We start from the raw sequence: 288358 nt of genomic DNA, 5'->3' as shown, positions 1-288358 counted from the left end.
CATGACGTCGTCTCCCACACCAGCCAATCCAGATCGTTGCTACTTTCTGAAACGCGCTGTCCTTTAAACGAGGCCATTCGTCTGTCGATACATTGTGTGGTTACTCGTTATAGTACTTCAATGTTGTGTGTTCTAGGCCTATGTTTATAATGGCAGATTCCAACACGTGTTTTGTGTGCGATAAAGCATTTCAGCTTCGAAAAACTTTATACCCGCACATCAGGAAAATGCACGATGTAGAACCAAATACAGAAGGTAAGATTAAGTGCCAACAAAACGACTGCAGTCATTCCTTCAATACATTGGCTAGTTTGAGAGCACATGTGGAGGAAATACCACATGGTTCGAACTGCGGATGAAAAGATTGCATTCCAGTCAATGGACGGTAAGAAACATCGCAAAATAATAAGTTTTTACTATTCAGTAGTAGGATCGTTTCTGGTAAAACTGTAGAATTTCGTTCTTTGTACATTCAGTAATGTGGTGCAATGTTGTACTGCAAAGTTTCTTTCAGTTCGCATGAAAGGATTATTTGTATTAACGGCCTAGTCTTAGAAGACATTTAAGTCACAATCATTGTAATCCACAATGGGTAATTAACAGACCTTATTTTTACTGCCCATAAATTGTGAAGAGACTGTTCTTTTTTTTTCGTATAGCTCAACGCATGGAACCCAGATTGGAATCCAGTTTCATGTGTAACAGATTTCTCTTAGCAAAAGGAACAATTTAGACATACTGGGAGATAGTGAGCAAATTCTGAAGCTGTGGGAAGAAATCGCTGTCACTTGTTAACTCTCGCTCCAAGAAAGGAGGTCAACACTGTGCCAGCAATGAGAAGATGCCAGTTCAACGAACATCTAACAAACATAACTTCAGTCCAAAAAGTGTCTTTGGTAAACCAACCCTGGCTGAAAAGTCAAATGTTGCTAGTTCTTTGGTGCAACCTGACAGTGAAGTGTTGAGTGTACATGTTGGCTTTGATCACACATACTCTAAGATTTAAATTTATCTGTCCTACAGTTGTGTGTGCATGTTTGGGTATCATGGTTTATAGGCCTACTGGGGAAACTCGCCATGTAAAAAAATGAGTAACGCATCATACTCGGTACCTCAGGGTGATGTGGAAATCCGAGTGTACTAAATAAAGAAAATGTCACTGTTTGTGTGTTTCTTTTGACTCGTTTATCCTATTGCATATAGTTAACAAAATGTAACTGAAATATCTACAAAACTGTAACATTAATTGGACTATGTACTTAGTCATTTCAAATGGTTTTGCTATTTTTCACAGGTAAAGTATGAGTATTCACCAGAATCCTACAGTACGAATGTTTTCCAGTTGACAACTGAATGAAGTCAAAAAGCAAAATTAGCTTGGACAAGCTGAAAATTGTTTATTCAGTTCCAGTTATTTTTTATATTAAAAGAGTTCCCGAGAATCTATTTTGCTGACTTTCTTTGTCTAATTTTCTATATTTAACATGTCGGTTATGACATGCTTGGTGATGGATGTTTTGTCACCAGGCATATGGCATCAGGTGTGTGGCTTTTAGTGACAATACTGCAGTCGATGTGTTAACAGCTTTTCGGGACCTTGAGCATGAAGTATATGCATCTAGAAGTCTTGTTTAAAAAGTGCAGCCAAAATTCTGTCTGTCTGAGGAATTTTCCTTTAATAGAATGTTTTTGCCCAATAATTCAGTTAATGTCTGGTAATTACTTAACGTGGTAAGTGCTATGAGGCCAACACCAGCCACAGCAGAGCTGTCTGCCATGGCTGCTGGCAACTTTGTGACATTGAAGGGATAGTATACAAAAGTGGGCTGTGCAAGAAATTCAAACTAGTTTTCTTTGGTTAAAGCAATTAAAATCAAACTTGTGAAGCATGTTGAAAATCACATACTCCTCACCATAATTTAGTGCATAATATATGGAAATGTTATATTTTCTTGAAACCTTAAGCACCAAACCTGTTGGTTGAATTAACATATGAGTAAACCCATCACAATAGCACTATGTTATGCATCAATTAGCTGTAGTTATAGGATAAGTAAACAAGGACAGTAAACTTTTCATACAAATTTTATTATAAAGCTTGCAAAGGTTATAGTAAAGATGGACAACAAGATAAACTTGTGTAGGCATCATTGTAAATACATTTTTACCTCAAGAAAGCTGAATCGGATAATAATCTCAAGATGCCTTAAATTGCATGACACATCACCAATCAAGTATTTTCTGTTGGAGAAATAGTCTGGTTTTTCAGAATTTTTTCATTTGTTCTTGTGAAAAACCTTGTATCAAACAGCTGTTTTTCTACGATCTATCCATTATTACATGCATGTAGTTTTGGTGACCCAATGGCAGCCATCTTAAGGCTGCATGCAAACCACCAGATAAACATGTCTACATAGTTGGTCTGCATTGTGCAGGTCCCAGCAGTTTTTATTAGATTCTGTGAATGTCTCCTTCAGCTCCATGTGGATGCCTCTGACATAAAAGTATTATGATAATTTTATTAAATGCTTTCTTGCCGTGTTGACCTATAGCAGTGGTGACAAGAAAATTTTTACTGGATCGGGATTTGAACCTGTCACTCCTGCTGTCAAAGCAGTTGCACTGACTACTTCACTACCCAGACACAGTGCCCATCACGACCTCACAGTGCCCATCATTACCTCAGCAAGTCTCCCATCTGACCCAAAATTCCATATGTCACTACTACTGCAGTAGTACCCTCACTACAGCAGTCCATCTCACTCGCCGTATCCATGAGATATTCCTGCAAATGGCTCTGAGTGTACGAGTGCATCTGAACTGAAGAAAGTTCCCCAATACCAAGCTAGGCTATGTATAGATACAATTGTATGCATGGTGACTGTTCTTTCGGCTGTCTGAAAGAATGGATACCATGCATATAATTGCAGAAATATAACTAGTTGTCTTATGACTGAGGTGTCCACGTCAGTCTGAAGAAGTCCGTGGAATCTAGTAAAAAACCTGGCGGCATCTGCATAATGCAGACCAACTATGTGATATATTTATCTGGTGGTTTATGTATAGCCTTAAGATTAATGGGATGCCAAAACTAGTTGCATATAGTAAAGGATTTATAAAAAGTAAAACAGCTGTTTGGCACAAGGTTTTGCACAAGAATTTGAAGCCAGCTGCAGTCCTATATCCCACCTCTGATGGATTCACAAAAAGAAGAAAAAATCATTCATTGCCCTAAGAATTTCTCCAAAAATATTACCCATTACATGGAATGACCAGATGCTGCATTCAGAACAAGAATTTTGGAGATCTATGCAGGACCAATGCCTGGTAAGTGCTAGATGAAAATATGACCTCTTCATTTTCTACCTCGTTTTCATGTTCTTCTTCTTCTTCACCTAACTCTGAATTACTGTCATGGCTGCTATATAATCCAGATAAAGGCCCAACCCAGCATTGTAGCTGGTTACTTACTGTAGAAGAGGGCAAAATGAAGACAGTAGTCCTAAATTTTGCATTTAAGAACTCATTCACACAGGGTGATCATACAGACACACTTGATTTTGCCCATCACACAGACTGGCATGTGATTGTATTTGAACGTGGCATCACAGTTCACTCCCCACAATTTACAAGAATTAGGGGACTTGTGTGCACAGATGTGGTGCCAACTCCCTCCAGCGACGTATCAAGGCTTCATTGATTCCGTGCAAATACGCATCACTGTTATCCGTGCCGAAGATAGACATACTGGCTATTAGGTAGATGGTCAAAAGGTTCTGGTTAATCAGTGTGTGTAGCTGTACTTAGTCAAGGATAGACTGCAGCCATTCATCGAGTTGATCACTTATTTTCATTTCTTTACGAGAATATAACATCGTTTCAATCTATAGGAACAGGAAACAGCTCGCTAGAGAAGTCCCACAAGCAGTATGGTGGGGTCAGTCTGGCTCCAAACTTACCTGCTCTGAACACAACCACTTGGTTTGGCAGTTCAGAGTGCAAAGTATGCACACCTAAAGCACTACAATTTTACAAGCATTCAATCTAAACACAAACAAAATTCCCTGGCATCCGTATTAACCCACCACACTGGTTATCGGTTAGATAGTCTACGCCAGATGACTTGGCAGACATTTGTAAAAGAAAGAAATGAAGGTAGTTAACTGAGGTGATGGAAAAAAAAGAGGCAAGTGAAAGTAAAGAGTAAGTATCATTGAAGTAAAGATGCACTAGAAAATTGCATAAAGGAACTAATTGGAAAATATTTCAAAATCTTGCAGCATACAGAAACAACTAACTTTCACTTTATTTAAATATTACTATTTGCCTAAATAAACACTTGCATAATATTGTACATACATTTTCAATAAAAAAAGTTTTGGTTGCCAGCAGCTTTTCAAATTCGTTCTACCAAATACAGTAATAAATTGTAAAGTCAAAGAGTTAAAATGATTGTTTCGATAGTTTTCTGTAAAGTGATCGGAATAATGGTGTTAACCCATTCTACAGAAATTCTGGAAGTGCTTCTTAGTATTTCAGCAGGTTATATGGTTTAATGTTTTATGGACTATTAAATTATTCATAATTTAAGTGAACACACTGAAAACAGAAAAAATTCTAATAATTCAATGAAAAATAAATAAAATAAATACAAGCTGAAACACTAGCAGGACCATGGAGGAAAAAAAAAAATATGAATTTCCATGTACAATGTACCATTATATCTGTATAGGAAGTTACTTTTATTTTTAAAATAAATGCAAAAAGAAATAGTGTGTAAGGATTAAATAATTATGGGTAAATCACCAGAAAATGTTAAGCAAACAACAGTATGTTTTAGCCACTTTTGATGATTAATTAGTAATGCATTTCAGACATTGCCCATCATCAGAATATCTGTCCAGAAACATCACAAAATATGTATGGCACATTAAGCGTACTTAGATTCATAGGCAAATAAGTTAACATACCAGAGAAAAAAAACTTTACTTCAGAGTATCATGCCAAGTGTTATCTATCATAACTTCAGAGCTCTCAACTCGCAGCATTCTGCCGTCACATAATTAGCTGTTATAACATACCACTAATTGACTTGGTTGTAGAAGTGCTGAGTTCATTTGTCATATTTTGACAGATAATTAACAAAAATCAGCTGAAAAACCATAAAAACAGTACATCATGCTAAATGATTTTTTATTCCTTTAGGAATAATCACAATTGAGAGTGCAAAGATCACATTGGAACAAAAGTACAGTATTAATACAGGTGGTATGGGCAAGAGACGGAGGGAAGGGAAGGGACAAGGGGGATGTGGTGAGAGGCTTCCAAATTAATCTCAGCTTATGTAAATGAGAACCAGCAATCTCTGGTATTAATAAACTTAAAATAGGGAATAGAGGCTTACTGTAAGTCTATTAGGTATTGCGTATACACATAATAAGTTGAAGGTGAAATTTCTTTAAAGCGCATGAACAGGTTATTGAATTATTCCAGCACTTAGATAAGAACACACAATATATTCAATATAATGTTATTCAAGTGGGGAGAAGCCATCTGCCTCTGTCAAACAGTAGTAAGTCACATATTTAGATTTTTTTGTTTGTTTTCATATGGATGGATAGGGTGTGCGTTGGACACAATAGGAGTTGGCTGCAGTTCATGATTGGCTGAAGGTGCTTTTAACTATGGTCAGCTGTCTTCAGGCTGCTGCATTCAGGTGTAATGGTGGTGGAGAAACTGGTGCATTGCTTGGAACAGCTCAGGTATTATTTGTTTCACCATAGGCTCTGCTGTTGAGGCACCTTCTAGTGTATCTGATGTGGTGGGTCTGCCCTGACCATAGGATGAGTGGCAGTCGGTAATACATTTGCATCACTTGAGGCAAAGGGTCAACATTGAGACAGATCATTGGGACAGGGGGAGTGGACTGCACATGGTAAAGTGAGCATTCATGATCAAGGAAAGATGTAAGCAGAACACGGATTAAAGGGTCAGTGGAAGGAGGGTTGGGGCATGGAGGTGTACAAAATAAGAGCAGAAGAGAGGAATATCTTTGTTTGATTGTGGAACTACACTCCAGAAAATACCCTCTATGTTTTGATGGCTATCAATGTCAACACTAATAGGTAAATTTGGATATCATCTTATAATGATTGATATTGGCAGTCATTAGGTGTAGTATGATGGTCTTTGTGATGTTTGAATTCTTTGCAGTATTAGGCATGTAATATATGTATTGGCTATCTATGCAAATTCCCAGTTGGAAGTAAGTTTGCTATTAATTCAGATAGAACACTACTGTATAAATTGGGATCGTGCCTATGACATGTAGTCCGTAGTCTTGTCATAATGCTGTGACATAATCTCTTCTGGATTTGTATTTATTACGACTCAAAACCACCCCCCTGCCACCACCATTTAGTCACTATTTATTTTACTTATACCCTTGACCATACCTCCTAATCTTCCCACTGCTCTTTCACAATCCCCCCTCCCTTCAAACAAACATTCTGTATATGAAATTAGGTCAATTCTGTTGAAGAAATCATCAGCCAAGTCATGAGGACAAAGACACAGCATGGCTTCCAATGTGTGGTGCAATGGGTAAGTTAGAGTGTAAACAGGCAAGGAATCAGATGAGTCTTTCTGTCACCAAGGAAAATTAAAGAAAGGTTGTGACCTGACAAACATACTCTCAGGCTCAGTGTACCAGGGATTTATAATATTCCTTGAGAGTATGGTACCAGTTATGTGGGACAGCCTCTACAAACTACTGCTAATTGCTGTGTTGATAATCATCTCAAGCATGAAAAAATGAAAATCAGCAGTTTCCGAGAACTGTTTAGAGAGTAAATGCAAGAAAGCCTTTAAGCAGATGAGGATCTGTCCCATATTTCTAGCTGTTGGGTCTCTCTAATTACGGAAGTAGCTGAAATTAGACTGTATGATCACAACAATATACACACTGGCTATGTAATTATCAGTTTATCTATTTGCTATCTTCTAATACAAGAACAGACCACATGTTGCACATGAGGTAGTATATATGAATATAACACAATAGTTTCACACAATTTCAAGTTAATTAGTATAATTAAGCAATGCATGGAAGCACGCACGTCGGAAAGAAAAATTACAGAGAAAAACTTCACATAGTTCACCACCTATTACAAGTGATGGCACTGCAAGCTATGCTGGACAGCTTGCAAAAATGTGACCTATAGATGCAGAGGGTGTTGCTTTAGCATATGCTTTCTCCATGATGTAATTTAGCCAACTGCATTGTGTCCACTGGGCATAAGTGTGAACCTCACTAATTTTATGACAGTCAGACTTGGCCCCTGACAATAGTGATGGAAGCAGTAGTCAAAAGCATGGGATTCTATTCAGATTTAATGTGGAATCTTATGAGAGAACTTTTTATCCACGTGACTAAGATTATTGTGTAAAAGTGATAGTTTGACATCTTACAGAAGCCTCCTCATTGTCCTTGAGTTTTACACTCTCATGTCAATATATTAACCCCCTAATTTTATTTGTTGTTCATAAGAAGTGTGAATTTAGGATTGTTTGTGAAATTAAATGCCATAATACTTGCATAGTCTGTTTCTCTGCCTGGGATTCAGAATAGAAATTTACATTCTGGCGCAAAATCAGACTTTTATCCGTGATGGATGGTGCTGATCTCCATGACTGTTCCTTTATTTAACACCCTGTAGTCTAACAGGTTGCTGGCAGGCATCAGACAGAAAACTGGAAACCTCAGCTATTAAATAAATGTAATTACTTCTGAAACAGTGATTTACTGCCATATGGAGTTCTGCTCCACAAACAGCCACTGCCAATGGGTCTGAAGATGACCACATAAGTGGCCGAAACCAATGACCAAAAAATATTCAAATTGTGATCAAGAATGATTTAAAGTAAATTATCCAAAATAAATATAAAGTAAAAGAGTATCTCATTAGCCTCCCCTCCTATAATTAATCATAATGTTTGGACTCAAGGATGCATGTACTGGATAACAGTAATGTTCATATTAAAGAGAGAGTTAACTGTACAGTTATATGAACAGCTGATGGTGCTCTCTAAAAATTATAAAATGGTTTGTATGAACTATTAGAGGAAACAACAGTTGAGTAAAAAAACTATTTCTAACTTTCTGTACTCGTAGTTCCTTCCCCTGGGAAGATGAATACATTTGGGAAGACTGGGAATGAGGGGAGTGTGTCGCTCAGACGACAAGTTGAGAGAAACCCACCTGTATTGAACACTGATGCAATTCATTCTGGAGTACCACTTGAATTTTTGGGATCCCCACAAGGTCAGTTTAAGGAAGAAACCAAGCAGTTCAGAAGTGGGCTTCTAGATTTCTTACTGGTAGGCTCAATCAACATGCAAGTATTATGGAGATGCTTCATGAACTCAAATGAGAAAACCTTGGACAAACATGCTCTTTACATGGAAGACTATTGAGAGAATTTAGAGAAATGTCATACAAGGTACACATCACAACATTCTGTATTGTAGCTAGCAGACTAGGCCCTATGTTTGTAATACAGAATACGGAAAAGAAGTATGAGTGAATGTCTAATACATTAAAACATACGGTATTACTCTGAAATTTGTGATTTATTTCAAATGTTTTGTTACACATTTCAGTGTAAATGATAAACCGTGATTACCAGTGACCTACATCTATAACGGTCTCACAATTTGGAGATGTGAGTATTGTCTAGACCTATTAATCTATTAACTATACAAACTACTGCTAATTGCTGTGTTGATCATCATCTCAAGCATGAAAAAATGAAAATCAGCAGTTTCCGAGAACTGTTTAGTGAGTAAATGCAAGAAAGCCCTTAAGCAGATGAGGATCTGTCCCATATTTCTAGCTGTTGGGTCTCTCTAATTACGGAAGTAGCTGAAATTAGACTGTATGATCACAACAATATACACACTGGCTATGTAATTATCAGTTTATTTATTTGCTATTTTCTAATACAAGAACAGACCACTTGTTGCACATGAGGCAGTATATATGAATATAACACAATATTTTCACACAATTTCAGATTAATTAGTATAATTAAGCAATGCATGGAAGCATGCATGTCAGAAAGAAAATTAAACTAATTCCTCATTCAGCATTGTTTATCACAATGCTGTATGAACATAACCCGGATACTGAAAAACTAGACAAGGTGTAGGAAGACGCAGTTCGAGCATAACACTGACATATAGTTCCTTGTTTACATAACAACGACCAAAATTGAAGCATAACACATACTTTGCCAGGAGCACAATTTTGGGACACCCACCCTGGAAATCTATTCTATGGACTTCTCTATAATGTTGTCTGATGCCTAGGTTAGTTGAAGGGTGATAATTTCGCTAGTTGTGGAACTCGTAAAGATTGAGTGCGGGATAATTGTTGTGGCGACAAACGGACATATGGCGTTGCCTAATATTTACGTTTGAGTTATATTTGAAGGTACCATATTCATCCCACTTCTCTCAATAAAACCTAAAACAACAAGGTAAAATCGGAAAATATAGTTAATGAATAAGAATTCAAAGAATATTTTGATACATATTATGTACAATATCATACATAAACCGCAGAAAATGCAAGGAATATGTATGTAACTTTCACATATATTTGGTCCGCTTTTCCGCATTTGCCACAGCTGCAACCGGGTTAGTCTGTCACCGCATTATCGATTATTCGCATTCGAACCAGGTTTTTACATTTATTCCCATAGGTTAAGCTCCATTGAATAATCTGGTCTTATTTGACGTTGCAAAATGACAGCTGTGGGCAATCTATATGTAATTTTTAAACAACAGGTGAGCGACGTCGCTATGTCAATAGAGCTCATTATAAGTCTTGTCACCAGGCGGCACTGCTACACACGTTGTCTCCCTGATGACGTCATGAGCCTCAACCAATCAGCAGACCCAATTCCCTGGCGTCCCCTAGACGCAAGTCTTGAGTTTTATGTGTGTAATATAATGTTCCTTGGTTGTTGTGTTCGATATGTTTTACCTGGAAGTGCAAATGTAGTTACTGGCACTAAATGTCTTTTACTTATTCAACTTTGTCGACTCTAATAGGCTACGGGCCTAGCCATGCATTTGGAATAAATGTATCCATAATATAGTACTGGAAAAGTTCCAAGTAGTGCACTTGCGTGTAGTACGAGTTATTCTTACAAGACGAACGCAACTTTTTTGCATTATTCTTCGGTATTATTCTTTACGTTAAGAAAGATCAAAGTTACCGTTAAAATGACCGCGGCACAAATTCCGCAGATATGGGTCGCGAAAACTATGCAATGTGGAAATTTGCAGTAGAAGAGTATTTTCTTTTGGACAACCTATGGGATGTGGTGGATGGGATAATGAAATTCATGGATCATAATTATTCAAGTAAGGATAGGAAAGCAAAATCAAAGTTGATATTACTGGTTGACTCAATGATGTTCATGTTGAAAAAGTTGCGACTGCGAAAGAAGTCTGGGACAAATTGCGAAGCTTATTTGAGGATGGAGTGCAAATCCATAGGTGGGAGTTGTTATTTTCTTACGTTTATTGATGATTATTCACGATATACTCATGTTTATTTTCATAGTTCCAAAGACCAAATGAGTGACTCTTTTGAGGAATATCGTAATTTGGTCTAAAGGTAGATGAGAAAGAAGATTGTGATAATCAGGTCTGATAATGGGAGAGAATATATTAACCATAAATTGAATACACTTCTGGCAAAAATGGGAATCAGGCATCAAACTACTATAAAGTACAGCCCATCTCAAAATGGAGTTTCTGAGAGGGCTAATAGCACGGTTGTCGAAAAAGCAAGGACCATGACAACTGATGCTGGATTATCAGCAGATTCTTGGGCAGAGGCGGTATCAACCGCTGTGTATCAGAACAATAAATCACCTACAAAAGCATTAAGGAATAGAACCCCCTACGAAATCTGGGTAGGAAGGAAACCTGACCTAAGCAATACAAGGGTTTTGGGTGTGACGCAATGGCGCACATTCAAAAAGAGCTGAGAGGAAAATGGGACACAAAAGCTAAAAAGTATATTTTTCTAGGCTATCGTGAGAATTCAAAGGGCTACCGATTAATGATTCCATTGAATAAAAGAATAGTTACAAGCAGAGATGTAGTATTCTTTGAAAATAGAAAGGACTCTGAAAAGGCCAAGACTACTCAGTTAACAGCACCTAGTCCCAAGAGTGAAACCTTATGTGAAGAAAGAGAAATTGAAGAACAGGAAGGTGACAGTTAAAGGCAAATGGAGACTATTTATGATGACAATGAGTTTTAGGATGAACAAAATGAAGAGAACAATGAAAGGTGTTCTTGCGTACCAAAACTGAAAGAATATCTGGGTTTTAAGATGTATGCAGCCCAGTCTTTTAATGATGAGCCAGCATCAGCAGAAGAATGGAAAGAAGCTACAGAGAGGGAATTGGAATCTTTATCTCAGAACGAAACCTTTGAACAAGTAAATACACCAGCAGATAAGAAACCATTACAGGCGAGATGGGTATTCACTTTCTAGAGCCCCGAAAATTCATCACCGAGACATAAAGCCGACTTGTAGTAAAAGGATATTCGCAAAAACAAGGGGTAGATTACAAAGAAACTTTTTCACCTGTAGTCAAGTATGCCTCATTGAGATATCTTTTAGCCTTGGCAGCAAGACGAAATTTAACAATTCATCACATGGATGTAGAAACAGCATATTTAAATAAGAAATTTGAAGAAGAGATATATGTCATTTCATCTGGAGAAGTCATGAAAACCAGATGGGAAAGGGGAAAATTTGGCATTTATGACAAAGTATTTATGGACTTAAGGGTGGTTGTAACAGAAAATGTAAACATTTATTTAAAAAATCATTACAGCCATATTTACTAATATAGAAATCTAAAATTTTGCATGTGTAAAGCAAAAGAGCTGTGTTTTAATGAAAAAAATGTAATAAAATATGCAGGATTAACATTTTACCAGAAATTTGAATTTTTAATTTTTTTGTTGTGTTTTATTATAAATAGCCATAACTCAAATTTTAATCATGCAAGTAATCAAACATTTTATTGTAGTATCCTGGGAAGGTTATAAGACCACTGAACAACAGTTATTAAATTATGGTTCAAATTGTATCGTTAACAGAGTTTTTAATTTTGGACATCCAAAATCAACTTTTTCTACATAGAACCATCTAAACATCAGGAGGTAATTGCAGGCTCTCATATTTTTTAGTTCCAGGGAGACAGCAACAAGTTGCGAAGAGTTCCTGAAAATTTCATAGCATTAGTGCATATACTTTTTGAGAAAAGGCTTCTAATAATGTAAAGAAAATATAAAAAAGGGAAAATGAGGTTCAAAGATTTTCTTCTCATACTTCTAGATGTAATAAGTTTATCTCAATTTTAAAATCCTCCATACTGATACTCCCCATCCTCCAGGTTTCTCTTCTCTCCTCTTCGAATCTGCCTTGCCTGTATTTGCAGGTAAGACACTGATCTGTTAGCTTTCTCAACCCTGCTTTCACAATGATGTAAAATGCTTTTGTTGTAAGCACATCAGGACCTATACCAACTCTCTTCAGCATTTCAATTCTGATATCATTTCCAATATTGTAACATAAAACTGCATCATAGACACCTATTTTGAGTACAAGTCCACAGAATGTCCTTTTTGAATATGTAATCCAATTTAAATTATTGAGGCTTTCATTTGCACTTTGTGACTTTCTGTGAAGACACTTCCTCAGTAAATCAGGGTTTGCAGGAAATCTGAACGTGGGCTTAATTGCATTCATAACAGGTTCTGGTAATGAGTGTTTATGTGAATATGTCTCATTTCTGTTGTTGAGCTTACACCAGTCCTCTTTCAGACACAAATTGTGCATTGGTGTTTGGTCAGTGGATAGTTTGTGGAAAAAAATTACCCACACAGCACGCCTCATTGCCTCTAAATTATGTGTGTTTTTCCTGATAGCTCTCCCTTAAAATAACTGAAGAGAATCAATTTCTTTCAGAGTAAGCCTGCCTTTTCCTCCTAGTGGTTTTCCATCCTCAAATACTTCACCTTTCTTCCCTTTCAGCAAGCGACAAAACTGACCACCAAGCCTCTTTTGGATGTAGCCAACACATTCCAACTTTTCTTTTGTTGTATTGTTCAGATTTTTATCTGTTACAGCCTTAAACGAAGAGGAGTCCCCATCACCAAGGTATTTAGTATATCTAACACCATACTGATCCTCAGACCTGGAGAACTTCCTCACAACTGCAGCAGCCTCCATGCCCACACTTGATCCATTATAAATTTTAGAGCATGCTACAGCATGTTTTTCTTGCCCCAGTTTCTCACTGTCTACATTGTTGGACATTTTCTTTGTTGCACACTGGTGGCAGTATTTAGACATATGCAACTCCATACAGAGATGTGTGACCCCTTTTCATCCAGGTCCCATCTAAATACAACAAAGGTCAGTAACATTTGTAGGAGATTAACTATCATGAATATCTACCCCAGGATCTAATTCTTTTTGGTTTATTTCCAACAATTCCTCCATTGATTTCTTCATAGAAACTTCGGCATAGAAACAGCATCAGACTTTCTTAACTTATTTTTTCATACCCTGCACAAGGTGGAGTCATGTTCAGAAAACCACACAATAAATTACATGTACAAGGCACCTCAGAGGATATCTAACCTTAGATTGCTTTCATAGGTACCAGTGTCAGTTTTTTTTGGAGGAGGAAAATGAAAATCCATAGCCACACGAACTACAAATTAATTAAAAATCACAAGCTATTCCTACTCTTCTTTCTTTAAAAACAATCATGCATTCCGTTTTTTTACAGCTTTATAGCCTGGCAGAGAAGCTCTAAATCAATAAGTCTGAATCCAGTGGAATGCATATCAGCATCATTCACACGCCTGTATAATTTTCCTGTCCCAAGTTTCGATGCCGAAGCTGAGATCTTATGTTCTTCATTTGGAGCTGCTATCTCTTTATTGTTGTTGAACCAGTTTCCATGAACTCTTTGTTTCCTAAACACAGTGTTACCACCACACATTATGCATAGATCTTGACTTCCACCTAAAGGTTTGCGAATTCAACCTTCCATCTATTAATAAGTGTTAATATTGTCAAAACGTAAATAAATCACACGCAAGAAAGTTTTCAGGGAAAGATACAGATGTCAACCAGAGATATAGATGTCAGCCAAAGATATCGAAACAAAAAGCATTCACACTAACAAAAATTCCGCTGAAGCAAGCAGTTTCCCAAAGACTGGAGAAGGTTGGAGTGGCCGCCAGTGCAGAGTCAATCAGTTTAACAATTTAAAGGCATTTCTGAACATTCTCCACGATAAAATTTGCACACAACATAGATTAGACTGCATACATCAAGAAAATAATATTTTTGAAAAATTGATTTTTTGGCCCAAAATCCATTTCATCCCCCCTGAAACAGAGTGGACATTGCTGGAATCGACGTCTACATAAAGCTCTAATAAATATGAATATGAAGCAATCTATGGCAGATCTCAGTATATACTATAAAAGAGGAAGAGAAGGCAATGGGTGGATGACTTCTTCATCCTGACTGCAGACGAAAGCCAAATGAGAATTTTTCAGAAACAGCAGCAAACCAAGTTTAAGGTGCATTATTTGGGAGAAGTTAAACGCAATTTAGGTATGCAGATCACTAAGGATGAAGAGAGACAAGAATTGAGCATAAATCAATCATCATATACAGAAAAAATGTTAAATAAATTTGGCATGAGTGATTGTAAACCCATAACTACTCCAATGGAAGTAGGATTGAAGTTAAATATAAATGAGATATATGTGGAATGTGATAAGAATGTTCCATATTTAGAAACAGTAGGAAGTTTGTTATATTTGTCTTAAATGTCACAACCTGACATTGCATTTGCCACCAATGCAGTGAGCAGATATTGCAGACACACAAAGGAAAAGCACTGGAAAGCTGTGAAAAGGATATTCCGATATCTAAGAGGAACTTCAAACCACGAATTAAGATACCATAGAGAAGGTAATGCAAAACTAGAAGGTTACAGCGATGCGGACTGGGGGATTGAATTGGGAGATAGCCACTCTACTACTGGTTGCTGCTTTAAATTGATGGGGGCCTTATTTCATAGTACTGTCAAAAGCAAAATACTGTTGCATCGAGTATCGTAGAGGCCGAGTATATGCCGCAATCTTATATTACTCAGAAAATATTGTGGCTAAGAAAATTAGCATGTGAAATAGAACCCAATTTAATCATGGAACCTATAAAGATCTTCTGTAACAATTAATGAGCCATTAACCATAGCTTAAAATGATGTCACTAGTGCTAGGACAAAACATACTGATATAAGGCACCATTTTATTCGGGACCACATAGAGCAACAGAAAATCGCCGTGGGCTACCTGTGCACAGAAAACATGTTGGCTGACCTTCTGACAAAACCCTTGAACAAAAATAAGATTAAAAAGATTGTGGGACTATTTGGTTTATCTTGTGAAGGCAAACCACAAAATATATGTTCAAAGGGCGGGGGGTTGTTGGAATTGTGTGAACAATATATTTCGTGTGAGACGGCGGCAAAGTGCATCATGTAAAATACAATAGACCACTCTGGTGTAATTGTACACTCTGAATCTTGTGTAATATAATGTTCCTTGGTTGTTGTGTTCGATGCATTGTACCTGGAACTGCAAATATAGTTACTGGCACTAAATGTCTTTTACTCACTATTACTTATTCAATTGGGTTGGCTCTAATAGTTTAAAGCAGTTTACAATTATTGCTATTGCACTTCATGATGAAGAATACAGAGCAAAAACAGTCTGGATTAGAAAAATGCTAAAAAATCGAGACTATAAAGGAGAGTTCCACAATATTTACAAGGAGCTAGAAGAAGAGAAGTCGTCATTCTATAAATATTTTTTACCCATTAAGCAAGATGCAAATGACAACCTCGAAGAGAAATTCAAGATTTAGGCGTCCAATATCACTTCGACAGAAGCTGATGGTTTGCCTACAGTATGTCTAGATGGGCCGTTTAGTGTACTTGAACTATGTTTACAATTCTGCTACCTGGTGTTTGTCGTTAATGTGTTGTTTTAAACTTCTCCGTGCCTCATCAGCTTTACTCCCGGTTTTCTTTTCGCTATACCACCGAAAAAATCGTGAGTAAAAGCACACTGAACAACATACATATTGTTTATTTTGCGTTATATTCGTTCAGTGTATAAAATGGAATACTTTAACTTAGTGTTGTCTTCCAGTACATATTAAGACCTTTTCGCAATAACAATCACTGGGGAATATTTTCGTATTCATTCACACTGAGTACTTAATGTTGGCAAGTAGGCGACACTATGACCTGTCGAAACAGTCTTCCGGAGAAACCTTGATTTGACGTGTCAGTGACATGCCGTTGAAGCTGTGTGTGAATGTCACCAGTTGAACTACAGATGAGACTCTTTGGACGTGAAGGTGACGTTCCGCAAGTGTGAATCCACGTTAATGGGCTACCATTACACGTAACCTAGAAGTTGGTAACTCTGTTCCTGACTCCAGTTAAAGGTCTTAGAAGCCGGTGATACTTCCAGAGAGGGTGGTTGTTGAAGTAAACAAGTATTTTTGGACTGCTACGGAAGTAACAGTTGGCCAGAAATCACAGAGCTGTGTAGTAATTTTGTAAGAATACATTTTGTTAATTTTGGATGGTATAAGAAACTCAAGTCAGCATTAATAAAACATGTAGCAGATCTCCAACCTTCTCAGAAATGTGCTTAATAATTACTGGCATTATTGTGAGGAAAAACGCTCACTGTATTTTATCTCATACATAGTACGGAAAACTGTTAAGTATTGTGTAGAGTGTGCAACAGATTAATATTTTTTAGAGATTTTATGGTTCCTGATTTATTTGAGTATTGGAGGTGATCTGAAACGGAAAATAGTTGATTATCTGCTCAAAATATCGCTAATGCTTAGTTGACTTGGAAACTACTTCTACAAACTATTAAGCACAGCAGTTTTATACATGAAAATTGTACAATGGAATATTTGCATTTCTGACACATGGATGGTAAATCAAGCATTTCATACAGGCATATTTGGAATGAATATGGGTGTTTACAATAATAATCAGGTCACAGATTTGTCAGTGGTACTTAAGTAAAAGTATAGATTTACTTAAATTAAGGTCTACTAGTAGTTGTGCATACAATGTGAGCATACTTGAATATTATGTGCTTTTTTTTTGAAAGAGCTCAAGTCAGTTTATTTTCTATTATGTTAGGCAACACTGAAAAAGTTTGTGCCTAGTGCACACATTGTCATATTGATGTTTTGGTATATACGAAACTTAGCTCGTCATTTTGATTGGTCTCATTCATGAAGTAACCTGTTGTATATTTAGAAAGTTAACTGTCATGATATTAAATTGTAAAAAGAAATAAAAAAAGTCAAAGAAGATAGGTGACATTGATAGATTACGTATATTGGAAAGTGCACATATTATTGCCTCATATATTTCACAGATCGTGTACACTGCCATTACATTTAAGTTAAAAAAGCGTCAAATCATGGAATCCACAGGTGACGTATTCCCCAGGACACGAAATTTTGTTGTTGATAAATTTCTGAAAACTTATTGCAAATTCGAATCCCTCACATCAATGTAATTAGAACTGAATCTTACAATCTAGATACCCAAAGAAGAATTAGATCAACAGAGTAAAATGATATAGGAATGACATCTGAGGTGTTTAAATATGTTACACATATCAGGTTAACACAACCAATCATCCACTGGAATTCTGCATACAATAATGCCAAACTTAAGAGATGCGAGGATAATATCTCTAATGGCAACCGATAACCTATATACATATTATACGAAACACCAATAACCATTCAAACTTCAATTGAAATGCACTGCACAGTTAATATGGTAGTTTATGGCATGATTCATGTGACATTCCTGCCACTTGGCACTACACGCACTTATTGACAAACTGATTGATTCCACCTAGTTATTTAACTGTAACCCCATCTGCAGAATTTGGTAGCGAGAAATAACTGACAATTATTTATAACGCTTGAAAATAACTGATATAAAAAATAACTTTAACCGTGATAACTGATACACCAGAATAATCGTTTGACCCGTTTCTAAATCTATACTGTAGACCAGTTAGCAAAAGAAGCTGCTATATCCAGAGCCTACTTAAAAAGGTAGTTAGAATGGGGAACATCAACTGCAAAGAAAGGTGCAAGTGGATATAAATCCACATACCTAGCTTACCGTGGTTTCACAACGTATCTGTACACAGCAGAGCTATTTTTACGATCACATGGATGACTTTTAATCACAGCAGCTTTCCTTCTCATTTGCTTCGTCTACAACACAGGTATTCATACTCCTACTATTGCAAAACTCTGCTGTTGCGGACATTAATCATTTCATCCTAGCCTGTCTGAAGTACCATCAAAATAGATAAGAATACTTCTTGGACTTAGAAGTCTTAGTGTTCCATTCCCTATAAGTGCTTTAGTCGTCTAATAAAGAATGATAGAGTAGTAAGATTTTTTTAGTGAGCATTTGGGTGGCATCAGTCACCAAAATCAACATTGCCCACTAATTAGAAACAACGAACAACGTGTCTCTTCAGAGAAATGATTGCCTTTATGTTCCCTCCATTGTATGGTGTCGAGCGCTACAGTCTCATGTGTTCTTCTATTACTGTGTGTGTATTTGTGTCAATAAATTGTGTAATTCGTGACAACAGTATTCGAATATTATTCCAAATACTTACAGCTGCAGAATTCCCACGTTGGTGGCTTATGACTACTGTATGTTTCCCATGTACCTGATGAATATGCAGCGCTGCTTCCCGCCAATACAATTGATACTGCAAAACATCAGAGGTTATTAGGACCTTTCGCCAGTTCTGACTGTGTTTCCCATGGATTGCATATGCAACAAACTATATGAAACCGCTCAATTCTAAACATGCTAGTCGTGCTGATTCCACATGGCAACATCCAATGCAGCTTTCCATGGATCTAACTGACTTACCTCCGACAAAGGAACAGTAGGAGCTGTTATCTGCATGTGCTACAGGGCCTGTATTAGGTGCTACTGTACGAGTGCAACAACGCCTTCTCACTCCTACCAACCTGACGTGTGTTTATGTGCGGTTTTTCTGGCTGCAAATTCATTGTCATCCATTGGCAGAGCTCGGCCAGCCAGACCACACCTGAAAATTTCTGGGTTAGAAATTATGTTGGGACTGATCCAAAGTGTTCACCCGGCAATACCTCCGGAGCGACTAATTTGGCGCCATATGGACACTTTCCCAGCAAGGTTTCCGCTATACAGAGAATGCTACCGAAACCGCCTCAGTTCCTATCAGATCAGCCACAAAATCGGTTAGCTATCATTAAATCAAGGTTCATTACTAGCAACATTTTTGATAATCCAGTGAAGTATTCCTCATTACTGTGTCATATAGGTAAATATACTGCCACAGTCAGTGATGTTGTACTGTCACCACCTCCTTTCAACAAATTTGAGGCAGCCGATGCAGCATTACTCCAAAGACTGTGCAAATCACCCAAGCAGCAAATTCAGCCTACTATTTTCCCAGAACATTTAAACTGTCAGACACCCTTGCAATCGAGTCATGGCATCATTTATAAATTTTAGTGGACGCCGTAAGGGTGAGCGAAAAATTATGTTTCAACTATGGAATGATATAGAGATTTATTGACATAACTTACAGAATCAATGGAAGTGTCATTTTGTAGCAAACAATCTCAAATTCGATTCACGTAGTGCACCAGTACCCCTTTCCTCCACCAGGAGCGCCAATGGAGTGGACAGTTAAAATGGTTACTTTCACTGGTGCAGAACATGCTCGCTGTGTGTTTTGGTCTATGAAAGGAACTCTGCAACAACTGTTCTGCGAAAATGTTTCACCAGATACGCTACAGAACCTCCAATAAGGGCTACAATTTACTCTTGACACAATAACTTTGTTGAGATGGGTTGTTCACTGCGACATGATAAATCGCCAGGTCGTTCATGTGTTGGTGATTATGTCGAACAAGTTACCGAGAGCTTTGCCCCCAGTCCACGAAAATCAACGTCACGTGCGTCTCCTGAGACCGCCAGTCCACAAAAGACTGTTTGCGAGTACTGTGTAGATGTTTACACTTCAAACCATACAGATTCACAATGGCACAGCACATTAGTGATGCAGATGAGTTTGCTCGTGGGGAATTCTGTGCGGAAATCTTGCAGTGGATAGAGTACGAGGCACACAACATTTTCCAGTGATAAGTCAACACTTCATGCAAGTGGCATAATGAATACTTGCAAAATACGAGACAGCGAAAATCCACATGCAGCCCTGGAATATGTCTGGGACACTCCCAAAGCTAATGTGTTTTGTGCCCTTAGCAAACTGAAAGTGTACAGCCCTTTCTTCTTCATAGAGAAAACTGTCACTGGTATTGTGTATCTGAATATGTTTGAAAACTTTTTAATTCCACAGATCGATGAAGATGACCGAGATAGAATGGTTTGCTACGAAAAAGACAGTGCACCACTTCATTTTCTCATGGAAGTTCGAGACTTCCTCGATAATCACTTCCCAGGTCAGTGGATTGCTCGTGAAGGGCCAGTTGCGAAAAAATCGAATCTACACAGCTGTCGCACAAGTTACACCTGATTTGCTGCAATGACTATAGAAGAAATTAACTATGGGTGACGTTTGCAGCATCACAAATGGTAGTCACATCGAACCAAAATGACATTTGATGCTTTTATGCGAAACTTTGATGTTGTTTGCTACAAAATGACACATCTACCGATTCTGTAAGTTATCTCAATAAATTTTTATATCATTCCAAAATTGTAAAGTCCTTTTTGGCTCAGTCTTGTGTTAATCCCTGATAATACATTGTGGCCCATATGGAGAAGCAAACTGCATCAGATTCATGTATCTTAAATATGTTATGAAAGACTCAAACAAGAGGTTAAGTTATTGTTAGCAAATCGCACCTCTGGTTTGCAAGATGGATCCCCTTGCTACCCACAGCCAACAGCAGTACATGTACACAGCAGCCATATTGTTTGTCGACATGGCATGTGGCTACCGAGCAGATCCGACTGCATCCAGTCCTACATGACATAGAACAGTGGCAGCCATCTTGGCTTTCCCTTCAGCAGGCAATGACCAAATAGGGCAGAGCATACCCAAAGATGCCCAACACTGCCACCATGGACCAATGGCTTCTGGAGACTTAAATGCATCATGCACAGTTGACAAAAATAAACTACTTAGTGCTGACAGATCACATATTGGTGCTCAATATAAGAGCAATTCAGCACTGCTGTGTGCAAGTTCTCTTCTTCTTGTTGACAACCATTTGCCGCTCACTGTGACACAGATCACTACATTATCGAAGTATGTGTGAAATCCTACCTGCTGAACCAAACTAGTTTGTTTACACCATCTGCCAGCTCTAACAGCCGCTACGTACGTTATTATAATAGTAGTCAGCATATATTGCTCTACTCGGGCTCCGAAATCAGCATGATCCTGAACACCACTACTCTTCCTTATACTGCAGATTTCTCATCTCAGCTCAATGTGGCAAATTGGTTGGTTGTTACCACTTATGGATCTTCTGTATACAACACTGACTCTGGCAAATTGCCAGACTTTCACATGGACTTTCAGGAAAGCTGATGTGAATGAACCCTGTTAGGAGCAGATTTTCTCAGCCACTTTCCTTTGTGTCCAGATTTGTGAGATGGAGCACTCTTCAGTAGAACACTGCCTCTTAGCATTCAGGGTACGATCAGGAGACCTTCAATGAAGGCTGCTTTACTACAGACAGACAGACACACTGAAAACTCCAATGTGCAGGCTTCAGCACCTATGCTCCTCACTCGGGTATCATCTGATGGCAACCAACAAATTGTAGAAACACACTGTACGGCAGTGCCTCTCATTACAAGAAGAAAAGTTCCTATTAGAGGAGACAATGAATGAGTCATACTACCATTAGGCAGAGGCTAAATGTCAGGTTTCTTCATTACAACCTTGGTATTCCACCAACTTTGATGCCTACCATCACAGTACTTCAACCTCACGAATATTTTTTGATGTAATGTGGACACCCTAGAAGTCAGATTAGAGAACTTTATCAACAGTTCAGGAGTTGACAATAAGTACAGATAGATCAATGAGTTACTGACCCAGCATTTACTGGCTTTGTACTCAGTGGACAGTAAAGGCAAAGTGAGCACTTTCCACTCCTGATGGAAAGCTGTAGAAATCATTCAGCACTGTATCAAACAGCTGGAATCATCAAGGATGACAATGCCTATCCACTGCAATTACATTTCTTCTTTACCTATAGCAAACATACAGATTAGTCATAGAGCAATCAGTGGCAGTGACCCCTACTTGTGTGTGTTCAGTGCTCCCCAGTTCATAATCCACCATAGCATTAAGGGACATACAGTGCATAGGATCGGGACTACAGAGGGACCACTCATCTATTACAAGTCATGATGCCTTTCCCTTGACAAGTTACAAATCACTAAAGCCATTTTAAACCAATCGTTAACCAAGGGCATTATATTCTCTTCACCGACTCATTTGGCTTCGAAAACGATAGTACATTTGAAATGTATGGTCACTATAGGGACTATTCCCGGTCAATATCCAGAACCAAATAGCCACAGATTTTCACATTCACTATCAGGTGCTTCTGTCTTCATCTTTATAGACTGTCAGATGGCTTACTTGGAAATACTGATGCCAACAGAGAACATAGCTGCAACTGCTTTTTTTACTCTCTTCAGATTATTTGAATTTTTATACATGCCAACCTGGTTGAAAAATGCAGCACAAACTTGACAGGGTTTCATCATTTCTGCTTTGTGTAAATTCCCAATTTGTTTTCCATAGTTGGACGACATGCTCATCTTTTCTTGTTCACCACCGAGCGAGGTGGCGCAGTGGTTAGCATATTGGACTCACATTCAGGAGGACAACGGTTCAAACCTGCGTCCAGGCATCCTGATTTAGGTTTTATGTGATTTCCCTAAATCGCTTCAGGCAAATGCCGGGATGGTTCCTTCAAAAGGGCAAGTCCGATTTCCTTCCCCATCCTTCCCTAATCCGATGGGACTGATGACGTCGCTGTTTGGTCCCCTCCCCCAAACTATCCAGTCCTGTTCACCACAAGAACCTGAAAAACACCTATAACAGGTTTTTCATACCCTGGTTCGATTGGCCATGGTAGTGAATAACGAGAAATGTCAATTACAACAACAGAATGTAACATTTTTGAGTTATTCTGTATCGCCAGAGAGGATCAAATCAATAGACGAAAGGACAGAATTAATTCATCTGATGCCTAAGCCTACAACTTACAAGGAACTAATGAGATTTGTAAGCGTGGCTAACTTCAATTGGCGTCATATTCCACGGGCTGCAGAAATGCATGTGCCTCCAACGAGTGTCCTAACAAAAACGAATCCTTAGGGGAGACGACCTGCAAAATGGTTTTAGGAAATATTATGAGTTTTTGAATTTATCAAATGGTCCTTACAGATCACTCACATGTTGCCTATGGTCCATCTGTCTATCACTGCTGACGTTAGACATACTGCCACTGACATAGTTTTACAACAAACAGTGGATGGCATCCAACAGCCCCTTTCTTCCCAGAACTGAAGCTGTGAGGACTGGTTGTGAGTTGGCACAGTGCTTGCCCACGAAAGGCGAAGGTCTCGAGTTCGAGTCTCGGTCCAGCACACAGTTTTAATCTGCCAAGGAGTTTCACATCAGTGCACACTCCGCTGCAGAGTGAAAATTTGACTCTGGAAACATCCCCCAGGCTGTGGCTTAAGCTATGTCACCGCAATAGCCTTTCTTCCAGGAGTGCTAGTTCTGCAAGGTTCACAGAAGTTTGGAAGGTAGGAGACAAGGTATTGGCAGAGTTGAAGCTATGAGGACGGGTCGGGAGTGATGCTTGGGTAGCTCAGTTGGTTGAGCGCTTACCCATGAAAGGCAAAGGTCCTGAGTTCGATTCTCAGTCCGGCACACAGTTTTAATCTGCCCAAGAAGTTTCGGCCCTTATCTTTCTTTCCCACAAATTAAGACGGGCCCACAATGACTGTGGTCCGCATACGACCGTGAATTACTATCGCTATGTAAATCAGTGAAACACTTTAAGAATCTATTGAGGACTCACCTCTCACACTTTCCATTGATCACCACCGATTGGTCAAAGCTATCTGTAACCCTAGTTGGGACATGTCCACTCCCACCATTTCAGACATGTGGTCTTTATTGTGTAATTTTCAGCTGATATCTGGCACGTAAATGTGGGTATAATGTGGTGGTGGATTATATGTCCTACATTCATGCCCTCAGTATGCTAATAGATCTCGATGACTCAGCTGCAGCAAATGAGCAAGACAAACAGTTACAAGCCTTCTTAAACAACACCAACACGGTCTTGCAGTTACAACACATTAGGATACCTGATTCTCATGTTTTTTTATGATGCAATACAGTACAAGGCAGGCCATGCCTTTTGGTCTCAGTGTCATTCAACAAAATAATCTAAATAATCTGTGACAGCTTAACCCACCTTGAGACTCGCTATTGAGCGTTTTGCCTGGGTGGTTGGGGGGGGGGGGAGTGGGTGGTTAAAGCAGACTGTAGGAAGTGATCATACATCTAACTTCCTTGCCAGCACAGCAAAGCTGGACACCATACAGTTCCACCACAAGGTACTTTTATGGTATCTAAGGGTCATTTCCAACATGTGCTCCTGACCTTTTTCAGTGTACCACACTCCAACACCTTTAGATACATTCTATGGACCAGCGACCATATGACACAGTGGGTTGAGGCAGTTTCCTTACAAGATATGAGTGGAATCTATTACATAGGCCTTTATACACATAAGGCTATCTCGTTTTATCTATCAATACCGACCAGAAGTGGCATTTTGAATCACTTCTCTTTGTGGAGTTATGCAAATTATGTGGAGTGCAATGCTTTCATACAACAGTTTATTATCCCCAAAGCAACAGGTTGGCTGAAAGGCAGCGCCAAATCTGGAAGGCTGCTTTGATGTGCCATGATGCGCAAGGGATCAACACACCGCCATGGTTCCTGCTAGATATCTGGACTGTATCTGAGGATGACATGATGTCCTCACCCACAGAAGTATTGTATGGTGAATGTCTCACATTGCTGCTTCACTTCCTCTTACCTTCTCCACAAATGTCTGTTTTAGAATTGCCATCATTGGTACACAAAGTCATAAGTCAAATAGTTCACATCGACACACCACTACCTCATACCCAAAGTGGATGGCAAGATTTTGTGCACATGGTGCTACATGACTACATGACACTAATGTAATGCTACAAGATGACACAACTTGTGCTGCACTACAACAGCCATATTCCAGACTCAACAAAGTCATCTATCCAGGAGAAGGGACAGTCATTTTCCATGTTAGTGGAATGAAAACCTAGCAGAATATTGGCCTAGTGCGTCAAGTCAACTGGGTGTTGCAAGAGCAAGACGACAATAATCTTTCCTGATGATCTGTGGATCTTTCAACTGCTTCATTTTTGTGGCGTCACACAGTAATACTACCTCAACTGCAAGGTTCAATGTCTGTTCCCCTGCTTCAAGCATCACCAACAATAACCTGCCCTGTTCCCACTATAGAAGAAATCTTCAACTTGCAGCATTTCTTCAAGATTGTGTGCCTGAGTGGTAATCCAGTCCTATCACTTCGTGGTGCTCTGTACTGAAGGGGGTGTTTCCATGGTGACATCAATCACCAAAATCAATGTCGACACCAAATCAATATTAGAAACAACGAAACAATGACTACTTTGTCTCTTGAGGGAAATGATTGTCTCCGTCTTTGCATTCCTGTTATTTTCTTGTGTCGAGCGCTATGGTCTCATGCGTTCTCTTATTTCTGTATGTGTTTTCATATCAATAAAGAGTGTAATTCATGGCTACGGTATCCAAATATCATCCACAGGTTTAGATGAAGTTCCAATGTGTATACTAAAAGATTGCATTAGCAGCATAAAAGAACCCTTAGCAGACATTATAAATGAGTCGTTCTCATCAGGTTGCTTCCCTAATTATCTAAAGCATGCAAAAACTCTTCTCATATACAAAAAAGGTGATACAGAAAATATAGAGAATTACAAACCAGTTTCATTGCTGTCTTCTTTTTCAAAAATAATGGAAACTATTATGAAAAACAGACTTATGGACTACTTAAATAAATACCAACTCCTATGCAAAGAACTGTTTGGTTTCAGGACTGGAAAGGGAACAGAAGCAGCTATAGAATTTACAAGAGTAGTTCTAGAAGCCTTAGATAAAGGAGAACAAGTAACAGGCATTTTCCTAGATCTCAGTAAAGAATTTGATACAGTTGATCATGAAATACCACTAGGTAAACTTGAAGCACTAGGAATCAGGGGGGTTGTAAATAAATGGTTTAGATCTTTCCTTGTGGACAGAGTGCAGAGGGTGGAGATATCTCAAATTTCAAGTAGCTCAAATTATTTAGTTAAACATCTTTCAGATGAAGAATATTTGAACATTGGAGTACCTCAAGGGAGTGTGCTAGGCCCAGTACTATTTCTTATTTACATTAATGACTTTCCACAGTGGGTGTCACCAGGAGAAACAGTTTTATTTGCTGATGAGAGCAATATAATAATTAGAGACAGGACACCAGAAAGGTTACATATAAAAGCTGAAAAGGCACTTATGGTAGTTCACAACTGGTCAATTAACAACAAAGTAACCCTTAATGTGAAAAAGACTAATAACATAAACTTCTATATAAAGAAAAAACCAAATACGACAAAACTTAAAGGTCAAAATGAAACCATAGAGTGTGCAGCCAGCACAAAATTTTTGGGTGTGTATGTTGATCAACAATTGAAATAGGATGAATATATTAGGATGCTTGGGAAAAAAATTAGCACAGCATGCTATGCCTTACGAATAATAGTCACTTTGTGCAATAGTTCATGCCAGAGAATGACATACTTTGCACACATACATTCTATAATAAGTTACGGCATAACATTCCGGGGTGCAAATGCCCAAAATGTGAAATATGTGTTCAGATTGCAATAACGAGCTATCAGAATAATGAGCAAGAGTCACAAAAGAGCACACTTCAGTGAGCTATTTAAAAAATGGGGTATTCTGACAATCCCAAGTGAATATATCTTGCAAACTACAGTTTTTATTCACAAAAATACTGAGCAATATTTAGCAAACAGCTGCATACATGATCACCAAATCAGAAACAGTAGACAGAATGAATAAAACCAAAACCCAAACCACTATGTTTTACCAAGGTGTCAAGATATACAATAAATTGCCAAAAGAAATCAAAAACATAGAGGAACTCTGTAAATTTAACGCATTCCTTAAAGAATATTTATTAAAAAATAGTTTTTACTTGATTAGAGACTTCATGCAGCATAAAATTGGCATAAATAAATAATCAGGTTAATCAGTTATAAGGTGGACATTCTAGATTGTAATTTACCCATACAAGTATTAGAGGAGTCGTGTGATCTATTTCTTTTGAGTGAAGTAGGTTCTTCTGCATTATGTAATTCAATGATAAATTGTGTGTGTAATATACTGGCAGGTCGATAGACACACAAACAAATACAAACATACACGCGAAATTCAAGCTTTCGCAACAAACTGTTGCCTCATCAGGAAAGAGGGAAGGGGAGGGAAAGACGAAAGGATGTGGGTTTTAAGGGAGAGGGTAAGGAGTCATTCCAATCCCGGGAGCGGAAAGACTTACCTTAGGGGGAAAAAAGGACAGGTATACACTCGCACACACACACATATCCATCCGCACATACACAGACAGGTCTGCTTGTTTCTGTGCATGTGCGGATGGATATGTGTGTGTGTGCGAGTGTATACCTGTCCTTTTTTCCCCCCTAAGGTAAGTCTTTCCGCTCCCGGGATTGGAATGACTCCCTACCCTCTCCCTTAAAACCCACATCCTTTCGTCTTTCCCTCTTTCCTCATGAGGCAACAGTTTGTTGCGAAAGCTTGAATTTCGTGTGTATGTTTGTGTTTATTTGTGTGTCTATCGACCTGGCAGCACTTTCGTTCGTTAAGTCACATCACCTGTGTTTTTAGATATATTTTTCCCACGTGGAATGTTTCCCTCTATTATATTCATATCATTAATCTGAACCCAACAATTACGTTTGTTATTGTCACTGTTGCATCTCGAAATCTTTCCTGTCATCTTATTTTCTCTTTCTGTTTTTGCAGGTAGTTTCACTTTGTATTCACCTTCTCCTCTTTACCGAATCTACCATACAATTTTATCCTTCCTATATATACTTAATAATACGTAACCCACTTCCAAACCATAACCAAAAATTTTTTTCCGCTTTCAACAATACTGCTGCTACAAAATCCACCGTTTCCAGTTCACAAACCGTTCCTTTCAGCTATTAAACAGCCATTTCGACTAGTTCCAATAACTTTCGCTTTTTTCCCATTTCCGTTTTTCCACATCACTGATCTTTTTTAGCCGCTTCCCACAGGTTTTAACGTCATTATTTCTTCGTCAGACAATTGTTAGCCTCATTTTTACAATCTGCCACCACAAAACCACTCCTTTTAATACATTTACATGCAGTTTTTTCGAAGATTTCCCGAATTGCTCCACCCTTTAACGTGTTTTGGCGGCAACACAACCACATAACTTTTGTGCACATCGTTGTCTACCAACCCTAGTTCACCACAGGATCAACATAGCCCAGCCATAACCAACACCTTTTCGCCTTTTTTCACACCAGATCTCCAGTTGCTTTCTAGTTCACCTTATCTCTCGCCATATATTTTTATTTTCATTTCAGCCTCATGTTACACTTTCCACCTTCTAATACCATGTCACCCTCACAACATCCCCACAACGACCCCATTAAGTTTTATTTACATTCCCTCCGCAATCATGCCTTCGCCCTAGCCAGATTACACTCCCATATTTTATTTTCTCAGGCTTGTCTGAAATTTGGCATTACCCCCAAAGGCCTCGTGTGTATGTTTGTGTGTCTATCGACCTGCCAGGACTTTCGTTCGGTAAGTCACATCATCTGTGTTTTTAGATATATTTTTCCCACGTGTAATGTTTCTCTCTCTCTCTCTCTCTCTCTCTCTCTCTCTCTCTCTCTCTCTCTCTATATATATATATATATATATATATAAAATTCAAGCATTTGCAACAAACGGTTGCTTCATCAGGAAAGAGGGAAGGAGAGGGAAAGACGAAAGGATGTGGGTTTTAAGGGAGAGGGTAAGGAGTCATTCCAATCCCGGGAGCGGAAAGACTTACCTTAGGGGGAAAAAAGGACAGGTATACACTCGCACACACACCCATATCCAACCACACATACACATGTGTGGTTGGATATGGGTGTGTGTGTGTGCGAGTGTATACCTGTCCTTTTTTCCTCCTAAGGTAAGTCTTTCCGCTCCCGGGATTGGAATGACTCCTTACCCTCTCCCTTAAAACCCACATCCTTTCGTCTTTCCCTCTTTCCTGATGAGGCAACAGTTTGTTGCGAAAGCTTGAATTTTGTGTGTATGTTTGTGTGTCTATCGACCTGCCAGCGCTTTCGTTTGGTAAGTCACATCATCTTTGTTTTTAGATATATTTTTCCCACGTGGAATGATTCCCTATATATATATATATATATATATATATATATATATATATAGTGTGTCTATCGACGTGCCAGCGCTTTCGTTTGGTAAGTCACATCATCTTTGTTTTTATATATAATAGAGTGAAACTTCCACGTGGGAAAAATATATCTAAAAACAAAGATGATGTGACTTACCGAACGAAAGTGCTGGCAGGTCGATAGACACACAAACAAACACAAACACACACACAAAATTCAAGCTTTCGCAACCAACGGTTGCCTCATCAGGAAAGAAGGGAAGGAGAGGGGAAGACGAAAGGATGTGGGTTTTAAGGGAGAGGGTAAGGAGTCATTCCAATCCCGGGAGCGGAAAGACTTACCTTAGGGGGAAAAAGGGACAGGTATATATTCGCACACACACACATATCCATCCACACATATACAGACACAAGCAGACATATTTAAAGACAAAGAGTTTGGGCAGAGATGTCAGTCGAGGCGGAAGTTAAGAGGCAAAGATGATGTTGAATGACAGGTGAGGTATGAGTGGCGGCAACTTGAAATTAGCGGAGATTGAGGCCTGGTGGGTAACGGGAAGAGAGGATATATTGAAGAGCAAGTTCCCATCTCCGGAGTTCGGATAGGCTGGTGTTGGTGGGAAGTATCCAGATAACCCGGACGGTGTAACACTGTGCCAAGATGTGCTGGCCGTGCACCAAGGCATGTTTAGCCACAGGGTGATCCTCATTACCAACAAACACTGTCTGCCTGTGTCCATTCATGCGAATGGACAGTTTGTTGCTGGTCATTCCCACATAGAATGCATCACAGTGTAGGCAGGTCAGTTGGTAAATCACGTGGGTGCTTTCACATGTGGCTCTGCCTTTGATCGTGTACACCTTCCGGGTTACAGGACCGGAGTAGGTGGTGGTGGGAGGGTGTATGGGACAGGTTTTACACCGGGGGCGGTTACAAGGATAGGTCTTCGTGGCAAACGAATCTGCTCCAGTCCAGAATCCCTGAACCATTACACCAACAACCTGACAACAGCTTTTGCATCTCGCAACTACCCTCCCGACCTGGTACAGAAGCAAATAACCAGAGCCACTTCCTCATCCCCTTGAACCCAGAATCCCCCACAGAAGAACCTCAAAAGTGCCCCACTTGTGACAGGATACTTTCTGGGACTGGACCAGACTCTGAATGTGGCTCTCCAGCAGGGATACGACTTCCTCAAATCCTGCCCTGAAATGAGATCCATCCTTCTTGAAATCCTCCCCACTCCACCAAGAGTGTCTTTCCGCCATCCACCTAACCTTCGTAACCTGTTAGTTCATCCCTATGAAATCCCCAAACCACCTTCCCTACCCTCTGGCTCCTATCCTTGAATCCTATCGACCTGCCAGCGCTTTCGTTCGGTAAGTCACATAATCTTTATATATATGCTTAATGTGCATCCACATAGTGCTATTTTTGTGTTCAACTATGGATGCACACTTACGTTTCTAACAGTGCAAGTATAAAATCTTATCTGAGCATGCATAATTTCTTCAAACTGTAGGTTGTGCATCATAGTGCATTGCTTCCCGGGTTCAGAATGAACATAGACCCACATTTCTCAATCTTTTTTTTTCCCTTGGAACACACGCAGTACATTTCAAACTTCCGCAATACCCCTACATGTAATTTGTTTCCTAAATGTAAAAACCAAACATATAAAGTAGATACAATTTTTTTTTATTATGGACCAAGAGTGTGACACAAATGTTACAAATTGATTACATAACATGAATATAAACATAAGGCATGCAATTAAAGAAACTTATTACTCTTAACAGGAAAAACATAAAGCACATAGAATACATATTTTGTTCTTATGGGACAATTAAGAGACATAAATCTCAAAAAATTAAGTATGTAAGACGCTTGAATAAAAACATATGGACATAAAAGGAACTTACAATTCATAAGCAAGAACATAAAAAATAAACATTAACATAATAAATATAAGAAGATTTAAAACTGGTGAATACTTCTCCCTGGCAGTTTTTGCAAAGCAGATCTATGTGTGGTCAAACTCTTGACAGGCACACCCTCATCTCGCTGTCCACATCAAGGAGGCAAGACACATAGTCACATTTTATGTTCTTCAATGTAGATAATCCAGACATGCTCCAGTAGAACAGTGAGTAGGGCACTGAAAGAGACACTGATTTATTCACGATATCAAAATATTCACTTCTGACTGAGATCCAAATAACTTTGGGAGCTTTTTCTTTCAATGTTTGACCTCAGTTTTGTATAAGCTGATATTTCAATAAGTTGCCTTTTTCTGGAGCTGTTTAATTCTGCTTTGGATACATTTTCCTCATCAGGTGCAACCAACCACTCCCAGTCAGTAGTAGAGGTGGAGGGAAAGCATTTGGATATCCCTTCTTGCAACTCAGACAGGTTCCTTACATGGGTTCCAGTATCCTAATTTTTTTCCTTTTTTATTCAGCTCTCCTGATGTTGCTGCTACACCTGGAAAAGCAGTTAGACAGTTCTCTCCCTATGACAGAGATTCAAAGGATGAGTTTTTTTCCCAACATGCGCTATTTTATCTCTTGATGATATTATCATATCATGCCATCCACAAATACCTGAATTCTAAGCATTAAGTTCTGCAAATTGCTGCAGATTTCAATGCTGGCCCATCAGCAAGTGTCAATGTGTGAACCATTCAACTAAACATCATCAATATGGGCTTTTGGAGCCGAAGACCCACTTGTGTACCTTGATGACTGCATGACACAATGCTTTATACCTTGACTGGGCCCATCAACACCAACATTGGACTGTTGATGACTGGAAACATTGAATCAAGTGGATGGACGTGTAGGGGTATGGAGACAACCTCATGAATCCATGGACCCAGTTTGTCAGCAGGGGACTGTTACAGCTGCTGGAAGCTCTCTAATGGTGTGGGGCATGTGTAGTTGGAGTGATATGAGACCCCTGATACGCCGAGAAATGACTCTGACAGGTGACACACATGTAAGCATCCTGTCTGATCACCTGCATCTGTTAATGGTCGTTGTGAATTCTGATGGACTTTGGCAATTCCAGCAGGACAGTGCAACACCCCATATGTCCGGAATTGCTACGGAATGGCTCCAGGAACATTCTTCTGAGTTTAAACACTTCTGCTGGCCACCAAACTCCCCAGACATGAACATTATTGAGCATATCTGGGATGCCTTGCAACGTCCTGTTCAGAAGAGATCTCCACCCCCCTCATACTCTTACGGATTTATGGGCAGCCTTGTAGAATTCATGGTGTCTGTTCCCTCCAGCACTACTTCAGACATTAGAGTTGAGTCCATGCCCCGTCATGTTGTGGCACTTCTGCATGCTTGCAGAGGGCCTACACGATATTAGGCAGGTGTACAAGTTTCTTTAACTCTTCAGTGTATGTGCTCTGGAAGGCAATGGCATACAAAAAACAGTTGGGTGGGAGGCAGATGCATAGAACAACAAAGGCCATCAGTCCCTTTTTTCACGACCATGAAACACCCACAAGGAATAAAAACACGCAACGGAGATGACAAGGGATGACACAGAACAAGAAAGACACAGACAAATACCTCACAAAAGAAATTAAAAGCACACAGAATGTTACAGTGATTGGCCGACCATAGAAAAAAAAAAAAAGAAAAAAGGCCAACCACCTAGAGACACACTAAAAATCCCAATCTAAAACAGTAGGCCAAGGGCCAGACGCAACGCACGAAAGAGACAAACCCTCAGATCGAGTGATAAAAGACCCCAGCTTGAATAAAACTCAAAACTAGGCCTGCCATTGCAGAGTCATCTGTTAAAAGTGCAGGGAGCGTATCAGGCAGCGCAAACATCTGCCGGAGCACAGTTAAAAGCGGACAGTCCAACAAAATGTGGAGCACTGTCAATGCTGATCTACAGCAACAGAGAGGTGGGTCCTCAGGGTGCAATAAATAACCGTGCGTCAGCCAGGTGTGGCCAATGCATAGCCGGCAGAGTACAATGGAGTCCTTTGAGAGGCCCGCAAGGAGGAGCGCCAGACACTGGTAGTCTCCTTCATGAACCCAAGTTTGTTGGGTGAAGGCAGGCTGCGCCATTCATCACTCCAGGTACCAATGACCTTCTGCTGCACAACTGACTGGAGATCACACTCCAAATGGCCAATCACCAGGGCCGGTGCACAAACTGCGTGTTTGGCCAGCATGTCAGCACGTTCATTACCCATGATTCCAACACGACCCGGGGTCCACACAAAGACCACGGAGCGGCCACAACGGGCAAGAGTATGCAGGGACACCTGGACAGCCACCGCCAAATGAGAGCAAGGAAAACACTGGCCAATAGCTCGTGAACCGCTCAGGAAGTCACTACAGGTAATGAAGGACTCACCTGAGCAGGAGCAGATACTCTAGGGTGCAAGAGATGGCAACGAGCTCTGCAGCAAAAATACTGCAGCCACCCAGTAATGAGCATTGTTCAGACTGCTCCCCAAAGTAAAAGCATACCCAGCTTGACCAGCAACCATCAAACCGTCGATATAGACTACGACAGAGCAGGGACACGTGGCAAGGATGGAAAGAAAGTGTCGGCGGAGGGCCTCAGGAGGGACTGAGTCTTTTGTGCCTTGTGCCAAATCCAGCCGAAGGCATGGGCGGGGGGCACACCATGGGTGTATACGTATATGGTCCCAGAAAAGAGGTGGGAGAGGGAAAAACTCAAGCCCAGAGAGAAGAGCCTGGACACAAACCGCGATTGTACACCCCGACGGGGGCCACCACTCTGGAAGATGGAGGACCGAGTTGGGGAACAGGAGACGGTAGTTTGGACGCCCGGGCAAGCTATAAACACTTGCAGCATAAGCAGCCAGTAGTCGTTGGCGCCAGATCCACAATGGAGGGATGCCAGCTTCCACAAGTAGGCTGTTTACAGGGCTTGTGCGGAAAGCACCAGCTGTGAAATGGATCCCGCAGTAAAATGTGGGGTCAAGCAACCGCATCATGGAAGGCGATGCCGAACCATAAGCCAGGCTCCCATAATTGAAATGGGACTGAATCAATGCCTGATACAGTCATAGAAAGGTAGATCGATTGGCACCCCAGCTGGTGTGACTCAAGCAGCGAAGAGCGTTAAGATGGTGCCAGCACGTTCATTTAAGCTACTGAATATGAGGGAGCCAAGCCAACTGGGTATCAAAAAGCAAGCCCAAAAACCGATGTGTCTCCACTACGGCAATAGGTTCATTATCAAGATAAAGCCACGGCTTAGGGTGAACAGTACGACGTAGGCAGAAATTCATGAGACAAGTCTTGGTGGCCGAGAATTGGAAGCTGTGCGTGATGGCCCAAGACTGCACCCTGCAGATAGCGCCCTTTAGTTGCCGTTCAGCAACCGCAATGCCAGTGGAGCTATAGTACAGCAAAAGTCATCAGCATACAAAGAAACCGATACGGCCGTTCCCACAGCTACAGCTAGCCCATTGATAGCAACTAAAAACAGGCAGACACTTAAGACAGAGCCTTGCGGGACCCCACTTTAATGGACTCAGGAGGAACTATGGGAGGAATCAAATTGCATGCAGAGGGAATGAAGCAAAAGTCAATTTTGAATACAACTAGGGAGCGGGCCCCTAAGACCCCACCCATGAAGCATGGTGAGGATGTGATGTCATGTTGTATTGTATGCCTTCCACATGTCAAAAAAGATAGTAACCAGGTGCTAACAGCACGCAAATGCATATGAATGGCATACTGGATTATCGGTGGCAGAGCGGTCCTTACAGAACCCACCCTGAGATGGAGCCAGAAGGCCCTGAGACTCAAGTAACCAACTCAGCGTCCGGCTCACCATGCATTCGAGCAACTTGCAGATGACATTCGTGAGGCTAAGGGGGGCATAGCTGTCCACCTCTAGTGGGTTCCTGCCAGGCTTCTACACTGGTATGATAATGCTTTCCCGCCATTGAGACGAGAACTCGCACTCAACCCAAATATGTTTGAAAAGGTCTAGGAGGTGTCACTGGCAGTCCATCAAGAGGTGTTTGAGCACCTGATGTGGATGTGATCCAGCCCGGGAGCCGTATCAGGGCATGTGGCTAGGGCAATTTGAAATTCTCACTCACTAATTGGAGCATTGTATGATTCAGATTGACATGTATGGAATGAAAGGCTCCGACATTCCAACTGCTCTTTCAGGGAGTCCAGCAGGTAATTCGTAGAAGCGGAACTCCGAGCAAAACGCTCTGCTACGAGTTCTGCAATCGTGTCTGATTCAGTACAGACTGCTCCATTCAGAGAAAGCCCAGGGATGCTGATGGGGGTCTGATATCCATAGAGCTGCCTAATCATGGTCCAAACCTGCAATGGAGAAGTACGGATGCCAATGGTGGAGACATACCTTTCCCAGCACTCCTGCTTCCGATGGCGAATACGGCGGTGGGCTCGGGCATGGAGCCATTTAAAGGCAATGAGGTGTTCCTTAGATGGGTGCTGCTTATGACGCTGTTGGGCACACCTGCAATCTCTAATCGCTTCAGCAATCTCGGGTGACCACCAAGGCACAGTCCTCAGTCAAGGAGACCCAGAAGAACAGGGAATTGCAGATTCCGTGGCAGAAACGATGCTGGTCGTGATCATGTGAACCACCACATCAATGGCGTCATGAGAAAGAGGCTCAATAGTAGCAATGGAGGTGAACGAGTCTCAGTCAGCCTTATTCAGAGCCCATCGGGGGAGTTGCCCAGATTGGCAGTGACAGAAAGATCGAAAAGTGGTCACTACCGCACAAGTCGTCATACACACTTCATCAGACATATGGTAGAAGGCTAGGGCTGCAGACCGAAAGGTCGATGGCTGAGTATGTGCCATGCACCATTCTGAAATGTGTGGAGGCACCATTATTTAAGACAGAAAGGTCAAGCTGTGCCAACATTTGCCCAATGACAGTGTCTCGGCCTGTTGCCACCAAGCCACCCCACAAAGGGTTATGGGCGTTAAAGTCGCCCCGTAACGGAAAAGATGGTGGCAGTTGGGCTATCAGCGCAGCCAATACATGATGTTGGACATCACCATTCAGTGGAAGACAGACACTGCAGACAGTAACAGCCTGAGGCACCCACACCCAAACAGCGACAGCCTCTAAAGGTGTTTGAAGAGGTACACACTCGCTGTAAAAAGAGTTAAGGATGTAGATGCAGACTCCACCAGATATCCTTGCATAAGCTGCCCGATTCTTATAATACCCACGATAGCCATGGAGGGCGTGAAGTCGCATCGCCGGAAACCAAGTTTCCTGGAGAGCAATGCCGAAGAAAGGGTGAAGGCTAAGAAGTTGTCGGAGCTCAGCAAGATGGTGGAAAAAACTGCTGAAATTCCACTGGAGAATGACATTGTTCGTGGCCGAAAAAGGCGTGTGAGCCTTGTGTGGCTCTTGTTCCCGCCATCATGTATTTTACACCCCGTTTTTAATGTACTTCCACCTCACTATGTTAATTTAAATTACTACTGTCACTGAGTTGCTGCTTTACCTGATGATGAGCGGCACTAGCAGCACGTATAGATATATCCCCTCTCCTAGTATCTTTGCTCGACTGCTATTACTTCCCGGTCATTGTATGTCGTAAGGAGTTCGGGTTGCAAGTTCGGGGCTGCCAGTCAGTTGGAACGCATCTGGAGCACAGTCCGGACCTGCCACTCGGGGAGTTGCAATGCGGCACTAATGCAGTCGGGTTGGAGCTGTGAGGTCTGCGTCGACATGGCTCGCCCGACCATTGTCGCCACGTATCACTTGAGCCAGGCCACGGTATTGGTGGATGTGCGTCTGCAATCTCGACATGTGAGGCTGGAAGTACAGCAGGAAGACATATGGCCAAACGTCCAGCACTTAAAGCATTTCATCGAGGGGGGGGGGGGGATATAGGGCTTGACGTCACAGCGGTACACCATCACCTAGACCTTCTCAGGCAATGTATCACCCTCGAAGGCCAAGATGAAGACACTGGTGGCAAACTGATTATCCCTCAGACCCCAATGAACACAACGGATGAAATGAACACCTTGCCGCTCCAAATTGGCGCACAGCTCATCATCAGACTGCAAAAGAAGGTCCCTGTGGAATATAATTCCATGGACCATATTTAAGCTCTTATGGGGCGTGATGGTAACAGAAACATTCCCCAACCTGTCACAAGCGAGTAATGTCTGTGACTGGGCACAGGATTCTGTTTTTCTCAAAACTGCCCCAAAGTGCATTTGGGACAAGCCCTCCAACCTCCCCAAACGTGTCCTCTAAATGCTCTACAAAGAACTGAGGCTGCATTGTCATGAAAGACTCCCCATCAGCTCTCGTACAAACTAGGAACCAGGGCAAATAAGTATCGCTGCCATCCTTAGCCTTTTGCTCCTCCCATGGTGTGGTCAGGAAGGGAAACAATTTGGGGTTATAATTCTGGGCATTGAAGTGAGCCCTCGAATGCTTAGAGAATGCTGGTGGGTGGCCACCAGCAGGAGATGATGTGCCACACTTCATTGCGTGTCACCCGCCCTGATTCCACCCACTCCGACCAAGGCCCCTCCCCAAGTGCATGCTGGAAACTGCACTCAGGAATGTATCCTTGCCCAAGAGATGGAGAATGAGCGGGACTGCAATGCGACAATGAGAAAGGGGGATAAATATCTCAATGCATGATGGACACAATGCACCACGTAAGACGACCTTCCCCACTTGGCTCGCTCTTCGGAAAAATTTTGAAATATGGAGGTCAAACCCGAGAGGGGACCATCACAGAAAAGCCAAAACATTGGAGACTCCTTTTAGTCACCTCTTACGACGGGCAGGAATACTGCGGGCCAATTCTAATCCCCGAACCCGCAGGGGAGAATCTTGTTTTCATGATCCCCACAAGAACTATATGTAGGGAAATATTGTATATTGTTAGATTCATCACTTAAAGCAGGTTCCTGAAAACTATAAGTATGCATTCTCAGGATAGGTAGTGTTTATCAACAAGCATCTGGCAGTACAGATTTCTCAGCATCTCTTTGACACTCTCACATGGACTAAACAAACCTTTAACGGTTCATGCTGTTCAATATCCACTATTCATCCTATCTGGTAGGGTCCCACACACTTTAAAAATATTCTAGGAAGGCTCACATAAATGTTTTGTACGTAATCTTCTTTGTAGATTGATTGTGTTTCTGTAGTACTCTAGCAATGAACCAAAGTCTGCCACTTACTTTACCTACCACTCAGACTATGTGATCATTGCATTTCATATCTTTACACATTGTTACACTCCTGTATCTGTACAAGTCTACCAATGCCAATTTTTTACTCTAAGTCACAGAACACAATGTTTCTTTGCTTTGGGCTGGTGCATTGGGACGTACTCTCTGCCATGCACTTAACAGTGGTTTTCAGAGTGCACATGTAGATGTAGAAGATGAGACTAGATAATCGTGCATCTTTCTTCAGATAGTATTTCATTATACATAACTGCATCATCTGTAAAAGAGCCTGACGTTGATATTACTATTATCTGCAAGCCATTAAAAAAACAATGAACATCAGATGGTCCCAGCATACTTCCCTGGGAGCTGGGGTACACATTATGACTCTCCATGGAAGATATCATCCTGAATCCTCCCCACCAAGAAATTCTCAATGCAGTCACAATTTTCACTTGATACCACATACGATTTTTCTTTTGATAAGTCTAGGTGTGGTACTGAGGCAAATGCTTTTCATAACTTAACAGTAAAGGTCCTGATCCCTTTTATCCATGACTTACAGGATGTCACATGAGAAAGGTGAGAGTTTGGTTTCACATGATCGACATTTACAAAATCCATGCTTGTTGGCATGGAGGACCTCATTTCGTTTCACATACCTCATACGTTGGAGACCAGAATGTGTTCAAAGATACTACAGCTAATGGTGGTCAAGGATAGTGGAGGATAGTTCTGTGGATTTAATTGTCCTTTCTTTCTGTTACTGGGCCTGCTTTTTTCTGAGGAATCTACAGTATATTGTAGTTAAGAGAGGGACTAAATCAACTGCACACTTGGTATAGAGTCTCGCAGGGGTTCCATCAGGACCTGGACCTTTGTTCAATTTTAGGGTTTTCAGCTGTTTCTTAACAGCACTGACTAAACCCCTATCATTCACCTTTGCAGTGCATCTTTGAAATGCAAGAATTAAACTGGGGCAATACTCGTGGACTTTACCTTGTAAACACTTGTAATAGGCTACAGAATGATTCTACTGCCTCCAATGTTCATCTCAAGTAAGGATCTCACAGAGACATTTGCAAGTTAGTAACGGTACACACTACTCTCCACCATGTACAATACAGTGGCTTCTGGAGTATGTACGTGGATGTAGATATGCAGTATGCAGTCAGAGAGACTGAAAATATTTTAACAATAACAGATCTGAATACTTTCCATACAATAAAATACTTTCCATACAAAAAAATATATATGCAATTGTAACCGTTGTGTTCCTTACAAACATTGTTATAATAAGTCTGTTCACATTGGATCTTTTTTAAAACTATATATATCTATACTGCAACAACTGTAAGTTGCAATAAATAATATGTAATAGTTTTAAATGTTGATAACTATTTAAGTTTTTATCATTTTAATAGTTAAGAGTTTTTTGATTACATAATTTGTTTCTTGTCTGCCCTAGCCCATTTAGTTTCTCTTTTGTATATGCAGTATGTAGATAGCCGTACCATAGTTGCAACCACAATGGACGGGTAGCTGTTGAGAGGTCAGACAAACATGTGGTTCCTCTAGAGGGGCAACAGCATTTCAGCAATTAGTTGCAGGGGCAACAGACTGGATGATTGACTGATCTGGCCTTGTAACATCAATCAAAACAGCTTTGCTGTGCTGGTACTGAGAAAGGCTGAAAGCAAAGGGGAACTACAGCCATAATTTTTCCCGGGGGCATGCAGCTCTACTGTATCATTAAATGATGATGGCATCCTCTTACGTAAAATATTCTAGAAGTAAAACAGTCCCCCATTTGGGTCTCCGAGTGGGGACTACCCAGGAGGGCATCGTTGTCAGGAGAAACAAAACTGGCATTCTATGGTTCGGAGCATGGAATGTCAGATTTAATGCAATGAAGAAATGCTACAGGTGCACTCAGTACCAAAATGCTGAAGCTGCAAAGGAAATGATATTCTGTCTCAAATTTATATTTGTCAAATTCTGGTATTAAAACCTAGAGCTTCAACTTCTTATCAGCAATCATCATAACAGCATGACACATCACTCCCAAAATAATTACTATGTTCTTGAGATGATAATCTTCAAACTCAACTCTCCACTTAATTTATTTTCCGTCCTGTGGCTCTTTGCAAATTCCAAATATGTCAGTTTTCTGGACAATGATTTCAGTCTATCATTGTTAGTCTGACAGCTACAACAGTGAAATAAATCTGCACCTACTTATATACTTAGCAAACCAGTGTACAGTGCACAACAAGGTGTTCTTAACATTCTATTACAAGTCACTGTTTGTTCCCATTTCAGTCACACCCAAGTGTGGAAAGAATGACTGCATAAATGCCCAGATTTGCTGAAATTGGTCTAGTCCTGTCTTTATGGTCACCATGGGAGCAATATGTAGCAACCTGAAGTATATTCCTTGATTCTTCACTTAATACTGCCTCTCCAAGCTTGTAACTACAGTTTCTTCACAAAAATCTACCAATTACAGTTTTTTCACTTTCGTGACGTTCTTTGTATACATTCAATACACCCCACTAGTTATAGAGATGCCACACAATAGAGCACCATTCTAACATAAGACACACAAGCAATTTTTAAAATGTCTCCTTTATAGAATGATTATATTTTCCCAGTATCCTGCCAGTGACCTAAATCCAGCCATTTCCTAAGTAAAGGAAACGAGCCAATGTACTCGTGCCATTTCATATCATCCTCTCCCTTCAACTTGTCAGTGTTTTCCATACATTCCTTCTCTCACCAACTCTGTGGAGAACATCCTCATTCCTTACCATATTGGTCTACCTAATTTGCAACATTATTCTGCAGTACCACATCTCAAATGCTTTGATTCTCTTCTGTTGCAGTTTTCCTACTATCCATGATTCACAACCATACAGTGCTGTGCTCCAAATGTATATTCTCAAAAATTTCTTCCTCAGCTCACCCAAGCATTTGTGTGAAGTGACTGATTCCAGTTGTGACATTGGTGTAGCCATAGGATACTAGATTTTTGTGTTTCGTGAAATGCACAGATTTACATTTCTGTACATGTAAATAAAGTTGCCCATCTTTACATCACTCTGAAATCACATGAAGATCTGACTGAATATATCTGCACATTTTTAGACAATTCTTTTCTATAGATTTGTTGTTGTTGTTGTGGTCTTCAGTCCTGAGACTGGTTTGATGCAGCTCTCCATGCTACTCTATCCTGTGCAAGCTTCTTCATCTCCCAGTACCTACTGCAACCTACATCATTCTGAATCTGCTTAGTGAATTGATCTCTTGGTCTCCCTCTACGATTTTTACCCTCCACGCTGCCCTCCAATGCTAAATTTGTGATCCCTTGATGCCTCAAAACATGTCCTACCAACCGATCCCTTCTTCTAGTCAAGTTGTGCCACAAACTTCTCTTCTCCCCAATCCTATTCAATACCTCCTCATTAGTTACGTGATCTACCCACCTTATCTTCAGCATTCTTCTGTAGCACCACATTTCGAAAGCTTCTATTCTCTTCTTGTCCAAACTATTTATCGTCCATGTTTCACTTCCATACATGGCCACACTCCATACAAATACTTTCAGAAACGACATCCTGACACTTAAATCTATACTCGATGTTAACAAATTTCTCTTCTTCAGAAACGCTTTCCTTGCCATTGCCAGTCTACATTTTATATCCTCTCTACTTCGACCATCATCAGTTGTTTTGCTCCCCAAATAGCAAAAGTCCTTTACTACTTTAAGTGTCTCATTTCCTAATCTAATCCCCTCAGCATCACCCGATTTAATTTGACTACATTCCATTATCCTCGTTTTGCTTTAGTTGATATTCATCTTATATCCCCCTTTCAAGACACTGTCCATTCCGTTCAACTGCTCTTCCAAGTCCTTTGCTGTCTCTGACATGATTACAATGTCATCGGCGAACCTCAAAGTTTTTACTTCTTCTCCATGAATTTTAATACCTACTCCGAATTTTTCTTTTGTGTCCTTTACTGCTTGCTCAATATACAGATTGAATAACATCGGGGAGAGGCTACAACACTGTCTCACTCCTTTCCCAACCACTGCTTCCCTTTCATGCCCCTCGACTCTTATAACTGCCATCTGGTTTCTATACAAATTGTAAATAGCCTTTCGCTCCTTGTATTTTACCCCTGCCACCTTCAGAATTTGAAAGAGAGTATTCCAGTTAACATTGTCAAAAGCTTTCTCTAAGTCTACAAATGCTAGAAACGTAGGTTTGCCTTTTCTTAATTTTTCTTCTAAGGTAAGTCGTAAGGTTAGTATTTCTATAGATAACTGAATTATATGTGAAAAATCTAAGGTTACTATACATATATTCTGCCATATCATTAACATACAAAACTGATAGCAAACACCTGAAAGCACTACCCTAGGGCATATTTACAGTTACTTCAACTAATGTAAATGACTTTCCATCCAACCTCAGAGACTACATCCTGTCAACAAAGAAAACCACAACTTGGTCACAAACTGCGTTTCACACTTCATACAATTATATTCTGGTTAATAAAAATTGGCATGGTAATGAGTCAAATGCTTATCCAAAGTCATGGAATATTAGCTACATCTGCTTGCCTTAATCCATCGTTTTAAATATGGCAAGTCATTATAGTGCAAGAAGAATTTTGCACAATTGCTATTATTAGAATCTATGCTTCCAGAATGAGATTTTCACTCTGCAGCGGAGTGTGCGCTGATATGAAACTTCCTGGCAGATTAAAACTGTGTGCCGGACTGAGACTCAAATTCAGGATCTTTGCCTTTCACGGGCAAGTGCTCTACCAACTGAGCTACCCAAGCACGACTCACGCCCCATCCTCACAGCTTTATTTCTGCTAGTATCTCGTCTCCTACCTTCCAAACTTTACAAAAGCTCTCCTGCGAACCCTGCAGAACTAGCACTCCTGAAAGAAAGGATATTGGGGAGACATGGCTTAGCCACAACCTGGGGGATGCTTCCAGAATGAGATTTTCACTCTGCAGCGGAGTGTGCGCTGATATGAAACTTCCTGGCAGATTAAAACTGTGTCCCGAGTTTGAGTCTCGGTCTGGCACACAGTTTTAATCTGCCAGGAAGTTTCAGAATCTATGCTGGTTGGCTTGGACGAGCTCACCCTGTTTGACATAAATAATTATTTTTAAGCTCAGGATATATTCTAACATTCTTGAAAGGATGGGCATGAATGGAACTTGACTGTAGTTTTGTCGATCATTATTCTTCTTGTAGAAGAGAGTGACCTGTGTATTTTTCTATTGGGCACTTTTTCTTTTCTTTTGAGTACTACTCTGAACAGCTCTTTCATTGCTGTATGTCAGTAACAGACTTAGAAACATAAAACAGCAATCCAGACAGTTTCCACTTATCTCACAGGAAACTATTTTTGTTCCATAAGGAAACTAGAGATTGTATCAATATGAAATACTAATAACTGGGAAGTCAATATATTTTGTGATTCAGTCTTTATTCCATCTTGGAAAGTACTGATCAAGAGCATGTAGAGTTATGTCCATATTGCAGTGTAAAAAGACATTTGTCAAAATATCTTTTATAAAAGAAGTTTTACAACATTTTTGGTCTGTGTACCTCTTTTATAAGAGGATTGTCGTACCTTTCATAAAAGATTTGTCGAAGAAATTCAACAACGTACTATAGGACGTCTTTATGTCCAACTTTACTTTGGACTGCCCTAGTAGCATTCTCAGTAAGAAAGAAAGAAATAACAGCAGCTTTTCACAATACATTTCTAAATTCAACTGTTTTTCATGAAACTGATAAAGAGTTCCATGATAAATTGTTTGTCTGACCATGATGATCAAATAGCAGCAATAAAGCATCACCAGTCAAGTTTAGCTAAGAAATGAATAATTCAGTTCCAAAAAATGTTTACTCAGTTACAATATTCAGAGTGAATGTACTGGGTGATGAATGGGAAGAAGTTTACTAAGGATGCATAGTAGATGAGGGGACTGGCTGCAATCAAGACTTAAAGACACATTACAAGCAATAATATGATTTCTTCACTGTATCATCAGAAATGCAAAAACCATGTACTTTACACAAAACTACATTTCAAGAACAAATCGGGGGCATATTTGGAACTTTATTATGTAAGACACGAATAAACTCAGAAATGCAACATTTTCATCTCTCTGCTGACAGTAACCAAGACAAATGATACATTCCAATTACTGCTCAATAAAGCAAATTAATTCTTCCTCCCGGAACTGAATTGTCACAAGCAAATGCATTAAATTTACTTAAACAGGTATTGAATACTCCGCCAGCAGACATCGATTTTTCCATACCTAGCTGTTGTTTAAGATGACAAACAAAATAAACAAAAATTTCAAATAACTGAAAAACAGTGGGCTAATCCTTCTCCCTGCAGTGCCTTTACAAGAAAAACGTTATCTTGTGCTGAACTTAGGTCATCCACTTAAATTACCTTTGCAATCAGTCTGTGTGCCATGACTTATGTGCTGAAAGACCGAAATATGCAGTAATGATATTTGAAAATGTCCATGATACCAGAACCAGAGATCAATGAGCACATACAGCATCCTGACGGACAAGAAATTTAGGTAGCACCAATATATGGATAAGTTACCAAAAAAATCAGTTCTGCACACTTCCCATGCAGAAATTTCTTGCACTCTGTAGACCTGCAGATAGTTTTGCTAGGCCTCTTAGCAAAATTTTATTGGTTTGTGTTAGGGATGTAATAAAAATTTCAACTTGCATCTAGTAAGCCATGCTGATAACTCCATCTCATTTCACGATAAAGACTTTCAGGAATTACAGTCAGCTGCAACTAAATGTGTAACAGAAGTAACCATATTTTCTGCACCAAGGCCTAAACACAAACACCAGTGAATATCAGCTGCTAACATTTAAAACTGGCTCTCAAGTTCGAAATACACAAAATATGTGATATTACATCAGTAGAAACAAATAACATCAATTTCTTGTTGTCCATCTGGAAAAAAAATCTTCAGTGGGTAAACCACATTAATTTTTTATGCAAGGCAATTAGCAGTAGTTTGTATCTTGTAAGCCAATTGGCAAAAATAATTCCAAGTTAAACATTAAAACTTGTTTACAAAGAAACACTTTATCAATTTCTGAATTATGGTATTGAACTGTGGGGCAGACATGCTCCTGAATAGAAAACTGGTATTACAGAAGAGAGCAATCAGGTTAATGCGTGAGGGTCCAGAGAGTCCTGTAATGGAACCTTTGTCCAACATAAATATTTAACAATATATTCCATCCATGCAAGATGTAATTAACTATATTTGTACAAACATATTTTTCTGAGTAGTACAAACAAAGTAAATAAGTGCAGTAATACATGTAATTATAAAATTTGGAGGAATAGAGAGAGATTTGATTTTACCTTGCTGTGGCACAAAATATAAAGTCTAATGAGTTACAAATAATTCACTTCAAAATTCTGAAAAACAGATTTCATATTTTTTATTCTCAATTACATACAGTCAGCATATGCGGCGTAAAAACACATTATTTTGCTACGCGCTATCAGTTACCGAGTGTGTCTTCGTGGCATTTGTGTATTTAGTGCAACTATCTCTTAATCTTCTCATTTGCTGATTCATCTACAATGAGATATGTATATACTTCATTGATTTTATTGTAACACTATCAACAGTCCATACCAAAAATGTTAAATTTGGAAGAAAACCCATTACTGGAAATTACATTCCAGAATCAAAATATTATTATTAAGTCCAGTATGAATTAATGAGGTTTTCTTTTCTTTAGTGTTTAGGGATTTACAACTTATTGCTTGATATCTACCAGCAATCTTTCAGTCTTTTTCTTCAGAATATAAATTTAGGTTCTGAACTGTACACTTGAATGGACAATTTATATGGAAGTCATTTGTACTTCCAGTAGTGTGGTTATGAATTTAACACTTAATCCTAAATTCATTCTCACTATTAACTGCAAATTGCAATAGAGAATAAGTGTAGGCCTGTTGACATGTGCAAGATTCCCTCCTGGAAGAGGCTTCTGCAAGATATCATTTATCATATATAAGCTACATAATATTTATTGAACCCTTCTGTAGACTAAATGCTATTTGATGCTAGGTCCATTGTCCCAAAAAGATTATGCCACAGGAAAGCATCTAATTTATTTATTTATTTACGTGTTTGTATATGGCCATCAGACTGATGACTTGCAAAAGTCATACATAGCTTGAGTAGTGAATTGATATAAGTAATACCTACATGTAGTACTGGTACATATATTCATCTTGATATTCTAAATATGTTACACATTGCAATAAAGCACCTGCAGCTTAGAATTCACTGAGTGAACACGGAAACACTTATTAACTAGAAAAGCTTTTAACTCCCTGTGGAACAGCTTAACTTCACAAGTATGTGGCAGCTTGTTGAGTCATATCTGACCATTAATACAAGGACTCTTGTCAGCCTTTCTTTTTCTAAATTTTGTCTTCTTCTGTAGTTACCCTTGCTTCTGTTGCCATAATTACATGTGAATGGTGGGCTCCATGTGGTTCCCAAGTTTAGCAGCAACCGTAAACCATAAAATTACCAAATAAACAGCAACCCGTTGCAAAATCATGTTTTATTTATACACTTTTGCAAATCAATTTAAACTAATTAACAGCCACCATCGGTGCTACAAATACAAGAATAAAAATAATTAATAACAGTGACCAAATGAGTAAATGCACAAAAAGCAATGTAAACCCAATTAAATGAATATAGATGTATTAAACCATTTAAAATGCACATACAAATTTACCTTTCAACAAATATGTGCCCTGAGTAGTAAAACTGTCTTAAGCAGAAGTCAAACATAAAGTGATACATCGAGAATTGACTATGACAACGAGGAAACCATAAGGGGGCGATGCAAAGCAAACCTGCCCTCTATGCAAAAAGATACAGCTAAAATAAAAATGAGAAGAAGAAATGACATACAAATGGAGGTAAAATATAATGAGATAATACTAAAATATTTACATAAAATATCCATTTTATGGTTTACGGTCGCTGCACAACTTGGGAACCACATGGAGCCCACCATTCACATGTAATTATGGTAACAGAAGCAAGAGTAACCTACGGAAGAAGATAAAATTTAGAAAAAGAAAGACTGACAACAGTCCTTATATTAATGGTCAGATATGATTCAACAAGCTGCCATATACTTCTGAAGTTAAGCTGTTCCACAGGGAGTTAAAAGCTTTTCTAAGTAATAAATTTTTCCGTGTTTACTCAGTGAATTCTAAGCTGCAGGTGCTTTATTGCAATGTGTAACATGTTTAGAATATCAAGATGAATATATGTACCAGTACTACATGTAGGTATTACTTATATCAATTCACTACTCAAGCTATGTATGACTTTTGCAAGTCATCAGCTTGATGGCCACATACATTCTTTTAAATAAATAAATAAGATGCTTTCCTGTGGTATAATCTTTTTGGGCCAATGGACCTAGCATCAAATAGCATTTAGTCTACAGAAGGGTTCAATAAATATTATGTAGCATATAGATGATAAATGATATCTCGCAGAAGCCTCTTCCATGAGGGAGTCTTACACATGTCAACAGGCCTACACTTACTCTCTATTGCAATTTGTGGTTAATAGTGAGAATGAATTTAGGATTAAGTGTTAAATTCATAAGCACACTACTGGAAGTACAAATGACTTCTATATAAATTGTCCATTCAAGTGTACAGTTCAGAACTTACATTTATATTCCGAAGAAAAAGACTGACAGATTCCTGGTAGATATCAAGCAGTAAGTTGTAAATCCCTAAACACTAAAGAAAAGAAAACCTCATTAATCCATAGTGGACTTAATAACGTTTTTGGTATGGACTGTTGATAGTGTTACAGTAAAATCAATGAAGTATATACATATCTCGTTGTAGATGAATCAGCAAATCAGAAGATTAAGAGATATTTGCACTAAATACACAAATGCCACAAAGACACACGCAGTAACTGATAGTGCGTAGCAAAATAACGTGTTTTTACGCCGCGTACGCTGACTGTCTGTAATTGAGAATAAAAAATATGAAATCTGTTTTTCAGAATTTTGAAGCGACTTATTTGTAGCTCATTAAGACTTTATATTTTGTGACACAGCAACGTAAAATTAGATCTCTCTCTATTCCTCCAAACGCGCTGTAACCGAAAGACTCCAATAAAAACTGAATTATCACCCGCCAAGGCTAACTGTAGCGATTTGCTGTGGATGACATACTCTCAAGTAAAACTGCGGAGAAAATTCTGCACTTAATTTCATCACTCTAGGTTTCGATTTCCAATACAAGTAGGCAAACACTAAAGAAGAACCCTGTTGTTTGAAGCAACACCACAGTCTGGTACGATGCTAAAACGGTCAAAACAATTCAGCTTGCAGCGTTAGAACTAACGAATGACGGCAGTGACGCAGCAATGAAACTTTTCCTCCCATCCAGGCAGTGCTGAAGAAGGAATTCCGTTTGCGTCTTGGCTGAGTGCATTAAGTCACTGGGTAACCTTGACAGTGCTAGCGTTATCTGAATGTAATTCTCTCACACAACTCCGCAAAGATCGCACATGTGCTACGCGATTACTCAGCTTCTTCTCGCGTTGTCATAGCGCTCTAGACTACTGTACTGGCAGTAACGAGTGAAGCTCATTGGCTGGACCCCCACCTCCCGCCGCAGCAACCTGCCCGGCAGCATGACACAAACCCCCACTATATAACAGCTGGCAAACAGCTGAGAAACAAGTTAGTCGCAGAAGCGCATTCTGTTCTCAGAAGCCTGCACAAGACGCTATGGTGGTAAACAAGAAGTTCAGATTCGCGATTGACAGAGGCGGCACATTCACAGACATCTACGCAAAATGTCCAGGCGGAAAGATTCGCGTTATGAAACTTTTATCTGTGGATCCTGCCAACTATCCTGATGCTCCTAGAGAAGGTATAAGAAGAATCTTGGAAGAGGTGAGTGAGAACTCATGATTGTTTATTGTTGATTTCGACTGTATTGTATAACAGATACAATCAGTAGTGTTAGCGCTTTAATTATTCATAATACCCTCATAATAAACTTTGTTGAGAAGATCCGTTATATATGTGGCGTTAAGTCTGTTGTGTTTATATTTGCCTCCCCAGTGCGACTATGTTACTCTTACTATTTACCTCAAGTGTAATTATTAGGATCAGCTTCATAGAAATTAGGTCCGCAGCTGCGATGAAATGTTTGGGTGATTACTGCATGCATATGTCATTTATTTTTTCTTCGTTGTACTATTGCACAGTTTTCGTCCCACTAGAGCATTTCCAAGTACATGTGCAAACTTGAATATTAGCACATAAGTCGCTGCATCTGTTATTTATGTTGTCATACGAGTATCATTACAACACTTACGGCTGCACGTCACAGTTTTAAAATTACATGTTTATCCATATAACATTGCACTCAACTTCCACGTTATGACCGCACAGTTATTACGGTATTTAGTGGCAGGCTAGGGCTAGATCGCACGGGTGAGTTTTGTCATCGTGACTGTAAAGCTGCAGTCACCGGCACCTCGTCATCAAATAATAATATTTATGTATGTTAATCGTTTGTATAATGATTTGTATAACCATTTGTATGATAATGTATGCACTGACAGCGCCTTATACAACACAAACTGTTTACAGGCAAATAAATAAATTTAAAAGAGAAGTGCGCTCACGAAGGATGATTCACTAAAAACATTTCGAAATCCAAGCGTCATTGGTCGATATGGATTTTTGAGATAGTCATTATTGCGATTCATGATAAGAAAAAGAAAATATCATTAAAAAAGAACAGTGGGAACACCCCCTTTGGAGTGACAGGCTAATAAGTGAAAAGTTTTGCACAATGTTTAATAAACTTCGACAAGATCCAAAAAAATGTTTTTCAATATTTTCGAATAAATGTTGAAAGCTCTGATGAATTATTTATTATTTTACCCCCATTAACATACAAAAATACGAACATGAGATTGTCTGTCCCAGCTGAAGTTGTTCTGAACACTTGAACATAACTGTTTCACCGACTTCTTCTCATCCTTTAACTTTCATATTTATGTCCGAGTAATCCTTCAAATTGTTGTTGGAAAGTGCTTGTATTTTTTTTCCGTTTCTTCTTTAAGAGTGCCATTGTCGTAAATCGTCATCACGGCTTTGACACTGGATGACGATGTGTTGAACCACCTGAAGATGTCGGACAGTTGCTCCGAGGAAATATTGTGGAATTTGCACAACGTCATCCAGCAGCAAACCCGTGGAGACTATTTACAACATATCCGCCGGGAAAGCTTGAAGAGTCACAACAATGCCATTGTCGATATTAGCTCCGTGCACACTCACATTGTGCGAAGGCGTTTATGCCATGCTTGTGTGTCACTTTGTCCGGAGTTGGAAAGCAAATGGGAAGCTGAGAACGTACGGAGAGATCGTTCTGTCACCTTTGCTCGCGCGGCAGTCAAAATCTATCGGCGCAGTGACAGTTCTATCACGGGACTGTTCGCGGGTCGGCACGCGTGTCATTCGGCTTTGACGTTTAAGCTTCTTCCAGTAGCAGTCGGGCGCTCGTCGTACTTATAGCGGTGCGCCTGCGAAGTAACATTTTTCGACCCTCACGAGTACCGACGTTACAGCGGCGAGATCAGTAGGCCTGCTTATCACAAACCTTCTTATACGTGCGCTATGTACACATCAGCTCCATTGTTTCCTCCTTTCAGGGAATTATTACGCATACTAGCTTGGCAACAACAATGCATTGTTTCATAGCTGTAAATCTATTTTATCGGTTGCTTTTCTCAAACGTAATGTATACTACGTATCTGTATCACGAAACTGCTAAAACGGTTCGCGGTGCTATTGTCAGATTGCCTGTGTAACGGCAAGGGATAACAAAAATTAGATATGAATTTCATAAACGCTGTAGAAAGAGAACCACTGCATAGAATGACGTCAAATTTGAACAGCATAATTGACGCAGGGGGACACGTTACGGAACAACACAGTAAACAGTAGGTGGCAAGCGTCGTAACGTAAATGGGGTCGGCTTCAAATGGCAGATGAATCGCAATACGACGGCTATAGCTTGAGATGGACTTCACACCATCCCTACTGTTCAATGTGCATGACTGTACAAGTTCGGCAGTAAACAGCTGTGGTCCTATTAGGTAACCCCTATCCACAATGAGAAGGTCGTGCAACATCGGATGGGAAAAATCGGTTTTTGGTTGTTCTGATTTAAACAAAAACCGCACAAGAAGCAAAATGACATCGGTTTCTGATTGTCTTGATATTGGCGCAAGGCGTGTTCAGTATTCAGTCAACCGTTATCTGCCACAAGTTGAAATTGCGAAACTGCGCGTTCCACAATCGGAGTGTCTTCTGAGAGGCCACGTTCATTATCTCTCTTCAGTTCAGCAACGTTCGTAATTGGAACACTGAACGCAACGTCTTTTTCAGGTAACCAAACATCCAGAAGTCGCGCGAGTTCAGATCTGGCAATTTGGGCGGCAAGGCTGTAAGGAAATGGAGGAGCGCCATCTTGCATAAATATGATCCTACCCACACAACCACTGTTGAAGGGTTGGAATGACGTTGTTGCGCAAAAGACTCTTAATAGCGTTTACCTGCCTTGAATGAAATGGCACCGGTTGATGTGCGTGCGGGTTTTCCGTTGCCCGTATTCTGCAAATCCGTGTCTTGCCAAGTCCATGGAGATGGAAAAGGGCTCCATCTGTCCACAGAATGTTCCATTGCCATTCATTGGCCACTTCCATTCGAGCAAAAAATTCCAGAGCGAACAAAATGGTTCAAATGGCTCTGAGCACTATGGGACTCAACTGCTGTGGTCATTAGTCCCCTAGAACTTAGAACTACTTAAACCTAACTAACGTAAGGACATCACACACATCCATGCCCGAGGCAGGATTCGAACCTGCGACCGTAGCAGTCGCACGGTTCCTGACTGCGCGCCTAGAACCGCGAGACCACCGCGGCCGGCTCCAGAGCGAACATTTGGCGTACTGGCAGGCCAGCAGGAAGCAACTCCTGAACATGGGTGATGGGACCGATGACCTCGCTGTTTGGTCGCCTCCTAATGCAGTACGTTTCGTAGAATTTTATGCGCCGTGCTCGCAGGTGTGTCCAACGTTCGGGTAGTACTCCGTGTACTGCATGTTTGCCCACCACCGCTCGACCTACAGTGCTATGTCCACATCTTCGTCAGGCGCCACATCTCACTTCAAAAGAAACTGTCTTTTCGAATTTTGTAATCATTTTCTCGACATCCTTAGCAGACATCGGACGAATGCCTTTTTGCATACACCTGAGTGTCCGGAACATGCAGGGCTATTGGGGTACAGCCAACATTCTTGTAAAAGCGCGCGATCCTTCATGGAGACAGTAAGGTCGTAGTCTCGGACGCAAACTGAGGAACAGCGCGTTTGTTGGTGTGCTTATTCTGACGCTTACAGCACCGTATGCTGTTCACATTTTCGTTATTTTTTGTTTTGTTGCATGACGTTTCCCCATGCACCAACAATATGCTGTTTAAATGTGACATAATTCTGAGTAGTGGTTCTCTTTTTATAGCGTTTTGGAACTGGACTTTAATTATGGACATCCGTTCTTATCCACCGAATTTATAAATTCAAAATGCTGTCATAACGCACTCATTAAGAGGTTTCAAAAATAAGGCAAGAATCAAAGTTAGAAACTGTGTTTACATCTTGGATGTAGCGTTAACTCACGGCGCGGAGATGATGCAGATTTTATTCATACAGTGTTTGAGAAAGCGAGCACTGATTACATATAATTTCAAACGTTTTCTAAACTTTTTCGCTAGATACCCTCCATTAAATAATGAAAGGGAAAACGTTTATCGCTTACATTTTCGCTGTTAGTGCATTTAAACTATTGAATCAGACATGACGTTATTTCTTTAGCGCGAACTCTATTCCCAGTACATGTTGAAGACAGCATCCACATGTACCACTGAATTTACTTGTCAAAGTGTATCATTGTACGACACTGTGTCTATGGGATATGGCGTGATAAACACTGAGATGCGTGACAAGCTGGCATTTGCTTAAATGGAGCGCAAATTAACCAGATCACAACTCATCCATGAAATAAGAGCATTTTAGCCACCACCAACACACTTTAAACATAATTTCAGACTTCTAATAAACTTTCTTTAGCTTATATGCTTAACGTCCAATATTTAACACATTTGCTCATTTGTTAAGTAATCAGAAAACTGAAGCTGTTTTATACTTGGGAGTTAGATTATTTAATGGATCGGGCGTTTACTGGTTGAACCCGTAGTCTAGAAACCCTGAAGAAGTTTTCCGTGGTTTCCCTCAATCCCTTAAAGCCAATTTCGTGATATTTGGTTCCAAAAACTAAAGGAACGGGTGGTCACCTACCCCATCCTTGAGGAATCTGTATTACTGAAAATAACCTACAGGCGTGTGGAAGCACGTTACAAAAGAGCAGTAGCTCTTACAAATAAAACCTGTACTCTGTGTTAACAGTAAACATAACCGTTTGTACGACACTGTTTAAACTGACGTAGATACTGCAATTAGTAGGAAGCCGTTGCTCCCCCTCCCTCCAAACAAAGGAAAGCTGTTGCTTTTTCAGTTATAATAAATGCTGAGCAGCCGATACTCATTTCCTATTGCTATATTAATACCTACATGATCACATCGACGCTGCTCAAAGAACGAATTACTCGTGTGTTGCAAGGAGAGAGAGAGGTGAAATTTACGAGGGTAATCCCAAAAGTAAGGTCTCCTATTTTTTTTATAAGTACAGAACTCTGTGTGTGTGTGTGTGTGTGTGTGTGTGTGTGTGTGTGTGTGTGTGTGTGTGTGTGTGGCAGTTGGTCACACTGTTATGAAGAGTGCTTCACACGCTGTGTGTAAGCACGCGCACGCCGCGCTGAGGCGCTCAGTCTTGGCTTGGCAGCCATTGAGAATGGAGCTTCCGTTGGATGTTACCGCCAAGTGCGAAATTGCGCGCAGTTATTTGGTTTTTGAACGCAAAGGGCACTGCTACGCCGATTGTGTGTATGGTGAGTCGTGCATGGATGTCAAACTGTGGAAATTCAAACAAACACAGTCTGCAGGTAAAGTCACGACAACCGTTTTTTGGGATCGGAAAGGGGTATTGTTACTGGACTTTATGCCCACGATTAACGCCGAGACTGAAAAAATTCAATCGGGCAATTCGGAACCGGAGAAGAGGAATGTTGAGCAACGGTGTTCACACTCTCCGTGACAAAGCTCGCCTACACATTGCTCGGCAAACCGTTGCTCTCCTGCAACAGTTTCAGTGAAACATAATCACACACCCACACACCCTATAGTCCTGACTTGGCCCTATAGTCCTGACTTGGCGCCCAGTCACTATCACCTGTTCCCTAGGTTAAAAAAAACAAATGGCTGGAAAGCGATTCAGCTCCGACGACAAGGTGAAAGAAGAAGTTCATAACTTTCTGAACAGCATAGCGGCGAGCTGGTATGACATGGGCATACAAAAATTGCCACAGCGTCTACAAAAATGCATCGACAGAAATGTTGATTATGTCGAAAAATAGCTAAATGTTCAAGCTGTAAACTGATGCAAACCATTGTAGAAATAAACAGGTCTATGTATGCAATTTTTATGGATCATCTAAAAATACCTTAAGTTATATTGATGTGAATAGATGCCATGCCTCATAATAACCAAATAAGAGTGTAGTACTTCCAATGGACCACAATTTAGGATCTCTACCGCCGGCCGATAGATCCCATATGTCACTATGTCTACCAGAGCCGAGGGCCGTTTCTACTACTAAGGGACACTAGGCGACCGCCTAAGACGGCAAAGGACGGAAAATTTCAAATCGAGCATCGAAAAAATTGAGCAAATGAGGAGAAAAAATAAAAAAAGAGGAAAAAATTAAAACACCAAATTGTTTTCAAAAGCATGTGCAACAGTTACATGACAAATCCTTACTTATTTTTATGAAAGTGAACAGATTGCCTCTACCTGCTTCATAACTACACCAACCGCAGCTGAGTACGAAACGGAAACGAACGTGACCTTCATTCATCTCGGCCGAGCGCTGGACCCGGCCAAGTGTGCTGGCTTGCCGAGGATTAGCAAAGCATTCATGACCTGTATCATGATTTAAAAGACCCTCCCATCACAAATTTTTATGTTTTATTAAAAAATACACAATTAATTTCGGACCCTGTGGGTCCATCACCAGGTGTAAATCGTCTCAATAAATCATTTATTTTTGCTGTTGATAGAGGTGAGATGCATGTTACTCTCATGAAAAGGTTTGCTGTTAGCATATGAATTTCGTTATGTCAAATGCGTAAAACGTGTGCGAAAGAGTGGAAGAATAAACAGTGTATACTTACCACACAATCCAAAAGAGCGTTTTGAACTTTAACACCATCATACAATGGTTTCTCTATCCTGTTCATGCAAATCAATTCACTCAAGAGGCACATTTGTACACACATTTTTGTAAACATTGTGTAGATGTTGTTAGACTTGGTGTGACCAAAGATGAATTTACTCGTAGTACCAGAAATCTGCCGGCCGAAGTGGCCGTGCGGTTAAAGGCGCTGCAGTCTGGAACCGCAAGACCGCTACGGTCGCAGGTTCGAATCCTGCCTCGGGCATGGATGTTTGTGATGTCCTTAGGTTAGTTAGGTTTAACTAGTTCTAAGTTCTAGGGGACTAATGACCTCAGCAGTTGAGTCCCATAGTGCTCAGAGCCATTTTGAACCAGAAATCTAATTATTAAACGATTAACATATGTAGGGAATAACTTTAGAATAAGTCTTTAATATTACTGAAATAACTGTGGCTTACGAAATCTGTTTGTTCATTCAACATAGATTCTGGTTTCTTGATTTTGTGGAGGTATACCTCTAGCTGTTCTGACACATTTAGGGTCTTACCTTTGGTTTCATTATGTAGTGCTACCAAATTGTTTTCCAGACTGTTGATGACATGATTTGTTTCCAAAAAATGTTGTGCAATGACTGACTTTTTGAAGTGGTTGAGCCTATAAAGCATTTACGTGTTCTGGGAAACGCGTTTTGAAGTTTCAGACTGTTTTCCCTACAGAGTGGACAGGACAACTGGGGCATGATACTTTCTACACTCCACTGCTGTTGAATTTTTGTGTATTTAATTTTATGTTATGGACCATTAAATAAAGTCACGTTTGCAGCTGCAAAATGTGGATACAATTAAATCGTATCATGGTTGTCAACCTGAGCGATACTTTTCATGTGAAATAAGTACAAAATAAGAATGAAGTGCTATCATTCAGCGTACTACTTCTGATAAATTTTAAACCTTACTCTTAGTGGGCAGCACACAAAAACAAAGCTACATTTTGATTTGATACTGAAATTTCGTTGTGATTTTAAACAACAACAACAAAAAAAACCACCAAAAATTTACTGTACAGAAGAAGAAATGTTGTTAAGTCCATTAACTTCGCTAGCAGAAACAGTTTAATATGGCCATGCAAATGAAGAATTTAATTAGTAAATGTACTTAAAGTTTCATTCAACTTTTTTATTTAGGGTTTCACGACCATAGTGAGCAACTCAGTGGACTATAAGCAGTCGCCCGTCCCTAGTTTAGGGCCACGTACTCCAGAGAAGAATAAGAGCCAATGCCTTCAGACAAACACAACGTCCATGCCTCATCGGGATTCGAACCCAGACCCTTCTCGGACGAATGATCAGAAGCCAATCGCTTAAACCACTGTGCCACCGGGGCAGCTAAAGACAGTAGTGGAGCTCTGAAACAGAATAAGCGAACAAGGCATCATTTATTTGTTTACTTATTTAGTTAACTGCGAGAAAGTGGATGCTGAAAAAGATGAGATTTATTCCTCATTCTAAAAGTATTTCAGATAAAACAGAAACAAAATAACAGCATGATTATCCGGATGACCTAGTTTGACTCTTCGACATGTCTGCCATTAGTAGAGCACAATTTGTAAATTCAAGGAAAAGTTCGTTCGCACCAGAAAATAATTCCACGCCTGTTATAGTTCATTTTCTTGCAATTAAATAAAATTTATGCCAAATTTGGCAACACTGATGTTTTCAGTTGGATTCTAGTTTAACTGTTCAGCGCATTCTTCCTATTTCAATTATTTTCGGAAATATCAACAATTGAGGACAAAAAAATAAGAAAGTGAGGACATTTGTTGCCGTCAATCGGTTTTAAAGGAACTGGGGACGAAGCACGAAAATTGAGTACTGTCCCCGGGAAATGAGTACGTCTGGTCACCTTAGTTTGATGATGGAAAGTATAACAGGAGATTTGCATTGCTGTGCCGTTGGATGGTGGTGGTGGAGGGAGAGGGGATATCGGGGAGTCCGAAGGTAGTTAAGAAAGAGTTCTCGCCTAATGCGGCAAGACTGTTAGCAACGGCCATGCCGGAACCACTGCTGGCATTGCTAGTTGCCTCCGACTAATTTCAACAGTCACGAGGTGATAACACACGAGAGAGAGAGAGAGAGAGAGAGAGAGAGAGAGACTGACTGACTTACATGGCGAAGATGACGCAGCAGCAGGCTCGGCCTCGGTCTCGTCTCGTCCTTGACTGCGCCACAAAGTGACGCGGAGAGGGGGCCGGACGCCTGTCTAGCGGTATGACTGGCAAAGTGGGAAGCTGCAAGTCTGCTTGCCCACCCGCCCAGCCGCTATCCCTTCCCGTCGTGATGTGTGCAGACTGTTGAGTCGGGAGTGGGAAGGGGGGGAGGGGGGAGAGGAGGAGAACGATGAGTGCAGCGAATCTGAGAGAGTGTGCGCCTGCGCGGACGATAACAGCCACAGCGGTATACTTCGTTCATTGTAAGAATAAATCTGATGCGAACAAACACAAACGCGATGATTGGCCAGAAGCCTTAGCGCACGTAAACTGCTGTTGTTACACTTTTGGAAGTACGTCCTACTATGCATTCGGTATCGTATTACTAAGTTACTTTAATTTAAACTTTAAGATATTCTAATGTATTATCAGCCACCAACGTTTTTCTTGATCACTCTTTAGCTATGTCGTTTTTATCTCAAACATCGCGTACAGTTATAGTCTCTGTACTGTTGTCAGTTGTGCTCTGATTGTTGTGCTGTTAATACGCGAGATGGGCAAACTGAAACACTTAACTGTTTCGAAACAAATGGAACAGTACAATGTAATGTTTCGATACGCTGTTTCGAAACAGTGAAACAGTTTGTGTTTTGTAATCTAATAAACTACACATTTAATCATCTTGAATGTCTACTGTATAAGTATGTCCATATAAACACAAATGAGGTGCGAGAGCGCTAATCATTTCGCAGAAAGTATGAAACTATCACCTGGGCGTCTTGGCAGTTTCGTATTTCCTGCAGCAAATGCACTGCTTTCGTGTTGTGTGACTTTCATACTTTTCAGTTGGCTGAGGACAGCCATAGCTGAAGACAGAAGAACCACCACGAACGGAACTGGAGGTAGGAGCAAACAGCAGAAACAACGGATTTGCTACTGGGATTCCCACATGCCGTTAGTATGGGTAATATACCCATCCTGCTAATTTCCATGCACACAAAGGGAATCATTGTGGATAATAGGCACAGTGACTATAGACTCACAAATAACGCCAAATAATTCGAATAAATAACAAAATATAACAGAAAAATATTTTGCCGTTCAAGGTGTTTCGAACCTTTACTATAAAGTCACCATGCTTCCCAGCCCTTCCCGTTCACCATTACACAATCAGTGATATGTCAAACAGATTGCTTGCAACTATACCTAGATCAAATTTATGTATATGTTTAATAACTGTCACCCTAAGCCTTTTTTTATTCAAAATGTTGTAGGCTTACTTGCGTTTCTTAATACGATTACTGTACATGAAAAGAGAAGCGTATGTTATAAAAAAAGTGTAATTTAATCGAATGATTTTCACATATTTATTATTTTGAATGGGAATAGTATGCGTTGTTTCATTGTTTGGTTAGTGTTTATAAAGCAAATGTTCCGCCATTTCGTAATAGGACAGTCAGCTAGAAACGAAGCTTTATTTTCAGATATCTTAAGCTTCATTCTATTGCTTGTCAAAAAGAATTCGACACTCTTGAAAGTGTTTCACGAAGTGTTATGTTGTGTTTCAGTATCTGTGCCGAGCCCGAATCTCGTACGACACAGAGCGGAATGAAACATCACTGTTTCGATACAATTAGTCCGTTCCAAGCGCAGGTGGACTGAAACAGCCTTATTTTGAAACAACGATACAGTTTCTGTGTCTGGCTCGAGATCGAATCTGGTGCGGTTATCCGAAACAGGGGCGGAATGAAACACCACTGTTTCGAAACAGTGAACCACAGCCGTTCCGAAACACTGAAACAGTTCCACGTATCGATACACTGTATCGAAACATAGAAACAGTGGCCAAGTCTAATACGCAGTATGAAAATGGCTTCTGTCCTAAGACAGAAGTATCCTGCTTCCACCTCAATAACAGAGAAGCCGACAGAGCTCTGGAAGTATACTTTGACGAGATACGCCTCAACCACGGCAAGGAGCCAAGGTACCTAGGGGTCATGTTACACAGAACCTTGTCATTTAAATCACACATTACAAAAACAGCTGCCAAGGTGAGAACAAGTAACAACCTCATCCATAAACTCTGGGGATCAACGGCAACAACTCTTAAGAGGACGTCTGCGCTGAGCTTGGTATCTCTGCTGCGGAAATGGCTAAATATTAGCCACGTGAACAAAATAGATGTTGAACTTCACAGAACCATGCGCATTATTTCAGGAACCGTTTGGTCTACACCTAACATATGACTACCTGTCCTGAGTCATAGACCACGCCCAAAAATGCGAGCCGGCCGGAGTGGCCGAGCGGTTCTTGGCGCTACAGTCTGGAACCGCGTGACCGCTACGGTCGCAGGTTCGAATCCTGCCTGGGGCATGGATGTGTGTGATGTCCTTAGGTTTGTTAGGTTTCAGTAGTTCTAAGTTCTAGGGGACTGATGACCTCAGCAGTTAAGTCCCATAGTGCTCAGAGCCATTTGAACCAAAAATGCGACGAGAATCAGCCTTGGTCAGCGAACACAACAAGATTGAAGCAAACCGTGAACCACCGGTACACATCGATATTCCTGATCTCTGTATCAAGAGGCTTGGTTCATGACATCCTCCACTTGCTCTCCACAGCCTCACTGGAGCTGACATCAACTCTTGGAGAAACTGCAAAATGCCCCATCAGTTTGCCACCTAATACATTGTATTACTAAGGCAGTTTCTGGGTTTGATCATCCCTGCAGGATCTGGTCAACTCTGAACCGACTAATAACTGGGCATGGAGGATGTGCTGACTCATTTTTCAAGTGAAGACTGCTGTCTTCGCCAGCATGTGACTGCGGCGTGCCTAAGCAGACCATGCAACACGTCAGAGAAGAATGCAGTTCAAAAAAATGGCTCTGAGTACTATGAGACTTAACTTCTGAGGTCATCAGTCCCCTAGAACTTAGAACTACTTAAACCTAATTAACCTAAGGACATCACACACATCTATGCCCGAGGCAGGATTCGAACCTGCGATCGTAGCGGTCTCGCGGTTCCAGACTGAAGCGCCTAGAACCGCTCGGCCACACCGGCCGGCCCCGAGGCACGATTCGAACCTGCGACCGAACCCAGACTGTAGCGCCTATAACCGCTCGGCCACCCCGGCGGGCCAAGAATGCAGTGCCAGAGCGTTCAGTGCGGATTTTGAAGAATTCCTCGTGGCATCCTAAAAATCCATTGAATATATACAAGGACTAGATGTTTGTCTGTGAATATATGTAATGTAGAATAACGCGATCCAATACTGAAATGTACTTAAATGCAATACGCTAAATAAATAAATAAATATGAAAATGGCTGAGGCTGCTTCCTGCTCCGTAGTGAAACACCCACGTGGAGCGCGATTAATAAGAGCCGAGAAATAGGTTGTTCTTAATGCTTTTCATAAATTTACAGGAAAAATCGGCTATGAAGTTTTTCGAGGGACTGTATTTTATAGAGTTGAGATACAAATGCACGCTCGATGTATAGCGGAATCGGCAGCAGTAGGCGTGATGCGACCAAGCCGTTCATTTCGGTATTCAACTTTTATTTGAACACATCAGACTTCTTCCAACCCCGTCAACGAAAATCTAATGGCTTAAGGGCTGGCGATCTTGTTGGTGAGTTAGTTGCACTACCATGACCAGTCTAGTGATTAGGGTAAGAGCTGTTCAGATGTTCCCTCACACGTATGATATGAGTGGAGGGGCTCTGCCATACTGGAAGTACATCGCTGTCCATGTGGCCAAAGGAACGTCCTCAAGGTGTGCAACAAACGAATTTCCCAATACTGTCCCGTTATCCGCTCTTCTAAAATGACTGTGCTTACGAACACATCGCCGTTCACGCCGTAGCAAACTATAATCGAAAAACGAACATGGAAATACAGGGGATAGGCAAAGTAATGTGAACAGTCGTAGTAATGGGACGGTTGTGTTTGATGGTCAACAACGCAGGTAAGGCAGGTGTCGCGCTGGACTGTGCGTGATCAGTACGGACTAGACACCAGTGCGGGTTGTTTACGAGTATTGCACACTTCGTATTTGCGATCAGAGGCCGAGGTCGAAGTGCAACGAAAGACCTAACAGAGTTCCAAAGAGGGAAGATTGTGGGGGCCCGATTATCTGGAGTATCAGTAACCAAGACAGCCAACTTATTGAATATTTCAATAGCGACTGTTTCAACAGTCATGACAGCCTACACAAAACATGGAGAGACACCATCGTTTAAGCGTAATAGTGGGCGCAAATCAAAATTAAATGACACAGATCGTCGTACGCTAACACGAATTGTGTCAAAACAACACAAAACTACGGTGGCTAAAGTGACCACAGAGCTCAATATCAGTATCTGTTGACACTGTCTGCAGAGAACTCCATAAAGTGAATATTCATGGACGAGCTGCTATACCGAAACCATTAGTGACGACAACCAACGCAAAGACGTGTAAAACATGGTGTCAGAAGCATAAACCCCGGCGGCTGAGCGGTGGAAAGACGTCATATGGTCCGACGAGTCAACGTTTCGGTTATTTCCAACATCGGGCCGGGTTTACGCCTGAAGAACGCCAAAAGAGGACTACAGTCCTGATTGCTTGATTCCAGCGGTGGAAGTGTGATAGTGTGGGCAGCCATATCATGATATTCTGCTGGTCCCATCATTACTCTCGAAGGCCGTGTTACAGCCCACGATTATATGAACATTTTAGTTGATCAGGTGCACCCCATGATTCAAATGTTGTTCTCCAGCAGCGATGACATATTTCACGGCGTAATGCACACATCTACACAGCCAGGTCAGTACAATCGTGGGATGAGGAGCATGCAACTGAACTGCAGCGTCTTCTCTGGCCAGCACAACATTATCGAACCCTTGTGGACGGTATTGGAACGTCACTATAGGAGCTAGAAGAGGTCCTGATCGAAGGGTGGCATAACATTCCACTGGAGACTATTCAATCATTATATGCCAGGATTCTAAGAAGAATCACACCAGTATTTCGTGCAAATGGGGGTCCATCCCCTTATTAATCATTCCCAAGTAAGTACAGGTATTCACATTCTTGCCTATCCCCTGTATGTTTCCACTGTAGCGTGTGGATTTTAGTGCGACTGTCTATGATTGTTACGTCCATTGCCGATTGTGTTCTGCGTAAACGCTGCTTCATTATTGTATTAATGGAACAAATGTCGATCGTCTTTTAATCAGCGATAAAATTCAGTTTGTGTGGCACGTCATCAAACTGAAGATTGTGAACTCGCTGTATGTGAAATGGATAAAAGTTTTCCGCATTTAATGTTCGCCATACACGTTTTCGTGCAGAAGGTCGTCGTGTGCTGGTGGTACGAACACGTTTGCAACATTTCAACAATGTATTACTGTTCCAACACAGGTTGTTGGACTACGCTTTCAGAAAAAAATGGGAACTTGTAAAAACCTCCCTTTCACGAAATGTACGGAAAACTCTGATAAACACTCTACGATCAGGAATTTGACGCATCGGAAAGCGTCAACAGTATACTTCAACAGCAGCAGGAGCACAATCGTCGCAGAAGCCGTAAACGTCCACCGTATCTGCATATTCCATCAGTGTGGTTGAAAACTGCTGTTTAGTCATTGGTGTGGCATTTTAGCCAGCGCGTGTACAAACACTGTTAACCGACGTTGCTCTCTGATCCACTCCCAATACCTCGCATTACTTCACTCGCAATACACGGAGGACAACAAAGTGAACATACAACGGGCCAGTTTAATGGCAGAAAAACATTGCGAGCAGAGGTCGAAAGGAAGAGATAAGTCGGCTTAAGGGGGCTGCACATGCACAATATTGTCACAGAAGAAGGTGAGTAGCACAGTCACTGTGGTGTAGTGGTTATGATACTAGACTATTGTATGGAGGGTCGTGAGTTCAGAAGTCACCTGAACTGTAATATTTTAATTTCTCTATTCGGCTCAAGTACATTGTAGAAGTATCCACAAATGGCAATAATCATTGTACTGCAATGTTGTGTAACTATATATACCGTATGTGTTCTGACCGGAGGCAGTGCACTCCGCGTTCTTGTATGTGCAAGTGCTGAATAAACCTTCATTAAGTGAAGTTAGTGTTCGTCATACACCTATTTACACCTTCTTCTAAGTGACAATATTTATTGACAGTAGTAGTTCGTCAAACTTTCAGTACATTTAAGCGACCTCACACTATCAATAATAGCCCGCATCTCGTGGTCGTGCGGTAGCGTTCTCGCTTCCCACGCCCGGGTTCCCGGGTTCGATTCCCGGCGGGGTCAGGGATTTTCTCTGCCTCGTGATGGCTGGGTGTTGTGTGCTGTCCTTAGGTTAGTTAGGTTTAAGTAGTTCTAAGTTCTAGGGGACTGATGACCATAGATGTTAAGTCCCATAGTGCTCAGAGCCATTTTTGAACTATCAATAATATTGACAAAAATTGTCAGTTAGGAACGCGGTTTTACAAGGTTAAGACGTTGCACATCCAAAAGAAAGTGAGTGCTGCAGTTATATTAGCTAAGGCTCGCAAAAAAAAAAAAAAAAAACAAAAAAAAACGGAAAACAGTGAAAAAGAGAAGGTACCGATACTGGTTTGGAAGAAAAGGAGCGACTAGTCACATGTTATTTTACTGACAACTTACAAAGGTTCAATAAATTATCTTCCGACGAATCTTCCATAGTATAGTAAGGTATTAATGTTTACACGAGATAAAATAGAGAAACAAAATATGTTAATTAGAGAGGCAGTTGGTGTCGACGGGAGATTAGGAGTAACTTTGAGATTTCTGGTGACAAGCAGCTCTGTCGAATGCTCGTAGAAAGTCGTTTAGTATCTGCATGCAAATACACGCAGTAAAATTGTATGGAAAGCTGTGAAGCTGTTATATCTGCCTGGCCAGAATGTATTCAGTCAACACAAAACATTTCTTTAATGATTTGTATGGTTATAATTTGGTGAAATTGACATGCATTTCTCGCACTTCCTACCAGTTATTGCAGATATGCAGGGTGACAATTATTGACCTATATGAAATAAAGTCGTCATAGCTTCGGAACGGTTTGCGTTAGGACGTTCAAACTGCACGGTTGGCCGCGTAGCATGTTGGGGATTAGTATGCGTCAATAAGAAAAGTTGGCGCTTTTGGGGGACTGAGAATCCGCATTTCGCGATCGAGAAATCTCTTCACCCTTAACTGGTGACTGCGTGGTGTGCAACGTCCAGTCACGGAATAATCGGTGCGATATTCCTTGGTGGCACGGTGACTACCAAACAGTAAGTGAAGCTTTTGGAAGATGATTTCATCCTCATTATCCAAAGTGACACTGATTTCTAAAGATGTATTCGAGGAGCACATTGGGGACCGCATTCTGGCTCTGGGGTGTGTGTATTGAACCGGAGACCTAGAAACGACGGAGAGACGTCTTCCCGCCATAGCCCTCAGTGGTTTACAACCCCACAACAGGCCACAGCAGTCCACCCACCCCACCGCCGCCCCACGTCGAACCCAGGGTTATTGTGCCGAGCGGATTCGTGAAGGGGGCCGGCATGCCTTCCCGCTTCGCGGCTAGCCGGGCAGGCTGACTCTGGGGTACACGGAGGCCACTGGCATGGGCCGCAATTGGTCGCCATATTCTCAGAATCTCAACATACGCGACTCTTTATTTTTTTAAGAAAAGTTGTATAGCAATAACACCAAAGCCATTCCTAGGATGAAAACAGTCATTCAGCATCGAGGCGTTCAATAAATTCGAAAGTAAAGTGCTATGTACTGACTTGGCAGAAAATCCTAAGAAATTTTGGTCTTATGTCAAAGCGGTAGGTGGATCAAAACAAAATGTCCAGACACTCTGTGACCAAAATGGTACTGAAACAGAGGATGACAGACTAAAGACCGAAATGCTAAATGTCTTTTTCCAAAGCTGTTTCACAGAGGAAGACTGCACTGTAGTTCCTTCTCTAGATTGTCGCTCAGATGACAAAATGGTAGATATCGAAATAGACCACAGAGGGATAGAGAAACAATTAAAATCGCTCAAAAGAGGAAAGGCCGCTGGACCTGATGGGATACTAGTTTGATTTTACACAGAGTACGCGAAGGAACTTGCCCCCCTTCTTGCAGCGGTGTACCGTAGGTCTCTAGAAGAGCGTAGCGTTCCAAAGGATTCGGAAAGGGCGCAGGTCATCCCCGTTTTCAAGAAGGGGCGTCGATCAGATGTGCAGAACTATAGACCTATATCTCTAACGTCGATCAGTTGTAGATTTTTGGAACACGTATTACGTTCGAGTATAATGACTTTTCTGGAGACTAGAAATCTACTCTGTAGGAATCAGCTTGGGTTTCGAAAAAGACGGTCGTGTGAAACCCAGCTTGCGCTATTCGTCCACGAGACTCAGAGGGCCATAGACACGGGTTCACAGGTAGATGCCGTGTTTCTTGACTTCCGCAAGGCGTTCGATACAGTTCCCCACAGTCGTTTAATGAACAAAGTAAGAGCATATGGACTATCAGACCAATTGTGTGATTGGATTGAAGAGTTCCTAGATAACAGAACGCAGCATGTCATTCTCAATGGAGAGAAGTCTTCCGAAGTAAGAGTGATTTCAGGTGTGCCGCAGGGGAGTGTCGTAGGACCGTTGCTATTCATAATATACATAAATGACCTTGTGGATAACATCGGAAGTTCACTGAGGCTTTTTGCGGATGATGCTGTGGTTTATCGACAGGTTGTAACAACGGAAAATTGTTCTGAAATGCAGGAGGATCTGCAGCGAATTGACGCATGGTGCAGGGAATGGCAATTGAATCTCAATGTAGACAAGTGTAATGTGCTGCGAATACATAGAAAGAAAGATCCCTTACCATTTAGCTACAATATAGCAGGTCAGCAACAGGAAGCAGTTAATTCCATAAATTATCTGGGAGTACGCATTAGGAGTGATTTAAAATGGAATGATCATATAAAGTTGATCGTCGGTAAAGCAGATGCCAGACTGAGATTCATAGGAAGAATCCTAAGGAAATGCAATCCGAAAACAAAGGAAGTATGTTACAGAACGCTTGTTCGCCCACTGCTTGAATACTGATCAGCAGTGTGGGATCCGTACCAGATAGGGTTGATAGACGAGATAAAGAAGATCCAACGGAGAGCAGCGCGCTTCGTTACAGGATCATTTAGTAATCGCGAAAGCGTTACGGAGATGATAGATGAACTCCAGTGGAAGACTCTGCAGGAGAGACGCTCAGTAGCTCGGTACGGGCTTTTGTTAAAGTTTCGCGAACATACCTTCAACGAGGAGTCAAGCAGTATATAGCTCCCTCCTACGTATATCTCACGAAGAGACCATGAGGATAAAATCAGAGAGATTAGAGCCCACACAGAGGCATACCGACAATCCTTCTTTCCAGGAACAATACGAGACTAGAATAGAAGGGAGAACCGATAGAGGTACTCAAGGTACCCTCCGCCACACACCGTCAGGTGGCTTGCGGAGTGTGGATGTAGATGTAGATGTTCGGACACTTCAGCGGGTCATGCACAATTTCGCTATTCGTCTCCGCCATATCATCATCAATGATGGCAGGCATATCGAACATGTCATAACCTTAATCCGAATATCTGTACATGCTGAATAAAGTGTTTACACTCCGTAGTTTGTAACTAATTTGCTTTTTGTTTCATATAGTTGAATAATAGTCACCCTGTATGAGGCATTTTTCGAAGTGGAAGCAGTTTTTTCAAACTGCTTGTAATTCACCAACCTATACTAATTTTCAAATTAATAAAATAAGCAGTGTCATAGAGAATCCTCCGTTGACCATCCTAAAATGGTACATACCATGATTAACCTAGCATTGCACTATTAAAATTGTTTTGTTTTAAAATGAGGTATGATACGCACAAAGGCGAATTGAAAACGTAAACTATGGATAATAACGCCATGTGGCTGATTCATGAAGCTCTGTCAACACCTGAATGTAGAATATTGTCAGACTGTCAATACTTGGCTTCACATGTTCAGTATGTATTGACAGTATCGAGAATATTTTTAAGGCGGTCAATACTGCTCGTCAGTGCTTCTGGTATTGACAATAGGTCAATATGCACCATCAGAAGGTCAATATATTTCCGATACGACAATATTATTGAACGTGTGAGGGGTCCCTTTACAGTAAAACGTCAAAGAGATTGTTTGGCCAAGACATTCACGAGCACACCACTAGCCTAAAAACAAATGTAAGTTATGTTCTGTCTCGGAAACCGTTCGGAATAGGACTTATTTCCATATGAGATTTCTGCTTCAAATGAGCTCTCCTGCCGAACAGTTGAAAAATGGCTTCGAAGTGTGGAAAACGGACACATCTCGTTATTCGAAAATCATTGTTATTCGACTGTAGCCGTTGGAGATAGAGAACTACCTTGTTAGCTACTGCTTTTGCACTTTAATCGAAGTTTCTGCAGTCCCAGAAATATAGCCAGTTGGACATTTTGCGTGATTTCTCGATTAGTGTTCCCAGATGTCTCGATTTTCACGAGATGTCCCAAATTTTTAGAGATGTCCTGACACCCCTCCCCCCCACCTTCCTGTAAACCTTATGGGGATGCCAGGTGTCCCGACTCACAGACAAAGATATATGTTAGTTACTCTGTGCCCGACTGGTGTGCGGACATTTGTCACGATTTTACCTGCTCCGAAGGGTTGGGTCCCTTGTCTCCCCCTCCTCCTCCTCACCCACCGCCCGACCAGCAGTAAAGGTACTTACTGAGCCTTTCCGCTGGTTTACTTAACATAGGACCAGTATCTCTACGGATTTTCCGCAACATTTCTAGAGAGAGTTTCGTTGTGGGAACTATTAAATACATCTCGCATTGAAATCCGCATCAAATTTCGAGCCTCAGTAGTAAAACTTCGCCAATCTTGGAGATTTTCCGCTCGTCTAAATTATACGTCCCTTTTTCGGTGCTACTGCAGCAGCCTACTGTCGTGTTTTGTGTACCATGGGGAATCAGTTCCGTTTGTTATTAATTTATTTGGTATGAATCTCTCGAGTGCTGTTGATACTATTTCTTTGAAATTAGCCACATATGGTCTTCACTTACATAGTTTGAAAGGATTGGAGACTGTCTCTTAGAAAGTAGTCAACCGAATTTTCAGTTGCTTTTATAAATAGATGTATTTCGCGTTTAGTTTTAGTGAATTTCTCTTTACGGAATTGAGCCTCGCTACGACTGTGTGTTCACTAATCCCTGTATCCGTTGTGAGGTCAAGTGTGTTTCCTTAACCATTTACAATTTTAATGGCCTCTTGAACTAATTGTTCAAAATAATTTTTAAAAAAGCATTTAGAACAATTACGGAAGTTGCTTTCTATCTACAATAGGGTCTGAAAATGTATTTTGTCAACATACGGAAGGTAGATTGAAGTCACTGCCAACTATAATTGTATGAGTAGGGTACCTATTTGCGACGAGACTCCAGTTTTCTTTGAAATGTTTAGCAACTGTTTCATCTGAGACCGGGGGTCGGTAAAAGGAGCCAGTTATTAATTTATTCCGGTTGTCTAATATAACCTCTGCCCATACTAAGTCACAGGAACTACCTCCTTCAATATCGCTTGTGAGCTGGAACACACATTACATTATTTTTCCTTAAGTTGTGCTTCTTGTTTCTGTTGTTGTGGAGATCATTACAATTACGTCTTTTCCCTCCAAAACCTAGGATGCTTTCTCTGTGATCCTGTAAATACCAGAGCTAGACAATGTAGAACAACAACGTACGTTACAAGCATAGCATTCTGTATTACTTCATTTCCTTAATTCTAACATTTTAAAACTGTACATCGGATTTAGATGACGTGTCAATCATAGATGTTCTTATCTCTGTTTATGAACGTACTTTCAGTCATGTTTTGAACATTGTCCCGCTACACTTTATTAACTAATGTTTCGCCGCAAGGGATATCGGATTTTAGAGAGTAAATCAATATGGAGTATGTCGTTCTTCTTTTCGAACATTCACATACCCATTTCTTCTTTCCTTATTGTCTTTTGGGCATGCACTTGCAGTAATTAAAGTAGACACAAATGCATTGATCAAAAAGAAATAATTAGAGTACATTCGCATTCTCTTTACAGCGTTCCTTTCTTGTTGCTCCCATGGTGATGAACTGTTTCTATCGCAATCAGTAAGCGTGAAAGGAAGCTACCGTACAGACAGAGGGATCTATATTTATACTTGGCAAAACTAATTACATACTGACATAATCGTCGGAATTGCTTTCGTTTCCCAAAAGTTATAAATATTTCGATTTCGGAAAAGAAGCTCTGTATTTCGCCAAGATGTCGAAGAAGAAGGTCCCTTGCGTACTGGTTGTATCGAGTAAGATGTGGAGATGGCGGTTTGAAAGCGGACAGAAGTAGTACGAGGAAGGACGTCCCTTACCTGAGGGATCGCTACCTGGCGAAGGGGCAAGTGTGGCAAATGTCCGGCATTCGTCCCGACTTCGACTGTTGTATTATTACCGCCACGCCGCTGTTTTTTAACTTCTCCCTCCTCTTGCCCTTCGACTGGCAACGACTTCTTTGTACACTTCTCGCATTCGGGAGGACGACGGTTCAATCCCGTCTCCGGCCATCCTGATTTAGGTTTTCCGTGATTTCCCTAAATCGCTTCAGGCAAATGCCGGGATGGTTCCTTTGAAAGGGCACGGCCGATTTCCTTCCCCATCCTTCCCTCACCCGAGCTTGCGCTCCGTCTCTAATGACCTCGTTGTCGACGGGACGTTAAACACTAATATCCTCCTCCTCCTTTGTACACTTCTGTGCAAAAAGAAGGACGAAAGCAACTTTCACACTATGTGTTACTGCCACGTAATATAGCTCGATGAAACTTGGGCTACACGTACAAAGAGCTGCTAGAGTTAGTAAAGAAGGTAACGATTAGGAGAAATACGCGGTGAGACGAACATAAATTACACTTTTATTCGAAGACAATAACTACACTGAAGTCCTCGGGATTCATGATCGTCCCCTGGACACTAGAAAGCGGAACGTTGTTCCTAATAGAGTGTGTGATCGCCACGAACGGCAATGGCCGCTTTGCAACGGGTGGTAGCGAATTCTTGTGATGGAGCGTCCATCCCTCCACCAGCGCGTTGGATAACGACTGGATGCTCGCTCGTTGCTGCACATGCACGTGCGGCCAATACCGTCCCCCTAAGACTGCAGTGGGTCCGATATCGGTGGATTCCGCCGACGACCGACATCGGCCAGAGATGCCAGATCTTTCGAAATCATCACGCCACTACATGCGCGGCCACACTATAGCCGATCTTATCGTCCGAACGTACTGACTTAAGACGAGATTCGATGAAATTCAAATCAAATCGACCGACGTTCTTGCACATAGAATACGTAGCGTGATAAACTGATAAGTTTAGTCCAAGGAAGAGTGAGTTTGTGGCATCCTGAGGATGAAAATGTGGTATCGATAGCAACGATGCCACGGCGTAGGTCCAAGTTCGTAAGTTGGCACTACGAGACACCGCCGACAGCGCCCTCTAGCCGGCGCTGTGGAGCTCTACGAGCGTCGGTCCGTATTCGCCCGATTTGATGCCGAGGAGAAGACCTAGTAACACAGTTTCTACTTCATAGGGGGCTATTTCTGGCTCTGTTACTTAAATGATAGTTTGTCTCACTACTAGTAGTCCTTACCGTTGATACCTGTACCAGTCGCACCTACGGGTCTTCAGTGTAAAGTTACGTATGTCCTTGACTAATAATTAAATGTACTTTCACGTAAAAAGCTGTACCGAGAATCTTATCTCACCTGCTCCTACTCGCTTCCTTCATTCGGCCAACTTTTCAGTTTTCAGGAGCAAACCCACGCGCCGCCTTCCAGGCGGGATACAAAAGAAAATACGATAATCGGGACTTTTTCGGAATCTATGGACTGAAATCGCAGGTCTATTCGAAACCTCAAGTAGCCAAAATCTTTATTGGAAAATTTAGGTGTAGATTATAACAAAAAAATGGCTCTGAGCACTATGGGACTTAACTGCTGAGGTCATCAGTCCCGTAGAACTTAGAACTACTTAAACCTAACTAACCTAAGGACATCACACACATCCATGTCCGAGGCAGGATTCGAACCTGCGACCGTAGCGGTCGCGCGGTTCCAGTCTGTAGCGCCTAGAACCGCTCGGCCACTCCGGCCGATTATAACATCTGAAAGTAAATTGTTCAAGTGAAAAGGGTGGCGTATCTTATATGCATATAGCTACTGTACTGGATCTTTTTTACGGTTAGGTTGTCATTACAAATTACTACTACTTACTGGCGTTGTATGCCAGTGGGGTATTGATTCTGTTAATATGAAGTGGTTAGCAAATGTGGTGTACGGTATGTACACTACTGGCAATTAAAATTGCTACACCACGAAGAGGACGTGCTACAGACGCGAAATTTAACCGACAGGAAGAAGATGCTGTGATGTGCAAATGATTAGCTTTTCAGAGCATTCACACAACGTTGGCGCCGTTGGCGATACCTACAACGTGCTGACATGAGGAAAGTTTCCAACCGATTTCTCATACACAAACAGCAGTTGACCGGCGTTGCCTGGTGAAACGTTGTTGTGATGCCTCGTGTAAGGAGGAGAAATGCGTACCATCACGTTTCCGACTTTTATGAAAGTCGGATTGTAGCCTATCGCGATTGCGGTTTATCGTATCGCGACATTGCTGCTCGCGTTCGTCGAGATCCAGTGACTGTTAGCAGAATGTGGAATCGGTGGTTTCAGGAGGGTAATACGGAACGCCGTGCTGGATCCCAACGGCCTCTTATCACTGGCAGTCGAGATGACAGGCATATTATCCGCATGGCTGAAACGGATCGTGCAGCCACGCCTCGATCCCTGAGTCAACAGATGGGGACGTTTGCAAGACAACAACCATCTGCACGAACAGTTCGACGACGTTTGCAGCAGCACGGACTATCAGCTCCGAGGCCATGACGCTGCATCACAGACAGGAGCGCCTGCGATGGTGTACTCAAAGACGAACCTGGGTGCACGAATGACAAAACGGCATTTTTTCGGATGAATCCAGGTTCTGTTTACAGCATCATGATGGTCGCATCCGTGTTTGGCGACATCGCGGTGAACGCACATTGGAAGCGTGTATTCGTCATCGCCATACTGGCGTATCAGTCGGCGTGATGGTATGGGGTGCCATTGGTTACACGTCTCGGTCACCTCTCGTTCGCATTGACGGCACTTTGAACAGTGGACGTTACATTTCAGATGTGTTACGACCCGTCGCTCTACCCTTCATTCGATCCCAGCGAAACCCTACATTTCAGCAGAATAATGCACGATTGCATGTTGCAGGTCCTGTACGGGCCTTTCTGGATAGAGAAAATGTTCGACTGCTGCCCTGGCCAGCACATTCTCCAGATCTCTCACCAATTGAAACGTCTGGTCAATGGTGGCCGAGCAACTGGCTCGTCGCAATACGCCCGTCAATACTCTTTATGAACTGTGGTATCGTGTTGAAGCTGCATGGGCAGCTGTACCTGTACACGCCATCCAAGCTCTGTTTGACTAAATGCCCAGTCGTATCAAGGCCGTTATTACGGCCAGAGGTGGTTGTTCTGGGTACTGATTTCTCAGGATCTATGCACCCGAATTACGTGAAAATGTAATCACATGTCAGTTCTAGTATAATATATTTGTCCAATGAATACCCGTTTATCATCTACATTTCTTGTTGGCGTAGCAATTTTAATGGCCAGTAGTGTGTTTCCACTTTAAAGTGCTTTAGGTTTGCAGAATACCTTGACGCTACTTTTTATGATTCTTTCAGTCGTGTGCTAAATGGTTCAAATGGCTCTGAGCACTATGGGACTCAACTGCTGAGGTCATTAGTCCCCTAGAACTTAGAAGTAGTTAAACCTAACTAACCTAAGGACATCACAAACATCCATGCCCGAGGCAGGATTCGAACCTGCGACCGTAGCGGTCTTGCGGTTCCAGACTGCAGCGCCTTTAACCGCACGGCCACTTCGGCCGGCGTGTGCTAAATGACAATTAATTGACGTACATCTGCACAACCTTAAATAAATATGTACGATACGATGTTGCAGCGACTGTGTTATTCTGATTACGACGCATGCATGTCCAAAGAAACTTTACATCGTAATCAGAATAACACAGTCGCTGCAACATCGTATTTCCCTGGCAATACCGGGCAAGTGACTTGCAAGTACAACGTCTGACCTGTACGGGAATACAGATAACGGATGTACGAGTACAGGTCGTAGACGCATGGCTGATGACATATGGATGTTTGTGTCTGGCCGTGAGTCGTGCATGGATAGCCAGCTTGTGAGGCGACCAATGTCGATAAGCGGGAAATCTGCGTTCGGGTCCCAGTCCGGTACAAAGTTTCACTGTCGCCATTCCATTCTATGGCTGACGCAGTCCTCATTCGTAATTGCGATTTCATTTAATGCGTTAAAGAAATATAGGGAAACAGAGTGTTTATAACTTGCTTTTCAAGGTCACCACGAATTATCTCGAGTATGTAAGAGAATGTTTCTCCTGTCGTCCCACATATCTGTAAAACTGTTTCTGGTTATTCCGATAACCGAGGAGAGAGTGTGTAGTACTCGCCATGTTCTTCAGGAGACAGGAAGTTCATTCACATGCATTCGGCGTCTCTTTATTAGCAGAAGTCACTATGCAGCACTCGTATCCAACCACAGAGGCGTCGAGGTATTCACCCCACCCAAACAGGTTAAAATCGCGCGGTTTTTCGTATTAAGAATTTTTTACGGCGATCTTAGGACGCATACATGTTAGGAAGACAAATGAAAAATCAAATTTCATTTTTTGCAAAATATTTTTATAATAAACGTAAATAAAGTTGGCACTTTTGATGAACGGAATCGTACTTTTGAGCACAGTTGTACCAGCGCACCAATTCTGTTCATAATACAGTATAAGAAAACCAATTATCCCACCACGGTAGATTCCTTAAGGAATCGAACATCAGTTTATAAAATAGCTCTGTCTTAATAGAAAGCTAGTTTTTCACACATCTGAATGATAATGACGTCATATCTCCCGAACTATATGTCGTCCAATAATACAGTTTGGCAGGAACATTCAGTGGTAAATGTGGGTAAAGTCTACGAAATGAGCCGCGCGGGGTAGCCGTGCGGTCTAGGGCGCCTTCCCACGGTTCGCCCGGCTCCCCCCCCCCCCCCCCCCCCATCGTAGGTTCGAGTCCTCCCTGGGGTGTGTGAGTGTGTGTGTTTTGTCGTTAGTGTAAGAAAGATTTAGTAGTGTGTAAGCCTAGGGACCAATGATCTTACCAGTTTGGTCCCAAAGGAACTTACCACAAATTTTCTACAAAATGAGTTGCATCGTGCCTGATGCTGCTGTTTTCCTGCATGAACAGCGAAGTTCTTAGTGAACGATAAACTTTTTTTTTCCTTTCATAATTTTTTAGGGTTGTCAGTGAGGAAGGTGCGAAAAGGTTTGAAATTATATGTAAGGTTCGTTGGAAGTTCTCTAATTCTCAAATAATGGATGAATAATGTCTGGCTAATTAGCTTATGTGAGCTCCACTGCCTCAGGACAAACATTTATGTTCGGTCTATAACTGAATGAGAAACTCAAAATCAATTTTTTTGCTGCCCCTGTAAGCCGTTAAATAGATAATCATCAAATGGAATAGGGTGTCTGTTTCTAGCCGTTTAGTAATAGATAACTGTCTAATGATTGATAATTGACTTCCCTTGTTTTGTTTCCTGACTTTCAGGTCTTTTTTAAACCACCAGTCCCAAAGTCCCGCAATTTATACCTGTCGACCCTAGTGGGGCCCTAGCCGATATACAGGGTGTCCCAGTCAAACCTCCCTGATTTCAAAGACGCAGGGAAAAAAGCACAGTAGATACGACAGTGAAACATTCACCACATAGTAGAGCATCTCAAAGAATTTATTTATTTATTTATCATCAATACACCTCTACATGTGAACCATTTGTAGCACGAAGAATATGGAGTCTATATTCAATTTCTTGCCAAGTTCTTTGTAACATTTCCTCTGTTATTGTTGCAATTGCATTAGTGATACGATGTCGCAAAGTAGGAAAATCGTCCACTTTGGTAGCATACACGCAGTCCTTCACGAATCCCCACATTAAGAAATCAAGCGGCATAATGTCGTGTGAACGTGGTGGCCAGGCAATGGGTCCACCGCGGCCTGTCCAACGATTGCGAAGTTTCCTATCCAGGAACTTGCGAAAAGCCGTTGACCAATTTAGCGGAGCTCCATCTTATTGAAAAATGATGTTGGGTTGCAAGTCTTGTATCTGAGGGCACACAAACTGCTCCAACATGTCCAGATACACTGACCCTGTTCTGCAATAGCCCACACCAGATATTTTATTTAGGGCTATCACGAACATGTTCAATAACAACGTGCGGATTTTGCGAACTCCAAATCCAAACATTATGCCTATTAACCCTTCTTTATAGACGAAAGGTTGCCTCATCTGAGAATAAACATCTTTCCAGAAAGCTGGCATCCATATCGATACGCTGCAGCATATCCACAGCAAATTGTTGTCGGCTTGGTTTCGTCAGATGTTGCAGAATTTGCACTTTTGTAAGCACACATACGAAGACGCTGGTGAACTACACGATGCAATGTTGATCGAGGTACATCAAGTTGCCTAGATGCTTCACGAATTGACTTATGTAGGCTTCTGAGAAACGTTTGTCTGATGTAATCCGCTGTCTCTTCTGAAACTCCGTAACATGCACCGCCAGAATGTTTCAGAACACTACCTGTTGACACAAACTTCCTATACCACTCTTTGTTTTCACATCAAGTGGATCACATTCATACACACGACGATAATTTCTTTGTACAGTAATCGGCGATTTTGTTACGGCAAACCACACTGCTGCTTGCGCGCTGCTGTGGAGTCGCCATTTTCACTTCATGCGACATGCTGCACTCTGGCGCGATACTTGGCACTTCTGAGCCTGGAATATAAATTCTTTGACATGCTCTACAATGTGGTGCATTTTTAATTGTCGTATCTACTGTGGTTTTTCTCTCCTGGGTGCAGCATACTGGTTTGGGCCGGGCTTGGAAGTTTCCAGCACTGCTAAAGGAGCTAGTTACACACGCCAGTCCGTATCAGCAGCCGTGCACTAGCGGCGTATGGCTACTTTAATCCTGCGGCTCTCGCCTGCCTGTTGCGTAATGTTATTTAGGACGCGTCTGGAACAGAGATACGGGGGCGGTCTCTGGACTGCAGTGATATGTGCTTAGCGCGGACTCTAGTCACCGTCCTCTTCTCGGATTTTTTGGGATCACGTTTGGACGCGCCTACTGATGAACCACCGTAGTTAGCGATTGAAGGATCGCCTTTAAGTTATTAGCGACCACCAGATAGCGCTATAAAGATGTGACATTACTATTGTTTCATAATTTTTCATTCCATTCATGTACGACCGAGCGCCGAAGTTGGCTACTTAAATACAGCATTGCTAATTCAGGAAACAGTGAGGTGCTGCGGTCTGCAGGGTTACTGTCCGCATTGAGGTTGACTCCCCTCACCCGTGGTCGAATGGGAGGTAGTTTCAAGGTGTGGCACGCAGCCATAGCGTAGAAATATCTCTGAGCATCGCGCTCCGCGCATGTCGTCAACATTAAGCTGAAACTGTCACTCGACGTTGTTTGCTGAAAGTCAGTTCACACTGGCTGTCGCGACACGTCAAATTACGTCGCCTCAAAATATTTCACCATGCATTTCAATCGCCAACATTCACACAGGTCGTCAACAGACTGTGACGTTACATCACGGCACGCCGATGTTTCACGAGGAAAATGTTTTGACGGTATCGTCGTCTGCTAACAACGTTCAGTTAAACTATTTTCGCCGCGCTCACTCGTGTACTGGCTTTCATGCTCCTGTGTCGTCTTAATCTTCATTCTATTATTTACTTTGTTTTCGTGACAAATTGCAAACGTTCCATGAGAAGTAGGATATTTTTTCCCATTCAGTGTTCTTACACAAGAGAGATCAGATACCTGAAAGCGAAAAATTAATTAGATTTTACAATAACATAACAGAGCTGACGCCCACAATGTATATAAAGAAGAACATAAGTTTAAGTGAAAAAGGTCAGCTTTAATGAATGAGAAAAGACAGTTGTTTTTGACGTCATTAGTTACATAAGGGAAAAAACATAATAAACAAAGTAAATAGACTGCATTTATTCCATTGCAGCTACAGTTTGAGATATTTGTATGTACACAGACGGGGAAAAAAATCGAAACACACAGGAGGAGTTGTGCGACGTAAACGAAATTTGGTAGGCATGTTTCTACATTTGAAAGATGATGTCTATTCAAATTTCGTGTCAGTTACATGAGTGGCGCAGGATGCAAATCATGTTTTCTTTAACGCTGTAACGAAAAAATGGCTCTGAGCACTATGGGACTCAACTGCTGAGGTCATTAGTCCCCTAGAACTTAGAACTAGTTAAACCTAACTAACCTAAGGACATCACACACATCCATGCCCGAGGCAGGATTCGAACCTGCGACCGTAGCGGTCTCGCGGTTCCAGACTGCAGAGCCAGAACCGCGCGGCCACTTCGGCCGGCTAACGCTGTAACGGTCGTGAGCGTTATTTACCTTTGAGATTGGACGTGGTGTGTTCATGTTACTCAATAATGCCTTTAGGGCAACAAAGACGACATTATGAGATTTTCACTCTGCAGCGGAGTGTGCGCTGATTTGAAACTTCCTGGCAGATTAAAACTGTGTGCCGGACTGAGACTCGAACTCGGGCCTTCGCCTTTCGCGTGCAAGTGCTCTACCAACTGAGCTACCCAAGCACGACTCACGCCCGGTACTCACAGCTTTACTTCTGCCAGTATCTCGTCTCCTACCTTCCAAACTTTACAGAAGCTCTCCTGCGACCCTTGCAGAACCAGCACTCCTGAAACAAAGGATATTGCGGAGACATGGCTTAGCCACAGCCTGGGTGATGTTTCAAGAATGATATTTTCACTCTGCAGCGGAGTGTGCGCTGATATGAAACTTCCTCGCAGATTAAAACTGTGTGCCGGACCGAGACTCGAAATCGGGGCCCTTCGCGGGCAAGTTTGGAAGGTAGGAGACGAGGTACTGGCAGAAGTAAAGCTGTGAGGACGGGGCGTGATTCGTGCTTGGGTAGCTCAGTTGGTAGAGCACTTGCCCGCAAAAGGCAAAGGTCCCGAGTTCGAGTCTCGGTCCGGCACACGGTTTTAATCCGCCAGGAAAGTTTCATATCAGCGCACACTCCGCTGCAGAGTGAATATGTCATTCTATTCCCTGATGTCTTAACAGATCTCCTATTATCGTGTCCCTTCTTCTTGTCAGTGTTTTCCATATGTTACTTTCATCTCCGATTCTGCGGAGAACCTCCTCATTCCTTATCTTATCAGTCCACCTAATTTTCAACATTTTCCTGTAGCACCTCGTGCCAAAGGTTTCCATTGTGTTCTATTCCTGTTTTCCCCAGTCCGTGTCTCTCTACGATACAATAATGGTCTCCAGATGTACATTTTCAGAAATTTCTTCCTCAAATTAAGACCTATGTTTGATACTAGTAGACTCCTCTTGACCAGGATGCCCGTTTTGCCAATGATAAGCCGGCCGAAGTGGCCGCGCGGTTCTGGCGCAGCAGTCTGGAACCGCGAGACCGCTACGGTCGCAGGTTCGAATCCTGCCTCGGGCATGGATGTGTGTGATGTCCTTAGGTTAGTTAGGTTTAACTAGTTCTAAGTTCTAGGGGACTAATGACCTCAGCAGTTGAGTCCCATAGTGCTCAGAGCCATTTGAACCATTTTTTTTTTTTTTGCCAATGATAGTCTGCTTTTTGTTCTCCTTGCTCGGTGGTTCGTGGGTTATTTTGCTGCCTAGGTAACAGAATTCCTGAACTTCATCTACTTCGTAATCCCCAATTCTGACGTTTTTCGCTGTTCTCATTTCTGTTCCTTCTCATCAGTTTCGTCTTTATTAAATGTGTTCTCAGTCCATCAAACTTGAAACTCCAGGTAGGAATATCAGCAATGTAGTAAAAGATGGATTGCTACTTCCATAAAGAAGAAACGCTAAGTTGCAGACAGGTCTAGGGGCAGGCTGCTGGGGCCGAGCGGTTCTATGCGCTTCTGTCCGGAACCACGCTGCTGCTACGGTCGCAGGTTCGAATCCTGCCTCGGGCATGGATGTGTGTGATGTCCTTAGATTAGTTAGGTTTAAGTAGTTCTAATTCTAGGGGACTGATGACCTCAGATGTTAAGTCCCACAGTAGTCGAATTAAGTCGGGTGATGCTGATGGAATTAGATTAGGAAATGAGACACTTAAAGTAGTAAAGGAGTTTTGTTATTTGGGGAGCAAAATAACTGATGATGGTCGAAGTAGAGAGGATATAAAATGTAGACTGGCAATGGCAAGGAAAGCGTTTCTGAAGAAGAGAAATTTGTTAACATCGAGTATAGATTTAAGTGTGAGGAAGTCATTTCTGAAAGTATTTGTATGGAGTGTAGCCATGTATGGAAGTGAAACATGGACGATAAATAGTTTGGACAAGAAGAGAATAGAAGCTTTCGAAATGTGGTGCTACAGAAGAATGCTGAAGATTAGATGGGTAGATCACATAACTAATGAGGAAGTGCTGAATAGGATTGGGGAGAAGAGAAGTTTGTGGCACAACTTGACCAGAAGACAGGATCGGTTGGTAGGACATGTTCTGAGGCATCAATGGATCACCAATTTAGTATTGGAGGGCAGCGTGGAGGGTAAAAATCGTAGAGGGAGACCAAGAGATGAATACACTAAGCAGATTCAGAAGGATGTAGGTTGCAGTAGGTACTGGGAGATGAAGAAGCTTGCACAGGATAGAGTAGCATGGAGAGCTGCATCAAACCAGTCTCAGGACTGAAGACCACAACAGCAACAACGGACAAACGTGCGCTGTTTCGAGATCACGTGATCAGTGTATGTTGACAACATAAAATTAGTTCTGCGCATCTGAATGCTGACTCCAGAGATATTTCTACTCTCTGCACGCAGCGAAAGATTGCGGGAGACCGACAAACAGGTTTCAGGCGTTATCTGTAGCTGATTAACATCCTGAGCTGCAGTCGCCTGTCGCGTTTCAGAAGAAGCCTCTCTGCCTGAAAGATCCGGGCATTCACAAAGGGTTGGATTATTGGTGGCCAATGTCGTACTTTAGCGATATTCCTGCCAATGAGGGGAAGCAATTCAGTGGGAGTGTAACAGAAATGCAGATATTGCGAGAACCTGCTGAGAAAACTGAAAAAAAAACAGCTTCCGGAGCATAAACGGTGTACTGTGTTTAACCACGGCATATCTGTCATGTACAGATCGTGCAGATGAATTAAACAAATAACAGCTCGCACGGAGACGTACAAGCAGTCATTTTTTCCATACGCCATTGTATATTATTATATGGTACCATAAAGAAGTGCACTGGGGCACAAGTTCCGTAGTGAATACGGAGTGTAGATATGGATGTAATAGGAAACCTGTAGTGGACAGTGTCTGTCAGTTCTCTAGTTTAAAAAAGTCAAATAAGACATCTTTTCTTTCTTTTCCACTTACATTATACAATTTTGTTTGTGTGGATGTTATTCATGTGGTCAGTGAACTTTACCAATGCCTGCCTGCCATGGGCCCAAGTCAAGAATGTATCTGCAACGTAACATATGGTGGACGTCCACATTTTCTAAGTCGTGTTTACCAAAATTCTCTTAAGAAATTTCCTTAGTCATGGACATGACCTTATTCCCATTTTTTATTTTATGAGCTGCTATGTTGGGCAATATTAGGCTATAAATATGTTTTGTCGTGTTCGATCATCACTAATACTGGCATACGAAAGTTCTGACTGGGCTATAAACTGAATCGTGTGACATGTGACGAAGGCAGGGCTGGTTCCTGAAAAACATTCCACACAAGCGATAAATTCTTTGGTGTCCCTCGACCCGCCACTCCCTCAGACATTGTGGTTGCTTTCATGGGGCTCTTAGTAAGACCTTAAAAAATCGTATTTGGAATCCTCCGGCGCGCCTCTGTTTGGGCCTTAAACCGGCCACTGCCGCCTCAGTCGACTGTTATAGCCATACGAGGAAACTCTAAGATACTTGAACCGTATGTAACTTGAATTTTTAGTACAAAGGGTACTAGGAAAGTTTTCCAATACGACGCAACAATAAGTCGCACGAGGCTGATTGTTGTTGTGTTCTGAGAATACTTCAGTAGCATTCTATCCGCTGTGCCAAGTCTGTGGGCGCAGTCTGACGTGATCGCGAAGTGAGATTCGGGCAGCTTTACAGTACAACTTCGTGCGTGGTTTGAACATAGGCCAGTGCTTTGAAGAAATGACTCTTGCACTCGGTGATCTGTGTCCACATCGTACAATTATATTCAGGTGGTACAGAGAATTCCAAAGAGGAAATTTCACTCTGGAGGACGCTGAGAGGACGCGAAGGCCATTGATGCTGTTAGGAAAAGGCTAGACGAAGCAGGCGAGTTACCTATAAGCAGATAAAGGATAACTTAGGGCTAAATGCACCACCAATTCGTCCTATTCTGCGTGATCTTTTGCTAGTAAACAAATTTTGTTGTCCCTGGGTGCCGCATAGACCGACGGAAGAGCAGATGATACGACCTGTGAATTTGTGCTGGGAGATATTAAAGAAGTTGTCTAAGGGACAAACTCAGCAGGTGAATAACATCGTGCCAGGTGACGAGACTTGGCTGTGCTATAATGATGTGCCTACAAAGACTCAAAACAAATGTCTTTGAAGATGAAGACATACCCTTAGCTGTCAGAAAATCCCGATAAGTAAAGAAGAAAATGATAGCTGTTTTTTTCAAATTGAGTGGAATTGTGGAGCATGTTGTTTTGGACACACAGAAGACACTCACAATTAAGTGGTACACTGAGCAGTGCCTGTCCAAAGTCATCCAATCTTTGAAGAACCTGCGACCGAAGTCAAGAATGGACACTTGGTTCCTCCATCACGACAACGCTCCATCATACAGCGCCAAAGCATGCACCGAATATTCGCGGGGTACAGGACTGAAACTTCTCGAGTACCCTCCTTACAGTCCAGACCTTGCTCCCTGTGACTTTGCATTGTTTCCGCATGTGAAAATTAAGCAAAGGAGTGCAATTTTCAAGTGATGAGGACCTCCTGACGGCTTGGAACAACGAGTGTGCCTAAGTCCCTACAGAAAGTTGCGAGAACTGGTGTAGGGATTCGCTTCGGAGGATGAAGATGTGTATTCAATGTGACGGAAATTACTTCACAAAAATTAATAAATAAAGCTGTATTGCAAAACTTCCTCAGCAGCGTTTGTGTTTGCGACCACGTCCCTTCCCGTAAACACTACATAAAACTTGTGTGATACTCGGGGCTGATTTAAGACACAAGCGACGGCTCCCCTAGCGCAAAACTTGTGCACGGGGCGTGTTATAATTAGTAGCGAAAACAACCCAGTTCAACGCTCAGTACATTTAGATTTATTTTTAACTGTCTTATCACAACCAAGGAGCGATAGCTAATACGTGAGGGAGAGACAGAAAAGGAGGTGGGGGTCACCAAGTGATATGTCTCTCCTGGGGAAAATTGGAACAAGAGGGGGAGGGGGGTGGGGATGGATGGCGGCGCCAAATGATATGTCGCTTGTGTGGAAAAGATGTTCTTGCGTCGGCCCTTATGATACTTGATATGTTGCGTAAAATGTGATTCTTTTACAGAGCCGTAGATAACGTTCGCCGTCGACGATTCTAGTGAATGCCGAAGCAGATTAGACGTCGTACGAATTTCTGTCAGACGTAGCAGATTTATTGCTTCCGGTGTTTCTCGTTGTGTGTTCTTAACTTTTCCTAATTATGCAGGTTCGGCACATTCGAGCGTGCATATAGTTCTAGAAAGGCAGAAACTTTTGAATGTAACTGTCCTAATTTCAACTGCTTACCGCCGTCATTCTAACAACATCGATGATGCGTGAGCCAGAGCATCAAAGTTATCAGCGAAGCGTTAATCTGTTTTAGTAACTTCACAAGAAATAGAATTTTTTGTCAAATATTTAGTCAGAATAGTTTGTATGTATAGAATACACGGTTTTCATCAGCTAGAATGAATGATAGTGTCTTTCTCCTCTGATAAAACTCATTCTACGTCTTATTTAATTTTAGCCGTAAAATTTTTGGATCAGGTATTATGTAACATTTTTGATAACTTTCAATTAAATGAACTTCTGGTCAGAATATTCAAACAAATAGAGGGTGACACAGAAAAACGGGAACATTTCCACAGTGCAATAAAACTAGAAGTGATGAATGAAAGAAATTTCATTCATAGTAATTGAAACCTTACAACTTTGCCATTTACGAAACATTGATGGCATTTATCATTTTTTAACAAATACGTCCTTTAGATGGCGTCGTCCTGTACGAATACATTCGTGAAATCTGCTGTTGAGATTCCTCATTGACCGCTGCAACATCTCAGTTGGAATACTGTGAATTGCATCCCCAATTTTCTGTTTTAACTCATCCAGGGTTCTTGGTCGACTCGTGTAGACTTTGCTCTTGAGATAGCCCCACAAGAAAAAATCACAAACGGATAAATCTGGCGATCTAGGGGGCCACGGGATGTTACCGAATCGTGAGTCACACGATTGCCAAACAATTCTCGCACATTTGCCATTGACTGCCGTGCAGTGTGTGATGTCGCTCCGTCATGTTGAAACCATTCTTCTTGAACGTTTGGAAAGTTGTTCAATGCAGATGTAACGAAAGCTCGTAACATCTCCAGATAACGATCGGCATGGACAGTTATTGCGTTTCCCTTTTCATCTGCGAAAAAATACGTCCCGGTAATACCATATAATGAAACACGACACCGTTATGTTAGGATTTGTGTTTCCACTAACGGTAGTTCTGTTTATTCACATAACCTGTGAGACGAAAATGTGCCTCATCTGACATCCACAAGTTGTTTAGAAATTCATCGTCATTGTTTATTTTTATCATTTGTTGACAGAATTCTATCGTAACGGTAATATTTGTCCTTAAATTGTTGCACCATCTGTAGTTTGTACGGATAAAATTTTAAATAAAGATGAATTCTGCGAACACTCTCTCGGGACATTCCAACCACTGCTGCTTGCTTACAAACTGAACGCCGTGGGCTCCGTAAGACAGACTAGCGTACAACATCAGTGTTCGCCGGAGAACGCACACTTCGTCGTCCTGTTGGTTTCTTCTTGAGAGCAGATCCAGGTTCTTCAAAGATATTAAAAAAACATTTTATCGCGTGTTTCGACGGAATGGCATCATGACGTCCTACATTATAAAAACGTCGAAACTCCCTCTGCGACGCTACCAAACTATCATTGTTTTTATAAAACTTTTTTTACAGCTAACGCACGCTGTTGTCTGTTCCACTGAACCATTAGTACTGAAATGGCGGACTGTTTACTCGCTGTCACGAACCAACAGTGCTGCCACATGCCCATGGCTGCCACTACTCATTTCAAACATTCCCGTTACTCTGTGTCACCCTGCATCATTCCTCCATTAATCAGAGCAAACAATACTTGTATCTTTTCAGGACAGGAGAATGAAATGGCGCTCATAAAACAGTTGATAACGTTTCAATAATACACTTGAACACTGTTTAGTGCAGTGGTTCCCAGCCTAGCAGTAACTACCGCCAGAGGGATAAAATGAAGCTTACTGAGGGGTAAAAACAAAAGGGGTTCAATTGTGTACCGACCACGAGACTAAATTATTTTTAAAAGATCGTTATTATTATCACTGTTTCCCAAGACTGTAATACTAATTATACAGGGTGGTCCACTGATCGTGACTGGGCCAAATACCTCACGAAAAAATTACAAAGAACGAAACTCGTCTAGCTTGAAGGGGGAAACCAGATGGCGCTACGGTTGGCCCGCTAGATGGCACTGCCATAGGTCAAACGGATATCAACTGCGTTTTTTTTTAAATAGGAACCCCCATTTTTGCTACATATTCGTGTAGTAAGTAGAGAAGTATAAATGTTTTAGTTGGACCACTTTTTTCGCTTTGTAATAGATGGCGCTGCAACAGTCACAAACATGTGGCTCACAATTTTAGACGAACAGTTGGTAACAGGTAGGTTTCTTAAATTATAATACAGAATGTAGGTACGTTTGAACATTTTATTTCGGTTGCGCCAATGTGATACATACTTTTGTGAACTTATCATTTGGTTCAAATGGCTCTGAGCACTATGGTACCTAACATCTGTGGTCATGAGTCCCCTAGAACTTATCCGGCCGCTGTGGCCGTGCGGTCCTAAGCGCGTCAGTTTGGAACCGCGTGACCGCTACGGTCGCAGGTTCAAATCCTGCCTCGGGCATGGATGTGTGTGATGTCCTTAGGTTAGGTTTAAGTAGTTCTAAGTTCTAGGGGACTAATGACCTCAGTAGTTAAGTCCCATAGTGCTCAGAGCCATTTGAACCCCTAGAACTTAGAACTACTTAAACCTAACTAACCTAAGGACATCACACAACACCCAGTCATCACGAGGCAGGGAAAATCCCTGACCCCGCCGGGAATCGAACCCGGGAACCCGGGCGCGGGAAGCGAGAACGCTACCGCACGACCACGAGCTGCGGACGAACTTATCATTTCTGAGAAAGGCATGCTGTTACAGCGTGATTACCTGTAAATACCACATTAATGCAATAAATGCTCAAAATGGTGTCCGTCAACCTCAATGCATCTGGCAATACGTGTTGTAACAACATTCCTCTCAACAGCGAGTAATTCGCCTTCCGTAACGTTCGCACATGCATTTACAATGCGTTGACGCATGTTGTCAGGCGTTGTCGGTGGATCACGACAGCAAATATCCTTCAACTTTCCCCACAGAAAGAAATCCGGGGACGCCAGATCCGGTGAACGTGTGGCCATGGTATGGTGCTTCGACGACCAATCCGTCATGAAATATGATATTCAATACCGCTCCAATCGCACGCGAGCTATGTGCCGGACATCCATCATGTTGGAAGTACATCGCCATTCTGTCATGCAGTGAAACATCTTGTAGTAACATCGGTAGAACATTACGTAGGAAATCAGCATACATTGCACTATTTAGATTGCCATCGATGAAATGTGGGCCAATTATCCTTCCTCCCATAATGCCGCACCGTACATTAACCCGCCAAGGTCGCTGATGTTCCACTTGCAGCCGTAGTGGATTTTCCGTCGCCCAATAGTGCATATTATGCCGGTTTACGTTACCGCTGTTGGTGAATGACGCTTCGTCGCTAAATAGAACCCGTGCAAAAAATCTGTCATCGTTCCGTAATTTCTCTTGTGACCAGTGGCAGAACTGTACACGACGTTCAAAGTCGTCGCCATGTGATTCCTGGTGCATAGAAATATGGTACGGGTGCAATCGATGTTGATGTAGCATTCTCAACACTGACGTTTTTGAGATTCCCGTTTCTCGCTCAATTTGTCTGGTACTGATGTGCGGATTAGCCGCGACAGCAGCTAAAACACCTACTTGGGCGTCATCGTTTGTTGCAGGTCATGGTTGACATTTCACATGTGGCTGAACACTTCTTGTTTCCTTAAATAACGTAACAATCTAGCGAACGGTCCGGACACTTGGATGATGTCGTCCAGGATACCGAGCAGCATACATAGCACACTCCCGTTGGGCATTTTGATCACAATAGCCATACATCAACACGATTCGACCTTTTCCGCAATTGGTAAACGGTCCATTTTAACAGGGGTAATGTATCACGAAGCAAATACCGTCCGCACAGGCGGAATGTTACGTGATACTACGTACTTATACGTTTGTGACTATTGCAGCGCCATGTATCACAAAGCGAAAAAAGTGGTTCAACTAAAACATTTATATTTCTTTACGTACTACACGAATGTGTAATAAAAATGGGGGTTCTTATTAAAAAAAGAAAAAAAAACAGCAGTTGATATCCGTTTGACATATGGCAGCGCCATCTAGCGAGGCAACCATAGCGCCATCCGGTTTCTCTCTTCAAGCTAGACGAGTTTCGATCTTTGTAGTTTTTTCGTTGGATGCTTATTTCTTGAGATATTTGGCCCGGTCACTATCAATGGAGCACCGTGTATAAGTTTCTATTAACTAAACATTTTCCAAGTACTAACATTAACATATGACACAACGTGGTGGAGACTACAGCTTGTGAAATTAATGTATTAACGTCTTCCTCACATGGTCCACCCACTACACACTGTGGTGTCACCGCCAGACACCACACTTGCTTGGTGGTAGCCTTTAAATCGGTCGCGGTCAGTTAGTATACGTCGGACCCGCGTGTCGCCACTATCAGTGATTGCAGACCGAGCGCCGCCACACGGCAGGTCTAGTCTAGAGAGACTCACTAGCACTCGCCCCAGTTGTACAGCCGACTTTGCTAGCGATGGTTCACTGTCTACAGACACTCTCAATTACAGAGACGACAGTTTAGCATAGCCTTCAGCTACGTCATTTGCTACGACCTAGCAAGGCGCCATATTCAGTTACGACGAATGTATTCTAAACAGATAATATTGTGACTCATGTACCGTCAAAAATGGTTCAAATGGCTCTGAGCACTATGGGACTTAACATCTATGGTCATCAGTCCCCTACAACTTAGAACTACTTAAACCTAACTAACCTAAGGACAGCACACAACACCCAGCCATCACGAGGCAGAGAAAATCCCTGACCCCGCCGGGAATCGAACCCGGGAACCCAGGCGTGGGAAGCGAGAACGCTACCGCACGACCACGAGATGCGGGCCATGTACCGTCAAGAGCGACGTTTATCATTAATGGATTAAAGTTAAGCATCAAACTAATTACGTCCGCTTTCTGAATTCTAATTCCTTGTCATGTTCCAGACCTCACGTCAGTATAGTTCTTCCCTCCTCACGCGAGCCTGCGTGAGCTAAAACGCGTGCATTTCGGCCTCCACTAGTAACACGGTGTTGGCTCTTCTGCCAACACAACACAGACATACTTTGTTCTATATACCATGCATATACACTGCCCGGTCACATTAATGTGATCACCCGTCAAAAGCTTGTACAACCACCTTTCGCACCACTGACTGCTAGGAGGCGTGTCAGTGAGGTTCTCGAATGTACCGATAGGAATGTGGAGCCACGCCCACTCCAGCAGTGCTGTGGCCTGCTGCGCTAGGTTTCTCGGTTGAGGGTCGTGGTGCGAACAGCCCGACAGAGGTGATCCTACATATTCTCGACTGAGTTTAAATCCGGGGAGTTTTGTCGCCTGGTAAGGAAAGCTCATCCTGGTGCTCTTCGAACCACGCACGTACACTGCAAGCTGTGTGACGCGTTGTATTGTCTTGTTGGTAGATGCCATGGTGCCTAGGATAAACAAACTGCATGTAGGGATGGACGCGGACCCCAGGGATAGATGCATACTCGTGTTGCTCCACTGTTCCTTCCAGAATGACGAGATCACCCAGGGAGTGCCAAGAGAACGTTCCGCAGAACCTAATCTCTCTCCTCTGGCCTGGACCCTTCCGACGATTGTTGCTGCGTGTATGTTTCCAGACATTTCACGCCATAAACGCCAATGGCCATCTTTCCGATGGGGCATAAAACGTGATTCATCTGAAAAGGCCACCCGTCGCCACTCACTGGCGTGCCAGTTCTATCCTTCGTCGCCGATGAAGGGCAGTCAGCATGGGTGCATGAACTATGCGCCTGCTGCGAAGGCCCATAAGCAGCAACATTCGCTGAGCAGCCGTTGGGGAGACACTGTTGGTAGCCCCATAGTCCATCTGGGAGGTCAAGTGCTCAACAGTTGCACCTCTGTTCGCCCGTACTTGCCGGTTGATCAAAACGTCAGTATAAATTTGAGAACTGAATAAATCACGGAATAATGTAGATAGAGAGGTACAAATTGACACACATGCTTGGAATGACATGGGGTTTTATTAGAGCCAAAAACATAAAGTTCAAAAAATGTCAGACAGATGGCGCTTCATCTGATCAGAATAGCAATAATTAGCATAACAAAGTAAGACAAAGCAAAGATGATGTTCTTTACAGGAAATGCTCAATATGACCACCATCATTCCTCGGCAATAGCCGTAGTCGAGGAATAATGTTGTGAACAGCACTGTAAAGCATGTCCGGAGTTATGGCGAGGCATTGGCGTCGAATGTTGTCTTTCAGCATCCCTAGAGATGTCGGTCGATCACGATACACTTGCGACTTCAGGTAACCCCAAAGCCAATAATCACACGAACTGAGGTCTGGGGACCTGGGAAGCCAAGCATGACGAAAGTGGCGGCTGAGCACACGATCATCACCAAACGACGCGCGCAAGAGATCTTTCACGCGTCTAGCAATATGGGGTGGAGTGCCATCCTGCATAAACATCGTACGTTCCAGCAGGTGTTTATCAGCCAGGCTGGGGATGTTGCGATTCTGTAACATATCGGCGTACCTCTCACACGTCACGGTATCAGTTACAAAACCAGACTCACGCATTTCCTCGAAGAAAAAAGGCCCGATAACGGTAGATGTGGTGAATCCAACCCATACCGTGACTTTCTCGTCGTGCAATGGAGTTTTAACGACAGTTCTAGGATTTTCGGTAGCTCAAATTCTGCAGTTGTGGGCGCTGACAGACCCTCGGAGAGTGAAATGAGCTTTGTCGGTCCACAACACGTTACTCAACCAATCGTCATCTTCCGCCATCTTTTGAAACGCCCACACCGCAAATGCCCTCCACTTCACTAAATCGCCAGGTAACAGTTCATGATGCCGATGGATTTTGTACGTATAGCATCGGAGGGTACGCCTAAGTGCCAACCAAACAGTAGCGTATTGAAAGCCGGTGCGACGTGCGACTACACGAGCGCTGACTTCCCCGTGCATAGACGAACCCACTACAGTCTCCATTTCTTCCTGAACTGTCTCAGCAGCATTACGCCTTGTGCTCGGTCGGCCACTACGGGGTCTATCTTCTAAACAACCCGTGGCTTCGAACTTCGAAATCATTCTCGCCACAGCTGCATTTGGCAACGGATCTTTACCCGTTCGAATCCCCTTCCTGTGGCGATAGGATCGTAACGCTGAACTGCACATTCCCCCTTCTGATAATACAGCTTCACTAAAAGCGCCTTTTCAGATAACGTCAACATGTTGCGACTGCTGCCGCATGTGATTCTCTCTCTCATTACAGCTCCTTGTACACGATTGTCATGCGAAGTCGCTGACGTTTTGCTGTCCAGCGCCATCTGTCGGACATTTTGTGAACTTTGTTTATTTGTTGTTGTAATAAAACCCCATCTCATTCCAAGCATGTGTGTCAATTTTTACCTCTCTATCTACATTATTCCGTGGTTTATTAAGTTTTCAAATTTATACTGACTTTTTGATCACCGGGTATATCCGCAGCCGTCGTTCATCTGTCATCTATTCCCAGTGGTGTATCACAGTTTCTTCGGCGCCGGTTTTGGATAGGACCAATTTGCCATGTACGGTGTATTTTAATCATTGCGGCAAGCGAGCATTTTACAAACTTAGCGGTTTCGGAAATGGTTCCACCTTTGACCCGAAAACCAATGATGGTGCTCTTTCGGGCGTCAGATAAACCGCTCTGTTTCCATATTAGGACAACGAATGCCCTTTTTTCCCCCAGCCCTCGACACACTTTTATGTACCCTCCACTGCTAGTGCTGCCAACCGTCGTCTCTGAGTGGCTATTGCACGTTGACGTCGAATGTAGGTGGTGATCACACTAATGTGACGGGACTGTGTATGGCAGTGAAACTGAGACGTATGCGTCATATGTGCTTAAATATTTCATGAAAATGCGTTTGAGGTTGTAGCTAGTTCCTGCAGTAGACCAGAAAATGCTTAATTACTCACTTCACAACAACAGATGAACTAATTGACAGCACAACATGACAGAAACTATGTTCAAGCTATTGTGTTGCTGTAGGGTCTACATTGTCGTCAGAAACAAAGCATTCTCAACCTGAGTCATCCAGTTTCTGCCAGTTCAGACGTAATGGGTCCAACAACCCAGTGATTTATAAACCGTACTCCTAGCGCTCATATTTTAATATGGTTGATTCTAACTGGGAGTGCAGGTTGTTGGTGAAGAAAGTGTTGCTAACGAGAAGAATTGTGCAGACGAAGCTTTTTTTAGTGGCAAGCGTCTTCCCTCAATTTGAATAGTCGCCTTTCTTTTCTGATAACGTAAGACTTGCGAAGTACTGAGAACCGCTTCATCATTATACAAAAAAGTTTTTAGAATCATGCAGTACCAATTAATCATTCAAGGAGGTAGGCAGGATATTGTCAAGGATATTGTCAATGTATTAAAGAGGACGTTCAAAAGCTCATGTTTTTCATTTATTCTGAAATACATTTATTTTTTAATTTTCTGTACCTAATTTGCTTTGGTTCAAATGGCTCTGAGCACTACGGGACTTAACAGCTGTGGTCATCAGTCCCCTAGAACGTAGAACTACTTAAACTTAACTAATCCAAGGACATCACACACATACATGCCCGAGGCAGGATTCGAACGTGCGACCATAGCGGTCGCGCTGTTCCAGACTGTAGCGCCTAGAACCGCTCGGCCACTCCGGCCAGCAATTTGCTTTCATGCCGCATTTATACAAATAGTATTCTTCCTATAAATTTAAGTAAAAACATTTTCTTAAGTAAGGTATAAGATATATTCCCCATACATATGAGGAATACTCAAAAGCACAATTAAATATTTCTTAGACAGTGTGATAACTTCACTTTATCACCAAATTAATTAAAATTGAAGTATAATGTATTCCCTCTTCGCTGACAAAACACAGCTCAGTCATATAACATAAGGTTCACCATCGTAGGGCACCAGCTCTTAACTTTCGGTTGGATAACTTACAAAGTTAAAAGGGTTCAGACCTCCTTCGACAATAGCTATCTTTCTCCTACTACAGTCTTGTACTTAAATTTATGACTTACTTGAAACCAAGTCAGAATTCCTTCAGCACATCAAAGCATCCCATGTTTCTCAATTCATACTCAAGCTTTACACTAAAATTATTCAATTTCCGCAATTCATCAGGAACTACTTTAAAAAAATATATTATTTCAACGGTCAACTTGCAACTATAGCTACCTGTTTTACTTTTAAAACAAAGCTGAGTTCACAAATACTGTGAGTTACTGTTTTGGGATCTTAACATTGACTCACGGATTGATTTCATCTAGGCTACTAAATGAGTACACAATTCTGTATCTATATCTACACTCTGCAAACCACTGTGAGGTGTATGGAAGAGGGTACATCCAATTGTACCAGTTATTAAGGCCTCTTCCCGTTCCATTCACGTATGGAGCGCATGAAGAATGGTTGTTTGAATGCCTCTGTGCGTGCAGTAATTATTCCAATCTTATCCTCACGTGAGCCATACATAGGGGGTTGCAGAATATTGCTAGAGTCATAATTTAAAGCCGGTTCTTGAAACTTTGTTAATAGACTTTCTCGGGAAAGTTTACATCTTTCTTCAGGAGTCTGCCAGTTCAGTTCCTTCAGTATCTCTGTGACATTCTCCCACAGATCAAACAAACCTGTGGCCATTCATGCTGCCCTCCTCTGTATACATTCAATATCCCCTATTAGTCCTATTTGGTACTGGTTCCACACACTTGATCAGTATGCTGGAACCGGTCGTACAAGTGATTTGTAAGATATCTCCTTGCCTTTTTTTTTTTTTTTTTACATACACTTACAGATACATAAGTTGTGATGGTTGGTGTCACTGTTCCAAGGATATTACGAATAAGACATTTCACAGTAGCACATCATTCTTCTAGTAAAACTGGAAGAAATGTATCACCGTTCCGCAAGTGAAACATCTTTGTGCACAGATACAAATTATAAAATGACTGTCACTAGCCACTTTCCAATATAAATATCGCTGAACTACGCATGTTGTCAAAATCATATTCAAACCAACTTTATTTTAAAGTACTGTTCGCCCGAGATATAAATAACTATTCCCCAAATCTACCTAAGTCTTGTAACAAAAGTTAAGAAAAAATTATTTATATAATTATTTCTACAACCTAAAAACATAATAGTTTCACGATAATCATAGAACATCCGAAAAAGCTTCAGTTATTATAGTGTTACAAGAACATAAATAGATTCTGGACGAAAGGGGGGGGGGGGGGCGGCCGGAGTGGTCGTGCGGTTCTAGGCGCTACAGTCTGGAGCCGAGCGACCGCTACGGTCACAGGTTCGAATCCTGCCTCGGGCATGGATGTGTGTGATGTCCTTAGGTTAGTTAGGTTTAATTAGTCTAAGTTCTAGGCGACTGATGACCTCAGAAGTTAAGTCGCATAGTGCTCAGAGCCATTTGAACCATTTGAACGAAAAGGGGGGGGGGGGGCGGCAATTAACTCTGGCGACTTCAAACAACGCGCTGAAAAAAGCTTTTAGGAACGAACGAACTATAGAATGTGCTGTCATCACATAAATCTCCCGCTCTCCAAAAACCACTCCTCATAGTTCCGTACCAGTAATAGTTATCGTAACTGAGTACTGCACGGATGAGCACATAGAATTTTGAGCAGATTTTGTAAAGAAATGCAATCATCGCCGTTCGGGCGATATTTTTGTTGTTCAACGCGACAGAGGTAAATCGAAGTGTGTTTTTATTAATCGAAGTGTGTTTTTATGCACTGACTTAATTTAATGTTAGGTTGGTTGGTTGGTTTGGGGAAGGAGACCAGACTTCGTGGTCATCGGTCTCATCGGATTAGGGAAGGATGGGGAAGGAAGTCGGCCGTGCCCTTTCAGAGGAACCATCCCGGCATTTGCCTGGACTGATTTAGGGAAATTACGGAAAACCTAAATCAGGATGGCCGGACGCGGTATTGAACCGTCGTCCTCCCGAATGCGAGTCCAGTGTCTAACCACTGCGCCACCTCGCTCGGTAAAATTTAATGTTATTTGTAATGATGTTCACTGCTCCGCTGCCTTGTGAAACACTGAAGTATTGCAACCCCAAAGTTCAGTCAGTCTCCAAATAACGACTCCAGCACCAAATTTCGATGGATGGGTAATTAGGCTACATATTTTTAACGTACCATAAAGTTAGTGGACGAATGAAAAGTCGCTTTCCTCTTCTTTCTTTTTACAAATTTATCCATAGTTAGAAACTATCACAACATAACACAACACAAAAGCAATAAAGCAATTAAGTTCAACTGCCAGTGAGAACGGAACTGATTAACAAAACAACCGAGCTCAAATAAGGCCAATAATATAAAGTAGTTGATGTTGGCAAGTTTAAATCTATCGATAGTGCGTAATGCTTTTTCGTCGATTGATTAAAAATCAAATCATCTTTCAGTTTCACTACACAGCAGCTAGGCCGTGTGTAATTTCATGCAAATGATAGATAGGGGAGGGGTCCAGATCCTCCGAAAGCGCCCCCCCCCCCCTCCCACCCCACTTGGCTGCGTCCTTGACTCATTAGTTTGTGGTTCAGTAATTCGTGATTCAGTATGATACCCACAAATACTAGATATAACATCCCTATAGGCTGTTTAAGAATGGAAGTGTTCAAACAAAATTCTTTTTCGTTCTAAAGTTTAGTTAGGCGTTGTTGTTGATGATGATGGTGCGGGAAAGATGAGGGGGTATGTGAAGGGGGTAGGGAGATGTTACTAGAAAATATAAAATTGCACTCGGGGGTAACGGTCTCAAAATCGAGAACCACTGATTTAGGCACTCTACTTCGTACAAATTCTTGGCTTTGTAATGAAATGGGAGGAAATGTGATTTACTAAATGGTCAAGAGTAGATTTCACAAAATAAAAGTCGGTACAACATGACTCTCGAATCTAGTCTGAATACAAGTTTACAGTTTGTTTTCCCTATGATCGTTTCGCAACGGGCGCAGGAAATCTGGTGTCAGTTAAGCTTTTTTTTGCGGTTGACGGCTTACACCTAACCATGGCTTGTATCCAGTGACACGTGATGCTCAAGCCGCACCCCAGCTAGCCGTCCGCACTCCCCAGATCTCCGCCGGCATAAGCGAAACGAATATCACAAACACTATGCAATTCACACGAAATAGTTAACAGTATTATACAACAATCATAAACCAATAATGTTAAAAACATACTGTACCATTCATTTTGATTCCATTACGCTGTGATGTCTGTGTGTCTCAGGAAACCGGCGTTCCCATGCCGGCCGACCAGCCAGTGGACGGCAGCTCGGTCGAGTGGATCCGCATGGGCACAACGGTGGCCACCAACGCGCTGCTGGAGCGCAAGGGCGAGCGCATGGCGCTGCTCGTCAGCTCCGGTTTCCGCGACGTGCTCTTCATTGGCAACCAGGCCCGGCCGCGGATCTTCGACCTGGTAAGGAAATGCCCAAATAGTAGCAGAGATGTAGTTTAACAATGTATATTTATTGCAACTCCATGTGCCTCCCACTCTCCCCTGGTCACGATGGTTAAGTTATTCCATATCTTATATAAGGAGGAAACAACGAGAATGAAATTTGACTGGAATAATAGTAGTTAGTATTGCATAATATAATGCCAAGACGATAATTACGTGACTGATTTTATAATGTTAAAACTCAGATTTCTCGTACAGAGTTTAGGTAAGGCTTGTCAATCAGTTTCAAGACAACAATAATACAGTCGACTTTTACTAATTCGAAACTCGATAAATCTAAAAATTCTGTGTGTTTTTATTCACTCAGTAAATATTAAAGATCGTCATGACATACCGCACAATAAACAATGTATCAATCGAAGCTAATGGCTGTCTAGTACTAAGTAATTCGAATGATTTCGCCAATTTTTCAGGTGGCTGTTTCGTCAATCAACTCTTTGTGACAGTCCTTTGTTTTTTCAACAATGTATGTATTATGTTAATCTATTGTTTGAATAACGTCGTGGTAGTAAAAGTGTTTGACTTTCGCAGAAAGGTATCTGATTATTGAGCCCGTGGAATGTAAAGTGGAAAAAGAGGATGTAACGAAACCCTGACAAGGACGATAATGAAATGGAATGAAAGGGAGGAAACGGACCTGGGGAGGTAAGTTTCCGGGAAATACGGAAGCGTCCGATCCCGCCCGTCTGCTTTGACCCATGACGTCACAAATATGGCGGAAACGACCATAAACCACGATTCCAATATGGCGCATATAAAGTCGGTACGTACAAATTGAGGACGAAAATACATCGAAAAACAAACACACACTTTCCACTAAAACCCTAATGACACTAACGGGACAAGCGCAGGAAATGAGATGTTTCTGGGTGGGGGGAAAACTAAATATAAACAAATTTAGAGACCCACCCCCATACAAAACCACACAAAACGACGAAAAAAACCGACGTCACAAATACCAGTAAACACAATATCATCTGGAATCGCACACTATATAGCTCAACAGCAGCTCCCGATCCCATAAATTAGGATCAAACACTTCCCTTGCCCTATATAGCTCAAAAATATCTCCCAATACCACACAGCCACACATTGGGATCGAACACTTCTCTTGATCTGCGCACTGTTAATTTTATCCGTCACATCTATTCCTGAACAAAAACGACAACCAATTAATTTTACTAAAATTACCACACGATGTACAGCGAACAACACTAAATTAACGTTCACACAAAATCGTTAACTCACTGAAACGAATTCCACTACAAACACAGCCGACACTCGAACAATTCTGGATAATGAGCAAAAACAAACTGAGCCCATTACACCACACAAACGAAAACCCTGAACATACCACCAGAGAGCACAACACACCACAACATGACAACATCTACAAACACGCCACACTCACAAACCAAACTCGGCACTGTCATGACCTCACACACAACACCCTTACGTCACGTGTCAAAGCCGATGCGTGGGATTGGACGCATCTGTAGACCCAGTTTCCGTTTCCGAGAGAATGCTTACCGAATAGGCTTGGGAAATGTAGAGGACAAAACATATGTTCGAGGTTATATCCATAAGACAAAGCACAGTCATTTGCTGAGCATTGAAGGATTCGCCCTTAATGAGCAGTTGCTCACCAACCTTAAATAAAAGGAGATGACATAACTTCGTATTTTAGATAGTTTGTGTGAAGAAACTTTGTGTGGGGGTTAATGAAATGGTTTATATGGAAAAATAAATGAAATTGAAATTTTCTTATGCTCTGGTAATAAGTTTCTTCCCCTTTTTTTGATATACAATGTGAAGTACCGGTAGTAATTCCTACCCACCACCTTTTACATGTTACAGTAGTAGAAATTCTTCTACGGAATAGGAGTAGTTGTCTAGGAGAGACTTTCTCAGTTTGTTTTCAAATTTCACTTTACTGTCTGTCAAACTTTTACATCACTGTGGAAATTATATATATATATAAAAAAATCGTAAATTATTTGTGCATATGTGTGTATGATCAGTAAGACCTGTAAATAGGCTACATGTTCTTGTAGTCAAGTAACTTGTGTGTATCACTCCTGTGCAATTTCCTGTGCACAGTGATGATAAACACATACCCCTTAAATGTGAGCAGGTTTCGTACTGGTAATATACAACTACATATATTAACAGAGGTTTTATAATATACTTAACCTATATTTTTTTGCTTATGTTAGTAATTTTTATTGAGGAGATTGAGCAGTGTGAAGATTGGGGGTCGGGGGAGATTCTCTCTCTCTCTCTCTCTCTCTCTCTCTCTCTCTCTCTCTCTCTCTTGCTCTCCTTTATTGCAAAAAAAAAAAAAAAAACAAAAAAAAAAAACACTAAATGGAACAAACTAAATTGCAGTATGTAAGTCTTCTTATATAGTCTTTATCACTTCAGGCATTGGGGTTACCTCCATAGTCTCAGATGTTATTGAATATAGCATATGTTAAAATTCAGGAGTAAGTAAGAAACATGTATTTTTTTGTTTTCTCCAAAAAAAATTCTTGCCCTGAGATACAGGCCTCCAAAGATGACACTGCGAACACCATTTTAAAGATACGAATTTTGGAAATTTTTAAAAAATGCTTTATCTCTGTAACAGTTCTAGATATTTTGTTAGATTCTTTTTATATGAAAGATAATTGCTTTATGATTACAATGGTATCTTCCGTTTGAACATATCTGTCAAAATTATTTTACTGTCGCCTTTCAAATTTTTTTGTAATATACTGAAACAATTTTTTTTTTTTCAAAAATGCCAATCCAGAAAAGTTAGATTTTTTTCCCCTGTTGTCGCAGAAACCATGGTGCAATGGTTATGATACTAGACTGTTGCATGGAGGGTCATGAGTTCAAAACTCACCTGAACTGTAAAATTTTAATTTTTATATTCGGTTCGAGTGCATTCTAGAAGTCTCCACAAATGTTAAGAATCATTGTACTGGAATGTTTGTAACTGTATATATACCGTATGTGTTCTGGCTGGAGGCAGTTCGCTCTGTGCTCTTGTATGTGCAAGTGCTGAACAAACCTTCGTTAAGTGAAGTTAGTGTTCGTCATTCATCTAATTACACCTTCTTCTACGTGGCACTATAGTAAAAGAACTTTGACAGATAAGTCCAAATGGAGGATTTCTTTGTAATCATAAAGCAATAGTCCTTCAAATAAAAAAAAAAAAACCCAACAAAATATCTAGAACTGTTCCAGAGATGCAGCATTTTAAACTTTTTTCCAAAATTCGCATCTTCAAAATGGTATGCACAGTCATCTTTGGAGGACTGTATTTCGGAGCAGAAATTTTTTTGGAGAGAACAAAAAAATATGTGTTCCTTACTCTGGACTTCCTTGTAACATATGCTGATTTCAATGACATTTGAGATTGTGAAGGTAAGATTTTTTTCCTAGCCTGCCTGAATTGAAATTAACTATGCCTTCTGTATCTGTCATGATCTGCGAGTATAGTAAGATTGACATACTGAAGTGTCCTATGTCATCTGCAGGAGATAGTCACACCCGAGGTACTGTATGAGGATGTCGTAGAGGTGGACTGCCGTATAATTCCTGCACTCCCCGGGCGTTGCCAGCTGCAGGAGACGGCTGCAGACTGGCGGAAAGTGCGAGGCACTACTGGAGAGGAGCTCCTGGTTGTCAAGGAACTGGACACTGAAAAACTGACCAGAGACTTGCAGGCACTCCGCGGCAAAGGCTATAACAGCCTTGCTGTAGTACTCGCCCATTCTTACATGTGAGTCTCTCTCTTCCTCTGTCTTCCTCTCTCTAACTTCAGTAGAATGGTTCAAAGTTAACAGGCAGATTGTAACTTCTGTAAAAAACCAGCAGGCTCAGTCAGTTTTCATACTACTAATACTACCACCACCCTACTACTACTACTACTACTACTGCTACTACTACTACTACTACTACTACTACTACTACTACTACACAGAAACTCCCCACTGCAGCACCAGTTTTGGGCACTGACAGAAATATGTCTCACTGATAAATGAGGCAAAAACTTTAGGTGTACACATTAAGCGAATCAAGAAATGAGAAACCACCTGAATAATCCAAATGAAAAGCTAAATACAGTTATTACATGCTGTAAGAAAGCGTAAGCAAAATATGAACCATGCATATGAAGTAACAATTTACCATTCGCTGTGGACTGATGTGTTTAATTATTTGTGGGGTAACTTCATAATGAACATAACAATATTTAGACTACAGTAAAAGACTCTCCTCATTGACTCTGGCTGGCGATGGCATCCACTCAGAATTCTAGTTGGTGCCTGGCAGCGCTGACAAAAGGCGTGTGGCAACTGGTAGCCTATTAGGCCGCAGCTGTGACATCAGCGGTGCACTACTTCTCTTGGCAATGGTGGCATACCCCTGGATGACTACTGCTGGCCTGTGCACCTTCACCATGATAAGGTGTGGAAACTGCTCTACTAAGGATTCGACCTTCCACCCTGGGCAGGCATTGAATGGTCGTTGGCACTGTGGCACTGAGTCCTCCTAGGAACTCAGTGCTGGTGGTAAAAGGCAACTGCGATTGGCTGGCAGCGCTGGGATGCTAAGTCCCACCAGAAAATTAGTGCCGAAAGCACTGAACTTGAAGCCATGGCTGCTGCTGCTGCTGATGCTCCTTCATGCTATGGATTGGCATGACCACAGAAATGTGGCGATGTAGAGAAGACAATTGTATGATGAATCAATGAGAAATCTGCTGTGCTTCAAAATATAACACTATTTATACCTCTCTCTAGCACATTAATTTCCCTAAAACTTGTGGCTAGTGATGTCATGTATAACAGAAATCAGCCCTGGTATGGCGACCTCACTTTGTATATTGCGGCGGCTGTTGCTGCGCTATGCTGTTTTCTGATGCAATTGGCTGCCTTCGCTGTGTAGCCTACTTGCTTGACTGTTTGTATTGTCCTACATGTCATCACATAGCCAGCTTCCAGCCTGTGATGGCTAATGCATCATGTACAGAGCTATCAGCAAATCGCCTAGCTGGTAAACTGAGGGAAACCAAGTGAGACAACAATCTGTGGAGATGAGACTGGCACAGATGAAAATTCTCCATGGACGACAGTTACCAGGATGATAAGAAATCTCATTGACTCCGCCATCAGTAGCCAACCAGACTGGGCGCTAGACAGTTCAGGGGCTTTTTTCTGCAATGTGAAGTGCTTATTGTTGCAAGCTAGTGTAGACTGTGTTCTGTGATACAAAAGTGATTGTGCTGGAGGTTGCAAATGGGAAATATCTCCAGAACATACTGCATAAATGGCAGCACACAGCTCTACAAATATGTTGTCATGATGTTATTCTCAGATGGAACTTCTTGCAGACATGAGAAACATTCATACTTCGTGGAAAATCAGAGCTCCAGACTGACAAGCTATTCCAACATTCACACCAAAAAATAGTGATGTGCACAGTTGTTTGCTGTTAAAGAGAAGATGAGTTCATCATTAATTCAGATGCACAGTTAAAATGTGAACCTTCTGTCAATTGCAAAAAGCTACTTGTGCTCATAAAAGAAATCTATACGCCAGTGTTGATAATAAGCATTCTGAGCGGTCAAGGAGAATCTAAGATCACTAATTTTTTTAAGTGGCCACAACTTGTCCCTAAAGGCATGTGAGTAGAGCCATATCAGTCCAGCAAGGGCAGCATAGTGTCATTGATCTAGAATCATGCTCTGCTACTATTAAAGGCACCCCAGGGATGGAAGCCACTATCGAACTGCCAATAGGATCTGGATTGATGGAGAAACAGAATTGACAAGTAATAGCCATTCTGTTTCAAGTTTCCTGTGGTTTCAGATCCACAGTGAAGAAAAGATGGATCAAGCAGCTCATGATAAAATGCTGTCTCAACACTGGGGATCATCCACCATTTAACCAGCACTTGTATAGAGCGTCACCAGCTGAACAAAGGACAATCAAGGAGGAAGTGGAGAAGATGCTGCAGGATAATATCGTTGAGCCTTCAGAGTGTTCTTGGTCCTCTTCAGTGGTCCTTGTGAAGGTGGAAAGCACGTGGCTTTTCTTCATCGACTACTGATGACTGAACAAAGCCATATCTACTGCCACTCACTGATGATACCTGGACTGCTTGAAAGGAGCAAAGTATTTCTCAGGCCTGGAAATGTAGACAGGCTGCTGGCAAAAATGCAGGGTGGAAGGCTGACAGGAGAAAAAAGACTGCCTTCGTGACTCCTGACAGCCTCTAAGAGTTCAAAGTTATACCGTTTGGACTATAAAACCACAGCCACCTTTGATGGTGGACAACATGCTTCGACACTGTAAATGGGTGGCATGTCTTTGCTATACAGATGATTGTTGTTGTTTTTTTTTTTAAGACATTTGAAGATCATCTAAGATGACTGAAAACCTTGTTGAAATGTGTTCAGACTGCAGTGTCTGTCTGAATTTGAAAAAGTGCCTTTTCATTGCCCAAGATATAAAAAATTGTGGGGCATCTAGTGAATGGAAGTTGAGTCTGTCCGGATCCAGAGAAAATGTGAACAGCCACAGTTTTTCCAACTCCTCAGAACATTCCTGATGTGAGAGGTTTTCTTGGAATGTTCCCATACTACAGCTGATTCATAAAAGACTATGGTACCAAGGCACATCTGTAGCAAAACTTACTGCAGGGAGATGCAAAATTTTCCTGGAATGTGGCACAAAAAAGATCATTCTTGTCATTAAGGAGGCATAACATCTTCTCCAGTTCTGAGACAGAACTTCACACCAATCATAGCAATTTTAGAATAGGGTAGTTCTGTTGTATCATCTGGTGGGATGGACATGGAGACTTCAGGAGTAAAGCGTCAAAATGGTGTACAAAGCACAAACACAAGGATAGTGACTGCCTGTCAAGGAATCCTATGGTGGAACACAGCAGCATGGACAAAACCTCAGTCATTGCTGCATTAAATGAAATTGCTGCTGAGCACAGGGAAGATCAAGCAGCCTTGACAAAGGAAAGCAATAATAAGTGACAAAAATTTCTAATTTCCAATTAATAAAAGGAATGTTGTATAAGAGCAACTATGATCTGATGGAGCAGAAATGGCTGCTCATCATCTCAACTCATCTGCAGTCAGCAATCCTCAAGTATTTTCATGATGGCTCAACATCTGGTCACCTGGGATTCATGAAAACTCTAGAATTGGATACAGGTATCACTGGCCATGTCTCTACTGATCCATTAGACACAATGTGAGCCACTGTAAGGGATGACAATGATGGAAGCATGTGCTGCAGTTACTTCTGGGGCACCTGGTATCAATCACATCTGCAGTAGTGCCATTCCATCGAACTGTAATCGACTTCTTTGGAGGTTCCTGAAGTTGACAATTGGGGAGTCAATGGACAATAGCCTACACTGACTACCTCACCCACTATGCTATCATCAGAGCTGTGTTGACTGTCAAATCTCCAGAAATTGCAAGATTCCTTGTAGAAGAAATCATTTTGAAGCACAGAGTACCCTGTGTGATAATCTCTGATTGTGGAAAAGTTTTTCAATCAAGTCTAGTATCAGAGGTAATTTCACATTGCTGCATCACCCACAGGATGAAAACTGCCTGCCATCCACAGACAAGGCTTCACAGAAAACATTAAGACATTGTCATATATGCTCCTGATGTACGTTGATGTCAAACAGGAGGACAGATGCAGTGCCGCTCATCTGACCTTCGCATAGGACACAGTGAAGCAAGACAGTACAGGCTTCACACCATTCTTACACCACTCTTCAATCTCTACAGTTGAGAAAACAAAATGATGGATACATTGTTCCCTTTTAAACTACTACATGAAACACTCATCATCAGGATCAAAGAAGTGAGGCAGTTGGATGCCCAGGAGAAAGACTGTGATCACTACAATGCCTAGCACTGGTCAGTGAGACCAGAAGACTTGATATGGAGTTTTACACATGTGTGGAAAATGGGAATGTCAGAAAATTTAAGTGTTACTTTGGCCCAGTTGTATCCTTCATTGCTTGTTGGACATTACATATGAAGTCGAGGATTATGACCCTTCATCAATAAGACAAAAGCACAGAGACATGGTCCATGTCCTTTGTACAAAACCCTACAACAGTCCAGAGCAACTGTGCCAACTACAAATTCATGGGTCCAGTATTCTAACCCAGTTGGTTCTAGAAATTTTTGTCAATTATTATTGCTTTAACCTTTGGCTAGTTAAGTCAGTTCAAAGATTGGAGGAAAACAAGTTTGTATCATCTCCAATAGGACCATTCCTAGTAAAGCACTGTGGTGTTAAAACAAACCTTTGTGTTGACGATAGCTTAACTTTATGTAAAGAACATTGCTGACAGAAGTTACTTGTGAAAAATTATCAAAATTTTCTTTCGTCTTATTTTTCAGGTTTCCTGACCATGAGCTGGCTGTGGGTGAGATAGCAAAGAAACTTGGTTTCGGGCATGTATCTCTGTCACACCAGGTTATGCCCATGGTCCGCATTGTGCCACGTGGCTTCACTGCCTGTGCAGATGCATACCTCACGCCACACATTCAGCGTTATGTACAGGGCTTTGCTTCTGGATTCAAAGATAATCTCAAAGGAGTCAATGTGCTATTTATGCAGAGTGATGGTGGTCTTACTCCCATGGATGTGTAAGTACTGTCGGTCACTAGCTTATGACTGATTAAATATTCTGTTACCATTATAGGCTGCACTTGAATACCAACTCAAGGATAGTGGAAGCGGCATTATTTACCAACTCAAGGATAGTGGAAGTGGCATTATTAATAAGTCTTTTTACTCTTAGAGAAATGAATACACAAAAGTAAGATGTTGAAAGATGTGTACTGCAAACTTGCTACACTGCATTCTTGAAATTCCTGTTCATTCCACCTTGCACTCCTATCAAACATGATGATGCGTAGGAAACCATCTTTTTATGTGTAAAATTTGTTCAAAAAGTAATTGGAATTTTTTTGGAAAGAATCTTATTTATTTGCCTTCATCAATTTTATCCCTTTAAAAATAGTACCCATTAGATATTATACCCTTATGCCAGCACTTTTTCCAATCTCTGAAACGCTCTGGAACTTTAACTTTGTCGTAGCTTTTAACATTCTCTGTGATGCATTTTTTAATCTCATCTATTTGTAAAATTAGTCCTTTACAGTTTTCTTTAGTTTTGGAAACAGAAAGTGTCACATGCCGTGTGGTGTGTATGGAGATTAAAACATCATTACAGGTTTACTTTTGGCCAAAAATTCATGAATTAGCAATAAAGTTTAAGCAGTTGCAGTATTGCGTTGCAAAAGCCCGGAATTATATTGTAATTGGATAGATAATAAATCTACTCGGCAAGCAGCTGCAGAACACACACACACATAAAAGAAGGTATAATTAGGCACACTTCAGGATCTAGTGGCTCCTCCTTCCAGTGGAAGAGCTGAAGGGGAAGGAAGAGGGCTGGAGGAAAAGGACTGGAGAGGTCTAGAAAAAGTCACCCAGAACTGCAGGTCATGTTTTTCGTCACAACCCGTGGCAGTTTTTTTCTGGTTGCTTTATGCATACGGTGTGTAATTTATAAGTAGTACTCCTTATTGATCATTTGACGTTGTGGCAAAAACCCATGGTGTACTATGCTGTTGAAATTAAAGAATGCAATGAGCACAGCTTTCACATTTGACCATGCACTTATTGGTCTTGGCCTTGGTGACCCAGAATGCTTCAACTAGGACAGCTGAGACTTAATTTCATTGTTAGATCTGTAAATCTATGTTTCATCAGCCGTTATAATGTATTTCAGTAGTTTTACATTTTTATTGAGTTCATAAGCAACTCTTGAGCAACTTGCATTCAACAGTTTTTGCTCAAAATCCAACAATTTTGGAACAGATTTTGCTGTCACTTGTTTCATACCCAAGGCATGTTGGAAAAAATTCATGAAATATGCCAGTTGATAAGCCAACATTATCAGCAACTTCTCTGATTGTGATTTGGTTATCATTTTAATAATTTGTTTCACTTTTACCTGATTTAATTAGTTGGTGATGTGCTGCAGTGTCGAGGATGCTTGTTGTCATCTGTATCCTCACAGCCTTCTTTGAAATTCTTATACCACTCATAAGCCCATGTTCTACTGATAACATACTCACCAAAAGCAATATTTACTATTTATAAAACTTCTCTGAACTTCACATTGTTCTTATAGCAGAATTGAATACAAATTCTCCAGTCCATTTTTACACAAAACAACCACTGACACAACCAAAACACATGTAACATTTTTGACAGCTTACAACAGACTAAAGATTTGATTTGACTTACACCATTCATGTACTTTTCAGACACATTTATCAAAGCAACAATTACAAAATCACACAAACTGTACTAATAAAGCACACAAAATTATAAAATTTGTATAACTTTTTGAGCACACCTCATAAATGCCAGCAGAAGTAGAAACTGCCCTTGGTAAAAGAAATCAAGATTCAAATATATGGGACTTTCATTGGTGAAATCTTCTTGAATTATCATCCAATTTGTGGCGTAGTGTTGCTGCAACATTGTGACAAGTTTCCTACCCTTAGCTCCAAGACATGGAGGAAACTCATCGAAACATTGTGACAACATGACGTACAACGTGGGTGATAACCAGAGAAGATTTAATTACAGATTTGAATAGGTGCATCAGACATACTGTTAGTAAAAATGCTTGCTATCTAAAGTTCCAGAAGCACTGGTTGTTTGATGTAATCTAGGGATGAACATGATGTTGCATAGGGGATGAGGAATCTTAAGTTGGAAATGAAGAAGTGCTATAGTATTCACTGAGAAGAGGTGATGACTGCTTGCAAAGGAAGTACAACTACACACCACTGTCTTCTTAAAATTGTGTAGAAGAGTACAATGAGAACTTCTGAAAGCATCATTCATAATGTTTCAGATTCAATGGCTCCCGAGCAATACTTTCTGGCCCAGCAGGTGGGGTGGTTGGATATGCTGTCACAACATATGGAAGAGAAACTAAGTTGCCAGTCATTGGGTTTGATATGGGTGGAACATCCACTGATGTTAGCAGATTTGATGGAGAATATGAGCATGTATTTGAATCAACTACAGCGGGAGTCACAATACAGGCACCTCAGGTATGCTGTCTGTAATACCCAAATAAAAACAAATGAAGTTATTTTGATGTATTAGGAATATATTTGCCAACTCCACTTTAAAGTCAATAATACAGGGATACTATAAATGATCGATTCAGTTTCAGAGCTCTATATTTTCCATAGTATTACATGTTCAAATAAGATTGATGCAAACATAGGACTGTAAACTCACCAAATTTGCATTTTGCACTTGAAAAATGCTCTAAGAGTGCCGCTCGGGTTGTGCAACATGCACCCCAATGGTTGTCAAGTTCATTTCATAGCTTATGGAGCAACATCCTGTCAATGGTCATAACAGTGTCATTGATGCACTCTCTGAGCACCTCCAGTGTTCTTGGCAGTGGAGTAGATAAACAGTCCCTAATGTACTCCCAAGGGAAAAAGTCACAAGGCATTTAGTCAGGCGACCTGGGGGACCCAAGGGAACAGAACGATGTGCAACAATGCTCCACTGAGAATGCTCCACGGAGAGAGTGCCCTGTCTTGTCGGCTTATAAAATTCTTGGAATCGGCAGTTGTTTTCCATAATTCCTTCTAATGGACCCAAAAATATTGTAACAAATAAATGCCTTGCATGTTCCAACACCCACAAACTCTTTCCTTGCTGTCACCATTTTATCAAGGCACTGCACTCACATTGCCAACTGGTGGCAGAATGAAAACTTGGTGAGTTTACAGCTCTATTCATGCATCAGTCATATTTGTATATGGCAGCCAACAGGTCCGCGCATACTGACTTGGTATGTCATGACTCCAACAACTGACTTGGATGCACTCTTGCTTGTCCTTGCTCCAGAATAACAATCTATAATGACATATATTTAAAAACAAAGATGATGTGACTTACCATACGAAAGCGCTGGCAGGTCGATAGAAACACAAACAGACACATACATACACACAAAATTCTAGCTTTCGCAACCAACGGTCGCTTCGTCAGGAAAGAGGGAAGGAGAGGGAAAGATGAAAGGATGTGGGTTTTAAAGGAGAGGGTAAGGAGTCATTCCAATCCCGGGAGCAGAAAGACTTACCTTGGGGGGAAAAAAGGACGGGTATACACTCGCGCACACACACACATATCCATCCACACATATACAGACACAAGCAGACATATTAAAAGGCAAAGAGTTTGGGCAGAGATGCCTCTGCACGTCCGCCTCGACTGACATCTCTGCCCAAACTCTTGGCCTTTTAATATGTCTGCTTGTGTCTGTATATGTGTGGATGGATATGTGTGTGTCTGCGAGTGTATACCCGTCCTTTTTTCCCCCCAAGGTAAGTCTTTCTGCTCCCGGGATTGGAATGACTCCTTACCCTCTCCTTTAAAACCCACATCCTTTCGTCTTTCCCTCTCCTTCCCTCTTTCCTGACGGTGCAATCGTTGGTTGCGAATGCTAGAATTTTGTGTGTATGTATGTGTCTGTTTGTGTTTCTATCGACCTGCCAGCGCTTTCGTATGGTAAGTCACATCATCTTTGTTTTTAAATATATTTTTCCCGCGTGGAATGTTTGCCTATTATATTCAAATCTATAATGACAGTTTCACTATTAGTGTTAATACTTTTGTTAAGTTGTAATGAAAAATTACATTTCTTTTTTGCACGATTTCTTGAAGCCTGCAGCTGCCATTCTCTTTATCTTCTGTATGATTGTACAATTTTGGCCTTAGGCCATTTTCAAGTATCTAAAACGGAAGTTTCACACATTGGATACATTAGTGACACTTGTGATTTTGATGTAGGAACATGTCGTATCTGTGAATATACTAGGCACATTATAACTTACTATGGATGATGTTTTAGTAACAGATTATGTCATATATGTCGCTGCTCCTATGACGACATGTTATGCTTGTAAATTAGTTAGAGATGTTCACGCTATTTTAGGAGCATGTTACTTTCGAGCAGTTGTTGCAAAGCTCTTATGTATAACGTACTTAACACTAGGAAGATAATTATTTTACAGAAATTTGCTACCTAACCTGCTGCATATGCTTTTGTTCTCAGTTATATTTAATTATCATTCAGAATTAGTGTAAATATGACTGTATGTAATTTCTTTAAAGTAACTTGTAAATATTTGTTCTGTTATTGTAGGACCATGTCATTTTTGAATAGTTGGTACAAAGATCTTATACATCACATTTATCATAGTATTTTAATGAAATAGTACTGAGAACCATGAGAGTCTAGTAAAAACTGCTTTATGGCTGGTTGATGTTTTGCATTACAGTCATATCTATTAATGAGTGTAGCAATAATTTTACGTTCTGTGTTTCTGTAACGCTTCATTGTAGAACTGGTAGAAAGTTGTCTAGGAATTTCCCCATTTAGCAGTTTTGTTTTTCTTTTTTTTTTTTTTTCTTATTTAAAACTCTGTCTGACTGATCTTTTAGATGTATGTAGATTTCAATTTCTTCCATTACATCCATGACTTTTCCTTTCTGTAACTTGCATAATATTTGAAGTGATCAATCTACAAAGGGCGTTCAAAAAGTTCTGCACAGTCGTCTCCAATTTTTTTAATTTTTGCAGGAGGAGAATGAAATTTTTTGTGAACATACTTGGAACATTGAGCTATACATTGAGCCTACTCAATGTAGCCTCCATCAGCTGTGACACATCTGGCCCAATGTTTTTTCCATGATGTAAATGCAGTTTGGTAAAATTCTGGAGATTAACTTTTACACCATCACTTGACACAGGAAATAAGTTCTTTCTGACTGTCAAATGTTTTACCGTGCAGGTGGGCCTTTGGACGACCGAAGAGGTAAAAACTAGATGGAGCCAAGTCTGGACTGTAGAGAGGATGAGGAAAAATTAGCCAACCCATTTTCCTGATTTTTCTCCTGTATCAGAAGGGCTGTATGGGATTTGGCATTGTCTTGGTGTAGTCTGATGTGCTGACCCTGAAACTGTGGTCTGTGGGTCTTGATGGCACCTTGCAGCTTGTCCAGTGACAAACAGTAACGGTCCCAGTTAATTGTGGAGCCAGGTTCCAAAAAGTCAATGAAAATGGCACCACACTGATCCCTGGAGAAGCCTGCTGTCTGTGCAGGTCTTGGTTTCTTCTTCTGAGGGGGACCCGGATGATGCCACTCCATGGATTGGGCTTTGCTCTCAGGTTCGGACAAAAACAACCATGTTTCATCCTGGATAATGATACCATCAAAACACTCTTTCCATTCTTCACTAAAGGTCTTCATGAGACACCACACACATTCTTCCTCATCGTTGTCATTTCTCTTGTCAGTAATTTAGGAACTCAGCATGCACAGATTTTTCATACCCTAGTGACTGTACCAGTGATACCACACTACCCAATGACAAATGAGTCATTTCGGCAAGCTGTCATGTCATCACACATCTGTCATTTTGGATGATTTGATCAATGGTCACCTTATTCGCATCACTCATTGCTGCCTAATGTCTCCTGCATTGTGGATTGTCCAGTAGAGGGAAATCACCTTCTTTAAACCTCTGCAACCACTGCTGGATACTGCTACGATCCACTGTGTCCTCCCCATAAACAGGGAACAACTTCCTGTGAATCGATGTGGCAGAGTCGTCACCAGTCTTGAAGAGGTACTACATCATTGACCACTGTCGCAATCTGACATCTAAGTCATGGTCCATTATAGCTCACTTGTAAATAAAAGAAAATACTTTTATACATCAACTTATAGCTAAATGTTCCAAGTATGCTCACAAAAAAATTTATTCTCCTCCTGCAAAAAATAAAAAAAATTAGAGAAGACTGTGCAAAACTTTTTGAATGCCTTTTGTATGTTAGATATTTTGTGGTTGCTGTCTTTCAAGTGTGCAGCAATGTGGATGGGTTATTGTTACTTATTGTCATTGGGTCTTTGAAACGTGTACTAACTTTTCTTCCTGTTTGTCCAATATAAAATTTTGGCGTTCTTCACAGTTAATTTTGTAGATTCTTGATTGTGAAAATGGTTCTGATTTATGTGGTATGTGTCTCAACAATCGGTTTAGATTGTTAGGGGTTCTGTAACTGGTGTATAATTTTGTATCCTTGAAACATCGAGTAATTTTGTCAGAAATAATACCAAGATATGACCATAGATCAAAATCACAGGTGTCACTAATGTATCCAATGTATGACACTTTCATTTTAGATGCTTGAAAATGGCCTAGGGCCAAAATTTTACTATTGTACAGAAAATAAAGAGAATGGCAGCTGAAGGCTTCAAGAAATCATGCAAAAAATTCATTGCAGCTGCAGACCCTACCTCACTGAAAATTAGAAAAATTACCTATTAACAAGAACTTGCATGTGACAATAAGTTGTAAAATAATGAAGCAAATTTTTGACACTGTTTGTTTTCTTATGCAATTTCTTTTTTATGCAACATCTGGCAAGGTATCATTTTGAACAACTGCTTTTAAAATATGCAGATTTATGCTAAAGTGCTTAATTATTTTTATTGCTAACATTTACAGAGGTTGCAATGCTAAAGATACATTATTTGATACAGTCAGCTACATGATAAACCATGTTAAAGATTATTATCTACTGAGCTATTTGCAATTTGAATAACTGGTCATAACATTACACAGTATTTTTGTAGAGCATTGTATTTGATAATTTTGTATTTCATACAAAACCTGCACACTACTTGAGTAAATTATCATAGCCTTGGATTTTTGTTAGGAAATCTTAAATGTTTAGCAGTCTTTTCATTGTGTCTTTGTGCAACTCAGTGCCTTTCCTCTGTGGTGAGTAGCTGTCTATCCTATCCTGGACTTGCCCTTGTGTGTAAGGAAAAATTCTTAGCTCTGGAAAGAAAAACTGGAAGGAGCACTGCAGGAGTACTGAACCCAAAGCAGAAGTCTGGGAATCATAACATACCTCCATTAACAAAGTCAGCTGTCTTCCACTTCGTCTTTTGAATCAGTGAACAGATTTGCTACCACCATTTAGTGGCAAGTGTTTATCTTCAGAGAGGATGTTTCATATTCATGAGCTACCTCAACAATGTTAAATTCGTATTATGCATTGAAAATAAACAGATATACAGTATATCACACAATCATTATCAAACATGATGTTCATTGTTTGTGACTATCTGCAGATGATTTGTATGGATACAGAGGGCCATCCATTTGAGAACTGTCATGAAAAGTAGGAAATGCCTGGCACAAATACTGCTGAATGTCCATCAGCACAAATAAGTGTAATGTAACCTGCAAAACTAGATGGAAAAGACCCACCATTTTTTGACTACACTGTTGGTATTGGTTAGAAGAGTTGGTAAAAACTATAAAGTGTCTAAGATAACACACATACACACTCACACAAGGAGAACTCGGACACACATGGCTACTATTTACAATCCCTCAGGTCCGATTGTGGGGTGTGCCTGCATCTGATGTGAGCATCAATTTGCAGTGAATGGTGGGGGCAAGGAGTTGGGATGGTGTGTGGAGGGGGAGGGATGTTATACTGCTGTGGGAGCTAGCGGGGGTGGTGGGGACTGGATAGGGCTACTAGGTGTGGAGTTGGGTGGCTGTGCTGGGAAATAGGGGAGGGGAGGGGAGGGGAGGAGAGGGGTGGGGAGGGGAGGGGGGTAGGGGAGGAGATGGGGAGGGGAGGGGAGAGAAAAAGACTAGTAAATGCATTGGTGGAATAGAAGAGGTGGGTAGTGCTAGAGTGGAAGCAGGGAAGGGAGAGGAGTAGGGTAACCAGCAAAAGTTGACGCCAGGGGTATTATAAGAATGAAGGATATGTAAGGAGTGTTCCCACCTGCACAATTTAGAAAAGCTGGTGTTGAGAGGAAGGATCCAGATGGTGCAGGTTGTGAAGCAATTATTATAGTGGAGCACACATTGGGCAGCATGTTTAACAAGTGTGTGGTCAAAATGTCTCTTTGCCAGAGTTTGGTGGTGGTCATTCATGTGGACAGACAACTTTTTTGGTTGGCATCCCACATAAAAGCAGCACAGTGGCTACAGCATGGTTTGTAGATTATGGGACTCGTTTCACAGGTAATCCTGCCTTTGAGGGCATAAGAGATACCTGTGACAAGACTGGAGTAGGTTTTAGTGGGAGGAAGTATGGTGCATGAGCCATCAGGCAGGGGTTTGGAGCAGGGGTGGAGTAGGGATGGACAAGGATATTGTGTAGGTTCGATTGGTGGGAGCATACCACTGTCGGAGGGTTGGGGAAGGATATTTCTCATTTCCGGGCATGAGAAGAGGTAGTGAAACACCAGGCAAGAAAGAGATTCAGTTGCTCCAGTCCTGGGTGGTACTGAGTCAAGGGGGAGTGCTCCTTTGTGGCCAGACAGTAGGCATATGGAAGGAGGTGGCAGGTGACTGGAGAGACAATGCACGGGAGATCTGTTTCTGGATGAGGATGGGAGGGTACTTTGTCTGTCAAGGCCTCAGTGAGAACTTTGGCATATTGGAGAGTGTGGTGATAACCACAGGTGGCTTGGCTGAGTGAAAGGGACTGCTTGCTGTGGAATGGGTGACGGCAGCAAAAGTAGAGGTATTGTTGTCGGTTGGTAGGTTTTACATGGATGGAAGTATTAAACCAGCCAGCCTTGAGGTGGAGGTCAACAAGAGGAAGGCAGCTTGTTGGATCGAGGAGTATCAGGTGACGCAAATGGGGGAGATGATGTTGAGGTTCTAGAGAATGTGGATGGGTTATCCTCGCGCTTGGTCCAGGTCATGAAAACATCATCAGCAATTCTGAACCAAGTGAGGATTTTGACTTGTAATATGGTGTTGAATTTTAAGACCAATATGTATGTGTAGTAGACAAAGATCCATCATCACCAAGAGGTTGCATATACATGTTTGAATTTCTAAAATTCAGTCTAGAATTTAATTCTGTGTAGACTAAAGTACAAAAACCAATGTGGTAAATTCTATAATGTTTCTTTTTGTTAACACTTAAGTAAAATTATCAAATGGATTCAGTCTTCCAGCAAAACAGTGCTGAGAGATTAATTTGTCTTAGTGTTTTTATGAAACTTAAATATGAAGCATAACATAACCGTACAATATAATTGTTTATTAACGTATAATTCATGTCTTACTAACATGTATTTCCATTACAATATCATTGAAGCATGGATCCTTTTCTTACCTAATATTCTGATTATAACAGGCTGGATGTAGACTGTGGAGATGTTGAGTCACAGACAGGAAAACAAAAGTGAGCTTTTTGCCAAAATGCCTTCTTCTGAATTAGACACACACACACACACACACACACACACACACATTGTGCTGGTCTGCGACTCGACGTCTTCACTATATGATGATTAGCAGTCTATTCTTTTCATAATATTGCCATTATTCCATCCTGGATTTTCCATTGTTTGAAAATGTAACTGTAATTAATACATTGTTCTTTAAAGCACAGTTAAACCTGTACTATGTCACTGACTTCCACCAAATACCAATAATGATAGCTTGGTCAAGATATAGCTCTACCAACACAATGTGACAATAATCTAGTAATTCATGTACATTCGCTCTCTACATCATTATTTCACAAGATCTTCCCATATTAACAATGCTATCATCCATTTAAAACCAGTTTTGAGAATTATCGGAACCTGGTGAACAATATTTTACTGGTAGGGAAATCGAGGAACTACAAAATTTCTTGGTTGTCACACTGTCTGTAGTTGTCTTATCATCCCTGCAAGCTAGCTTCTGACTATGTCTGTACTCTGGGACATAGAGGATTAGTACCTACTCTGACCTTGCGAGTACCCGAAGCATAACTGCAACTGCCCGTAAGACCCATGTTAATCCTTTTTGGAACCATTAAAACAAATGAATGGTTAGTGCTACTGTCATTTTTAACAATTAATATATTATTAAGGACGGCCACCAGTTCATCTTCTAGTGGTCAGCTGCCACATGCTGCAACTTCCTTACTGCTCAAGGTGCTCTTGGGCTGTAAGCAATTGATACATGATTTTGCTGCAGCACTCATTCATTTTGCTCTACAACATGTATTTCAACAATACCATGTATCATTATAACTGTTTGCTTATATGTTAAATGCCCTTTTTTATGATAGTGTACACTCAGGTGCTGAGCCGACAATGTTACCATGACACCAAATATTATCAAATGTTTTGACCTGTCACACAATGTATTTTTTCTTTTTGTGTATTAGACCAGTAAATTAGAGAATGTTCTGCAAAAAGTACTGAGTGAATAGCCTTTCTGTAGTATGTTTACAAATCGATATTCAGTTAAACTAAAGAATTATTTACATATTTTGCCTTGCTGATAACAATTTCTGCACAGTGGTTCAATATGGGTGTGATGGTCCAAGCAAAATGAAGTACAGGTACCTAATGTGATTTTGCATTACTTGTTTTCTTTTGTCACAGTGTGTTCAATAATGTAGAAATAACGAAATTTTAAAATAAGTAATTAATGAATTTTGATACTGTAACAGTATGCTGAGTCCTGGTTAGTTAGTTTGTGTTAATGTTTTACAGGAGAATATGTGTAGGTATCCATTCATCACAGTTTCATGTTGTTAAGGATTGGACTACAGTGAACACATTTTGACTAATCGGAAAATGTCTCCCTTTACCTTACTTTGTGATCCACATGTTCATTTTCATGAAATCCAGACTATTGGTAGTAAAAATTTTGTCAAAACCTGTGCACTGGACAGATTATCTGATTCTTAGTGCCAGTACTTTCTTGAGTGTGTGTGGACACAGTATTGCACTTGCTACGAAACTGCGAGGCATGGGTTCTTTTTCCATGATAGGCAATTTTAATTTGCAGTTAATTAATATTTTGTCATGTTGTCATGATTTATAGCAATATTTAAATGAATCATTCTTTTGTATTTTCGATATATACTTATACTTCTGCCGGCCGCAGTGGCCGTGCGGTTCTGGCGCTGCAGTCCGGAACCGCGGGACTGCTACGGTCGCAGGTTCGAATCCTGCCTCGGGCATGGGTGTGTGTGATGTCCTTAGGTTAGTTAGGTTTAAGTAGTTCTAAGTTCTAGGGGACTTATGACCTAAGATGTTGAGTCCCATAGTGCTCAGAGCCATTTGAACCATTTTTTTGAACTTATACTTCTATTTTACTTCATATCACTATACTGCTAGTAATACATTTGGTTTTACTTTACATTGTGATGTAATGAATAAGTTTGGCAACATACACTACATAAAAGAGGAAGGAAAGTTTTAACTATCTCTCACTTTGTGAATTATTACAGAGATTAGAAATTTGTGCCCATCTTAGTTTTAAGTGATAGAATGCAGCATAAGGTTTTTTGTAAGACTACTGGATTACTTCATGTAGCCTTGCGTAAAGGGGTGTGAGGTATCAGCTTAATGAAAGGGACTGTGAAAAAAGTTTTAATGTTTCTATATTATTACAAGAGTACAGCACTGCCTCTTGATGTGGCCAACTTACAGGGACAATCTTAATGTTTCAGCTCGATGTAAACACTGTTGCTGCTGGCGGTGGCTCGATGCTCTTTTTCCGCTCAGGAATGTTTGTGGTGGGTCCTGAATCTGCTGGTGCACACCCAGGCCCTGTCTGCTACCGAAAGGGAGGACCACTGGCTGTCACTGATGCCAATCTGTGTCTTGGAAGGATCCTACCCGAGTACTTCCCAAAAATATTTGGGCCTACAGAGAATGAACCCCTGGATAAAAAAGCGACTATTTCTGAGTTTGAAAAACTCACAGCTGAGGTAATTACTTCATTTTACATTCTATAGTTCCAGATATTTCAGTTTTTGGAAATGAAATTCTGTTACACTACTATTTTGTATGTTTGAAAGCAATGTGCAATGTGAGAATCTATAAAAACCATTTGACTTTTGTTTCATACATTTTTCCTAGCTCAATATATTTTATCACCCAGTTCAACATTTCTAGATAAGCAGAGTCATTTTTTCATGGGCTGTAACAATACAGAAGGAAAGAAAAAATCATAACAGGCCATTTACAACTCTTCTTTCCCCTCAAGAATCTCCCAGCTTTCTCTTGCTTCCAAATCAAAAAGAGAGCATTCACTCACCCATTGTCTTTCTTAAAAGTTGATTTTAATATTATGTAAGGTGGGAAGGAATGTTTATCAAATTGGTCCTCAAACAGATTTATCTGCAAACTGGCACACTGTGAAAAAGCATTGTAGAATTTTCAATATTATAGATCAAATTAATTGACATAATCCTAAACTACATTGAAAAATTTAATAAGTAACAAGCAACTTAAAATATATGACGAGTGTAAGTGACACACGAATTAAACTTTGTACACCAGATAATATATGGGGCTGTCCAAATTTCCCTAGAATTTATCATTTGATTATAAAACTACAGTTGATGTAATTTTTACTCAACATTGTGTTTGCATCTAGTTTTTCTATAAGTAACAGTAGGTATGCTGCCTACTATTATTGCTCATTGTATGCTACCATATTTCAGTGTATTTTGAGAATTATATGGTCATATTTAGTTAATAACTGTAATTTAGCCATTTGAAGCATTAATTAATCAGTGTTTACAAGCTCTATTTATAAGGTGATTCACTGGCTCTCCTGTCAGACAGTTGATTGATGCCATGATTACTTGATTGTGTAAAACATTTAAATGTTGCCTTAATTTTGTTGTTGTATCTAGTGTAGTATCCAATATACCAACATAAAAAAGCAATCACAAGAAAACTGTCATGTGGTATGGATTTGCAGCTGGGGAGGGAAGGCAGGGAACAGTGCCTCTGAAACCAGAAGCTTAGTCACCCTGATAAGGGCTGCTCCAAAATTGGTCAAAATGTCTGTTTCAATTATGGGTGTATCTCCAAAATAATTTGGACTAATACCAAAAATATGTAGAAACTTACATCATGTGTTCACTTTGTGATTTTCTGTTCATGCCATGCCTAATATTGATCCATTTTTGTGGCATATGTGTCTTGCTATGGGTTCTTAAACACTGTTCATGCAAGGCTGCCAGCCAGTTTTCACCTTCAGTATTATTTGTTGGAGAGCTGCTTGTGGTGTTAATAAATTTAAAATATGTAGTGTAACACCTGGTGTCAAATGTCTGTTTTTGTACATGAAACACATTATTGTTAAATGGGGTACTATTCCAAGCAACAAGGCATTTCAAAAACAACAATTCCTTAACTAAGCCTCATGTTCAGTATTGCAGTTGTGTGTTGGACCCTTATTAGTCTTATCTGAGTGCAGATCTAGAGTTCAAAGAAAATTTGACTGGTGTATTAGTGTATCTGCCAAGATAAAGACCTGAAATAGGATTCATTTTCAAACTGAGGGGAAAGTTGTGGATTATGGAACTTGGACAAGACTCTTGCAGGTTGCAGTGTGTGGGAAATAAGTTAATATGCTAGTTATGGAAGAATCGGGGGCGGGGGGAGGGGGAGGGGTCAGCTAGAGGTTAGACCATCATATAGAACAAATGGGCTATAATGAAAAAAGTTGAGGCAGGGGGTGAATGTTGTCTTCATAGATAAAGAGAAGATGAAGTGGAACTGATAATTGAAAGTGGCCTTATATATTTAGCATTCGATGTCCATCTTCTTAGCTGACAAGTCAGCGTGGCTGACTGCCATGCAGGAGGCCCAGATTAGAGTCCCAGCCAGGTCAGAGATTATATCCTCTTGGGGAGTAGATGTTATGTTGTCCTCATCATAATTGATCTGCAAATTGCAGAAATTGCGTCAAATAAAAAGACTCGCATTAGATGGCCAAAGAACTCCACATGGGATCTCCCACCCAATAACACCCTATGATCATTTCTTTTAATTCCTGTTGAACAACAACACAACACTGCTTCAGAAAGCGATTGAAACTAAATGAAGTAATTGAGTAACAAATTTTAAGTGTTCAGTGGTTATGCAGGAGTGCAAGCTGTGTATTTAGTTGTGCATATTGCAAAAGAAGCATTGGAAGCTATCTTGCATTTTAGGGCTTAGAAGAAGAAGAAGAAGAAGAAGAAGAAGAAGAAGAAGATCTGGTACTTTGAATACTTCTTTCAACAAAAGGTTATCTGTAACATACCAATATTTTTTAAGGACTGAAGTATCATTCACTATGTATGCTAAATAAATCATTTTAGGCTATCAGTATTTTATTTTTCATTTACAGATAAACAACTTCCTGACAAGTCAGGAGACTGAACTTTTGAAGAAAGATACAATGTCTGTTGAAGAAGTTGCTATGGGATTCATTAAGGTTGCAAATGAAACCATGTGTCGCCCAATCAGAGCCCTTACACAGGTAACACTATACAGTCACTATCAAATGTAGTTAATTGTTCTTCAAAAACAAGATGGATTTTGGCTTTTCAGGTATTTTTTTTCTTTTTTCATAAAATTAGATTTGGTTGCTTGAGTCTACGTGAGTGTTGTAGAGAAGAGATTTAGTTGAAGGCTAACTTAATACTAATTAGATTTAGCAATATCTCTTCCTTCTTGTACACTGATAGACATTAGAATCACAAGACAACATTAAGTTGTTTGTAATCAACCAGATTCATTAAAGGGAAGTAGAAATGATTAAAGGTATGTCACAATGGCAATATTGCAATGTGAAATATTGACATACAATTGAAGTTATTTAGCGACCCTTTTGTGATGGTTCTGCAAGCTGTGTGACACCAGATACCATCATATGTATGTTGGATTGTGCCCCACTGCATATGCCACCTATTTTCCTGTATCCATATATGTGTACCACCCCCTCCACTGGTGGTGACCTACACTAGAGCAGATTTTAACATAACAGAATTAAATGCATGCAGTTGGTGACTTAATTAAAGAAGTAATGTATAAGTTGTGAGTTTGAGAAGCTGTATAAACATAGACATTGTTGTGCTGTGTAACAGTGTTTGGCAAGCCAAGCAGAATGGAAGAAACAGTTTTTACAGAAGCACCTTGATATACCACTATGCTGACCCTGCAAGACACATTAGAGGTGACTGAAACTGTAACTGCTGGCTTATGTCAGCTACAACACCTGCGTGTATTTCTAGACATCACAGCTGTGTTCATGAGGCTGATGTCATTAGAAACTGGTTATGAAGTGTTGGAAGACATGCAGATAATTGGTGCTTGATGTAAAAACTGGCAGGCTGACCCTTGACTTACAGAAATTGGATGTAATGTATGTAAAAAAGATAGAGGCCCAAAATTGAATGGCTGCATGATTGGAAATCAGTCCTCGAACTCAGTCTCAGCCGTCAAGTATTTAAGAATATCCACCCAAAACAATTTTAGATAAAATCACCGTATTAGTCAAGCTGTGGGTTAGGAATACATCCAATTCCCATTTATCGGAACAATCCTAATGAAGTGTGATTCATCTGTCAAGGAGTTTGCTTTTGTAAACCCATACTCAAAAAATTGTTGATGTATTTGGGATCGATATTAACTTTGATGAATAAAAAGAAGAGATGCACAATTTATTATGTGTTTCTTCAGCCAGTGGGAGAGCATCACAGAAATGCTCATTGTGGGATGGTACAGCACAAGGAATATGTCATGAATCTCAGTGGACCTTACCCTCAAAATTCCAAGGGCCACATCTGAGTACAAAGGAAGCACCATATTACAGGTACTTCACTCAAAATACGTATTGCACAATGACCCTGGCAGTAACATTAGAAAATTTGGGGTAGTATGAAGAATGTCAAAAATTATTCTTACTGAATACTATCTGAAAATGAAATCAGATGGTGGGAAAAGTCTTGGGCAAAATGTGCACTCTTTGGTACATGTTCTAGGGTACAAGTGTTTATTTTCACACTGATGGTGAGATACAACCATAATCTGGGGTTAGGCTGAAACAAAATTATCTGTGTGATCTGTCATCGTGTCTGTATCCAATTGCAAATTTGCTGTATCTTAATCGTTCACTAATTATGATTCAATAAATTGCAACTGTCTTAAAATATGAAGAATATGCACAATAGATGTACAGTAAAATTGGAAAAATTTAAATTATAACAAATGAGATGTCCATAGTTTTAAAAGAAAGCAAATGGGTATTTAATGTGTTACTCAATTAAAATTGTTAGTTACATAAGGGATTCGGACTTCAATATGATCAGGATAGGTGAATTGTGGACTATGGGGTTGTGTAAGGGCGAATGGTTTGTTAGTACCAATAATAGTAGCTCCATTAATTCTCTAATGACTTTTATTACTTCTGCAAATGTGCACACATTCAGTCATTACCTGTAACAGCCAACTGGTACTGAGCATTGCTGTTTGAAGACATAACACAAATCTTCACCTTGCCTCTCTGACCAACACTGTATCTGCTTACTAAGTTAGGCCACTTTAGATGCCTGCATGCAGGACAGCATAAGTGTCCCTTCCTTCATTCATTCATACATTATATTCCATAAATCCCAACCAGTTTGTGTCCATCACACTGTGGACAGAGTTTTTGCAGGTCATGCAGTTATCTGTAATGAACTATTACCTGAGGAGGAAAGTGGCACAAATATCCAGTCCCTCATGATAATATTTTAAACTGGTGCTAAGGTTGGCAACTTGTTTTAAATGTTCAGAAATGTAAAATTTTGCACTTCATAAAATACTGGAAAGTAATATCGTGGCCTGTAAAATTACAGGAATTCATTCATCACCAGACTTCGTCTGCTGCTAGTATTTCAGCAGTAAAATGTTCAGCCATTTTCAAAGTGAGCCTGAGAGACTGACAGTAAAGTGTTCCTGTCCACCTTACCTCAGCTGAGAGAAGCAATGAGAGTACTATCTGGAACACTTAGACCTACACCTGTTAATTGGCTACCTGTATTAGCTAATACACTATGTGATCAAAAGTATCCGGACACGCCCAAAAACATAAGTTTTTTATATTAGGTGCATTGTGCTGCCACCTACTGCTAGGTACTCCATATCAGCGATCTAAGTAGTCATTAGACATTGTGAGGGAGCAGAATGGGGCACTCGGCAGAATTCATGGCTTCGAACGTGGTCAGGTGATTGGGTGGCACTTGTGTCATACATCTGTGCGCGAGATTTCCACACTCCTAAACACCCCAGGTCCACTGTTTCCAATGTAATAGTGAGGTGGAAACATGAAGGGCCACGGACAGCACAAAAGCGTACAGGCTGACCTCGTCTGTTGACTGATGACTGATAGAGACGGCAGACAGTTGCAGAGGGTCGTAATGTGCAATAGGCAGACATCTATCTAGACCATCGCACAGGAATTCAAAACTGCATCAGGATCCATTGCAAGTATTATGACAGTTAGTTGGGAAAACTTTGATTTCATGGTCGAGCGGCTGCTCGTAAGCCACACATCACGCTGGTAAATGCCAAACGACACCTTGCTTGGTGTAAGGTGCGTAAACATTGGACGATTGAACAGTGGAAAAATGTTGTGTCGTGTGACAAATCATGGTACACAATGTGGCAATCCGATGGTAAGGTGTGGGTATGATGATTGACCAGTGAACACATCTGTCAGTGTGCCTAGTGCCAACAGTAAAACTCAGATGTGGTGGTGATATGGTGTGGTCATGTTATTCATGGAGGGGGCTTGCAGACCTTGTGTGTTCTGCATGGCACTATCGCAGTACAGGCCTACATTGATGTTTTAAGCATCTTATTGCTTCCCACTGTTGAAGAGCAATTCGGGGATGGCGACTTCATCTTTCAACATGATCGAGCATCTGTTCATAATCAATGGCCTATGGCGAAGTGGTTACATGACAGTAACATCCCTGTTATGGACTGGCCTGCAGAGAGTCCTGAGCTGAATCCTATAGGACACCTTTGGGACATTTTGGAATGCTGACTTCATGCCAGGCCTCACCAACAGACATCGATAACTCTTCTCAGTGCAGCACTCTGTGAAGAATGGGCTGCCATTCCCCAAGAAACCTTCCAGCACCTGACTGAACATATGCCTGCGAGAGTGGAAGCTGTCATCAAGGCTAAGGGTGGGCCAACACCATATTGAATTCCAGCATTACTGATGGAGGGTGCCACTAACTTGTAAGTCATTATCAGCTAGGTGTCCAGATACTTTTGATCACATAGTGCTTAGCACCATCTGAAATCAGAAGAAATCAGTTGCTATTCAGGGTCTGCAGTAAAATATTTTTGGACCAAATCTTCCTGTACAATAGGACTGGGCACCAAAAAAATGCTTATAATAAAGGTATGGCAAAAAGCAAAATCTAGAATAGAAGCCTGTTTGACCCAAATAGAACAATGGTGACTTAGTCTGTCAAAGAAGAAGAGCCAATTAGTTTTTCCCTCTTACTCTGTCAGGTACACCTCTCTTGAACTGGGGTTGGGGCGGCTTTTCACCTATGCTAAAGCCTTAGAAATGTCTAGTACTCTGACTCATGCCTCCATTATGACAGAAGGGGCTATGGTTCAGAAAGATGACAGTTCCTTGTGTTTCTGTGTGCTGCCACTTGGAGAGTAGTTTGCTGTTTCTCTATTGTGGAAAGTATCTACATGTATACTCTGCAAACCACCATAGGTATATGATAGATGCTATGTCCCATTGTCCAGTTATTAAGGTTTCCTCTCATTTCATTCACATATGGAGTGTGAGTAGAATGTTTGTTTGAATGCCTCTGTACATGCAATAATTATTGTAATCTTATTCCCTGTTACCTATGTGAGTGATATGTAGAGGGTTGTAGTATATTCCTGGAGTCATCATTTAAAGCTGGTTCTTGAAACTTTGTTAACAGACTTTCTCAGGATAGATGTAAACTATCTTAAAGATTCTTCCAGTTCAGTTCTTGCAGTATCTGTGTGACATTCTCGCACAGATCAAACAAGCCTGTGACCATTCATTCTTGGCATCTCTGTATACGTTCAGTATCCCGCATGTAGTCCTATTTGGTATGGGTCCCAAAACATTTGAGCAATATTCTAGAATCAGTCGCATGAGTGATTTGTAAGCAGTTTCCTGTGTAGATTGATTGCACTTCCCCAGTATTGTACCAATAAACTGGATCTACCACCTGCTTTGACCATGATGGAACCTATGTGACCATTACATTTCATGTCCCTACAAAGTGTTCCATCCAGCTATTTGTATGATTTGGCTGATTCCAAGAGTGACTCACTGATATTCTAGTCATAGACTACTACTTTTTTTTTCATTTTGTGAAGTGCATAGCTTACATTTCTGCTCTGCACATTTAAAGCAAGTTGCCAATCTGTGCACCACTTCAAAATCGTATCAAGATCTAACTGAATATTTATGCAGCTTCTTTGCAACTGTACTAGGTCATAGATAACTGCATCACCTGCAAAAGGTCTGAGGTTACTATTAATATTTTCTGCAATGTCACTGACATACAACATGAATGTAAAGGGTCGCACCACACTTCCCTGGGGCACACCTAAAGCTTCTTCCACATCTGATGATGACTCTTCATCCAAGATAACATGTTGCTTCCTCCCCACCAAAAAGTCCTCAGTCCAGTCACAAATTTCACTTGGTACCCCATATAATCATACTTTTGACAATAAGCTTAGGTGTGGCACTGAGTCAAATGCTTTTCAGAAATCAAGAAATACTGTATCTACCTGATTGCCTTGATCCATAGCTTTCAGTATGTCATATGAAAAAAGTGAGAGTTGGGTGTCACATGATCGATGTTTTCGGAATCCAGGCTGGTTAGCATTGAGGAGATCATTGTGTTCAAAGTACCTTATTACATTCGAGCTCAGAATATTTTCTAAGATTCTACAACAAATTAATGTCAGGGATATTGGATGAGAGTTTTTTCAATCACTTCTTCTACCCTTCTTATAGATGGGTGTGACCTGTGCTTTTTTTCAAGAACAGGACATGATTTTTTGTTTGAGGGATATGCAATAGATTATAGTCAGAAGAGGGGCTAATTCAGCCGCAAATTTAGTACAGAATCTGATGGGAATTCCATCGGGGCCTTGAAGCTTTTTTCAATTTTACTCACAGCAATACTTATTTCATTCATATGTAGTATGTCTGCTACATAAATTGCTTGAGTACATTCCATGCACTACTCACAATTTGTCTTGTCATTGTTGATTGGTCAAGTGTTGTCAGCGCAGAGGACATTGTGCAGCTGTGACCAATTTCTGTTGAAGGCAGTGGGTGGCTCTAATGAAATGAACAGATGAAGTCCAGGTCTTGTAGCCTGCATATTTTCTTCATATGGAATTACCACTGTCCTCTTCTTCAAGTCATTGAATAAACTATATTTTGCTTATGGAAATTCTGGGATTGAAACAGCAAAGAGGATGGGCAACCACCTATTTGTGGATGAATGGTGGCTGGCCCACCTGTGCACCACCTGTCCATTCACGTGCAAGTCCTATTCCATCAAAGGTGCGGCCGAATATTCTGTTCTGTTCTGTTTAGCTGTGAAAGTAAACATGTAATCTACCAGGTACACTGCATCTATACTGCTGCACTTAGGACGAATAACCATATGGCTACCAACAGGGTACATCACTGACAAAATGCAACTAATCACAAGCTTGAAGGCTGTTTTACAAAAGCTCAAAATTATGACTGTTCTTTTATTATTTATTCTTTGTTTCACGGGACCAAAAGAAAACCAACAGAACTACAAACCAGCAGACCTTAAAAACAAAAAAAGGTTATAAACAAACGAATGATTGTCACAGTACAAAAATCAGCAAAATTTGTATTAGTTATAAATATCTCAGTCTGTCATTAAAAACTTTCATGTATGCCAGGATGCCATAAAATGGAATTAAAAAGGTGGCATTGTATATGGTTAAGGACTTAATGAATTGTACAAAGTGAGGCCTTACATTTTTACATTCATTGTTCATAAATTTTTATGTTATGTTCTTATCTTTACAACTGTCTGCTGTTTACTTCTATTCATTTAGTGATAGCAGTGTATACAGTGCTTTCTGTTGGATCAGTAAATTGATCTGAACTGTTAGAAATAGAAAATTATTTTATTTTCTCTGTTTCATATCAGTGTAAATTTAAGGGCTATCATTTGTAATGCACTTTTATTTTGGCTAGGCAAAGGGTTATGACACTTCCCGGCACGTACTGGCCTGCTTTGGAGGAGCAGGAGGGCAGCATGCATGTTCAATTGCTCGTGCACTTGGAATGGGAACTGTATTTGTTCACAAATATGCTGGAATTCTTTCAGCATTTGGTATGGCTCTTGCAGATGTTGTTCATGAGGCCCAAGAACCATGTGCAAAATTGTATGAGCAAGGTAATTTTAATCCATAATACTGTTAAGCTATTAATTCTTATTTTATTTTCAGGAATTGTCCAAGCATCAACCACATAAAAAAAAAATTGGATTTTAATCAGGCAAAGGAAGAAGCTGCCTTTGGTAGTGGGTAAAGCAGAATGTATCATTTGCAAGTTGTATATGAAATTGTAGAGTGGAACAAAGAATTTAAATCACTGGACAAAGTGTTCTCAGTTTTCAAACTGCATCTATTGAAAGCCTTATCACAGCTAATGCTTAATGCAGTACAAAAACAAAGAGCATTTTATATTTGTGTCTTGAGTAACTGGTAAACACATTGCTATGGAAACGGAACATTGTCCCATGTGGAAAAGTATGCTGTGGGGTTCAGTTCATCTTAGATTGTGTGACAATAAAAGGGGGGGGGGTGTTACAAAACACTGTACTTCATTGGTGCAAACGGAGTAGGGTGCAGGTAGGGCACAGCCATGCTTTGCTTATATCACAAGAGTGCAAAGCAAACTGATACAATAACTATGAAACCAGCTACAAGTGAAGAGAATGGTGTCATCTAGAGACTGGTGGGCATACTTAGTCATACCACTACCCTAAAGACAATTAGACTCAAAATGGAAAGATTTATTGACTACTCCTTGTAAGTAAATACTCGGATAATGACCTAATTACAGATGACAAAAATAATAATAATAATAATAATATATGCAAGAACAACATGATTGCATGGAATAGTCTGTGAGAGGTCTTTATCCAAGAGTGAATGTCATTTGCATGGTGGTGGTGACATGACAAGAAATAAAGCTGAAAACATTACAACACAACTTCATGTGACAGCAAAATGTGTTTTGAGAGAGTCTACTATGATATAGCTTTGAAAGACGTCATTTATTTTTAGCATTGTATTTCATAATCTATTAGCCTTTCTGAGACAACAATTGCTTCACAACATTATATGTTTCAGCTATGAACCATATTATGATATGTGTGAGTATGTTTCTTTTTTTTCTCCCACAGATTCATTTACTTATCTAGATGAACGTCTTGATGCACTAGAAGCAGAGTGTCGGCAGAAATTAATGGAACAGGGGTTTGCTATTGAGCAAATTGAGACTGAACCATTTCTGCATCTTCGATATGAAGGAACAGATTGTGCACTAATGTGTTGCCCTCGTAAGATGAGCAAGAATTCAGTGTCTGAATGTAAACACGGTGACTTTAAGGAGACTTTTCTTCAAAGGTTTGTTTCCACAGAAACTGATAGTTGTAACTTAATATATGTTTTAATATTTATTATCTGACAAATATTTAACAGTTTTTGGGTTATATAAATATAAGTCTTGATGTGGTTTGCCCATGATTTGACAGGAGTGAGTGACATTATTGTACACTCCTGATCTCAACTGTGGTTTTCTGCTGCTTCAGACATAGACAAACATGTAGCAGCTTAGAGATCTGTTTCCACATCTTCTACTGTTTTGATGACTGCCAAACTCAATATTCTGATGTGTTTTGATGTGATTATGTGCTACTTGATGAACATAACTGGTTTCAGCCATTTTCCTATGTCGAGAAATATATTTTGATGAATTCTTTGTGCAATCTGTTGCCAGTCCCTGAGCAGTCACTTACCAGTTGGTGCTGTGGTTACAGGTTTCACAGTACATACTGTTGCTGGATAGTGATGACAGCAATCTGTGATACTAGGAGAAACATATCTTGTATTTGGTTACACACACACACACACACACACACACACACACATATATATATATATATATATATATATAACAGAGGGAAACATTCCACGTGGAAAAATATATATATACCGGATACATCTGAGGATGAGTCTTGGTAGTTCAAAAATTGATCATGACACTATAGAAAGAAATTGAAGACTAGTTATGCAGTCAGAAACAAATTTAGTCCTAATCTCAACTTATTGTATAATAGCGTTCCTATGTTCCATCACAAAGGGAAGGTTTTGTGAAGTGTCCATTCAGCAGAATCAAGCAGTAAGAATCTTGTGTGAAGTAAATAAATGTGCAATTTGAAGAAGCCCTTTTTAAGAATCTTCCAAATACATTCACTCCATAATGGTTTTTGATGCTGGCAATAATAATCACTTTCACCTGAACTGTGATGTATGTAACCACAATACAAGACACAAAAATAAATTTTAAGTAGACTTTGCCAGCTTGTCTAGGGTTCAGAATAGATTTGTGCTCTGGTGGGAAGATATGCCACAAGCTTTTAATATAAAGCAAGAACTGGAAAGCCCAAGTAATTCAAAATAAAATGTCTAGATTCAAGGGTTTAAAAGTTCTTTTACCTGCATGGCAAGTGGAAGTGTTCAACATAGAGCACTGTGACAAGCAGTAATGTACTGTATATAAATGGGTTGTAGGCACATTTCAACTTACGTACGACTGATTTTCCTGAAACAGAGTTGAGGAAGTTCATTTCTGCAGACAGTTTGGCTTTGGCCACTCAGCAGAGAAGTCTTGAAGCTGATGAAGAGATACTATCTGCAGATATAAGTACAGTGCATGAATACTATAAAAAGTTGAGATTAACACCAAACCCAAAAAGATCTTAACACTAGAATAGTCAGTGCAAAACTAGATCACTTTTAATACTTTTAATGATCAAGTCCTCCACCACCAAGACTTCCAAAAATATCTAGAAATACTCTGGATAGAACCTTATCCTACAAGAAACACACAGAAAACACTGCAGCAAAGCTGAGATTGTACAATAACGTCATACAGAAGCAGAATGGTACCTCATGGGGTGCAAGATCTATTACATATGATGTTCTTCCTTAGGACTCATCTACCCTGTTGCTGAATACTGTGGTCTAGTGTGGCTTAATAGTACAGTTGAGGAGGCAGTAACTTTTTTCCAAAGTAACACTTTTTTTTTAACTGACTTACTAAAATTTGACTGGCACACATGTGAATAGCTTTAAGTAGTATAGTGACAGTTTATTGATAATGTGGTACACAGATTAAATTTTTGTGATTTCTTGTGTGACATATTTGATTCATTCCACATCTCTGAACATTTTCTTTCGTGGAATGGAGTGCAGAATGCTTTAGGCAGAATGAATTGATGGATAAATAAATTGCATGTTAAGCAGTCTGTGGGATATTTAAACCAAAACTATATTTATACTGGTTTTATTTTTCTGTCCTTTCCATCTTTGTGTGAAAGAAGATGGTAACTAATCTGTAAATTATGATGAAGCACGTTACTGAAATATATGTGTAATATTTGCCAATTATTTCCACAGATACCAACGTGAGTTTGGATTTACAATTGCTGGTAGAGCTATTGTTGTGGATGACATAAGAGTGAGAGGTATTGGGAAGTCCATGATAGATATAGATCATAAAGTGGAAACAGCTACTGAGCCTCCAGTTCCAGACAAGGTAACATTACACAACATTATTTTGAGATGTAATTCAACTCAGTTTTATAGAAAGATACAAATAATATGTAAGGAGAGAGTAATTCAGAGGTAGAAAAAATTCAAGTGTGAGTGGTGGAAGACAGAGCAGACTTAACAGAAGTGTAAGGGTAGAATTTACACCATTGAAGAAGAAGAAGAAGAAGAAGAAGAAGAAGATGAAGAAAAAGAAGCTCATAAAAAGGGGAGGATGATCTGCAGATAAGTGTTACACATAATTTAATTTAATCACAGAGGAGTGTGAGCGTGTCAGTATTTTTTGACAAGTAAGTGCTCTGCAGTGGTGGCATGGTAGGGCCAACTAATGAAACCTATCCATACCTTTGGTTGTGCCTAGGTACCTTCGCACTGTGGGCCACCCTGCACCACCCGTACCTGCTTGGCTTTGCAGAAAGCACATTCTCTCTCCACTACACAAATAATTAAGGGATATTGAGTACATCCATCTGGAAAAGATTTGTTGTAGCAGAAAAATAAGGACAGAACTATGATTTAACAAAGAGCAGAATTTAATTGGAAGCACTGTGGCCTCCTAAAAGAGTACATGACACAAAAAACACTCCAAAATAATGCCAAGTGTGTGCATTTCCACATACACTCCTAATACCTCTGATAAGACATTATAAAACAGTTTATTGTATAGCAGCAACTCGTAAACCAAAGGTACTGTTCACATTAAACTGCTTTCTACTGTATCACTCGTACACATTTACTACATCCAGAACAATTTTCCATTGGCTATAAACTACTGTCAACTGTTACTCACAAATCAATAGTGTGAACCAGAATACTTTCAGGGAGGCTGCACTGCTCAGAAGCATGTTACCATCAACAATTTAAAACTTTTGATAAGGCAGCACAGGTGTGAAGTGATAGCACATTGAAGAATAGCTTTAGAAGTATGCATCCATCTTTGATACCAGTGGAAGCTGGATTGTGGCAATTGTATGTGAGCTGCCTTTGGCAAAATAGATGACATCAAATTACAGTATATCATGTTAATAATACCGCTTCTGTGGGGCTACTGACAGCATAAGATCTGTCAGCAACAATGGCTTCTGGTTAGATCTCACTCACTGACAATTCTGGAAGATACTCCAGTGCAACACCTTCTTCTTCGTAACACCTTCTTCCCTAAAAAGATGATGGCATCCCTATTTATCACTTCAGTTAAGTTGTATCAGATTGATTGCTAATTAAACTTTGTCTAACACGTCTTTGAAACTTAACACAGATGTTGCAAGCAGATAGGCATTACTCTTATTGACCTGGTCAACAGCCATGCTCATTAGCATGCTGCTTCTGGAATTCGGGGAGCTCCCCAGCTACAGATTGAATTTGTTGAACAGATTGATGATGAGGTCTAGTGTGCCGACCTGCCTGGATATGGTTCTAGACAGTTTCCCACATCTAACTTCTGGGATGGTACTTGTGTACTGCCCCTGTTACATGATTCGCGAACAGTTCAAAAACATTTTCACACTTTCATGTGGGATAACACTAGTTGCAGACAGGTGGGGTGCACAGATCCATCCTGGGGAGGAAGACAGCAAGAGTGTCTGGCCATCCTCTATGATTAATATTGCCAAAATTAACTTGCTGACCCTTTGAAGATACAGTATAAGTCAGAGGAACATAACATTCATCTCATTCTCCATATCATAATAGCACACTCGAAATGTATAAATACCGTGTGTCTTCCCCATGTTTGCCTAAGATGGGACCATTGAACGAGGCTGTTTGATAGTGTGGAGCCATATGAGATACACAGAATGACTGATGATAACAGTGGGAAGAGCGAGGGGCTACCTGGCCCATGGGTGTAGTGTGAGGTGGCAAACAAAGAGTGTGGTCAACTGGCTGTCTTCAATTTACAACGCTGCTATCTACATTTACATCTACATCCACACGATTACTCTGCTATTCACAATAAAGTGCCTGGTAGAGGCATGTTCTATCACTGATAGAATGAGCTTTGGTTTGCTGTGCACTGCGTAATACATTAGACAATGCTGCTGCAGGACACTACTTCTAGTGGTGAGCGCTCCTGCTCCCAGCGCTCATGACTCATAGAGTGAAAGCAAAATCTTGCTGCTTCATAGAGTACAAGTTGAATGGTCCTGGGCTAAATTGATAGTTCCATCCTTTTAACCAAGGACTGTGCTTACAGATAAACTATGCCATTACATAAGTTCACCAGATGCATAAATACACCAATGTTCTAGAAGCTTTGAGACTCAGAAGCTGAATTGTATCCAAATGTCAAATCAAACATTTTTCAGCCATCTAAATTTCCAAATTGTTATTTTATTTGGCTTTCAGTTTCGGCAATATGTTACGCCATCTTCAAGCACCCGAACCAACGTGTGGGAAGATTCCCATCTTTGGTCCAATTGAAATAGGGGCCAGCATTCAAAGACTGGTATCCGTGGATTTTTGAGACAGTGATCCCTTCAAACATCATCTGAAGATGGCGTAATGTTTTGCCAAAACTGGTAGCCCAATAAAATAACAATTTGGAAATTTAGACGGCTGAAAGGTGTTTGATTTGACATTCTGTACTGAACAACTGAGGTCCCACAACCAACTGTGAAAAGATGGACATTCAGAGACTTGAACTGTATCCAACACCATGCCATTCATGGCAAGCAGAGCTTTGCCTTGCTTCGTCAGTCAGTTACCTTATCCTGCACAGCTCTCCGGCAAGTAATGCAGTAATGCCAGACATGTTGTGCATCAGTGCTTTGGTCCCTAGTGCATTCTTCAGTGCTTAATTTAATAGCAATGTAGTTAGTGACAACAATAAGACACACATACATTATTCAACACAAATTATCAATACGTAAGAGAACTGTTTAATAATGTAGCTGTATAAATCAGATGATTATAGAACAAGTTACATAAAGACATAATGAATGAAATAGACCAGGGACTCTAACTCTATATCATGCTAATATATGATGAAAGTAAGTCACTTGTTACAATAACTCACTTGTTTAAATGTACACCTGTGTACCCATATGACTGTTAAAGGATTGTGCATATTGTCTGTGTAAATCAGTGGTCCATGCCAATTAATTTTTAGAGTTCAGTGTTACTTATGGTATAGATACTGATGTGTGAAAGATGATGAACTACGTGATTCCTTTCAATCGTACTAATTTGGTTTTTAGTGGAAGGGCAGGGATATTTGAATTGCTTTTCATAGAGATGTGAATCGGAAGATTAGTGAGAGGTGTAGGGATAACTTAGGGCTTAAGCAGAATGCCACTGGCATTGTCTTAGGAAATACTATATGATTTACATAGGATTTGGATGGAATTCCATGAAGCAGATACATTTTCAGATAATGGCTTTGGAAGCTCATAGATTTGAAGGAGAAACTGGTTGATCATTTCCAAATCAGAATAGAATTTTGTAGTGAAGATGACATTTTGATGACTTATTTTTCATGGCCTCTGAAAAGGCGAAAATATTTGCTAGGAATATATTTCTATACAAAGTTGTCAATGTAATTTGCACACAAGAGAACACATATATATCCATGGAGCAAGCCATGTGAAATATTCAGAATTAAGCAAAGGAAACATGGAAGCCAGTGTTCATACAAATTTTATTCATTTCTGTACTGACTGGATTGAATACTGTCATAGTTTTTCTAGCACACAATAAAACAGTAACAGTTGTTCTTTTTAATGCAGTTTTCTCTATTTTAGGTAACAAAAGTCTATTTTGAGGGTGGCTACAGAGAGACATCAGTATATTTACTGAGTGATCTGAAAGCTGGACACACCATAGCAGGGCCTGCTATCATCATGGACAACCTCAGCACCATTCTGGTAGAACCTGACTGCACTGCTCTCATAACATCAGGTGGAGACGTTAAGATAACAATTGGCTCAGGAGAACTGAAGAAGATTGGCACTGAACTAGATTCGATCCAACTCAGCATATTCTCACACCGATTCATGAGTATTGCTGAACAAATGGGAAGGTTTGTAGAGAATATAAATTGGACAACTTTTTTCATCATGGTTTTATAGGAGTTAAAAGTTTTGATCCAAGCACTTACATTATTTAGCTTTCAACATGTATGAAATGAAACTTTGAGTATTGATTTGTAAGATGATACAGTTGTTACAATCCAATATGAAAACTGTTGGTAGCAGTAATTTTTAGTTTATTCATCACAGCTGGGGTTTGATTTCATTCTGACATCTTGGGAAACGCACTAATTGGACAAAGATTTCTGCGACAAAGGCTGGATTGTTGTGAAAGATGTGCACAATATTTCGAAAACAGAGTTGAGTTGTTCATGTTAGGTGATCTTGTGAAATTGATGGCAGGAGGCCCAGGAGCTCTCATGTTGCACATGTGTCCACCTCATATGTCTTCTATGGGCTGCAGTGGGAAGCCAGTTGTCTGGCACTGGGTTGGTAGTGCAACTGTTACCTCTCTGTCCTGTGCCACAGTTATTTTTAACTTCCCACCTTGTTTATACCAATGAAACTAATCAATGTTTGAAAATGTAATAAAATTTGATGCATAAAAAATCTACTTGCCAGTTGGATATGGAAACATGCTAACTTTCTGAGCCATTGGCTCCTTCTTCTGGCAGATTGGTTGAAGGGAAAGAAAGAGGGGTGACGAAGAAGACTGGTGAAGTTTATGAAATGGGGAAGGTTATGGCAAAGTTACTCAGAACCCTGTCAGGGGGAGACTTACTGTACGGTATGAGAAGGAAGGATTGACTGTTGGTGCCTGCACTGGATTAGGTTTGTAAACCTGAGAAGTTAATGTTGGAAAATAGGGTAATAAGCAAAACAGAGATAAAAAAAACCATCATGCAAGAGTCAATAAGAGTGGCAAGCTAAGATCATTATACATGGTAGACAGGTGAAGGGGGCGGGAGGTCGAAAATATAGTGTTGAAAAATAAAAGATATAGAAAAATAAAAGGGGACTGTTGAAAAGGAATAGGCATTGGTAAAAAAACTGCTGAGACCATAGAAATTAACATAAATTTATGCCAAGAGGGTGGTGAGAACCAAGCATTTGTTGTAATGCCAGTCCCACCAGCAGAGTTCTGAGAGACTGGTGTCAGGAGGGAGATCCCATATGGCACGTGTGATGAAATGGACATTGAGGCCTTGTCTGTCATGTTGTAGAGAACGCTGTGCAACAGGATATTGTGTGTTGTCATGATACACTCTCTAAGCCCGTTCGTCCTACCTAATAACTTCTTGGTAGTCATACAAATATAGAAGGGTGAACAGTGTTCATATAACAGCTGGTACATGATGTGTCATTTCACAGGTAGTTCTCTCTTTGGCAGTATATGTTTAGCCTTTTACAGGGCTGGTATAGGTTGTGGTAGGGGGGAGCATCAGACAAGTCTTAAGGCCCTCATAAACAGTCGGACTTGTTTGTCAAGTTAACTCTTATCAGGCCACGGATTTATTGCACGAGCTCGTACATGAACCAACAAAGTTTGTCAAATTAGCCTGACTTTTGAGGCAGATGCTGTTCACTTATGCTGTATACTGACAGCAGTGGGAATGGCTACAAATGCAAATAAAACATTTCTAACATTGACCCCAGCAGTGTGTTTAAATATTGAGAAGAAAAGGAGATACTGCTCCAGGAAATGGTTTAAGATGAGAGAGAAATATAGTTATGAAACTTGTTAAAAGAAACATTATACTCAGAACCTGCTGGTTGCATCAGCTTTCTCCAAATGGCCAGTGAAACTTTCATAACTCGTTTAGAGTTACTTTGCCCCCCCCCCCCCCCCACTGAAAAAGGAGCACAAGTATGAGAAAATTTATTCTCTTTTACTTCGTCCTTTAATAACAGTTCATTAAAATACCACACAGTGTGAACTACACCGTCCATGGAAGTACAGGAGAACTTTGATTTTTTTTAAAATTCTTTTTAATTTTATTGCAGTCCTGCTTGTATGTCGTGCACAGAATATTGATTTTCATCTTAACTTTTTTCTGTGTAATATATGGCTGGGTAAGATGCAATACCTCTACCATTTTGATAATGGCAAGTGACATATTGTTTTTTGTCCTTGATTGTAGTTCCCATAGTCTTGGAAATTCATGATACAGTGAGGTAAATTGCATTAAAACTATTTTCTACTAAACAAATGTAGTGAAACATCGACGCAAACGACATCTGCCATCTTGTGAAATTTTCTGTCTAGCAGAATGACTTTTCCATAGCTCTTCCCATTTCCTAAACCTCGCTAGTCTTTTTCCTCCGTCTGCATCTTCCTCTTACTTTCTCTTCAATGCTTCTGCCACAAAAAGGAGCCACCCACAAAAAGGAGCCACTGTCTCCAAAAGCTTGCAAGTGTCCGTAACCTACATATGTTTTTTCTCCTGCTGCCACTTTTTTTAGTAGATTATTTGTTTATCCATTGATCTTTTGAGCTTGACTGATGAAGTCTCAGCTTGACATCTGCCATTCGTTAAGTAGTGGGACATTATTATATTATTTGCATGAGCCAGGGTTAAATGGGTTTCATGTGATACTGATTTCTGTGAATTCGCATATAGCCAAGTTCTGTAAGCTATATGTCAGTTTTAGCATCTTGTTTTGGGAGCATTCCATCGTGTGTTGAGTCATAAAGCAAAGTTCTGTAAACACTGACATGTCAGGTGTTTGGTGCTGTGCTCTTCCACTACTACCAAAGAATACTTTCAATTTTTGTATGTGGGTGGAATGTGAATCGCTGTCACTACTTCTGTGTAACACACCCAGTATTGCGTGAGAGAGTACTAACAGAGGCGATATTGCCAGTTTATGGAAAGAGGTGTGGATTCACAATATCTCTGCCTTCTTCTCATTTGTATCCTGATGATTCACTGGTACAGCTAAAGGCTGGGTAAAATTTTGCTGGCTTGTGTATACCCATTACTGCTGAAGCCTGTTTTTCCTAGTGTGTTCATTATGTTCTCAGTATCAGATGAAATATGGGCTCAATGTACCAATGTGTGGAGAACACCGCTTTTTTAAACTGGATGGTGGTGACAGTGTACAAGTGGTTGTAAGTTTGTATCTAGTGGTAATTAATTTAGGAGAAAAGGTAACAACTCACTGAGTATGTGTTACCCCTACTTCTAAATTATTTATAGTCAGCCAGAACTTTACATACCATATTTGTATCTGATGGTTTACAGTAAACTCTATACCTAGAGTACCATTTGATTTCCTCTTGATCAACACATCTAAAAATGGTAGTTTCTGTTCTGTGGTGGAAGCCATGTCAGAATATATTTAACTCTGAGGCTACAGGAAAGTTAGAGAATAACTAGTTGTTTAGGACGGATTATAATTTTTGGAATTTCGTATAAAGATGCTTTTACTATTTTTGACTGGCTTACAATTATATGGAAAGGGTTTGTTCTTAATAGTAACACCATGGAGTTTATAAATGTTATGGTTTTAAATGAAATGAATTTCAAAATAATTTGGCATGGTCAACTAGGCATATATTTATTTGGTTTTTAATTTTTTTGCGGAACACACACAGTCGTGTAACATAACATTTGTTAGTTTCAGTAAAACAGGTTTTGATTCTGCTTGATCATCTATATTTGTCACACTGCTAAAACTGTCAGAAAATTTATTGTGAAGAGCATTTTTTTTTCTTTCAATTTTGACTAGTTCCTATCGTTATAAGAAAATCTTTCTTTAGTCTCAAAGATACCATAAGGGGGAAAAATGTCCTGTCTCTCCAAGTCTGTTACAAATGTTTTGATTTGACACCACTTTTGTGGCTTGCATGCCAGTGTACTGGATTATTTATTTCAGAAGCTTCTCACTTGGCCTCACGAAGCTTTACTTTTATAGAAAATGTATGTGTATTAGTAAAGTCCACTTAAATTTAGTGTCCTGTTATTCTGTCACTGAACAATAAAGGTTTACTAAAATGAAAGTCTTTAGTTTAAACTGAAAACCTAAGACCTTTCATTCAGTGGTCTCATTTCAGTTAAAACGTTATGTAGAAGTTCATGTTGTAGCATAATGCTTAAATGTATATGTATTGGTTGAAGATGAGCAAATTAGTTATCAGTCACACTTAATGAATTAAATCTTTTGCATCATTCACTCAACAAGAAAAAGGATTTGCACTTTATCTCCAGTAGTTAGAGAATAATAATAATTATCTTACCCTATTAGGAGCCAAGCCACCTGTGAAAGCACCCCTGTCATTTACAAGCTCTGCTACAATCATTGCACAGCTTTTCATATTGGTACGACTACCAACCAGCTGTCCTCCAAGATGAATGACCACCAGTGTGTAACATGCAGTGTCTTTTAGTTACATATTATTCATATGTATACTAAATTCTTAGCTATGGCATTCTTTTTTGGGGAACAAATGCACAAAATATGAACACAATTTTCAAACTCCAGAAAAGAGCTATAAGAATAATAACCAAAATTACTAGTTGAGTTCATTGCAGAGATCTGTTCAAAACACTGGGGATTTTAACTACTCCATGTGAATACATTTACCAGTCAGTTGTACACATCAAAAATAACATTAGTAGTTACTACACAAACAGTTCTGTCCATGACCTTGCAACAAGAGATAGACTCAACTTACATTTACCAAGAAAAAATAAACATAAAACTCAAAACAGCATTTTCTACCAAGGAATAAAACTGTACAATAAATAACCAAAAGAGATTATAGAAATTTCAAAAATACACTTATTTAAAAAGGCAGCTAAAAAGTACTTGTTATGCAGTACATTTTATACATTGAAGGATTACTTAGATAAAGATTATTATTATTATTATTATTATAAAACATCCAACATTCAGCGTAACACATTCACTTTGATTTTTCCCTTCTTTTTTCCTTTCTAGAAATACTTACCCTCAAGCTGTGCATAGCACAATACTAACACCACTTCCTCTTTCTGAGCTCAACATCTCACTCATTATGGAGAGATGCTGACTCAGGTTTTCACTATAGCAAATGAGAAGTTGTGGTACGTGCGCGCGCTTTTTTTTTTTGTGTGTGTGTGTGTGTGTGTGTGTGGTGACTGATAGTGACATATGAGTGAACAGTGTGGCATTACATTATTTAATGAGTTATTTGTAAAAAAAAAGTGTTGTATACCAGGAGTAAATCTAATGATTGTCTCTAACTAGAAGTCTGTAAATATATCTGTATCCGAATTAGCTTATTTTAAATTGATATAAACTTGTAAATACTTTGACATGTCCTATATCCTTGTAAAAAGAAATCTACAGGTGAATAAAGCTACTACTACTACTACTACTACTACTACTACTACCACCACCACCACCACCACCACCGCTGCCAATGCACCTGCACATCTTTCCCTGCTCCTCTCCATTTTTGCTCCTTTTTTTCCCCACTTCCTAGCCCCACAACCTCCTGATGCTGCACTTGTTGGCATTCTAGTATCTGCACACTCCACCAGACAGTGTTCATCTCTCCCCCCACCTGTACACTACTATCTCTTCCCCTTCCCTGCTACCTCCAGATTGCTGCTTGCATCCCACGAGATAGTTGCATTCCAGCCGGAGATGCTGGAGTTTGCAGTTGCGTGCATGGGGTGTGCTTGCTTGTGTGTATGGATGGTGAGTGTTTCTTTTTTGCTGATGAAGGCTGTGACTAAGAGCTTTATGTAAGTGTCCTCTAATTTTGCCTGTCTGTAACTTAATGTGTCTTTTTACAATAAGTAGCTATCTGCCTTTTGGGTCATTCCACGTCAAGGGGACAAGGGGTCCCCACTCAAGCATCTCCAAATCTAATAAAATTTGGTGTGACAGTTCTATATGGTCTATGATGTTTATAAACCAAATTTCAGTTTGGTACCTTCAGTGGTTGAATTTTTAGGGGCTTTTAAAGAGAGCCTACTTATCTTCGCATCACATATGAAGGTGCAAATGTGCCAAGTTTGCTAGGCCTTCTTAAAAGTTCTTGCAAACATTTCCTAAATGTAGATACAAGCCTGTAAAGTGACTAAAAAATCGTTGCACTATTCTGAGAGCCAAGGTTTGACTGACCACTGCTACTTTTCATATGAACCAATCGCCCCAAAAACTTTAGAGGGTTATTCCTGCCTACGATGTATGTATGTACCAAATTTAATTAACATTGGATGTCTAGATGAAAAGATATGCATCTGAAATTTTGGCCAAAATTTTTATGTGCAAATTTTAGGGTATTTTTTGGGGGCAATATCTCAACTGTGTCTTGTTCAATCATTTTTTTTCTTGCCCCATCTGGAAAGAGCATGCTTTAAGTTTTCAAAGCCATATTGTTTAATTTCTGGATCTTGCATATTGATGAGTAATAATACGTTTCAAAAATTATTATCTTAGCACTTCGAGAAGACTGAAAAGTGAAATATTTGGCTCATTAAGTCCCACAATTAATTTTTTTATTTGAGTATATAAATCAATTGCAAACATTAATTGAAGATATGCCATAAAACAAGTATAATACACAACATGGCAAATTTGCAAAACCAAAACACAAAAAAATCTGTTTCATTTTGTTTATTAAATAGTTCTAAAATTTTGTCAAGGACATATTGAGGAAAACTGTATTGCGTTCCTGATGATGATGATGATGATGATGATGATGATGATGATGATGATGCTAAACTTATGGCAATATTTTGCTCACGAATCCAGCAGGTGTCTTTAGCATGTGGCCAGTGGAAGGAACGAGCAGAACCATGTGGGTGCATAAAGCTGATAAGGAAGATCTTGTTGTTCATGAGAAACTTCACACACATTTCCAACCCACCAAAAATCGTCATATATGCATTACTATCCTGGTTGTAAACTTGCAATTGAGATTGCTGGAATTTCTTCATCTGCTTTGGAGGCATTAACTGTGAATGCTGTAGCATCATTGGAAAATCTGCTTAATCTGAGCTGATTACAGTCAATTGTCTTAAATTGATGTTTTTCTCTTGTTCCAAATATTGTATGTCCAGTGGCAAACCTTGTTTCTTGATCAGGCAGATTGATTTTCTTTCTCTCTTTTTTTAATCACCTTTTAATATCTAAAAAACCTTTATGCTTGGAATACTGTCATCACAAAATTTGAACAAATCATATTGAGTCAGTATTTGGTTACCTAAGGGTCTCTGCAAACTAACATGGGCTGCTAGTCTTTTTACTGTTCCCCCCATGCCATCACAAGGCAATTTACCGTGGCTTGTTCCAAAAAAATTCCATTCGACAGTGACGCGAAAACCATTTTCGTGCAGACATAAATTGATGAAATTTTTGAAATTCTTATATTGAGCTGCTGAACATCACTAAAGAAATAGATGTTCTTAATGTTTTCAATCTTTGTCTTTAAGTACACCATTAACTTTATTTGAAAAGCATGGACAGCAATGGTACCCCGGCTGAGACAGTTGATGATCATACAGATGCTAATACTCGGACATTTCTTGCGAGCAAAATAGATAACAAATGGATGTAATGTGGCCTGAGTATTCTCCCAGTGAAATCCTTGCACAGCACCTTGAACGACAAATGAATAATTCTCAGCAAAATCTGTCAGTATAATTAACTCATTTTCTGCGAGATTTCTTTTAATCAGCTTAAGGTATAAACTCTAGTGTTTTGTCACAAAGTGATGGGTTCTTAAACAGGTAATTTTCAAATTCAGTGCCTCCATGAAATCTTCAGCAGTTCTCTGACATGTCTCCAATGTGTGTCCGTTGGTATGGTCCCACTGCTTATATTACATTGTTTTTTCAGGGTCATAGTCTTTAAAAGTGTCTTCGAGAAAAGCCTGTAGTTGTATTTTTCCTTGATATTCCTCAGAATGTTGCAGCATACACTCTTTTGATTTGAATTGCATACAATTTTTTTCCCTCTCAGAACGTTGTAGTCATCTTGGATGGGTGTTTCTGAAGCCAACATTATTTCGACATTTTGATAAAATGCACATAAACAAACTCAATGTGATCCAGAAGTACCAACTGTAGTACACCTTTTCAGCCTGAGCTCACAAAATTTTGAGGAGCTCAGTTGATTTCCACATTGCTTACAAGAAGCAATGAACATTTTATTCAGGTTTTAAAGGAGCAGGTGTTTCTGCTTGTGAATCTTTTCCCCATTTATTTTTACTGCAACACAGTCGTTGTAGCCTGGGCACAAACAAGGAAACCACCATCTCAAAAAAAAAAAAAAAAAAAAGTGAGGACATTTTGTTTTACTTCATCATTGCGCTTTTTCCCTTTTTGGTTTGTAGGTGTTGTCAAAATACCACCTTGCATCTTTAGTTTCCTAGACGACTTCTCCATTTTAGTCGAAATAGCAAATTCATTAGCCATTTTTCCTATAGTCCAGCTAATTGGGGCCAGGATCAAATTTTGAACTTTCTTGAAGCCCGAAGCTTAATCTTAAGTTCGTCAATTAAGATGTCCATATCTTTACATTTTTGGCGCTCTTCTTTTTGTATTTGATCAGTATCTACTTGGCTCAACTTAGTAATGCTGCCTTGGGCTTTCAGAACTGTGCACTTTATGTATCCCTTTTGCTGATCCATTGAAGCTTTAATGCTGACTCTCCAAGTGATGATGATGAAGTATTAACAGTAAATCAAGCATCATCATCATCAATGTCTTCAGTGGATGGTGATTCTTGCTTGTCCTGGTGGGATGATTCTTTTTGGGCGACTTCATGTCTATATTTGGTACAAATATGATGACCAGGTTTAAAAACTTCATTAGCCAGTAATTTAACCTATCAGACACTGCAATGGTTACTGCCCTTAAAGACTTCTTGGTTACATGTTGGGCTGCAGCTAGTCTTCTGCAGGAATTGAAATTTTATCATCGACAAGACATTATGGTATGAACAGATTTGAGCATCTTCAGTAAAATCAAGCCAAGACCTACATCACAGAAGCTCCTTGTCCATTGGTGACATTTCCTTAACTGATTGTAATTGACTTTTGTCATAATAGAATGGTGATGACGTACGACAATCAGCTTCATCTGATCTACCAAAGTAGCTGGGTGAAGGGATCTCTTGGTTTATTTCATTCAATAGTTTATTAAACTGTAACAAGCAATTTTGAAAGATCATCAATAACTGTCTTTGAACCATAGAAGTATCAGTCTTTTGTATATAAAATGTACAAATTAGGCCATCAAAACATATTGTTTTAATACTTAGCTTGAACTACAACAATGATTATTGATTATTCAAACACTCAATACTCAACACTAAGAGTGTACAATGTCAACACCAAAGACTACGCAATACAGGAGACTGACACAGTGAAAATTGCCAATAATGAAAGCACAATTGAAAGTAGTGATTCAGCAATGTATCATGGCAGTGAGGATAGAGCCTTAACAAACTATTGCTGCTTTATAATGTCGGTGGAAACTGAGTTACAATGCATATATGCTCCACTATGCATTGTAAGATTAAAACATTGTAAAGCAACATAGCATTCCATTATGATCTTCTAGATTTTATAATCTTAAGAGCATTTTCTGTGTTTTTTTTATATTGATAGTCTATGCTGTAAAATAATGTAAAAACACTTCTTGTAAGCATAGTTACATTCCCTCAACTACAGGCAAATCTTATACTATTAAGACACTACAATTACACATTTTTTGATTTACAGCTTCAAACTGTATTAAATTTTTGTATTTATTGATAATCCATTTACCTTACTTTTGATAGGTAATCTTACCAATCAGTATGGAAGTTCCAGAAATTAAACAAGATAGCTTTGAAAGCTGAAAGCATGCTCTCTCCAGATGTGGCAAGAAAAAAAGGATTTCACAAGACACAGTTGAGATATTACCTCCCCAAAAATTTGCACATAGAAAATTTTGGAAAACTTTGCAAATGCATATCTTTCCATTTAGGCATCCATTGTTAATTAAATCTGATTCATATACTGACATCATAGGTAGGAGTAACCATATGAAGTTTTGATGTGATTGGTTCATATGAAAAGTAACAGTGGTCGGTCAAACGTTGGCTCACAAATGAATAAATGTGTGCTAGAACTTTTAAAAAATGCCTTGCAAACTTGATACAGTTGCACCTTCCTACGTGATGTGAAGGTGAGTAGCCTCTCTTTAAAAGCCCCTAAAAATTCAACCACTGAAGATACTCTACTGAAATTTGGTATACAACCGTCAAAGACCATATAGAAACTTAACACCAAATTTCATTTGAGTTGGTAGAGTGGGGACACTTTTTAATATTGGGCCCTTTGATGTGGAATGACCCTTTTCCTACATTGTTGATATTCTTACCTGGAGTTTCCATTGTTTGATAATTATTCTCCTTTATTGTGGCCACAAGCTTTGAGATCTTAGATAAATCAAGTCAAATTAGTATGCTGCTTATTACATTATGTGTAACTATGAATTTATTTTCAATCCTAACACCATTTGTTCGGCAATTTTCAGAATCTTACAGAGAACCTCTATCTCTACCAACATTAAGGAGAGGCTGGACTTCTCCTGTGCTCTTTTTGGACCAGATGGTGGCCTTGTATCAAATGCGCCTCACATCCCTGTCCATTTGGGGGCCATGCAAGAGACTGTGCAGTATCAGGTACAATTTTCTCACATTACGTAAATGGATATTCAGCTGGAAGATGGAAGAAAGTTATAACAATTGTTAAATTAAATCTATTTTCATTGTAAATTTATCTCACTTAAAATGTATATCTGTTAAAATATTTCAGATGCGTGTACTAGGAGATAATATCCATGAAGGTGATGTCATACTCTCAAATCATCCGTCAGCTGGTGGATCTCATCTTCCAGACTTAACTGTCATCACACCTGTATTCTACAGGTAACTAATGTTATTGTATTTCATACTGTAGTTGTTGTTAATCTTTTTGCTATCTACCAGTTGTGTGAGAATTGTGTGATTGTCATGTTTGTATTCACATGAGACAAAGATAAAATTACGGGACAGAATTTCTGCCCAGTACTTACCTCCAGGAGGCAAAATACTTAATTCTGCTAACTGACACTCGCAAAAGTAAAGAAACTACCTTAACTTTCAGCACTATTAGTTTCTTCCTTAGGGAGGAAAGAGGAAGTAATTGGGCTGGGTTAAAAAGCAAGGGAAATTCATTCAGATCCCAGGATGAGAGGCACCCAACTATTGTGAGGATGAGGCAAGACTGATGAAGGGAGCCAAAAGCTCAAATACTTTTATACGTGTCTATTGGCAGTACTAATTGCTTCTGTTTGTCTGTTAAGAATTCTTCATAATACCACTGTTAAGTTGTATCCTTCAGAGTTGAATTTCTAGTTTTTCACCTTATTTCTTTTATTCTTATCATGTCTGTATAGTTATAACAATTTGTTGCTGTTGCGTTGCTTGTATTCTTCAGTAACAATATTTCCTGTGTGACGTGAAGTAAATTTGAAACCTCATGGCAGATTAAAACTTTGTGATTGATCAGTATTCGAATGTTGAACCCTTTCCTTTTCCGGTCACATGCTCCACCAACTGAGCAAGTCAGTCTACTTTAAGGCAAGGGTCTCAGGATCAGGTCCTGTTCCAGCACATAATTTTAATCTGACAGGAAGTTTCAGACTAGTGCACACTCCGCTGCAGAGTTGAAATTCATTCTTAAGTAAATTTGTTTTTGAAAACCTTAAAAATAAATCCAGCTGGTTCTTCATTTCAAGGAGATGGAATGGCAGGCCAGTACTTATCTTCAGGGTGTGAAATCAAAATAGCCCTTACCAATAGACATGTACTTGGACCTCATGGTAAAAGGGATTGATGTGTTGTGAGGACAAGTGGAGACGAAATGAATAGGGAGGCATCAGGGAGAATAGGAAGTTCAAAATAGTGCATTAGTAAGCACTGTGCCAGTTTGTCAAGAGATAATAGAAGAGATCAAACAGTGGAAACTCCGGGTAGGAATACCAACAATGTAGGAAAAGACACGTTGCTACCGTAAAGAAGATAGGAACAGTAAATGATACTTACACATACCTTTCGGCCACAACCTCCATCAGCAAAAGAGAAACCCACATCATTCACACACAGAAGCAAGCACACCTCACACACACATGACTGACATCTACAGATCTCGGGCCGGAATGTGGTAGTTGCATTCTGGCCTGAGATGCTGGAGTTGTCAGTCTCGTGTGTGTGAGATGTGCCTCCTTGTGTGTGTGAAGGGTGTGTGTCACTAAATGATGAAGGCTGTGGCCAAAAGTTTTATGTAAGTTTCTTTTAATAGTGCCTCTCTGCAGCTTGATGTCTTCTTTATGGTAAGTAGCAATTTGTCTTTTCCTGCAAAGTTGATAATAGAAGAGAGGGAGAAGTAAGGAGAAGAGTAATGAGAAGTGGAACATGCAGTAGCATAGCAGTGTTAAGAATTGGAAAGAAAGAATGGGAAGGAACCAGAGAGAGAGAGAATATAACTGAATAAATAGTAAAAATAAATAAATTGTGGGAGGAGGTAGTTTTATGTTAATGGAAGTAAGAGTGTCAAGATGTGAGGATGTTGGAGGGGGCATGTTCCTCTCCCGTCTTTGGAGTTTATGGAAATTATTGCTGGGTGGGAGGACCCAAAAAGTTTACATAATGCAGCAGGTAGCAAGCACAACTCACACATGCATGATCACTGTCTCTGGCCATTGTGGCCAGACTGCAGTCCACAGTACAGTGACAGTGCTCAGAGACAGTGGTCACGTATGTGTAAGTTGTGACTCAGCATCTCCTCTATATGATATTACTTTTGATGTAGAAACCATGCTAACACAGTTTGTTTAGCTGATATATTCAGAACATGTAATGGCCCCATACTCAGATCAGTTAATTCAGAATGACTGTGTCATCATAAACCTAATAGTTCAGAAATAAAACAGTTGGGTTTGAAAGACAGCCAAAATCAGATGATAAAATATCCAACTATTGCCAGAAATGACACCTACTTTCCTATTAAAATGTATGGGCTTTTTGATAATTGTAATGCAGATCTTTAGGAGCCTAAAATGGTAGAAGTGCGGACTGTTCTCTAGAATTATCTCAGCAGTGGTTCTTGTAATTTAGACAAACAAGTGCATTAACTGTCATGTAAAGGTGTTGCTATTACAATACGTAAATTTCGTGTAGTTGAAAATTGACAATATGAATAGGATAGAGTGCTACTGACCACAGAGAGGGGGCATTGAGTTGCAAGCAGGCACAGTGAAAACAGACACTAGAAATGCTTCCTCTGTGTGGTGAGTAGCAACCTACCCTTCCCATATTATTGTTACTTCTTCCTGGACTTTCCACCATTCAGTTAAAAACTGAGTTGCTCTGATATAATGAAACACACTTCTTGTCACAGTTTGAAAAAACCTAGTGCTATAATTTTTACTGTAATTACTGATTCAAATAACATGTACACAACGATGCAACATGTGTTCAGACACAGTGATGCTTACTAGTGCAGGACAGCACTGCCTCATCTGACCAAAACTATTAAAATAACTTTTCTAAATAACACAAGAAATAATATTGCACTCAGAATGGATATTCAGTGCAGAAATACTGCAATCAAAGTTACAACAAGCTCAATTCAGTTAAATTTCAGAAAATTTCATGCCAGATTAGTTTCAAGAAAATAATGTGATTTACTTTTATGGCACTGATTACTTTTTGAATTAAAGACTGAAAGCCTTAAGTAAAGACTTCAATAGTTGAGCCAGTGGAATATTCAGGAAAGCTAGTATTGTTAACAAATATATATATTGCAGAATATATAAAGTTAGCCATAAACACAACTTTCCTGTTTTCAGTTAGAAATGACTGCAAAAAGGAAAACAAAACCACACATTTTCACAGCACAGCTTAATGTGTTCTTTCTCACAGCTGGTTTAACAGAAAGTGTTTACTGTGTAACATGTCTCTGTCTCCAGTGGTTTAGGCTGTGTGTTGTCAGTCAGTTGAGAAGGGATTCATCCAACCAGATCTTTCCTCGAATTTGTATGAATAAAAACAAGAACAGGTTCAGTAAGGTCATGAATTTATTGTAATGAAAAAAATCAGAATTCATTGTTTTGGAATCCTAATGGATCATGCTTGAGAAGTTTTTTTCAATTTGTCTGCAAACAGTGTCTACACTCTTCGTCAGTCTCATTGACTTGGCAGTCTTGTAACTTGGCTTGCACTGTGCATATGGTGACTGATGTTTCGACACCTCATTGTTGGCATTTTGTCCAAAGAAATAAACCACAAACTGAAATCAATTGAATATTTGCAACACACCAAATTGTAATGAACTGAGATCAATTTAATCTTTGCAACACATTAAAGACATGATCACCACTGATAACAAACTTCAATGCGGAATTTGTTGTTCTTATTAAAACATGCGACAGCAGACCTGTCAGACTGAATGTTACAAATTTTTGTTGTCATGAAAATGTGACAGCAGAACTGTCAAACCCATCATCACATTTCCTTGATTGATTTTTTTGTACAAAAATACCAACCAAATTTCCAACTTTTCTGATGGATTTCCCAAAAATTTTGTTTCACATGAAGATTGTCATAACAGTTGTGAACATAACAATACACAGCAGTATTCTGCTGCATCCATTTTCAATAAGCTACCACAAGATTTCAAAAATCTTGGCAGTAATCCAAATCTAAACTGAAGTGTTTTCTCATGGTCACTCCTTCTATTCTGTCTAGGAGTTCGTTAAAAAATTGAGTTAATTCCTGTGTTACATTGTTGTTTGCATCTATATAAACTTATAGCTAGTCATCATTCTAGGATTCATAAACATTTTATTTTATTTTTTATTACTTTTCTGTTGTGATTCTATGACTATGAAGATTTGGTCCTCAATTTGGTCCCACGAAACTAGATGTGTAAAATAAAAAATAAACAACAAAAATAAATTGACCAAATTGGTCAAGCTCTTCTCAAGTGATGATCTTTCATACATGCGGCAACTGACTTTTATTTGTATAGATTTTAATTATATTTTATGAACACTGTATAAATACATTTAAATTGACATTGCTGGTATTGTTTTAATATCAGGATCTGTTAAGTACAATGCTTATATGTTCTTTTTTAAGTTCTGAAGCTGCAACACCAAAGAAAGTGATTATGTTTAAATAATGAGAGGAAGGGCCTGGGATAAAATTTTCAGATTCCCTGAGGGTAACTTTGTGTCTCACACTTTCATGGTAGTAATACTCACAAACATGCTTGTGGAACAGGGTTGAAAACAGTGCTAATTGATAACAAATGTAAACAGTATAGAGTAATGTTGAAAGGGGAAACTATAAGGAATACGATATGACAGTTATAGTGTGCACGAAACACAATATTGTGCCTCAGTAGTTGAATTCGTGATAGTAAAACATCCAACAATGATACGAAGAAACAAGTCACTGAGTGGAAAAATGTGGAAATATTGCACAAGTCGCATAAACAATTGCCCTGCAATAAGGGGGAAATAATTTTCTGCAAAGCTGTTGCTACCAAAGTTTACAGAATACACAATTTTAGGTCACAATTAATTATAAAACATGTCACACACACTATTCACATGCATTCCAAAGTTCTAAAACATATAGCTCTTATTACATCAACTAGCAACCTGCCTGAGCTTCGCACAGGTAGCCCAAGTATCTACGGTCAGACAGCTTGTCTGGCTTGGCGGTAAATTTAGTTAAGGGGCATTGCATAGTGTTATAATTAAAATTCTGAGAATAATGTTAGGGAACTGAATTTCATCAGTTTCATGTACCTGAAATGTTTTAAGCAGGGCACACCAGGGAACTTCTTAAGAGACATGAATGTTATCTGTTCCATATATAAGTGGCATTTGGAGTGATATCTCGTGGCAGTGATGGTAGCACATCATAATTTAATCAATATGTGTACAGCCAATGTAAATATTCTATGCAAATCCTGAGAGAGAGAGAGAGAGAGAGAGAGAGAGAGAGAGAGAGAGAGAGAGACTGACTAGATGTGTCTTTCAATTTGTAGTGTATCATGGATCAGAGGCTGGCTAAGTGGATCATATCCAAAGGTCACAAATAAAAGAAAATGAACAAAAGAAACATGCTTGATGTAGATGTTTAGTCCTTGAAAGCACTCCTCTTGTGAATCTTAGTACTCACTGATTGTGTTCAGATTGATGGCTGCAGTTCTTTGTCACAAACTCCTTGTGGCAGACTTATTCACCCTGCCATGCAAAGAATTGTGTTCACATTTAGGTTTGATTGAAGCAAAGCAGAAAGCTGAAAATTGTATCATCTGTTTCACTGCTGAAACAACTTTTCTTGTGTAAATGAGTCAGAGCTGCATACCTCGCTGAAGTAGTATTTTGGAAAATGTTTTACTTTTTGCATAAAAAATTAAAAACCATAGATTTGGATTATCATACTTTTTGCTAAGCAGTTGCTCTCAAACAATTTCTTATGACAGAGAAGTCTTTCGAAATTTTCTGTAGTCATCCATCAAGAATTGGTTAATTACATTCCATCCTCTATTTTTAAGGTGTCGAAGAGATTATGCCCATGTTGTTCCTTCTTTAACAAGCTCGTGAATCGACCAAAATTTATGAGCAGTGCTGCTACTTTCTGGTTGGTTCACTTAGGTTATAGAGCGGTGCATACAAGATGTAGCTTCATTTCAAATTGTCCACACCAACTGTGACAAATAATATCACATCCACATCAACCGTGACATGCCAGACAGATTTATTCTGTTGTTGGTACACCCAGTTTGGCTGTGGGTACGGTGTGCCGTGCAGAGCTGTGGACCCAAGGAGTTCTGCTGGTCATCACTAGGTGGCAATGGCATTGTTTTCACAGTGGCGGTTGACAAATTCATCACAGTTCGCCCAGTTTGCTTGAAATATTTGTAAGTTATATGCACAAACCTTCTTCATAAATGAGTCTACCCATTAGTGAAAACTGTATTAATATCCTCACAGTAGTTCATGAATTAGCCCAAATATACAGAAAGAAGCGAACAGAGGACCAGAATTTGTGTTTGGAGAGATAATACACAATAAAATTAAGGGGAAAGATTGTTTCTGGATTAGGATATTGCTGCATAATACTTCTAAGAAGCATAAATGTAGTTTAAAATTGACAGTATGGGATAAATTTTACCCACCACTCACAAATGTTTGAAAATACACAATATATCTCGTACACATAAGTCTTGTCAGTGTTAATGAAAGATTATGTGAAAACGACATGAACAATAAATTATTGCTGTACAGAATATCTGCACACAGAGTCTCACACAAAGGAAATTGGGATGTTGGCTTGCACGTGGAAAGAAATGTTTGATGGAGCAGAGTTTTTACTTAGTTGAATCTGTGACACTTTCTACACTACACGTGCCAAAGATAAAGATGAGAACTGCAGTGTTAGAGAGTGTATATAGAGATGGAGAGCTATCTGTATATTGTCAGTGTATCTCTCAGTATAACGAAAATACTGGGCACCAACAAAGCATGTCTTTTGCATGTGGCAGCTAACATCACTCATTGTGAATGAAACAACACTTATTATAAATCTTGCACAGAAACTTTCTATAAATTTGACACATACTGTGAAAAGTATAAGAATTTTATTCAGTAGAAAGACAGATAACACCAGACTGGTGTGCATAATAAAATGTTAATGTAAGAGCATTCTGTTCGTTGTGAAAACGAAATAGGCAGTGGCAAATATTAAGTTTTCTATGCTTGCACGTTGTTGTAAGATAGTTGTATGAGTAGGACTGTGGTGCTGTCTCCACTACAACATATATTCATATTCAGTAGCCTACTCATTAAAATTATGAAGGAAATGTAATTGTACCAGGGAAAAAACTAGAGCAGAGGACCTAAGTTGCAACTGAAATGGATGTTCTGGTGTCCAAAGGTGCAGAAGTTGAATGCACGCCATAGGTAAGGACATGGATACCAACTAGGGATCTCTCTGCTCCTGCACTGCAAGCCTTGCTGTGCGAGTGCACTACTCTCTGTACCACATTAAGTGCAGGGCCAATAGTGTTTCCCACAGTCATGTATTTAGGGCAGCCATGCAGTGCTACCCTGGCAGTCTAGTACTCACCGTAATTCGTGTTTGCATCTCAGCCGTACTGCGTTCCAGTTCCATGGATTGAGATACCTACTGTCATTGTTTTGAGTGTTCCTGCATTGTTGTTGTCTCACTGTATTTATCACCTCAGTTCTTGCTTGCCTGCCTCAAGTTGCGTCCTGGTTGGTCATAGTGTCTGTTGTCCCCTCCTTGTTCGTCTGTCCTGTCTGTTTGTTGTTAACAATACTTCCAGTGGCTCCCACGCCTTGTGTCTTTGCAGCTCCATTCTCTGCTGTGCGCTGCTCGCTGGTCATTTGAGGGTATAACATTGGCAGTGAGGTAAAAAGTTTAGTAGCATGAAGGTTAAGTTGGTCTGTCTCCTGGAGCAACAGCAGCAGCTCATGCAGCAGCAGTGCCAGTTAAATGTCTTACAGCAATCCTTGCAGTTGTTGATGGTCAAAGTGACGGCACGGGATGCCACACCGCACCAGCTCCCGGGTGCCCTGGTTTTGATGCTTCCCCACGTCTGCCATTGTTTCCGCTCTTTAACAACACTAAGGAAGACTGGGAAACATATTTGCATAATCTGAAACAACATTTCACAGCATTTTAGTTCACGGATGGTTGTTATTCTTAACCTGAGCCCTCATCGGTGGTCACTTAGGTCTTTTCCTGCCCACTCTTGTGCAGACTGTCTCCATTGCTGGAAGACATGCATGCTCTGTCAGAAAGACGGCAGTCTCCTATATGCCTGTTGCAGCTGCCCAACTCACTCCCACCCTCACCCATGCTGCAGTCAGTCGTCCCACTGGACACCCCATTTGTGCAGAAGTTGTTCCTCAGCCACTGCCTTTTTAACGTGGATATTTGTTTCCAGGTCGATATGGGGGCTACCATCTCCTTGATCAATTTTGCGATGTATACACGCCTGGGTTCCATGGAGCTGTCTCCTAACTCTTGGCAATTGCCCGCATGTGTTGATGCGTGTATCACCGTCTGTAGGCAGTTTCTGGTCCGAGGCATCTGTACATATATTCTCCGTTCCTGACCCTACTGGTGGTTGTCTATCCCTTGGCTTCCAATTTTTGGACTTGATGCTTTCACACTGTTTGGCTTTTCGATTTCTGATGAAGTTAAGATCGTTTCCACTGCCACCCCATTCCAGTACCTCAACGATCTGTGCTCGGACAATGCCCCTCTGTTTCAATCAGACTTAGGTTGTGCTTTGGACTTCCAGGCGCATATTGTTCTCTGACCAGATGCTGAGATGTAGTTCTTCCGGGCTCAACCCATTCTGGTGGCCTTAAGTCTGGCAGTCGAGCAAGAATGCAGACTGCAGGCTGCTGGAATCATTGAGCCCGTGAAAGTGAGTGCTTGGGCGACCCTGTTAGTGGTGATCAGGAAACCCCAAGGCTCCCTTCGCCTATGTGGGGATTTTCGCATTACAATCAATGCACAGTCCCTGGTTGAAACTTATCCCGTTTCCCAACAGGAAGACCTTCTCACCAAACTTGCGCATAGCGAGTACTTCTCAAAGATCGACCTGGCAGAGGCTTACCACCAATTACCCTTAGATGAGGCATTCCAGAACATTGTGTTCATCAGCAGGCCTTTCAGATTATATAAATGCAATTGGTGCCAGCCATTTTCCAGAGGTACCTGGAGCGGCTCACTCAGCCCGTCCTGGCTCATGTCAATTATCTCAATGACATCTTGGTCACCTATGGTACATGTCACGAGCATTTGCAAAACTTCAGTACCTTATTTCACACCCTGCAGGCTGCAGGCTTATGATGTCGGCTGGAAAAGTGTAGTTTCTTTCAACTGGAAGTTGAATACCTGGGGCACTGGCTCAGTAAAGATGGCATTCGCCCATCGGATTGCAATGTCATGGCCATCAACTCCCTTCCCCATGCCAATGATTTATCTCACCTGCAGGTCTTTTGGGCAAGGTTAACTACTACTTGAAGTTTTTGCCACAGGCTGCTGACGTAGCACAGCCCCTCAATCGTTTGCATAGCAAAGGGGAGCCTTTCAACTGGACTCCTGCCTGTGATCAAGCTTTCCTCCGCTTGAAAACTATGCTCAGGTCCCCCCCTTGCCTTTACTGCCTTCTCTCCAGACTAGTCCTGGCTCACAGGAATGAGGATGACTCAGAACAGCCCACTGCGTATGCATCCACGATGCTATCCCCAGCACAGAGGAACTATTCTCAGATTGAGAAAGAGGCTCTGGCAATTGTTTGCCATTCAAAAGTTTTGCGTCTATCTGTTTGGGATGAAGTTCACTTTCCTCATTGATTACAAGCCTTTGGTTACCCTATCCGGCATGTGTGTGTGTGTGCGCGCGCGTACATACACACACACACACACACACACACACACACACACACACACAAAAACCTCCCAGAGCGAACTGTTCGTCTCTGGCGCTGGGTGCTGTTCTTACGCAATTACACGTACGTTATCCAATATAATCCCACCTCTCAACACTCCAACACAGATACCGTGTCACGTCTCCCCTCAGGCCCTGATTCAGAGTTTGATCAACAGGAAGTCCTCTGCTTTCATATTGATACCACCCGCCAAAGTACACTGGATGGATTTCGCATCATGGCTGCACAGGTCGCATCAGCCAACCAGTGGGTTCTCTACTACTGGTTGGCCCACCTATCTGACCCGCTGGCTGCAAACTGAATTTAGCCCCTGGTGGCACCTCTCACACAGGCCCTCGGTTGTGGCGAGTGTACTTTTGTCAGCTGCGGTGGCTGACGCCCATTGGGTGATCATTCCACCCGATTTGCGCCACTGCATCCTACGCTTTCTAAACCACGGACACTGGGGGATGTCCTGTATGAAGGCATTGGCCCACAGGTATGTGTATTGACCCAGCATCAATGGTGACATCGAATGCTTGGTCTGTGGGTGCAAGGTGTGTGCACGTCACCAGCCCTTTGCAATCATTTGCACCCTGACCTGCACCTCGCTGGCCCTGGGACAGCATCCATCTCAATTTTGTGGGCCCGTTCTTGGGATCGATGTTGTTACTCATTGTGGATGCATACTCCAGATACCCGTATGTGGTGTGTATGTCATTCATCACGACTGACGGTATACTCACGGCCTTGGCTCAGGTTCTCGCCATCGAAGGCCTACTTTGTACCTTGGTCTTTGATAATGGCTCTCAATTCATGACAGCCTCCTTCCACACATTCTGTGATGCCAACAGTATCAAACACATACCCACCTCTCCATTCCATCCGTCCTCCAATGTCACAGCAGAATGACTGGTCAGAACATTTAAACAACAGCTGACAAAAGCAGTCGAATCCTCTGCAATCATGTCAGCTCTCGCCTTATTCCTGACCACTTATCACACCATGCCAATTGATTGTCAAAGTCTGGCCAGACTCTTCCATGGGCAGCAATCATGGACCCTGCACCATCTGCTGAAACTGTCGCCTTCTGAGCTCCACTTCCGACCCTGCTCGTATGGGGCAAGGCTGCTTGGACTCCCGCCACAGTAGTCGCGACCCGTGGGCAGTGTGTGACGTCGGTACAGACAAAGAAGGGTCTTGAGTGCCGCCACCATAGCTAACTCCGGCCTCGTACCCCTTCGTGGTACCTCAAGTCCTCCGACCCCTCACCTCCTTCTTGTGTGCACAAGGCCGTCGAGTCGGCCCCACTCTGACAGCCACTGGCTCCCCACAGGCATGCTGGCACTCCTTCCCGTATCCACAAGGATCGGAGGTGCTGCGCGATGCCCTGCCCTCCTGTGACATTTTGATGGGTTCCACAGACTTCCCTCCCAACCCACCACTGGTGGTCGATGACACAGGGTCTCCCTCCATTTCCTCTTTCCGCCCACCACGGCACAGTCTAGGGCATTTTTGCCCCAATTTACAGGTTTTCGGGGAGATGTATCTGGTGTCGGACAGCATGTAAGTTGAATGCGCACTAGAGGATATGGACCTGGGTACCTACAAGGGGTCGCTGTGCTCTGGCACACACCTGCTCCATGAGCCTCACTGTGTGAGTGCATCACTCATCGTACATGTGAAGTCCACGACCAATCGTGTTTCTCATGGTCACGTATTTAGGTGGCCACCTGGCAGTCTGGTACTCACCATAGTTCATATGTGCATCTTGGCCGTACTGTTTTCCACTTCCGTGTGTTGAGATGCCTACTGTCATTGTTTGGAGTGTTCCTGCATTGTTGTTGTCTCGCTGTGTTTATCACCTCAGTTCTTGCTGCTTGCTTTGTGTTGTGTCCTGGTCTGTCATAGTGTCTGTCGTACCCTACTTGTTTGACTGTCCTGTCAGTTCATTGTTAGTGATACCTTCAGCGGCTCCCCTGACTGGCGGCTTCGCATCTCCATTCTCTGCCATGCACTGCTTGCCGGTCACTCGTGGTTATAACAGATGTTATGTTAAAACACCTGTGATATTTCTTTTCCGGAGAATGAATGTAAAGTAGCCAATATGGTGTGAAGAGACAAGGAATTATAAGAAACAAAAAATATACTCATATAAGAAAACAGTAAAAATCAAAAAGATAACCAAATACATGAATTTACCATTTTATAGGGTTTGAATATAGTAAATGCTTTCCATTTGTTGTGTATTGTTCTGTCAAGGGGAAAATGAAATGGTTTTAACATATTGCGTTAAGTCAGTTGCATGTATACAGTTGTAAGTATTTTGGGCAGAAAGGTCTGAAATAATGGAATGTCGGTATTTGCATGTATGTAACTGAAGATTATCTATTGTGCAGGGACCAGAAGAAGCCTGTATTCTTCGTTGCCAGTAGAGGACACCATGCAGACATTGGTGGCATTACACCAGGATCCATGCCTCCACACTCTAAAAGCCTAATAGAAGAGGGGGCTAGTTTCAAGAGCTTTTTCCTTGTGAAGAAAGGAGTATTTAATGAACAAGAGTTAATTGATGCTCTCATGGCACCAGGGAAAATTCCTGGGTCTTCAGGAACCAGGAATCTTCAGGACAATTTGTCTGATCTAAGAGCACAGATCGCAGCTAACCAGAAGGTATGACACTTATTTTGCATCTGCAAAGTTATCAAACAAATATTGTCACTACAAATCGTTGAACTTTCCACTTACTTTTTTGCATTCTGATAATAATATATGAAGCATAAGATTAATAACAGCATCATTTATTGGCTCTTATTATTATGAACATTTACAAAAATAATAATTATCTTTAAAATAGTTATGAAAGAAAGAACGTAATTCTCACTTCTTATTTCTTGCTGTAAATCTTTGTAGGGCATCAGTTTGGTGCGAGAGCTTATTGATGCATATGGTCTGGATGTTGTCCAAGCATACATGGGCCATATTCAGTCCAATGCAGAAATAGCTGTAAGGGACATGCTGAGAGAAATCGGAAAAAGAGCAAAGGAGAGAACTGGACAAAGTGTCTTAGAGGCTGAAGAGTACATGGATGATGGGTCTCCTATAAAACTAAGAGTAACAATTGATGTTGAAGAAGGAACTGCAATCTGTGATTTCAGGTATGCTAATGCATTTATTTTAAATATTATAAAATTGAGCCTTTTTTAAATAAGACAATTCAACTCAATAAATGGGAGAGGGAAAATTTTTTCCAAAAAAGCATTTGATGTAAACCAGATTTACTAAAAATGTCTACCCCTGTTTCTGATTGGCCAGGGAATCTTATTGCCTCTCAGAGATCAAAGGTTTGATTCCCAGTACTGGAAAGAAACTTATTATGGTCAGATGTCTGTAACACGGTTCATTGCCCTTAGTACTTAGTAGGACATGGTGCCAGTAAGGTGACCCTGTTCACTTCCAGCTCTTATGTCCAGTGGTGCATTGGGCAAAGGATAACATAGGGAGATGATCAGCAAATCACAGTCGTACAGGACAATTTCTAAAAAATTGTGGTTTTATGCTTTTAAGTAGGCGGTGTTTGTCGTCGTAGGCAAAACTGATTTATTTGGACATTTTTTCTTGCCATCACCTTATAGGATACATTACCAATGCATAATCTTTTTAGTATTTTCAAATATAATAATAACAACCTTTTTCAATACAGATCAACATATATCAATGAAAATGATCAATTTTTGAAAAATTATGTAACTGAAAACATTATGTAATTGGATAGATAAAAAATATCTACTACTTGCCAAGCGGTGACAGGAGAACACACACATAAAAGTACCTAAATTTGCAAGCTTTCAGAACCAGTGGCCTGTTTTTCTGGCAGAAGGGGTGGAGGGGAGGGACTAGAGAGTTCAGAATAGATGCCCAGAACCCCATGTCAGGGGAGACTTACCAGATGGGATGAGAAGAAACAGGAACTACTGTAGAGATTTTGGTTAAGTTTCACAATAGATTTATTGACTCACAAGGAAGGTTTTTGTGTATATTTTATAAATATTTGTTAAAAATTTTCTGCACTATGATGAATTACAGTCCGCTATTGTGTTTTTATGCTTGTATATTAAGGCTGCACTTGGGAACTACTGTACAGATTTTGATACGTGCAGTGCACTGGTGCCCTCATCTTATTGACAAATGAGTGGCTGCAGAGCATTTGGTGCAAGGTCTGCATTCTTAGCAGGTTGTGGTTGGGGAGTCTGCTCACACCTTTAGGCACTGTAGTATGCCAGTAAGTGGGATGTGCTGCTTAAAAGTGATGATATTCAATTACCTGAAGTTGTTATTTGGCTTTTAATCATAGCTGTACACAGCACCCTTTAAACAAAAGTACTGGTATGACATATAAGTTGATAGACCATAGATACTTAATGCCACCTGTGCAAAACTGGGGTGGGTTGCTAGTAGCTTGTATACGGTGCTGGACTGAGTTAAAAATTTATTTTGTAGACTCATCTGTTTATCTACCATTATTTATTTCTTTGAAATTACCAGACTGAATTGCTCACCAGTTTATACCTTTAGGAAGTGAACTACAGTTACTGCTGATTGCCACACATAAAAATTCACAACACTAAAACAGCTTTTGGAACTATCAGTTCCTTCTACATGGAGGAGAAAGGGATAGGTTGAGAAACATTAAAAATGAAACGCTGGTCAATTGGAGGTACAGAAAGAGGAAGACACAACTGTTTTGAGGAGCAGGGGAGACAAAGACCTGAAACTGCTGAACTGGTGAAGCATTGCCAAATGTTGAAGCCAAATTTTTTTCTCTAACATCACTAATATCTATGCCACGTCATTTAGGAGGTGGTTATTCATAAAAGTCGCAACTTTCCATTCATTTCACATTTCTCTGCATATCATTCACACAAAGTAGCCTCCACAGTTTTGTGGGGGGCAAAAATATCTTCAGTGGGAAACAAATTTTGAATATTAAATGGTTTTCTACAATGTTACAATGAAAAAAGTTGATCATTCATAAAATAGCAAACATTCTTTAAATGAATATAAAAAAAATTCCCTCTCATCCTGGGGTTTGAGTGACCTGCCCTTTCCTTCTCTAACTCTCTCTCTCTCTCTCTCTCTCTCTCTCTCTCATATCTGCAAGGAAGGAAATATTGCTTCTGAAAGTGTGCCAATGTTACTTATTTTTATATGCACCTATCAGTGTCATTGATATTTCGCCTCCTGAAGATAAGTATTGTCCGGTAACTCTACTCATAATTTTATAGTATGCTTGAGTGAATTTTCCTTCTGATACAACTTGTGTATGTCTTCTTCGAATTTCAGCCATCTAAGGACCACATTAATTTTGTCCAACTTCATTTCTTCTGGGCTTTAGGATTCTTAAACCTCATACTTAAACCTCATACTTTGCAATCTTATTCACTCTTTATGTCTGCATGCTTTCATGGCCATTGTCATTGAATCAGTTTGAAGAGGAATACGATTCAGCTTAATGACTTACATAGTTTTGCTATCCACTTTTCCCATTTTTTTCTGGAACCCGTTTTACCTCTTGGATCCAGCTTACTTTGTTTCCCTTGTCAGTGTGTCAACTTCACAGCTAGAATGGCCCCATTCTAAGGATGTGTCCAAAGAACAAGATCCTACTTTTCCTGACAGTGGCAGAGATGCTCTCTAACTGGGTGTACAGGTTCTGGTTGGCTCATCTTCTGTATTGGCTGTCTCCTGTTCTTTGAGGTCCCAATACCCTCATAAGAATACTTTGTTCTATAAATTCTAGCCTCTGAGGTAATCATGTTCTTACAAGGGTCATACGTTCTGCTGCATACAAAGCTTTAGGGCGAGTTATCGTGATGATTGCCATTTACTGTGTATTCACAATAGAGGAATGTAAGCCTCATTTAGCCACTTTACTTTGGAGCTTCGTGGTTTGATTAGTTGTCTCTTTTAATTATTCTGGCACTATCACTGTACCGTCTGTGAATGCCAGGAAGTGCATCTGTATTTCTTTTTTTGTTGCATGCAAATCACATTTCACCTCACTCCTTTCATTCCTTGTCACCATTCCCTAATCCCCACATCAGGGATTAAAGTCTGTCTGCTTGTCTGACTATAGTTTTGGTCCTGAACGGCTCTTGCTTCTGAAGGACTCTGAGAATTCCTTAGAACTTGAAAGTGGATAGTACATTGTTTGCAGTTTGTTTAATCAGTTTGCAGAATTTTCCATCCAAACTGATGTCCTCCAAAGTTTGATCAGGTTCACATTCAAGATCTGTTCTGTGCATGATTTGCCCTTTCCAACTCCCGTCTGGTACTCATCAGTTTGTGAATTTAGTCGATTTTCCTCTTTTCAAAAATGATTTTGAGAATATCTTGTAGGTCACTGTTACTAATTATATTCCTGTGTAATGGTTGACAACCACCTCTGGAAACTGCTCAGATGCCAAGATTTTTGTTTATAATATGTATTAGTTTGATCTCTTTTTCATTAGTACATACAGGGTGTTTCAAAAATGACCGGTATATTTGAAACGGCAATAAAAACTGAACGAGCAGCGATAGAAATACACTGTTTGTTGCAATATGCTTGGGACAACAGTACATTTTCAGGCGGACAAACTTTCGAAATTACAGTAGTTACAATTTTCAACAACAGATGGCGCTGCAAGTGATGTGAAAGATATAGACGACAACGCAGTCTGTGGGTGCGCCATTCTGTACGTCGTCTTTCTGCTGTAAGCGTGTGCTGTTCACATCGTGCAAGTGTGCTGTGGACAACATGGTTTATTCCTTAGAACAGAGGATTTTTCTGGTGTTGGAATTCCACCGCCTAGAACACAGTGTTGTTGCAACAAGACGAAGTTTTCAACGGAGGTTTGATGTAACCAAAGGACCGAAAAGCGATACAATAAAGGATCTGTTTGAAAAATTTCAATGGACTGGGAACGTGACGGATGAACGTGCTGGAAAGGTAGGGCAACCGCGTACGGCAACCACAGAGGGCAACGCGCAGCTAGTGCAGCAGGTGATCCAACAGCGGCCTCGGGTTTCCGTTCGCCATGTTGCAGCTGCGGTCCAAATGACGCCAACGTCCACGTATCGTCTCATGCGCCAGAGTTTACACCTCTATCCATACAAAATTCAAACGCGGCAACCCCTCAGTGCCGCTACCATTGCTGCACGAGAGACATTCGCTAACGATATAGTGCACAGGATTGATGACGGCGAAATGCATGTGGGCAGCATTTGGTTTACTGACGAAGCTTATTTTTACCTGGACGGCTTCGTCAAGAAACAGAACTGGCGCATATGGGGAACCGAAAAGCCCCATGTTGCAGTCCCATCGTCCCTGCATCCTCAAAAAGTACTGGTCTGGGCCGCCATTTCTTCCAAAGGAATCATTGGCCCATTTTTCAGATCCGAAACGATTACTGCATCACGCTATCTGGACATTCTTCGTGAATTTGTGGCGGTACAAACTGCCTTAGACGACACTGCGAACACCTCGTGGTTTATGCAAGATGGTGCCCGGCCACATCGCATGGCCGATGTCTGTAATTTCCTGAATGAATATTTCGATGATCGTGTGATTGCTTTGGGCTATCCGAAACATACAGGAGGCGGCGTGGATTGGCCTCCCTATTCGCCAGACATGAACCCCTGTGACTTCTTTCTGTGGGGACACTTGAAAGACCAGGTGTACCGCCAGAATCCAGAAACAATTGAACAGCTGAAGCAGTACATTTCATCTGCATGTGAAGCCATTCCGCCAGACACGTTGTCAAAGGTTTCGGGTAATTTCATTCAGAGACTACGCCATATTATTGCTACGCATGGTGGATATGTGGAAAATATCGTACTATAGAGTTTCCCAGACCACAGCGCCATCTGTTGTTGACAATTGTAACTACTGTAATTTCGAAAGTTTGTCTGCCTGAAAATGTACTGTTGTCCCAAGCATATTGCAACAAACGGTGTATTTCTATCGCTGCTCGTTTAGTTTGTATTGCCGTTTCAAGTATACCGGTCATTTTTGAAACACCCTGTACATGTACAGCATAAATGAGACACCATTAGTACTTAAGATCATGAATGATGAAATGGAGTATACAAATCAGGCAGTTGTTGGATTAACTGAGTAATGAGGGAAGGATTTTTGGAATCGTATCTCTCAATTTGGTGCTAGATGAGTGTTAGTCTAAACCTTTCTGAATAATAGTGTTGTGTTTTTCAAGTTCTGATGTTACTGGATGATAAAGAGAATACTAGATGATAGCTAGTACACAGTAGTGATGGGTCTTTTGTTGTCATAGGACAGAATGGCATTGCAAATCTGTTTCTTGACTCGTCACACACACTGTTATGTCTATGGAGGCTCATATTTGGACAATTCCAGATAATTCCAAGGCTATACAGAAGAGGCCTATTGACATGGGATCAATGACAGCTCTCAAAATAGAAATATTGTTTATGATTGGTACATTTCATATGGACATGGGCACTGTTGAGTCAGTTGACAGATTGGCATGGACATCAGGGACTGTGGCTCATGTAATTGAATGATCAGGGGAAGATGATTTGGATCTGGACATTTAGGTAGGGAGAAGCAGACACAGAGACATAGGCCTTCCCATGAATCTAGATAATAAAATGTCCTCAGTGAATCTGAACAACATGGGAAGGATAGATCACTACACACTATAGAGAAGAGGTGTTGACTTGCAGACAAGGAAAAGAACACTAGAAATTTTTCAGCGTCCCACAGAACCCTTCTTCAAAAGCAGAACAACACACACACACACACACACACACACACACACACACACACACACACACTATTCCTGGGCCCTAAGGCCCTACTGTTGCTGTGTTTGACTTGAGCAGCAGTCTAACTGGGGCAGGTAGCGGTGGTAAAGGAGAGGTGTGGTGTTGGAGGGGAGGCAGATTTCTACTATGCTGTCCCTCCCCTACCCACCCAAGTGCGGCATCCCAGTGCTGTCCCTGCATCCTGCCACAGGCAGCACAAACATCTTCCCCTGCCCCTACCCTGCTTCTCCTCCCCCTTCCTGCTTCACGTCTCTTCCTTGCCTCCACTACCCATGTCAGGTGGATTGTCACTGACATCAGTCACAGCCGCTTTGGGCCTTAGTGCCCGGGGACAGGGCTGCCATCTGTGTGCGAGGTGTCGTCGTCGTCATCATTGTTGTTGTTGTTGTGTGAATGTATGTATGTTTTCTACCTCTGAAGAAGAACTTTGTCCAAAATCTGAAATATTTCTAGCTTTATTTTTCATTGTGCCTGTTGTGACTCAATGCCATTTATATATACCAAGTATCAACCTGTCCTTTCCATATTGTTTTTATTCCATCCTGGACTTCCTGGTTTTCAGTGAATCTGAACTAGACAAGTGGTGTGAGGTGTTGAGTGAGGCTCTGTTGAGTGACCCATAAGCAGGTTGGTAGAGGAAGATTCCATGCCCAAAACCAGAAAATAACTTTTATAAAAAAGAATCCATTATTGCTTTATTGTTTTATTTTTGATTCCGCTTTTAGCACATTCAGCTTCCTAGCTGTTCCACAGTGAACAATTTCTCATTCTGTCTCCACCAATTCAGAAAATAAGTTTTTGCTGTAACAGAAATCTAACTTCACATTTTTGCTTGGCCTTGGCATGAAAACAATCTTCCCATAACAATCAGTCTCTCTGATTGCTACACATCACTTAAAAATACTTCTATCTTTTCGTTTTCCTTCAATCCCTGCTCTGTTCCTACATAATCACATCTTTTATGCACAACTCCTGTAGTAATAGCACTATTATTCTGTGACAGTGATTTCTTGCATCCCATCTCTAAGATTGAGATCCTTTACCTCCAACAGTTGGAACATGAAATGCTGTACATAAAATTCCTTGGTGACCCAATTGGCTAGAAACTGAATTGATGTAAACATTCTACCAAGCTACTCAAATTTCCTTCAGATTGTTTTGCATATAGCACCTTCTTCTGCAGGTCAGTGCAAAGAGAATTATTTCCAACAGATTGACATGCTTTGACTTTACCAACTGCTTGATGTGTTTTCAGTCGGTTATTTTAGTGGATAATTTTCTCCACTATGATGGCAAGAATGATTTGAAGCATTAATCCCGGAAAAAAAAGAAAAAAGGTGTAAAAAAGTGTTAAAAAAAAAGTAAACCTCCATTCTTCATGAACCTTCCAAATTGTGGCTGCAGAAACAATATTACGAGAAGGATAGGTTGCTACTCAGCATAAAGATGATACACTGAGCAGCAGATAGGCATAATAAAAAGGAAGTTACAACACACTGATATTTGGCCAAAGCCTTCTTCAGAAAAGAAAGGAAACACACACATTCACACAAGCATGCACATCTCACACACAAATGACCACTATCTCCAGCTGCATTCGCCAGACTGCCGCTTGTAATGTAGAATGAAAGCAGCAGTCCAGAATGGGACACGGAAGGAGGAGGGATAGCAGGGTACAGATGGGGGAAGAGAGGAGTGGTGTCTCAGAGAGATTGCAAGGCTATAAGATGGTAGGACAAGGTGACCAGGCACAGCTTTGTAGGCTGTTGTGGAGGGGAGGTGGAACAGAGAGTAGAAAAGGAGAGGAGCAGAGAGGGCAGTTAAACAGAGGGTGCATTGCAGAGAGTAGTGCACATTGAGGTAAAAGGATGTGAATTGGAAGGATGTGATACTGCAGAGGGGACAGACACTGTTGGGTAGAGGGTATGGGGACAATAGGCTGTCCTAGGTTGAGGCCCCACGTCCTCCACTCATTAATTTCTGCCCCCCTCTGTCCTGTCACATCCTCCCAATTTATGTCCTCTTACCCTCATTGGGCACTGCTCTCTGCCAATGCACCCATTGGTCTTTTGCCGTCTCTGCTCCTCTCCTGTTCTGCTCCCCGTTTCCTCATCCCCTCCTTCACAGCCTCCCAACACTGCGCCTGGCAGCTTTGTCCTGCTGCCTTTTAGCCCCCCCCCCCCCCTTCCCCCCGTGCTCTGTCAGATACTGTCTTCTCTTCCACTATATGTATCCTCTATCCCTTTTTGTTAAAATATTAATTAATTATGTCATTTGGAAAGTATTAAATAATAATGTAGTTGGCTAAATAGCTGGGTTGTTAGAGGCTGTTTAAAAATAAAAATTTGTTAAAAAATGCCAAAAATTGGACAGCTTAGTTACACACACCAACTATGTGCAACTCCAGGATGGCATCTGTATCAGTACACCAATCAGATCACAAACTGCCGCTGAATATGCTTCACAATTAAAAAGAAGTGAAATGCTTATGGCACAATATAGACTGCCTTCGTTTAGTTGCAATAGTAGGAAAAGGATAAATTGCTACTCACAGTAAAGATGGCTTATTGAGTTGCAGAGAGGCACAATAAAAATATTGTTGCACATTACAGCACTAGGCCAAAGCCTTCTTCAGCAAAGGAAACACACACACACACACACACACACACACACACACACACACACACACACCACTGGTAGCTCCGATTGAAATGTGACTGTCGTGTGAACAGCAATTCGGAGTGGGGAACACACACACACACACACACACACACACACACCACTGGTAGCTCCGATTGAAATGTGACTGTCGTGTGAACAGCAATTCGGAGTGGGGAACACACACACACACACACACACACACACACACACACACACACACACACACCACTGGTAGCTCCGATTGAAATGTGACTGTCGTGTGAACAGCAATTCGGAGTGGGGAGGGGAAGGGGGAGGAGGAATAGTAGAAGACAGGTGGGGGAGAGAAGAATGCTGTCTGGCAGGGTGTGTGGTGACTAGAGATTGCCAGGTGCAGGTTTGGGGGTTGGAGTGTGGGGGAAAATATAGGGAGTGGGAAAGGAGAGAAGCAGGGAAGGGGAAAGAGCAGGTGGGTACATTGACAGAGGGGCACACAATGAAGGCAAGGGAATATGGAAAGGGAGGAGATGGTAGGATGAGGGGGCAGAAAACTGTTGGGTGGAGGGTGTGGGGACAGTAGGTTATTGTAGGTTGAAGTAAGGATAATTTCTGGAGCAGAGAATTTGTTGTGAGGATAACTCCCATATGCAAAGTTCTGAAATCTTGTGGTTGAAGGGAGGATCAAGATGGCATGGGTTGTGAAGCAGCCATTGAAATCTAGCGTGTTATGTTCAGCTTCATGTTGTGCCACAGGGTGGTCTACTTTGTTTTGGCCACAGTTGGCCTGTGGCCATTCATCCTTTTGGGCAGCTGGTTGGTAGCCATACCAATATAAAAAGCTGTGTAATTGTTGCAACAGAACTGGTATATAACATGGCTGATTTCACAAGTGGCCCAGCCTGTGATGGGCAGTCTGTAGTTCCTGCATGTCCTGCCAGACTTCTCTCCCCCCACCCATACCCTGCTATCCCTCCTACTTCCCCACCCCACCCCACTCCAGATTGCTATTCACGTGACAAGTTGCATTCTGGTCAGTGCTGCTGGTGGTAAAAGTCATGTGAGCATGAAGTGTGCTTGCTTGTTTGAATGTGTTTACGTTTTCTTTTCTGAAGAAGGGTCTGGCCAAAAGCTCAGTGTGTAACCGCCTTTATTCTGTGCTTGTCTGCAACTCCATGTGCCATCTTTATGGTGAGTAGCCATCTATCTTTTTCATAATATTGTTGATATTCCAACCTGGACTTTCCGTTTTTTGAAGAATTGCACAAATATTCATAAATGTGAACAGTGCACTGATTGACAAAGGGAAGTTGAACAGTGCAACATTTTGAGAGTCACAATGTGAGAAACATCTTGGTAAAAACAAGACTGTATGGATGCATACAATTAATACCCCTTAATAACAAAATAAACACTCTTATTGATAGTCTCTGTGTTGAACTTAATAAAGTTTGTAATAATTGCCTCTTACTGCCCCTGTACTTGTTGCTTTCCTTGCACTCTTGAGTGAGGTTACATTCACAGCGAGAGTGAATGTATGAACATTTCTCTTCCTTGTTAAGTTCTTAAGCTGGTATGAATGGAATGTTACTTTTGCAGTGGTACCGGGCCTGAAGTATGGGGGAACTGCAATGCCCCCAGGGCGATAACTCTGTCTGCTCTCATCTATTGCCTACGCTGTATGGTTGGGCATGATGTTCCTCTTAATCAGGTATGAGAAATATGAGTGCAATTTGACTCACAATAAAACTTCATATAATTTTGCTTTTTTGTTATTCTAAGTACCAGTTTTTGTTGTCGACATTCTGAATCTACTTGGTGACCAGGTAAATAATTATTATTTAAAATTTTCTCTTCTGGAACTAGAATGAGAATCAGATGAACATAGGATGTAATTCCAGTCTCTCTGATGGCCACTCCCCCTCCCCCTCGCTTTTTCATCATTGTCTCCTGCCATCTTTGTAGGTAATGACCTTCCTTCTTAACCTCTCCCAACCTATCCCTCTTTTCACTCTAAGGAAAGAACAGATAGTACTGATAACCAGGAGAATTTAGTGTACTTTTATGTGGATCAACTGGCAATGCTAAAGTACTGGTAGGTAATTCTGTCTTATAATTGTATAGTTTTTGAAGAAAAACTGTGTGTGGTATTGTTAAAATTTCATTATGATGAGAATTTTTCCTATTGGTGGGCAATCTTTGACTGTTTTGGAGGCTGCCATCTTGAATGCAACTTGTAATTTTGAAATGGAAATGGGTCCATAGAGAACTACAAGAGGAAAAACAATGGTGCCTTTCCTTAGAGCATAGCTTTATTCATTCTCTAGTAATGACCAGTATGCCATTCTTATGGGTAGCATGAAACCTGATCTACAGCCTGCAGACCACTTTATGGTATGTGACAAGTCTTACTTTGTGAACCACTGTCACTTCATCCCTTCCCTGTTCTAGTTGCAATGGTCCATGGGGGCAGGAAGATTGTTTGTAAGCCCCTGTGTGAACTCAGATCTCAATAATTTCAATTCATGGTCTTCTCACAAGCTACACAGAGGGGCAATCAATGTACTGATTTATTCTTCTAGAACTGTATGCAGTTGGAACATTAGCAGTAAAACATATTCTGATGCAGAGCACCTCTCTTGCAGCATCTGTCACTGGAACTGGTTGAGCACCTCTGTGACAACTTTTGAGCTAGCTAAATGAACTTGTAATAAAATGTACTGGCTTCCTTTGATGTTCTCCTTTTTTTCTGTCAATCCTCTGTGGTACCGATTCCAGGCTGATCGGCAATATTCAGGTGTTGGTCAAATAAGGGTTTTGTAAACTACCTCCTGTGTGGATGAACCTCACTTCCTGTGGATTCTTCCAATGAATCTGTTTGGCGGGTGCCTTACCTGTGATCTGTTTTATATAGTTGTTCCACTTTAAATCACTCTGTGTGCCTACTCCTAGATATTTTATAGGTGTGACTGCACCCAGTAAGTGTCTTCAATCAAGTAGTCAAACAATAATAATTTTTTCTGCCTTTTTATGTTTAACATGTTACCTTTGTGTATGTTGAGGATCAGCTGCTAGCCCCTGCACCAACCATCAGTCCTCTGTAGGCCTTTCTGTATTTTACTACAGTTTTCTAGTGTCACAACTTCTCTGTATACAAAAGCATCATCATCTCCGAAAAGCATTGTGGAACTTCAGACGTTATCCATTAGGTCATTTGTGTATGTTGTGAAAAGTAAAGATACTATAACATTCCCTTGGGGCATGACTGAACCTACTTTCACACTTGAATATTTCTTTCATGCTGTGTTCTGGTTGCTTGAAACTTCTCAGTACAGCCACACAACTGGTCTGATATTCCATGCTTTCAGAATTTTGTTCATTAGGCCGGACGTACAAATGAAGTGGTGGTGGTGGTGGGGGGGGGGGTCTTAATATTATCCAACTGATAGTGGAGATCAAGAAATCTGCATCCAAAATCATCACAGAATCATCTGAGCCTCTGGTTTAAACCTTCCACTTGGATCCAAATCAAAAGTCTGTGATAGATTCTGGGAACGGTGCTGCAAAACACTTAGCTTTGCCTCCACCTGGCAAGTAAGGTGAGGTGTCTTTACCTAAGAAGCCAGACGCCTGCAGGAACTGAGTAGGGCCTTTGAATCCATGCACTAGATGTCATTCATGCCAGTAGGAGGCACAATTTGCAGCTGTGTGCACTCAGTGCAATTGCTGACAGCAGGGCTCCCTCCACCCCCTATCAGGCAAACAGAGCAGACATTGGCCTTCTTTCTTTACCTGCCTGCTATTTCCCTAAGGGCACCAACACCAACCTAATGTTAGAGCTCCCAATAACAAACAATCTCACACTCTGCACTTGCTCCTATCTTTCAGGAAGATTGGCCTCTGTCCTAACAGACAAAGTGTCTCTTGCTTGGTCAGACATACTTTCAGCAGTGAGCAATCTCACAGACCTGGTTTTGATGTGCAGAGGGTGGGGGGGTCAACGATGACACAGCTCAGCAGCTGCATCCCATTTATCCTTCCACCCAGAAATTTATGACTCTGCCACTGTTCTGAATTCACTGCAAGTAAATGTCAGCCAGCCAGGACAGGTGAATCGGGAGGTACTGTAACATTAGGGAGTCCAGATGACACTATAGGCTCTAGAGGTACCAGAGGATTTGTCTCATGGTGCCCCAGTGCCACCACAGCCCAGGGCTGCAGCCTAAAGCTTGTAGGTCGTGTCCAACACAGATTCCAGCTATTTTTGGACAGTAACCAATTCCTCCTGCGCTCATAAACAGTGTCCCTGTCCATCTTCAGACAATTTTTGTCTATCTCATGATTAATATAACACTAGCAAAAGCAGTCACTTAGTACAGTCTTAAGTTCTGCTGCTACAGTACTTCTGATTTTTGCTACATTACAAAATCAGCTAATGCAGTGCAATGCACTAAAATTTAATGGTCTTAACACAAGCCAAACACTGTGAGATTGTCCTGACTTCAGAAGAGAGAATCACTCATACTACCACCAAGAATTTCAGTCAATGCCACTCAGAGAAACCACCCATCTTATCTGTTGTGTTGCAGTGAAACGTCTCTCAAAATTCTGTGAAACTGGCTCTCTTGCAAACAAACTGAAAGCCAGATAATTTAAAATAGCTAAAGTTGAATCAACATCAAATGCTATTCTAACATTGTTCAGTAATACTTTGGAGTGCAATATTCATCACAAGTTGGGTCAGCTGTACACCAGTGATGCGAATTTCGGCCACATGAAAATCACTCTCTTACAAAATGAAAATGTGAAATCCCATTATGGATTATTCAGATTGTCTTTCTCAGTTGGTGGGCTTGGTGACTCAAAAGCTAGATGAAAAACTGCCATTTCTCCTATAATGTACTGTTTGTGGATAGAGAGGTAAATAAACAGAACCACAGATACTGGTCAGATGTCAACCCTCACTCGATGGATCCTTTGAACGTAGTTGGCGCATCAAAAGTGATGGTTTAGTGTGCGATATGCTGTTCTTGTGTTGTTGGGCCCCTAATTGTTCAGCATACACTGACAGCAGACCAGTCCCCTGCAATTGTTAGAAAAGATGTGCTGCCATCGCTGCTGTCTGAAGACTGGACATTTTCAACTTTGTTACAGCATGGTGATGGCCCATGTGATTATGGGCTAGCTGTCCAGGCATTCCTGGATATGCAGGTTTTGCAGAGATGGATAGGTTGTAGACATCTGGTAGATTGGCTGTCATATTCCTTGCATTTAAGTTAATTATATTTCTACTCTGGGGCGGCACAGAGAGGGGGAAAGGGGGGGGGGGGGCAGAATGTGATGGCAGTTGTGTGTGCAGTATTTGGAAAGCTTATAAACCTTAGGGACTGGATTGTTGAAGCATGTGCTTGCATACTGGTGCATGTGCATGTATGAGGAATGGATGTTGTGGATGACAGCCAACTTAAGACATGCTGAGTGTGTCCTGTAGCCTGTGTGTGTTACCACCAGCATTTGCCTTGTTCTGGACAAAATGTGACTAAACTTGAGAATGGACAAAGCTATGTTAAATGGAAAGGCACCATTGTTTTTCTCATGTAATTCTGTATCTGTCTGATTTGTCACACAACCCCCTAATGATCTTAAAAATTAAGAGTTGCAGCCACGATGGAGGCTTCCAAAATGGCCGCCATGTTGGTTTTACCCCTCTCCCATCCCATACTGCTTGGCTTTAAATTTCTGTTTATCGACATATTTTTGTTTTAAAAGGGTGATTCCATACCTATTATATGAAAAACTGTATTAAGAAAAACTTTGATATTGGGCTGAAGAAGTAATTCAGTGATGTAACAATTCCACAAAATTTACTTCTTTTCTTACCCATTATTTTATTTAGAATGCATTTAATAACACATGGAAGAAAATTAAGGCTGAAATTACCCTTTATTTATGATGACACATGTGTTTTTGATATTTTACTCTTCTTTTGCATAATAAATAAGTAATGCACATATTTTCATATCCACATATTTGTTCTCAATAGGGGTGCTTGAATCCAGTGAAAACTGTTATACCTTCTGGCTCCATGCTCGACCCTTCAGACACAGCTGCTGTTGTTGGTGGAAATGTGTTAACATCGCAGCGAATTGTAGATGTTGTTCTAAAAGCATTCCAGGTGTGTGCAGCATCTCAAGGCTGCATGAACAATGTTACATTTGGTGAAGAGGGCTGGGGATATTACGAGACAGTTGCTGGGGGTGCTGGGGCTGTAAGTATAGTTTAATTCTCTGCACCACTAGTGACCAACTAAAATCACTGTCCTTTAATTGTTTTCTTTTATATGTTAATTTTTTTGTCTCTGGTTATAGCATAGGGGAACAATTGTTTAGAAACATTCATCATATATTAAATTTTTACAGTGAGAGTACTGCACTGAAATAACATTTTACCGAGTAATATTCATTCATACAAAAAAAGTTTCCAGATTGTGGGATACAGAACAAACTCAAAAGGAAAACAGTAACCCAAGAGCTATGAGTACTTTTTCATCTTCACTACTTTGAAACGTAACTCTTCTAATGAACAAATGCTCATAACTTTTAAGGTATGCATTTTAGAGCACATGTTTACTGGACATTTTTTCTTGTTTTGGTCCATACTGCCACTTGCCAAAATATGGAAAGCAAAGAGCTTGCAGTAGAAGAGATTTGTTTCACAGTATCAAAGATCAAGAATTGCTAATAGCTCTTAAGGTATGTGTTTTAGACCCCATGTTTACTTGCCTTTTTTGTTTCAAATGGTCATTCCTGTCATATCCCTGAATATTGACTATCAATTCTACATCCTGTATGCAGAAGCAAGAGGATTGGCCCAAGAATGGATCCCTGAGAGTCATCCTCTTTTTTTTCCCATCTTAGAAATATATCTTAGTATTTTCCTTTAGTTCATGTTTTATTTGCATTTTGCAGTTCCTGTAATGCCATATACTTGGAGCTTGTCCAACAGTGTGTTGTGGTCCAGTATGTCAAAGGCTTTACTTAAGTCTAAAAGAATGCCAGTGGCACTTTGTTTTTTGTCCAGTGTTTCCAGGGCATTTTGTATAAAATCATAGATGGCAAAAGATGTGGATTTATTTTTCCTGAATCCCTGTTGAGTATCAGTGAGCATTTTGTTTTTCTCTGAAACTTCCACTAACCTATTAAATTATTTTTTCTATGATTTTGCTAAAGCCGAATAATAAAGCAATTGGTCTATAGTTTTTTGTATTTGATTTGTCTCCTTTCTTATGAATAGGGACCACTTTAGCAATTTTTAAACTGTCTGGAAATGTGCTGTCAGAAAAGATGAATTGGCTATGTTTGTAAGAGACACAGAAATGTTTTTGATACATTGCTTTATGATGCAGTCTGGATACCATCAATTTCTGATGACATTATCTTAAGAGTTCATGCAACGTGGATGATTCCATCTGGAGTTGCTTCACAAACATAGATTGAAGAGGAACATGACTGCACTTTGTTTTTCTGTTTCATTCTAGTATCTGTTTTGTCTTTGACTGTCAGATTATTTGGGATATCTGTATAGTAACAGCTGAAAAGATATTTGATGTGTTGGGGATCAGTTAAACTCTTGTTCAGAATGATATTTTCCATTTTAGGGGCACTATATTAGTTTCCTTCATTATTGCTGTCCATACTGCTTGGCTGACTCTATTATGAACTTATCATTGTTTTTTTCTTCTTTGGCATATCAGTCTTTTGTAGATTTGAATGTATTTCTGAATGTAGCTGTTCAGAAGTAGGGCATACATTATTGTTTTTCCTTTAACTGAGTAGTTCTCTTTCCCTCGCGCTTGAGATTTTGACACATGATATTCTCCCCACTTTTCTTTTGATAATAGGAAATTGAATGTTTCTATATTATGTGTATTGAATTTCCATGCTGTTACAGTTCTTTTGTAGTTTTGCGTTGGCTTCAAGTAGCTTTGTAGGGTAACAACTTGACCTTCGTGATCTGTAAGGCTTGTACTTGCACATTTTGTAGTACAGTTTATATTCACTAATATCTTATTCAGGGTATTGGCAGTTGTTCTTTAGAGTCTTGTTGGTGTTGTCATAGTCAATTTTAAGTTGAAAGTATCTGTGAGGTTGAGCAGTAGATCTTTTATTGTACTGGTTCTTGTCTAGATGGAGCCTGTTTAGTACATATTCAAGCTTATTTAGGATTGACTCAAAATCTCTGTTTGGGGAGCAATAAATACGTGCTATAACTGTATTTGCCTCACTGACTTCAATGAGTGCCAGCTCAATGTGCCTTTCTGCACTGAGATGATGAAACCTAGTAATAAGATTTATCTTTTAGATCCAGATAGATGAAAGTTACTGTACCTCAATTTTTATAACTGTTTCTACAGAAATAATTTTCTAGTACGTACCCTGGTGTAGAAAAAGAGACAATTTGGTCCATATTTAGCCAGTGATCTGTAATGCACAGAACTCTGAGAAAGTGGAGTTCTGTATTTTGTGAAATCTCTAGTTGCCTAAGGACATTTTTGTCACACCACTAACCTCATTCTCGTATGATAAGGATTTGTTCATAAAAAATCATCTGTAGGGGGAGCTAAAGTCGTCTTCTGAGTTGCTGGAGTATGAATCTTTTCTTCCAGTGAGCTGTGGACTGCTTGTGCATAAGAGGTTTAGTGTAGTGTAGTTTAGTTTAGTTATGTTCTGTAGATCATTTTCACAATTATTTTATCAATATGATGTGGAACAAGTCAGATTTCAAGATTATATATACACACATGAATAGTGCTAATATTTATATTACTGAAATTTTTAGTTCTACACATGCAACTACATTTAGAGGTACAATTTTTTTATTTATTTTTTATTACCAGTTTTGAAACAGAAACACATCCATGGAATAGGAGGAGTTGTCCAAAAGAAATGATTTTAAGCTAGATTTAAAACTTGATCTGCTACCTGTTGGGCAAATGATAAGATTTTTGTTGCTGAATAATGTACTCCTTTTTGAGCAACTGACAGCTTCAATAATGGATAGTAAAGGTCATTTTTCCCTCTAGTATTGTACATATGAACATCACTGTTCTTCGTGAATTGAAGTGGATTATTTATAACGAATTTCATTAGCGAATATATGTACTCTGATGGTGCAGTTAAAATACCTAACGCCTTTAATAGGTGCCTACATGACATTCTTGGTTGAACACCACTAATTATTCTCACTGCTCTGTTTTGTGCAATCAATACTTTATGTCTAACAAGGGAACCTCCCCATCGCAGCCCCCTCAGATTTAGTTACAAGTTGGCACAGTGGATAGGCCTTGAAAAACCGAACACAGATCAATCGAGAAAACAGGAAGAAGTTGTGTGGAACTATAAAAAAATAAGCAAAATATAGAAACTGAGTAGTGCACGCGAAGATAGGCAACATCATGGACATTTCGAGACTAGGAGTGCCGTGGTCCCATGGTTAGCGTGAGCAGCTGCGGAACGAGAGGTCCTTGGTTCAAGTCTCCCCTCAAGCGAAAAATTTTTCTTTATTTTAGCAAAGTTACGATCTATCCATTCGTTCATTGACCTCTCTGTTCACTGTAATAAGTTTAGTGTCTGTGTTTGCGGTCGCACCGCAAAACTGTGCGATTAGTAGACGAAAGGACGTGCCTCTCCAATGGGGACCGAAAACTTTTGATCGCAAGGTCATAGGTCAACCGATTCCTCCACAGGAAAACACGTCTGATATATTCTATACGACACTGGTGACGGCATGTGCGTCACATGACAGGAATATGTTGTCGACCCACCTAACTTGTACACTTGGCGAATGGGTAAAAAGATTCTTCTACGTTGCCCGATTTAGGTTTTCTGGTGGATGTGATAATTACTCCCAAAAAAGTGATGAAAACATAAGAGTTTGTCACATAAACTACAAGAAATGAATCCAAAAGTCTCACACTCGCACACTTTTCCCTGTGCTCTGTCAAAACATATGTTTTTTACGTTTTCAAATTTTTCCATGTGTAGACCATCAAATCCTGCATATGTCCAAGCAAATATGGTCCTGGAATTTTGGAGAGCGAAGTTGATTATGTGTGAGTGCCTGAACTTTGATAATTGTCTGAAAATAAAAAATTAAACTTTTTGCTCGAAGGAAGACTTGAACCAGGGATCTCTCGTTCCGCAGCTGCTCACGCTAACCACGGGACCATGGCGCTCCTTGTCTCAGAATGTCCATGATGTTGCTTATGTTCGCATGGACTACTCAGTTTGTATATTTTGCTTATTTTTTCATAGTTCCACACAACTTCTTCCTGTTTTCTCAATTGATCTGTGTTCAGTTTTTCAAGGCCTATCCACTGTGCCAACTTATAACTAAATCTGAGGGGGGTGCGATGGGGAGGTTCCCTTGTACGTGGTGAGTTACCCCAGAAAACTATTCCATAAGACATTATTGAGTGGAAATATGCAAAGTACGTTAGGAGGCTGATCTGTTTATTACCAAGACTAGCAATTATACGAAGAGTAAAAGAAGCTGAACTTAATTGTTTGAGAAGCTCAGTAATATGCTTCTTCCAGTTCAAGTGTCATCAATGTGAACACCCAAAAATTTGGAGAAACCTACCCTGTTAACTGAACCCTGTTCATATGCTACATAAATTATCAGTACGACTCTATTCGATGTACAGAACTGGATATAGTGAGTTTTTTTTTTCAAAATTAAGGGAGAGTCCATTTCCTGGAACCACTTAATAACTCTTTGAAAGACATCCTTAACAATTTCTTCAGCTGCTCTTTCTGGAATGTGATTTATTATAACACTCGTGTCATCTGCAAATAGTACTAGTTCTGCTTGCTGAATATTAAGTGAGGTCGTTCACATGAATAAGGAACAGCAGAGGACCCAAAATTGAACCCGGTGGGACTCCCTTTGTGATAACTCCCCATTCACTAGACTTTACCACCCTCCCAACATTATTTGTGTTATTCAGCACTTCTTGCTTTCTGTTCATTAAGTAAGATTCGAACCAGCTGTGTGTATGGCCTTCAATTCCATAAAATCTGAGTTTTTCTAAGAGTGTAACATGATCCACACAGTCAAATGCCTTGGAAATATCACAAAAAAATACCAACTGGCAATAATTTGTTATTTAGGGCTTGTACTAATTGATTGGTAGAATTCTCAGTCGAGTAACCCTTCCGGAATCTGAACTGTGACATGCTGAGTAAATTATTTTCACTTAAATGTAAAACTACTCTTGAATACACAACTTTCTGAATATTTTAGAAAATGAAGTCGGCAATGAGATTGGTCTGTAATTATTTAAGTCACTCTTGTCGCCTTTCTTATGAAGAGGTTTGACAATTACGTATTTCAATCTGTCTGCAAAAATTCCCTATGCCAGTGAAGCATTACATGTATCACTAAGGACTCCACTTATTAAATTAGAACAACACTTCAAAATTCTGTTAGAGACTCCATAAACACCATGTGAGCTCTTGTTTTACAGTATATTTATAATTATCTTAATTTCAGTGGGGTATGTTGGTGCTATTTATAAAGGCCTGAAGTCCCGGGGAATGACATTTTTAACATATTTTGTTGCTTCTTCAACTGAACCCTTTAATCCTATTTTTGCTGCTATATTCAGAAAGTGATTGTTAAAAATACTTACAACTTGTGAATTATCACTCACAACATCATCATTTCGCTTTATTGCTATGGTATGCTGTTCACTGTCAGGCTGCCCTGTCTCGCGTTTGACAATATTCCATATAGTTTTAATCTTATTATCTGCATTATTAATTTCTGTCAGAACACATAAGCTTATCGACTTCTTAATGACTTTCCTTAAAATATTTGAATATCTTTTGTAGTAAGCAAGTAACATTGGATCCTGACTTATTCTGGCCTGTACATATATTTCCCTCTTCCTCTTACACGATATCTTAATTCTCTTAGTAATTCTTGGCTTACTTGACTTTGTAAAGGCTTTTTTTTTATAACGTTTCAGGAAAACAACTCTCAAATATTGAGACAAATTTACAGTGGAATAAATTGAATTCAGCATCAGCATCATTTTCTGCATATACTTCATCCCATTCAACCTCCTCTAGGCTGTATCCTGTTCGCATCAGTAAGCCTCCCTGCCCTGTATGAAACTGCCTCAAGCCTGTAAGGTGTTATATGTGTTATTTCCATTGATCTTTTCATAAACATAGAAGATGTGAAGATGGGACTGATTTCTTGATGATGCATCTTCTTATTTCACATAATTGGTTTTGTTTGTTATTCAGACTGACAACAAAGTACGAGTCAATTAATGGGAGCTCTGTATGGTCTTAGGTTGTTGGTATATATCAGCTGTACTAGATTATTATCCCATGCGTGTGAAACTAAAAGTACAAAAGTAATTAAATGTTTAACACTAGAGTAACTAGTGGTAGATCACTCGGTAAAAGCTAGGATATTTTGCTAATAAAAGGCAGAAAAACTTGTTTGTTAATGTGTTAGGTTCAATGGAGGTGACAAATATCTTTCCTGATCAGGCAGAATAACCTAAACAGACATACAATGAGAACTAAAGTTATTTGGAAATAATGAGTAAAATTCAAGCTTTCAAAACTGGGAGTCCCTTTCTTGTAGATGTATTAGAATATATGGATGAAACGTTTTTCATTCTGTGATTGGTTTTCAAATGCAAAATATTCAAAATTTGTTCATATCAATCAGATGGTGCATCGTGGCTGTTTACTTTTATTGACAGACATTGCTAGAATATTTCAGAGAATAACCTTCAATTTCAGGGACCCACTTGGGACGGCCGAGGCGGTGTACACTCGCACATGACCAACACACGAATTACAGATGCCGAAATCTTGGAACGACGCTATCCTGTGGTGCTGCAAAAATTCTGCCTTCGCGAAGGTTCCGGAGGTGCAGGCCTGCACAGGGGAGGTGATGGTGTTGTGAGGGAGCTGCTCTTCAGGAGGCCAATGACACTCTCCGTCCTCACTGAGCGCAGGGTGTTCGCACCCTATGGCATGGCTGGTACGTTACAGCACACAATATATCATGGAGGTATACATTGTTGTATGTAGGAACCATATGACTGATTTTTTTATGACAATATGTGGATGTGGGCACTTCCTTATTTCAATTCTCTTATTCAGTATAGTAAAAGTTTACAGTTTTGTTGTTATCAAAACCAGTTGACTCTTAAAAATAAATAAATAAACAGTTTCAGGAGGTTCATAATGTGCATAACACGATGTTACTTCTGCAGTTCTATCTTGAACAGTGTGTCAGTGCCGCTGTTTATGCATGTGAATTGGGTTTAATTTACGTAGTTCCAGCTTCCAAATTACAAGTTCTAACTTTAGGTGGATCAGTTCTGCTAATTTAGCTCAGGTGAACCATTCATAATACAGGGTGTATACGACCAGGGACAACCGGGAAATCTGGGAAAAACTCGGAATTTTTTCATCCGAGAGAAAACTGGGAAAAACCCGGTAATTTTTTGGAATTCCGTGAATTTTTCATGGTTTTAGGTTTCAGTTAAATTTCTGTAATTTTGACTGGTAAGAATTGGTTCTCTAGCAAAGAATGTTACTGTATCCTGCTGCTGGAGAATGATACTGCAGCAATAAAATATAAACATGAGGGGGGGGGGGGGGAATAAGTGGCAAAGAAAATGCGCAATTTACAACAACAAAACACCAAGCATGCGCAAGCGTCTGCAAATAGCAAAAAAAGGTCAAAGGCCACAGGGCGAAGACTATGTAATTCTTCGTAACAATAAACTGCTTGCTATGAGCATGACATCACAACTGTTCACATTAGGTTTGTTTGACCAGTTCCAGCGGGCTGATGCACATGTGCTGTTGACTCGCGTATGAGCAGTACCTTCTCTCGTTTCCCACTACTGGAAGTGTGGCTGTTAGCTGTATTGGCAGTAGCAGCAAGCAGCATGATGCTAACGAGAAAAATTTTTCTCGTGAGCCCTAGCTGCCAGATACGCGCATGCGCAGAATTGTGCGAGTTGTTGTAGGGAGGGGGTCAGTCTCCACTTGACCCGTGTTTGCGTTAAGTGATTTCGCTGCTTCTCTTCATTTACAGCTCCCACATCAAATGAAAACAAAACAGATTTCTGTGGGCGGGAGCTATCAAGTGAATTAAAATACATTCATATAATTACGGAGGGCAAAAATACGAGGGCAGTTCAATAAGTAATGCAACACATTTTTTTTCTCGGCCAATTTTGGTTGAAAAAACCGGAAATTTCTTGTGGAATATTTTCAAACATTCCCGCTTCGTCTCGTATAGTTTCATTGACTTCCGACAGGTGGCAGCGCTGTACGGAGCAGTTAAAATGGCATCTGTAACGGATTTGCGTTGCAAACAACGGGCAGTGATCGAGTTTCTTTTGGCGGAAAACCAGGACGTCTCAGATATTCATAGGCGCTTGCAGAATGTCTACGGTGATCTGGCAGTGGACAAAAGCACGGTGAGTCGTTGGGCAAAGCGTGTGTCATCATCGCCGCAAGGTCAAGCAAGACTGTCTGATCTTCCCGCGTGCGGGCCGGCCGTGCACAGCTGTGACTCCTGCAATGGCGGAGCGTGCGAACACACTCGTTCGAGATGATCGACGGATCACCATCAAACAACTTGGTGCTCAACTTGACATCTCTGTTGGTAGTGCTGTCACAATTGTTCACCAGTTGGGATATTCAAAGGTTTGTTCCTGCTGGGTCCCTCGTTGTCTAACCGAACACCATAAAGAGCAAAGGAGAACCATCTGTGCGGAATTGCTTGCTCGTCATGTGGCTGAGGGTGACAATTTCTTGTCAAAGATTGTTACAGCCGATGAAACATGGGTTCATCACTTCGAACCTGAAACAAAACGGCAATCAATGGCGTGGCGCCACACCCACTCCCCTACCAAGAAAAAGTTTAAAGCCATACCCTCAGCCAGTAAAGTCATGGTTACAGTCTTCTGGGACGCTGAAGGGGTTATTCTGTTCGATGTCCTTCCCCATGGTCAAACGATCAACTCTGAAGTGTATTGTGCTACTCTTCAGAAATTGAAGAAATGACTTCAGCGTGTTCGTAGGCACAAAAATCTGAACGAACTTCTCCTTCTTCATGACAACGCAAGACCTCACACAAGTCTTCGCACCTGAGAGGAGCTCACAAAACTTCAGTGGACTGTTCTTCCTCATGCACCCTACAGCCCCGATCTCGCACCGTCGGATTTCCATATGTTTGGCCCAATGAAGAACGCAATCCATGGGAGGCACTACGCGGATGATGAAGAAGTTATTGATGCAGTACGACGTTGGCTCCAACATCGACCAGTGGAATGGTACCGTGCAGGCATACAGGCCCTCATTTCAAGGTGGCGTAAGGCCGTAGCATTGAATGGAGATTACGTTGAAAAATAGTGTTGTGTAGGTAAAAGATTGGGGAATAACCTGGTGTATTTCAGTGCTGAATAAAACAACCCCTGTTTCAGAAAAAAATGTGTTGCATTACTTATTGAACTGCCCTCGTATATTATTAGTTTCAGTTTTCTGATTTTATTTTATTTCCAAATTGTTGGCAGTCGAGCATTAATCATCTTGTAGAACAGTGAAGCTGCTTTTGCAAGTTTGCTAAAGAAATTTGGCGTTATTAATCTTTCCGCTGGGGCAGTCATTTTATTTGAAACGAAGTGTTTCATTCCATAGTATTGGCTAGTTCCTACTGTTTGCAGAATTTCAAGTGCACTTTATCATCCTCTGCCATGTATGGCATTATGCCATAATGAAGAACCAAAAATGATATCGTAGAGTACAGGTACTCGAGAAAATTTACATCCCAAAAACCACACTGAAAAGCTTAATATCAGATGGGACCTACTTCATTGTGAATCTGGAAAAAAAATAATGTGCACTTCAAGCCGAATTATGCATTTTAGTATGGTTTACGAAATTCCGATGCTTTTGGGAGTATCCTCTGATGCCCTGTTTCTTTTATGGCGTAATGTAAGCTCTCTTAGTGCTTTATCACATACGAACATGTGGGCTTCCAACACCACTGCAGCTGCACATGCACAATAATGCCTGTTCTCTGGCGCTCTCTGGCAACTGGTAAATCGAACCTATTTCTAACAGTCTCTGGATAGTATTGCAAACGGTGGTTCGAAAAGCGTTACTATCAAAGTAAATTTCTTTTTACGCAAGATGAATTATGTTACATGTCAGAAAGTGAGATGAATTTCTAAATCACAGAGTGTTTAAAACTGAACACTTTGAGGACCAGCCATTTGCAAGAATTTCGAGCCCAGACATTTATGTCATAATTTTAAATTTACTGGCACATTTGTGTGATGTATCTTAAAGTACAACACATGCAAAAAAAGATCAGTATTACATGCGAAAGCTTAGCTTCTGTTGTAGCTTGTTAATCTCAGAGACCAATATTACACGTGAAAGCTTAGCTTTTCTTGTAGCTATACTGTGTACGTTAATGTAAACCGTTAACTTTTCCTCTTTGTGTTTTCATGCTACGTAACCAGTGATCTTGCTATTGGCTGACTATAACATGTGTCCTTTGCTCTGAATATCTGCTGTCTTTGGCTGGCGAGATCATGTGGCATGAGATATGATTGGCTTACAAAAGGACATCGCAACCTCAATTTCAACGCTCTGGAAACTAACGCGTTGTGTTTGGTGCAATTCAAATTTATACTTTCATAATATGATGATATGCAGTGTATATGTTGCTGCAAATCAAAGGTCTTTCCAAAACTTCTCTCCTTTTTTTTTCATTAAATGTCTTTCCAAAATTCTCTCCCCAGTATTTTCTTTTCTTTTTTTCTGGGAAGTTCTATGAGAGTGTATAAAACTTTAACCATTCAAAGGACTGATAAGTTTTAGTTTCAAGGGAAAATCTGCAGAAAACCTACTGTCACTTAGCACGGAAAAAGTGTATTTTCACCCAGGAAAAAGCATATTTTTTAAACGGGATATCCAGGAAAAATCCGGGAATTTTTTTCCCTTGTCGCCGTATACACCCTGTAATAGGGGGCTAACATAAAAACCCCCAGCCATAGCAAAATATCCTGTACATAAAGTCTTATTGGACCCCTAAATTTGTGATCTGACTGTGTATTCTAACCACTTCCTGTGATAATAAAAGTTCCTCCACTTGTAGCCTAGCAGATTTACCTGCACACCCCCCCCCCCCCCCCCCCCCCCCCGCAGGTCTGGGGGTAAGAATAGGCCCGAGGTATTCCTGCGTGTTGTAAGAGGCAACTAAAAGGAGTTTCACACATTTTGGCCTTTCTGTGATGGTCACCTGTAGGGTTTGACCTCCACTCTTCAAAATTTTCCTGAAGAGCGAGCCAATTGGGGAAGGGCGCCTTACATGGTGCATCATGTCCATCGTGCATTGAGATCTTTAGCCCACTTTCTCGTCTTGGCATTGCAGTCCTGTACATTCTCCATCACTTGGGTGAGGACACCTTCCTGGGTGCGTTTTCCACCATGCACTATGCAGTGTCGCTTTCTGCATCGACAAGGACTATGGACTTCTTTGCACCTGATATCCAGCATGGTAGCCAGTCCGTTGTGGTGGGGCTGCCATGTACCCTGTTGGTTGTAGCCCCCTGACCACACAGGGATCGCTCTGCTGATGCCTGCACTGTTAACTCCCCACATATGCCAAGGCGTAGATGCCCATCCCCCTGGGGCATTGTGACTCAAGGCAATGGCCATCCTGCCAGGTGGCCTTTGCTGCGGCTGGGTGGCTAGTTGGAGAGGGTGGCATCAGGGTGGTTGACACACAATGAAGTGTAGTCCATTATATCTTGCTGGCGGTGAAACACCAGCAGTCTCTAAGCGTTTATAAGCTCAATTCAGTGCACAGAAATAGGACCCCAAATTGTTTCCCTCCCTGGCCACAACATGGGAGGAACATCAGGCTAAGGATGGCAGCGGATCTTATTTGCCCCAGTACCTTGTTTTTTTAGAGAGCTGATAGGGAATCTTTCATGATGATGAAGCCTCAGTTTTTTGTTGAGCATTTAGAGGACAAGTTTGGGGAGGTGGGTGGATTGTCCAAAGTGAGATCTGGGTCAGCCTTGATCAAAACAGCATCCTCTGCCCAGTCACAGACGTTACTCGCTTGTGACAAGCTGGGGGATGTTTCTGTAACCATCACACCCCATAAAAGCTTAAATATGGTCCAGGGCATCATATTTCACAGGAACCTTCTTTTGCAGTCTGAGGATGAGCTGTGCACCAATTTAGAGTGGCAAGGTGTAAATTTTGTGCAGCGTGCCCACAGGGGTCTGAGGTATAATTAGTTTGCCACCGGTACCTTCATCTTGGCATTTGAGGGTGGTACATTGCCCGAGAAGGTCAAGGTGATGGTCTACTGCTGTGATGTAAAGCTCTATATCCCTCCACCAATGTGATGCTTTAAGTGCTGGAAGTTCTGCCATATGTCTTCCCACTGTACTTCCTGCATCACATGTCGAGATTGGAGACGCCCATGACATCCCAATACTGCATGTGCCCCGCCTTCCATCTGTGTCTGTTGCGGAGAGCACCATTCATCTTGCTCACCAGACTGCAGGATTCTCCAGAAAGAAAGGAAAATCAAGGAGTACAAGACCCTGGACCAACTGACCTACACTGAGGCTGAGAGAAAATTTGAACGCCTGCATCCTGTATGTATGACATCGTCTTACACTGCCACTACAACAGTTCTGGCACCATCAGCTCCGCCAACCCTAGTCACCTCTCAAAGCCGGAAGACTACACCTGCCTCCTTGGTGGTGGGGGGGCATTTCCCTCCCTGTTGCTCCTGCACCACCTAATTCGGGTCTCTCGCTAAGAAGGGGTCCCTTTGGGTCACTCCCTTCCCAGGTTTCTGCTAGTGGGAAAGATGACACCTGCCAGTGGCTAAAGAGCTCAAAAGCAGCTGGCCGTAGGGCTTTACGCTCATCCTCAGTCCTGAAGACCAAGCCAGTGAAGTCCTCCCAGACAGGGAAACCCAAGGAGCAACAAGAGAAATCCAAAAAGAAGACCCCCAAGACCAAGGAAATTGAGGTGGCACCCATATCACTGCTACCTACAAGCTCTGTGGCTGAGGATGGGGGTGGAGATTCTGGCGTCTGCTGAGGATCTCACCAGACCCTCGGACACAATGGATATAGACTGCTCAGGCAATAATTCGGTGGCAGCAGGTGGCTCTGAGGCATAAACAGCCTCATTGAATGTTCCATGCTTCCCCAGTCTCACGATGAAGTTGTCCTCCAGTGGAATTGCGGCAGTTTTTTCCACCACCTGGTTGAGCTACGGTAACTGTTAAGCTTTACACCTGCTATCTGCATTGCCCTCCAGGAAACCTGGTTCCCAGCAATATGGACCCCTGCACTCCACAGCTATAAGGGATATTACAGGAACTGTAGCGACTATAATTGAGTATCAGGTGGAGTTCGCGTTTATGTCCTAAACTCAGTCTGTAGTAACATTGTGCCCCTTCAAACCCCTCTTGAAGCTGTGGCTGTCAGAATAAGGACAACACAGGAAATAACTGTCTGCAATGTATATCTTCCTCCAGATGGTGCAGTACCCCTGAGTGTATTAGCAGCACTGATTGATCAATTCCCTAAACCTTTCCTACTTTTGGGAGATTTTAATGCCCACAATCCCTTGTGCGGTGACACCGTGCTTACTAGCCGAGGCAGAGATGTCAAAACTTTACTGTCTCAGTTCGACCTCTGCCTCTTAAATACTGGGGCTGCCACACATTTAATTGTGGCTCATGGTAGTTACTCGGCCATTGATTTATAAATACTGGGGCCGCCACACATTTCATTGTGGCTCATGGTAGTTACTCGGCCATTGATTTATCAAATTGCAGCCCAGGACTTCTCCAATCCATCCACTGGAGAGTACATGACGACCTGTGTGGTAGTGACCAATTCCCCATCTTCTTTTCACTGCCCCGGTATCAGCTCAAATGGAAGTGTTGGCAGCACCTCAATGCCCTCCACTGACTGAGCAACACCTACAGGGGTGGAGATTGCTCCATGCTGCTGCAGCTCTACAGAGCCCTCGTTCAATCCCGCCTTGACTATGGGAGTGCAATTTATGGTTCGGCGGCACCCTCAGCATTGCATTTGCCCGACCCATTGCACCATTGTGGAGTTAGACTATCGACAGGAGCTTTTAGAATGAGTCCGGTGACAAGCATACTGGTGGAGGCTGTAGTCCCTGCATTGAAGATCAGACATGCACAACTGCTCACCAGTTATGTTGCACACATTCATAGCTCTCCTGGACATCCTAATTACAGTCTTCATTTCCCAACCTTGGCGGTTCACCTCCCAAATAGGCAGGCCAGGTCAGGGCTAACGATTGTGGTTCGCATGCGATCGCTTGTGTCTGAACTGGAGTCCTTCCCTTCACCACCTCTACTCGAGGTCCATTCACGTACATCTCCATGGTGTAGCTGTAGGCCAAAGATTCACCGGGACCTTTTGCGTGGCCATAAGGACTCTGCGATGGCTCGATCGCTGATCCACAGAGGCCATATTGAACAGCCTTCCTTGCTCAATGGTTGCATTTATTCACTGCAGAGCTGGTGGCCATATCTCATGCACTTCAGTGTATCCATTCATGCCCCAAGGAATCTTTTCTTCTGTGTACTGACTCCTTGAGCAGCCTACAAGCTATCGACAAATACTACCCTCGCCATACTTTGGTGGCGTCCGTCCAGGAGTCCATCTATGCCCCGGGACCGATTCCATCTGTGTGGACCCCAGGACACTTCGGCATCCCGGGCAATGAACTTGCCGACAGGCTGGCCAAACAGGCTACATGGAAACCACTTCTGGAGATGGGCATCTCTGAACCTGACCTGCATTCTGACACATGCTGCAGGGTTTTACGGCTTTGGGAGACGGAATGGCATAACAGTACGCACAACAAACTGCATGTTATTAAGGAGACAATGAATGTGTGGAAGTCTTCCATGTGGGCTTCTCGCAGGGAATCAGTTGTCCTCTGCCGGCTCCGCATTGGCCGTGCTTGGCGACCCACAGTTACATCTTGTGCCATGAAGATCCGCCTCAGTGTCGGTGCGGCGCCCTGTTGACAGTGGCCCATATTCTGGTGCACTGTCACACTTAGACTGCCCAACGACGAAATCTTGGGTTACCGGACTTGTTGCCGCTCATTTTATCTGACAACACCTCATTGGCTGATTTAGTTTTACGTTTTATTTGGGAGGGTGGGTTTTATCATTTGACCTGAGTTTTAGTGCATGTCCTCCACCCTAGTGTGTTGGGGTGGAGTTTTTAATGTGTTGCAGAGTGGCTGGCCTTTCCTTTTTATTCTTGTGGTCGGCCAGCCACTGTAATCTGCTTTCTTGTTTTACTCTCGTCTGTTTCTAGCATCTCTCTGTTGTTTTCTTGTCCTCTTTTGTTCCTTTTAATGTTTGTTGCTGATACACCCTGCTAAACCCACAGGACAGGACAGGTAGTTGGAATTGTGGAAAGGGGCCAAAATGAGCGGCTGTCAGTTACACTTGAACACACAACTTTATTTATTTGACCAAACATTACAGGACAAATTCTTGAACTTAGTTATCGGCTGAATACGCCACACTGCCTTATGCATTAAGGGCACAACCACTTTAATTTAAAAAAAAAAAAAAAAAAAAAAAAAAAAAAAAAAAAAAAAAAAAAAAAAAAAAAAACGGGGGCTAGAAGCCATTAACTCAAAATTCAGACGTCAAAGAGAATATTTAGAAGGCAGAAGATCTCACGTTAAGTGAGTTCCGTAATTTGGCTGAAGGCCCAAAATCTACGGCTTGAAAAGCAACAACCTTAATTTAAAGATAGCTGAAGGCCCATGACTTAAGACTCAAGGTAAAAAGAAACCGCAAGGCAAAAAGCCGTCTCTTCAATTAGGCTGAAGGCCGTCTCTTCAATTAGGCTGAAGGCCCCAAACAGTCTGATGCTCGAAAGACAAAGATCCTTAATTTAAAAATGGCTGAAGGCCCCATGACACAAAACTCAAGGTAAAATAAATTTAAACAAAAAAGCCTTATCTTAAAAAACAAGCAAGGAACCTTAAATTTAAAATGGATGAAGGCCCATGACTTAAAACACCACTAAAAATGATTCAACTTTAATTCAAAACCATTGGCTATGAGCCATACAAATACACACAACAGAAAATAAGAAAAGGAAGTGCAGCTAACAGTGCTCATAAGTTTCGGGGGTCAGCCAGCACTTGAAATACTAACGTTCACTTAGGTGAGACAGGCAGTCGGCCCAACCATTCTCGATCTGATGACAACCCAACCAACAGACAGTCAGCGGACCCACTGACAAGGTAGCTTGTGCTCCACTCGACCAGCACACAACCGGGAGTTCAGTTCAAAACGTAAAAGGCATGGACACCCACAACCAAGCATACATTAAGCCGTCAAACTACACACCGTGCTGGATAGTGACAACCCAGTGAGGAAAGGACACTGCCTGAATTTACGTCAGCGGCCAGGCGGGTAACCGGAAGTTAGCGGCCACACGGCAGAAAATTCCATTGGCGCACTTCAATTGCAAATAACCAAATACAGTTAGACTCCACCGGACGGTGGCTAAACCTTTGCCAACTCAATCACACACGTTGTTGCTCACGGGAATGTCCCAACAGCCAACAATGAGAACCTAGCAGCACAATGTGAATGGTCTTGACTTGCTGGTAAATTAAATGCAAACTCAACTTTTGTGTCGAGGGTTGGTCAGCCACGGACCTCGTAGCAATGGGAACAGCCCCACACACTCTGACACTGCGTAGAGACCACCAGCGGGCCCAGCCAAACTACTCCCCACAGAGGTTTCCTCGCTGCTCCACACCAACCGACCAACTCCCACACATCAGCATGGAAACAGCACTAAAATAACTGAGCAGTTGACATCACAAGCTGCACACAGTTTCACGAACACTTGCACGAAGGACTAGATGATACTAATGGCAGTGACTGGGAAATAACAAGGACGAATCATGAGTCAGTTTACGCAGGCAACCCATAAGCGATCGCCAGCCAACATACGTGTTGTCCGAAAAGACGACCGACCGACGACCAACCGAGGTAGTCTACACTCAAGTGATATGTATCGGCAACTGTGGGGTGAGTCTTGGCTGTCCGGACCTCGCTGCAGCTGCGCCCCGACTGAACTTCTGCCGCATCCTAAGTCAAACACTGCCAGGTCGGAACTGCACTGCTAGTGCCTCCCAACTTACTGGCAGATCCGAACTAACTCCAAACACACGACAACCGGGAAATAATAGCAGTCAGCAAAGATAATACGCCAGGGTTTATATCGATAAGCGCTGCTGTTGCCGCTTACGTGCAGGCTAGGTGGCAACTCAGTGACACCAGTAATTGAAATTAACAAAATGAGGTGGTGGTAGTACAGTAAAAACAGGATGTCAAATGAGATATGGCACGAACACGAGCCACGCGTGCCACAGTTGCCTTTCCTTTGTTCTTGTGGCTTTTTCTTTTTTTCTGTTTTGTTATATGTCTCGTCTGTTTTATTTTCGCACTTGTGGCATTGTTTTGTTAGGAACAAGGGACAGATGACCTTGTAGTTTGGTCCCTTCCTCCCCCTCCCCCCACCTCTGTTTTAAACAACCAACCAACCTGCACACAGGCTATTGTCAGTAATGTAGTCCTCACCCAAAGTTGAAGTTAAGACATTTTAACAACACCTTTATGTGCTCTGAACTACTGTTAATGGCCAGTTCTGGTCTCTTAAATAATTCAATATAGTACAGAGAAAGATGTAGTTACATATTATAGTACATTTGTCTTACAATACAGTAAGAGTGCAGTAAGCTAACATCAATTTAATTAATCACAAATGTCTTCATGTTGCAAATTAGCAGTCAAAATAGTCACTTATTAGATCACTCGGTACACTGTCCTTTTGAGCTAATGAACAAAATGTGCACTGTTGTTCGTGGCCTAACCTCATTGTCCAAGTTGATTATTAAAGCTTCATGCATTGTATCAGAGTCATTACCATTTCACAGACAAATTAATTATTGATAATTATTCACTGAATTGTAGAATAATAAGTGACAGGATATGTAACACATTGCGAAGGCAGTACACTTTTTTGGTTTGATGAACTGAACTGACAGTGGTATATTTTTCATATAGGCAAACATAGGTGTTACTCCATTACAAACTCACTGCAGACTTATTGAGAACTAACCCTTTCATGGTAGTTGTTGGTCTTATAAAGAGGGGCATGAAAATAGACTGTTATTTTGAAAATGACATAATGTTTTAAAATTTGGCTGGGTCAGGATTTACTGTCTTAAATGAAGTAAAAGAACTAATGTGATCTTAAAAATACATGGACACTGTTTTTCTACTGGTATGTGAATCTGCTCATTTACATGAATGAACACCATATTGCAAATAAGATTGAATTACATGAAATTATTGATTAATTAGTGATATAATCAGTCAGTGCTCTGTCATTTTGTACACAAAAAAGGGGGAGGGGGGAGGGGGGGGGGACAAAAGTATGTAGTCAAAGTTTGGAATCTCATAATAGGTACGCCAGAATTTACATTGAAAAGTGGCAACCTCTCTGAATGTCAAATTTGTTTAACATGGGATGTTACTAATTTCAAGAAAAATAGACTGTGTTACTGTGAAGCTGGAATATTGCACTTAAGAATGGTATAGGTCCTTATACTGAAATAGGTCTCCTAGCTCACCCCAAATTTGCAATTGTGTTGCATGATAATTTTCAGTTAGTGATTTTTATAATTAATATGCTCTGTAGCCAAACTAATTATACCATTCTATTCAGAATAATCATATGAAAGATTTTAGTAATAAAGTTACATTGAACTAAGCCTGACTATGAATTTGAAATTTTCATGTGTCTGCTGCATGTTACAAAATGTCTATCTTAGAAATAAAATGAATTTTGGAAAAAATGCTAATTATTGAAGGAAGAAAATGTGAGATATGGTCACGTGGGTACCCAACTGGCTATGTCTCCAACTCTAGACATACAATGATTTGAAGATGGGAATCTACCACAGTCACAGAATAAATATCTTTCCCATCTTCGCGTAATATTGATTAAATAAAAAGGTAACTTATGCCGCACTCAGTTGGAAACAAATGTTCAGAGTTTGACTCATACCTTCTCAATAGGCAAAGGAAATTAATGAATTATTTGAAAGTTCAGCAAATGTTCTGAAAACACAGTTAAATTCAATATGACTCATAGTATGTGACTATCATTCTTCAAGAGAATCCGTCATACCAATTGTTTGGATCATCTCCATTATCGGAAGCTGAGGAATATTAGGAGCTGAAATTTAGTTAGTATTAAAATTACTTAGCATTAACAAAGATATTTTAATCATACTTTAGTGTAGCACGATTTGTCTCAAGGTGATGCATCTTTTATGTTAAATGTGTTGATCAGTGTAGTAGAAATATTAGCATTTTTGTTCATCTGTGGGCCACTTTTACGAGGATATTGGATTAAAAAAATTTACATACTTACAGATATAGTTTGCCAAGGATTGCACAGATAGTCAGACCTGACCTTGTAGTAGGAACAACCTGGTACTTGCCCAGAGCAATTTGGAGAAACCACACAAAAACCTGACTCAAAATGATAAAAGTTTAGTATGTAAACAATTGATTCAGAATTTTGAAATCAGTGCCAATACTCATAATACTAAGAGCTTTTTGTTATTCTAAAAATTGTGGCATTTTTATCTATGCAGTATTTTATCTCAAGGGTGCATAGAGAGTATGTGATCTTAAATGTTGTATTCGTTTGGGATTTCTCTCAGGTGGCAGTGCAGGTGAAAAAGGTCTCAACTTAATGTTGAAGAGGGACGGCCGTGTAATAAACCTTGGACCGAAGACTGCTATTGATGTTGAACCTGGAGTAAGTACAGCTAATGCACACCAACCAATAAGCTTAAAGGAAAGTGTCTTGTTGATATGTTTCCTTGATCGAAAATCTCGTAACTTTTCATTACTTAGTTGTAATGTCTTTCCTTTGATGGTATCCTGCTGAACAGCAAATTAAACTACTTAGCAAAACAGTACTCTTAATTTGAGTGGTATTGGAGGGTTGAGTTGAACCATATTTTACAGATATTGTATACATCTATATCAACATCTACAATGACATCATTTCCTTTTTCATTGCCTCCTCAATTGCATCACTACTGCCCATATGTACAACACGTGCTGATTACACAAACTATCGTTTTAAATATCTCTTTTTTGCATAAAAACAATTCAGATAGTTGGTAAATAACATTTGTTTTTAATATTGCAACAAAACGTACAACGATGCAGTAAGGGAAGACTGCTATGAAAACCTCTCGGACTTGTGGAACAGAACATTAGAATATGATGTCAAGATAGTAATAGAACAATGAAAATAATCATTTTTTGACAATATAATGTAATCAGATGGATAAAAATCTACTCACCAAGTGGTGGCAGGAAAGTGTACATATAAAAGAAGGTTATACTATTGCAAGCTTTTGGAACCAGTGGCTCCTTCATCTGGAAGACGGGTTGAAGGGGGACTGGAGAGGTTTGTAAAAAGGGGTAGATTTTGGAAAAGACGTTCAGAACTGCAGGTCAGGGGAGACATACTGGACAGGATGAGAGGGAAAGGCTGATTATTGGGGACTGTGCCAGGCAAGATTTGAAAACCTGAGATTTTAAAGGTGGAAGAAAGGGTAATATGGAAGCCAGAGATTATTCCAAAAACTACATGTACAAATTAATGAGAGTGAAAAGCTAAGTGCATTGTATGAAATGCAGGTGGAAGGGGAACAGCGATAAACAGACAGGTCAGAAAATAAAAGATGTAGAAAACTAAAACAGAGTGAAGAAAGGAGTAGTTACTGTGAAGAAATGCTGAGACGAAGAAATTAAGGTAAATGAAGGGCAGGTGGGTGGCGAGAACCAAGGACATGTTGTAGTGCCAGTTCCCTCCTGCAGAGTTCTGAGAAACTGGTGTCTGGGGGCAGAATCCAGGTAGTGTGTGTGGTGAAACAGGCACTACATCTACATCTACACTTATACTCCGCAAGCCACCCAACGGTTTGTGGCGGAGGGCACTTAACGTGCCACTGTCATTACCTCCCTTTCCTGTTCCAGTTGTGTATGGTTCACAGGAAGAACGACTGCCGGAAAGCCTCCGTGCACGCTTGAATCTCTCTAATTTGACATTTGTGATCTCCTCGGGAGGTAAAAGTAGGGGGAAGCAATATATTTGATACCTCATCCAGAAACGCACCCTCTCAAAACGTGGACAGCAAGCTACGCCACGATGCAGAGCGCCTCTCTTGCAGAGTCTGCCACTTGAGTTTGCTAAACATCTCCGTAACGCTATCATGCTTACCAAATAACCCTGTGACGAAACGTGCCGCTCTTCTTTGGATCTTCTCTATCTCCTCTGTCAACCCGGCCTGGTACGGATCCCACACTGATGAGCAGCACTCAAGTATAGGTTGAACAAGTGTTTTGTAAGCCACCTCCTTTGTTGATGGACTACATTTTCTAAGGACTCTCCCAATGAATCTCAACCTGGCACCCGCCTTACCAACAATTAATTTTATATGATCATTCCACTTCAAATCGTTCCACATGCATACTGCCAGATATTTTACAGAAGTAACTGCTACCAGTGTTTGTTCCGCTATCATATAATCATACAATAAAGGATCCTTCTTTCTATGTATTCACAATACATTACATTTGTCTATGTTAAGGGTCAGTTGCCACTCCCTGCACCAAGTGCCTATCCGCTGCAGATCTTCCTGAATTTCGCTGCAATTTTCTAATGCTGCAACTTCTCTGTATACTACAGCATCATTCGCGAAAAGCCGCATGGAACTTCAGACACTATCTACTAGATCATTTATATATATTGTGAAAAGCAATGGTCCCATAACACTCCCCTGTGGCACACCAGAGGTTACTCAAACGTCTGCAGACGTCTCTCCATTGAGAACAACATGCTATGTTCTGTTTGCTAAAAACTCTTCAATCCAGCCACAGCTGGTCTGATATTCCGTAAGCTCTTACTTCGTTTAACAGGCGGCAGTGCGGAACTGTATCGAACGCTGTCTGGAAGCCAAGGAAAATGCCATCTACCTGGGAGCCTGTATCTAATATTTCCTGGCTCTCATGAACACATAAAGAGAGTCTCACACGATCGCTGTTTCTGTAATCCATGTTGATTCCTACAGAGTAGATTCTGGGTTTCCAGAAATGACATGATACGCGAGCAAAAAACATGTTCTAAAATTCTACAATAGATCGATGTCAGAGATATAGGTCTACAGTTTTGTGCATCTGCTCGATGACCCTTCTTGAAGACTGGGACTACCTGTCCTCTTTTCCAATCATTTGGAACCTTCCGTTCATGTAGAGACTTGCGGTACATGGCTGTTAGAAGGGGGGCAAGTTCTTTCCCATACTCTGTGTAGAATCGAATTGGTATCCCGTCAGGTCCAATGGACTTTCCTCTGTTGAGTGATTTCAGTTGCTTTTGTATTCCTTGGATACTTATTTTGATGTCAGCCATTTTTTCGTTTGTGCGAGGATTTAGAGAAGGAACTGCAGTGCAGTCTTCCTCTGTGAAACAGCTTTGGAAAAAGGTGTTTAGTATTTCAGCTTTACGTGTGTCATCCTCTGTTTCAATGCCATCATCATCTCAGAATGTCTGGATATGCTGTTTTGAGCCACTTACTGATTTAACGTAAGACCAGAACTTCGTAGGATTTTCTGTCAAGTCAGTACATAGAATTTTACTTTTGAATTCACTGAACGCTTCACGCATAGCCCTCCTTACGCTAACTTTGACATCGTTTAGCTTCTGTTAGTCTGAGAGGTTTGCAGTGAAGCCCTCTTTGCTTTCACAGTAGTTTCCTAACTTTGTTGTTGAGCCACGGTAGGTTTTTCCCGTCCCTCACAGTTTACTCGGCACGTACCTGTCTAAAACACATTTTATGATTACCTTGAACTTTTTCCATAAACAGTCAACATTGTCAGTGTCAGAACAGAAATTTTCGTTTTGATCTGTTAGGTAGTCTGAAATCTGCCTTCTATTACTCTTGCTAAACAGATAAACCTTCCTCCCTTTTTTTATATTCCTATTAACTTCCATATTCGGGGATGCTGCAACAGCCTTATGATCACTGATTCCCTGTTCTGCGCTTACAGAGTCGAAAAGTTCGTGTCTGTTTATCAGTAGGTCCAAGATGTTATCTCCACGAGTCGATTCTCTGTTTAATTGCTCGAAGTAATTTTCGGATAGTGCACTCGGTATAATGTCATTTGATGCTCTGTCCCTACCACCCATCCTAAACATCTCGGTGTCCCAGTCTATATCAGTTAAATTGAAATCTCCACCTAAGACTATAACATGCTGAAAAAATTTATGTGAAATGTATTCCAGATTTATTCTCAGTTGTTCTGCCACTAATGCTGCTGAGTTGGGAGGTCAGTAAAAGGAGCCAATTATTAACCTAGCTCGATTGTTGAGTATAACCTCCACCCATAATAATTCACAGGAACTATCCACTTCTACTTCACTACAGGATTAACTACTACTAACAGTGACAAACACGCCACCACCAGTTGCATGCAATGTAACCTTTCTAAACACTGTCTGTGCTTTTGTAAAAATTTTGGCAGAATTTATCTCTGGATTCAGCCAGCTTTCCGTACCTATAATGATTTCAGCTTCGGTGCTTTTTATCAGCACTTGAAATTCTGGTACTTTACCAATGCAGCTTCGACAGTTTTTAATTACAATACCGATTGCTGCTTGGTCCCCGCGTGTCCTGACTTTGCCCCGCACCCTTTGAGGCTGTTGCCCTTTCTGTACTTGCCCGAGGCCATCTAACCTAAAAAACGCCCAGTCCACGCCACAACCCCTGCTACCCATGTAGCCACCTCCTGTGTGTAGTGGACTTCTGACCTATCCAGCGGAACCTGAAACCCCACCACCCTATGGCACAAGTCGAGGAATCTGCAGCCCACACGGTCGCAGAACCATCTCAGCCTCTGATTCAGACCCTCCACTCAGCTCTGTACCAAAGGTCCGCAGTCAGTCCTGTCGATGATGCTGCAGATGGTGAGCTGTGCTTTCATCCCAATAGCGAGACTGGCAGTCTTCACCAAATCAGATAGCTGCTGGAAGCCAGAGAGGATTTCCTCTGATCCATAGCGACACACATCATTGGTGCCAACATAGGTGACCACCTGCAGATGGGTGCACCCTGTACCCTTCATGGCACCCGGAAGGACCCTTTCCACATCTGGAATGACTCCCCCCCGCCCCCCTGGTATGCACACGGAGTGCACATTGGTTTTCTTCCCCTCTCTTGGTGCCATATCCCTAAGGGGCCCCATTACGCACCTCACGTTGGAGCTCCCAACTACCAGTAAGCCCACTCTCTGTGACCACCTGGATCTTGCAGACTGAAGGGCAACCTCTGGAACAGGACAAGCAGCCCTGTCCGGCTGAAGATCAGTATCAACTGGAGACAGAGCCTGAAACCGGTTCGTCAGACAAACTGGAGAGGCCTTCCGTTCAGCCCTCCGGAATGTCTTTTGCCCCTGCCACACCTCGAGATGACCTCCCACTCTACCACAGGTGAGGGGTCAGCTTCAATGTGGGCAGTATCCCGGGCAACCACAGCTGTAGTCTGATTGGGGGAATGCGTGGGACGAGCTGGCCGTCCCTGACAAACCCCCATCCGGACCCTCACAGTGATGCCCATTGGCAACAGCCTCAAGCTGTGTGACCGAAGCTGTAGTGGACTGTTAAGGCAGCCAGTCCACAGTGACGGGTAGCCGAAAGGGCACACGTACACACACGTCGACTGGCGCGAAGTCTGGAACAGGATACGTGATGAATGTGATAAAGAAAAGAACGTAGCTACTAGAACACTTAACTTTTATATCGTCCTTTGGTATACAGCATTCTTGATGATACGAGTGAGACTCTTTAGATTCATGAAGTAACTAATGGCGCCTTGCTAGGTCGTAGCCATGGACTTAGCTGAAGGCTATTCTAACTGTCTCTCGGCAAATGAGAGAAAGGCTTCATCAGTGTAGTCGCTAGCAATGTCGTCGTACAACTGGGACGAGTGCTAGTCCGTCCCTCGAGACCTGCCGTGTGGTGGCGCTCGATCTGCGATCCTGACAGTGGCGACACGCGGGTCCGACATGTACTAATGGACCGCGGCCGATTTAAGCTACCACCTAGCAAGTGTGGTGTCTGGCGGTGACACCACATTCCTCCCCCGCAAATCGGCGGACAGTCGTGTGATAAGGCTTCCGCCCGCCGTGCGGAGGACCCAATGTTGACGTATGCGACGAGGTGGGGAGCCTAACAACAGGCGAGGCTGTGCCACCCGCACCCTGCCATTCGGTCCGAGGGGAGCTAGGAAACGCCTGAAAACCTAGTCCAGGGTGTACGTCAACATGCGGTGTATGCGCCCGTAATGAGACAGGAGGGGCCGAAGGGTCGACCTCCATGTGGTCGGGGCACCCGACGGGCGAAGACGACATTGGGTCCGGAGCGGGCAAGAGTTCCATGGTAACATCTGTGACTTGAAAGTCCGGACCAATCGTTCAGTGGCACCGTTTGACTGAGGCGAAAACGGCGCGGATGTCAGATGTTGAATACCATTGGCCTTGCAGAATGACTGAAATTCTGCAGACATGAATTGTGGGCCATTGTCGGAAACAATAGTCTGCGGAAGACCTTCAATGCAAAAAATAGCAGATAACGCTTGGATGGTGGCAGAAGACGTCGTGGAAGACATCCGGACAACAAAAGGAAAATTACTGAAAGAATCGACCACAACCAACCATCGAGCATTCCAGAATGGACCAGCAAAATCTATGTGCAAGCGTTGCCAAGGGGAAGTGGCTTTCGGCCATGCAAAGAATTTCCGCGGCGGTGCGGATTGTTGTTCGGCACATGCCATGCAAGAAGAGCACATATTCGTAATCGCAGCATCGATTCCGAACCAAGTACAGTGCTGACGAGCAAATTGTTTCGTGCACACTATACCCCAATGTCCTTGGTGAAGAAGCCGTAAGACAGAGGACTGTAACGAACGTGGGACCACGACTCTGGACTGGTCATTATCAGAACGCAACAGCAAAACACCACGTCGTACAAAAAGTCTCTCCTTGTGAGCAAAAAATCGGCGAACCAACGGATCCTCGATCCGCGATTTTGACAAGGGCCATTGCGTAGCAACAAAACGCAAAACAGGAGCAAGGACAGGGTCAGCAGCTGTGGCTGTAGCTACACGACAAAAATCAACCGGAAACGAGTCGACCACATCATCGGTTTCCGAATCAATGAACATGCAAGCAAGTTCGGAAGAATCGAATGCTTTATCCGCAGCAACAGGCAAACAGGACAACGCATCAGCGTTTCTGTGCTGAGCAGTGGACCGATACAAGATATCGTAGCGGTTGGCGACCTCATAACGCAATGCGTGGGGAACATTGCGCGCTCTGTAAAATTTCAGTTGCGCGTTTACTTTCAGTTCCAAATGAGCTTCATAGTTCTTAGCGCAACCAAGGCCCGGTGCAAAAATGTCTGCAAATTCGTCACATAGACTAGAAACACTGGCTGAAGGCACAGTCTGATTCACTGATAGGACCTGATTGACGATAGACAAGTTAAACAACTGAAATAAATCTAAACCAAACAAGTTCACTGCAGTAGAAGAACGAAGAACGTAAAATGACACAAGTTTTGATTGTCCCTTGTATGTGGCAAGAAGGCTGCACTGTCCTAACACAGGGATATTCTGTCCGGAATAACTCGTGAGCTGAACATTTGCGGCACGCAACGGAGGTGCGCCCAGTTGTTTGTACGTGGCGTGATTGAGCAAGGAAACTGCAGCTCCGGTATCGAGCTGGAACGGTATCACTTGTCCGGCAAAGTCCAAATCTACAAAAAGTTTATTGTCCTGCTGACGACGAGAGCGACTGTTTTGTGCAACGTGAACAGACACTGGAACAGAATCATGCGCGACGTGATGGGTCTTCCGTCGACGTCGACGCACACTTTTTGTGGAACGAACACAGTCACTGCTAGCAAGAGGAACACTGGACGGGGTGGAATTAACTACATGAATGTCCATGGGCGAAGGTTCCCGAGCCTGTGTGTCCTTGATTCAATTCCGGCGCGAAGCAAAGGGCCTGGAATGGTTGTGATTGTCTGATCTGAGCTTTTTCTGGCAAACACTTTGAACATGCCCTTTCTTATTACAGAAAAAGCAAATAGCTTGGCGTGACGGGCAATTCTCACGCGAATGTCTAGTTGCACACCGCGGGCATGATTTCACTGCATTTGCTTGCTTGCGCGGGACACGTGGCTGCTCGGACGTGCGCGAGGGCAGGTTAGCGTTCCGTGCAGCGGCCCCGGCGGGCCGGTGAATGTGACACACGGCCGGCGAAGTTGCAAATGATTCCTGAGCAAAGTCAAGTGTGTCTTGCCTATCTAAAATGTCTATCACTTGTTGAAGGGAGGGATTGACGAGTTTCAAAATCTGTTCCCGTATGCGAACATCAGAAACGTTCTGTGCTATTGCATCACGCACCATAGTATCTGAATAAGGGAGTCCACAGTCACATTCAAATGCACACTCCCTAGTAAGTCCTTGCAAAGTTGCAACCCACTGCCTATTAGTCTGACCGGCCGTACGTTTTGTACGAAAGAACATATACCTTTTTGCAATGACATTTACTGTTTCTTTGAAATAGGCATCTAAAGCAGACAAAATTTCTTCGTAGGACAGAGTTGCTACGTCGCATCAGGGAAACAATTTCACTATCACACGGTAGGTGGACACACCTACACACGAAAGCAAAAACGGCTGCCGCTCATTACCTTGAATTCTGTAGGCGGTGAGATGAAATCCAAATTGTCGGGACCATTCTGTCCACGTTTCTTGGGTTGAATCAAAATTACGGAAGGACGGTGCAACTGTGTTTTGTGGCTGCGGTAGCGAGGAAGCGGCGGCGGCCGCATCGGTGTGCAGTGCACGTTGACCCTGGACGAGCTGTCCAAGGGCATCCAATAATGCCTGCGTCTGCTGATTCTGCAAGCGATAAAATTCGGTCAGTACATCTGGAGAATGTGGCGAAGCCATGACACAAGCAAATGAATACAATACGAACGCTAAAGTCCCTTTTGAGACTCGCCGCCAATGTTGTGGTGTCGGCAGACTTGCCAACACTACGTACACTAATTGAAAGAGGCGGCCAAGATGCACGCGCTAACTCACAAAGGATGGAGTGAGGTCTGAAACAGGATACGTGATGAATGTGATAAAGAAAAGAACGTAGCTACTAGAACACTTAACTTTTATATCGTCCTTTGGTATACAGCATTCTTGATGATACAAGTGAGACTCTTTAGATTCATGAAGTAACTAATGGCGCCTTGCTAGGTCGTAGCCATGGACTTAGCTGAAGGCTATTCTAACTGTCTCTCGGCAAATGAGAGAAAGGCTTCGTCAGTGTAGTCGCTAGCAACGTCGTCGTACAACTGGGACGAGTGCTAGTCCGTCCCTCGAGACCTGCCGTGTGGTGGCGCTCGAGCTGCGATCCTGACAGTGGCGACACGCGGGTCCGACATGTACTAATGGACCGCGGCCGATTTAAGCTACCACCTAGCAAGTGTGGTGTCTGGCGGTGACACCACAGAAGCCAACACTGCTTGAAGCTGGGAGCGAAGGGATGCCAACTCAGCCCGCATCCGAACACAGCAGTCGCAGCACTGAAGTCATGACTGTCATGTTGTAGAGCATGCTCTGAAATAGAATATTGTGTGTTGTCAGTATACATGCTTATGCTCATTCATTCTAACTGATAACTTAGTGGTAGTCATGCTGATGTAAAAGGTTGAACAGTGTTCACTTAGCTGCTGGTATATGATGTGTCATTTCACAGATGGCTCTCCCTTTGGTAGTATCTTTTGCCAATTGCAGGGCTGGTATAAAGTGGCAGTAGAAGGGTGCATAGGGCAAGTCTTGCAGCGGGGATGGTCACAGGGGTAAGAACTGTGGGGTAGGGAGATGGGTGTAGAAGGATCATAGGATCTGACAAGGATATTGCAGAGACTGGGAGGGTGACGAAAAGCTAATCTAGGTGTGTCAGGGGGCAAAATCTCAGACAGAATGGATCTCATTTCAGGTCCTGATTTCAGCAAACCATGGTCTTGTCAAAGTAGCTGATTAATGCATTCAAGACCAGGATAATACTGACTGACAAGAGCAGCAGTACCGGGATTGGATGGATGGCCTGGGAAATGTGCTTTGGACTAGGCTGGTGGGGCAATTATATTCATTGAAGGATGAGGCAAGAATGGTGGTGTATTGCTGTAAAGACTGCAAGAGTCTGCATCTGAGCAAATATGTTTGCCTTGAATGCCAAGGCTGGATGATGTTCAGTCCCCAACAATCAATCTTTCCCTCTCATCCTCTCCAGTAAGTCTTCCCTAACCTGCAGTTCTGAATGACTTTTCCAAAACTTAGCCCTTTTCCTAAATCTCTTGTGTCCTTTTCCTTCACTCTGCTTCCTTCCCCTTCAACCCTCCTACTGGAAGGTTCCAAACGCTTGAAATGCTATAACATTCTTTTATGTGTGTGTTTTCCTGCTGCTGCTTGTGAGTAGATTTTTATACATCCAGTTACAGTATATTGTCAAGATAGTAATAGGCGATTTTAATGCAAAAGTAGAAAAGAGGATGTTTCCAAACCAGCTTTTCGAAATGAAAGTTTGCATGAGAAAAGTAAAGATGAAGCCATCTGGCTGATAAATTTTGCTATATCACCTGATGTGATTATTAGCAACACTGCCTTCCCTCATAAACATGTGCATAAAGAAACAGTAGATCAGATTGACCATGTTCTCATAGATAACAGACATAGAGGAGTGGAAATTGGGTAACTTTATGATCTAATAATATGAAAATGAGAATCACGTTGAAGGCAACATCTAAAACAAAATACAGGCCTGGAAATGTGACCAGATATGATTGGGAAAACAAAATAGGGACAGAAGAAATACTGATGTACAAAGTTGAAATTTCATACTGATTTGAGATTTTAAGTAGCATGGGAGAACATTATGAAATGTTTGTTTCAGTGCTGGAATAGAGTAAAAGAAGTCACTCTCACAGCTCCAGTAAAGAAAGGTAGGAAGAAGTGGTTTGATGAAGAATATGAGGAAGTTGAATACAAGGTTATGACACTATGCAGAAAATGGCTACAAGCAAATAGATAGGTTTTAGCAGGTACAAAAGCAGGCTAATAAAATAAATCATAAGAAAAACAAACATACCTAAAACAACAGACTGAATCTGTTCATGCATATCATAAAAATAATAACTTTAGGAAAATGTTGGGGCATTCAACAAAATTAAGAGGTTTTAATTACAATTGTAAGGTGATGAAGGATAAGGATGGCAATGTGCTAATTGAACCATGCAAAATGTTACCAACAAACAAGGAACATTTTGACATTCTACTGAGCTGTTCTGATATAAAATCACCAATTACAAATTACAGCAGCAGCCCTAATAATGACCAAATTCCAGAACTGACACAAAAAGAGGTACTGGAAAATATAAAACACCTTGAAAATGTGAAGGCAACTGGGAGTGATGAAATTCCAGCTGAGATGCTAAAATATGGAAGGGAAGCACTGCATAGATGTTTCTATCACTCGATACAGGTAATCTGGAAAACTGAGACAAAACCAACAGAATGGCAAGAATTATCAGTAGTCCAGACACATAAAAAAGAAAACAGTGATGATTTCGGAAACTGTAAGGGAATGTCACTAATTAATGTAGCCCATAAAATTTTATCTTATTAATGCTAAACCACATGAAACTATGCACAGAAAATATAGGCAGGGATTATCAAAATGGCTTTCAAAGAAATTTGCTAATGACAGTACACTCATCAGCCAGAACACAGACCACGTGCCTAATAGCCGGTATGGCCATCTTTGACATGGTTGTGTCATGGAAGCAATGGGGCCTTGGTAGATCGCTGGAGGGAGTTGGCATTGCATCTTCATCTGTTAGAAAGCATGCATCATAATCTGAAATGCTTTGAAAATTAAAATGTTAGAGCCCACACTACAAACAATAGGTCTAGATTAAGTTGTAAGGTAATAATTTGGTGGGCTCTACTTAAAGAAAAGAGCTACTGTAAATGTGATGTGATGAGGCAGACTACAAGCTGAAGTGTCTTCGCCATAAATTCCAGGAAGGGGGTGATGAGTTCTTGACACCATGTTCAGTCACACCCCAGATGTGTTCAATTCGGTTGAGATCTGGTGATGTGGGGTCAGCACATCACATCCAGGTAATCCACATACTGTCACAATAAGCAAAAACAATGAGCATAATCATTTCCAGAATGCTTCAATGGGAAGCCCCTCTGGTGAGAATAAAAGAGGATCAAACAGTTTCAAGAACATTCATGGAGAAATAATTTGGCAGCAGACCAAGGGGGTGACCCAGGAGTTCATGGGTAAATGAAATTAAAACAGTATGCAACAGGATGGGTGTAAATAATTGGTAAGATGTAACACAACACAGAAGCATTTGGAGGCAACATGACAAATTTGCACTGGAGCTTCAATTCCCTTAGAAGCCAAGAAGAAGAACAACTTAGGGGATATTCGCTTTAAATACAAGATAAAAAATAGGCTTCTTTGTGGCTCTGTGATGACAAGAGTTGTGGATCACTGTATCTGTAATTGTAGGTTTTCTGAAAGAAATCGATGGCATGTGCTGATTTTTATTTTCCAATTTCCAACTGTTGTTGTTGTTGTTGTGATCTTCAGTCCTGAGACTGGTTTGATGCAGCTGTCCATGCTACCCTACCCTGTGCAAGCTTCTTCATCTCCCAGTACTTAATGCAACCTACATCCTTCTGAATCTGCTTAGTGTATTCATCTCTTGGTCTCCCTCTATGATTTTTACCCTCCACGCTGCCCTCCAATGCTAAATTTGTGATCCCTTGATGCCTCAGAACATGTCCTACTAACTGGTCCCTTCTTTTTGTCAAATTGTGCCACAAACTCCTCTTCTCCCCAATTCTATTCAATACTTCATCATTAGTTGTGTGATCTACCCATCTAATCTTCAGCATTCTTCTGTAGCACCACATTTCGAAAGCTTCTATTCTCTTATTGTCCAAACTATTTATCGTCCATGTTTCACTTCCATACAAGGCTACACTCCTTACAAATACTTTCAGAGACGACTTCCTGCCACTTAAATCTATACTTGACGTTAACAAATTTCTCTTCTTCAGAAACGCTTTCCTTGCCATTGCCAGTCTACATTTATATCTTCTCTACTTTGACCATCATCAGTTATTTTGCTCCCCAAATAGCAAAACTCCTTTACTACTTTAAGTGTCTCATTTCCTAATCTAATTCCCTCAGCATCACCCGACTCAATTCGACTACATTCCATTATCCTCGTTTTGCTTTTGTTGATCTTCATCTTATATCCTCCTTTCAAGACACTGTCCATTCCGTTCAACTGCTCTTCCAAGTCCTTTGCTGTCTCTGATAGAATTACAATGTCATCGGCGGACCTCAAAGTTTTTATTTCTTCTCCATGGATTTTAATACCTACTCCGAATTTTTCTTTTGTTTCCTTCACTGCTTGCTCAATATACAGATTGAATAACATCGGGGAGAGGCTACAACCCTGTCTCACTCCCTTCCCAACCACTGCTTCCCTTTCATGCCCCTCGACTCTTATAACTGCCATCTGGTTTCTGTACAAATTGTAAATAGCCTTTTGCTCCCTGTATTTCACCCCTGCCACCTTCAGAATTTGAAAGAGAGTATTCCAGTCAACATTGTCAAAAGCTTTCTCTAAGTCTACAAATGCTAGAAACGTAGGTTTGCCTTTCCTTAATCTTTCTTCTAAGATAAGTCGTAAGTTCAGTATTGCCTCACGTGTTCCAACATTTGTACGGAATCCAAACTGATCTTCCCCGAGGTCGGCTTCTACCAGTTTTTCCATTCATCTGTAAAGAATTCGCGTTAGTATTTTGCATCTGTGACTTATTAAACTGATAGTTTGGTAATTTTCACATCTGTCAACACCTGCTTTCTTTGGAATTGGACTTATTATATTCTTCTTGAAGTCTGAGGGTATTTCGCCTGTCTCATACATCTTGCTCACCAGATGGTAGAGTTTTGTCAGGACTGGCTCTCCCAAGGCGGTAAGTAGTTCTAATGGAATGTTGTGGAGACAGAAGGTTGTTAACAACGTACACAGAAACCAGACAGCATATGACATGAAAGGGGGCAGTAAGTGGGAAAAGAGTAAGACAGGGTTATAGCCTATCCCCATTATTGTAAATTGAGCATGTAGTAATGGGAGCAAAGGGGAATTTTTTAATTTTCTATTGTTTGCATTTTATATCCCTAGTACATCACCCGTCATCATTTCTTTTGCTGCCGGAACAGCAAAACACATTTACTGATTTTAGTATGTCATTTCCTTATCTACCTCCCTCAGCAGTGTATGATATAGTTTGACTACATTTTATTAAACTTGTTTTACTTTCTTGATGTTCATCTAACAGCCTCTTTTTTTTTTTCAAGACTCTATCGATTCTGTTTAACTAATGTCGGATATCATAACAGTCTCTCTGAACTTTGATTCCCTTTCCAAATTTCTGCTTGGTTCCTTTACTGCCTGCTTGATGTGCAGATTGAATAACATTGGGGTGAGCCTTCAACCAACTACTGCTTCCCCTTCATGTCATTCAGTTGTTATAACTGCAGTCTGGTTTCTGTAAAAGCTAGGTAATTTTTCACTCTCTGTATTTTATCCCTGCAGCCTTCAGAATTTCAAAGAGTGCATTTGAGTCAACATTGTCAAAAACTTTCTCTAAATCTGCAAATGCTATTTTAACCTATCTTCTAAGATAAGTTGTAAGACCAGTATTGCATTGTTTTCTCCTGCATTTCTCCAAACCCCAAATGGATCTTACCTGAGGCCAGCTTTCACCAGTTTTACCACTCTTCTCTACATAATTTGCGTCAGTATTTTGCAACCATGGCTTATTACACAGATAGTTGGTAATATTTACACCTGCTAGCACCTGCATTCTTTGGAATTCCAATTATTATATTCTTATCAAAGTCTGAGTGTATTTCATATGTCACATATATCTTGCACATCAGGTGGAATAGTTGTGTAATGGCTGAATCTCCCAAGGATCTCATTAATTCTGAGAGAATTTTGTCTACTCCAGGAACTTATTTTGGCTTAGGTCTTTCAGAGCTCTGTCAAATTTTTACCACAGTATAATATCTCTCATTTTGTCATCTACTTTCTCTTAATTTTTTATAGTATTGCCTTGAACTTCATTCCATTTGTAAGCCCTTATATGTATTATGTCCACCTTTCACCTTTCCCTTCTTTCCTTAATACTGGCTCACCATCCAAACCCTTGATATTCACACAGTTGCTTTTTGTTTCTCCAAAGGCCTCTTTTTAATTTTCCTGTAGGCATCGTCTATATTTTCCCTAGTCATGCATACTTCTAAAGCCTTGCATTTGTCCTCTAGTTATTCCTGTTCAACCATTTTGCACTTTGTTAATTTCTTTTTAGACTTTGTGTTCCATTTCACATGCTGCATTTGGTGCATTTTCACATTTTCTACTCTCATCACTTAAATTCAGCATTGGTTTCTTCATTTTATCCAGATCTCATCTCCTTAATTTCCTACCTTTCTGCATTTCGTTGTGTTATGGTAAGCAATTTATAACCAAGAATGGCCAGTGATCACATCTCCAGTTGGTAATGTTTTGTAGTTTAAAATATGGTTTTGAAATCTGTGTCTTACAATTCTGTAATCAATCTGATACTTTCTGGTGTCTCCAGGTCTCTTCCATATGTATAACCTTCTTTCAGGTTTTCTAAACAAAGTGTTGGCATTATTAAATTATGATCTCTGAAATTCTGCCAGGCAACTCCTCTTATCATTCGTACCTCCCAGTCCATGATTCCCCACTATTTTTCTGTCTCTTTTTTTTTTCTCAATTTCTGTTAAATTCCAGTCTCCTGTCACAATTAAATTTTCATCTCCTTTAATGACTTGAATAGTTTCTTTTATCCCATCCTGCATTCTTTCATTCACTGCATCATGTGTGGAGTTAGCAGGCCCTCTGCTATGCACCTCATGGTGGTTTGCATAGTATAGAGGTAGATAAACTTGTACAGTTGTGGTGGGCATTGGCTTTGGATCTATACTGACCATGCCTTCACTGTGCTATCCATAGTAGCTTATGCGCATTGCTTTTTTCTTACTTATTATTAAACCTACTCCCATACTTGATACTGTGTTGCTAATACTATATGTGTGTGACCAGAGGCCCTGTTCTTTCTGCCACTGCACTTCACTGATTGCCACTGTATCTTAGTTGACCTTATCCATTTCCTTTTAAAATCTGTAATCTATGTACTTGGTTAAGAGATCTAGGATTCCATCACCAAACTGTGTAATGCCAGTTTTTGTTTTTCTTGATGACAATATTCTTCTGACATTACTTTCAATAAATGTGTTAAAACATCCTTTATGCTTTTCATTGTTGTTAACTCTTTTCTAAACTTAAAGAAATGCGTGTATCATTGTTTAAAGCTGCCCTAATGTGATGTGTAGCTCAGTTCTTGGAGTTTGCTGGCTGTGAGGAAAGGAAAGCTGTGGGAGTGATTCACTAGAAAACCTTAACTGTACCACTTCATTGGAGTAGAAATTGTTCCTTTTGCCACAGTTTTAAGTGTTAAAAAGCTGTGAACCACTGGGGAGGAATAGATACATGAGTGAGGAGTGAAAAACACTGTGTGGTTCGATAGATACTTGTCTTCCACATTGTCATCTCTAAGCATGCTCTATAGAGATGATCTCTGGAAAAAAAAAGAAAAGAAAAAGAAATTCAAAGTGTTCAATTGTGATTACAAGGGTAATGCAGTTCTTGGGTGACTTTCTCACTTAACAACTTGCCACTTTATCTCCTTTTTTACTTACAATTTGAAAATTACTGCACTTTCAACACTGGCCTCAGTACTATGTACATTTGGCCTGGGTTTCTCTCATGTAAGTATTCTTAAACTTTCTCTACCAATTGTAAAAAAGAGAGGAAAATTAGGGTTCAATGTCCTGTCAGCATTGAGATCATTAGAGAGGGAGCACATGCTCAGATTGTTTCAAGGACAGAGAAGAAAATTATCTGTGTTCTTTCGAAGGAACCTTCTCTGCATTTTTTTGCAGCAATTTAGGGAAATCACAGAAAAACTAAACTGGGATGACTGGACATAGACTTCAACATCAAAAAAATGTTCAAATGTGTGTGAAACCTTATGGGACTTAACTGGTAAGGTCATCAGTCCCTAAGCTGACACACTACTTAACCTAAATTATCATAACGACAAACACACACACCCATGCCCGAGGGAGGACCCCCGCTGGGACCAGCCGCACTTAAACATCATCCTCCCAAATGCAAGTCTACATATATATCTACTTCTATGTATGTACTACTCCACAAGCCACAATACAATGCATAACAGAGGGTACCCTGCACCATTACCTATTGTTTCCCTTCCGGTTACACTCACAGGTAGAGTGAGGGAGAAACGGCTGTTGATATTCATCTGTATTATGGGCCCTTATTTCTCATATCTTATCTTCATGGTCATTACATGAAATATATGTTGGTGGCAGTAGGATCATTCGGCAGTCAGCTTCAAATGCCAGTTCTCAAAATTTTCTCAATAATGTTCCTCACAAAGAATAATTCTTCCCTCCAGAGATTCTCGTTTGGATTCCTGAAGCAATACTGTAACACCTGCATTTTGTTTGAACGTACCAGTAACATCTAGCAGCCCATGTTTGAATGGCTTAAATGTCTTCCTTTAGTGTTACCTGGTGCAGATCCCAGACACCTTAACAGTACTCCAGGATAGGTTGCATTAGTGTCCTAGATGTGGTCTCCTTTGCACGTGAACCACAATTTCCTAAAATTCACCCAGTAAACCAAAGTTGACCATTTGATTTCCATACCACAATTCTCACATGCTCGTTCCACATTATGTGGAAACATTTAAATGACATGATAGCATCAAGCAGGACACTACTAATGTTGTATCCAAACATTAACAGTTGGTTTTTCCTACTCATCCACATTAACTTACATTTTTCTAGATTTAGAGCCAGCTATCATTCATCACACCAACTAGAAATTTTGTCTTTCATCTTGTATGTTTATACAGTCACTCGTCTTTGACACCTTCCTGTACACCACAGAATTGTCGACAAACAACAGCAGATTGCTACCCACCTTATCTGTCAGATCATTTATGTGTATAGGAAATAATAGTGGTTCGATCACACTTCCTTGGGGCACTCCTTATGATAGCCTTGTGTCTAATGAACACTCGCAGTAGATGATAACATACTGGGTTCTATTACTTAAGAAGCCTTTGAGCCAATTGTATATCTGGGAACCTATTTCATATGCTCTTATCTTCATTAACAGACTGCAGTGGGGAAATCTTAGAAATATCACCAGCTGCAACATAGTCACAGAAATATGGAATCTGCCTGTTGCCCTCCATCCGTAGTTCATAGTGTATCATATGAGGAAGGCGCAGGCTGAGTTTCACATGAATGATGCTTTCTAAAATTGTACTGGACATAAGCTTTTCAGTTCCTAGGAAATTTATTACATTTGAACTCAGAATATGTTCTAGAATCCTGCAGCAAACCAATGTTAAGAATATTGGTCTGTAATTTTGCTGGTCCGCTCTTCTACCCTTCTTGTATACAGGAGTCATCTATGTTTTTTTTTTTCCAGTCACTTGGGTCTTTGCGCTGCATGAGAGATTCACAATAAACAAGCTATGTAAGGGGCTAGTATGATGGAGTACTCTTTGCAAAACCAAACTGAGATTCCAATGGGGCCTGGTGACTTACTTGTTTTCTAATCTTCCAGTTGTTTCTCTGTGCCGAGGATGCTTATTACTATGTCATTCCTGCAGCACTCTGTGTAATGGTCGAATGATATGTTTGTCAATCTACCTGCGTGAACATTTCTTAAACTTGGAATTTAAAACTTCAGCTTGCTTTTTTCTGTCTTCAATTGCCACACCAGACTGGTCAGTGAGTGACTGGATGGAAGCCTTAGACCTGCTTAACGATTTTACGTAGGACCAGAATTTTCTTGAGTTCTCATCATCCAGACCTTTTGCTAAGGTATGATGGTGGTAGTTGTTGAACGCTTCGTGCATAGATCGTTTCACAGATGCACAAATCTCTACTAAGTTTTGTCTGTCATCATTTGTGCATTCTCTTTTGAACTGAGAGTGCAACAGCCTTTGCTTCCTCAGCATTTTCTGAATTTTGTGTGTGCTAGCCACTGTGCAACCTCGCTTGGTTTCTGCCATTTGTTCACTCTGTGTGAAAAGGGGTGTGAGTGACTACATTATATATTGAAGTACCAGGACTAATAGTTTTAGAATCCAATTATACTCATAATGTAACTTTTTATTATTATTGGATTTTAATTTCAAATATGCTCTAATATTTGTAAATTGCAGCACCTGCATATGTGACTAAACTGAATTTTATACTACAGATTTAGTATATGTCAACATTCAATATGCTGCATTTTGTGGATGACATTGCTGTCCTAGCGGAAAATGAGGAAGAATTACAAGTAGTGTTGGAGGAAATGGAAAACACTCTTGCTACATGGTACAACATGAAAATTAATAAGTCAAAAACAAAAATCTTAGTTGCAAGCAAACAAAATAATCAAGCAATTACGAATATAAGGCTGAATGGAGAGAAGCTGAAAGAAATACAAGACTTTGTCTACTTGGGAAGCAGAATAACATCAGATGGTCGTAGTAGGAAAGATGTAATAAGTAGAATAAATCAGGCAAAGACTGCATTCTATAAAAGGAAAGGACTCCTCACATCAAATATGATAAGTCTGTCGTTAAGGAAGCGGTTAATAAAGACCTTTGTTGGGAGTGTGCTTCTCTACGGCAGCGAAACCTGGACACTTGGAGAGGACGAAAGAAGAAGGATTGAAGGATTCGAAATGTGGTGTCTGCGAAGGATGTTAAAAATTCCATGGACGGCCAGGATGACAAATGAAGAAGTCCCGCAGAGAGCGGAGGAAGTTCCAGTTCTTTGGAAGACGGTCAAGAAGAGGAGAGATATATGGATGGGACACATTCTGAGACATGAAAGTCTTCTCCACACTATAACGGAAGGCCTTGTGGAGGGCAAAAGGGCAAGAGGCAGACCTAGAAGAAAGTACATAAGCCAGATAATGCAGGACCTAGGATGCAGAAGTTTCACGGAATTGAAGAGGCTGGCCGACAATCGCACTGAATGGAGAGCTGCTGCAAATCAATCTTAGGATTGGCAACTTAAGAAGAGAAGAACATTCAAAGAGGTATGATTACAAGGCTGTACAAGATCTATAATCCTAAAAAGTCTGTGCTATGTGAAGTGTCTGTATGTTGCAAACAGAGTCCATAACCTCTTCACAGGGATGAAGAGCTACCTTGATATGCTTCTCAGGAATTTCCGCCTGTGCAGTTTACTTGTTACTTGCAAAGCATTAGCTTTAATTTCCAGAGGAGAATGATGAACAAGCGGGCAGTCAATAAATTGTGTTTAGTGTGCAACATTTAGTGTGCGACAGTCTGGAAAATGTGCAATATAGAGAAACAGTGGCACATGATATTCCTCAATGGAGATTATCATATTCCTTGTAGTGTGGTCCATACATAATAAGATCAGTTATCCCCTCAAGTCTCCTATTAGAGGTTTAGTCTTCCAGCAGGAGACCTGAGGAGATTAAAGATCACACTACTTACTGATGCAGGCACTAGCTGTTGAGAATGACACAAATGTCAAAACTGAGCTAACCAACAAATAATATGTGAGTGGTGACTGTTAAACTGTGTCGTCTGCCTTTAAATGTTCCTTCGCAAAGGAAAATCCAGAGATACTGCCCCCATTGCATTCTTGTGTAAAACTGAACAAAGCCAAAGGGCCTCATGGAATTCCTATCAGACTGTATATAGAATTTCGGGCTGAGTTAGCAACGTATCTCCTGCTTACCCTTTTTAACATTAATATGCTGTAGATCCCTCAAACAAAAAAATTTACCCAGTATTTTTAAGTTAGCACAGATCACACTCTTCTACAAGTAAATCAGCAAAAGCGATTCACAAAACTTCCATCCAGTATCATTGATATACAACTGTTGTAGAATCTTTGGACATATTCTGAACTGAAACATATCGAGGTATCTCAAACAGAATGATACCCTACAGGTAGACCAGCATGATTCTGAAAGGATCAGGCATAGAAAACCCAACTCGCACTACCTCAAATGACATCCTGAAAGTAGTGGAACGAGGTAATCACATACCTGCAGTGTTTCTTGACTTGCAGAAAACATTAGACTCAGTAGCACACCTTTAATTAAAATAACAATATGATTATATGGGATATCAAACAAAATTTGTGGTTGGGTTGAGAGTTTTGTGGTAGAGAGGAGAGCAGGATATTATCTTGGATGAAGAGTCTCTGACAAAGTAGATGTAACTTCAGTCATGCATCATGGAAGTATGGTGAGGTCCTTGTTGCTCATGTTGTGTATTAATGACCTGGTAGACAATATTAATATGAGGTTGAATCAGAAAGTCTTTGCCCCAGTTTCTTAATACAGGTACATACAGGTAATTTCAAATACATACAGTTCAGATACATACCTTACACTACTTTTCCACTTGTTCACACGCCAATTCAAACATTTGTCCCATCACAGCGCTAAATTTGATATGTCCCTGTAGTAGAATTCATTCGGCTGACTGTGGAACCATTGTTGGACTGCTATCTCGGCTTCATTGCTGCACTTGATTCACTGTCCTACCAGGAACTTCTTCAACAGACTGAAAACGTGGAAATCACTGGGGACGAGTTCATGACTGAGTGGTGGTTGGGCCCAAACTCTTCCAGTGAAATGACCGGAACTTGGCTGTGGTTCTGAATGGTATATGTGGCTTTGCATTGTCCTGGAGGATAACTATGTTCTCCACATCAAAGATCCCTCGGGGGCTTATTCCTGACGGCAGCCCACAGGCATGACAGTGTGGATCAATAACAGTTGGCATCAATAGTTGAACTTAGTGGCATCAAGTCCACCAAGAAGGACCGTGGCAATGCCAGAAGATTTAACATAACTTTCCTAACAGATGGCACTGAACAGAATTTTTTTGTAACAGGTGAACCAACATGTTTCTACACCGTGCTCTGCTGCTTTGACTCCAGTGTGAAATGCAGTATTTTACTAGTAACAGTGTGGTCCAGGAAACTGTCACCCCCTCAGCATACTGTTAAAGGTGTTTCAGTGAAGCAATCATCCACTTGCCTTTCATCATGTCATCCAGTTGCTTACACACACACACACACACACACACACACACACACACACACACACTCTCTCTCTCTCTCTCTCTCTCTCTCTCTCTCTCTCTGACATGAAACCTTCCTGTAACCTAAGGACCTGTGAACGCTATTGTAAACATTCCCATATAAAATGCTGAGCTCAGGGAAATATCCTTGATATGCACACACCGATCCACTTTCACCATTGCATCCACATGGGAATTGTTGTCACCAGTCAGTGATGAATGTGGCGTCCTGGAATGCTATTTTTATGCAAGTCTTCATGGTTCATGGCCTTTTGTGAACTCATACCACCACCACCACCACCACCACCACCACCACCATCCAAATTTTGCTAAGTGAGACACTTTTCTCCATGCATTGGATACATTGGCCTGTGGATTTCTTTGGGTGTTGATCATTAGCTCCATAGAAAATTAACTGTACTTTGTTGCTCGTGTGCTGTGGACATGTGAAGTACAGCCACGATCTTCAATTACTGACAGCAATGGTGTGTCTTGGAGCTGTCATCAGGTAAGGCCAGGCTTGCCCAGGAAAGGTCCACTGCTGGGGCTGGATTTGTTGACTTTGGATTTAGGGCAGTAATTTGGCTGAAAAGGGGGGGGAGGGAGGTTGGGTAAAGACTCTGATTTGCCCTCATAGTATCCTGAGACTTTCTGCAGGTGATGCGGTTACCGTATAATGAAGTTACATTTGAAGAAAGCTGTACCAATATTAAATTAGATCTTGATAAGATTTTGAAGCATTGCAGATGTTTGCAACTGGCTTTCAAACTTAATACATGTAAAACTGTGCATTTCAAGAAAACAAAAATCGTAGTATCCAAAGGCAGTGATACCAATGAGTCACAATTGGAATCAGGCAGCTTATACAAATCCTGTGTGTAAAAAATATGTAAGGATATAAAATGGAATGGCCAAATTTGCTCAGTCAAGAGTAAAGCAGATGGCAACTTCGATTCATTGTTAGAATACTGGGAAAATGCAATTGGTCTACAAAGGAAATTGCTTACAAAACTCTAGTGCAACCAATCCTAGCATATGGCTCAAGTGAATGAGACGTGTACCAAGTAGGGCTAATTGGGAGATTGAAGCTGTACAAAGAAGGGCAATTCAGATGGTCACAGATAAGTTTTACACCTGGGATATGTCACAGAGAAGGTGTAAAATGTGAATTGGCAGATGCTTGATAGTAGATGGTGCTACAGTAGTATTAATGCCTGTGGGTAACTCTAATAAACAACAATATCAACTATCTGATGAAAGCCAATTTAAGTGTTTCAATAATCTATAGCGACCTAAGCATTGCTCCCATAGGGATTACAAAGACAATATTGGAATAAATATAATCTGCTCATAGGCCTGTAATCAATTGATCCCATGCAAGTGTGGAATGAAAAGAAGTCTTAATACTTGATGCAATGAAAGGCTCTCTCTGCGGTGCACTCCAGTGATTTGGAGAGAAGAGATGCAGATGGAGATTAAAACTGTTTATTGTACCAGGACTCAAACTTGGAACCTTGCATTTTATTGGAAGTGTTCTTGGTGACTGAGCTATCCAAGCATGATCAGTGACCCCTGTTCCCTGTCCTACTTTCCAACTTTGGCAGAAGTATTCCAGCATACCATCCTGAACAGTGTTCCTGGAAGAAAAGATATTTGCAGAGAAATGGCTTATCTACACCCTACTGATTTGTTTCCAGAATGAATCTTCATTTGCTCATAGGACCACAGGCCAATTTGAAACTTTCCGGCAGATTAAAATTCTGCAGCTGGCTGGGACTTGGACTCGAAACCTCGCTGACCGATGTATTTGAATACGGATAGCCTGGCCAGGTCAGTCAGTCAGTCAGAGGTTTATCCACAAAAGGCAAAGTTCAGGTTAGAGTATCAGTCCAGCACAGATTTTTAATCTTGTAGAAAGTTTCAGAGCATCACACAGTCCATTGCAGGGTGAAATGATCATTCTGAAATACTGTTGCTGATTGACTTCATTGGCATCTACACCTAAATCTTCAAACATACTTTGCAAACTACTACAAAGTGCATGGCAAAGGGTACTTTGCTTGGAGCCACATTTCCAGGTCCAGTCACAGATGGAGTGTGGAGTGCTTAAATACATCTGTGTATGCTGTATCTAGTGTAATTTATTGTTCTGGGTCCCCAATGGGAGTGATATATGGGCGAATGAAAGATACCTCTAGATTCTTCACTGAATACTTGTTCTTGAAATTTTGTAAGCAGGCTTTTGCAGCATAATTTGCATCTACCTTCAAGAGTCTGCTAGTTCAGATTTTTCAACATTTCCATGATGCTCTTGTGAGAGTTTGTAACCTCCCCCTCACTTATCGACCTTAATGACAGTGAAAAATTAAACCGCGTGTACCTAATGGAAATTTGGGAAAAGCAATCGTCACCGAAGTTAATCTGTCAGTAAAGAGGGAGGAAAGGGTTACATCTAAATGAAAGGAAAAATGCAAATAAAACTGGTGGAAATTAATTTTGAAAAGGGGTAAAGTTAATAAAGAAAGTAAATGTGCGGCCGTTACGTTAACAATTAACTAGCGGTAATTAGGTATTTGAGATTTGGGGGAAATTACGGTCGCCAGACCTAAGGACAATTACTATAGTAACTGAAAAAGAAAGGTTATTACATATATAATTAGCACTAGAAGCGTGGCAACTGAAGTGTAGTGTGAAAACTGAAAGTTTGTAAGAAGTAATAAATTTCGCTACACTCTGACTTAATTTAACAAAAGAATTAATAAAACCGGAAAATCGAAAGTTAATTTAGTGACTGAAGTTAATAGTGAGCTTTCTTTCTGAAGCACATCGAAATTCAGTAAAATACGGTTAGTCTTGGACTACCTCAACAATCATTTCAAAAGCTACTTGAAACCATGAAATTTAGAAATAAGAGATTTAACTTTGAACTTGAATTAAATGATTCTGAACAATTAACAATAGTAAAATTTAGTACGTACCAAGCTGAGCTGCAGTCACAGGTAAGCTAAAATACGGTAACAAAACTCGCACTCTTAATTTGTACTTGTGTAAGCTAAATATTGTAGCCAGCTATGAATACTTTAACTGAACTTTGAAATTAAAGCAGTGAAATCTAATTATATTACTTTAATGCTGGCGTTTGAATTTCAACGACACTCGGGTTTATTTCGGAAAAGGAGACCTGCTTGGCAATGCAATTGGGACAATGAGCAACAAAGGTTCATGCTAAGTTGCTGTAATTTTGTGATGCAACAATTTTAAAAGTTTGAAAAGCTGAGGTCTGCCATACAGTTCTAAAACTTTACGTGCTTCCAGTCTTCCTTGTTGGTTGATTGAAGGTTTGAAGCCGTCGATCGAGGAGGTGGCGACAGTCACTCATTGTCGGCCGTCGCTGTTGCAGAAGCTGGATGTTTGCGCGCCTTCTTCTCGACACGGTCATCAGACGAAACGGGCTCTTGATGTGCGCCAGCTAATGCTTCCCGTCCGCGACACCGTGTCAGAAACGATTATAGCAAGTCGAGCGCAATTACATGCTGCCAAACCCCGAAAGCGCGGCAACTCGCGGGAGCGTCACACAACACCTGCTCCACTCGCTACTCCCTGCTCTGCCCGCGCTCCACGCGGCAGAGTTAACACTACCAAAGATCCTAAACACTTTGGTTCTCCACACGACCTATCGATGTATTCGTTCGATAGCATAGTTTTCCCTAGGCCAGACCCAGCGTATAAATACAAATAATATTCACAAAACAAACCAATTATAAATCGACATAAATGCATAAATATATACAAATAGTAAAACAATTACAATATACAAAGACACAGAAATGTTATATCTTCAGGTAACAAAATAAGGAAGAAAATCTGCAGTGCAATAGATGGAAATAGGAGGATATGCATTTCCGGCGTTACAAGTTAAATCACTGACAGTTTGTGTGCTAGCCTTCATGGTATACATTCAATATCTGCTGTTATTCCTATTTGTTATGGATCCCACTTAGACCGAAAGCATTTTCACAGTATCCTGCTAATGAATCAAAGTCTCACATGCCTAAAGGGGGTGGACAACAAGATGGCTAAAACACAATGTATTACCACGCCTAAAACAATGTAGGAATCCAATTGGCATTCAAAACGGCTTTCACTCGCCTCAGAATGGGTAAATACAGGTCCTGCATGGTTTTCAAGCAAATATTACTCCATTCTTCCTGCAAAATATTGGCAACTTCAGTTAACGATGGTGATGGTGATGGTGGTGATGATCACGCTCATTTCTCTCCAAAGTAGACCACAGAGGCTCTGTGGCGGTCAACAGAATTATGACAATCCATCATTGTGCTCAAAAAATCCACCCCTGGACGTTGCTCGCTATGTAAACAGAGCCCTTGGTATGACCTGATCAACCAAAATGGTGACATAATACTTGGCAGTAGCGCGAACTTGCAGAGTAACCTTGGGGCACATGGAGTACCACGATACAGCTACCCAAATCGTCACTCTTAGGACGTAAACCTGGCTAGAAGTTGGAAACAGTGTGAAACAACACTAAGCCGAGTAAATGAATTTCTTCTGTTGCTCCATAGTCGAGGTTTAATGGCTTCGGCACCACGTTTTCCTTGGACGAGCATTTGCATCACTCGTCAGTGTATTTGGAATTCCAGCTGGCTCTGCAATTTCCAGCTTGTGAAGCTCCGTCTGTGTTGCTTTGCTGCTGACATGGTCCATGAGCGCGATATTCAGTTCTGCAGTGACTTTTGCAGCCGTTGCCCTCGTATTTTTCGTCATAATCCTCTTCGATGACCGTCTGCCACGATCACTCAACACACATTTTCGTCCGCGTTGTGACTTAGCGGATGATGCTTTTCCACTTTCCGTGTATGCGGTATAAATCTCCTATATGTTGCCTCTTCAAACACGACACACTTCGGCTCCCTTAGTTACGGACGAAGCACTCACCATTCAGGCACCAACGATTTGCTTAGTTTCGACATAACTACACTACTGGCCATTAAAATTGCTACACCAGGAAGAAATGCAGATGATAAACGGGTATTCATTGGACAAATATATTATACTAGAACTGACATGTGATTACATTTTCACGCAATTGGGGTGCACAGATCCTGAGAAATCAGTACCCAGAACAACCACCTCTGGCCGTAATAACGGCCTTGATAGGCCTGGGCATTGAGTCAAACAGAGCTTGGATGGCGTGTACAGGTACAGCTGCCCATGCAGCTTCAACTCGATACCACAGTTCATCAAGAGTAGTGACTGGCGTATTGTGACGACCCAGTTGCTCCGCCACCATTGACCAGGCGTTTTCAATTAGTGAGAGATCTGGAGAATGTGCTGGCCAGGGCAGCAGTCGAACATTTTCTGTATGCAGAAAGGCCCGTACAGGACCTGCAACATGCGGTCATGCATTATCCTGCTTGTCGTGTGTCGTGTGACGACGGGCTCCCGTCGGGTAGACCGCTCGCCTGGTGCAAGTCTTTCGATTTGACGCCACTTCGGCAACTTGCGCGTCGATGGGGATGAAATGATGATGATTGGGACAACACAACACCCAGTCCCTGAGCGGAGAAAATCTCCGACCCAGCCGGGACTCGAGCCCGGGCCCTTAGGATTGACATTCTGTCGCGCTGACCACTCAGCTACCGGGGGCGGACATTATCCTGCTGAAATGTAGGGTTTCGCAGGGATCGAATGAAGGGTAGACCGACGGGTCGTAACACGTCTGAAATGTAACGTCCACTGTTCAAAGTGCCGTCAATGCGAACAAGAGGTGACAGAGACGTGTAACCAATGGCACCCCATACCATCACGCCGGGTGATACGCCAGTATGGCGATGACGAATACACGCTTCCAATGTGCGTTCACCGCGATGTCGCCAAACACGGATGCGACCATCATGATGCTGTAAACAGAACCTGGATTCATCCGAAAAAACGACGTTTTGCCATTCGTGCACCCAGGTTCGTCTTTGAGTACACCAACGCAGGCGTTCCTGTCTGTGATGCAGCGTCAAGGGTAACCGCAGCCATGGTCTCAGAGCTGATGGTCCATGCTGCTGCAAACGTCGTCGAACTGTTCGTGCAGATGGTTGTTGTCTTGCAAACGTACCCATCTGTTGACTCAGGGATGGAGACGTGGCTGCACGTTACAGCCATGCGGATAAGATGCCTGTCATCTCGACTGCTAGTGATACGAGGCCCTTGGGATCCAGCACGGCGTTCCGTATTACGCTCCTGAACCCACCGATTCCATATTCTGCTAAGAGTCATTGGATCTCGACGAACGCGAGCAGCAGTGTCGCGATACGATAAACCGCAATCACGATAGGCTAAAATCCGACCTTTATGAAAGTCGGAAACGTGATGGTACGCATTTATGCTCCTTATACGAGGCATCACAACAACGTTTCACCAGGCAACGCCGGTCAACTGCTGTTTGTGTATGAGAAATCGGTTGGAAACTTTCCTCATGTCAGCACGTTGTAGGTGTCGCCACCGGCGCCAACCTTGTGTGAATGGTCTGAAAAGCTAATCATTTGCGCATCGCAGCACCTTCTTCCTGTCCGTTAAATTTCGCGTCAGTAGCACGTCATCTTCGTGGTGTAGCGATTTTAATGGCCAGTAGTGTAACTAAAATCCGTCCTAAAAGGCCGCGGAAGGCCCAATGGTGCTGATGACTGCCGCGTCATCTCAGGCAATGCGCGTCACTGGATGAGGATATGGAGGGGCATGTTGTGAGCACACCGCTCTCCCAGCCGTTGTCATTTTACGAGACCGGAATCTCTGCTTCTCAGTCAAGCAGCTCCTTAATTGGCATCACAAGGGCTGAGGGCACCCTGCTTGCCAACGGCGCTTGGCAGGTCGAGACTGTCACCCATCTGAGTGACAGCCAAGCCCGACAGCGCTTAACTTCGCTGATCTGACGAGACCTGGTGTTACCGCCGCGGCAAGGCCGGTGGCGTAGCTCCGACATGGTGCACTCAACGATTACACAGAACCCTGGTGTGACTACGACTGACACTTGAGAAGTATTGAGGGCTTTCGCAATTACCGATTGTTAATCAAATACGACGACGCAACCTGCAGGCTTGGATATCATCTGGATTTATGTTCAAGAATGCATTTCTCGCAGTGTTTCCACATTTTTGTCCATCTTCTGTACGACTAGGCCTATGTGATTGTTTCATTTCATATCCCTCTGATTTGTCATACCCGGGTATTTGTACCAGCTGATTTTTCTCGCTTTGTGAAGTGCACAATTTTACATATCTGTTCGTTTAAAGCAAACTTGCAATCTTTGCACCACTTTGAAATCTTATCAACATCTGACTGGATGTTTGCGCAGCTTCTTTCAGACAGTACTTCCGTTTGGGTAGATAACTGCATCGTTTTCGACTAGCTGGTTACTGTAGATGGGTTTTTCAACACATTTGTATGATTAGTTTGTTCTCTAGAGCCAAATAAACTGGTACACCTGCCTAATACAGTATACGGCCCCCGCGAGTATGCAGAAGTGCCGGAACACAACATGGCATGGACTCGACTAGTATCTGAAATAGTGCTGGAAGGGATTGACACCATGAATCCTGTAGGGCTGTCCATAAATCCGTGAGAGTACGAAGGGGCGGAGGTCTCTTGTGAATAGCACGTTGCAAGGCATCCATGATATCCTCAATATGTTCATGTCTAGGGAGTTTCGTGGCCAGCGGAAGTGTTCAGACTCAGAAGAGTGTTCCTGGCGCCATTCTGTAGCAATTCAGGACGTTTGGGGTGTCTCATTGTCCTGCTGGAATTGTCCAAGTCCGTCGGAATGCACAGTGGGCATGAATGGATGCAGTTGATCAGACAGAGGTAGTCTCCATACCCCGTACACATTCATCCGCTCGATACAGTTTCAAACGAGACTCGTCCGACCAGGCACCATGTTTCCAGTCATCAGAGGTGTTGATGGGCCCAGGCGAGGCGTAAAGCTTTGCGTCGTGCAGTCATCAAAGGTACACGAGTCGGCCCATATCGATGATGTTTCGCTGAATGGTTCGCACGCTGACACTTGTTCATGGCCCAGCATTAAAATTTGCAGCAATTTGCGGAAGGGTTGCACTTCTGTCACGTTGAACGATTCTATTTAGTCGTCGTTGGTTCCATTCTTGCAGGATATTTTTCTGGCCGCAACGAGTCTACTGCGCTCCTGATATTCACGGTACACTCGTGAAATGGTTGTACGGGAAAATCTCCACTTCATCGCTACCTCGTAGATGTTGTGTGCAATCGCTCGTGCGCCGACTATGACACCACGTTCTAATTCACTGAAATCTTGATAACCTGGCATTGTAGCAGCAGTAACTCATCTAACAACTGCGCCAGACCCATGTTATCGTGTATAGACTTCGCCTCTTTACATATCTCTGTATTTGAACACGCATGCCTGTACCAGTTTCTGTGCCGCTTAAGTGAGTAATTACTTTCTGTTGCAAACATAATGTTTTCTCGCTGAATGCTAGGGTACATTTCTGGCGTCAAGTGTACACGATACCCTGTTGGATAACAGAAGCGCCAGCGAAGTTGCTTCGCCAGAGCGCCGAAAATTCCAAACTTGTGTTAATAATCCGATAAACCGAGCGCCAGTGTGAGGCGGCAAGCGGAATCTCTCGGCCTGGCAGCGACCCCGACTCTGCACGAACAAGCCGAAAGGGGTCGCATACGTAATGCGCACCGGGACGCCATATGTATGCATGGCTTGTTCTGCCCGCACCGACGCACAAGAACCAGTGCCGGTCTGCCAAAGGCTTGTCCGCGTTCTCCGCAGATCCTTTCCTTTCCTGTGCTTCCCGCACTGCGTCTATTTGCTGCCGAACGGCGAACAGCCTCGCGCGAAGGAACTGCGAAACAAAGAACTGCGGGCAGTAGGGAGGGTGGGTGGGTGGGTGGGGGGGGGATGAAATAGTGTCGGCGGGGCTTCCGCGCAGTCAAAGTCGAGAGGCGGAATTAGGGCCTCGCAGTGCCGCAGCCGGGGCATAAAGAGGCATACGCCGAGAGGGAATGGAAAGCGAAATACGATCACCCGCCGGCGTGCTCTACTCTTCGGAAAAGGGGTGGCGAGGGGGCGCGGTGAGGGATGCGCCGGGGTTCCTCACTATTACTTTCACGCCTCTTCCGTGTCGCCGCCGTTCTTTACGGTCTGGCGTGTGAGATGTGGCGCGGGGAATACCCCGCCTGTGTGGCTCGTAAAACAAACAAAAAAAAAAAAAACAGGCGCGCGCCGCGTAGGATGCGGTGAGTGTCGATGCCGGCTGCGGTGGTGGGCCGACTCCGCGGCGTAATCTCTGGCCCCGCCGGAGGATCAGCCTCCTAGCCGGTCTTACGGCGGGAAGCTCGAGTTATGTCTCGCCACCGCACTGTGTCCCCAGTAGCGACGACAAGCGAGACTGCTCTTTGAACTTTTTCGATGGCCTCTGTCAATCCTGTCTTGTAAAGATCCTAACAATACTTCAGAAGAGGATGAACAGGCGTACTGTAGGCAGTCTAGTAGAGTTGTTACGTCGTCTACTACTTCTGCCAGTAAAACGCACTCTTTACTTCGCCTTCTCCACGCAGTTTTCTGTGCGATGGTTCCAATTTAAGTTTGTTCGTGACTGTAACACCTAGGTATTTATACGCACGGAAGCGCCAAAGAAATTGGTATAGGCATGCGTATTCAAATACAGAGATATACACTCCTGGAAATGGAAAAAAGAACACATTGACACCGGTGTGTCAGACCCACCAAACTTGCTCCGGACACTGCGAGAGGGCTGTACAAGCAATGATCACACGCACGGCACAGCGGACACACCAGGAACCGCGGTGTTGGCCGTCGAATGGCGCTAGCTGCGCAGCATTTGTGCACCGCCGCCGTCAGTGTCAGCCAGTTTGCCGTGGCATACGGAGCTCCATCGCAGTCTTTAACACTGGTAGCATGCCGCGACAGCGTGGACGTGAACCGTATGTGCAGTTGACGGACTTTGAGCGAGGGCGTGTAGTGGGCATGCGGGAGGCCGGGTGGACGTACCGCCGAATTGCTCAACACGTGGGGCGTGAGGTCTCCACAGTACATCGATGTTGTCGCCAGTGGTCAGCGGAAGGTGCACGTGCCCGTCGACCTGGGACCGGACCGCAGCGACGCACGGATGCACGCCAAGACCGTAGAATCCTACGCAGTGCCGTAGGGGACCGCACCGCCACTTCCCAGCAAATTAGGGACACTGTTGCTCCTGGGGTATCGGCGAGGACCATTCGCAACCGTCTCCATGAAGCTGGGCTACGGTCCCGCACACCGTTAGGCCGTCTTCCGCTCACGCCCCAACATCGTGCAGCCCGCCTCCAGTGGTGTCGCGACAGGCGTGAATGGAGGGACGAATGGAGACGTGTCGTCTTCAGCGATGAGAGTCGCTTCTGCCTTGGTGCCAATGATGGTCGTATGCGTGTTTGGCGCCGTGCAGGTGAGCGCCACAATCGGGACTGCATACGACCGAGTCACACAGGGCCAACACCCGGCATCATGGTGTGGGGAGCGATCTCCTACACTGGCCGTACACCACTGGTGATCGTCGAGGGGACACTGAATAGTGCACGGTACATCCAAACCGTCATCGAACCCATCGTTCTACCATTCCTAGACCGGCAAGGGAACTTGCTGTTCCAACAGGACAATGCACGTCCGCATGTATCCCGTGCCACCCAACGTGCTGTAGAAGGTGTAAGTCAACTACCCTGGCCAGCAAGATCTCCGGATCTGTCCCCCATTGAGCATGTTTGGGACTGGATGAAGCGTCGTCTCACGCGGTGTGCACGTCCAGCACGAACGCTGGTCCAACTGAGGCGCCAGGTGGAAATGGCATGGCAAGCCGTTCCACAGGACTACATCCAGCATCTCTCCGATCGTCTCCATGGGAGAATAGCAGCCTGCATTGCTGCGAAAGGTGGATATACACTGTACTAGTGCCGACATTGTGCATGCTCTGTTGCCTGTGTCTATGTGCCTGTGGTTCTGTCAGTGTGATCATGTGATGTATCTGACCCCAGGAATGTGTCAATAAAGTTTCCCCTTCCTGGGACAATGAATTCACGGTGTTCTTATTTCAATTTCCAGGAGTGTATAAACAGGCAGAATGTGACGCTGCGACCAGCAACGCCTATATAAGACAAGTGTCTGGCGCGGTTGTTAGATCGGTTACAGCTGCTACAATGGCAGGTTATGAAGATTTAGGTGAATTTCAACGTGGTGCCATAATCGGCGCGCGAGCTCCGGGACACAGCATCTCCGAGGTAGCAATGAAGTGAGGATTTTCCCATAGGACCATTTCACGAGTATACCATCAATATCAACAATCTGGTATAACATCAAATCTCCGACTCGCTGCGGCCGGAAAAAGATCCTGCAAGAACCGGACCAAGGACGACTGAAGAGAATCGTCCATCGTGACAGAAGTGCAAACCTTCCGCAAATTGCTGCACATTTCAATGCTGGGCCATGATCAAGTGTCAGCGTGCGAACCATTCAACGAAACATCATCGATATGAGTTATCGGAGCTGAAGGCCCACTCGTGCACCCTTGATGACTGCACGACACGAAGCTTTACGGCTCACCTGGGCACATCAACATTGACATTGGATCGTTGATGACTGGAAACATGTTGCCTGGTCGGACGAGTCTCGTTTCAAATAGTATCGAGCGGATGGACGTGTACGGGTACGGAGACAACCTCATGAATCCACGGACCCTGCATGTCAGCAGGTGACTGCTCAAGCTGGTGGAGGAGGCCCTGTAATGGTGTGTGGCGTGTGCAGTTGGAGTGATATGGCACCTCTGATACGTCTAGATAACGACTCTGATTGGTGGCTTTTACATAAGCATCCTGTCTGACCACCTGCATCCATTCATGTTCATTGTGCATGCCGACGGACTTTGGCAATTCCAGCGGGACAATGCGGCATCCCACACGTTCAGAATTGCTACAGAGTGGCTTGAGGAACAATCGTCTGAGTTTAAACACTTCCTCTGGCCACCAAATTTTGCAGACATTATTGAGCATTCTGGGATACCTTGCAACGTGCTATTCAGAAGAGGTCTCCGCCCCAGAGTTCTCTTACGGATATGTGGACAGCCCTGCAGGATTCATGGTGTCAATTTCCTCTAGCACTACTTCAAACATTAGTCGAGTCCATGCCACGTCGTGTTGCGGCACTTCTGGGTGCTCGCGAGGGCTCTACACGATATTAGGCAGGTGTACCAGTTTCTTCGACTCTTCAATGTACACAACTGGCCATTAAAATTGCTACACCACGAAGAGGACGTGCTACAGACGCGAAATTTAACCGACAGGAAGAAGATGCTGTGATATGCACATGATTAGCTTTTTAGAGCATTCACACAAGGTTGGCGCGGGTGGCGACACCTACAACGTGCTGACATGAGGAAAGTTTCCAACCGATTTCTCATACACAAACAGCAGTTGACCGGCGTTGCCTGGTGAAACGTTGTTGTGATGCCTCGTGTAAGAAACTCCGTATCATCACGTTTCCGACTTTGATAAAGGTCGGATTGTAGCCTCTCGCGATTGCGGTTTATCGTATCGCGGCATTGCTGCTCTCGTTGGTCGAGATCCAATGACTGTTAGCAGAATATGGAATCGGTGGATTCAGGAGGGTAATACGTAAAGCCGTGCTGGATCCCAACGGCCTCGTATCACTAACAGTCCCGATGACAGGCATCTTATCCGCATGGCTGTAACGGATCGTGCAGCCACGTCTCGATCCCAGAGTCAACACATGGGGACGTTTGCAAGGCAACAACCATCTGCACGAACAGTTCGACGACGTTTCCAGCAGCATGGACTATCAGCTCGGAGACCATGGCTGCGGTTACCCTTGACGCTGCATCAGAGACAGGAACGCCTGTGATTGTGTACTCAACGACGAACCTGGGTGCACGAATAGGAAAACGTCATTTTTTCGGATGAATCCAGGTTCTGTTTACAGCATCATGATGGTCGCATCCGTGTTTGGCGACATCGCGGTGAACGCACATTGGAACCGTGTATTCGTCATCGCCATACTGGCGTATCACCCGGCGTGACGGTATGGGGTGCCATTGGTTACACGTCTCGGTCACCTCTTGTTCGCATTGACACTTTGAACAGTGGACGTTACATTTCAGATGTGTTACGACCCGTGGCTCTACCGTTCATTCGATCCCTGCGAAACCCTACATTTCAGCAGGATAATGCACGATCGCATGTTGCAGGTCCTGTACGGGCCTTTCTGGATACAGAAAATGTTCGACTGCTGCCCTGGCCAGCACATTCTCCAGATCTCTCACCAACTGAAAACGTCTGGTCAATGGTGGCCGAGCAACTGGCTCGTCACAATACGCCAGTCACTACTCTTGATGAACTGTGGTATCGTGTTGAAGCTGCATGGGCGGCTGTACCTGTACACGCCATCCAAGCTCTGTTTGTCTCAAGGCCCAGGCGTATCAAGGCCGTTATTACGGCCAGAGGTGGTTGTTCTGGGTACTGACTTCTCAGGATCTATGCACCCAAATTGCGTGAAAAAGTAATCACATGTCAGTTCTAGTATAATGTATTTGTCCAATGAATATCCGTTTATCATCTGCATTTCTTCTTGGTGTAGCAGTGTATATACCTGTCTCTGGCCTTACGGACTGTCTCCTGTTTACATAACCCCTGTAAATATCGTTTTCTATTATGGTGAGCAGCTTCGAAACTATCTCCTCTTCCATTCGAGTGAAATTACGAAACGAATATCGATCTTTATACTCGTATGTATGTGATAAAATACGTTATTTTAGCGTTCAATGCAACATCGAGAGTATGAATATTATGCATGGCCTAACTGACATGAGACACTATACCTTAACCATGTCCAATTTAAAACCGCAAATGGGCAGAAAATTGAATTGTCTTAACGAGTAACTTCTACATATTGCTGAAGAGCATTATGCAGAGATCTTGTATCAGTATTTCGCTGTTTAAGCCATCGAAGAGTCCTGAATCTTCTTCGCGATTTTCTCCACCCTTCTTCGACAATCGGTAAAGGAGTTAACACAGCTATTTTACCTGCGTCCATTTTCATAAAGAAAATGTGTGGTTCGAGAGCCAAATAAATCCGACAAGTGCCGCTGGAGAGGGGGAAATCACGTTAAGCAGCTCGTCCCGTGTGTAGGCAGCGCTCTTCTCTCGTGGGGTCGGACGTCCCATCCGCATCCACGTCAACACTAGCTGCCTCGTCCCGTGTGAGGACAGCTTTCTCTCTCCATGGCTACCCACGCACTCTCCTCTTGGTACTGGGATCCTGCTCACATACCAAACTACTCCTTCCTTCCCCACTATCCGCCCCAATATCTACCTTTATCTCCGTAGATATTCTCCAAAATACCCCAAAAACCTTTTCTCCCCTGTGCAGCTCTTTTGACGTTTTAGTGAAAGTATAGTGCTTCTTTTTAAAGAAATTCGCCGTTTTTGCAACGTGTTTTAGATATATATTTTTGGTTTTATATTAAAAAATAATGTCAACAGGTTAATATCATAAGATGCTATCACAAAATCCATTTTTATAGATTTTAAAAACTTGCAAATTTTTTCACCTTTTAGCCCTTTCATGGTTTAAGCTCATTTTCTACTTTCTGTTTGCAGTGCTACTTTATCAGTATGGTACATATAGAAAAAGTCTAACAAATATATACCAAAACGCTCACGTCAATGAAAAACTTGAAATACCATACACATGTTTTCAAAATCGAGATGGAAGAATGTCGTATCATATATCAATGATTTCTTCTAAGTGGTTTGTTGGGACGTATAATGATGCACAAACTAGTAGAATCACTAACAAGTCCAGTAAGAGTTTAAAAATAGTGTTAGCTGCGCTGCGAACCGCGCGGTCAGGGACGCCTTGCCACGGTTCGCGCGGCTCTCCCCGTCGGAGGTTCGAATCCTCCCTCGGGCATGGGTGTGTGTGTGTGTTGTCCTTAGGGTAAGTTACTTTAAGTTAGATTAAGTAGTGTGTAAACCTAGGGACCGATGACTTCAGCAGTTTGCTTCCATAGGAACTGACCATAAATTTCCAAAACAATAGTGTTAAACACTGTTACTGACTCCAGAAATTCTTTGAGTGGAGAAGGTTATGATCTGATCTGAATTGATTTTCGTCGGAGAATGCACTGTGGCACTACAAAAACACGCCGCGCATTTGATGATTCACAATCTACTATACAGGGTGGACCATTGATCGTGACCGGGCCAAATATCTCACGAAATAAGCGTCAAACGAAAAAAACTAGAAAGAACGGAAGTTGTCTAGCTTGAAGGGGGAAACCAGATGGCGCTATGGTTGGCCCGCTTAGGTCAAACGGGAATCAACTGCATTTTTTAAAATAGGAACCCCCATTTTTAATTACATATTCGTGTAGTACGTAAAGAAATATGAATGTTTTAGTTGGACCACATTTTTCGCTTTGTGATAGTTGGCGCTGTAAAAGTCACAAACATATGGCTCACAATTTTAGACGAACAGTTGGTAACACGTAGGTTTTTTAAATTAAAATACAGAACCTAGGTACGTTTGAACATTTCATTTCGGTTGTTCCAATGTGATACATGTACCTCTGTGAACTTATCATTTCTGAGCACGCATGCTGTTCCAGCGTGATTACCTGTAAATACCACATTAATGCAATAAATGCTCAAAATGATGTCCGTCAACCTCAATGCATTTGGCAATACGTGTAACGACATTCCTCTCAACAGCGAGTAGTTCGCCTTCCTTAATGTTCGCACATGCATTGACAATCCGCTGACGCATGTTGTCAAGCGTTGTCGGTGGATCACGATGGCAAATATCCTTCAACTTTCCCCACAGAAAGAAGTCCGGGGACGTCAGGTCCGGTGAACGTGCGGGCCATGGTAAGGTGCTTCGACGACCAGTCCACCTGTCGTGAAATATGCTATTCAATACCGCTTCAACCGCACGCGAGCTATGTGCCGGACATACATCATGTTGGTAGTACATCGCCATTCTGTCATGCAGTGAAACATCTTGTAGTAACATCGGTAGAACATTATGTAGGAAGTCAGCATACATTGCACCATTTAGATTGCCATCGATAAAATGGGGGCCAATTATCCTTCCTCCCATAATGCCGCACCATACATTAACCCGCCAAGGTCGCTGATGCTCCACTTGTCGCAGCCATCGTGGATTTTCCGTTGCCCAATAGTGCGTATTATACCGGTTCACGTTACCGCTGTTGGTGAATGACGCTTCGTCGCGAAATAGAACGCGTGCAAAAAATCTGTCATCGTCCCATAATTTCTCTTGTGCCCAGTGGCAGAACTGTACACGACGTTCAAAGTCGTCGCCATGCAATTGATGGTGCATAGAAATATGGTACGGGTGCAATCGATGTTGATGTAGCATTCTCAACATCGACGTTTATGAGATTCCCGATTCTCGCGCAATTTGTGTGCTACTGATGTGCGGATTAGCCGCGACAGCAGCTAAAACACCTACTTGAGCATCACCATTTGTTGCAGGTCGTGGTTGACGTTACACATGTGGCTGAACACTTCCTGTTTCCTTAAATAACGTAACTATTCGGCAACGGTCCGGACACTTACTTATACGTTTGTGACTATTACAGCGCCATCTGTCACAAAGCGGAAAAAGTGGTCCAAGTAAAACATTCATATTTCTTTACGTACTACACGAATGGGGGTTCGTATAGAAAAAAACGGAGTTGATATCCGTTTGAGCCTGCCGAGGTGGCCGAGAGGTTCTAGGCGCTACAGTCTGGAACTGCGCGACCGCTACGGTCGCAGGTTCGAATCCTGCCTCGGGCATGGATGTTTGTGTTGTCCTTAGATTAGTTAGGTTTAAGTAGTTTTAAGTTCTAGGGGACTGATGACCTCAGAAGTTAAGTCCCATAGCGCTCAGAACCATTTGAACCATTTTATCCGTTTGACCTAGGGCAGCGCCATCTAGCGGGCCAACCATAGCGCCATCTGGTTTCCCCATTCAAGCTACAAGAGTTTCGTTCTTTGTAGTTTTTTCGTTGGATGCATATTTCGTGAGATATTTGTCCCGGTCACGATCATTGGACCACCCTGTATATACAGCACGTGTTCCGTAATATTTTTCTCTAAGTTCCGAAAGCATCGTGCTAAATGACAGCCTAAACATATACGGAATACAAACGGCCCAGCGCTCAAAACTGCATATTACTTTGCTATGACTTACATGTTCCATCAACCACGAAAACGTTAAGCGTATTTCTTTCACCTTTGTGTACATTTTAAAGCGTAGGATGGAGAGCGGAATTTGTACTACTGATAGCCCCCTCCCCCATCGCCTCCTCCCCGATATGGGGCGATGGGCTTGAAGTAACAATAAAGAAAAAAAAAAAAGGTCTGTGCTGAGCAAGTGTCGGTTGTGTTGCAGGACGTGTTCCGGCTGCTGACTCCGGGCGGAGGCGGCTACGGCACCCCCGACGGCGCAGCCCCTGCCGCAGCCGCCGCCCCCAGGAGCTGCCGCCAGCCCGCCCTCGAGAGGGGCAGCGTCTTCGAATACCGGCGCGCCCAAGAGTCCGTCTGAAGCCGCCGCTTCCACGTCTGCCCGGCGCCACTCCCGATTGTACATAACATAGTGTAACCCAAAATAAAGTACGCAAGTGCTACTCAAACTTGGGTGTCTCTCTGTCTACTATTCCTGTTCCTACCTGGCCGACCTAGTGCAGCAACTGCCTGCTGCGCTCCTAGCTTCTCCTCGGGATTTGCCAGGCAGTGGGTCCATAGGGTACTGACAAGGGAACCTCCCCATCGCACCCCCCTCAGATTTAGTTATAAGTTGGCACAGTGGATAGGCCTTGATAAACAGAACACAGATCAATTGAGAAAACAGGAAGAAGTTGTGTGGAACTGTGAAAAAATAAGCAAAATATACAAACTGAGTAGTCCATGTGCAAGATAGGCAACATCATGGATAGCGTGAGCTCAGGAGCGCCGTGGTCCCGTGCTTAGCGTGAGTAGCTGCGGGACGAGAGGTCCTTGGTTCAAGTCTTCACTCGACTAAAAATTTTACTTTCTTTATTTTCGCAAGGTTATGATCCGTCCGTTCGTTCATTGACGTCTCTGTTCACTGTAATAAGTTTAGTGTCTGTGTTTTGCGACCGCATCGCAAAACCGTGCGATTAGTAGACGAAAGGACGTGCCTCTCCAATGGGAACCAAAAACATTTGATCGCAAGGTCATAGGTCAACCGATTCCTCCACAGGAAAACACATCTGATATATTCTATACGATACTGGTGACGGCATGTGCGTCACATGACACGAATATGTTGTCGACCCAAATAACTTGTACACTTGGCGAATGGGTAAAAAGATTCTTCTACCTTGCCCGATTTAGGTTTTCTTGTGGATGTGATAATCACTCCCAAAAAAGTGATGAAAACATAAGAGTTTGTCACATAAACTGAAAATAAAAAAATTAAACTTTTCACTCGATGGAAGATTTGAACCAAGGACCTTTCATTCCGCAGCTGCTCACGTTACCACGAGACCACGGCGCTCCTGCGTTCCCAATGTCCATGATGTTGCCTATCTTCCCATGAACTACTCAGTTTGTATATTTTGCTTATTTTTCACAGTTCCACACAACTTCTTCCTGTTTTCTCAATTGATCTGTGTTCAGTTTTTCAAGGCCTATCCACTGTGCCGACTTACAACTAAATCTGAGGGGGGTGCGATGGGGAGGTTCCCTTGTGAGGAGCGTCGGAGGTAGCTCGTCTCGTATCGGACGCGCAAGCTTTTCCGAGATTACGTTATTTCTGAAGGTTTTATTGGAACTTTCTTCACCCCACGCAATGCTTCGGTATTATAAATGAAACACCTTCTAACAATACCACCACTTGCAAAGTAGGTTAGAAATCAGATTAATAATGTTGCTCACGCAGCATATGTTCGCTTTATCGGGCAACAACAAATTTATTGACTGTAGATGGCATCGTCAGAATGGAAATAATGAAGTCACTGTAAAAAGGTCATTAATTTTGGCACTTATCTTGAATGGATTCCCACGTAGATTTCGTCGAAGTTGTTATGGCTCATCTTGTTGATTCTAGGGTGATTCCACTTTGACTGCTAGAAGGTCCAGATCTGTATTTTAGCAATATTTGAAGACATAACAAATGCGTTTTTCAGGAAATTCTTGATGATCAGACAATCCTAGATCAGAACAATGGTATGGTAGAAATAATTTTTGACTTGGTGTTCACGATCCACATTTTCATTAAACGTCTTGTAAATTCACATATACTACTTCTTAATTGTCACATCACCAAGAAAACATTTTTGTATCAATCTTCATATATTTAATTTCCACTTTAACCAAACACAAGACTTGACTGTTATTTTACAAAGCGAAATAACAACTTAACTTCTGCAAAGTGAAACAAAGACTGGTCTGTGCGCATTCGCGCCAAAACGGTTACAAGTAAGTCAAAGATTATGACAGTCTCACAGAAATGAATACACACAAGAAACATATCACTGTAATATATCGATACATCGGAGTACTTATACATTAATATAACCGAATGTGAATATTGTTACAAAAATATGTCTGTTACTTCACAGAAAAGTAGTACGATATTAGTAGTATCGAGAACTGGGGTTGAAGTGCCGTAATGGTCACGTAAATAGAGAACCATTACAACCTCCACATTTTGTGTGTGTGTGTGTGTGTGTGTGTGTGTGTGTGTGTGTGTGTGTGTATGTGGAGGCTAATGTCAGGAACTACTGTAGCGATTTTGATACGGTTTTCACCCATACATAGATTCATTCACAACGAAGGCATGTGTGTATTACCGCTACACCATACACGTCGTCTGGCCGTATATACGAGGGTTATTCGGAAAGTAAGGAACGATCGGTCGCGAAATGGAAACCACAGTGAAAATCCGATGAAGTTTTTGCACAGGTGTGTTGGGCAGTGTGTCTGGTATGCCCGTCGATCGCCTTACGTCGTTCGTATTAGTTCTGAGCACACAGGGAGCACAGAAAGATGCCTAGAACAATAGCGTCTCCCGCCAAGTAAGAGGGTCTGGTGACAAATTTCGCCTGAAGCTATGCAGCCAAGATTACATAACTGGCGTGCGGTTTCTTGTTCAGGACAATTCTCGGCCGCATTCTGCAGGGGGAATGAAGATGCTACTGCGTCGTTTTCAATTGGAAATGTTTGATTACCCACAATACAGCCCGTAATTGTCTCCCTCTGAGTTTCATCTCTGCTCACACGAACCGCTGGCTATGAAGACAACATTTTGCCACAGGCAACGAGGTGTAGGCCAGCGTAGAGAATTGGCGGAAAGCACTGGCGGTTGTTTTCTATAACGACGATATTGGAAACTTGGTACAACGCTACGGCAAAAGTCTAAGTCGGATCGGCGACTATGGAGGTAAGTAGCTGGAAGTTGTAGCTAACTGTTGCATGTAAACAGTTTTGATTTTTACTGTGGTTTCCATTTCGCGACCTATAGTTCGTTACTTTCCGAATACCCCTCGTACTAGGGGTAGGCCTCAGACACGGCCAACAGATTCGGCTCGTATTCGGCAAGTCGCTTGCGTACAACATAAAATGAGAGTGTCTGAGTTATTTTGGCTCAACCCTTCCCCCCCCCTCCATCCTGTTTTTTTAACTGCTTCTATAGTTAATGACACGTAATCGACTCAGAATTAAGGGGATCGATAGAAAATTGAAAACTGAGCGTGTTTTCGTTGTTGTGCTCTTCAGTCCAAAGACTCGTTCGACGCAGCTCCCAATGATACTCTATCCTGTGCAAGCATCTTGATCTCCAGGTAACTACTGTAACCTACATCATTCTGAATCTGCTTACTGCATTCATATCTCTTGGTCTCCCTCTACACAATTTTTACCTCCCTACCCCCCCCCCCCCCCCTATTTCATCCAGTACTAAATTGGTGATCCCTTGATGTCTCAGAATGTGTCCTACCAACCGGTCCCTTCTTATTGTCAAGTTGTGCCACAAACTCCTCTTCTCCCCAGTTCTATTCAATACCTCCTCATTAGTTATGTGATCTACCCATCTAATCTTCAGCATTCTTCTGTAGCACCATATTTCAAAAGCTTCTATTTTCTTCTTTTCTAAACTGTTTATCGTCCATGTTTCACTTCCATACATGGCTACACTCCATACAAATACTTTCAGAAAAGGCTTCCTAACACTTTAATCTATACTCGATTTTAACAAATTTCTCTTCTTCAGAAACGCTTTTCCTGCCACCGCCAGTCTACATTTTATATCCTCTCTGCTTCGACCATCATCAGTTATTTTGCTTCCCAAATAGCAAAATTGCTAATCTGATTCCCTCGTTATCACCTGATTTAATTCGACTGTATTCCATTATCCTCGTTTTACTTTTGTTGTTCATCTTATATCCTCCTTTCAAGACACTGTCCATTCCGTTCAACTGCTCTTCCGAGTCCTTCGCTGTCTCTGTCTCTGACAGAATTACAGTATCATCGGCAAACCTCAAAGGTTTTATTTCTGCTCTCTGGACTTTAATTCCTACTCAAAATTTTTCTCTTGTTTTCTTTACTGCTTGCTCAATATATAGATGGTTCAAATGGCTCTGAGCACTATGGGACTTAACATCTATGGTCATCAGTCCCCTAGAACTTAGAACTACTTAAACCTAACTAACCTAAGGACATCATGTTGTGGACTGTTAAGGCAGCCAGTCCACAGTGAAGTAGCCTAAAGGGCACGCGTCAACTCACGCTGTCTGGCGTTAAGTCTGGAACAGGATTCGTAATGAATGTGATAAAGAAAAGAACGTAGCTACTAGAACACTTAACTTTTATATTGTCCTTTGGTATACAGCATTCTGGATGATACAAGTGAGACTCTATCTTGAGGTACATGCGACGTTACAAATGGTTAATGGCGCCTTGCTAGGTCGTAGCCATTAACTTAGCTGAAGGGTATTCTAACTGTCTCTCGGCAAATGAGAGAAAGGCTTCGTCAGTGTAGTCGCTAGCAACGTCGTCGTACAACTGGGGCGAGTGCTAGTCAGTCTCTCGAGACCTGCCTTGTGGTGGCGCTCGGTCTGCGATCCTGACAGTGGCGACACGCGGGTCCGACATGTAGTAATGGACCGCGGCCGATTTAAGCTACCACCTAGCAAGTGTGGTGTCTGGCGGTGACACCACACATCACACAACACCCAGTCGTCACGAGGCAGAGAAAATCCCTGACCCCGCCGGGAATCGAACCCGGAAAAATATATAGATTGAATAATATCGAGGATAGGCTACAACCCTGTCTCGCACCCTCCTCAACCATTGCTTCCCTTTCGTGTCTCTAGGCTCTTATAACTGCCTTCTGTTTTCTGTACAAATACGCTCCCCGTATTTTACCCCTGCCACCTTTAGAATTCGAAAGAGTATTCCAGTCAACATTGTCAAAAGATATCTCTAAGTCTGCAAATGTTATAAATGTAGGTTTGCCTTGCCTTAACCTATCTTCTATGATAAGTCGTACGGCCAGTGCTGGGTCCTGTGTTCCTACATTTCTCCGGAACCCAAACTGATCTTGTCTGAGGTGGGCTTCTAGCAGTTTTTCCATTCTTCTGTAAAGAATTCGTGTTAGTATTGTGCAACAGTAACTTATTAAACTGACAGTTCGGTGATATTCACACCTGCAGCACCTGCTTTCTTTGGGATTGGAATTATCATATTCTTCTTGAAGTCTGAGGGTATTTCGCCTGTCTCATACATCTTGCTCACCAGATGGAAGAGTTTTGTCGTGGCTGACTCTCCCAAGGCCATCAGTAGTTCTAATGTAATGTTTTTCTAGAAATCGAGGAAATGTACTTTTTTCAAATGGTTCAAATGGCTCTGAGCACTATGGGGCTTAACATCTGTGGTCATCAGTCCCATAGAACTTAGAACTACTTAAACCTAACTAACCTAAGGACATCACACACATCCATGCCCGAGGCAGGATTCGAACCTGCGACCGTAGCAGTCGCGCGGTTCCGGACTGAGCGCCTAGAACCGCTAGACCACCGCGGCCGGTTGTACTTTTTCTACTGTCGCTTATGTACCCCATAAAGTAAGCGCTGTTAAACGAAAGCGTTTTTGGCCTAGCGACCAAGGTGTCTGGTTGGGAAGCAGAGAACCTGTGTTCTGTTGTCGGTGGCATTCTGCAGTTTTTTTGCCACGTGCATCTTTTTCTGCATAGAAACTGGTGGGAATGAGAGGATGAATACGGCAAGTAAACCATGGGGAATAATAGCAACGTAGGCAAAAAAAAAATCACAAGCGACTTGAGTTAGTAAAGAATTAAAATTTTAAGCCTCGTTGTATGAAAACAATTCCGAACGAGACTGCTGCGAAAAGTTGCATTCGACACACATTATCGCATAAGAGAGAAAAATTAGCCCTTGTTGCTGTTGGTAGTGTGCATAAAATACCGGATTTTTACACGGCTCAGTATTTCGTTACATCGACTGGAAAATTGTTGCGTCTTATTTTACCGTGCTTATAAGAAACTAATGATTAATTTGGTCCTCGAGGTAGAGGAGAGATCAATCGATTAATGCACACATTAAAAAGATGTTACATCACTAGCTCCAAATCTGAGAATTTGACAAATTCAGTTTATAAAAATATCTTGAACATTTTAAAACCCTACGTTGCTGATAATAAGCTTTGTCTGATATTGGATTTCTGGAGTGGACAAATTAACACCGTCATTTGTGATAGCATGTATATAGATCGAGGGTCAACCGACTTGCACTACAGAAGTAATATCGCCAAACTGCACAACTGTGTGCCAGCTACGTGATGTTCATTCTTATCAGGAAGTCAAAAACTTTAATTCGAGATTTAAAATTACAATCTGCATATGGAAACCCAGCGGGAATTGCACAATCGAAAGGATGCATTAACGACTCGCAACACAATCGATTATCAAATTTCAGCATCGATTTTTCAGACAGTGTTACGGTATACGTGATATGCATCAAAATTAATTTTAAAAAAAGAAATAATCTTAAATGTGAGCAAAGTTTGCTTTCCTACGAATCTTCGGAAGGATGTACTTGCGCAACAACCGCATTCATTAGATGTTCTTGGTGCCGCGAGTGTACTTGCTTCCAATGTTTATACGGCAAGTACCATCTGTCTAGTTGTTCGAAGGAAATTGAGGAGTGAAAGAAGACATTGTAAATCGACCAGAATTAATGTTTTAGTTCCTTAGTAATGAAAATCGTCTGAGAAATTTATTTGCCTACCTTGTCGTTATTCCCTTTATCATTTACTTACCTTGTCAACCATCCTATGTGTATAAATTTCGAAACTGAAAAAATATAAATAAAATAAAACCTGCGGAATGCAGCTGAGAATCTAAGACAGGTTCTGTGCTCCCCAGCCCGATGCCTTGATCGCTACACCAGCGGCCCTTACGTGGAACAGCTCTTACCTTTTGGATACATAAGTGACAGTCGAAGAAATTTCTTTCCTCGATTTCTATGGAAGTATGCGTTAGCGGCCCTTGCGTGTTGAAGAAAAATGCTCAGTTTTTAATTATCTATCGATCCCGTCAATTCTGAGTCGATTGCGTTTCATTAACTTTAGGGATAGTATTCTCAAAAACGCGATGTTGTTGAGTCAAAACATCTTAATCTTTCATTTTAGGTTGAGCACAAGTGACCAGCTAAATATGACCCGAAACGGTCTTCCCCTCCTAGTTAGTGCTACTCTTGGAAAGCCAGGACGAGTCTCTAGTAGAATAATTATAAAAATCGTTGTATAAGAGTATACGAGCGTCGATTTTTTATATTTTACCACTTTTTGCATTTCAGTCGTTATAATTGTTGGAGGGCTCGCTTCCCTGACTACCATTCCAAGAAGTCTCTTGCGTGATACGGTTTCCTTCGCGTTGTTTGCATCCCATTCATGCTGTGACTTCTCAGTATTTGCCAGTTAAAGAAAGATGAGGCGTAAAAATTTAAGTTTTTACGGTATAGGCTTTTTCAATACCACCTGAAATTGCTTTGTCCGATAGCATACTGGAACGTATGGTTGCCTGGTACTTCAACATTCCCACTGCTATTACGTGAGCTAAACATTTTCACTGCCTACTATATAGAGTGTAATATCAGTTGTATCTAAATATACAACAAGTGGCCGAGCGGTTCCAGGCGCTACAGTCTGGAACCGGGCGGCCGCACCGGTCGCATGTTCGAATCCTGCCTCGGGCATGGATGTGTGTGATGTCCTTAGGTTAGTTAGGTTTAAGTAGTTCTAAGTTATAGGGGACTGATGACCTCGGCAGTTAAGTCCCTTAGTGCTCAGAGCCATTTTTGAAGGCTTTTAGACATTGTTGACTGGACTACACTCTTTGAAATTTTGAAAGTACCAGGGTTAAAAGACAGAGAGTGAAAAGTTATCTACAAGTGCGTATTACTTCAGTGGGACATAACGTGTCTCATCAACCATAAATGGTGAATCTTATTTGTTTCGCCTTTATGTATACTTTCAAGCGTTTGTGTCGTGTGACAAGGGCCTCCCGTCGGGTAGACCGTTCGCCGGGTGCAAGTCTTCCGATTTGACGCCACTTCGGCGACTTGCGCGTCGATGGGGATGAAATGATGATGATTAGGACAACACAATACCCATTCCCTGAGCGGAGAAAATCTCCGACCCTGCCGGGAATCGAACCCGGGCCCTTACGATGGACATTCTGTCGCGCTGACCACTCAGCTGCCGGTGGCGGACAGCGTTTGGTTGAAGAGCGGAATGTTGTACCGCTGGCAGACCCATCCACCCCCCCCCCCTTCCCCCGCAATATGGGGCGACGGGGATCAGACTGTCGCTAGAAGAGCCGAAGGACATGAAAGAGACGCAGTAGTTGAGAATGGAGTGAGACAGGGTTGTACCTATTCGCAGTTTTACTCGATTTGTGCACTGAAGAAGCAGTGAAAGAAACAATGCAGCAGCTGGGAGAAGGGATTAAAGTTGAGGGAGAAGAAACAAAACGTTTGAGGTTTATCGGTGACATTGTAATTCTGTCGGAGATGCCACAGAATTGGAAGAGCCTTTTATGGAATGGACACTGTCTTGAAAAGAGATTAAAAGATGCACATGAAACAATGATATGGAATACAGTGAAATTAAATTGGACGGTGCTTAGGAAATTACATTCGAAAATGAGGCACTAAAAATGGTAGTGGGATTTTGTTGTTTGGGCAGAAAAATAATTGATGATGGCCGAAGTAGAGAGGATATAAAATACGGTCAGGCAATAGCAGAAAGAGCATTTCTTAAAAAAAAAAAGTACTGAAAGTGTTTTCTGAAGGTATTTTACTGGGTCGTAGCTTTGGGCGGAAGTGAAACTTGGACTGTAAGCAGTTCAGACAAGAAGAGAATGCAGTTGAATTGGAGAAAAAAGTCATTTATGGTACAACTTGACGAAAAGAAGGTATCAGTTGATAGGACACATTCTGAGACACCTAGGAACAGACAGTTTGGTAACATTGCGAATTGGGTGGGGTGGGGTAGCAGCGCGGGGGGGGGGGGGGGATTAAAATTGTAGAGATAGAGGTAGTCATGAATACAGTGAGCAGATACGGTTGGATATAGGTTGCAGTAATTATTCTGAGATGAAGAGGTTTTCTCAGTATAGACTGGCGTGGGGAGCAGCATCAAACCAGCCTCGGGACTGAAGACCGTAGCAAAAGCAGACCAAAAAAACTGTAGGTAAGTGTACAAGTAGCTGCATGTGGACAGTGCTTGTGATAAGCGATGTAAATTGAAATTACAAGAATGCCGCGGTGAGGTGATATAAAAATGACTACAATTAAGGCATGAATAGGGTTTTCACATCACTTCAGTAAAAATAAGGACGTCAGGCAATGTCGTTGTGTGTCACCAATATTATTGCTATAAGGCATAAATGGTTTATTCAGAACAAGTACTCATTTGCATCCATTAGGTACTCATGACAAAACACCACCACCTTTACAATTTTAAGCCTCAAGCTTTGGGGCACTCTGTGTGTTAAACGTGTGCATGCATACATTACACTTCAGTATAACTTGTGCGTTCACATTATACACGTCTGACGATGAGACGGTACGTATGCCAGACAACAGAGCTAGTCCAAGAGTAATTGTTGCGCTTTCTCCTGAGTGTTCAGTATTCGACAAGTTAACCATCTCCAGCATTCCCTTCGTCATCCAGACTGAAACCCGGAAGAAGTTATTTACGAGGTGCATTCAAGTTCTAAGGCCTCCGATTTTTTTTCTAATTAACTACTCACCCGAAATCGATGAAACTGGCGTTACTTCTCGACGTAATCGCCCTGCAGACGTACACATTTTTCACAACGCTGACGCCATGATTCCATGGCAGCGGCGAAGGCTTCTTTAGGAGTCTGTTTTGACCACTGGAAAATCGCTGAGGCAATAGCAGCACGGCTGGTCAATGTGCGGCCACGGAGAGTGTCTTTCAGTGTTGGAAAAAGCCAAAAGTCAGTAGGAGCCAGGTCAGGTAAGTAGGGAGCAGGAGGAATCACTTCAAAGTTGTTATCACGAAGAAACTGTTGCGTAACGTTAGCTCGATGTGCGGGTGCGTTGTCTCGGTGAAACAGCACACGCGCAGCCCTTCCCGGACGTTTTTGTTGCAGTGCAGGAAGGAATTTGTTCTTCAAAACATTTTCGTAGGATGCACCTGTTACCGTAGTGCCCTTTGGAACGCAATGGGTAAGGATTACGCCCTCGCTGTCCCAGAACATGGACACTATCATTTTTTCAGCACTGGCGGTTACCCGAAATTTTTTTGGTGGCGGTGAATCTGTGTGCTTCCATTGAGCTGACTGACGCTTTGTTTCTGGATTGAAAAATGGCATCCACGTCACATCCATTGTCACAACCGACGAAAAGAAAGTCCCATTCGTGCTGTCGTTGCGCGTCAACATTGCTTGGCAACATGCCACACAGGCAGCCGTGTGGTCGTCCGTCAGCATTCGTGGCACCCACCTGGATGACACTTTTCGCATTTTCAGGTCGTCATGCAGGATTGTGTGCACAGAACCCACAGAAATGCCAACTCTGGAGGTGGTCTGTTCAACAGTCATTCGGCGATCCCCCAAAACAATTCTCTCCACTTTCTCGATCGTGTCGTCAGACCGGCTTGTGCGAGCCCGAGGTTGTTTCGGTTTGTTGTCACACGATGTTCTGCCTTCATTAAACTGTCGCACCCACGAACGCACTTTCGACACATCCATAACTCCATTACCACATGTCTCCTTCAACTGTCGATGAATTTGAATTGGTTTCACACCACGCAAATTCAGAAAACGAATGATTGCACACTGTTCAAGTAAGGAGAACGTCGCCATTTTAAGTATTTAAAACAGTTCTCATTCTCGCCGCTGGCGGTAAAATTCCATCTGCCGTACGGTGCTGCCATCTCTGGGACGTATTGACAATGAATGCGGCCTCATTTTAAAACAATGCGCATGTTTCTATCTCTTTCCAGTGCGGAGAAAAAAAATCGGAGGCCTTAGAACTTGAATGCACTTCGTGGAATCATGGAAACAATGCAGCTAATTTTGCTGTTCGAGGACTTACAAATTTTTATTTTTCCGCCGTCGTAACGTGAGATGAAAAGCGAAACAGAAAGGTATGTTCTGTTTACAGGGCCGAGAAGTGTCTTGACGGCCGATGAAACTTAATGAGGTGGTACGTACCGAAACCGTGAGTCGTCCTCGGTAGTAACAAGAATAACTAGCAGCAGAGGTGCTAGGAGCAACAGCAGTATGCCTTCCCTTGTGGAATGCTGCAGAGTGTATTTATTGTTCTGGTGCTGTATTACATATTCCTGCACCACACTCGTCTTACTGTAACATTCTCATATTCTGAGATCTCGTCAAATAGGAAGCTTTCCGTGCGTTTTGCCTAACTACAGTTCCACCCATTTCAGTAATTCCTGTCATTAATCCTGAAATTAATAACTTTTTTCCATGCAAAATAGCGCGAGCTATGCACGCGATGCGTGATATTTATGCCACTCACTACGGATTGTGATGTAAAGACCCAGCTGGAGCGCCTGCTTTCCTGGCACAAAGACATACCATATTTGCGTCAAAAGTTGTTTCTGTATCTCGGAGATTAATTATACTTCGGAAACTTCTTGGTCTTTGTTTCATGAGTCCCTTGTCATTATTCGTGCAGATGAACACAGATAACGTAACGAGGCAAAAGTTATTTAAAATGAAAACGCTAGACGTACCACAAACTAAAGACAACAGGAGTACACAGGGCAGAAAATGGCAATACTCCGGTAAGTAAATACTCATTTAAAAATATACTAATGAAACGTTAAGTGCATGTTGTGAAATGTGCACGTAGAAGTTCACAGCAAGACTGTATTGATCAAAAAACTACAGTTCCACCAGAGCGCAGATGTAAAGATTGTGCCATGGAGTATCGTAAGTGCTGCCTATAAATAATAAATATGTGACAAAAAATTTGTAAATATTTGTCGCAGAAGTTTTTAACACACATAGTTACTCAATCTTCGGGGTTCATACAAAATTACTGTGTATGTGGACAGAAAGTAATACCCATCTGTCTTCGTGAATTGTGACTCCATAAAGCGTACGTTTGAAATACGTAGGCCTTTCAGAAAGTAAGCTGCACATGTTGTCCCACGTTAAGACCGTTACCCAAAGAAGTGACGCATTTTCAGAATTTAATGACGAATCTGCATGCAGTGTCCACCCAGACGTGGTGAAATGTTGCCAACAATTTGACCAGGGCCGCACAGACGTGTCACTTGTCAAAGTCGTATCTAAATGTATCAGGGGTCCCATATCACTCCAACTGCATACGCACAACACCATAACAGGGACTCCACTAGCTTCAACAGTGCTCTTATGACATGCAGGGTGCATGGATTCTTGAAGTTGTCTCCACACCCGTACACATCCTCCCATTCGATACAATTTGAAACGAGACTGGTCCGACCAGGCAACATATTTCCAGTCATCAACAGTCCAATGTCACTGTTGACAGGCACAGGCGAGTCGTTAAGCTTTGGTCTTGCAGTCATCAAGGTTACACGAGTGGGCCTTCTGCTGCGGAAACTCATATCGATGATGTTTCATTGAATGGTTCGCACGCTGACACTTGTTGATGGCCCGGCATTGAAATCTGCAGAAATTTGCGGAAGGGTTGCGCTTCTGTCAAATTGAGCGATTCTCTTCAGTCGTCGTTGGACCTGTTCTTGCAGGACCTTTTTCCGGCCGCAGCGATGTCAGAGATCCGGTGATTTACCGGATGCCTGATATTCACGGTACACTCGTGAAATGGTCGTACGGGAAAATCACTACTTCATTCTTACCTCGAAGATGCCGTGTCCCATCGCTCGAACGCCTGCTATAACACCATATTCAAGCTCACTTAAATCTTGATAACCTACCACTGTACCAGCAGTAACCGATTGTAAGGTAGCAGATTTTGCACCTTACATGATGCTAAATCAGCACTAATACACTGAATAATAATTGATATTTGGCCCACCGGTAGGAGAGAATGGACACAGAAAAGGAAGTTGTGTGTGTCATGTCAGACCAACGAGATGGGCTCAGAGGCTGGAACACGGCCGGAACCCCTAAGGAAGGTGTTCATGTCATGTCAAACTAACGGGATGGCCGCGGCCGGACCCCTTTGTCGGCTGGCACTTCAGACCACCAAAGACGTTCGGAGAGGGTGGGCCATCACAACAAGAAGCGAGAAGGAGCTATATGCGAAAGAGAGAAAGACGATTTCGCGCCACAGTGGAAAATTTGCGGAAGACTGTGACGGGATTGGCGCAGAGCGCGTAGAGATACGTGTTAAAAGTTTGGCGGCAACAGTAACCGCGGGAGAATTCTGTGTCGTGGTTGGGTACAAACGCGCACGGATACATGGGAGTCTGTGTAGAGCATACGACTCCACACACGTAGCATTATCTGTTCTTCTGAGGAGAGAAACAGATTTGTACTAACTTGTGGTGTTCATATGCAATCTGAAGTGTACCTTTGCTGCCGCGCACTTGAGTCGACCAACTACTCTTGGCATATGTGCAAGTAGCTTGATTATTGACTAGTGACGGACTCCGCAATTGAACACTTGCGTACAGGAGTTTACGGACGCAAACCACGTCCACGTTGGAGATTAAAGCCAAGTTCGCTCACGGGAAAGACGGCATCAGGACGTTGGCTGGGCCGACCGCCGTAATCATCACGGAGAATGACGGTGATATTAGCAATCATCAGCCAAAGTAGGGCACTGTAATTCTAAATGAGTTCGTATTCCGCTAGCTCTTTGGCTGGCGCTCTCTGAGTCTGTGTCCGTTCAGACAGAACTTCAATAGAGTCACTTGCGGGTTCAGTGTTGACGTAAGTAGTTAGGAAAAGATGATGCATTGTGCCAATGATAGGCTAGTTAGTTTAGCGAGTGTATTGTATTGTCATGTTAGGCTAGAAATATTGCTCATCCTGTTTTCTGAATAAATCTTAATTTGGTATCATATGCTAATCACCGCATTATTGATTTCGTAGCTAGCAACCACCATATTTTTGAAACTTCCTGGCAGATTAAAACTGTGCGCCGGACCGAGACTCGAACTCGGGACCTTTGCCTTTCCCGGGCAAGTGCTCTACCGACTGAGCTACCCAAGCACGACTCACGCCCCGTCCTCACAGCATTTAATTCCGCCAGTACATCGTCTCCTACCTTCCAAACTTCACAGAAGCTCTCCTGCGAACCTTGCAGAACTAGCACTCCTGGAAGAAAGGATATTGCGGAGACATGGCTTAGCCACAGCCTGGGGCATGTTTCTCCTCTCTTCCAGGAGTGCTAGTTCTGCAAGGTTCGCAGGAGAGCTTCTCTGAAGTTTGGAAGGTAGGAGACGAGGTACTGGCGGAATTAAAGCTGTGAGGACGGGGCGTGAGTCGTGCTTGGGTAGCTCAGTTGGTAGAGCACTTGCCCGTGAAAGGCAAAGATCCCGAGTTCGAGTCTCGGTCCGCCACACAGTTTTAATCTTCCAGGAAGTTTCATATCAGCGCACATTCCGCTGCAGAGTGAATATCTTATTCTGGAAGTGATATATTATTTCTCCTGGACTGAAGAGCCAAAGAAACTGGTACACCTGCCTAATATCGTGTAGGGTTCCCGTGAGCACGCAGAAGTGCTGAAACACGACACGGCATGGATTCGACTAATGTCTGAAGTTGTGCTGGAGGGAACTGACGCCTTGAATCCTGCAGGGCCGCATATAAATCCATAAGAGTACGAGGGGGTATGCTCAATAATGTTCATGTCTGGGGAGTTTGGTGGCAAGTGGAAGTGTTCAAACTCAGAAGTGTGTTCCTGGAGCCATTCTGTAGCCATTCTGGACGTGTGGGATGTATTGTTCTGCTGGAATTGCCCAAGTCCGTCGGAACGCACAATGGACATGAATGGATGCAGGTGATCAGACAGGATATTTACGTACTTGTCACCTGTCAGAGTCGTATGTAGATGTATCAGGGGTCCCATAACCTCCAACTGCATACGCACCATACCATTACAGAGCCTCCACTAGCTTGAACAGTCCCCTTATGACATGCAGGGTGCATGGATCCATGAAGTTGTCTTCACACCTGTACACATCTTCCCACTCGATACAATTTGAAACGAAACTGGTCCGACCAGGCAACATGTTTCCAGTCATCAACAGTCCAATGTCAGTGTTGACAGACACAGGCGAGTCGTAAGGCTTTGTGTCGTGTAGTCATCAAGGGTACACGAGTGGGCCTTCTGCTCCGAAAACCCATATCGATGATGTTTCATTGAATGGTTCGCACGCAGACCAATTGGTGGAAGGGTTGCACTTCTGTCACGTTGAACGATTCTCTTCAGTCGTCCTTGGTCCCGCTCTAGCGGGATCTTTTTCCAGCCGCAGCTATGTTGGAGAGTTCATGTTTTACCGCATTCCTGATATTCACGGTACACTCGTGAAATGGTCGTACGGGAAAATCACTACTTCATTGCTACCTCGAAGATGCTGTGTCCCATCGCTCGTGCGCCGACTATAACACCACGTTCAAACTCACTTAAGTCTCGATAGCCTGCCACTGTAGCAGCGGTAACCGATCTAATAACTGCGCCAGACACTTGTTGTCTTATATAGGCGTTGCCGACCGCAGCGCCGTGTTCTCCCTGTTTACATAGCTTTGTATTTGAATACACATGCCTATACCAGTTTCTTTGGCCGTTCAATGTATGAAGGAAGCCGTTACTCGTCGTTCAACCTTATTAATTTCTTCAAATTCATCGGTGATTATCTTTCTCATCCACAGTTTCTTGCATTTCACCAGGGCATCTAAAAACCACACTACACTGATTACCCAAAATATTACTACCAGCTGCTCAATAGCCCTTTGGTCGATGTCTGGAACGCACTATAGTAGGGATTATGCTTTACATGGATTTGACAAGTCCTTGGTAGGTTTCAGAAATATGTGCCAGCAGATGTCTACACGCAGGTAGGCAATTTACGTGAATTATGGACTGACGGCTATGAGCGAAGCAGTGATCCAGATGCGTTCCATCGGGTTCAGATTATTCGCATTTGGTAGCCAAGACATCACCATGAATCCACTATTAAGCTGCTCAAACCACTGTAGCACGATTCTGGCCTCTGTGCCCAGACAGTTGTCTTGCTATAAGTTGCCATCTCTGTAGGGAAAGACATGAAACATAAAGGGATGCAAATGGTCCTCAGTAACGTTCATGTAGTCCAGATGCGTCATGGCGCCTCCGATTTCTAGCACATGTCCTATGGAAAATTGAAGTATATGTCTCTCGGACAGTATCATTGTCCCCACCGGCCTACATCCACGGAGCGGTGCATGTTTCGAGCAGCCGCATAAACAGACACGACTATCGACCTGTCGTAACGAGAAAAGTGCTTCATCCGACCAGACGATACGTTTCCCCTGATCCACTGACCAATCTCGATGACTTCGTGCCCACTGCAGTCGTAACTGACGATGTCGCTACGTCAACACAGAAACGCGTAGGGGGCGTCTGCTGTGCGGCCCCTTGTTGAACAGTGTGCACTCAACAGTGTGCTCCGAAACACTTGTTTTTGTACCGATAGTGTTCTCTGTTGTTAGATGCCGCCTGTCCTACTTTATAAAGCGATCAAGCCTCCGAGCTGGACGTTCTGTGATTAGACATGAACGTCCTACATCATGTCGCCCATCGTGGTTTACTTCCCATAGATGCGCAAGACAGTGGAACACCAAGAGACGACCACTTAGATGTTTTCGAGACGGGCGTTCCCAGGCGACAGACTATAACAATTTTCCCTTCGTGTAAGTTACACGTGTCAGTGGGTTTCCCCACTTACAGCCCATATCTTCGCTAGAATCATTCCGTATTCGACACTTTACTTGCCTCGTAGAGGGCGCAGTACGCCTCCAGGCGGCATTCAAACGCCCTGTGGCCAATGGTCACAATGTTTTGGTTCATCAGTGTAGATTGTTTCCTCTTTTTCGCCAGGAAGTATGGGCTGTGTACAGTGTCGTCGCTGGGAACGTAATACTATAAGGTAGATATACAGCAGGCGAAGCTTCGATCTGGACTTCAACTGCCTCCAACGGCGTTACGTGATACGATGTTTGCTTGGACTGAAAGCGGTTGTAAGAGAAGGAGAAGTGCAGCAACTTTTGTGACGGTTCTTGGCTGCGGAAAGCATAAAAATCCTTCCTATGACGTTTACCATTGGTTCCCAGAGGTTGGTTAGCGACTGGGTGTGGCGCGACTGAAACATTTATTTTTCATTTTCCTTTTTTTGTAACTTTTCTCAGTTTTACTCAAATTTTATAACAAATGTAGCGATCGTATAATTATTGTGAGCCAGGTGCCAGATGAGAAGATCCGCCCATCTCGACCAGCGCGGAGTCGGTACCAACGATGGCGTGTGCCCCTGAGTAGTTGAGAGTGCAGAGCAATGGGAAGTGGACGTGCTGGAACAGACATCTATGCTATTAATGTGGTTTTGCACCAACACCGCTGACAGAGAACATTTAAAATCATGAAATAAAAACATCTGACCGAACGAATTAATGCGAACAAAACCACAGAGTCATTTTACCAAAACTTCAATGTTTCCAGCCTCACAAAATGTAAAATAGGATATGCACTACTATTACGAAGCAACATTGAGCATAGCACAAATAGACGCCTGATGCACAGAGACGGTACCAATACTGACCACTCATTAATAGATGGCAAGCCAAACCCAAGCTACTTCACGAGAGCGTTCACTGGTAACGTAGTGTGACTTACACTATGCCAGTTAACAACTGTTACAAAATAATAGAAAACTATAGTGTGGTAACCTTTCCCATATACTAATCGACACTAGCAGTACCTTAATCTAATTTCCAGATTATAGGAGGGAATAAGCCACCTTCTCACTAAACAGGCAGTTGCCCAGTCACTGGCATTATACCACAAGCATAGGGCAGTGCCTTTAATAATCGGCTTCCTAAGCTAATTTGTCACTAAATGAATTGAAACCCGTCACACCGTATGATTTAGGTATGAGAGCTCAAACTCGTTACTGCCAACAACACCCAACCTCGACAATGAGCGCACGTCCACCATTCCATGCATACCACAAGAGAACAACAAATTAAAATACAGGCACCTGCACACAATAACAAAAAAAAAAAAAATGGCTCTGAGCACTATGGGACTCAACTGCTGTGGTCATAAGTCCCCTAGAACTTAGAACTACTTAAACCTAACTAACCTAAGGACAGCACACAACACCCAGCCATCACGAGGCAGAGAAAATCCCTGACCCCGCCGGGAATCGAACCTGGGAACCCGGGCGTGGGAAGCGAGAAGGCTACCGCACGATCACGAGATGCGGGCACACACAATAACAGAACCAACACATTTACAAAAAGTTCACATAGCACCAGACACATCGACTTCTTTACTTCCAACGAACTAACAGGCGTGAAACTCAATCCAAACTGATCAATACACGGCGGTGACTTCAAATAAGTGCGCAACCATGTGTTCAATACACAAGCAATACAAAAAGACAGCTAGTGAAGGCTAGACAGAGCAGCACCAAACGACAGCATAACTAGGTCCACACTTCCCTACACAGCCAGAGAAATTTAACTCTCTAGCGGACTCCACCTCCGCTAACCATCTGACGTAAGTTATTAAGGGGGGACGTTGATGAAAAACACACTATTTCAAAAATGCACCAAGTCCACAGTTTTGGAGATATAGCAATGAAATTTTGTACCACGCTTTACATAAAAGTAACACATTTACGTATAAAACCCTTTGATTATATATATTCAACTTTTATTTTGAATGAAATTTGAAATTTTATTTTCAAAAAATAATGTATGTTACTTTTTTCCAGAAATTATTGAAGAGATTTCTACAAAAATTTCTCTGTTTCATCTCTTTATATGTTGTAAGCTTCTCTCATGAGGTTTTGGGAACAGGTTAAACAGGAGAATTTTTATAGTTTTTTAATTATAATTCCACAAGTACTATTTTAAATTCATGCAAAATTCCAAGCACTTTGCCTCATATCTCAGCTTGCAATCAGAATTTCAAAATTTGCTCTTAAGGCAACGTTTATTAGGTTTACAGAAATACGTGTACAAAATTTCATAATTCTAGCATACCTAGTGTGGTGTCACCGCCAGACACCACACTTGCTAGGTGGTAGCTTAAATCGGCCGCGGTCCATTAGTACATGTCGGACCCGCGTGTCGCCACTGTCAGGATCGCAGACCGAGCGCCACCACAAGGCAGGTCTCGAGAGACGTACTAGCACTCGCCCCAGTTGTACGACGACGTTGCTAGCGACTACACTGACGAAGCATTTCTCTCATTTGCCGAGAGACAGTTAGAATAGCCTTCAGCTAAGTCCATGGCTACGACCTAGCAAGGCGTCATTAACCATTTGTAACGTTGCATGTACCTCAAGATAGAGTCTCACTTGTATCATCCAGAATGCTGTATACCAAAGGACAATATAAAAGTTAAGTGTTCTAGTAGCTACGTTCTTTTCTTTATCACATTCATTACGAATCCTGTTCCAGACTTAACGCCAGACGGCGTGAGTTGACGCGTGCCCTTTCGGCTACTTCACTGTGGACTGGCTGCCTTGTCCGTCCACTACACCTAGAATCCGAGGAAAAGGTACATAAACTTTAAAAAACAAACTTTTCAGGAAACTCAATTTAAAGTTCAACCTAACTTTTTTCCTTTTGTCACTTCTTCAGAAGGCACCACATTTGTACTCTGGGTCGCCTTTCCCTTCAAGGCTTCTCTTCTGGTTTCTTGTTGTCTGTCTTCTTTCCTTTACCAGGTCTTCAACTGACTTTTCAGCTGCAGAGACGGGCTGTAAATCTATTTTTCTCAGGATGTCTTGAGTAAAATTTCCTATCTTGGAGCCCATTCTTTCTAATACCTTCATCCTCCCGACGTTCCCATCATTAAATAAAATAACTGCATCATAAGTTGCAGTTCTGACAGCTGTAGCAGATGCAAATGTGTTTTTAGGGCATCGTTTCCATATGAGTGAATTTACAGACTCATTTGGATTTTGGGTTTTGCCACGAACACACTTTTTGAGAAGTGCAGGATCGGCCAGAAGCCTGTGAGTGTACGGGTTGTTATCCTTCTGAGCTTGAAGTGCTACTTCAAAACGCGGGCGTGGCTGGGAGGCCGCGTCTCACTTTAAATTAATTTTCAGGCACTTCGGATGCGATTTCAACATCGAAACTCTGGAAATTTATTGTCCATGAGTTGTACTTACAAATAAAAAATAAATCGAAAATCGACATTTTTGGTCCAGTGACAACCGAGAAAACAATTCCAAATACTCGCAAGTTTGCTTCCTGGAGCCTACAGCATGACAGCTAACTCGGTACAGATCTCATTGCGCATCACTAAGCTGGCTAAAGCAACGCAAATCACCGCTACAGACAGCGGTACGCCATTATACTAATATTTCACAACCAAACAAATCTGTAAGTACAGCTGGTCGGGTGAAACATCGGCAGATAACGATGGAGGATCAAACCTCCAGCGTTTCGCACACCCCGCAAAAGCCACTGATCCGTTAGCAACCACAGGTCAGAATGGAAACATCGCAAAACGAGCCAACAACAAGTTCGCTAGACGTGATTCATAAACCAACCAGAAACACAAACGTTGACTGGAGCACAATGTCCAACCGACAAATAGCACTGGCCCTGTAGTCCTGCGCGCGGTGCGCATCGAAATAGACATCTCTGTTCCAATGCACAATTACACGACATTACGGAAACACTCAAGAGGAGCCAACACAAATTTCCATAACTAAGAACAGACACACAACCACTAAATCCGCTGCGTAACCACGCAGCACGCTGGGGATTACAGCACGAAGCAGTACAGCTGGTGGGATTAAGCGACTGACGTTCAGTCAACTCGCCACTTACAAGGGAAACTCCCCATCACTCCTCCCTCGGAATTAGTGGTAAGAGGGCCCAGTGGACAGCCAGCTTCCAAGCTTCCATTGTTAGTAACCAAACAGGCAAAACACAAAGAAAAATACTCAAGGCGTTTCCCCTCCTGAAACAAACTGAACAGTACGCAACTGGACTCTCCTCTCTACAGCGGCGCGACCGAAAATCTGTCACAATTGCATTTACACCCTTAATTGCACGCCTCTGCGACGGACGAAGAAAACTATCACGCAACGGCTAGAGGCCGCCAATACTGCCTGCTACTTCCATATAGCACTGCTCGCTGTTACGAGAGGGAAGACCTCCTGTCTGTTCTCTGCCTCGTGATGACTGGGTGTTGTGTGCTGTCCTTAGGTTAGTTAGGTTTAAATAGTTCTGAGTTCTAGGGGATTGATGACCATAGCTGTTAAGTCCCATAGTGCTCAGAGCCATTTGAAGCATTTTGAACCTCCCGTCTGGCCGCTACACGCTTCCGGTCGCGGAAAAAGCCGCCAGAGAGCGCCGTGATTCCAAAATAGTCGGTGGGCAGGAGCAGTCGGCCTAGTGTGTAGAAAACTCATGTTGTGTCCAGAATCGTTCGTGACAAGACAACATTGCAGGCCTATGTAGCCTACGAAACTGCGAGCCGGCCCATAGTTGCACTTCACGGCGAATTGTGTCCTGATGTTTTCCTGCACTAAAAACTGATGAGAGAGGGCAGGAAATGCAGCATATGCCTTTCGGGTATAAGAGTCCTTGCGGGATACTGTGGCCGAGGAGCAGTGACCAGGTTTCGTCCAAAGCGCTGGGATGTGCCCCAGGGCTCTCTCCTCTCCCCTCTCCTCTACCTCCTGTACACGGCAGATATGCCCCGACCACTCCCCCCCCTCCAGTACACCTCTTGCAATATGCTGATGACACCGCATTCCTCGCCCTCGCTCCTACCCTCCAACGGTCCCAACGCCTTCTCCAGAATCACCTTGACCTTTTTGCTGCATGGTGTAACCAGTGGCTCCTGAAACTCAACCCTTCCAAGACCCAGGCAATCATCGTAGGTCGTACCACTCGCTCCTTCCGGCTCCTGGATTTCTGGATTTCCCCCTTACTGTCTGTGCCTGTCCTGTCCGCCTCACCCCCACACTCACCTACCTTGGCCTCACCATTGACCGTCACCTCACCTGGATCCCTCATCTCCGCTCCATCCAATCCACAGCCCACAACCGCCTCCGACTTCTCAAACTCCTCTCCGGCCGGACTTGGGGGTTGCACCCCTCTACCATCCTGCACATCTACAAATCCTTAATCCATCCCATCGTCTGTTATGCCCGTCGTGCCTGGATATCTGCCCCCCCCCCCCCCCAAATTCTATAAGTCCCTCCAGATCCTTGAGCGTCATGCTCTCCGCCTCGCATTCCATATACGCCTCCCGTCCCCCACGCGGATCCTCATTCCTTTCCCCCATCTGCTCCTATTCCTTGAACATATCTGCATCCTCTACAGCTCCCGCCGTCTTGAACCCCCTCACCCTCTGGTTGCTCCTCTCCTCTCCGATCCCCGCCCCCTGCCACGTCTTCACCGTTGTGTCCCCCCTACCCTCCATCTCTACACCCTACATCTCCTTTCCCAAGGTGGCTTCCATCGACTCCACCTCCCAGATGATGCCCTCTCTCCCTCCATTTATCCCTCCTATCAACTCTGATCCTCACTCCCCCTCCTTTCCTCTGTCCATTTCCCGGGCTCCCTCTCCCCCCTTCCATCCTCTTTCTTCCCCACCTCCCCTCTCTTTGCCCCCTTCTCTCCTCCGCATCCTTTTACATTTCCCTCCTCTCATTCCCTTCTCCCCCTTTATTAGTCCTCTCCCTCCTTGGTCCCCCCCTTTTCGTTTTTTTTCCTCTCCTCCCTCCTTGTTTTTCCCCCTCCTGCTGGGCCGCCCCCCCCCCTCTGCCTTTGGCTCGGGAGTGTCATCTTTGTGCTGCCACTATCGTGCAGTGTTCTCCAGTGAGTGTTCTACAGTGCGTGTTTTTCCAGTGCGTGCTCCGTGTTGTGTTTTTTGGGACTTGTTGCGAACGGCCATCATACTGTCGCTGGGTGTGCCTTTTATCTCTTGCGAACAGAAACCAGACTGTTGCCGTGTTTTTTAATTGTGTGTCTACTATGTTACTTGTCTGATTCCTGTGTATTTTATCTACATTGACAACCCCTTTTGCTTTCTGTTTTAACTTTCCGCATTTTTACGCCATTTTACACTTTAAATCACCATTTTATCGCCTGTTTTACCTTGTTTCTTTCTTCTTCCTTTATTTAAAAAAAGTCTGTAGGCTGTAGAGCAGCGTAGTAAGCTGCTGCCAGCCCGCCCCCTTGGGGGGGAATTGAAAATCAATAGAGAAAAAAATAAGCGCTGGGCGAGTTCATTCGTTTGTTCGAAAGAGGGGGGGAGGGAGGGGGCGACACTGTCGTATTTCGGCCGGTCGGCGATGATAGAATTTTACAGAAAGCGTTCGGTAAAAAAATTCATTTTCCCTTTACTTGTAGCTCATATGTCACGTTCATTATTATGTGCCACTCATCTCCTTAATAGTCATAGTTATTGTGATATTTAAGTGGAAATAAGAAACTGCCCCAAATTTGAAAATGTTTGCAATGAAAAATGGAGATCTCTATGATTTTGTGTTTGGTGCATATTACATAATACACTGAAGCGCCAAAGAAACTGGTACAGGTATACGTAATCAAATAGAGGGATTTTCAAATAGGCAGAATACGATTCTGCAGCCAGCGACGCCTATATGAGACATTGTGTCTGGCGCAGTTGTTAGATCGGTTACTGCTGCTACATTGGCAGATTATCAAGATTTAAGTTTGCTTGAATGTGATGTTAAAGTTGGCGCGACGAGCGATGGGACACAGCATCTGGGGATTTTCCCCTAAGACCATTTCACGAGTGTACCGTGAATATCATGAATGCGGTAAAACATCAAATCGCTGACATCGGTGCGGCCGGTGAAGATCCTGCAAGAACGGGACCAACGACGACTGAAGAGAATCGTCCATCGTGACAGAAGTGCAAACCTTCCGCAAATTGCTGCAGATTTCAATGCTGGGCCATGATCAAGTGTCAGCGTGCGAACCATTCAACGAAACATCATCGATATGAGTTTTCGGAACAGAAGGCCCACTCGTGTACCCTTGATGACTGCACGACACGAAGCTTTACGCCTCGCCTGGGACCATTAACACCGACACAGCTGTAGACGACTTGAAACACCTTCCCTGGTCGGACGAGTCTCGTTTCAGATTGTATCGAGCAGATGGACGTGTACGGGTCTGGAGACAACCTCACGAATCCATGGATCCTGCATGTCAGCAGGGGACTGTTCAAGCTGGTGGAAGCTCTGTAATGGTGTGGGGTGTGTGCAGTTCGAGTGATATGGGATCCTTGGTACATCTAGATATGAATCTGACAGGTGACGCATGCGTAAGCGTCCTGTCTGATCACCTGCATCCATTCATGTCCATTGTGCATTCCGACGAACTTGGGCCTTTCCAGCAGGGCAATGCGACACCCCACACGTCCAGAATTGCTACAGAGTGGCGCCAGGAACACACTTCTGAGTTTAAACACTTCCACTGGCCACCAAACTCCCCTGACATGAACATTATTTAGCGTATCTGGGATCTCCACCCAGTAGTACTCGTACAGATTTATGGACAGCCCTGCAGGATATACGGTGTCATTTCCCTCCAGCACTGCTTCACACATTAGTCGAGTCCATGCCACGTCGTGTTGCGGCACTTCTGCGTGCTCGCGGGGACCCTACACGATATTAGGCAGGTATACCGGTTTCTTTGGCTCTTCAGGTATACTGCTGCGCATAAACATTTTGAATTTTTCTTTACACTTGTGTGGAGGTCTCTATCTGTAACTAAACTCGAGAAAATTGATGTGACATAGCCCACTCATTTACCATCGCGCCGCACTGTCGATAAAGCCAGAATGAAATACCCACACCATTCCTCATATTTCTTAAATGGTTTTAGGTATAGAAATGAGATTTTGACACAAAGAGGAGTGTTTTTTTGCCATATGGTTACTGTGCAAAACTTCATTACCTCCCATGTTAGTCTGCTAACTACAGACTTTTCCGATGAAACAATGTAAATTTTAAGGGACATCGATAGCTGGTGAAATGAGAAATGCTATGGATTTTGGAACAACATAAGTGAAGACATTACACGTTTATTTTGTACCGAGGTTGTGCTTTTTCGTAAGATACTGACCTTACTTCTTCTCAGTTCCTCACTTAATAAACTTAATTAACCACTGTTCATAATTCTCTCGCAATTGCCTCTGCACAACATGTTAGAGAGGTGAGACTGTGTAAACTCAGATGTGTTTTGGGAAAATAAGGAAATTTTAACGTCGCAACAAGAGAAATGTGTAGGCTTTACTCATAATTTTCCACTCGCGACACTTGTCTGTAAGTTACAAATGTTTAACAGGCCAGGCGAAAATAAATTGCTGCGCTTTTGGCAGAGTTCTTTTTAAACACTAACCAAAGCAGAGGTGACAGTAGATCGTTTTTGAATGGTAACCATGCAAGAGTGGGCATGGAGGGTTCCCACTTAATATTTAGAGGAAAAGTGAGCGTAGGCTTCAGTTAACAACGTCACTTCCCCTCCAGCGCTCGGAATTTCCCCTACAGAGCCTGTCCTCAACCCCCACCAGTACCACTCTCCCCAGCTACGCCCTGTCGTTTGCGCCGGCCCGTGTGACCGAGCGGTTCTAGGCGCTTTAGTCTGGAACCGCGCGACCGCTACGGTCGCAGGTTCGAATCCTACCTTGGGCATGGATGTGTGTGATGTCCTTAGGTTAGTTAGGTTTAAGTAGTTCTAAGTTCTAGGGGACTGATGACCTCAGATGTTAAGTCCCATACGGCTCAAAGCCATTTTGTCGTTTGCGCTACTATCGGCCACAGTATTCTGCACGCACTCTACTGGCAGAATTATCTGAGGAAACGAGAGTCTAAGAGACGAAAGTAAACACCGGGTGATTCTATATTAATTTTACGAATTTTGTGAGACAGGTTCGTAAGACCAAAATAAACAAAAAGTGTTCGTACAAACATACGCCCAGGAATAGGTTATTGATGAAACTTAATACAAGTTAATGTTCAACTTGTCAGTTACATAGCATCAGTATTGAAAGAATCTTCAGCTCAGAAAGTCAACTGTTCTCTGTTTCAGATTGCTGCCATCCTCGGCGACCCCAAAGTTGTGACAGTATAATTGCCTTAAGAAGTGTTATTGTGCTGTATGGGAGACGAGATGATTAATTAATTAATAACAGTAATTGTACTTACATTGAAGTACATTATGCAAAATGAGATACTGAATGTCTTATTCATGGATTCTTCCGTTACTTCTTGCTGAAACAAGTCCATAATTGCCGGCCGAAGTGGCCGTGCGGTTAAAGGCGCTGCAGCCTGGAACCGCGAGACCGCTATGGTCGCAGGTTCGAATCCTGCCTCGGGCATGGATGTTTGTGACGTCCTTAGGTTAGTTAGGTTTAACTAGTTCTAAGTTCTAGGGGACTAATGACCTCAGCAGTTGAGTCCCATAGTGCTCAGAACCATTTTGAACCAAGTCCATAATTAAGGTTGAATAACAAACACACTGTTTTTGTTATACTGATTTTTCTTTATTTCAAACTAGTTTTTGACTTATTACGCCATCTTCATGAAACAACTGACTAGCATCTGAAAGGGATGCTGGTTTTTAGGTAACCAAACATTACAGGCAAAGATACAAATCACTTGCATGGACTGCTGTGCATCGCACTTATTACACTTTACTCAATGGACGACGTTAAGCACAATAAGTAACTAAGCTAGACAATATTACAGGTTAAATGGTTATAATATATACATATTTTTTCTGTGGTCTTGACAGTGGCTGAGAAACTGTTAAACTGAGCACTCTCTATTTATGTTGTGCAACAAACATGTTTTTTGGCATTGTAAGCTAAACATTAGGCCATTGGCAGCATTATACAAAATAATTAAAATAAAAAGTCTTACAGTATTACACGTTATGGTTTGGATTGGATTGTTTGGGGAAAGCGACCAAACAGCGAGGTCATCGATCTCATCGGATTAGGGAAGGACGAGGAAGGAAGTCGGCCGTGCGCTTTCAAAGGAACAATCCCGGCATTTGGCTTGAGTGATTTAGGGAAATCACGGAAAACCTAAATCAGAATGGCCGGACGCGGGATTGAACCGTCGTCCTCCCGAATGCGAGTCCAGTGTGCTAACCACTGCGCCACCTCGCTCGGTTTATATGGTTATGATACCATAGTCGTGATGTTGGTTGAGAACTATTAAACTCAGCACTAGTAACTTATGTTGAGCAACCAACATTTTTACATTGTAAACAATATTATTTACAAGTTAAAACACACACACACACACACACACACACACACATATATATATATATATATATATTTATATATATATATATATATATATAAAGCTGTAATATTGTGTAGTTTAATTGTTTATTGTCCTCAACATTGTGTAGTGTATAAAGTTTAATATCAACGTTAAGAAACAAGTTTGATGCGCAACAATCTTTACCGACATTTTTGGTTACCTAAGAACCAGTGTCCTTTTAAGACGCCAGTCAGTTGTTTCCAGAAGATGGCCTAATAAGTCGAAAACTAGTTTGAAATAAAAATCAGTATAACAAAAACAGTGTACTTGTTATTCAACCTTAAAGAAGTTTTGAATGTCTTTTTCCGTCTATTACAAGAGCCTTAATTTAATTCCGTATTCCTTGCTACAAACATGTACCGCATTTGAAGATCACCGTCTCTGTAATGCAGATTCACGAATCCATATTACTTCTGCACCAAAGTGTATGCTGTAGCAGCTGATCGGTACGAGACGCCCACGGCCGTAAGTTTTCAGGAGCGGAAGACAAACAGTAAAACGTTCACCCCCCTCACATCCTCCAACCCCGCAGTGACGGTACTGTTTACGCCTCTGTCCCTGAGGTAAGCAGCCAACTTAATTTAGCACACAGCCGAATTCACCAGCGTCAATTACAATTATACACAACTCAAAACAGTACTGTCTCTATAAGTATTTTTGTTTGGTGTTGTTGTTGTCGTCTTCAGTCCTGAGACTGGTTTGATGGAGCTCTCCATGCTACTCTATCCTGTGCAAGCTTCTTCATCTCCCAGTACTTACTGCAACCTACATCCTTCTGAATCTGCTTAGCGTATTCATCTCTTGGTCTCCCTCTACAATTTTTACCCTCCACGCTGCCCTCCAATGCTAAATTTGTGATCCCTTGATGCCTCAGAACATGTCCTACCAACCGATCCCTTCTTTTAGTCAAGTTGTGCCACAAGCTCCTCTTCTCCCCAATTCTATTCAATACCTCCTCATTAGTTATGTGATCTACCTATCTAATATTCAGCATTCTTCTGTAGCACCACATTTCGAAAGCTTCTATTCTGTTCTTGTCTAAACTATTTATCGTCCACGTTTCACTTCCATACATGGCTACATTCCATACAAATACTTTCAGAAACGACTTCCTGACACTTAAATGAATACTCGATGTTAACAAATTTCTCTTCTTCAGAAACGCTTTCCTTGCCATTGCCAGTCTACATTTTATATCCTCTCTACTTCGACCATCATCAGTTATTTTGCTCCCCAAATAGCAAAACTCCTTTACTACTTTAAGTGTCTCATTTCCTAATCTAATTCCCTCAGCATCACCCGACTTAATTCGACTAAATTCCATTATCCTCGTTTTGCTTTTGTTGATGTTCATCTTATACCTTCCTTTCAAGACACTGTCCATTCCGTTCAACTGCTGTTCCAAGTCCTTTGCTGTCTCTGACAAAATAACAATGTCATCGGCGAACCTCAAAGTTTTTATTTCTTCTCAATGGATTTTAATACCTACTCCGAACTTTTCTTTTGTTTCCTTTACTGCTTGCTCAATATACGGATTGAATAACATCGGGGAGAGGCTACAACCCCGTCTCACTCCCTTCCCAACCACTGCTTCCCTTTCATGCCCCTCGACTATTATAAGTGCGATCTGGTTTCTTTACAAATTGTAAATAGCCTTTCGCTCTCTGTATTTTACCCCTGCCACCTTCAGAATTTGAAAGAGAGTATTCCAGTCAACGTTGTCAATAGCTTTCTCTAAGTCTACAAGTGCTAGAAACGTAAGTTTGCCTTTCCTTAATCTTTCTTCTAAGATAAGTCGTAGGGTCAGTATTGCCTCACGTGTTCCAACGTTTCTACGAAATCCAAACTGGTCTTCCCCCAAGTCGGCTTCTACCAGTTTTTCCATTCGTCGGTGAAGAATTTGTATTAGTATTTTGCAGCTGTGACTTATTAAACCGATAGTTCGGTAATTTTCACATCCGTCAACACCTGCTTTCTTTGGGATTGGAATTATTATATTTTTCTTGAAGTCTGAGGGTATTTCGCCTGTCTCATACATCTTGCTCACCAGATGGTAGAGTTTTGTCAGGACTGGCTCTCCCAAGGCTGTCAGTAGTTCTAATGGAATGTTTTCTACTCCGGGGGCCTTGTTTCGACTCAGGTCTTTCAGTGCTTTGTCAAACTCTTCACGCAGTATCATATCACCCACTTCATCTTCGTCTACATCCTCTTCCATTTCCATAATATTGTCCTCAAGTACATCGCCTTATATAGACCCTCTATATACTCATTCCACTCTTCTGCTTTCCCTTCTTTGCTTAGAACTGGGTTTCTATCAAAGCTCTTGATATTCATGCAAGTGGTTCTCCTTTCTCCAAAGGTCTCTTTAATTTTCCTGTAGGCAGTGTCTATCTTACCCCTAGTGAGATAAGCCTGTTTGTTGTTACTGGACAGGAAAACTGCACTCGTAGGAAGGTCATAACGTTCGCTGACGGTTTTGGATTCGGCTGTAAGTTGTTAGATGTATATTATTATAAAATAGGCTAAGAATCGCGGGCCGCACGAATACTTCATTCGGACTGGCCAGTGTTTGACGACCACTGTTCTGGTCTATCTGCGAAGTGTAGGTGACTGCAGTGGGTCTGTGTACCGTAGTGTTTGTGCTGCACGACGACGAGAGAAGGGAGAGGCCGAAACCCGGTACCGACGCATAGCCCGCTTCTCTCGAAGAGCACCAAGTGGGCCACCAAACTTAACGTCCGTATCCGATGGTGGGGTCACACTCAACAGTGTCACGTGTCCTCACTTCATGAGACACTGCAGAGAGGTTTGGAATTTAACCCAGGAGATTGGCACAAAGACTGGTAATCAGGGTCTTTACGCCGCCAGCCGTCCTTTCCTTGCAATAAAGACAAAGGGAAAGCAGCCAGCGTGGTGTATCAAGGTAGTTACCCATCCAAGTACTGGCTACACTCGACGTTAAGGGAAGGCCATTGGCAAAAATATTCCCTGGCAGTATCGAAAAATATTTCCTGACTGTATAGAATGGTTTCATAGTCTTCCGTGACACATCAACGAAGAGTTTCTGTATCCGGGTTGTCAGCTCCATAAAAAAAGTCGTTTAAGGTGCTCCCATCAAAAAAATCCGTAGGACTGAGTTCGGGAGAACTTGTAGGCGTGGAAGTGGCCCTCCTCTATGTATCCGTCTGAGATGGTACATACCAGCGAGAGCTTCTTCTTTTGATACCAAAATGTACTGGAGCTTCTAACAATACCACTACTTGCAAAGTACACTTCTGGAAATTGAAATAAGAACACCGTGAATTCATTGTCCCAGGAAGGGGAAACTTTATTGACACATTCCTGGGGTCAGATACATCACATGATCACACTGACAGAACCACAGGCACATAGACACAGGCAACAGAGCATGCACAATGTCGGCACTAGTACAGTGTATATCCACCTTTCGCAGCAATGCAGGCTGCTATTCTCCCATGGAGACGATCGTAGAGATGCTGGATGTAGTCCTGTGGAACGGCTTGCCATGCCATTTCCACCTGGCGCCTCAGTTGGACCAGCGTTCGTGCTGGACGTGCAGACCGCGTGAGACGACGCTTCATCCAGTCCCAAACATGCTCAATGGGGGACAGATCCGGAGATCTTGCTGGCCAGGGTAGTTGACTTACACCTTCTACAGCACGTTGGGTGGCACGGGATACATGCGGACGTGCATTGTCCTGTTGGAACAGCAAGTTCCCTTGCCGGTCTAGGAATGGTAGAACGATGGGTTCGATGACGGTTTGGATGTACCGTGCACTATTCAGTGTCCCCTCGACGATCACCAGTGGTGTACGGCCAGTGTAGGAGATCGCTCCCCACACCATGATGCCGGGTGTTGGCCCTGTGTGCCTCGGTCGTATGCAGTCCTGATTGTGGCGCTCACCTGCACGGCGCCAAACACGCATACGACCATCATTGGCACCAAGGCAGAAGCGACTCTCATCGCTGAAGACGACACGTCTCCATTCGTCCCTCCATTCACGCCTGTCACGACACCACTGGAGGCGGGCTGCACGATGTTGGGGCGTGAGCGGAAGACGGCCTAACAGTGTGCGGGACCGTAGCCCAGCTTCATGGAGACGGTTGCGAATGGTCCTCGCCGATACCCCAGGAGCAACAGTGTCCCTAATTTGCTGGGAAGTGGCGGTGTGGTCCCCTACGGCACTGCGTAGGATCCTACGGTCTTGGCGTGCATCCGTGCGTCGCTGCGGTCCGGTCCCAGGTCGACGGGCACGTGCACTTTCCGCCGACCACTGGCGACAACATCGATGTACTGTGGAGACCTCACGCCCCACGTGTTGAGCAATTCGGCGGTACGTCCACCCGGCCTCCCGCATGCCCACTATACGCCCTCGCTCAAAGTCCGTCAACTGCACATACGGTTCACGTCCACGCTGTCGCGGCATGCTACCAGTGTTAAAGACTGCGATGGAGCTCCGTATGCCACGGCAAACTGGCTGACACTGACGGCGGCGGTGCACAAATGCTGCGCAGCTAGCGCCATTCGACGGCCAACACCGCGGTTCCTGGTGTGTCCGCTGTGCCGTGCGTGTGATCATTGCTTGTACAGCCCTCTCGCAGTGTCCGGAGCAAGTATGGTGGGTCTGACACACCGGTGTCAATGTGTTCTTTTTTCCATTTCCAGGAGTGTAGATTAGAAATCAGATTAATAATGTTGCTCACGCAGCATATCGCTTTATCGGGCAACAACAAAGTTATTGACGGTGGATGGTATCGTCAGAATAGAAATAATGAGGTCACTGTAGAAAAGTAATTAATTTTGGCACTTATCTTTAATGGATTCCCACGTATATTTCGTTTAAGTTGTTAAAATGGCTCTGAGCACTATGGGACTTAACAGCTGTGGTCATCAGTCCCCTAGAACTTAGAACTACTTAAACCTAACTAACATAAGGACATCACACACATCCATGCCCGAGGCAGGATTCGAACCTGCGACCGTAGCAGTCGCGCGGTTCCGGACTGCGCGCCTAGAACCGCGAGACCACCGCGGCCGGCTTTAAGTTGTTATGGCTCATCTTGTTGATTCTAGGGTGATTCCACTTTGACTGCTAGAAGGTCCAGATCTGTATTTTAACAATATCTGAAGACCTAACAAATGCTTTTTTTAGGAAATTCTTAATGATCAAGCAATCCCAGATCAGAACGATGACATGGTAGAAATAATTTTTGACTTGGTGTTCACGATCCACATTTTTAATAAACTTCTTGTAAATTCACATATACTTCTTCTTAATTGTCACATCATCAAGAAAACAGTTTTGTATCAATCTTCACATATTTAATTTCCACTTTAACCAAACACAAGACTTGACTGTTCTTTTACTAAGCGAAGTAACAACTTGACTTCTGCAAAGTGAAACAAAGACTGCTCTGTGCGCATTCGCGCCAAAACGGTTACAAGTAAGTCACAGATTATGACAGTCTCACAGAAATGCATACACAAGAACCATATCACTGTAATATATCGATACATCGGAGTACATATACATTCATAAAACCAAATGTGAATATTGTCACAAAAATATGTCTGTTACTTCGCACAAAAATAGTTCGATATTACTGGTATCGAGAACTGGGGTTGGAGTGCCGTAATGGTCACGTGAATAAAGAACCATTACAAGCTCATAATGTATAAACAACATGTTTGTTCTCACAGAGGGTGAACAAGAATATGCAACAACCAAAAACACAGCGCATTACCATGCCAAGTACGGCGTAGGAAAACCGTTGGCAATCAAAACAGCTTCCAGTCCCCCCGGAATGGATAAATACAGGTTCTGTACAGTTTTCAAGGGAATCTTAAACCGTTCTTCCTGCAAAATAGTGGCAAGTCCAAGTAACGACTAAGGGAGGTGGATAATAATCACACACCCGCCTGTCCAAAGTAGACCACATAGCCTCAATAACATTGAGGTCTGTTAGATTTGGTGGCCAGAGGAAATTCGAAAGTTCGTCCTCGTGCACAAAAAACCAGTCCTGAACGATGCATGCAATAGTGCATGACCGGTGGGATATAAGCATTAACATGGGATGGACCTGATCAGTGAAATGGTCACATAATACTTGGCAGAAATGCGAACTTGTAGATTAACCATGGAGCCCAGGGAACACCACAATACGGCTGCCCAAATCATCACCAAATTCCCGCTATGTTTCACTCTTTAGACGTATACTCGGAGTGAAGTAGGAAACATAGTGGAACAAGTCGCATCCGACAAAATGACTGCAGGCCGGGATGGCCGGGCGGTTCTAGGCGCTTCAGACTTGAACTGCGCGGCCACTACGATCACAGGTTCGAATCCTGTCTCGGGCATGGATGTGTGTGATGTCCTTGGGTTAGTTAGGTTTAAGAACTAAGTTCTAGGGGACTGATGGCCTCAGAAGTTAAGTCCCATAGTATTCAGAGCCATTTGAACCATTTTTGAACCAAATGACTTTCTTCCAATGCCGCATAGTCCAGGTTAATACCCCTTCACTACGAGGTCTTTCTGTTGTGGGCATTTGCATCACTGATGTGTGGGCTTACAACTCCAGCTCTCCCTGTAAGTCGGCCGTTGTGGCCGAGCGGTTCTAGACGCTACAGTCTGGAACCACGCGACCGCTACGGTCGCAGGTTCGAATCCTGCCTCAGGCATGGATGTGTGTGCTGTCGTTAGCTTAGTTAGGTTTAAGTAGTTCTAAGTTCTAGGAAACTGATGACCTCAGAAGTTAAGTCCCATTGTACTCAGAGCCATTTGAATCATTCTCCGTGCAATTACCGCTATTTTCATGCTGGCAGGATTCTCGAATTCATCAATTCTGCAATGACCTTTGTCGTCCTCTTATTTTTTGTCACAGCCCTGTTCAGTGTTCGTCGCGATCACTCAACACGCACTTTCGTCCGCGTTATGGCCTATAATGGAACATTCCCATGCGTTATACAACTTTGCGGATATGCAGAGAGGGCAAAACAGTGCAGCAAGCATTTTTTTGTTGCTGCCCACTTTCACTTTCACTTCGAAAGGTAATTTGGCATTTTAGATTTAGAGGGTATTCTTAGAAACAATGACATACGAAAAGTGGTTTTCATTTAAAAGTTGACATGTGATTAATGTTCTTAAAAATTTTTTCAAAAATGGCTCTAAGCAATATGGGACTTAATATCTGAGGTCATCAGTCCCCTAGACTTAGAACTATTTAGACCTAACTAACCTAAGGACATCACACACACCCGTGCCCGAGGCAGGATTCGAACGTGCGACCGTAGCAGCAGCACGGTTCCAGACTGAAGCGCCTAGAACCGCTCGGCCACAACGGCCGGTTCTTAAAAACTTGTAATCGACTTTTGTAATAATTTGAAATTTTGCAGAATATCCCACAATCATTAATTAATTTTGAAAAATGCTTTTGTTACAACATAAAGAAGCCTTCAACCCACTTACGCCCCTGTGTAATAAAGCTGGTTTTTGAAATACCTTTTTTGGAAAAAGAGCCGTACACAATATACTGTCGCTATCTAATTATTTATTGTACTTGTATATGTTTTATGCTCCAAATTGTTATTGTACCTTTTACTCTTGTGAATTCTGTTGTTTTTTAGTTTACCGTTAAAATAATTACAGTAATGATAATTTGTAAGGAAATGCTTAAAACATAACATTTTTTTACTCCGTGTACATAAAATGAACGAAATTTCTTCACGTAATATACGCGACGGAGAAGCCAATAAAAAACAAAAATCAACAGGATTTCAAATTGTCACGGGTGATCCTCTATATATCCTGGTGTGTATCAGGCGTATTTCAGTAACTGGTAAGCCTTGGCGAAGAGAATTGATTATGTGACCAGCGCTTGATTGTACAGTTTCTCAAGTGGAGACTGACATTATGAACATTCAACAGAAGTAGATCTGAAAGTCTTCAAACGAAGTTCTTCCAACATCGAAATCGAGCGAGGTGGCGCAGTGGTTAGCACACTGGACTCGCATTGGGGAGGACGAAGGTTCAATCCCGCGTCCGGCCATCCTGATTTAGGTTTTCCGTGATTTCCCTAAATCGCTCCAGGCAAATGCCGGGATGGGCACGGCCAATTTCCGTCCCCGTCCTTCCCTAATCCGATGAGACCGGTGACCTCGCTGTCTGGTCTCCTCCCCCACAACAACCCAACCCGGCATCGAAAGCTGTATACATTCCACGGCTGTACCTGTGCCATCGACATTTTGGGATCAGCAGAAGTTTCTTGTACTCGGGTAGGACGCTCGAAAGTTTTTTTCAAACGGACAACCAGCCTTTTGATAGTTTTAATAGAGACTAATGTTGAGTTTGGACAGAGAATTCGAGAATATTTTTCTGAAGCCCCAAATGTCTTTGTCACAGCATCGAAATCTGCTAAACAAACAAACTTCTGACCGGGTCAAAAGATATTTGAAAGACTATTCTTTCGCAGTGATGGGAAAATATCTGTACTATTGTTAGATTCTTGCTGTGATCATTGTGTGAAGGAACCGTTGAGGGCATCGCACCTGAGGACAAGGTTCATTTGGTGATCCTAGACGGCTGGACGGCAAAAGTACGGCCGTGAATCGTATGCAGCTGTCGATGTTGGAAGAACTTTGTGAGAAGATGCTCAGATTTGTCAATGTCAGTCATTGACACTCACGGCTACTTAACCAGTCGGTGTCCCGTGTCCATGATGGACCAACAAAAACTCTCAGATTTAGTTCTGTTGAATGATTATGATGTCACACTTCACTTGAGGAACACTACAACCAAACGGTAGTCACTAGTACATAATGAATCTCTTCGCCATGGCTTATCAGTGCACTGAAATATGACTGAAACGAACCAGTATATTTGGAGGATCACTGTAACAATTTGAAATATACTTAAATTTTGTTTTATATTAGTTTCTCCGTCGCGTATATTACGTCAAGAAAGTTCGATCATTTTATCTGGACGGGGTAAAAAAACGTTACCTTTTTAAGGGGACCACACCGTGCCCATCTAACCCATGTTAATTTAGGCAAGTATTTGACACATTTCTGAAGAAACTATTTGATGCTGGACCTTAATATTTTTTCTGTATGTTACATGATGCTAATAGAGTCAACTGCACTAAAATCTACTTTATCCATTTCATATTTTTTAAGAAATACTTTTTAAATTTTTAAACAAAAAATATAAAGTTTTTTCTGCAGAAAATATTTTTTGTGAACTTTCTAATGGGGAAATATTAATGAATATAGTACCAGAGGTGGCTTTTTATGTTATGCAGAGTCTCTGAAAATTTCATTCATTTATCTATGATATTTTGTGATATAATGGGGTATATGTACTGAAAATTTTAGTTTGCGGGAAATTGACTTTAAAGAAAAGACTTTTGAAATTTGTTACTTACAGTTAATTAAAACTGTCCTGCTGCATATGATGGCCCTTCTTTGGCCTCTAGCAGGTCTTCCAGCTTCTTTTTCACCTTCCTGGATGTTTGTCTTGCTTTCTTGGCCATATTAGATGCAGACCTGTCTGCTTCGGCTATTCTCATTTTATCGCAATGTTGTAGCCCAGTGATCATATTTTCACCAGAATTAGTTCCCAGCTTTTTAAGTACCCAACACTTTCTAATATTACCACAAATGAATGTAATAATAGCATCATGAACTCTTAGTTTCATTGTATGCATGCCTACAAACACAGTTTTAGGAAGGCGGTTCCAAATTATGCTGTTGAAACATTCATTTGGGTTCTGTGTCTGCCCATGCAGACATTTCCTTAGAAGGTCAGGATGAGCCAATTCTCTGAAAATAGGTTTAATTGCTGTAATAACAGCAGCAGGAAGAGAATGCTGGTGAGAATAAGATTCTCCAGTTGCCTGAGGCCTATTGTATTTGCACCACGAATTTTCTCCTGATGGACACAATCCATGAAATGGCTTATCATCAGGACTTATGGAAGAATGTGGCCCAAACATCTCTCTTCATTGCCTGCAGATTTTCTGTATTTCTCCTAATTGCCTACCCATAGTATACCTGCAATTTTTCTATTTCACTATTCACTTGAACAAAATTAACCGCGTGTTTGTAAGCGTGTTGTTCAAAAGTGTTCAGATGTGTGTGAAATCTTATGGGACTTAACGGCTAAGGTCATCAGTCCCTAAGCTTACACACTACTTAACCTAAATTACCCTAAGGACAAACACACACACCCATGCCCCAGGGAGGACTCGAACCTCCGCTGGGACCAGCCACACAGTCCATGATCGAAAGCGTGTTGTTTACAAACAACAGAAACAAAAGAATACCGACCGTTGCACTCCTAGGATAGGCAACACCCTCGGGAGTAAAAAAAGAATCCCTAACGTGCAATGTAGGGGATATAAAAATCTGAAATATATGCAGAAAAGTGGGTGACAGGAAAGTGAGCGTGGTACATAAACACCCATGGTAGGAAAATGCTGTTTAAATGCTCGAAAAAAATTTTTTTCAGCAAAATCCTTTTCAGAGTACTTAAATAAAACCTTAATCTATCGAAATATGACGAAAACCGAAAATCCATTTTTTTCGACCCTTAAGCATCTCCTTACAAATTATCATAAGAATGAGTTACTTAGTATTTTTAGTTAACAAAATACACGTATGTGAAGCGGCAAGCTAAAAATAAGAAAAAGCCGTGAATGTAAAACGTAAAATAAGAGTCTAAAACATAAAACAAATATACGTAAAGTAGGTAATTAGAACCGTAATGCATGTTTAGATATTTTAATTAGTCTTGTTTAAAATACTCCGATAGCACATTGTGTAGAGCTTATTTTCATAAAACGTATTCCAGAAACCAACTTAATTAGATTGGAATGATTGTGGCTTGAAGGCGTCTGTTTTCAATCATGCTGAAAAAAAAGGTTTCGTTTTTCAAAATTGCTTAATGCTTGTGCGGTATTTTGCAAAATTTCGAATTATTACAAAAGGTAATTACACCCTTTTTAAGAACATTAATTACAAATCAGCTTCTAAGTGAAAAACATTTCTTATATTTCACCATTTCGAAGACATTCCATCTAAATCTGAAATACCAAATTACCTGTTGTGGCCGAGCGGTTCTAGGCACTTCAGTCTGAAACCGCGGGACTGCTACGGTCGCAAGTTCGAATCTTGCCCAGGCATGGATGTGTGTGATGCCCTTAGGTTAGTTAGGTTTAAGTAGTTCTAAGTTCTAGGGGACTGATGACCTCAGATGTTACGTCCCATAGTGCTCAAAGCCATTTGAACCAAATTAGCTTTCGGGGTGTGTCTTATCCCTTAAAAGCGAAAGTGGGCAGAAACAAAAAAAATACTTGCTGCACTTGTGAATGTAGGCTTTCCCGGTGTATACTGCTGATGAAATCTTGTCGGGCCTCCATCCGGGTAGCTGCGTCAAAAATCCGCGAAGATGATGAGAATGACACTCATCGAAACGTCGCGGATTTTCGACGCAGCTACCCGGATGGAAGCCCGAGAAGGTCTCATCTACTCGCTGCACTGTTCTGCCCCATCTACACACCTGCGGGGTTTCATCAATATCGTTTGTTTATACCTGGTAGTGTTTCTTGTTAGCGGTTGATGTTTTTCCGCTTTCCCTGTAAGCGTTATAAATCTTCGATACGGTGCTTCTTGAAACATCGAACACTGCGGCTCCCTCGGCTACAGAAGCTCAAAATGGTTCAAAAGGCTCTGAGCACTATGGGACTTAACTTCTGAGGTCATCAGTCCCTTACTAGAACTAAGAACTACCTAAACCTAACTAACCTAAGGACATCACACACATCCATGTACGAGGCAGGATTCGAACCTGCGACCGTAGCAGTAGCGCGGTTCCAGACTGTAGCGCCTAGAACCGCTAGGCCACATCGTCCCGCGGTTACGGAAGCACCCACTGTACGAACACCAACAATCCGCGCATGTTTGAATTCACTTAGCTGCGACATAATGCACTCAGAACTACACAGAATACAGTTCTGATCACAACTGACACTTGCGACGTACTGAGGGCAATGCACGAGTGGCTTTCGCGGTCAAGTACAACAGCGCAACCCGCAGGCTTGGTTAGCATCTGCATTTACTCGTATCTTCAAGCGTGCATTTCTCGCGGTGTTCCCATATTTCTGTCGAATCCCCGTATTTGCGGGTCCACATCTCCTTGTAAGCCTTGGAGAGTTTTATGACTAAACTGCCGGTAGACAGCACATGTAAGACGTGCTTTATGTCAGTGCAACATTTATTGATTATTTGCTGTTTTATTTTAGTCTCTTATCTGGATACAGAAACAGACCAAATGTTGCAAACGAATTGGCGTAAAGCAGCACATAACGTCCCCTTTTGAACAATTTTACATACGACTGTACTTAAACTGACGCACAATATTTATAGCGCAATGCAATCTGACTTTCAAAATTCCCTACAAAAGAATGGCCCTGACTAACATTAAACTATACCTTTCACAAATCACTTACCTCACAAAAATCTTCGCTGCTCAAGCTACTGCAATACAGCGAGCGCCACTACTGCCAGCTAAATAAAAGATTCAAACTATGGAAGGCACTAACTACTGATAGGGATAGTTAGCAAATGAAAGATATTAATAGAGAACAAAGAATGTATTTACCTTGATATCATCATATATATATAGCAGTTCATGACAAATTACAAAACTCCGCCATCTCTCTCCCCACATCCACCACTGCTGGCGGCTCACCTCCAACTGCGCAACGCTACACGCTGTTCGCAGCCAGCTGCCTAACACTACAATGGCGAGTATTACAACAATGCAAAGCAGCCACAGACTGCACACGGCACAGCCAGTGATTTTCATACTGAGGTGGCGTTACCAATAAAAAAACCTAAACAGCCTACTTACAACATGATTTCAAACGTGTTGCCATAATACCACCGTCCGAGATAAAATGGATACAGCGAGCCAAAGACATTGAAACACTCCGTCTCAGGCCACTAGTGGTCCATCGGGACCATCCGACCGCCGTGTCATCCTCAGCTGAGGATGCGGATAGGAGGGGCGTGTGGTCAGCACACATTCCCCGGTCGTTATGATGATTTTCTGTGACCGGAGCCACTACTATTCGGTCGAGTAGCTCCTCAATTGGCACCACGAGACTGAGTGCACCCCGAAAAATGGCAACAGCGCATGGCAGCCCGTATGGTCACCCATCCAAGTGCCGGCCACGCCCGGCAGCGCTTAACGTCGGTGATCTGACGGGAACCGGTGTATCCACTGCGGCAAGACCGTTGAAGACATTGAAAGTTCCCTTTAAATAATAAAAATATGACTGACTTACTCTGTTTTGAATAATAAGGGCTGCGCAGAATCAATAATGAATCATAATAGAAAATTGAACTGTGGTAATGAGAAGGCAAGCCTTTGATACTGGTAAAATGAATAATCTGACTGCAAGAATTTTGAACAGTATAAACTGCCTGAATAATGAACTTTGACCTAAAACCTACGATAATTAGTTTTGCAAAACTGATCCCAGATCCCAGAACTAAAACTGATACACAACACAGAAAAATCTAACTTCCTCTCAATCGCACAAGTTGGCCCTGACTGAATAAAAAAAATCAAAATATTTAGTCCTTACCTTTATTCTCCGCCAATCTGGATAACGCGTTGCAATACTACTCTGTCTTGCGCGCCGCTATGCTAAAACTGCAAATTACTATATCTACACAAAGACACTCGTGAGGTGCAATGAGTTCTCTGTTAGTTGCAAATCGAAGTATTTTCGGAACACACTTGGTTCCTGTTTTGCTTTCGAAAAAACCATGATCAATTATAAATTTTAAGAGCAAGTTAGGTGAACAATTGAGCTGCAATAGTAAAAGTGACTTCAAAAAAATTACCTTAGAATTCCTCTTCACCTAAATAAAAGATTCCACTTCCTCCTTCTCAGATCAGTTGCCATTACGTAATCATCTTGATTAAACACATCGATAAATTGAGACTTTATATTTGAAACGTAACATTACAACTGCTTCCTCAATTTACCACAGCTAACCACTATCTGACACTGCTCCTACGCGCACACCAAATATAATAACCTAACCCTACGATACTGCTTACAACATCGCTGCTCGCTCACATGTAACAGCTCGAGAGCAAAGATATGACATCATTCTACAATCGATTAATACTAAAATGATACCTATCTCCATCTTCGAATGAGTGCACTGAAGTTTCTGGGCTCTACCTGGAAAGCTGCTGAACGTAAACTTCTATTAACAACTCTAAAACGAATGATTTTTGGACATATGTTCGCCGCGCGGGATTAGCCGAGAGGCCTCAGGTGCTGCAATCATGGACTGCGCGGCTGGTCCCGGCTGCGGTTCGAGTCCCCCCTCGGGCATGGGTGTGTGTGTTTGTCCTTGGGACAGTTTAGGTTAAGTAGTGTGTAAGCTTAGGGACTGATGACCTTAGCAGTTAAGTCCCATAAGATTTCACACACAGTTGAACATTTGAACATATGTTTGTATGAACTTTGTTCCTGTTTTAGTGTAAGGAACCTGAGTGCAGAATCTGTAAAACTATTTTTGTAGCACGCTGTATAATGCAGAAATGTATTTCTTAAAGAGATCTTTTTAGCATCGATCAAAAATTTAAATTTTAGGAATTTTTTACCGAACTTATTTATCGGGAGCGTGGGCTTGTAAGAGAGTGGGACAGAGACGACAAACAGTTCAGTCAAGGAGGGCTTAGAAGTTTTTGAAATGTGGTGCTGTAGATGACTGCTGAAGATTACAGCAGCAGATGGAGTAACTAATGAGGATATAGCGCTTCGAGTTGGACAGAGAAATCAGCTAAATGGCACAACCTGACTAGTATAAGGGATAAATTCATAATACATCTCTTCCTACACGAAGAACGCAAGAATGTTTCCGTAAGACCGTGCAAAAATTTAACAGAACATAGAGGATTCTCCACTGAGCAATTTGAGGTAGGGTACCTTGGGTCGGAGAAGCGAGCTTAAGGAGGTAATAATCGTTCAAATGGCTGTGAGCACTATGGGACTTAATTTCTGAGGTCATAAGTCCCCGAGAACTTAGAACTACTTAAACCTAACTAACCTAAGGTCATCACACACATCCATGCCCGAGGCAGGATTCTAACCTGCGACCGTAGCGCCTAGAACCACTCGGCCACCCCGGCCGGCTAAGGAGGTAATAGGAATAAAATCATATTACTACTTTTTTACTTACATTAGTTACAGTTAACTACAAATACCGTCACCGATCAATGAACCTACCATTTGTACTGTATCTTACAAAATTTGCTGAAACTGACGGCCTTCAACCTCAATGCAAGCATGACATCGGCGAACAAGATTCTGACGCACCCTAATAAATATCCCTGGCCTGTTTCGAATAGCATCACAGGCTGTTACAATTCCAGCAACTAATTCTATCTCATATCCACTGGGGTATCCTCCACAAGTAACTTTACATATTCCCATATGAAATAATCAAGGGGATTGAGGTCAGATGACCCCGCAGGCCGTGGAATAGGACCTACCCTTCCAATCCAGCGACCAGGAAATACAGCACTGAGATGGTTGCAGACATTCACACTGAAGTGAGGCGGTGCACCGTCATGTCGTATCCACATCCTCTCACGAACAGCCAAGGGTACGATCTCCAACTCCTCAGAACTCTTCGCACGAACCTCAAGGTCAAGTGGCCATTCAGACGGCCAGGTAGAAGATAATGGCCCAATGGGATTGTCGCCTACAATGCCGGCCTAGATATTCGCAGCAAAACGTACTACTGCTGTGTCAGGGTTTTCCTCATCTCACACATGCCTATTCGTGCTGTACGAAATACAATCACGATAAAATTAGGCCCCGTCAGTAAACAGCACGATTTGGAGGAAACCTGGTCGATCAATTCACTGCTAGAACAACCCCACTGGTACAATGTGATTCTTGGGGCAAGGTCACAAGCATTGCATGGACTCGTTGTGAGTGATATGGGTGTAATTGTTGTTCGTAGAGTACTCGCCACACGCCAGTATGTGCAGCGCCCATTTCACGTGCAATACGAGTACTTGTAGTGTGGTCCGCTGCAGCAAGTTCCAGCATCTCCTCTTCAAAAATGGGTGTGCGAGTGGCCCTCGTGTAGCCACGTTCCACGTTTCTTCTTTCCAATGAACCAGTCTCTTGCATTTGTCGATCGAGAGAAATATGCACTCGTCGTGACGGATGATGTTAGGAAAACGTACCCTGTACAGCCTTTCAGGAGCGTGAGCACTGCAGCGTACTTCCCCATACACAAGGTGTTTGTCAGTGAGTTCTGCGAAAGTATACCCGCTCTGCTCATTCGTATTGTACTGCACGTCTCTGAATAGCACTGACAAGGGGAGGCGACGACATTTGGAACGCGGATTTACTGTCAACTTCGTACACTCGTAGTACTCCATGAGGACAACAAAATGTGTAAGCAGTAGCGCGTACTTATCAAGCGTTATTGAGAAAATCACAAGATAATTTCGGTCGTCGAATTTATATCTGTGCGTGGCCATTTTAACCATGACGCCACTGGAACTGAGTGGTGACGGCACGCTAGCTCAGATGCCAGCACGGTAGCTCAGCGTCTTCGGTCACAGGGTTTAGCTACCCTCTGTAATAGAAAAAACTGAGTGAACGGATCAACGAACAACCTGAACGAGTGTCATCGGACGTCCGCCACGAACAATGTCAACGAACAATACAGATCGAAATGAGATTAAAAAAAATGCGTGTTCGCTCAGAGCGTTAGCTTCCCTTTCTAATAAAAGAACTGAGCGAACGGATGAACGAACAATGTGAACGGGTTTCATCGGACGTCCGCCCTCAACAAATTCAGTGAACAATATACGACAAAATGTATTTTTTTTTTTAAAAAAGTGGTTGGCTTTCAAGCCGCTGGATCGCTCGATCGAGTTCCGTTCGTCAGTTTTTTTTTTATTTTCAACACAGTCATTTTCTTTACTATTTATATTACAATTGATATAATGGGGAAAATAAGTGTAATCGGATGAACTTTTATTAAATTTACAATGTTATTTGGCAGTCTACCAATTTTTATTATCACAAATAATATAATATTCATAACTATCGACTAGTAAACGACCACACGCATAAAGTGATACTGAAAATGTGTACTTGTCCGTGTCTTCAAAACTGTTCGTATTTAATCGAAAGAGAACGAAAAATTGCTTCTCGGAAGACGCTATTAAAATACACTCGATACAGCATAACCAATTATCAGCACCGATTTTTAAGGAAATACTGCGTTATGCATGGTTTGCTTCCAAACTATCGTCGGAAAGAGAGGTTTTTGAAAATGTTAACAAGGTTTGTTTTTCCACAGAAAACGTCAAAAGACCTTGCGTATGCGGAAACAGCATTTATTCAATGGAGCTGGTGCCGTTTAACTTCATGTTTTCCATGTTTTTGCGAAAAATACCATCCTTCAACTTGTACTCGTAATGTCGAAAGCGACAATTAATTGTACATCTTTCGAAAGCCGTCTGTGCCGGTCAAAACTTGGAGGTAACAAGTGGTTTCGGGCTCCTTACAGGTATAAGGGATTTCTCAAATCACGGACAAGCATACATTTTCAGTATCACTTTATGCATTTGGACGTTTACGAGTCGATAGTTATGAATATTACATTATTTGTGTTAATAAAAATTAGCAGACTGCCAAATAACATTGTAAATTTAATAAAATTTCATCCCCATTATGTCATGTGTAATATAAATAATAAAGAAAATGACTGTGTTGAAAAAAGAAAACCGACGAACGGAACTCGATCCATCGGCTTGAGCGCCAAACACACACACACACACACAAAAGTTGTTCTATATTGTTCGTTGAATTTGTTCAGGGCGGACGTCCGATGACACTCGTTCAGTTTGTTCGATGATCCTTTCGCTCAGTGTTTTTATTATGAAAGGTAGCTAACGTTCTGACCGAACACGCTGAGCTACCGTACCAGCACTATTCGCCTGCAGCCGCTTCATGGTTAAATGGCCACGCACAGATATATATTCGACGACCGAAATTATCTTGCGATTTTCTGAATAACGCATGAGAACTACGCGCTACTGCTTACACATTTAGTTGTCCTCATGGAGTACTTCGATTGTACGAAGTTTGCAGTAAATCCGCGTTCCAAACGTCGTGGCCTCCCCTTGTGAGTAATGAATGGGTCCGTCGTTGGTTCATCGGACGTTCTGTCGTGGGACCATGTAAATACGATACAACACAGCCACCTTATGGACAAGTAAAGCAAACAAAACCTGCATCATGGCTTCCCAATAATCAGGCTCGTCCAGGAAATGAAGAATGTAAGTGTAAATAAAACGCACAGTACGTGTGAACTTGTACACATGTTAGTTGTAAATAAGCTGAAAAACAATAAGACTAGACAAAGCGGTAGACAAGTTTACAACCCATACCTCCTTAAGCTGGCTTCTCTGACCCCAGGTTCCCCACCTCAGATTGTTCAGGGGAGCGTTCTCTATGTCGTGTTACTCGTTTGCACGCTCTAACGGAAACACCCTGTAGAAAGCACAGTTATTTTCACTGCTAATACTAAGCTGTTTCAAGTTAGCTATTGTGGGATTTCTTCTGCCTTCTGTTTACTGGTGGGCCGGGCCTCCAGTACCAAAGTGTATGTGACGGCGATATTCTCGTTGGAAACATCCGAGCTCCTGTCGAGGGAAGCTTCGTTCCTAACTATTATCTTTACTGTAATTATTGTCTTACTGTTTTTAATTAGCAGACTGTACCAGAGTGAATACCTATGCTTTGCACTCGGTACTGCCCATGCTTGCTACATCGGTTTGTGTGCTATGTTATCAAAGTTAATACGGTGCTGAGGTTCAGTTAAACATTTTCTCAAGTGTTCTGTTATTTTGATTTTGTTTAATTCTGTCCGTGAATTTAACTGATTCTGCACGGCTGCTTGTTTCATTCTAGGATGCAGGACACAGTGCTAAATATCAAATTAAATATTCTCTTGTGATTGTTGATAGCATGTTCGGGGCTAATGTATTCATGAAATTTAGAAGCGTTAGTGTTATGATCAATTTATCTTTTAATAACTTTACTTATTTTTTGACCACACTTTTGCTTTTCATCAACCTTGGGCGTTTCGACCTTCCTTCATTTTCAAAGGCAATGGTCTGTCAGCCATGTAAAAACATTAGGTACATTGTATCACGTCAACATTCTCGAACACGAGACAAGTGCAAACTGTCCAATTGTCTAGTGCTCGAGAATGTTGACGTGACACAATGTATCTAATGTTTTTATATGACTGACATAGCAATGCCTTTGAAAATGACGGAAAGTCGAAACGTGTAAGGTTGATGAAAAATAAAAGTGTGCTCAAGACATAAGCAAAATTATTAAAAGTGCATCTAGATGGCAACGTCGTCTCATAGCATTTTCATGCAAATTGCAGCTGATCAAATTATCATTGTAGTGTTATTAATAAGTTTACAATTATTTTATTTTTAACTCAGTCGATCGATCCCACTCTTTATTTTTCCTACCCACAGATAGCTGGGATAAAGCGGATACAGCGATCCAAAACCAGTTTTGAATAAAATGCAGTGTGGCAAGGGCCTCCCGTCGGGTAGACCGGTCACCTGGTGCAAGTCTATTGATTTGACGCCACTTCGGCGACTTGCGTGTCGATGGGGATGAGATGATGATGATTAGGACACTACAACACCCAGTCCCTGAGCAGAGAAAATCTCCGACCCAGCCGGGAATCGAACCCGGGCCTCCCGTCGGGTAGACCGGTCACCTGGTGCAAGTCTTTTGATTTGACGCCACTTCGGCGACTTGCGTGTCGATGGGGATAAGATGATGATGATTAGGACAATACAACACCCAGTCCCTGAGCAGAGAAAATCTCCAACCCAGCCGGGAATCGAACCCGGGCCCGTTGATACGACATTCCGACACGCTGACCCTCAGCTACCGGGGGCGGACACCAGTTTTGAATGAGTGCACTGAAGTTTTTGAGTTGTACCTCGAAAGTCGTTGAACGTAAACTTTCTTTACCAACTCGATAACGAATGATTGTCGGACATATGTTTCTGCGAACTCTTTTCTTGTTTTAGTTTGAGGGACCTACGCCCAAACTTTGTAACATTATTTTTGATTTATCCTGTGTAACGCAAAAATTCGTTTCATAAAGAGATTTTTTTAAACATCGATCATACATTTAAATTTCAGGAATTCTTTTCTGAAATTATTTGCCCGGAGTGTAGCCTTGTATGGGTGTGAAACGTAGACAATGACCAGTGCAGTCAAGAATAGCAAAGAACATTTCGAAGCACTGTGCTACAGATGAATGATGAAGATTACACCAGCATGGCGAGAAACTAATGGGAATGTAGCACTTCGAGTCGCAGAGATATTAGCTAAATGACACAAGATTATTAGTAGAAGGCGTAAATTGATAGTACATTCCTTGAGACACGAAACTGGTAACATAGTATAGGAGGGAAACGTAGGGGATAAAAATTATAGAGGGAGAAAAAAGCCAGAGAATATTGAGCATGCTCAAATCGGTATTGGTTGCAGTAGTTATGCAGCGGTTAAAAGGGGTGCGCAGTATGGACTGGTATGGTCAGACCAGTCTTCGAATTGAAGACTACAACTACATTTCAAAGAAGAGACTGTGTATAAGATTGATTCCTCAAAGAAACATAATTAAAATCAGAAACTAATTATTGATAAAGGTTGGTACAGTATTATAGGGTGTTTCAAAAATGGCTTCACGACATCAAAAATTAATATAAATTTAATGGAAGAAGATATAGAGCTGGGTTGGGTGTTAGATTCTAGGGTATGGTATCAACTTTTTTTACCTTAAACTAAAGACGTTGTATGTGGCTTCCGTTGGTTATCCTGCACACATCCAATCGGAAGTCAATTTCTTCCCAAACTCGCTGTAGAATTGCAGGTGTAACTTGCTCCGTGGCGGCGTCAATTCTTGCTCTAAGTTCAGTTAGAGAAGCTGGCACAGGAAGTACAGAACATATACTTGATGAATCCCCATAAAAAAAAATCGAGTGGCGTCTGTTCTGGGGAACGTGGGGGTCATGCAATTGGCCCATCACCCAATACATTGAGTTCGAAAACGGTCACTGAGAAAATACTGCACGTCGTCCAGGTAGTGCGGTGGTGCACTATCGTGCATGAAGTAAACATTTCGTTCTTGGTCATCCTCATCGATCTGTGGTATCAAAAATTGTTGTAACATATCCCTTTGATGGTTCTCTTACGGAAAAGAAGGGGCCGTACACTTTGTTCTTGCTCAATGCACAAAAAAAAAAGTTCAGTTTGGGGCTATCACGAACAGGATTTTTAGAATACCTAGTACGGAAATTACGCTGAAATGTTGTTGTCGACTTCGATTCATGAAACCAAAACACGCAGCTAGTACTCTCGGGTCCAGTAAAGGCAGCTATCTTTAACGCAACTGCCGCTAGCGCTCCTTACGGTGCAATTCGGCACTAGCGAACTATGTGAGACGAAACTTGATGTATTTACCTCCAAATTGACACTCAAATCACCTCCGTAGGTGCTATGAATTAATTTATACGAATTTTCAAAGTTGTAAAGTCCTTTTTGAAACGCCCTGTAAGGTAGTTATGTTTCATGTAATGAAGTAATGTGATGCCAAATCGTAGCTTTCGACGTTTGAGCTACCGCCGTATCATGGTGCCCTCTTATTGTGTCATATATTCTGCCCCTTGACGTTCTACATTTTGTTTAAGACGATCTGGTAACCCTAATCAGAAATCGCCCAGTATCTGCGTGCGCGTTGTTTGCAGCGACACAGACCGCCATTACTTTGGCTCCCTCGGATCGACTTCCGCCTTCCAGGCTCGCGAGGCAACGTTACCCCTCCCCTTACCCTTACCCCCTTACCCGTAGACTGGAGCACCGTCAGGACGCGCTCATTGGAGCCACGTCCCCAGATGGGCGCCCCCGCACTTCGGCCTAATTATCCTTCCGGCAGTTTGCTTTTAGTGTCTCGTAAAATTTTCATCCCGCCCTGAAAAGTTTCCCTATAAACACACAATGCCCCAGCTGAGGGAGGCGCGCTCTGGCGGCCGCTTAACTGTTTCGCGATTGCCTGTCTACGTGCTGCGGGGGAGCTGCCGCCGACGGGTTCCCCCCCCCCCCCCCCCCCCATCTTGGCCTCCAGCACTCCACGCCGCCGCGACGGTCTCAAATGTGCCAAAAGCCTCAGCACGAGAATCCGGGTCTGTACTTGACAGTGAGTGCCACGTTTGTCAAGTGATTAATGAGACACTGTAGGAGGTCCACGAGTAAGGAATTTTTTGCTAGCGCACTCGAGCAGATGTAATTTCGATGGATTGCTCAAGCGCTGCCTGCGATATGTAAGCTATAAGAGAATCTCAGGCCAGAGAGCAGTGGTGTATGCAGTAGGAACTGTGTAGCAGTAGGAGTAAGTAGTAGCGTGCAGCCGTGTGTATGGAGTTGGCTGAGCCGGTCGTGCGGAGCGATGGCAGTGCCTGAGCAATGTAGTATAAGGTAAAAGCAGCCTCGCGCTTATGTACTATTGTTATATCAAGTCCCATGTAAATATTTTAAAAAAATCTCTTAATAATAATCTTTCTTATAAAATTTAGCTTTTGACAATTATCCATCTCAGTTTAAAGAATTTACTAATTTCTCCAATCCATGGTCATCCCGATTATTGTAAAGAAAAATAAGTTGTTTCTTTTTATACATGATAAATCTATCGTCCAGCATTGCACTGGGCTGTGCCAGAAAAATATCATATAGGAGCAGATATATACGCGTTATCCGGCGACTTTATTGAGGTAAGAATTTTCAATTTATTCCGAATGAATTTTCAGGGCCATGATGCAGCAGTGCTGACGTCCAAAATTTACCGGTTTAAATTCACAGTCAATTATTGAAAGGTTATAAGTGAGTCACCATTTTATTGAGAGATTAGTCACGTTATTATTGTGAGGTTACGCAATAATAAATTATTGTGAGGTTATGGAATAATAAACAATTGCGAGGTTACAGAATGTTATAAATACCTTTTCTGTTGCCAGGTTACACTGAATGTGAATGATATAATTATATTTATTTTTACTATTGGGAGGTTACAACACTTATTTATGAACACCGTCATCTACTGTACAATCTTTATTGAAATGTGCTACTGGTCTCGATCTGCACGGAAGAGACAAAGAAAGTGGAACAGCTGCATAATATAGTGTGGGGCCCCCGCGTGCACGCACAAGTGCCGCACACAACGTGGCATGTACTTTACTAATGTGTGGAGTAGTGCTGGAGGGAACTGACACCATGAATCGTACGAGGGGACGGAGATCTCTTCTCAACAGCATGTTTCAAGGCATCCCAGATATGCTCAATAATGTCTGGGTGTTCCTCGAGTCACTCTGCAGCAATTCTGGACGGGGGAGCGGGGGGGGGGGGGGGGGGTCGCATTGATCTGCAGGAGTATTGCCTAAGTCCGTCGGCATGCACAATGATGGACGTGAATGGATGCAGGTGATCAGACAGGATGCTTACGTACATGTCACATGTCAGAGTCGCAGCTAAACGTTTCAGAGGTCCCATATAACTCCAACTGCACGCGCCACACACCATTACAGAGCCTCCGCCAGCTTGAACAGTCCCCTGCTACCATGCAGGGTCCATGAATTCACGAGGTTGCACGTCCATCCGCTCGATACAATTTGAAACGAGACTCATCCGGCCAGGCAACATGTTTCCAGTCATCACCAGTCCATTGTCAGTGTTGATGGACCAGGCGAGGCGTAAAGCTTTGTGTCGTGCAGAAACGCCTTAACAAATCTGTATTTGCAATTCGAGTGTTAACTGACATAGGCGACATAAAAATGAAAAAGCTTGCATACTTTGCCTACTTTCATTCCATAATGTCATATGGTATAATATTTTGGGGTAACTCTTCAAGTCAAACAAAAGTTTTCAGAGTCCAAAAGCGTGTAATACGTATTATTTGTGGAGTAAACTCACGGACGTCCTGTAGAAACCTCTTCAAAGAACTGGGTATACTAACTACTGCCTCTCAGTATATTTACTCTTTGATGAAATTTGTCCGCGCCGGCCGCTGGTGGCCGAGCGGTTCTGGCGCTACAGTCTGGAACCGCGCGACCGCTACGGTCGCAGGTTCGAATCCTGCCTCGGGCATGGATGTGTGTGTTGTCCTTAGGTTAGTTAGGTTTAAGTAGTTCTAAGTTGTAGGGGACTTATGACCTCAGCAGTTGAGTCCCATAGTGCTCAGAGCCATTTGAACCATTTTTTTGAAATTTGTCCTAAATAATATATCTCTTTTTCCAACAAACAGCTCAGTTCATACATACAATACCAGGAACAAAAATGATCTGCAAAAGGACTTAAAAGCACTTACTTTAGTTCAAAAAGAGGTCCACTACTCAGGAACACTCATCTTCAATAATTTGCCAGCAAAAATAAAAAATTTAGTTACAAATAAAGATCAGTTTAAAAGGAGCCTGAAAGACTTACCAGAGGCCAACTCCTTCTACTCCGTTGACGAATTTTTTAATAGAAACAAATGGTGTATTGTATATATTCATACTATCAGTTTTGTTATTTCAGCTTTAAAAAAATATTGACATGTTCCACATCCACGAGGATCTCCTCAGCACGGATCTGTGGAACGAAAATCTAATCTAATCTAACCTAATCTAATCAAGGGTACACGAGTGGGCCTTCGGCTCCGAAACCCCATATCGATGATGTTTCTTTGAATGTTTTACACGGTGACACTTGTTGATGGCCCATCATTGAAATCGGCAGCAATTTGCGGAAGGGTTTTTCTTTCTCACGTTGAACGATTCTCTTCAGTCGTCGTTGGTCCCGTTCTTGCAGGATCTTTTTTCGGCCGCGGCGATGTCGGAGATTTGATCTATACCGGATTCTTGATATTCACGGTACACTCGTAAAATGGTCGTACGGGAAAATCCCCACTTCATCGCTACCTCGGTGATGCTGTTTCCCATCTCTCGTACGCCGACCATTCCACGACCCTCAAACTCACTTAAATCTTCATTACCTGCTATTGCAGCAGAAGTAACCGATCTAACAACTGCGCCATACGCTTGTTGTCTTATGCCGATCGCAGCGCCGTATTCTTCCTGTGTACATATCTCTCTATTTGAATACGCATGCCTATACCAGTTTCTTTGGCTCTTCAGTGTATATGAACCATCTGCTGGCACTTGATAATTATAAACAAGACATCACGAAGTCAAAATCAAACTGTAGAAAAATTGTAAGAAAATTGACAAAAAGTTTCTTGTAGCGTCTTGCGTTCTGACGCATTAAATGTGGTTGCCTTAATATAGAGATAAATAGGCAACCATCAGTGTAGTAGAACTCCAAGTATCCGAACTCCAGCTTGTGGATCAGCAGTTATCCGGATCACTTTCAGGAAAAAGAAGTTTGTACTCCGTGGCTAAAATTCTTGATTTTGTTCGATAGTCATACAGTACACTGTACGTTTCTTCATCATTCTAAAGTCAATCCGCAACCAATGTTGCCAGCTTTCCAAAACGAAATAAGCTAAATGTGTTACAATAAAAAGCGAGAAAAAGCTGAAATAAAACTAGGTGCATTACTGTACATATTTATTTTTCCAGTTATTTTATTTCTACAACTTGCATATAAAATATCAGCCCATTAAATAAAAAACCAGAATATTTTGCAGTAAAAGTCTGTATCAAATGGTTCAAATGGCTCTGAGCACTATGCGACTTAACTTCCGAGGTCATCAGTCGCCTAGAACTTAGAACTAATTAAACCTAACTAACCTAAGGACATCACACACATCCATGCCCGAGGTACGATTCGAACCTGCGACCGTAGCGGTCGCTCGGTTCCAGACTGTAGCGCCTAGAACCGCACGGCCACTCCGGCCGGCAAAAGTCTGTATCACAATAAAAATATGAATAATATGTATTCCAGGTATTTACAGGATAAGCTCTACACAATATCTGCACTCTGATGTTAGATTACTTCTTACAATGCAATATTACGTTATTAGCGAACTACTGCACTTCAGTTCAGTCGCTGGAATATTGTCCATTGCAACTGTGAAGTGCATGATTTCTGATTGAAATGAAGTGATAGCGTGGCAGTGATGGACCCACCCGGGGAAGTTCGGCCGCCGGGTTGCAAGTCTTGTTTCAGTTGACGCCACATTAGGCAAGTCTTGTTTCAGTTGACGCCACATTGTGTGTCGGTGATGATGAAATAATGATGAGGACAACAGAACAGCCAGTCCACGAGCGGAGAAAGTCTCCAATCCGGCCGGGAATCGATCCCGAGCCCGCTGCATGGTAGGCAAACACGTTACCTCTCAGCTAAGCAGACGGACGATTTCTGATTCATCCTGCGTAAATGAAAATTTGCTTTGCTTACAACAGCTTTCTTCATTTTAGCGAAGCTGTGGTTCATTCGCTGATATCAGCTATGCTGTACAGGATTTTCAGTAACGCTCTCAGCTGTTTGTCTTTCGTGGTTACGATTTTGGTGTTGTGTATGTGATTGCCGATGAGTCCGCAACGCACACCAACACTGCATTAGTTTGCTTTCTTGTGCTTTTTAACTCAATCTAATAATACATTTTCATAGAATATTAAAGTATTTCTTCAAATCTTAGTTCAGTGAAAATAATTTTCCGTTAACCCGCATGGATTTTGATGCTTTCCTGAGGTTAAAAAAGAAAAAAGGCCAAATGACTGAGAAAAAAATCGATGCTTCCGGACCCCAGCTACATCTGCAATTCGGCATCTAAATGCCACTAAAGATAAGACAGAATTAGTTCTCAAAATGCTGGTTTGGCAACACTATCCACAGCGAATGTATTGTAATACAAAATCTTCCAATGAGTACAGTACACGAATTGTTGTGAACGTGGTAGCGCTATTGTTGTGCTTGTTGTGCCCGTAATTCAGTGCGGCCTGCATCAATCTATGTCGTGACCTAACGTATACACTGATTTGTCATTATACGTTCCGTCTTCCCTGCCTTTGATTTTGTGCGTGTGTTTTAATGTACTGTGTGTGAACATGTCTTCTAAGAGAAAACGCGTTGTCTTGTTGGCAGACAAAATATAAGTTTTTGAACAACTAGCAAAAGCGTGAATGGTAAGCACTCAGCTCAGTTGTTTAACGTGGGAACACCAACCAATTCAGAGATAAGTTTGACAAGTCGTCAATTTTAAACTTTGTGTCTGTCCTTGAGAATGAAGATGAGAGTCTCTTGACACTACGCCAACATGGATGAAGCGGCAGGCTTAGTGTGGCCGTATAGGCCTACAGCTGCTCACCAAGTGGATGCGAGACTTGGCTCTACGAAAACGATTGAAGACATCTCAAAACAACTGACTCTGGCCCAGTTCTTTGTAGAGGTTTCTACAGGACGTCCGTGAGTTTACCCCACAAATAATACGTATTACACGCTTTTGGACTCTGAAAACTTTTGTTTGACTTGAAGAGTTACCCCAAAATATTATACCATATGACATAATGGAATGAAAGTAGGCAAAGTATGCAAGCTTTTTCATTTTCATTTTTTTTTATTTTCGGATTAGGGATCAATGGGGAAGGAAATCGGCCGTGTACTTTCCAAGGAACCATCCCGAAATTTACCTGAAGTGATTTAGTGAAATTACGGAAAACCTAAATGTGGATGGCCGAACGCGAGTTTGAACCGTCGTCCTCCCGAGTGCGAGTCCAGTGTGCTAACCACTGCGCCACCTCGCTCTGTACCAATATGTTCAAGAATTAACATTGTATGTGAGTACAGCACTGTACAAAATCTGAACATCATTGTTTTATAGTCAAGAAAGTAGTAGTTCAGTGACATGTATACACAAATTTAACTCTTTTTTTTTTTTTAAAAAAAAAAAAGAAATGGCCTGATGGCCTATTGTCATTATTTATCCAGTCATTCAGATTGGGTCCGGTACCGTCTCATCCTAATGATTAGAGTTCTACTGCATTTATATAGTCTA

General features: G+C 41.8%; 1 protein-coding gene, 2 non-coding genes and 1 pseudogene across 3 annotated transcripts; 2 read left to right on the top strand and 2 right to left on the bottom strand.

Moving 5' to 3' along the window:
* The first annotated feature begins 49923 nt into the window (after positions 1-49923).
* LOC126195005 (5-oxoprolinase) lies at positions 49924-232787 on the top strand. Its single transcript, XM_049933427.1, has 20 exons — positions 49924-50166; positions 97242-97433; positions 101003-101247; positions 105913-106161; positions 108453-108654; positions 118138-118398; positions 120819-120950; positions 127725-127926; positions 128941-129163; positions 131219-131357; positions 135112-135389; positions 145863-146010; positions 146144-146256; positions 158257-158530; positions 158771-159015; positions 168941-169052; positions 173385-173609; positions 180166-180409; positions 193261-193358; positions 232547-232787. Exons 1-20 carry the CDS (start codon positions 49999-50001, stop codon positions 232697-232699), a joined length of 3903 nt encoding a protein of 1300 aa, XP_049789384.1. The 5' UTR covers positions 49924-49998; the 3' UTR covers positions 232700-232787.
* On the top strand, positions 80116-80190 carry Trnal-caa (transfer RNA leucine (anticodon CAA)). Its single transcript has one exon. It is a non-coding gene; the product is annotated as a tRNA-Leu (tRNA).
* A 13997-nt stretch (positions 232788-246784) lies between the features above and the next one.
* Trnas-gga (transfer RNA serine (anticodon GGA)) lies at positions 246785-246859 on the bottom strand. Its single transcript has one exon. It is a non-coding gene; the product is annotated as a tRNA-Ser (tRNA).
* A 26539-nt stretch (positions 246860-273398) lies between these two features.
* LOC126196064 (5S ribosomal RNA) lies at positions 273399-273516 on the bottom strand (annotated as a pseudogene).
* Positions 273517-288358: the final 14842 nt, after the last annotated feature.

This window comes from Schistocerca nitens, chromosome 7, assembly GCF_023898315.1.
Source record: "Schistocerca nitens isolate TAMUIC-IGC-003100 chromosome 7, iqSchNite1.1, whole genome shotgun sequence".
Lineage (NCBI taxonomy): Eukaryota > Metazoa > Arthropoda > Insecta > Orthoptera > Acrididae > Schistocerca > Schistocerca nitens.
The sequence above is the reverse complement of the archived record's forward strand: the minus strand, read 5'-3'. Positions and strand labels throughout refer to the sequence as shown.

What these genes read in the sequence shown, in the direction of transcription:
- LOC126195005 (XM_049933427.1), top strand. Translation starts at nt 49,999, where the DNA reads ATGGTGGTAAACAAGAAGTTCAGATTCGCGATTGACAGAGGCGGCACA. An exon ending in CAATCAGAGCCCTTACACAG is followed by an intron (nt 120,951 to 127,724) that starts GTAACACTATAC and finishes TATTTTGGCTAG; the next exon opens with GCAAAGGGTTATGACACTTC. An exon ending in AGCCTCCAGTTCCAGACAAG is followed by an intron (nt 131,358 to 135,111) that starts GTAACATTACAC and finishes TCTCTATTTTAG; the next exon opens with GTAACAAAAGTCTATTTTGA.